Source organism: Symphalangus syndactylus, chromosome 16, assembly GCF_028878055.3.
Source record: "Symphalangus syndactylus isolate Jambi chromosome 16, NHGRI_mSymSyn1-v2.1_pri, whole genome shotgun sequence".
NCBI lineage: Eukaryota > Metazoa > Chordata > Mammalia > Primates > Hylobatidae > Symphalangus > Symphalangus syndactylus.
The window spans coordinates 11,063,663-11,312,037 of NC_072438.2; the positions used below are offsets into that span (position 1 = coordinate 11,063,663).

The 248,375-nt window shown below is 51.2% G+C and overlaps 4 protein-coding genes and 1 non-coding gene across 31 annotated transcripts; 3 read left to right on the plus strand and 2 right to left on the minus strand.

Moving 5' to 3' along the window:
• Positions 1 to 16,437: 16,437 nt before the first annotated feature.
• Positions 16,438 to 32,029, plus strand: FGFR3 (fibroblast growth factor receptor 3). Of its 14 annotated transcripts, none has more exons than XM_055245936.1 (18): positions 16,438 to 16,616; positions 16,984 to 17,196; positions 22,439 to 22,708; positions 22,932 to 22,997; positions 24,541 to 24,710; positions 24,790 to 24,913; positions 25,005 to 25,195; positions 26,086 to 26,236; positions 27,494 to 27,684; positions 27,987 to 28,132; positions 28,518 to 28,639; positions 28,722 to 28,832; positions 28,913 to 29,103; positions 29,198 to 29,320; positions 29,409 to 29,479; positions 29,697 to 29,834; positions 29,979 to 30,084; positions 30,266 to 32,029. In XM_055245936.1, the coding sequence occupies exons 2-18, from the start codon at positions 17,088 to 17,090 to the stop codon at positions 30,410 to 30,412; spliced, it is 2,427 nt and encodes an 808-aa protein (XP_055101911.1). In that variant the 5' UTR covers positions 16,438 to 16,616; positions 16,984 to 17,087; the 3' UTR covers positions 30,413 to 32,029. The 14 variants fall into 14 exon arrangements, with proteins under 14 accessions (XP_055101911.1, XP_055101913.1, XP_055101914.1 ...); XM_055245938.1 differs by lacking the exon at positions 26,086 to 26,236 and adding an exon at positions 26,865 to 27,009 and having other exon boundaries at positions 27,984 to 28,132; XM_055245939.1 differs by lacking the exon at positions 26,086 to 26,236 and adding an exon at positions 26,865 to 27,009.
• Positions 32,030 to 34,615: 2,586 nt separating this feature from the next.
• LETM1 (leucine zipper and EF-hand containing transmembrane protein 1) lies at positions 34,616 to 79,063 on the minus strand. Of its 6 annotated transcripts, none has more exons than XM_055245705.2 (14): positions 78,034 to 79,063; positions 71,298 to 71,358; positions 63,599 to 64,049; positions 58,716 to 58,859; positions 56,803 to 56,940; positions 54,694 to 54,897; positions 49,093 to 49,212; positions 47,229 to 47,360; positions 46,556 to 46,699; positions 45,750 to 45,878; positions 42,897 to 43,031; positions 40,353 to 40,540; positions 39,310 to 39,448; positions 34,616 to 38,224 (listed from the first exon to the last, which is right to left on the minus strand). In XM_055245705.2, the coding sequence occupies exons 1-14, from the start codon at positions 78,113 to 78,115 to the stop codon at positions 38,075 to 38,077; spliced, it is 2,217 nt and encodes a 738-aa protein (XP_055101680.1). In that variant the 5' UTR covers positions 78,116 to 79,063; the 3' UTR covers positions 34,616 to 38,074. The 6 variants fall into 6 exon arrangements, with proteins under 6 accessions (XP_055101680.1, XP_055101679.1, XP_063475759.1 ...); XM_055245704.2 differs by having other exon boundaries at positions 45,750 to 45,881; XM_063619689.1 differs by lacking the exon at positions 56,803 to 56,940.
• A 14,755-nt stretch (positions 79,064 to 93,818) lies between these two features.
• NSD2 (nuclear receptor binding SET domain protein 2) lies at positions 93,819 to 204,817 on the plus strand. 8 transcript variants are annotated; one of them, XM_055246222.2, is made up of 23 exons: positions 93,834 to 93,993; positions 123,672 to 123,799; positions 124,373 to 124,998; positions 128,267 to 128,429; positions 141,713 to 141,879; positions 143,012 to 143,494; positions 155,409 to 155,553; positions 159,898 to 160,016; positions 163,192 to 163,273; positions 164,402 to 164,526; positions 175,803 to 175,934; positions 176,727 to 176,850; positions 178,039 to 178,239; positions 179,864 to 180,043; positions 180,396 to 180,552; positions 180,686 to 180,891; positions 182,637 to 182,740; positions 184,186 to 184,455; positions 185,721 to 185,837; positions 199,868 to 200,009; positions 200,298 to 200,404; positions 201,522 to 201,726; positions 203,662 to 204,817. In XM_055246222.2, the coding sequence occupies exons 3-23, from the start codon at positions 124,402 to 124,404 to the stop codon at positions 203,931 to 203,933; spliced, it is 4,098 nt and encodes a 1,365-aa protein (XP_055102197.1). In that variant the 5' UTR covers positions 93,834 to 93,993; positions 123,672 to 123,799; positions 124,373 to 124,401; the 3' UTR covers positions 203,934 to 204,817. The 8 variants fall into 8 exon arrangements, with proteins under 8 accessions (XP_055102196.1, XP_055102199.1, XP_055102200.1 ...); XM_055246221.2 differs by lacking the exon at positions 123,672 to 123,799 and having other exon boundaries at positions 93,819 to 93,993; XM_063619655.1 differs by lacking the exon at positions 123,672 to 123,799 and having other exon boundaries at positions 184,333 to 184,455.
• On the plus strand, positions 199,641 to 199,765 carry LOC129465088 (small Cajal body-specific RNA 23). The gene has a single exon (XR_008651866.1). It is a non-coding gene; the product is annotated as a small Cajal body-specific RNA 23 (non-coding RNA).
• Positions 204,818 to 207,718: 2,901 nt separating the features above from the next.
• Positions 207,719 to 234,508, minus strand: NELFA (negative elongation factor complex member A). 2 transcript variants are annotated; one of them, XM_055246229.2, is made up of 11 exons: positions 233,537 to 234,508; positions 216,256 to 216,427; positions 214,444 to 214,605; positions 212,661 to 212,750; positions 211,098 to 211,228; positions 210,941 to 211,010; positions 210,602 to 210,690; positions 209,628 to 209,739; positions 208,842 to 209,107; positions 208,590 to 208,689; positions 207,719 to 208,491 (listed from the first exon to the last, which is right to left on the minus strand). In XM_055246229.2, the coding sequence occupies exons 1-11, from the start codon at positions 233,777 to 233,779 to the stop codon at positions 208,307 to 208,309; spliced, it is 1,620 nt and encodes a 539-aa protein (XP_055102204.1). In that variant the 5' UTR covers positions 233,780 to 234,508; the 3' UTR covers positions 207,719 to 208,306. The 2 variants fall into 2 exon arrangements, with proteins under 2 accessions (XP_055102204.1, XP_055102203.1); XM_055246228.2 differs by having other exon boundaries at positions 216,256 to 216,442; positions 233,537 to 233,964.
• Positions 234,509 to 248,375: the final 13,867 nt, after the last annotated feature.

Sequence of the window (248,375 nt, forward strand, 5' to 3'; positions counted from 1 at the left end):
GTAGGTGGCCTGGCCCTCAGAAGGTGCCTGAGCTGGGCAGATGGCCCAGGGCACCAAGGAATGGGCCCCAACCTAGGGGGCTGGAGTTGTGTTTGGTGGGGTTTGGGGTGTAAGAACGGGAATTGGGGGTTTTACATGCTCCTGCAAAGGTGAGGCAGGCTCTGCGTGGAGTTGGGGTACGCGGTGACACACCCTGGCCGCTGTGGGAGGACAGACTCAGAGGCCCCAGGCCTGGACCGGGTAACGGTGTGGTGGCAGGTCCCTGTGTGTCCTCAAAAGCTGGGTACATCCCCACGTGCCCCTTTCTAGGGTTTCTGCTTGGACTCAGACCCAGGGACCACCCTTAGTCCAGGGAAGTAACCCACCTGGTGCATCTGAGCTGCACAGTGTACGAGCTGGAATGGGGACCCCCATGAGCTGCCTTCCAGGGTGGGAGGCTAGAGCTTCACCTCTCTTCCTGGGGCCCTCCAACTCCACAAGGCTGGAGCTCAGGGGGACACGTGCCCCAGGAGTCTCCTCCCAGCCCTGCCTGGGTCAGACCCCCTGAGAGCTCTGTGCTACCCCCAGCCTGGGCCTGAGGATGCCTTAGGGGTGGGCCCAGCATCCCACCCCAGCCTCTTCCACCAAGGGGGTCGGGGTACCCAGAAACCTTGAGTGCAGCCCTGAGCTCCTTCTGCTCCAGCCCCCATCCTGGGCTCCTGATGGCTGGAGTGGGGCCCTTGGGAGGGTGAGGGCTACTCTTCACAGGTGGGCACGGCCCAGCTTGTCTGGGAGACAGCAGGCCATGGGTGGGGCTCCCCAGGCAGGTCCTAGCCCAGGCAGGGACCATGTAGGAGCTATCCATCATCCTTCCCCCCAGGGCAGAAAGAGCCAGAAATAATCTGAGCTGGCAGCCGGAAAAGGGGGCTGGCCAGATGCAGGAGGACTGCCTGGAAGAGGGGGCTAAGGAAAAGGAATGCCAGAGGTGGATGGGCCTGATGGGAGCTGGGCTGGCCGGCTGCTGGATTGGCCACTCCAGTCCTGCCTGGCCAAGCCCCCAGGGCAGCGCTGACTCCTGGCCATTCTGGGGACAACAATAGCCGGCATTTAAATTCCAATTGAGTCGGCCAGAGTGGCCGCGGGCGTGAGAACGGGAGCCCCCACCCCCAGCCAGAGCCCCGCCCGCCACATTCCTGCCTCCCCGGAGATGGTCGTGGCCAGGGCCGTCGCCAGGGGGCCGGGAATGCGGCGCTCAATGGCTTGGGACAAGGGCCCATTGAGCAGTGACGGCCAGGATTGAGCCGTCAGCGCCCCCCACTCGGGACCCCTCCTCTGTCCCTGCCCCTCCCCCCAGCGTTACCGGTGTCAGCTGCTCCAGGGACCCTGCTGATACCCTCGTGGGCTGGGCCCTGACCAAGCGTGGGCCTGGGGTCCGTCTGACTGGCCGCTGGCCTCCACCTCACGTGCCCTCGCCACCTGGCAGCAAAGGGGCCTCCCACTTCACGCCTCTCTTCTGTCTGAAGCCCCTGGGGATTCCCAATGTCCACCGGCATCAGAGGCCATGCTTCTCCAGCCACAGGGCCAGCTGCCTGTCACCTCCCTTGCTCTGCTTGGTCCTCTCCCGGCCCAGCCCTGTTCTGTGGCACCCAAGAGGCCTTGCCTGGCCATCGCCCACCCTTGCCAGCCCCAGAGGAAGGGACCCCTTTCCCTGCTCTGCTCAGTGTCTGTCTCAAGTCTGGCACTCAGGGACACCTACCGTATTTGAGGGGTCGAGGTTTTCATGCAGCGTGGCCCCCAGGACCTCAAAGCATGATGACCTCAAGCCAGCCTGTAGGAAGCAAGGGTGAAGGAGGTGTGGTAGTGGCCCCTTGCCCTGACCCTGCTCGAGCCCCGTGGTTGGAGGCCCATGCCAAGAGGCCAGCCCAGGCCCCCCGAGCCTGCATCCCACCTCGTGCCTGGGTCTCCCTCTCTCCTCGGCTCTGTGATGCCTGCCTCAAACCATCAGGTATCCATCCCCCACCCAGACAGGGTCCCCGCCAGCCCCGAGCATGGCCAGCCCAGCATGCTTTGCTCAGTCCTCGCACTGTGTCTGGGCACAGCCAGGGTGGGAGCGTGTCAGGAGGACCAGGGAGCCTGGCCTGGGATGGGGCAGTCCCCAGGCTGGCGGGTGACAGGAGGCACAAAGGCCTCAGCTGCTGGGGCCTCACTTGGGAGAGAGCTTGGAGCTGGGGGAGGCTGGCACCATGCCCAGGGGACAGGCGTTGAGGGGCCCACCTGAACATCTCCTCCACTCTGCCTGGGAAAGGAGCTCTTGCCCCCATCCCCTGACCACCTCGATGGAGGGTGCCCTGGCGTGGGGAGAAGGGGGCATCCATGGCTGTAATGGGCAGCCTGCCAGGCCTGCCACCTCCCCCTGCGAGTGGCAGGATCCCCAGACAGGCCCAGCGATGGGCCGAGGGGCAGGGCCTGGGCTTCTGAGTGCTCCCAGGGAATGGGGGCCGGGGCTCCAGGCAGCATCAGCCCCTAGGTTCAGCCTGACCACCCTCATGCTCAGGACCTGGCCCAAGCGCTGCTCGGAGACCCCTGGGGCAGGGCCCCATGCAGGGCTGACGCACCAGCCTCCCTGTACAAAGTGCCCAAGGGCCCCACCTCCAGCCTGGGCCACCATGCGGCCTTCGAGGGCAGGGCCATGGCCTATGGCCCAGATGAGCCTCCAGGGCTGGGAGCAGCCCCAGACACCCAGGAGGTGCTTGCCGGGTGGCTGGGATTGAATGAATTAGTGAAGAGCAAAGGACCAACGCCTGATTCACAAGAGTCCTGTAAGGGCTGGTGGCCCGCAGCACAGGCCTCTGAGGTCCCCAAGCCTGACCCTGCTGCCCTGGGGTTCGGGGAACACAGGCCTGGAGCAGGGCCCTCTGCTGGCCTCAGTCTCCACACCTCATCGGCTGGGCTGGGGGCGGGGCAGGGCCCGTGGCCAGGCCCCAGGGTCAAGGACGGCTACAGGAGGTTCCTCTGGGAACTGCCTGCCCCTCGGGGGCCCAGCTGGCCTCGGTCCTGCTCTGGTCCAGGCCCAGGTCCCTCCCTGGGAGCTCACATGCCCCCAGGGGCTGCCCACGTTTCAGCCTCCTCCCCAAACCCATGGGGTCATCTGATGCCTCCAGGCCTCTGTGGAGGCCCACACCTGGCAGGTAGGATTTGAGAGTAGATGGGGAGGGCTGAATAGCCCTGGGGGGTGAGGTAGGGCTGTGGGGAGAGGATGCAGAAAGGAGGTGTGCACCAGCAGGTCTGCGGAGCGGCCAGGGGAGGGTGGGGAGCCAGGTGGTCAGAGAGGTTGTTTGGAAGCCCTAGCTGTGCTGAGCTGGCCGGAAGCCCAGGAGCTGTAAGAGTCCCGAGCAGGTGGAAGGCTGAGGTGGAAGAATCGCTTGAACCTGGGAGGCGGAGGTTGCAGTGAGCCAAGATCGTAGCACTGCACTCCAGCCTGGGCAACAGAGTGAGACTCCGTCTCAAAAAAAAGAGTTCCGCGCAGGAAGGGGACTGAGCCAACCCAGGTTTCCATGGGCCCTAGACGGTCTGGGAGAAGGGACTGAGGAACAGGCGCCATGATGAGGCTGTGAGAGGGTGCTCAGATGTCCAGTGTGGGCGGCAGGGCCTGGACCTCAAGTGGGCTTTGAAAAAAACAGCTCCAGTAGCGCTGTGAGGAGGGCTGGACCCACTACTGCCTCACCTCATTCCCTGGGGCCCGGCCTGTGCCAGCTTCTCCAGGCCCAAGTGGCCCTGCTCAGTGTCTCTCAGCTCTGGGGTCTCTTGGCAGGCGTGGTGTCCAACCCAGAGCCGGTTACGAGCCCGTCGTGGCTCTGCCCTCTCCACTGCTCCAAGGCACATCTGCAGGGTGGGGGCCAGAGTCTCAGCCCTGGGAGGGGGAACATGGGCACAGATGCCAAGGGTGGGGGCCAAGCCCTCTGTCAGCCCACAGAATCTCGCTGCATTGCTCTCTGCTGAGCATAGGGCACCTTCTTTCTCTCTTTGCCCTGCCTGCCGGGCAGCTCAGACAAAGCCAAGGGTCCAAGGGCGGTAATTCTCTCTCCCCAGGTTCTGCAGTGTTTTTATTTTCTGGGCCTAAATAAATCTGATGTATAGGGCCAGGGGCAGTGGCTCACACCTGTAATCCCAGCACTTTGGGAGGCCAAGGCGGGAGGATCACGAGATCAAGAGATCGAGACGATCCTGGCTAACACGGTGAAACCCCATCTCTGCTAAAAATACAAAAAATTAGCCGGTCGTGGCAGCAGGCACCTGTAGTCCCAGCTACTCAGGAGGCTGAGGCAGGAGAATGGTGTGAACCCGGGAGGCGGAGCTTACAGTGAGCCGAGATCGCGCCACTGGTCGCCAGCCTGGGCAACAGTGAGAGACTCCATCTTAAAAAAAAAAAAAAAAATTACAATAAATAAATCTGATGTATAAAAGCTGTGTCTTCTCAGAAGCTTAAAGCTCCAGCTGGGCATGGTGGCTCATGCCTATAATCCCAGCACTTTGGGAGGCCAAGATGGGCAGACTGCTTGAGCTCAGGAGTTCGAGACCAGCCTGGGCAACATAGCAAAACCCCGTCTCTAAAAAAAATACAAAAATTAGCTGGGTGTGGTGGTGCTCGCTTGTAGTTCCAGCTACTTGGGAGGCTGAGGAGGAAGGATGGCTTGAGCCTCGGAGGCGGAGGCTGCAGTGAGCTGAGATCGTGCCACTGCACTCCAGCCTGGGCGACAGAGCCAGATCCTGTGTCGAGAAAAAAGTAAAAAAAGAAAAAAAAACAGGAAGCATAAAGCTCCACTGTGCCAAAGTTGTGCGGGGTACACATCTCTCTGTTCCCAGCCCTGAGGCCTGGATAGCATGAGAGGACCCAGCCACCCTACCCCAGTGCAGCCCTAGCCCCAGCAGAGCCACCACCCAGACCTGCAGCCCCAGGCTGGATGGGCGGAGGGGGGCAGCCCTGAGCTGGGCCCGTGCTGTTCACAGGAACCAGCTGTCTGCTGTTCGACTGGAGTCCTGTCTCTCACAGAGTCCCCGGTCAAGCCTGGGTGCCCTCTACTGCCTGTGAGCCACACAGCAGGTCCGGGGGCTTCCTGCCGCCTCTCCTGAGCATGCGGCCCCACAGGCGTGCCCGCCTGGGCAGCTGCTCCAGGGCCTGGCGGCAGCCCGAGGCAATGCCCAAGCAATAGCGGCCCAGCGCCTTCCAGAAGTCTCTCCAGACACTGAGGCCTCTCCTTGTAGGCCTGGTCGCAGCTTTATTGCCCCCACTCTACGGATGGCTGCATGCGTGAGGCCACAGCCATGCAGGGAGCCTGGTCCTCCGGGCTGGGACCGGCCTTGAGATGGGATGCACGGCCAGGAGGCGGGCGATGGCCGAGGTGAGGGGCTCGGGGAGGGGGCCGGTCATGGCATTCAGAGCCAGGTTACGATGGGGCCTGGCCATTGAGGACAGACGGGGTGATGACAGCGGGGCCCCAGGATGGAGCCTGCAGCCCACGACATTCAGAGCAGGGCACGGGGGATGCAGGAAAGGGGGCCAGAGGACCTGCTGGGTCTTTCCGGGTGTATGGTGCCAGCAGGTGTCCAGCACCTCCGGTCCCTCGTCTGAGGGCAATGGAGACAGGTGGGGGGTGGTGCAGGGTGACTGGGTAGAACCTGAACAGAGAGGCCCTGGGGAACAGGCTGGCTGTCGAGTCTCCACCTGCCCAAGCCGATTTCTGGCACTACCAGTTCCGTGAGCTCCACAGTAGCAAGCAGTGGGGTCCTATCAGCTCTCCGGGCGGAGTGCCATGTCTGCACCCCTCACGGGCCTGCATGCACAAGCCGGGCAACTTGAGTCCAGGGCATCCTTAGGAGAGGGCGTGTGGGGCCGCTCTGGGGGTCCTGCCATGCTGTGGTGGGGCCACAGTGTCAACGTTGCAGTGGGGGGAGGTCCAGCCGCCTCCCTGTGATCCCTGGGCAGGACTATTTTGTCTGGGGGAGCTAAGGGTCTTCCAGCAGTAAGGAGTGGGCGGGCAGGGTCAGGGATGGGGGTGGGATAGGGGTCTCTTTGAGACTCACCAGCCCCTGGTTTTGGAGATTTGCCCCTCCCGCTGCTCTTCAGTGGGGTGGATCTGGGAGGACCGCAGAGCCAGCAGCAGCTGGTGGACTGACCCTGCCCAGCAGGTGCACAGATTGCCCCAAGGCAGGGCTGGAAGCCCAGGCAAGCCCAGGCCTCTGTGGGACCAGGGAGGAAGTGGGGAAGGAAGAAACTCTGTGGAGGGAGGTGCCTGTCCTTGGACCCTTGGCTTGGTCTGAGCTTCCTGGCAGCCAGGGCAAAGAGAGAAAGAAGGTGCCCCATTCTCAGGAGACAGTGGTGCAGCAGGGTTCTGTGGGCGGACGGAGGGCTCGGCCTCCACCCTTGGCACCTGGGGTGGGGGTCACCTGCAGCCCATCCCTCTCTTTAGTCCCTACCCTCCAGGAACCAGGTTAGAGGCTGGACAGGGGTATGGGGACCAGGGCTTCAGTCCTGAGGTGCCCGTGACAATGTCCTGCAGTTCCTGCACCGCCAGGAGGATGAGCCTCAAGGGCTAATGAGCCCCACGCGGTCGGGGCCAGCCTCAAGGCCAAGGCACAGCTCTTGGGGAACCCTGGCAGCTTCTCTGAGGCAGCCATGCGGAAGATGGGGGTGTGTCCTGGTGCAGCAAGCTTGGGGTTGCTTGGGAGGGATGACGAGCTTGACCCAAGGGAGAGTGCTTGATGGGCAGTGCTGAGGCGCTCAGCCAGGAAGCGCCTATGCTTGATTTGCTGTGCACCCAGGGCAGGGGCTGTCCTCCCGAAACTGAGCTTGTTCACCTGTCTTCTGACTCACTTACCTCCCCGAGCCCCGGAGATACAAGGATCACAGGCAGGGGCCCTTTCCTGAGCTGGTCAGAGCTGGGCAGGATACTTGGGGCACACAGCTTTTGTGGGCTAGCCTGGAAACTGGGCTATCCTGGACACCGCACTGGCAACAGGTTGTCGGGAGCCAGGTCGGGGCACGTGGGGCTGGGGAGAGGCCTGAGCCAAGGCTGTCAGCTGAAGCCTCCGACATTACTTGTGTCCCTAGGACAATCACACGTGACCATGTGAGCACACCGGCACGGGTTCTGGCCCCAGGCTGTGCTGCCACCTGAAGCCCCTGCCCTGGCTGTGGACGCCCATTTGGCTGGGCACAGCAAGGCGGTGGCCTTGGCACAGGGAGCCTGCCCAGCCTTGCTCTGACCCAGTTTTCCATGCCCAGGCAGGCGGGCGGCACTGGTGTGGGGGCTCCCAGACCTTCTCTTTGGCAACACCAATCCCCTGGGCCCAAAGCAGCTCTGCAGGGACACCTGGCTGGCTCCATGTGCCCTGGGCACGTCCTCTGAGAGGGTGGGTGCCCCCCCGGGATGTGACCACCCAGGCCCAGCAGTTTCAAACCCTAGAACCAGTGCCACGCCCCTGCCTTCTGCCTGTGGTCCCTAGGCACAGCTGCCGCTGCCTGAATGTGCTCTGCCTGCCCTGCCTTCTGCCTCCAGATGAACGGACCTGTCATCCAGGGACCAATCCCTGTGGTCTCCACTCCAGACCTGCGGGCTGCTTCCTTGCCCACTCCTGGGGGTCAGCCATGGCCTGGCTGGAGACCAGATCCTTGAGGGGTGAATCTGGGGATAAGCCTCAGAGCCACAGGGCCTGGGCAGGCCTCAGAAGGCATCCCAGAGAAGGGAGGGTGGAAGGTCCCCATGGGCAGGGAGGCGCAGGGAGCAAAGACTGCTGGGAGTGGGGAGGGGAGCTAGGCGGGCGGAAGGGCGGCCGTGGGAAGCCAGCCCTGGCCTGGCTGGCCTGATAAGCTGCCCCTTTGATCCGCACTGAGGCAACACAGACCCCCATCCTGAGATAACCCCGGGTCCGGGACCCAAGGCTCTGGTCAACCCGCCCTCCCGAGTGTGCACTGCCCTGCTCCTCCAGCCCTGGGTGGACCCTGGCCCTGACCGTGACTGGTCCTTGCTCAGCTGCAAGCTGGGTGGATGCAGTCTGAGCCCAGGCCTGGCGGGCACTCCATGTGCCCCCCACCCCAGGACCTGCTGGTCCTCACCCTGCCTTCAAAGCCTCCCCAGCCCCAGCCTCTCTGTCCAGCTCTCTGTCCCCTTTGGTTGGGAGGGGGCACCTTCCCCACCCCCCAGTTCCCATCCCCTTCACTGTGCCCCTGGGAGGCCCCTGAGGCCTCCACTCCCCAGCTGGGGCTCAGCAGGTTTGAGGCCCTTTGGGCAGCCCTGTCTGACCGGGGCTACAGTGTGGCACAGGTGTGGGCACAGGTGTGGCATAGGTGTGGGCACCAGCTATGTGTGGGGTGGGTGTGCACTGTGTAGGCACCTTCTCCCGGGCGCCTGCCTCTGCCTGGCGCCGGTCAGCACCCCCATGCCCTCAGTCCCTCCCCTGCCCAGGTCAGTGGACAATGAAGCTGTCAGCAGACCGGGGCCGGGGGAGGCAGGCAGGCGTGGTGGGGGAGGGAGGCCTCAGGAGGCAAAGATGTCTCTATTAGGGGCTGCAGACCTTGCTCCCACTGACCTGCCCAGCCCTGGGGCCTCCGAGAGCTGGAGGCAGAGGTGGCCCCAGGCTTGGGGCAGAAAGGCTCATCTTGTCCATCAGGGCCCCAGTCAGCCTTGGGGCTGGGTCCCTGGAAGGGCAGGCCCATAGTAGGAGGAGCGCAGAGCGTGGGGCCGGCCACAGGTGGCAGGGAGGGTCGGAGCGTGGCTGGGAGCTGCACAGGGATGAGGTGTCGATGGCACTGACATCCCAGCCCTGCCAGCTTCCTAAGGCACCCACGGCCTGCGTCTCCCGGCTGAGCGGAAGCACTGGGGGACACTCTACCCAGTGCCTGAGCAGACCCTCAGCCAACGGCTGTTAGAATGTACCCTCGTGAAGTGCTTCACGACACCCAGCTGTAAAATGGGGCAGCCCTGTGGCTTCAACAGACACCCCTCCCCAGTGCCTGAGGCTGAGCTGCAGTGGCAGGAGAGCTTCCGTGGGAGCAGGTGGCAGGAAGCATAAGGGCTGGGGGACCTGCAAAAGCTCCGTACCCCCAGGAGGCTGGGGCCAGAGCAGGCTTCTTGCAGGGACCCCGGTTTCGGCCCTCACCCTGACTGCCCTGCTGGATCCGGGCAGAAAAGGCCCCACGCACACCGCAGCAAGGGGCCCAAGGTGCCAGCCAGGCCCTCACCTTGGCAAGAGGCAGCTTCTGTTTCTGACAGAAAGGTCAACAGCTGGGCTAGGGGAGGTCTCCAGGGACCAGCCACGCCCCACTTCTGGAGGGCTGGAGAGGGCTGGGGAGGGTGGCCCGGGGTCTGCAATCATCAGGGCCTGGCCAAGGCCTTCTCTCCCAGATGCCCCCAGAGCTGGAGTCCCCAGAGCCACGCCCCTTCCCTGGCATGCTCTGGTGCCTGGGCCATCTCCTCCTGGGCACTTGCGGAGGTTGCCCCTGCTCTCCCCACTGCCCTCTGAGCAGGCATGAATAAAGTCCCTCATAACTTGGGAGACTGAGGCCCCCAGCAGGTGCCTCTTACCCAGGACCTTGGAAGTGGGCGAGGTCCTCCGGGCCCACCAGGACCCGCCTCAGACATCAGGCTTTGCACTTGCAGCCCCGAGCCTCCCGACCCCACTCCCAGGCCAAGGGCCTCTCTGGCTGCAGCCTCCGCCATCATCTGCCGGCTTCCGGGGCTGAGCGTCAGGGCCCAGTGCCCCTGCTGAACGTGCCGGGTGGGGGCCTGGCTGGAGGCTGCACCTGGAGGCAGGGCTCCTGAGGAGGCCGCCCAGGGAGTCAGAGCCAAACAGCTGCCTCCTCTAGTCAGCCCCATGCAGCCTTGTGGGGGCAGCGCCCTGCAGTGGCTGGGGGTGGGGCGGGGTGGGGCAGGGCTGCCCTCTCTCATGCCGCTGGGCACCTGGCCTGGGGCAGGGGGCTCTGGCCCACTCTCGGGTCTCCCTAAATACTGTGGCGAACACCCCACCCTTCCTAAGCTCAGCTGAAACCTCCCTGGAGCAGGGCTGTCGCATCAGGCCACTGAGCGCCTCCTGCTGCCTGTGGCTCTGTGCCTCAGTTTCCCCACCTGTCAAGTGGGTGTTGGTGATGTGGCTGGCATGAAGTTTCTGTTAGGAGCCACCAGCACTCTGCACCTTGCCATCCACCGGTTCTCAGCCACACAGGGTGTGGGGTTGCCCCAAGCCAAGCCATTTGTGGGGGTAGGGCCATCCCTACACCCCGGCTGCGCTGGATGGGGTCTCCAGCCTCTCGTGGGCAGCTGCCTGCTGGGCCCAGCTGGCCACTCTGGACTCTTGGGCCCTGGCCGGAAGCACGACTGAGGCTGTCCATAGTTTGGGGACGGGCGGGCAGAGGGTGGCCAGGCGAGGCCCTGAGAAGGGGCTCTGGCCGAGGCTGGCCAGGTGACACCCAGAGTGGCGGGCAGGGCTGAGAGGATGGGGCATCCTGAGGAGGGCGGAGGCCACGGAGGGAGGAGGGTATGACGTGGGGTTGGACTGGCGGCCCCGAGGCCTGGATTCCTAATTCAGCCGGAGCCTGTGGAGTCGGGGCTTGTTTATTCTTGGCAGGAAGGCTGGTGCTGGGGGGGTGCAGAAGTGGGGAGTGAAGCCTTTTCAAAAAATAATAATAATAAAAACGCTCATTTAGAGGGCTCCCAAGGCGTGCTGAACTCCAAAAGGGTCTTGGAAAAAATGCTGAGAGGGTTTAAGTGTAAATGGACCCAAAACACCATAATTAAATTTCCCTTAAATTTACCAGAGTTTGGGGTCAAAGAAAAAATAAAACTTAGGGAAAATACACTTGAGGTTTCAGGCAAATGCCAAGTGCTTAGGAAAATAGATTCTGAGCTGCTCAGCGGCTACCGGCCTGGCCCCCGCCATCCTGGGAGCTGCCCAGCCTTAACCCCTCCCTGGCCAGCCCTCCACTGCCCGCCCCATCCACCCCCGTGGGGGACCCCACCACCACCTCCTACTGCTTCTGCACGGTTCGAGCCGCCCTCCTGTGCCAGACTCCAGGCAGGGAGCTGGGGACCCCCCACTCCCAGGCTGGGGCAGGAGCCCAGGGGGAGCCTGAGCATTCACCCCCGCCCCCATCTCTACACCTCTCTCGTGTCTGCAGACAGCTCTGGTTTCCCTTCTTTGCTCATCTGGGAGCAGCCACATTTTCCAAACCAAAGTCAGAACTTGAGGTCTAGTGGTCTGAGTGAACCAAACGGCAAAAAGGCCAGAATGTTTGAACTGCGACTGTCCCGGCATATCCAAGACAACAGGCTCCCAGCAGTTCATGACTCACGGTGTTACCCTTTTTCCTCAGCCTGACAGGAAGCTCAGAGCTAAAATTAAGGGTCTTGCTAGCTGCGTTGGCTTAGGGATTTTGGAATATTTTTTCTTCTTCTTCATGTTCTTTTTTTTTTTTTTTTTTGAGACAGAGTCTTGCTCTGTCACCCAGGCTAGAGTGCAGTGGCGCGATCTCGGCTCACTGCAAGCTCCGCCTCCCGGGTTCACGCCATTCTCCTGCCTCAGCCTCTCCGAGTAGCTGGGACTACAGGCGCCTGCCAGCACGCCCGGCTATTTTTTGTATTTTTAGTAGAGACGGGGTTTCACCGTGGTCTCGATCTCCTGACCTCGTGATCCGCCCGCCTTGGCCTCCCAAAATGCTGGGATTACAAGCATGAGCCACCGCGCCCGGCCCATGTTCTTTAAAATTTCATTTCTGTTATAATGAGCAAATCAAAGTTTTTTTTTTATTTTAATACTTTTCAAATTTTGTGAGAATAAATTTAAAAAGCAAAGTCAGGCATGGTGGCACATGCCTATATTTGGGAGGCTGAGGCAGGAATATTGCTTGAGCCCAGGAGTTCAAGACCAGCCTGGACAGCATAGTAAGACCCTGTCTCAAAAATAAAATAGGGCTGGGCATGGTGGCTCACGCCTGTAATCCCAGCACTTTGGGAGGCCAAGGCAGGTGGATCACGACGTCAGGAGATCGAGACCATCCTGGCTAACATGGGGAGACCCCGTCTCTACTGAAAATACAAAAAATTAGCCGGGCGTGGTGTCACGCGCCTGTAGTCCCAGCTACTCCGGAGGCTGAGGCAGGAGAATGGCATGAACCCAGGAGGCGGAGCTTGCAGTGAGCCGAGATCGCGCCACTGCACTCCAGCCTGGGCAACAGAGCAAGACTCTGTCTCAAAAAACAAACAAACAAATAAATAAATAAATAAATAAGTAAAATAAAATAAAATAAAATAGAAGGCAGAAACTATCCATAAACTATAACAGCTATAACCCCACTAACCGCCCAGCCCAGTTCAGCAGGGCTACCCAGGGGCCCTTCTTCCTCCATCCCATGGTGGCCTGCCCTGATCCCTGGCACCCAACCCTGTGCCCTGCCAGTGTGGAAGGGCACTAGTGGTTCCTGGGGAAGGTGGTAGGAGATGGGGAGCTCCCAGGGGAGATCGTGTGGCTCCCAGGGGGTCCCATGGGTAGAAGGGACTTGATACCCCCTCCGGATCTCCGTGTCCCCCGTCCTTCCACTCAGCCTCATGGCAGGGCCGAGGGAAGCTCCCCGCAGCAGCCCCAGCCCTAGGCCAGGTTCTGATCACAGAGGGGAGCTGGGCAGGAGGCTCTCTCTGGCAGCTCCCCTGCCCTGGGTTCCAGGTCTCCAAGCCTCGGCCTCCCTGCCCACCACCCTGTCGGGAACGGCGGCAGCTGCCTGCCCGGAGCACTGTGGAGAACAGGTGGTGCAGATCTGTGTCTGTGCTGGGAGCGTCCTCTCTGCCGAAGGCGCCTCTGCCATTTTCCGAGTACCTGCAAGGGAGGCACAGGAGAGGCGGGTGTGAGCAGGGCCATGGGCAACCTGCTGAGGCCCTGCACCCAGGATGGGCCCCCCTCCCAGGCACCCTCTGCCACTCACCCACACAGGCCCCAGCAAGCCAGGCCGCCCAGCTCTGAGTCACCGCCAGGGCTGGGCTGGGCCGGGCCGTCAGCCCCACGTGCCGCTTGCCTCGGCCCCTGCCTCCCACATTCAACTTCAGGGGGGACCCCCGGGTGTGGGCCTCGGGAGGTGGATGGGGGTGCAGGGGGAGTGGGAAGTGTAAACCAGAGTCCAGCAGATGGGAAGTTCCTCTCCGGCCAGCACCTGCTTGGAGCCTCCTGCACATGCGGACCCTCAACAGGCGCCCCCAATCTTCGCCTGCCCTCCCTGCCCCAAGGGCCCCAGAAGGGCCTACCTCATCCGGTGCCAGGAGGATGAAGCCAGGTAATATTGCAAAGGGTCTGTGGAAACGCTTGAGCAAGGGCGCTGTGATGAAATGGTGGCTACTGACAGCTAATGTGCAGAGAGTCACCGAAATTCAGGAGTCAAGCAGCCAGCCTGGCCTCACCTCAGTGTCGGGCGAATGCCACCTGCACCCGTGGGCTTGGAAGTGATCCATTTGAACAATACAATTATTCAGACAATACTAAACCAAGCTTTCAGGCAAGACCTCCCTTGGCCCTGACGGCCCTGGGGCAGAGTGGGCAGCAACTCCTTGCCGGTGGCCGTGGTGGCACTAGGACCCTTTTGAAAGCAATTTGGCAAAATTAGCGGCACCACAGAAATGCTCCTGCCCTTTGACCTAACTGCTCCCAGACAGTGCCACTGAAGAAGCCATTCAGAATGTGGAGGGTGCCAGAGGAGGCAGCTGCCACGCAGTGCTTAGTGGGCAGAACGGCGGCCCCCAAAAGACATGGTCATGTCTTCACCCCTGCATCCTGTGAACGTGACCGTATTTGGAAAAAGATCTTTACAAGTGTAATTAAGGTGAGAATCTTGAGATAGGGGATCCTCTTGGATTATCGAAGTGGGCCCTATATCCAACGACAAGTGTCCCTATAAGAGATGGAAGAGAAGATGGCAGCGTGGGAAGCAGAGGCTGGAGCAATGCGGCCGCGAGCCAAGGGACACTTGGAGCCCCTAGGAGCTGGAAAAGGCAGGAAAGATCTTCCCTGGAGCCTTCAGAGGGAGTGCAGCACTGCCTACACCTTGATTCCAGACATCTGGTCTTCCAGACTGTGAGAAAGTAAATTTAAGTCATCTAGTGTACAGTAATTTGTGAGGGCAACCTAGAAATACAGGATGCTACTGAACAAAGGAGTCCCCGGCTGCTACTGGAGGGAGAGGCAGTGGGCTTGGGCCACGGCTTCGGGGACGAAGGGAGGGAGTGGGCTGTGAAAGTGTCTGGTCTCCAGTCCCTCCTCCTGCCAGCACTGCCCACTGGCCAAACCCACCCAGAAGCTGGAGAGCAAGGGACCCTGAGAGACAGGGTCTGCAGGATCAGGCTTTCAAGGACAAATGGGAGAGGGGCTGGGGTAGGGACACATGGGGAACAGACCCCTACTGGGCATTTCTGCCAAGGAGAGGATCCTGGTGAGGAACAAAGCAGAAAGCAATGTGTCCACAGATACATGGATGCTCCCCTCCCAGAGACCCATGGCCGTGGGTGCAGAGGGAGTCAGTCCTTCTTGGAGGTACTGGGAAAGGAGCCTACAGCTCCACTGAGCCCTTCTGCCTATAGGAGGGGCCCCACTCGGCAGCTTTTCCCTGAGGGAGACCTGTCCCACGCATGAGCTCCTTCCCACAGTCCCATTCAGTCCCCCAGGGGAAGGGGCAAGACGGTCAGGTCAGGACCCACACGCACGCTGATGACTTAGCTGGTTAAGAGAGCTCACACCTGCAATCCCAGCACTTTGGGAGGCCAAGGCAGGTGGATCAGTTGAGGTCAGGAGTTCAAGACCAGCCTGGCCAACATGGTGAAGCCCTGTCTCTACTAATAATACAAAAATTAGCCCAGTGTAGTGGTGCGCACCTGTAATCCTAGCTACTTGGGAGGCTGAGACAGGATAATCACTTCAATCAGGGAGGCGGAGATTGCTTGAGCTGAGACTGCCACCGCACTCCAGCTTGGGTGACAGAGCGAGACTCCCTCTCAAAAAAAAAAAAAAAAAAAAAAAGCAGGGCCAATGTGCTGCTGTGCCTTGGGGAACGGTGTCCTGGGAGGGGGCCTGGCTGGCAGTGACCTGGGGCTGTGCACTGGATGGGACTGGACAGTGTACTTGGAGGTTAGTGAGCCTGGGCCCCAAGACGGTCTGGGGACACAGGCTTGGCCAGAGCAGGAAATGAGGGTGGCCGAGGACAGCTGCTGAGCCATCAAGTGGGCACAGAGGGGTGGGCATGAGAGCTCCCTGGGAGCAGGGCCCTTCCAAGTCCCTGAGGTCAGCCCAGGGACACTGGCCTCTGGGAGATTCAGGGTGGGGCTGTGCATGGGCTGGGTGGGGTCAGCAAGCAGCCAGTCAAGAGGGGCTTTCAGCGCCCATTTTCCTCATGAGCACATCCAGTCCTGGAAGCCACAAGCCACGCAGGCAGCAGACCCGGCCGGCCCTCCCGGCCAGCTCACTGGCTCCCATGGGCCCCGGACCTCCTTGGGCTTTGCCTGAAGGTGGGAACAGATGGCCTTTTCCTTGTGAGGGTGGACACAGAAGCCAACAGTCATGTGGGGTGAGGGGACCCAGACACCCCCAGCATCCCCCGCAGGGCAGCACCTTCCCCTCCTGGGAACCCACCTCACCAGTCCCAACCCTCCTCAGCAGGACTCTGAGCCCACCCCGTGGAGCCCAGAACCTCGGGCCAGCTCAGGCTCTGCCACCAGCTCTCTGTCATCCTCCCTCAGGGCCGGGCTGTGCTCCCCAAGCCAGGGGTATCCAGCCCCTGCTCTTCATTCTACGCCGGGCAGTCAGCCAGCCCAGGCCTGTGTCTTCCTGGGGGGGCGGGGGTAGGGACCCCTCGGGCGGGGCACTCAGGCGGCTTAGCTGCCTGCGGCCACAGGTTAGTCAACGCAGCCTCTGCATCTAGCCAGTCAGGTACGCAGGCCGCGCCGGGCTGCCCCAGGCCTGCCGCGCACACGGGAGGCTCAGCCTGGAATGCCGTCCTGCCCTCCTCCACCTGAGGAATTCCCGCTCACACCACAGGGTTCAGCTGCGCAGCATCTCGGCGAAGCCTCCGGACATCCCGACCCCCGCCGAGACCTCCCCTCTGAGCTCCTGAGCACAGCCCCAGGGGACCCGAGCTGCGCGCTATGCAAACAGACGCCTGCCCTCGCCCTCGGTGCGCCCCGTGCCCGCCGCCCCCTGGGCCGCCCCGCGGTGCGTTTGGGGGCCTCGCCCGCCTGCCTCAGCTCCCACGCCCTCGAGACCGCCGGGCGCCCCCGCCCGGCCACGCCCCCCTCGGATGCCCCGCTCCGCCCCGAGGGGGCGTGCCCTGCGCCCCCGCGAGCCGGGCGGGGGCCGGGCGGGGCGGGGCAGGGGCGGGGCAGGGGCGGGGCGCGGACCTTCCCCCACTGGCTGCGGCGCGCGGGGCAACCCAGGCTCAGTGCGCACTGGCGGCGGTGGCTGCGTAGCGGACAGCTGGCGCCGCGCGGTCCTGCTCTGCCGGTCGCACGGACGCACAGGCGGCCCGCCGGCCGGAGGGACGGGGCGGGAGCTGGGCCCGCGGACAGCGAGCCGGAGCGGGAGCTGCGCGTAGCGAGCCGGGCTCCGGCGCTCGCCAGGTCAGTGCCTGGGGCCGGGCAGGCGCGCGGAGGGGTCCAACCGTGCTCGCGGAGGGGCCGGAGCGCGGCTGTCGCGGAACCACAGAGGTCCCTGCGGCGGGCCGGGCCGGGGCGCGGGCTTCCCGCTCCGGAAAGTTTGCCGCCGCCGCCGCCGCCCTGGGAGGGCTCTGCAGCAGCCAGGGAGGGAAGGGGGAGGAGGGAGGGACCGCGGCGGGGAGGAGGCGGCCGGCGCCAGGCGGCCCGGGAGCCCTGGGCGGCGGCGGCGGGCGGGGCGGCTGGGGGTCGGAGGAGTCGGGACGCAGGAGCCCGCCACCGCCGCTTTCGTCCCTGTCCGCCCCTCTAACGAGCTGCCTTCCTCCTCCCGCAGTCTCCCGAGCGGCGCCCGCCTCCCGCCGGTGCCCGCGCCGGGCCGTGGGGGGGGCAGCATGCCTGCGCGCGCTGCCTGAGGACGCTGCGGCCCCCGCCCCCGTCATGGGCGCCCGTGCCTGCGCCCTCGCGCTCTGCGTGGCCGTGGCCATCGTGGCCGGCGCCTCCTCGGAGTCCTTGGGGACGGAGCAGCGCGTCGTGGGGCGAGCGGCAGGTAAGAAGGGACCCACTAGGCACAGGAGAGGCCGGCCCGAGCGGGCAGAGGCGTTGGGGACGGGAACCGGACCCGGGTCGGAGGGGGCGCCGGGTGTGAGTGACGCCCCGGGGTCAGCGCCGGGATTCCGCTGCCTCCTTCCCGGAGAGCGCGGCCAGAGATAGCGCGGCGACTTGTGGGGCGCCCGGAGCCGCAGCTATCCTCCAAGTGCGAGGCCACCATGGGGAGCCAGGCTGGGGGTTGGCGTCCGCAGCCCCGGTCCCCTGCGGCTCCCTAGCCCTGGCCTGTCCAGAGGGCGCGGGGGGCCCCATTTCCACGATTCCCGCTGTTGTTATTCGGGTTCTGCGCAGACGGAAAGTTCCCATTGTTGGCGTCCCCCTCCCCCGGGCCCCAGTTTGTGGCCAGTTTCGGCCAAGGCGAAAGGCCGGACTTCTAAGGGTGGGTGTGCGCGTCAGCGAAGCCCGGCCCCTGCCCGCCCGACGAGGCCGCAGCCTCCAGCGTCCCCGCTGCCCACCCTGCCCGTGCCTGGGGGCCGAGGGCGCTTCCCCGTGGGTGCGCGCCGAGCTCCAGGGAAGCGAGGGGCGCGTGTCCCAGCGCCGCGGGCCCTAGACCGGGCTGGCGGTCCAGGTCCCGCGGGACGTCGAGGGTCGGAAGGGAGGTCCCGCGGGGCGAGGGGAGGGGAAGGGGTGCCCGGCCCGTTCTGCACACGCGCCGCGGTTTCTCGTGGGCCGGGCCGAGAGCTCCGGTGCCTCCGCCCCGTACACCCGCTGCCGGCTCCGGGCGGGCGAGGGGGGCGCGCACAGCCCAGCCAGGCGGCCGCGCGGAGGGAGGCCTTGGCCCGGTGAGCTCGCGCCCCACCCGGGCCCAGGCCCGAACAGCCGCTTCTTTGTACCTCGGCGCGGCCACAGACCGCGCATTGATGGCGGCGCAGCGGCTCGCGGGGAGGTGTGAGCGGCTGCGGGCGCGGCGGGCCGGGGAGGGCGCCTGGAGGGCCGAGGCAGATGGCGGCCGCCCCGCCCGCGCCCCCGTGCCCCTTTCTCCGTCGGCGGCTGCAGCTTCCCGGAACAATGTCATTTTTTTTATGAATGAAAGTGGCCCGGCGCTTGAATGTGCGTGTCATTCAGCGGCGTGACAGGGGCCGTCGGGAGGTCAGCGCGCGCTTTTAGCGCCTGCTCGGGCGGCCCCGCTTCCAGGGGTGCCGGAGGGGCGGCCGCGGGGGGAGCCTGGCTTTAGCATTCTCATTCAGATAAAGATATTACTCCCTACGGCCCGGGAATGTCAGCCAGCCGCGGGGAAGGGCGGCGGCCAGGCTGCGGAGCCTCTCCCAGACCCCCTGCGGGCGCGCGGGGCCTCCCCGACTCGCTCCTGGAACGCCCCGCCCCTCCCCTCGGGGCGGCGCCCCCGCCCGCACTGGAGCTGGTGAAACAGGTAGTGAGTTGATCGGTCAATAAACTTAATCCGGTTCCTTAACAAGATGGGCCGGGCAGTAAAAATACAAAGACCTCGTGGAATGTACTGAGGTCTAGGCTGGCGCTTGCCCGGGAACATAAATTATGGAGCCTTGGCTGGTAGGGGTCAAGGGCGGTGGGGAAGGTTTTGGCCACTGGACTGCCCTGGCCACCCCAGGCCCTGCCAGGACAGCCCCCGTCTCCCCAGGGGGCCATGTTCCTGGTTGGGACCTGGAAGGACCCCCCAGGGTGCAGGGAGGTAGACAAGGTCGGCTCTCCCACAGCCCCACCCCACCCAGCAGGGGTCTGGGGGTGCAGGGCCTTTCCCGAAGGTGCTGGCTGCAACCTCCCCTACCCCTCCTTTGCAGGGCTGGACTTTGAGCCGCGTGGGCCTCTGGGTGGTTCATTAACCTGGGCTGAGCCTGGCCTCCAGGTCCTTGTGTGAGCCTAGGAACCCCTTGTTACCCACCCCCCAGCTCCCCAGCCCTCAGGTCTCACTTGGGGCTAGATCTGGGGCTGGGGCACCTCTTGTTACAGTTGAGCTTGAGTGGGAGCCCGGGGGCTTGGGGTCTCCTGGAGGAGGGGGGTCTAAAGTCACCTCATCTAGGGAGGCAGGCAGCCCTCACCTGAGTGAGTCGGGAGTGAATGAGCCAGGAGTGGGGCCACCTTTGGCGGGGTAGCGGTCGGCCTAGACCTCCAGGCTGCCAGCTCAGGCTCTGGTGCCCTTTTCCAACCTCAGTTTCCTCACCTGTCCAAGAGAACCGATAATGGCAGGGCTGTTTGAAGGATTAGGCCAGATAACCCTGGCAAGCCCTCTTTAGCCTGCCCAGCCTCGGGATCCCTTTTTTCCTGACTTTATTGTGAAACTCCAGGTGGGGAGACAGGGAGGCTGGGCTTTTGGGGTCCCCTCCTCTTAGGCTATTTTATAGCCCCTACCTGGCAATACCTCCCGTACCCCAGAGAGCTGCAAAGAACTTCATTTGCATCCCAAACCAGAACGTGTTGTTCCCTGACCCCAGGCCCTCATGTCACCCCAAAACCCAAATAAACCCCTGGGGCAGCTCCAGAAGCGAGGATTGGATCCTTGTTCTCTGGGGTCAACCCGAGGGGCTTATGATGGAGCAAGGCTCCCCCACCCTCTCACCCATGCTTCCTCATGTGCACTGGGCCTCCACTGCGGAGACCCAAAACCTGGAGAAAGGTTCCCCAGGCCAGAGTTTGGTTGTCCCCAGCACCCTGGCCTAATGGACGTCAGTCTTGGGGCCAAAGACCCAGGGCAGGGAGCACCTCTCACCCCCACCTTCACTCCTCCAGCCACTTCAGGGCGTGGTGCCCTCCCGGGGCTCCTGGGCCTGTGGGGTGGGAGTTTTACATTGTGCCACAGTGGGGGAAACTGAGGTATAGGACCAGTGAGTGGCAGAGTGGTGGAGACTCTGGGACTAGGAAACGCCTCCCAGGTCCAGCACAGCCCCTCTGGGACACAGCAGAGGGCTGTTGTTGGCATGTGGAGCTCAAGTGGAGGTCGGCACCGTGTGGGGTTAGGGCGCCGGCGGGAGCACGTGTTGTGGGGTCCATAGAAGGGTGGGAGGTGGGAGGCGTTGCCTCCTACCCTGCCTTGGGTACAGCAGGAGTTTTGTCTACGATGTGTTTGGGCACCAGTGTCTGTGTGGTGTCAATGGGGCCTCCCTTTTGTTGATCAGGAAAGAAAGAACCCTTCCTGGGGCTGCTGGGGGGCTGTAGCTCTCCCCATGCCTGGCAGCTGGGTGGGGTATAGGGGCTCCACTCAACTGCTGACTCCCCAGTGGGAGTCAGACCCTGAGTTCATAGTGCCCACTCATGCCCCATGTCACACTGTCCTTCACCTGGTGCTCCCCACCCAGCCCCTGCTGGGGTGCCCTGGCCTCTGCTGGCCCCTAGCAGGCAGGCAGTGGGGGGCAGTCAGGGCTTCACCCTCCCCACCACACAAGGGCAGATGGCCACCGGCGTGGCTGGCCTGGGGCTGCTCTATCCCCCGTCCCCCCGCGCTGGACCAGGCTGAAGCGAATACTTGTGCGGATGGCTTGACCTGTTGTCGCCACTCAGACCAAACCGGAACCAACCGGCTGTTGCCCTTGGGCCAGGGCCTGCAGCTGAGGCTGCCATGACCAGCCTGTTCTCGGCCTTCTGGGGGGCCTCGAGCAGCTTCCAGCTCTGGGTGGTCCCCACAAGACACTGGCCAGGACTGGAGGGCTGGAGATCAGGCCAGGAGCCCCCCGACTGTGGGGTCCCCACAGGGGCAGTCCTTGAGCTGTGGGTCCCTGTGGGGCGAGGGCTCCCGCGGATGCTTCAGGGGATGAGTGTGGGCTCTTCTGGCTGGCAGGGTCTCGCTGGCCACTGGGCGTGTGCGGCTGGATTAGGTGGGTTGGGCAGAATAGGGCCTGGCCAGGCAGCCAGGGACTGGTGTGGCCAGAGTGGGCAGCTGGGCCCCCGAATCTAGGCCACGCGTCTGCAGAATGACAAGTGATGGCGCAACCCGCCCAGCTGGGTCTGAAGAAGGAGGCTGCCTGGGGGACCACCCACCCCCGTCCCGGCCCCAAGCCCAGGACGCCTGCCTGCACGCATTGTCTGGCCCTGGCAGGGAGGCCTAGGGGTGATTGTCCCCCCAGCCCTGCCTGTGGTGTGTCCTTGGGTCACAGGCTTTGGTGGCCCTGGGGAGCTGGGCAGCTACTGGGGAGGGACCCAGGGGCCACCTGCACATCTGCCCGTAGGTGGGCCCCCACCCCAGCTTCTCAGCCCCCAGGGAGGGGCCAGGGCTGCTGACCTGCTCTGGCTCTCACAGCTTCCTGCCCCCAGCCTGGTCCTCCTCTGTGAGGGGGCCCCAGTCCCCCTGCAGGCATCAGGACTCCACCCCCAGGCCCCCTTGAGGGCCCGCCTGGGCCTCCCCAGTCCCCGGCCTGTGAGACCCACTTGGCTGGACCCAGCGCCGTGTTTGTACTTTGCTCTTCTCGGTGTGTTTTCTGTCATGACCGCTGTGTGGAGCTTCCACAGGAGCTGCAGGATACAGAACCTTGCCCGCCTCAGGGAGCCCCCACCCCCACCCTGGCCCCCTCGAGCTGCTCCAGCCTGTGCTCTGCCCGGTGAACCTGCGCATCGCCCCCCCCAGAGCCATCCCCACGGCCACGTGACCCTGCACCGCCTTCCTTCTCGCCTGCTCTGTTCCCTGGCTGTCCATCTGAACTGTTCTTCCGGCCCATATGGGGTGCGGGGGCTGCTGAGAGGGACGGACCCCTCCTGGGGTGAATCTGCACCACGAGGGGGCTGGCTGGCCAACCCTGGCACCCTTTCTGAGCTCCATTTCAGCCAGAAGCCAGCAAAGGGCAGCCTGTCCCCTTTGCCCACAGCACCTGCCCGTTGTGGTGCCGCCTGTGAGCCAAGCATGGATTTTATGTTTTCCAAGCAGTTGAACAAATTAAAAGAACGAAGAGTCACACTTTGTGACACTTTGAGATTTGAATTCTCCGTGTCCATAAGTGAAGCATTGTGGGGCCACCGCCGTGGGGTTGGCTGCAGGTTGTGTGGGGAAGGCGGCTGTCACACCGAGGCAGACCGGAGTCCTTGGGACAGACTGGTTGGCAAAGCTGAAGATAGAGACCTTTGGCCCTTTTGGGACACAGTTTCCAGCCCCTGGTCTGGTGGGACCCTGGATCTGGGTCAGAGCCTTCCTCACTCAGGGCTGCTGAGGCCTCCACCGCTGTGTCTGTAAACGGGGCCGGGTTTGGGGGTACTTGCCTCATGGTCGCCCGTCTTGCCCGCAGAAGTCCCGGGCCCAGAGCCCGGCCAGCATGAGCAGTTGGTCTTCGGCAGCGGGGACGCTGTGGAGCTGAGCTGTCCCCCGCCCGGGGGTGGTCCCATGGGGCCCACTGTCTGGGTCAAGGATGGCACAGGGCTGGTGCCCTCGGAGCGGGTCCTGGTGGGACCCCAGCGGCTGCAGGTGCTGAATGCCTCCCACGAGGACTCCGGGGCCTACAGCTGCCGGCAGCGGCTCACGCAGCGCGTCCTGTGCCACTTCAGTGTGCGGGTGACAGGTGAGCCCTGGGGCCACGCCAGCTGCAGAAAGGAGCCGAGTGCTGGGCTCCCTGAGTCCCTGCGTGGGTCAGGAGTGGCTGGGGGTCTCTCTGGTCATTGGTGGATTGGAGGGCACCCCCAAGAAGTGCTGCCCACATGGGGGACCCTGCCCCGTCTGGGAGGGGCACCTGGGGGCTTCCTGGGGCAGGTCGGGCATTGGACGCGGCCATCTCTGCCTTGCAGATGCTCCATCCTCGGGAGATGACGAAGATGGGGAGGATGAGGCTGAGGACACAGGTGTGGACACAGGTGGGAGCAGGGTCCAGGGTTCAGGCCGGCCGGGGTGGGGCCTGCTGCCACCGCCAAGCCCTGCCCTCCACAGGCAGCTGAGGGACTAAGGCCCCGGGACAACCTCCCTGGGGTCACCCCAAAGGCCCGGTCCCCTCAGGATGCAGGAGAGGCTGGGCTACTGACATGGCTCTAGATGCCCAACCCTGGTGGCAGGGCTGGGGTGCAAGGGGACACCCGTGTTGCTGCTGGGGAGACCGAGGCACAGGGCCCTGGGGGTTCCGGGAGCGCCTGTGGGGCTCTGGCGTTGGCTATAGGTGAGGTCGACCCCGCAGATACGAGCGCAGCAGGGCAGGGCGCTCAGATGGCTGCCCTGGGGTGGACGGACCCAGGGTGAGGGCGTCAGGAGCACCTACCACAACCAGTGGCGGGGAGGGTGGCTGGCAGGAGGGTGGTTGGTGGGTGGGCTGTGGCTGTGGGAGAGCAGTCGGGGATGATGCCTGGTGTCTTGGCCTGGAACGGTGGCAGGTGGACTTTGCCAAGTTGTAGGGCGGGGAGGTGGGGCTTCTGGTTTTGGAGGGAACTCTGAGGGGAGTGCGTGCAGGTGAGGGTCATCGCGGCACAGACATGGGGGCAGTTACGACTTGCGGACTGATGGTGTGTGGGCTGGGTCCCTGGGCCAGTGGGGTGAGCAGGTGAGGAGGGGAGGCTGAGTCCATAGGAGAAACTGAGCTGGGGGAACTCACCCTGGGGGTCTCCGGGAGGCCTGGGAGGGAGCTCAGCACCCTGGGGTGCCTCTTTCCAGCCTCTGTCCACACTGCTGCTTGCTGGGCCTCAGTGCCCCTGATGGGCGTGTCCCTGGAGGGGGCTGGCAGTGAGGTCACTGAGGGGAGGACTGCTTCCCTCCTGGGGAATGCCAGCCCATCCTTGCCTGGAGTCCCCGCAGGAAGGCAGCACCAGCCCTGAGGAAGGAGAAAAACCAGTTGGGCTGTGAGGGAGGGGTGGTGGGAGCCCTGGACATCGAGATGGGAGGAGGCAGGGCCTCCAGGGTGCCACCGTCTCTGGGTGCCCACCAGACGTGGAGCTCTGCAGAGGGTGGTGTAGGGTCTCTGATTCCTGTGGGCCCGTGCTGCCCAGCTGCCTCCAAGGCTCCTGGCTCTGCAGGCGACTGGGCTCCTCTCCTGGTAAACTGCTCCCAGGTCCTGGCTTGTCCGCTAGATGGGCCTACCCCCTGGGTCTTCAGTCTCCCTGTTAGTGGGCCTGGCCCCTGGCATGCCTCTCTGGGCAGGTGGGCTCCCCTGGACAATGCCCTGTGCCCCGTGACTTCACAGGTCTGGGCAGAGCACCCTGGAGGGAAGGGGAGGGGACACATGGCCCAGCTCTGAGAAAGCCCTGGGGTGGGGACAAGATGTGGAGGCTCCTGGGAGCTTCATCCCGCTCTCGTCCTACACAGGACGGGAAACTCAGGCTGGGGGTGGGCAGGGGCAGCTTTGGGAAAGGGGTTGCTCAGAGGGGCCTCTGCTGCCACTTGGGTCACGGCCTTCACGTGCACCTCGGCCAGCAGGGGCCCCTTACTGGACTCGGCCCGAGCGCATGGACAAGAAGCTGCTGGCCGTGCCGGCCGCCAACACCGTCCGCTTCCGCTGCCCGGCCGCCGGCAACCCCACCCCCTCCATCTCCTGGCTGAAGAATGGCAAGGAGTTCCGCGGGGAGCACCGCATCGGAGGCATCAAGGTGGGCGCGGTGGGGCGGCTCTGGGCCCGGCAGGCGCGGTGGTTGCTGCCTCCGCTCGCTCACTCGTGCCCCGCTGCAGCTGCGGCACCAGCAGTGGAGCCTGGTCATGGAAAGCGTGGTGCCCTCGGACCGTGGCAACTACACCTGCGTAGTGGAGAACAAGTTTGGCAGCATCCGGCAGACATACACGCTGGACGTGCTGGGTGAGGGCCTTGGGGTGGCGCGGGGGCGGGGGTGGCAGTGGCGGTGGCGGTGAGGGAGGGGGTGGCCCCTGAGCGTCATCTGCCCCCACAGAGCGCTCCCCGCACCGGCCCATCCTGCAGGCGGGGCTGCCGGCCAACCAGACGGCGGTGCTGGGCAGCGATGTGGAGTTCCACTGCAAGGTGTACAGTGACGCACAGCCCCACATCCAGTGGCTGAAGCACGTGGAGGTGAACGGCAGCAAGGTGGGCCCTGATGGCACACCCTACGTTACCGTACTCAAGGTGGGCCACCGTGTGCACATGGGTGCCGCCACTGGGGCTCCTGGGCTGGCCCCAAGGGTGCCCCTTGGCTGGGGATTGCGTGAGGATTTGGGCCTAGGGGTTGGAGCTTCGGGGGAAGAAGCTGTGGGGGTGCTTGTGGGGCCAAGTCTCAGCCACCCCACACCTCAGGGCCATAGGCCGCTGCGTTGGGACCTGTCTCCGTGTCTGCAGAGGGCCAGCCTCGGCCATGGAAGTCCCTCACACGGAGCTGCCCACAGGGGCCTCTTGGGGGTGGGTGCGGCTCGGGCAGCAGTGGTGCCCCAGGACAGGAGGGCAGTGTGGCCAAGCCCTCCAGGCCCCCTCTGGACCGCAGAGGCGGTGGCTGAGCCCCGACCTGGCTGATTGGCTGTCGTCAGCTGTGTGCAGTGGGGTGCAAGCTCACTGTCTGCCCGCCTCCCGAAGCCCTTAGCTTTGTTCCCACGGCTGCCGGGTGGGGGCCATTGAATCGGGACGGTTGCAACACTCAAAGACCAAAGAGAAACATCTGTTCAGAGAGAAGACGGTCTCATGGGGGCGGGGAGCAGGCGCAGGGCGAGGGTGGAGTACCAGACCCTGCCCAGAGAGGCTGCATCGGGATTTGTCCAGGGTACAGGTTCTGCAAGAGCCCGGGGGAGGGCAGGCCAGTGACCAGAGGTTGTCTGCGGGTCTGGGCTGGGTTGTCGGGTGGAGGCAGAGATGTGCATCCTGTGAAACCACAGCCACCGTGAAGTGCCTCCACGCCTCCTCCAGGCAGCCTTCGGGGCTGACGCAGCCCAGCCTCGATCTGTACCTTGGGGATCTCCCACATCCTGCCTCGTGCCCGGCGGGGCTGCCTCAGGGGCGTGCCTGAGCCGGGTCTCTTGTCCCCGCAGTCCTGGATCAGTGAGAGTGTGGAGGCCGACGTGCGCCTCCGCCTGGCCAATGTGTCGGAGCGGGACGGGGGCGAGTACCTCTGTCGAGCCACCAATTTCATAGGCGTGGCCGAGAAGGCCTTTTGGCTGAGCGTTCACGGGCCCCAAGCAGGTAACGACTCTGTCCCATGCCGGCCGGCACAAGAGCTCCAGCTCCAAGGCCCTGGCCGCGCGCCCTGCACGTCCCGCACGCCCAGCCCTGCTCGCTCCCGCCCCCGGCTCGCGCTCTGCTCGTGGCCGCCTGGGCAAGGCTGGCAGCTCCAGCCTCCATGGTGACCGCCCGCTTCGAGCCCTGTGGCCTGCGCCGACCCTTCCCGCACGCCTGCGCCCCCCACAGGAGGTGCCCGGTGCCCACCGGGCCGGCTCCGTGGCATCTGTGAGCGCCCCTTTGCGCCTCTCTCCGCCCCTGCCCGCTGCCTGCTCGCTTCCCCAGCCTGTGTGTCCGTGTGTCCATCCTCCACCTGCACCCGCCCGGCTCTGCGCTAACCCGCATGCTGCCTGCCCGCCTGCCGCTCACCTGGGACAGAGGACTCGCCGGTGGAGGGGCCTGGCTTCGGGCTCAGTACCGGTGCACCAGGCGGAGGGCCCTCGGCCGCGTGGCGGTGACCAAGTTGGCGGTGGCTGAGGAGTTGGTGGTGGCGGCGTTTTCCTTGCAGCGGCTGGATCCTGCCATGTGGATTCTGTGCGGTGCCCGCAGGGCGGTGCTGGCGCTCGCCTATCGCTCTGCTCTCTCTTTGTAGACGGCAGGCGCTAACACCACCGACAAGGAGCTAGAGGTTCTGTCCTTGCACAACGTCACCTTTGAGGATGCCGGGGAGTACACCTGCCTGGCGGGCAATTCTATTGGGTTTTCTCATCACTCTGCGTGGCTGGTGGTGCTGCCAGGTACCGGCTTCTGCTGCTGCTGCTCCGCACTGTCTCGGGGACGCTGGCTCGGGACATGCCAAAGCCGCCAGGACGGACGGGAATCCTGTGGCTTATGGCCGTCCCGCTCCTTGAGCCCTCACACCTGGCCCTGTGCCCAGTGTGGGGACAAAGTTGGCCTGGCCCGGTCCTGGTCCCAGAGGGGCCTCCTCAGCCCCCTCAAGCCCCCTTCCCAGCTGGGTCCCCAAAGGCCCCTCCTGCGGCTCTGGTGTCTCCGGGGCGCCTGGTGGCGGTGTGGGACTGGCTGGCTCTGCTGGGCTCCTCCTCTCCAGGGTCTGGCCCTCTAGACTCACCGGCGTTACTGACCGCAAAACCCTCCAGACAAGGCGGGTGCTGAGGTTCTGAGCCCCCTCCCGCGCCCAGTGGTGCCTGTGGCTCTGGGCCGGGGGCATCCATGGGAGCCCCGGGGGGGCCAGGCCAGGCCTCAACGCCCGTGTCTTTGCAGCTGAGGAGGAGCTGGTGGAGTCTGACGAGGCGGGCAGTGTGTATGCAGGCATTCTCAGCTATGGGGCGGGCTTCTTCCTGTTCATCCTGGTGGTGGCGGCTGTGACGCTCTGCCGCCTGCGCAGCCCCCCCAAGAAAGGCCTGGGCTCCCCCACCGTGCACAAGATCTCCCGCTTCCCGCTCAAGCGACAGGTAACAGAAAGTAGATACCAGGTTCTGAGCTGCCTGCCCGCCGGGCCTCCTGGAGCCCCCCTCGGCCCACGCTGGTCCTGGGCTGTGTGAGTCCTCTCTGCAGCCAGGCGGGCTCCCCTTTCCTTGTCTCTGGTCACCATGTAGAGCCTAGCGTACTTTGGGGCACAAAACATTCTAAAAATCTTCATTCAATGCTGGTGGAAGTCAGAACGCCCCCCCTTCTGGCCCAGCACTGACCCCCGGCTGTACCTCCACGCCCTGTTGCCCACACGGCACCAACCTGCCCTTGCTGACCCAAGCAGGTGTCCCTGGAGTCCAACGCGTCCATGAGCTCCAACACACCGCTGGTGCGCATTGCAAGGCTGTCCTCAGGGGAGGGCCCCACGCTGGCCAATGTCTCCGAGCTCGAGCTGCCTGCCGACCCCAAATGGGAGCTGTCTCGGGCCCGGTCAGTGGTGCTGAGGGCCGGCATTGGCTGTAGGGGGCTTGGTGGTGGGGGTGAAACAGCCACCAGTCAGAGGCCCAGCTGGGTTTAGGGGCCATCAGGGATGTGGCGGATGTTGGGTGTGGCTGGGGCTCTGTGGAGATGCTCCTGGGAGGGGTGCATGACAGGGACTGCGCCTCTCAAGGTGCCCTGTCTGGAGGGGCAGCAAGGGTGGGAGGCTGTGGGTGACACCCTTCGTCCTTATGAGCAGGCTGTAGCGGGGGCATGGAGGACTTCCTGGAGGTGGTAGCTCTGGGCCTCAAAGGCTGGGCCAGGCTGGGGTGGGGACCGTGGTGGGCTGAGAGTGGGCGAGTTTGCACACTCATGGTTTCTCTGCCTCCACTGCCAGGCTGACCCTGGGCAAGCCCCTTGGGGAGGGCTGCTTCGGCCAGGTGGTCATGGCGGAGGCCATTGGCATTGACAAGGACCGGGCCGCCAGGCCTGTCACCGTAGCCGTGAAGATGCTGAAAGGTGAGGAGGGGGCGGCCAGGGGTGCAGAGCAGGGCTGGGGGCGCCGCCGCCGCCTGACACAGGCCCCTCGCTCCTTGCACAGACGATGCCACGGACAAGGATCTCTCAGACCTGGTGTCTGAGATGGAGATGATGAAGATGATTGGGAAACATAAGAACATCATCAACCTGCTGGGCGCTTGCACGCAGGGCGGTAGGTGTGGTAGCGGCGGTGGTGCCGGGTGGGCGGCCGTCTTGGGCCTGGCAGCCCCTCTGAGGAGCCCGTGCCCCCAGGGCCCCTGTACGTGCTGGTGGAGTACGCGGCCAAGGGCAACCTGCGGGAGTTCCTGCGGGCACGACGGCCCCCGGGCCTGGACTACTCCTTCGACACCTGCAAACCGCCCGAGGAGCAGCTCACCTTCAAGGACCTGGTGTCCTGTGCCTACCAGGTGGCCCGGGGCATGGAGTACTTGGCCTCCCAGAAGGTGAGCAGGGCAGCAGATGCGGGCAGAGTAGGCTGGGCACTGCCCTGAGATGCTGGTGGAGAGGCTTCAGCCCTGCCTCCCACCCCTTCCCCAGTGCATCCACAGGGACCTGGCCGCCCGCAATGTGCTGGTGACTGAGGACAACGTGATGAAGATCGCAGATTTTGGGCTGGCCCGGGACGTGCACAACCTCGACTACTACAAGAAGACAACCAACGTGAGCCTGGCCCTGGGGTGGGTGGGTGGGGGGGGAGCCATGCCAGGAGGACGCCTGGCGCCAACACCGCCTTCCCACACCCTCCCAGGGCCGGCTGCCCGTGAAGTGGATGGCGCCTGAGGCCTTGTTTGACCGAGTCTACACTCACCAGAGTGACGTGTATGTGTCCTCCAGACCTCTGGCTTCGGGGTGGAGGCGGGAACCGGGCAGAGCCAGGACCTCAGCTGCAGCCCCCACGCCTGTGCCCTGGAGCTCTTGGGTGTGGTTTCTGCCCCTCCCTGGGGGCAGCAGCGCAGCCCTGGCCTATTCCCCTGGTGCCCGCCCAGGTGTCTGTCCTGGGAGTCTCAGGACAGCCTGACCTCGCCTCCCCCTGCAGTTGGTCCTTTGGGGTCCTGCTCTGGGAGATCTTCACGCTGGGGGGCTCCCCGTACCCCGGCATCCCTGTGGAGGAGCTCTTCAAGCTGCTGAAGGAGGGCCACCGCATGGACAAGCCCGCCAACTGCACACACGACCTGTGAGCGGCATCCCTGGCCCTCCAGTGGGTCCTCAGGGGTGGGGTCCCTCCGGGGCTGGGCGGGGGAGGGACTGGGAGCCCTTCAGGCTGTTCCCAAATAAGGTGGGAAGCGGCGGGGCTCCCTCCTGAGTGCCCTGCCCGCAGGTATATGATCATGCGGGAGTGCTGGCATGCTGCGCCCTCCCAGAGGCCCACCTTCAAGCAGCTGGTGGAGGACCTGGACCGTGTCCTTACTGTGACGTCCACTGATGTGAGTGCTGGCTCTGGCCTGGTGCCACCCGCCTATGCCCCTCCCCCCGCCGTCCCCGGCCATCCTGCCCCCCAGAGTGCTGAGGTGTGGGGCGGGCCCTCTGAGGCACAGCCTGGGCACAGAGGTGGCTGTGCGAAGAGGGGCTTGGTGGGACAGTGCTCACCCCGCCTCCCACCAGCAGGAGTACCTGGACCTGTCGGCGCCTTTCGAGCAGTACTCGCCTGGTGGCCAGGACACCCCCAGCTCCAGCTCCTCAGGGGATGACTCTGTGTTTGCCCACGACCTGCTGCCCCCGGCCCCACCCAGCAGTGGGGGCTCGCGGACGTGAAGGGCCACTGGTCCCCAACAATGTGAGGGGGTCCCTAGCAGCCCACCCTGCTGCTGGTGCACAGCCACTCCCCAGCATGAGACTCAGTGCAGATGGAGAGACAGCTACACAGAGCTTCGGTGTGTGTGTGTGTGTGTGTGCGTGTGTGCGTGTGCGCGCGCGTGCATGCACATCTGTGTGTGCCTGTGTGTGTGCGCATCTCGTGGCCTCCAGGTGCAGAGGTACCCTGGGTGTCCCCACTGCTGTGCAACGGCCTCCTGACTGGTGCTGCAGCACCGAGGGGCCTTTGTTCTTGGGGGACCCAGTGCAGAATGTAAGTGGGCCCACCCAGTGGGACCCCTGTGGGGCAGGGAGCTGGGCCCAACATGGCTCCGGCCTCTGCCTTTGCACCACGGGACATCACAGGGTGAGCCTCGGCCCCTCCCACACCCAAAGCTGAGCCTGCAGGGAAGCCCCACATGTCCAGCACCTTGTGCCTGGGGTGTTAGTGGCACCGCCTCCCCACTTCCAGGCTTTCCCAGTTCCCACCCTGCCCCTCAGAGACTGAAATTACGGGTACCTGAAGATGGGAGCCTTTACCTTTTATCCAAAAGGTTTATTCCAGAAACTAGTGTACATTTCTATAAATAGATGCTGTGTATATGGTATATATACATACATATATATAAAATATATGGAAGAGGAAAAGGCTGGTACAACGCAGGCCTGCGACCCTGGGGGCACAGGAGGCAGGTGTGGCCCTGGGCGGTGGGGGCGGGGGGGGAGGGAGGCCCCAGGGGGTCTCACCCATGCGAGCAGAGGAGCAGGGCCTTTCCTGGCACCGCGGTTTTGTTTTAAAACTGGACCTGTATATTTGTAAAGCTATTTATGGGCCCCTGGCACCCTTGTTCCCACACCCCAACGCTTCTAGCATTTAGGCAGCCACATGGCGGAGAGTTTTAATTTTTAACTTATTAACAGCCGAGAAGGTTTATCCGCCTATAGAGGGACGGCCAAGAATGTACGTCCGGCCTGCCCTGGAGCTGGAGGATCGCCTCGAAGCCTAAAAGGTTGTTAATAGTTGGAGGTGATTCCAGTGAGGATATTTTATTTCCTTTGTCCTTTTTCAGGAGAATGAGACTTCTATAGGATTTTTCTTTAGGAGATTTATTTTTTGGACTTCAAAGCAAGCTGGTATTTTCAAATTCTTCTAATTGCTGTGTGTCCCAGGCAGGGAGACGGTTTCCAGGGAGGCGCCGGCCCTGCGTGCAGGTTCAGATGTTATTAGATGTTACAAGTTTATATATATCTATATATATAATTTATTGAGTTTTTACAAGATGTATTTGCTGTAGACTTAACACTTCTTACGCAATGCTTCTAGAGTTTTATAGCCTGGACTGCTACCTTTCAAGGCTTGGAGGGAAGCCGTGAATTCAGTTGGTTTGTTCTGTACTGTTACTGGGCCCTGAGTCTGGGTGGCTGTCCCTTGCTTGCCTGCAGGGCCATGGCTCAGGGTGGTCTCTTCTTGGGGCCCAGTGCATGGTGGCCAGAGGTGTCACCCAAACCGGCAGGTGCGATTTTGTTAACCCAGCGACGAACTTTCCAAAAAATAAAGACACCTGGTTCCTAACCTGGCCCCGTGCTTTCTGCCTCCAGTTTTTCTGGGATAGGGGAGGGAGGGGGCACGGTCTGCCAGGTGGTCCCAGTTGCGTGGGCTGGATGCTGGCAGCAGCACCGAAGGTCACTGGTGGTCTGGGAGCCCCAAGGGCAAGGAGTGTTTATGGGAGGGGCCTGGTGGAAAGGAACAGGGTGCCTGGGGGTGCACCGCCCTGGCTGCTCCCAGCTCATGGGTTCCTGAGGTGGTGGTGGTGGGGAGGGTCCTGTCTCACTAGCTCTGAGGCAGACCTTCCCTCATCACCCCACCCCTGGCATCCGCCTTCCCAGTCAGCTGGGGAGCTTTCTGGGCATCCCCCTATGGAGCCAAAAGTCAGCAAAGCCCTCATGGGGCCCTGGGGGCTACACAGGTGGCCACTGTCCTCCAGATCAGCTCTCTGCCCTCCCAGGCCAGGCAACCAGTGCCCCCACTGCATTGGGCTCCATCAGGGTCCCCCACAGTGATACAGCACCTTTGGGCAGATGAGGTGCTGATGGGGGTGCTGAGAACCCAGAGATGGAACCAGGCCCTTGCCCAAGTTCATAGCCCTAGCAGGGTGGGAGGACAACATGGTGAGAGCAAGTCTGAGAAGGCTTCCTGGAGGAGGCGTGCCGTCTCCTGACTCCCCACCAACCTCTCTGCTGTCCTCCCTTCTGCTATCCTCCCTCTCGTCCTCCCCTCTGCTTTCCCCATCTCTGCTGTCCCCACCTCTGTTGTCCTCTGCCATCCTCCCTCTGCTCTCCTCCCCTCTGCTGGCTCAAGAGCAGGGCTTCCCAACCATGGGCTGCATGAACTTTCACTCTGGCTTCTAAAATACTCTGGCTACAAACTCACCTTTCAGGTCAGGGGGCGTTTCTGGCCGTTTCCTGAGCAGGCAAGGGTTTAACTCAACCCTGTTTAGGGAAGTATGTGTGGGCGTGGGCCTGGTGGAAGCGGCACAGTGACCTCACAAGGGACTCTGTATCCCTAATTCCCCCACTTGCCCAGAAACCCCATGCTGGGCCCCAGAGGCAGGCCTGGCCATGGGACGCCTGGTGACAGTGGCAGGATGGGGAGGCCCACATGGGCCTGAAGGGCACAGGCTGAGGCCTGCAGGGCAGTGGGGGGGACCAGGCCAACAGGCAGGCAGTTCCAGCATCCACACCAAGGCAGGCAGAGCATGGGACTCAGAGCGCAGGCTGGGAGCGCCCCCTAGCGCTGGCTGGGCAGTGTCCCTGCTACAACCTAAGGCCCCTCTCCCGTCAGGGCCCTGGTGGACCTCTGGTGGGCACAGTGGGACCCTGAATGGGTGCTGGGGACCAAAGGGCTGGGCCACCGGGAGAACAGTGGCCCATGAAGGTGCTGGTGGGCCAGCCCCCTCTTCCTCAGAGTGCTTCCTTAGCGACCCCAGGTGGCAGGGCACAGTCCTCGAAGCTGCCCCACCAGGGGCTCCCTGGCTGCCTCCCCCTGTCCCATAAGAAGGTGAGCCCATAAGAGACCCCAGCTGTCAGCACAACTGAACCTCCACCATCAGGGTACCCTCTAGTGGTTGGGTGTGCTCTAGGCTGGCAGGGTCCCTGCCCTTGCTGTCTGCTGATGGCTTTCTGAGGGGGACGTGTCTCATGGGAGGCCCAGCTTCCAGGACACAACTGGTGGCTCCTGGGGTCACCAAGGGCACCTGGTTTGTTCACAGCTCTTTGGGCTGCTGTCCCCATGAGTGAGCACCTCCCACCCCAGCTGTGGGTCATTTCCTCTGATTAATTAGGGCCTGGGTGTCAAGGGAGGCACCGAGGGAGGACCCTTAGTGTGAACAAACCAGCAGCCAGGGCTGCAGAGAAGCCCATGAGGTGCCCACAGGGCCTGGTCCCAGTGTGGGCAGAGCGCCTAAGGGATGGCTTCTGTCCACTGAGAAGGGTAGGGAGCCAAGACGCCACACTGCCATCCTGGCCCTGGAACCATCCACGCACTCCTGCAGCAGGGCCACGCTGAGGCAGGTAGGCACCCAGAGGTCCGGGCTGGGGGCTGCCCTCCACGGCCCCAGGCCATCACACATCCCTCAGGGCGTCTGGGCCCTGCCTGTGGGCTGGACTACAGGCTGAAGGCCCTGCCTCATCCAGGACTCCCTAGGGCCGTACTCGGCGCTCTTTCCCCTCAGCTGCCTGAGGAGTCTTTCAGAAGAGCTGGCCCTCCTGGGTGACACCTCGGCCAGGATCCCAGCTCCTAACCCCAGGACTCCCAAGAAGTCACTGAGGTCCCCAGAGCAGGGAAAGCATGACCAGGTGGCAGGGCCACTGGCCTGGAGAATGTCCCACACTGTTCCATGAGCAGCTCACGCTGTCACAGGACCTGGGAACGTGGGTCTCTTGACCCTACAGGCCCATCCTGCAGGGCAAGAAGCGTGAAGCCAAGGGCTGAACCCACGGAGGGCGGCCCAGCACTCAAACCCCCAGGGATGGTGAGGCTCCTTCTGGAACTGGCCTCACAGCCACACGCGCCCCAAGGCCCAGCCCCTGCAGCCACGTGGACAGCTCTGCCGGCTTCCACTCGCTCCTGTGTGCCCAACGGTTCAGAAATATTACTCTGCACTGTTACAGGAACACAGATTTGATGTTTTAATAAAAATACGAATTCTACAAAAGGTGCTTAACACAGCCCAGGACGGGCTGTCCGGTGGAGTCAGCCCTAGGACCCCTGAAGGATGCACAAAGACAGAGCCGGCTCGCCAGCACACTCCTGCCAGCACCAGGACCCACTTCGAACAAAGACAGAGCCTGCTCCCCAGCACGTTCCTGTCAGCACCGGGACCCACTGCGAACAAAGACAGAGCCTGCTCCCCAGCACACTCCTGCCAGCACCAGGACCCACTGCGAACAAAGACAGAGCCTGCTCCCCAGCACGTTCCTGTCAGCACCGGGACCCACTGCGAGCCACTGCGGGGTGTTCTTCATTAAAAAAAAAAGTCTGGATTGTGACATTGCAAAAGGAGTCTGAAAGCCATATGCCCAATTCCTGAATCCCTACGTTAGAACTGAGAGTTTAGGCTGGGCACGGTGGCTCACGCCTGTAATCCCAGCACTTTGGGAGGCTGAGGCGGGTGGCTCACCTGAGGTCAGGAGTTCAAGACCAGCCTGACCAACATGACGAAACCCCGTCTCTAATAAAAACTTGCCCGTAATCCCAGCACTTTGGGAGGCTGAGATGAGCAGATCACGAGGTCAGGAGATCGAGACCATCCTGGCTAACACGGTGAAACACTGTCTCTAATAAAAATACAAAAAAAATTAGCCAGGTGTGGTGGCGGGCGCCTGTAGTCCCGGCTACTCGGGAGGCTGAGGCAGGAGAATGGTGTGAACCCAGGAGGCGGAGCTTGCAGTAAGCCAAGATTGCGCCATTGCACTCCAGCCTGGGTGACAGAGCGAGACTCTGTCTCAAAAAAAAAAAAAAAAAAAGGCTGGGCATGGTGGTGCATGCCTATAATCCCAATTACTCAGGAGGCTGAGGCAGAAGAATCGCTTGAACCCGGGAGGTGGAGGTCGCAGTGAGCCGAGATCGCACCACTGCACTCCAGCCCAGGTGACAGTGCAAGACTCCGTATCAAAAAAACAAAAAACAAAAAACTGAGTGCTTAGCTGGAGTGAGGAGGAAATACTGAATTCCTAGATCAGGAATTCGTTTCATTTTCACCAGGCGCAGATATCCCAGCTCCTGAAAAAGGCCAAGACCGGGGGTCTGGCACTGGGCAGGTGTAAGAAAGGACTGTTTTACGAAGCTTATTACACAAAGCTCTTATTTCTGGATCCACCACTGCTTACATTTGCACCCAGACAGCACTTTTAGGTGCAAGAAGAAAGGTCAGGACATAGAGAAAAATGCACACAGAACAATGAGGGAGGATGACGAGGGAGCAAGCCTGCATCAGAGCACGGCTGATGTCGCGGAAGCCACCAAAGGCAGAGCCTTCCCCACCTGCCAAGCCCCTGCGGCACCCGGAGGGCAAGCCGGCTTTCTGAGGCCACGCGGAGTCCAGGGCAGAGGGGACAGTGGGACGGGCTGCCTGTGGCAGCGGCTGTTCACGTCAACAGCGCTCAGCCAAGGCAGTGAGGACGGGGACGAGAGCCGGGGCAGCTGAATGGGCCCGGGATGCGGCTCACAGGAGAGGCGTCTGCACACACCTGGCAACTGCAAGCCTTGTTCTCAAGGGTAAGTACACTTGGACAAACGAACACCAGGCTACTTACACAGGGTGAGAGAATTCATAAATATTAGTTAAGGATCTAAAACAAACTTCTCAATTAACTGAAATCTGAAAGCCTCTGGAAGCCAACTGTCCCTGCACGAAGGTTTATAATTGAGAAATATCTCCTGTTCCTATTTTGTCAAGTTTCTTTAATGGCTGAACAGAAAGAAGCTTCAAGTAATGGAGAAGGCATCGTCTGAGCGCAGCTGCTTTCCTGGCTGCCTGTGCCGTTCCTGTCTTCCAAATCCTATGCTTGGAGGCCCCCAGAGGGACATTTTTGCCAGGAACCAACCTGACCTTAAAAAGATGAGTGTGGGCCGGGCACGGTGGCTCACACCTGTAATCCCAGCACTTTGGGAGGCCGAGGCGGGCAGATCACGAGGTCAGGAGATCGAGACCATTCTGGCTAACGCGCTGAAACTCTGTCTCTACTAAAAATACAAAAAATTAGCCGGGCGTGGTGGCGGGCGCCTGTAGTCCCAGCTACTTGGGAGGCTGAGGCAGGAGAATGGTGTGAATCTGTGAGGCGGAGCTTGCAGTGAGCCGAGATCATGCCACTGCACTCCAGCCTGGGCGACAAAGCGAGACTCCGTCTCAAAAAAAAAAAAAAAAAAGATGAGTGTGACACAGCCGGCTGGGCAGGAGGGTGGAGGTGCCACAGGACACCACCTGCCCACACCCTGGCCAGCCTGACCATGCTGCCGAGTGCCGAATGCGGGGAGGCCGCCCCACCCAGAGGGCACAGGGCAAACCCTAAGCACTGGGGGTATTGCCCTTGAAGCCCCAGGGAATGCCCTGTGCCGGATCCTCGTGCCTTGTTGACCAGCCTGCTTGCTAAAGGAGCCCAGGGGCCTGAGCCTGCAACACCGTAAGGAGTGAGGAGGGCATGAGGAGGGCATGCTGCTGTGGGTGCACTGGACTCAAACCTCACATTAGAAGCTACAAAGAACCCCAAATGCGCTTCAGAGCCCCACCAACCCCCGAGCCAGGCTCATCCCTGACACAGTGAATCCACTGCAGCCCCCGTGGCACGCAGCCCAAGCACCACCCAAGGGAGCCCCATGGCCAGGGCTGCGTCGGAGTCGCACGGCTCTTGGGGCAGGCAGACCAGCGTGGGAAACTCTGTGCCAACTGACTGCTTAAAGAACTGGGGGAAATAGCCAAGAAAGAGCTCCGATACACAAGGAAAACCGCACGTGAGAACCAGCACTCCCAGCAGGAGGACGTCACTCTCCAGAGGCCACAGAGATGGCAGACACCTCTGTCTCCAGTGACCCAGATCCAACTGAAAGTGTGCAGGAAGACAGGTCTATTGACACTGAAATCGAGAAATCCAGGTCCACAGGCGAATGGAGGCATCTTCAGCCTTGAGGAGGCCAGGCTGTGTCTCCTGACGCCCCTGGGGGTGGGCACAGCAGCCAGCTCTGTGTGGGCAGAGTCCACGTGGTCCTTATTCTCTTCCCTGGGGACAGGGCAGCACAGTCAGACGCTGAGACTCAAGGCCACACGTGGGGGGTAGGGGGGGCGCTTCCTGCCTTGGCCCGGCCCAGCTGCCTCTGGAGCCAGGAGGCCGTGGCAGCCACACCACAGTGTGGATCCAGACACGATTCTGTGGAGGGGTTCCGGGATTCCAGACAGATTGAATCTCCGTGGAATGATGAAAATTAAAATTTACTTGATTATGGAAGTCTCTGATTTATTCCAGCCAAAATATTAGATGAGCTACTAAGAATCACCACAAAGCAATCGCCCTCATGGCCCTTGCCAGGGTGGTGGCACAGCAGGAGGACAGGTGCCCAGGCCGGTGGTTCTAGCTCTTCACCTCTGCGACCTCCTTCTCCGCCTTCTCTTTGGCCTTCTCCTTCTCCTCCACCTTCTCCTCTTTTTCCAGTGTTGCTACAATCTCGGCCACCTGGCTGGTGGAGATGTGAACATCTTCTTTGTCCACCAGCTCAATCACCTACACACATGGGAAAGGGAGAGGCTCAGGTGGCTGCGCCCTACAGCACAGTGAGGCGGAGCCGGAGGCGTGGCCAGTGCCATCAGCCGCCCCAGCTGGGGTGGCAGCAGCATGCACGCAATCACTGCCTGAGGGCCCCAGGGTCCTCAGAGCACCAATTCCTCCAAGGGATGCCACAGGCCCTGGGGAAGGGGCTCAGAGAGTGAGAGGACAAAGGAGCCAGGGGGCTGCCTTGGCAGGTGGCAGACAGCACAATGGGGCTGCCAGGGTCAAGTTCCTGCTCTGGCCGGGAACCTGGGCCATGGCTTCCCAGGACAGAGTGGGGTGACATGCAGGGACCTTGTCCCCACTCTGCCACCCAGACTAGCAGGGAAGGGAAGGGCAGCTGTGCAGTAGATACCTGATCCTTGCTTCCAAACTGAACTGCAAGAAACCAGCCAACACTTCTGTTAGACGTCTGGAAAATCACTATCCTGACGCATGCACCGGGAGCCACGAGGCAGCTTCCCCTCAGAGACGTCAGTGATTGGGAAAATTGGTGTGTGCGCACCCAGGCTAGAGCCCTGCCTTCCCTCCAGAGACTGGATCCTGGGCCAGGATATTCTAGGCTACCCTGGAACCTGAGTGGCTGCACTTGGGAGCTCAGCCCAGCAGTCGCCTCTCAGCCTCGGGGGGGTGCCCAAGCTGCCCCCCTGCTCCCCTATGCAGTTGCCTCTCAGCCTTGGGGGACCCCGGGAAGTGTGAGCCGCCCCCCAGCTCCCTGTGCAGTCGCCTCTCAGCCTCGGGGGCCGCCCTCTCCCCCGGCTCCCCAGTGCCACCAGCTTGGGGCAGGGTCCAGTGAGACACGTGGCCACTAGGTGCATTTGTTATCTCAACACTTGAGTTGTAACTTCAATAATTTCTCACTTCTGATGTTTCAAATGAGAGCGGCGGCTTAAAGGAGCAGTCGCAGTGACAGACCCAAACCCCTGACAGGAGGGGGTAGCTGCCCACGAGGGTGCCGGGCATGCAATGCACAGTCTCCCTGCCCCACCCCACCCCAGAGCAGGTGGTGGATGGCCTGCGCGGTCCCCAGCGAGGCCCACCTTGACGAGGTCGTCGATGTTGACCTTGCCATCCTTGTTTTCATCCAGTGCTGCGGCCAGGCTGGTGAGCTTGCTTTCGGGAATGTGCTTGACTTGCTTCATGGCGTTGATGAGCTCAGCGACACTGATGACGTTCTCCCTGTGGGAGCACAGCCTGCATGTGGCCACGGGCAGGCATCCTGCTACACGGGACCTCACCGCCCACACCTGTGGCTGCAAGTGGTCAGCACTGACACAGGCAGCTCCGCGTGAGCCAGGTAACCTCCAGCATGGACCCCCAAGGCATTATCCCATCCTGCATACACTGCCAAGAGCTCCCAGGGCCAGCGTGGACACAAACACAGAAACACCACCGGGTCCAGGGTTTCCACAGGCATGCCCCTCTGGGGCCATGGCTGCTGGGCGGTTGTCCTCAGGCCTATGGCCACTTGGCAATACTTTCATAACCATGGGGGCTGCGGTGCCCTGGGCAGATGAGAGCCTCCAAGAGCAGGGACGAGGGCATGAGCAGGCTGCCACGGGCAGCCCGCCTACAACACTGTGGGTGTGGGGGTGGAGATTTGGAGCCTGCAGGACACCAGCTGTCACCCAACAGCTGTTTCATTCACCCAGAAGGGACTCACAAAACGGCAGCTCCCTCAGCCACTGCTGCAGGAATCTGGGACATGTTGGGCACAGAGAAGGCCGACTGCCCGAGCTGGTGTCATTACTGAGTGTGGGTGGGGTCAGGAAGAGGGAGAGGCAAAAGAGAGCCTGGTAATTAGAGGAAACAGAAGCCAAGAGAGGCGGAGGTTGGAGTGGGAGGGGAGAGGGCTGTGGGAAGAGGAAGAGGGGCCAGGAAGGGACGAACTGCTCTCAGAGAGGCAGAGACTGACATGCCAGAGGGTTCCTGGCTGGGACTGCTGGTCAAAGGTGGAGAGGCAGCCAGGCAGAGGCTACGATGTGCCCTTTGGAGCCAGAAGGGCCCAGCTCAGATCCAGCAAAGAGACCAGCCTCCCTGTGTGAGTCTCCGATCCCTCTCCCGCGCCCGCCACCCTACTCACCCCGTGGGCATGCCATTGGCCGGGGCCAGCTTGCCAGCCTGCTGGTCCATCTCCAGCTGCGAGATCAAGCCGTCGATCTGTCCGATCATCTGCTGCACCCTTTTTGTCAATCTCTTGCTGGCTTTAGATTCTTCCACGTATTTTTCTTCACCAGTCTTTGAAAGTTCCTTCTTGATCTCCTGCAAGTCCTAATAAAATTATTTTGGTTGTAAAAAGTTTGTCTTAAAAGAAAAAGGGGGCTGGGTGTAGTGGCTCATGCCTGTAATCCCAGTACTTTGCGAGGCCAAGGCGGGCGGATCACCTGAGGTTAGGAGTTCGAGACCAGCCTGGCCAATGTGGTGAAACCCCGCCTCTACTAAAAATACAAAAATTAGCTGGGCATGGTGGCGGGCACCTGTAATCCCAGTTACTTGGGAGGCTGAGGCAGGAGAATCGCTTGAACCCAGGAGGCAGAGGCTGCAGTGAGTCAAGACCATGCCAATGCACTCCAGCCTGGGCAACAGAGCGAGACTCTCTCTCAAAAAAAAAGAATCTGGTTGGCACAGTGACTCATGCCTGTAATCCCAGCACTTTGGGAGGCCAAGGCAGGAGGATCACTTGAGGACAGGAGTTTGAAACCAGCGCAGGCAACATAGTGAGACTTTATCTCTACTAAAATTAGAACAAAAAATTAGCCAGGCGTGGTGGTGCACACCTGTAGTGCCAGCTACCCAGGAGTCTGAGACAGGAGGATTGCTTGAGCCCAGGAGGTCGAGGCTGCAGTGAGCCAAGATCACCTTATCTCGAAAAAAAAAAGGTAATAAATTAACTTGTAATTACACCCATTAATTCAAACCAGAGAAAGTCATAAAATTGTTTCTATCATACCAATTTCTTATTTTCGTACACTGCCTTGCAAGCAAAAGACATAGAATCTACTCTCAATCTCAATTTCCTTCACATTTGTTAAAGAAAAATTAAGTGAACTAATTAATCAAGGAAATTAAGTGTCTTTGTTTTTTGAGATAGGGTCTTGCTCTGTCGCCCAGGCTGGAGTAAAGTGGCATGATCTCAGCTCACTGCAGCCTCCAACTCCCAGCCTTCCACTCCCAAGCCATCCTCCTGCCTCAGTCTCCAGAGTAGCTGGTAGTACTGCCACACACCATCATGCCTGGCTAATTTTTGTATTTTTTGCAGAAATGGGGTTTCACCATGTTGCCCAGGCTGGTCTCAAACTCCTGAGCTCAAGTGATCCTCCTGCCTTGACCTCCCAAAGTGCTGGGATTACAGGCCTGAGCCGCCAGTGCCCAGCCTTAAGTGTCTTTCTAAATTCCAAGGTTTTTTTTCCCATGAGTAAACATCATGAGGAAGAATGGGGGAGGCGAGGGGAGGGGAGGGAAGGAACAGGCTGAGCTGGTGATAAGCACCTCACATCCAGTGGAGAACCCACATGGCATGAGGGCTGTCAATCTAGAAATGGCAAATTATTTTTGCCAATTGAAAAATCAGTTATCATTCCCAACAGAGCTATGAAAACAGTTTTTAAAAAATCGTATTAGGGGCCGGGCACAGTGGCTCATGTCTGTAATCCCAGCACTTTGGGAGGCCAAGGTGGGTGGATCATGAGGTCAGGAGTTCAAGACCAGCCTGGTCAACATGGTGAAACCCTGTCTCTACTAAAAATACAAAAAATTATCCAGGCGTGGTGGCACATGCCTGCAGTCCCAGCTACTCAGGAGGCTGAGGCAGAAGAATCACTTGAACCCAGGAGGCGGAAGTTGCAGTGAGTCAGATCACGCCACTGCACTCCAGCCTGGGTGACAGAGCTAGACTTCATCTCAAAAAAAAAAAAAAAAAAAAAAGAAAAAAAAATCGTATTAGGAAGTATTATTTACAAAAAAAAGGAAAAAAAAATCACTATGGAAGAAAAGAAAAAAGCCACTTTTATGTAATCATGAATAAGATCTCATCGAGTGACTAAACTCTTCATGAGACACCTTCGCATGTTTAGAAACTAAAAGATGTGGCCAGGCAAGGTGGCCACACCTGTAATCCCAGCACTTTGAGAGGGCGAGGCAGGTGGGTCACCTGAGGCCAGGAGTTTGAGATGAGCCTGGTCAACATGGTGAAAGAAACCCTGTCTCTACTAAAAATACAAAAAATTGAGCCAGGCGTGGTGGCACATGTTTATATTCTCATCCACTCGCGAGGCTGAGGCACAAGAATTGCTTGAACCCAGGAGGTGGAGGTTGCAGTGAGCTGAAATTGTGCCACCATACTCCGGCCTGGGCAACAGAGCAAGACCTTCTCTCAAAAAAAAAAAAAAAAGGGTGCACACACATCTGTGGCCAGAATGGCACACAGCCACACTATAGAGGATTGGTCCAGCCAGAATGGCTGTGGAAAGGTTACTGAATAAGGTTTATTTATAATTTGCTTTCCTCTCCAAATACTCTGGCCAGCTTATCACGTATCTGAGGGAAGCATTATGTAATCCTTCTGGGGCCAGTACAGCGATTTTACTCGTCTTGCAGTCTCACAGTCCAGGGAGCAAACCCCACCCACCTCGCTGTAGTCCTGCACGTCCTCCTTCAGCAGCTCCAGCTCCTCCTTCTCCTTGGTGAGCGACTTCTTCTGTTCCTGCAGCTTAGAGCAGGCATCACTGAGGATGTCGATTTCCTCCTTAGTGATCTCTTCCTCCTGGGATAAAAATGGGCAAACAACAAAGCCTGAACCAAGGGAAAGAACTGGCCTGTTCCCAAGTGACCAGCTGCTCTGCTCCTATTATATGGGCAGCCCAGGGCAAGAGTCTCACTGGACACTCATTGGCAACAAGAGACCAGCAGGGTTCAGGTTCACTGCTATGCTGGCTGCAGGCATGCAGTCACTGTCTGCCCTCATATGCCAAACCGCATTTGTTTAAAGCGTGTCATCTATGAATTGACACGTGTACTGTGAAACCTTCACTACAGTCAGAGTCACCTCCAAATGCATCTTTGTGTCCCTACTGGGTCCCGCCGCCGACCCCCAGGCAACCTCAGGTCCACCTCCTGCCACTGCAGACTCAGGTGCACTTTCTAGCATCTTAGACAGACGGATCATCCAGCGTGTGCTCTTTTTCTGTCTGACTTCTCTCACTTATTTTGAGATTTGCCCCTGTGGTCGTGTGTTTCTTGTCTTGTTTTTTGAGACAGGGTCTCACTCTGTCGCCCAGGCTAGAGTGCAGTGGTGCAATCATGGCTTGCTGCAGGCTTGATCTCCCAAGCTCAAGCAATCTCCTGCCTCAGCCTCCCCAGGAGCTGGCACTACAGGCACACACTGACACATCTGGCCAACTTTTTATTTTTTGTAAAGACGGCGTCTCACTATGTTGCCCAGGCTGGTCTCAAACTCCTGGACTCAGACGATCCTCCCACCTCGGCCTCCCACAGTGCTGCTATCACAGGTGTGGGCCCCGCGCCCAGCCCCTCTGTTTGGTTTTTCTTTCCCTCAGCAACATTTTACAGTACTCCGTGAACAGCGCTTGCATATCTTTTTCCAAATTTATCCCTAAGTAGTTCATTTCAGGGCGTGCCATACTGTTCAAACCTTCTCTGACTACTCATTACCATAGTGAAGCACAATTGATTGTTCATACCATTTGTGAATAAAGAGTTTTCCTTTTTCCTTTCTGATCTATATGGTTTTGTTTTCTGTATCCAACTGCCCTGACTGAAACCCCCAGGCTGATGCTGAGCTCAGAGTGAGGACAGACAATCTCATCAGCGTCTCACCACTGAGGGTGACGGCAGCTGGAGGTGTTTCTGCAGATGCTTTTGATTGGGCTGAGAAAGCTGCCTGCGTGTGCAGGACATCTGCTTATCAGGAACGGATACTGGGTTCTGCCACAGGCTCTTTCTGCAGCTACCGAGATAAACATTCCCGGCTTCTCTAGTTTAGTCTGTTAATATGGAAATTACATTTTAAAAATTTTGGCCAGGCGCAGTGGCTCAAGCCTGTAAACCCAGCACTTTGGGAGGCCGAGGTGGGAGGATCGCTTAAGGTCAGGAGTTTGAGACCAGCCTGGCCAACATGGTGAAACCCCATCTCTACTAAAAATACAAAACTTAGCCGGGTGTGGTGGTGGGCACCTATAATCCCAGCTACTCGGGAGGCTGAAGCAGGAGAATCACTTGAGCCTGGGAGGTCAAGTCTTCAGTGAGCCAAGGTCACGTCTCTGCACTGCAGACTGGGCAACAGAGTGAGATCCCATCTCAAAAGGAAAAAAAATTCAAGCCAATTTGTATTTTTTGCACAAATCCCACGTGATCATGATTCTTTTTACAGAACAGTTCTATTTGATTTGCTAAAAAGTTTGTTAATTTTTTTTTTTTTTTTGAGACAGAGTCTCACTCTGTCGCCCACTGCAAGCTCCGCCTCCCAGGTTCACGTCATTCTCCTGTCTCAGCCTCCTGGGTAGCTGGGACTACAGGTGCATGCCACCATGTCTGGCTAATTTTTTGTATTTTTAGTAGAGATGGGGTTTCACCATGTTAGCCAGGATGGTCTCGATCTCCTGACCCTGTGATCCGCCCACCTCAGCCTCCCAAAGTGCTGGGATTACAGGCGTGAGCCACTGCACCTGGCCAAATTTTTTTTTTTATGGCTGGGCGTGGTGGCTCATACCTGTAATCCTAGCACTTTGGGAGGCTGAGGCGGGAAGATCACTTGAGGTCAGGGGTTTGAGAGCAGTCTGGCCAAGAGAGTAGTGAAACCCCCTCTCTACTACAAATACAAAAATTTGCTGGGTCTGGTGGTGCACGCCTGTACTCCCAGCTACTTGGGAGGCTGAGGCAGAAGAGCTGCTTGAACCTGGGAGCCTGAGACTGCAGTGAGCCGAGATGGCGCCACTGCACTTCAGCCCGCGAGTTCGAGATGGAAGGCACCAGGAGGCGTCCCATGTAGGCAGCACAGGCGCCTGGAGGCTGCACCTCACAGGCTCGCATGGGGAGTCTGAAGATGCCCCAAGCCCAGATCACCCCACAGGAGGTGACAGCAGGTTGGGCTGTGGAGGAGGCTCCACCTAGAGGGGCCACATTGGCTTCCACACCCCTTCACTGTCTGGGCAGGCTGACAAAGGGCCCTGAAACCTGCCGACTGGCATCTCTACCTGCCACACTGCGGGCCAGGGTGCTAAGTTCACAGCAGCCTCAGCTGCTGTGCACCCAGGCAGTGCGGAGCCCGGCCGGACTCACTCTCTTCCTAACCACCAAGCCTCCTAGGGGCCCAGTGGCCTCGTCCTCAACCCCTTGCACCATCTCCTCTCACTGAGGGCTATAGATGCCCCAGCTAACCTGTCCCCATCCTTGCCCCACAACTGTCCACAAAGCCAGGCCATGCCCTCCTCAGTCTCCAGGGCCCCAGAACCTGCCTCATTACCTTCAAGCCCTCCAGCACAGGGGCAGTGTCCTTCAAGGTCTCTGACTGCAGGACTGTGTCAGGCATTTCTGGCTGTGGCTCGGTCCCTGGCCTTTGGGGAGCAGCTACCACACGTTCGGGCTCAACATCCTTCTGAAAGGCAAGGCGACACCGGCCCGGCACCTGCCATCACACAGAAGCAGTCTTCCCGCTCCCCAATGCTCAGAACAGATGGCAGAGGCCACACTGGGACCAGGCCTGCAGGTGAAAGCGGGCAGCACGCCTGCCACAGAAGGTCCCTAGGAAGGCTCCATGCAGCTGCCAGGTCACCTGGGGCCCTCTCTGGAACAGGCTAGAGCACCTCATCCATCTCTGGTCTCCCCAAGACTCCACCAAGCTGCCCTGTCACTTGCAGAGCAGGAGGCTGAGCCTGTGGGTGGGCACCATGCATGTGACTCAAGAGGACCACAGGGCCCGAGTTGAAGAGGAGCCCAGAGGCTGGGGGAGCCTGAGGCTCCTCTGCCAGCACCCCTCACAGCAAGTCCCTGAGGAGAGGGTGGGCACTGCCATATGCTAAGCTCGCCCCTCTGCGACGGCTAAGGTATATCTCCCGTGAGCACCACTGTGGCCATCAGGGAGTCCCCATGTCAGAGTTGCAGCCCTCACACCCGGGCACCCTGCCTCCCTGACCACTCCAGGAGGAAATAAAAATGCAGGACAGAGCTGCAGGGCCAAGCATGCAGGAGGCCAAGACTGGGCTTGTGGGGGTTTCCAGGGAGGCTGGGTCAGGACAGCCCCATGCCCCACGGAGCAGGGCCACTGCTTACCGCCGCCTCCGAGCGCTTCTGCAGCTCCTTCTCACGGTGCTCCTGCTGGATGGCCGCCTCCTCCTGCAGCGTGGCCTCCAGTTTGGCCTTGTTGTCCACCTGCTCACCCTCCACCTCGGCCGCTTTCACCTGCGCTTCCTTTGCCTTCAGAAGAGGGTACACCTGTGGGTGAGCCCAGAAGCCGCCAGAGGCCCTTGCTGCCCCTCACCTCTGTCCTGTGTCCTGTGTCCCCTGCCCCTGTCACCACCTGGGCTTCACACACACAGGACAGAAGGCACTGCCAAGGTGCTGCCCGCAATTGCTGGGAGGCCCCTGGGCCGCCCTCTGCGCTCGCCTGATGACTCCTGACGTGTGGGAAGGAGCACAGGCGCTGCTGGCATAGCTCCAAGGACCGCGGCCCAGATCCACAGCAGCCAACACGTGGCCAGGTTGGGACCACTGGCAACTGTGCCACACGGGGGATGGCAGGCAAGGGGCTAGTGAGGAGGGATGGAAGGAAGGGGACAGGTGGCTGGGTGGGGGCACTAGTGAGGGGGTGGGAGGGAGGCTGGGTGGATGGGGGGCTCCTCGCCCATGGTTGAGGAATGAGTGCGCTTGCACACCTCCCCCCACCCCAGAAGAGCGGGGCCACCTATGAAGAGATGAGGTAAAAGGGGTCTCCGACAGCACGTACAACAATGTCTGGGAGGGTCTGCAGTGTGGACTTGAGCTGGTCGGCTGGAGAGAGTGTGTCCGGGAGGTACATGGCCCGGGACAGGATGAGCAGCGATGTGGGGATCTCCTGATGCAGATGCAGGTCCAGCCACTGCAACCAAGGCCAGATTCAGCAGATGGGCAGCCCCCCAACCCTGCTGGCACCACAGCAGGTCCACCCATCTCATCACCAGAATAGCTCTCAGAGAAGATGGTGTCTCAAGTTCTACAAGGTCTGTTTGTTGCTCTGCTGTGTGACCCGACGATGGCCTTAGTAAACAAAACACCAGAGAAGCTCGGGGGTCAGCAACCCCCACAGCAAGGACCCCAAGGGCCTCAGAACAAGGCACCAACTCTTCACTTAAAAACACCCCAGGGGCCGGGCATGGTAGCTCACACCTATAATCCCAGCATTTTGGGAGGCCGAGGCAGGAGGATCACCTGAAGTCAGAAGTTCAAGACCAGCCTGGCCAACATGACGAATCCCATCTCTACTAAAAATACAAAAATTAGCCAGGTATAGTGGTGAGCACCTGTAGTCCCAGCTACTTGGGTGGCTGAGGCACAAGAATTGCTTGAACCAGGGAGGCGGAGGTTGTTTCGAGCCGAAATCACGCCACTGCACTCCAGCCTGTGTGACAGAGCAAGACTCTGTCTCAAACAAAGAAACAAGACCAGCCCAGGTCAACATATAATGGGCCTGCAGAGGCAGTGTCACTGAGGCCCGTCAGCACCTGGGCCCTTGCAGGCTCTGCACAGGCCAGGTTCTGGGGCTGGCTGCTTGAGTGACACCAAGACAATCTCCAAATGGGCAAGAAAGACCGTGACAATGTTTGGAGACAAACTGAACACGGGGCAAAACATGAGAACAAACCCTAAGAGAAGAAAGGCAACGGTGAGGAGAAGTGGGTAGAGAAGGAAAATGTGAACACATGACACTCGGGCCCCCAATGTGCCACACTCCACTGGGGGCCGAGGGGCCTGGGCAGGGACAGCACCGGCCCCCCCGCTCAGACACCCCTGTGTGTGTGGCCCATATCCCCACGGAGCTCCAGAAGGCTGGGCAGAGTGCTAGGGAGGTCAGCACCCATGCCAGACACAGAGAAGGCTCTGCTGGGGAATCCGATGGAAGACACAGCTGTGGAAGGCAGGGGGTGCCACAGGATCACGCCATAAATACTGTCTGTGTCGAGAGGGGAAGTGTGTACACACACCTTCATCTACACTTGCAGGTTGTGAGAAAAACTCGGCAGGAGGATGACTGCCAACAAGGGCATGCCAGTGCCAGGGCACCGAGAGAAACTGGCTGGAGCCCTGCACCCCTTACCCTTTCCATGTAAGAGTGAGTGGCCGGGGCTGTCACTTTCCGACCTACAAGCCACTCAATTTGATGGCATTGGGAACCAGGCACCAGATCAGGGCGTGGCCAGAGAAGGGGTGGCTCCAAAGTCAGATCTCGCCATGCCACCCAAACCTTCCATGGCCCCAGTTCAGAAAGAGTCAAAATGTGAACACGTCCGACATCTCAGAGGTGAACTCCAGTCCTCATCTGACTACAGATAACCAAAATAGTAAGTTATTAAGGTCTTTAAAATCAACTAAAAGCAAACAAGAAAAATCAGAGCAATATTCAAAAGGCAACGAAAGGTGAGAATTCAGGGGTGTGAATGTGGTAAGAGCAGAAGGGCGAGAAACAGCCCAAACATCCTAGCCGTCCCCAGAGAGGTCACAGTGTCGCCTCGCCAGGCCGGCCCAGAGTTTGAGAAGAGCCTCCAAGTGGCCTTTCAAGGCTGATGTTTCCTTTGAGCAAATGCTGGCCTGGCACAAGGCGAATATTCACGCACCTGCTTCAGCTGACCCCTCAGGCGGTCTTCCGTGACGCCCAGGGCGCGCATGCCTCGTGCCCGACACGCTGCCTGCAGCTCCTTGACATTCAGGCTGTCCACCCCTTCCTCAGCAATCAGCTAGAAAACAAGTGAGTGAATTATCATCCAGTTGCTGGTGGGTCACTGTGTCTATGTGAACACCCTCCAGAGCAAGTGGCTAACAGATTTTGCCAAGCAAGAATCAAACCACTGCCACCAAAGCCCAGTTCTAGGTTTGAAGTGACTGGAAGCCAGTGATGGAGGGTCAGGATCTTGGGAAGTGCAGAACGGCCACGACCAACCCCCTGAGACAAAGAAGTTCACCTCCAACCCTCTGTCCTGATGGCAGAACCAGCCCCACCCTGGCCACTCCTGCCACCTGCTGTTTCTCCTGATCCCCCAGTCCACCATCTGTCAAAGTGTACCCAGGATGGAAAAGAAGGGACGGAAGGCGAGGGAACCAGATACTCCGAAGATATATCTTGACCTCATACCCAAAGGGCCCCTCTCTTCTGCTCAGCCCGAGGTCACTGTGACCCCAACTGGAAAAGCAAACAGGAGTTCCAGAGATAGAGGACACCAAGGCATACAGGGAGCAACAGGTGAAGAGAGACATGGAGAAGTAATGACAGCTACTGCTAGGCAGATGCCGACAACAGGGCTCCCACGCCAGGACTCTGCAGCAGGGCCCACCATTTCAGAGTTTACTCCACATCACAACCACCCTGTGGGGTAGGCAGTACCACCACTTCCACTTCTAAAACCAAACTTGACATAACTGTGGACGCACATCCAGTTTTAACAAATAACAAAGCTCCCATGCATCAGATGCCTCCCCTAGCGTAATGTCTCACCAGCAGCACTGCAATTAGCACACACCACCCACCCAGTCAAGACAGAGGCCACCTTCCCCAGCTCCCGGTGCTGCCTGTTCACAGACGTGCTTATCTCCATGTCTGCAGCTGTCACCTGGAGTGCTCTCTGAATAGGATCGTGCAGGACGTCACCTCTGGGGTTCCTTGAGGACCCACTGGGGGTGCTATGGGTGTGCCGGGTTAGGCCTCTCACTGCCACGCAGCATTCTGCGGCGTGTGTGCCCTCCTTAGCCAAACCCTTCGCGCACTGAGCTGGGCTCTGCCAGTTGATCAGGAATGAAGTTGCTTTCTGTCTGCTTTCTTCTCCCTGTCCTCCTGTGGGCTGGCTGGCCTCCGTTTGATTTGGCTCTGGTGGTCTGGAGTCTCTGTGCAGCATTTTCAGTGTTGCTCTGGGGATCATGGTACACAATCCATGGACGCAGCTCACTGTAGCGCAGTGGAGTCGGTGCTCCACCCACGAAGGCAAGTGCTGAAGCTTCCCCTCCATCTGTTCTGAGTCTCAGCCGTCACCTCCACCCACATCGCGGAGCACGTCCCTCAGCCCCGCTTGCTGCAGGGAGAGCGCAGCCCGCCATGCCGACCCTTGCTCTGGTTGCTGGGAACTCTTCCTGCCGCGCTGAGGTACTTTCTCTTACTGTTTCCTTTCTGGTCGAGGAGCTTCCCTCAGCCCTTCCTTTAAGGGAGGTCTGCTGGTGACACAGTCTTAGCTTCCTTCCCTCTGATACTGCCTTGGCTCCCCATCACTGCTATATTTTTGCTGGTTATAGATCCCGGGTTGACAGTTCTTTTAACACTTGAAAAATAATGCTCCACTTCCTCTGGTCTCCACAGTTCCTGATGAGAAATCCATTGTCATTCAAATTTTCCCCTAATGGTAAAGATGCTGTTCTTGGCCAAGAACAGTGGCTCATGCCTGCAATCCCAACATTTTGGGAGGCCAAGGTGGGAGAATCATTTGAGCCCAGGAGTTCCAGACCAGCTTGGGCAGCCTAATAGTAAGACCTCATCTCTACAAGAAAAATAAACAAAACTAGCCGGTGTGGTGGCACACGCCTGTGGTCCTAGCTACTCAGGGGGCTGAGGTGGGAGGATGGCTTGGGTTCGGGAGGTCAAGGCTACAGTGAGTTGAGATTGTGCCACTGGACTGCACTCCAGCCTGGGCAACAGAATAAGATACCATCTCCCCCAAAACCCAAAAAAAGACCTGGCATTCATAAATGAAACAACAACAACAACACACACACACACACGATGCCTTTCTCTCACTGCCTTAAAAACCCTTTGTCTTCAGCGTTCATTAGTTTGACTCTGATGTGACTTGCTGTTAATTTATTTGGATTTATCCTACTCAGGGTTCACTCAGCTTCTGAAATTGGCAGATTTACATCTTTAACTGAGCCTGGGAAGTTTTCAGCCAGCCATTATTTCTTGAGGTACTTTTTCAGCCCTGCTCTATCCTTTCTTCCCTGAACATCAGATAACACAGAGGGTCGACACCTGTGACAGCACAGGCTGTGGGGCTCTGTTCAATGTTTTCCACTATTGTCTCTCTGTTGTTCAAATGGGTAATTTCTATCGTGTTATCTTAAAGTTCACTGGTTCTGTCTTTTATCGTATCCATTCTGCTGTTGAGCCCACCCAGGTTTTGACTTTGGATATTGTATTTTTCAGTTGTAATTTTTCATTTGGTTCTTTTTTTTTTTTTTTTTGAGATGGAGTCTCGCTCTGTCCCCCAGGCTGGAGTGCAATGGCGGGATCTCCGCTCACTGCAAGCTCCGCCCCTGGGTTCACGCCATTCGCCTCAGCCTCCCAAGTATCTGGGATTACAGGCGCCCGCCACAACAAAAAATATATATTTTTGTATATTTAGTAGAGACGAGGTTTCACCGTGTTAGCCAGGATGGTCTCGATCTCCTGACCTCATGATCCACCCACCTCGGCCTCCCAAAGTGCTAGGATTACAGGCTTGGGCCACCGTGCCCGGCCAGGTTCTTCTTTTTTAAATTTTTTTGAGACTGAGTCTCCCTCTGTTGCCTAGGCTGGAGTGCAGTGACACACACGACTCACTGCAAGCTCAATCTCCCAAGCTCAAGCGATCCTTCTGCCTCAGCCTCCTGAGTAGCTGGAGCTACAGGCGCAAGTCACAAAGCCCAGCTAATTTTTAAAATTTTTTGTAGAGGTGGGGGGTCTCACTATGTTGCCCAGGAAGGTCTCAAACTACCGGGCTCAAGCAATCCTCCCACCTTGGCCTCCCAGAGTGCTGGGATTATAGATGTGAGCCACTGTGCCTGGCCTTAATATCTTCTCCTAATATCTTTTAATATTATTACTATTTAATAACATATTTCTTCTCTTTCCTTGCCCAGATCTATTTTTCATGTGTTCTACTCTGTTGTGGCTTTTGTAGCTCTGCGCTGGTGGTTGTTTGAGGCCCAGGTGCGGGGTCTCTAACTGTCATCTCAGGGTTAGTACCACGCGTTGCTTTTTCTCATTCACTGATACATTCCTGCTTCTTGAATCTAGATCTGACTTCCAGTGTGTCGCAGCTGACCTCCTCTGGTGCATGGTGGCATGGGCGGTGGGTATTCTAATTTGCACAGAGTTTGCAATTGATGATCTGGCATCTACCAATCCCATGAGCCAGCTAACAAGGCCAAAGCTGTTTCTAGCTCCCTATGGTCCAGCTTTCATGGACCAACCACAAACCCTAACGTCTGTGTTTCCCTTCCTTGCCCAGTCAGACATGTCTCCACCTGCTGCACACAAGGAAGGCAGGCATCGTCTGCCCCAGCTTACTGCTCCCCATGGGTGTGGAGGCTCTGTGGGGCCGAGTGACAGGGGAGCTGTGGGTAACACATTTCTCTCAATGGCACTGACCTCTCCATGTTGTCACTCACTCACATCCATAAGCTAAATCCCAGGCATATTTTAGAAGTGGTGGGAGCGCTGCCTTGTAAGAAGTGCAGGCTCCCCATCCAGCCTCCACAGACATCTGCAGGACAGCGGTGCTGCTTGCTACCGCTGGGAGCGGGTGGGTGGGAGCTCTGGCTCTCACAGGTGTCTCTCCCAGCAGGAGGGCAGAAGCATCTCAGTACTGTCTCCCACCTGGCTCCCACTGGCACCATGGTAGACGTGGCCTTGTTCCTGCTGGGCAGTGGTTAAAGTCCCAACTCTCCACTGGGCCCCCAAGGCCACCCCAGCGGTGGGGGAGTGTGGTGGATACACTGTCAGATGAGAGGAAAGCTCAAGCCCCCCACCTGGTCTCCACTGACACCACAGGGGCTGGCCCCCGCAGCCTTCTATGACACCATCACCACCAGGGCTGGGGTGCCTGCTGTGTCCAGGCGAGGGCGGGATACAGGCTCCCCACATGGCCTTGCCTTGATTCGTGGAAATGACTGGCCCTCAACCTGCTCACCAGAGATGCAGGCAGGCTCCTCCTGGAAGAGTTCAACACTGCCCTGAACCTCTTTATCTTCCACAGACAATGCCTGCATTCAGGAAAAACTAAACACTACAAACAAAATCAGAAGGGAAAGCAAAAGAAAAAGGCCTACGGACCACCCAGTTATTAGAGTAATCAATGTGAACTAGGGTTAGTGCATTCAAAAAGACAAATGACAAGACGAACAGTTTTACCTGAGAACTGAAATCTTAAATTAAGAGCTCCTAGTAGGAATAAAAGAGTAACCAGCCGGGCGCAGTGGCTCACGCCTGTAATCCCAGCACTTTGGGAGGCCGAGGCGGGCGGATCACTTGAGGTCCAGAGTTCAAGTCCAGCCTGACCAATGTGGTGAAGCCCTGTCTCTACTAAAAAATACAAAAAATAGCCGGGTGTGGTGGTGTGCGCCTATAATCCCAGCTACTCCAGAGGCTGAGGCAGGAGAATCACTTGAACCCAGGAGGCGGAGGTTGCAGTGAGTCGAGATCTTGCCACTGCACTCCAACCTGGGCAACAAGATCGAAACTCCGTCTCAAAAAAAAAAAAAAAAGGTGGCCGGGTGCGGTGGCTCACGCTTGTAATCCCAGCACTTTGGGAGGCCAAGGCAGGCGGATCACGAGGTCAGGAGATCGAGACCATCCTGGCTAACACGGTGAAATCCCATCTCTACTAAAAATGCAAAAAATTAGCCGGGCGTGGTGGCGGGCGCCTGTAGTCCCAGCTATTCGGGAGGCTGAGGCAGAGCTTGCAGTGAGCCGAGATGGCGCCACTGCACTCCAGCCTGGGCAACAGAGCGAGACTCCGTCTCAAAAAAAAAAAAAAAAAAAAAAAAAAGAGTAATCAGACCTAGAAGGAGGGTAGCGCCCTGAAAGCACAAAAGGGCATGAAACACACAGGCAAGCACGTGCAATGGACAGGACAGGGCAAAGGGGCAAGTGGACCCTCAATGAGGCCCTCGATGGGAGGAGAGAGGCACAGAGGCACTGTCATCAATAAGCAGGATGAACACAAAGACAGACACACCTAAGCAAGTTATTATACATCTGACGAAATCCAAACAGAGAGATCATCCGAGAAGCTGCCAGAGAAAAGACATCCATCTTCAAAGGATCTGCAATCTGTGAGTGGCAAGACTCCTAGTGAGCTTATTTTTGATCCTTCAGCATCTTCCAGAGTTTCTACAATGAGGACATGCTGCTTTTGTCATCAGGAAAAAAAAAAGGTAAAACAGCATAGCTGTGGCGCGAGTATGGCCAAGCTCACCTTGTCGTCTGCCTTTATGGAGCGCAGCCGCATGGTAAGCTGGAAGCGCAGGAAGTTGTTGGTGCCGATGGACTGTAGCTCCAGCAGCTTGCACAGGGCCACCAGCTGTGGCCGTGTCAGGTTGTCCAGGGTCAGCTCGTCCTCAAATAATTTGGAAAAACGCATGATTTCCTCATTGCTGGGCCTCTCCCCTGTCTCCCGGATCTGCGGAAGTGGTCACAAGGGTCATCCCCGAGACACGCGCCCACCTAGCTCCCTCCCACGACCAACCACATTCCCAAAGGGTGCTGCCTCTCATCCTCAGGGACTCAAACCACTGATGACTTCTTTTTTTTTTTTTTTTTTTGTCTGAGACAGGGTCTCACTCTGTCACCCAGGCTGGAATGCAGTGGTGTAATCTCGGTTCACTGCAACCTCCACCTCCTGGGTTCAAGGGATTCTCCTGCCTTAGCCTCCCAAGTAGCTGGGATTACAGGCTGAGCCACCACGCCCAGCTAATTTTTGTATTTTAGTAGAGATGGGGTTTCACCATGTTGGCCAGGCTGGTCTCAAATACCTGACCTCAAGTCATCTGCCCAGCTCGGCCTCAAACCACTGACTTCTGACTCCAGTGCTGGGCTAGCCTGGGGAGAGGTGGTGTCTGGCCTGTGGACCTCTCCTGCCTGAGCCAGCAAAGCTGAGGCTGCTGTCTGCTGGGGGAGAGGCCCGGGCCCACAGGCTGCTGCATGCAGGTCCTGTGATCCTCTCTCTGCCACAGAAGCGGCTGGGACCCTGCTGCTCTGGGGCAGGAAGAGGCGCACCTGTGTGCACCTACATCTCCCACGGATGACTGCCTGAGCCTTGGGGGAGGGGTGGCCATCTAGCTCTTTAGGGAGAGCTAGAGTCCCTTAGCGCAGATCACTCAGGGCCCTTTGGGTGACCCTCTGCAGTTCCTCCCACCTGAGGGATAAGCCACCAGCTCAGTCTCTGCCAAGAGCTGGGCTAGGAGGGTACCTAGCAGAGGGGACAGATGAGGGAGGACGAGCCTGACTTGGTGCCCAACTCAAATTGTAACATGCAGGATGCCAGCTCTGAGACACTGTTTCAGGTGTGCTCCTGGGGGCCGCCCTATGCAGCACACCCCAATGCAGGTGACTGCAAGCACATCCTTCTTGGCAGCTGGGCGGCCCAGGAAAGGTTGCGACAGGCCCCTCCTTCTGCTCTGCAAGCCGCAACGTCCTGGGTGAGGCTCCCAAAGTATGGCTCCCCCTAGAACATCTTGCTGGAACCACCACCCACTCCTTGGGGGGCTCAGCAGCCCCATGGCTGTGTCGCCTCCTCCCGAGAGGCTTCTCCGTGGTTAGGCCTCGGCCTGGCAGTCTTTTCTGTCAAGGGCCAGAGAGCAAGTATTTCTGGCTTTGCAGCCATGGAAACCACTCGCCTCTGTGCTGCAGCGGGAAAACCCCACAGACAATGCACACGCATGGCTAGAGTTTCTAGCCCCTGGTTTAAGCTCTTCCTGCACTTCAGACACATCCTTCTCACTCCAAAGTGGCACAAGTCCCTCAAGCCAATGATACTGGCCTCGTCAACCCCATCTAGTCCTCAGGGATCTCGTCCATGGCACCTACCCTCTCCCCCATCCTCACCTCACTGGCCACATGACTGCAGGAAACCTCGAGGGCCACTTCTCCTCTCCAGCCCCCACTGCTCCCACAGTCCAGGCCTCCGACCAGCCCCTGGGACCTGGGACCTTCTTGACTGACTCCAGCCAGAGGGCAGTGCCCAGCAGAGGAGCCCGGCCAAGCCACCCACACCTCACAACATCAGGGTCTCAGGCTCCTCATGGGTCAGATTCTACTGCTCCTGGACAGCTGCAGGGTGACGAGACACAGACACCCATAATTCTGAAGGCTGACGAGGCGCAGCCACCACAGCTCAACTCACTGGGAGCTCATGGGGGCCAGACTCCTGACACTCCACTGGCCCCCGACTGAGCCTCCTGGGTAAACTCTCAAGCGCCAGCCAGCACCTGGGGGAGCTCCACTCTGCTGAGCACAGCGAAGGGGAAACAGAAAATCAGGGGAGGCTCCCTGGTGAGGTCACAGGGACTCAGACGTATCACAGCACCTTCTGGAAAAACACAGAGAAGTCTTTGGTGGCGCTGCCCTTGGCTGCCTTGTTCTTCAAGGCCATCTCCTCAATGGTGTCCTGGAGGAACTTGGCCAGCTCCAGCTTGACCCGAAGCTCCTTCTTCAGCCTCTCCTCCTGCAAGGGCAGAGAGGGCACTGCACTCCAGGCCCCGGCCTCTCCTGCCGGCAGCTAGACGCTGGGGCCTCCTAGAGGGTGGGCTCAGGAGTGCACTCCAACTGCTCAGACTGTGGTTCGGGCGAGGAAAACATCTCACGCCTGTGCCCGACCCCCACTCCCAGAAACATTTCACAAAACACTGACTCTCATCTAAGCGCAATACATTCTCAAACTCTTTTATTTCATGGTTTTAAAAAATACCCATGTGGGCCAGGCACGGTGGCTCATGCCTGTAATCCCAGCACTTTGGGAGGCCAAGGTGGGTGGATCACCTGAGGTCAGGAGTTTGAGACCAGCCTGGCCAACACGGCGAAACCCCGTCTCTACTAAAAACACAAAATTTAGCCAGGCATGCACACCTGTAATCCCAGCTACTTGGGAGGCTGAGGCACAAGAATTGCTTGAACGCAGGAGGTGGAGGCTACAGTGAGCTGAGATGGCACCACTGCACTCTCCAGCCTGGGCGACAGAGCGAAACTCTGTCTCAAAAAAAAAAAAACAAACAAAAAACAAACAAACTCGTGTGATTCCCTAAAGCAAGGGTCGGCACACTTTCCATAATGGGCTAGACAGGAAAGCATTTGGCCTTCACGGGCTGTGTGGTCTAAAACAACTGCTTAACTCTGCTGGTACCTCACAGACAAGACACATGACTGGGCATCGCAGATCCCCACAGGGCTCTACTGAGAACAGGCTGGGTCCTGATCTGGCCTGTGGGCTGCAGCTGGCTGACCCTGCCCTAGAAGGACCTCACGACTCCCCTACAGCACTGGTAGGGTTTTCTAGGTTTAATGTATTTTAAAATACATTGAGCTGGAAGCAGTGGCTCACACCCGTAATAACAACACTTTGGGAGGTCATGGCAAGAGGATTACTTGAGCCCAGGAGTTTGAGACTAGCCTGGGCAACATAGCAGATCTTTTTTATAAAAAACAAAAAAAAAATTGGCCGGGCGCGGTGGCTCACGCTTGTAATCCCAGCACTTTGGGAGGCCAAGGCGGGCGGATCACGAGGTCAGGAGATCGAGACCACGGTGAAACCCCGTCTCTACTAAAAATACAAAAAATTAGCCGGGTGTGGTGGCGGGCGCCTGTAGTCCCAGCTACTCGGAGAGGCTGAGGCAGGAGAATGGCGTGAACCCGGGAGGTGGAGCTTGCAGTGAGCCGAGACTGCGCCACTGCACTCCAGCCTGGGCGCCAGAGCGAGACTCTGTCTCAAAAAAAAAAAAAAAAAAAAAAAAAAAAAATTAGCCAGGCATGGTGGCTCAGCCTGTAGTCCCAGCTATTCGGGAGCTAAGACAAGAGGATCACTTGAGTCCAGGAACTTGAGGCTGCAGTGAGCCGTGATCGCACCACTGCACTCCAGCCTGGGTGACAGGGCGAGACCTGTGTATGGTGGCACACACCTATAATCCCAGCTACTTGGGAGGCTGAGGCAGGAGACTCACTTGAACCCAGGAGGCAGAGGTTGTATGCAGTGAAACAAGATCGCACCGCTGCACTCCAGCCTGGGTGACAGAGCAAGACCCTGTCTCAAAAATAAATAAATAAATAAATAAATAGAAGCAAATCCAAAACCCAGCATCCACTAAATAATTATCGCACAGCATAAGGACGATATGAAGATATATAAAGTCTCAAAAATATCTAGCACCTGAAAAGTCACAAACAAGGAAGCTATCACAATGAATTTCAGACTCATTCTAAAACAAGCAGTTGGGATGCTGCCCTTACCTTGAGTGACTGAGTCTCAAATGTGGATGGCAACATGTTGGGGAAGAGTTTCACAGCAACAGGCAGCAGAAACTCCATGAACGGCACCACCACGAACACAAGGAACGGCACCAGGCGGAAGAGGTCAGCGCAGATCCGGAGAAACTGGAAGGGGCGGAATCCATCAGAGGGGAGCAGAGCACATGTGGGAACAGGGGTAAGGGGTGTGAGCATTTCTCCTGTAATGGTTTATAGGCACAACCTCAGGCAGCGACTCACAGGACCCACTGAGGACTCTAAGTTCCAGAACCACTTAGCAGACCACTCCCGAAACCCAATTCTTTCTCAGGGTCCAAAGCAGGTACCAGCAGCCTCCAGAAAAGCAGGGTATGGTGCTGACACCAAGGGCCACTGGGTGCTCCCGGCGATCCAGTTCTCCAAGGACACCGGCCAGCACTGCGGGCTCAGAGGCCAGCAAGTGAGGGCTGCAGGCTGAGGACTGGGCATTACTAGCGTGGTGGGGGGTCACCAGGATGGGCTGAGCCACACCTCTTGGAGGGTGCTCTATAAGGAGGGCTTCTCTTGTGTTTCCTAAGACTATACTACAAAGCAATCATTAGGAAAAAACCCAAGTATTTCATTGACATAAACAAACTAGTACTTGATGCTATTAAAGAAACATCCAATTTGAAATAATCAGAAATCCCTGTGAAGCCTGAACAACTGCTGGAAAACAGCGCGGGTGATGCTGCCCCTCCTCGGTGCTGCTCACAGGGGTCCCTTGGCCAAGGTGTTCCATGTAGTTCCTACGTTTCCTATGTTTCCACTGGCAACAAGTGAGCGTTCCCAGGGAGACGCCCTGAGAGCAGCAATGTCCTCCTCCTCATCAGCCTCTCTCCCCCGACCCCGCGCTCATTGAGCCAGCCTCCACTCTCATGGGCACACAACAGGGGCTGCCTAACTCTCCTATCTGTCATCTGTAGGAGGGGAGAACCCTGCCTTCCTGTACATTCATTTTTCTATTTATTATCGCACTGGACCCATGGACTCCTGTATTTTTTGACTGATTTACAATTTATGGCTGTCTTTATTCCCAAACAGTGCCATATTTGGGCAGGACATATCCTTAAGGCTGGCACGTGTCTTTTGATACGCCTCATTAATTTTTTTTAGCAGTTCTACTGAGGTGTAATTTACATACCATAACATTCACCTATTTTAAATAAGTTTGATGGTTTTTGGTAAATTTATACATTGCAAAACCATCACTAAAATCCAAATTTACAAGTGTGTTTTTTTTTTTTTTTTTTTTGAGATGGCGTCTAGCTCTGTCACCCAGGCTGGAGTGCAATTGCGCGATCTGGGGTCATTGTATCTCCACCTCCCTGGTTCAAGCGATTCTCCTGCCTCGGCCTCCTGAGTAGCTGGGATTACAGACATGCGCCACCATGCCTAGCTAATTTTTTATATATTTTTGGTAGAGACAGGGTTTCACTATGTTGGCCAGGCTGGTCTCAAACTCCTGACCTCAGGTGATCTGCAGCACTGGCCTCCCAAAGTGCTGGATTACAGGCGTGAGCCACCACACCCAACCAATAAAATAACTTCTTAAATGTTTGTAAACACAAAAGCAGAACTACAAATCCCAACCTTTTAGAGCACATTTAAGTGCACAGGATTACCTTTATTTTTTTATTTTTTATTTTTTTGAGATAGAGTCTCACTCTGTTTCCAGGATACAGTGCAGTGGCACGATCTCGGCTCACTGAAACCTCTGCCTTCCGAGTTCAAGTGATTCTCCTGCCTCAGCCTCCTGAGTAGTTGGGATTACATGCACCCACCACCACGACCGGCTAATTTTTGTATTTTTAGTAGAGACAGGGTTTCACCATGTTGGCCAGGATGGTCTCGATCTCTTGACCTCGTGATTGGCCCGCCTCGGGCTCCCAAAGTTCTGGGATTACAGGCGTGAACCACTGTGCCCAGCCAGGATTATCTTTAAAAAGGAAGGCTGGTGCCGGGTGCAGTGGCTCATGCCTGTAATCCCAGCACTTTGGGAGGCTGAGGCAGCAGGACTGCTTGAGGTCAGGAGTTTGAAACCAGCCTTGGCAATATAGTGAGACCCAATCTCTACAAAAAATTTAAAAATTAACCTGGCATGGCAGCATGCGTCTGTGGTCCCACCTACATAGGAGGCTGAGGTGGGAGGATCCCTTATGCCCGGAAGGGCTGAGGCTTTGGTTAGCTACGAGGGTGCAACTGCACTCCAGCCTGGGTGGGGAAGTGAGACCCTGTCTCAAAAATAAAAATAAGTAAATAAATAGTAGAGCCACAAAAACGTAATATAAACTCCAAGAGCTAGAAACCATGAGGTGTTCTTGGGAGGAAAGGATGGAGCAGACAGGAGATGAGGCTGCACCTGGGAGAGAGTGGACTCGATTCCCACACAGGGCTGCACCCTCTGAGGCCCATGCTGTCCCATGGCTCTCACAGAAGCAAACAATATCTGTGCTGAAGAAACTAGCTCACCACCTACATCACACAAGGCTTACCCCTCTGAAGTGAGATTCCATCTCTTTTAAATTAAAAAAATTAATTAAAAATAAACTAATTGAGTTTCTAGAGTTAAAAACATAGGCACTGAAAATAAAACCTCGGTGGCTGCATTAAACAAGATTACTTCAGCTGAAAACAGAATGAATAAAATAGAAAGAAAACATCTAGATTGCAGCCCCGAGACAAAGACAGAAAATGGAGAATCTTTTTAGAACCGTGAAGGACAGCAGGAGCTGGTGCACCAGAGGACAAACCAGGAGCCCCGAGAGCCTAGGCACTGGTGAGTGAGCAGGTTCTATGACAGATGGCAGATGTGGAACCTTGGGGTCCGGAGCACGGATCCCAAAAATAAAAACAAACTCACCCAGAGGGACACACGCAGCCCTCCAGACAGACCTTGAAGCAATGAGACAGAAAGGGCCTGCACCTGCACCGAGGTGCAACTGGGCAGATGCAGACCCCACCCAGGAAACAGCAGTGGGGATCCAGGGAATGGCATCACGAGGGTGAAGGCGTCGAGTGGGTGGAGGTGTGTGCTGAAAACTGCTGGTGGGAAGAGTCGAAACATGAGCAGATGGTGTTGCAATTCAATTCGGTGGCGAGGTGCGCCTTTCCATAGGTGTGGTGTTATGACAGGTATTGGTTCCTGGCTCAACTGCCCTTGTTACAGTCTCTTGTGATAATGTTAGGTGTGTCAGGCCTCTGACCTCTCTACCCTCCTTTCACCTGCCCTAAGGCAGGTCACTAATCTTCCCAACTTCCTGACTATGGGTTTTAAGACCCTCCCTAAAAAGGGCTCCACCCTATTCCCTGAGGGAAGGAATGCCCAAGAGGACTGGGTTCAAGGAGCTTCCAGAAAGCTGAACACGGTAGAGGTTCACTGGGGGTTGTGCCCTGGGAAGCATGCAGCTCCATGCCCCTTCCCCGTACATACCTTGCCTTTTGATCTCTTCACCTGTATCCTTTGCACTATGCTTTATAGTAAACTGATAAATTTAAGTGTTTCTCTAAGTTCTGTGAGCCGCTCCAGCAAATCAATCAAACCCAAAGGGGTGGTGGGGGGGGCGTCACACCTCATGTAGCCCATAAATACATATACCTACTATGTACCCACAAAAATAAACAGAACAATTTAAAAACAAAGAGGGGGCCAGGCACAGTGGCCCACGCCTATAATCCCAGCACTTTGCGAGGCCAAGGCAGGTGGATCACTTGAGGCCAGGAATTCGAGAGCAGCCTGGCCAACATGGTGAAACCCCTCTCTACTAAAAATACAAACATTAGCCGGGTGTGATGGTATATGCCTGTAATCCCAGCTACTCAGGTGGCTGAGGCAGGAGAATCGCTTGAACCCAGGAGGTGGAGGTTGCAGTGAGCCGAGATTGTGCCACTGCACTCAGGCCTGGGTGATAGCGTGAGACTGTCTCAAAAAATAAAAATAAGGCTGAGCGCAGTGGCTCATGCCTGTAATCCCAGCACTTTGGGAGGCCGAGGCGGGTGGATCACGAGGTCAGGAGATTGAGACCATCCTGGCTAACACGGTGAAACTCCGTCTCTACTAAAAATACAAAAAATTAGCCGGGCGTGGTGGTGGGCGCCTGTAGTCCCAGCTACTCTGGAGGCTGAGGCAGGAGAATGGCGTGAACCCGGGGAGGCAGAGCCCGCAGTGAGCCGAGATCGCGCCACTGGACTCCAGCCTGGCGACAGCAAGACTCTGTCTCAAAAAAAATAAATAAAAAATAAATAAATAAATAAATAAAAACGAAGGAGGGGGTGCTGGGAACCTAACTTGAAGCCAGTCTGTCAGAAGTTCCGAGAGGCCTGGACTTGAGACTGGTAGGGGGCATCTTGGGGACAGAGCCCTCACTCTGTGGGATCTGATGTTATCTCTGGGTAGACGGTATCAGAACTGAATCAGAGAACACCCAGCTGGTGTCTGCTGCGTGGTCTTCTATGTTGATGACTGTTGCGTTGGAGGGTAGAGGAAATACACAGGTAAACCGAGTTTTTCCTAGGCAATAGGTTTTACCGATTTTTATTCTCTACCAAACAGAAAGCAAGCACTAAAAATATTTTTCAAGCAATCTATAGAGTGAAAAGAATTTGGGCACGGCCCAGCACGGTGGCTCACACCTGTAATCCTAACACTTTAGGAGGCTGAGGTGGGAGGATCATTTAAGCCCAGGAGTTTGAGACCAGCCTGGGCAACAAAGTGGATCTATAAAAAACAATTAGCCAGGTGTGGTGGCACATGCCTGTGGTCCCAGATACTCGGGAGGCTGAGGCAGGAGGATCACCTGGGTGATAGAGCAAGGAAAAAAAGAAAGAACTAGACATGTCCCCATTACCTGCCTGCGCTCCCGGCGGGTCAGGGTGTGGCCGTTGAGGATGCGCCAGAGCATGCGTGCCGCGATCTTGGTGTCGATCCATAGCAGGCGGAAGCCATGGTAGTAGTGCTTCAGCTCGTCCAGCACCCTCTGCCCCAGAGACTTCTTCACCACCACCTCTGCGGGGGGGCTGTACACTGGGCCGCCTTCCTCCAGCTTCTTGTTCTTGTCCTTCAAGGACTTGAGGGACTTCTCTACTACTGAGTCATCACCAACAGGGCGTGAAGAGTGCCAGCCACGCACAGGAAGGCACCGAGGTCCCACAGCCACAAAACCCACAGAGGTAGAGGTCCATGGCGCTCTTGACACCGTGCGAAGGCACTCGGGCCTCAGAGTCCAACAGCCGAGGTGATCGCCTCTGGAGGACGGGTACACAGGGTGGATGGGAGTGCAGCAGCCAAATGGAACATTCCTTGAAAAGGGAAGAGTGGAAAACAGTAGTAAGAGCCAGCACCAGCCTTTGACAGCTCAGCACCAAACACCAACAGTAGCAAAACCCACATGCCCCATGCCATGCCATGTCACAACCACACACAATCCCACCTACTTCCTGATGTTTGCACTGCCCCCCGGGGAGCCCTTCGGAAGGGAGGCTGGGACAGTGTGCAGCCCCCTCAGCCCCACGCCACGTCGGACAGCAGCACGGGCTCGCGATCCCCACAGAAGGGCAGGCAGGTCAGACACAAACACAATCAGCAAAGGCTGGATCCCTGGGTGGGTCTCTCAGGCCCACTCCCAGAGACGTGGGGAGGTAGGGTGCATTGCGTTGGCACTTCGTGGGGGAATGGAGTGCAGAGCAGAGACTATGTTGACTTTGGAGGTCCTCCCCTCCAACAAGTGACTTTCTGGAAAGACCCGTGGGCTCTTGAACAAGTCCTGCAAATCAGTAAGGGCGCTCGCTGACCTCAAACCTCTACACTAGCTGCCCGCAGGCACCAGAGCAAAACAGCAAAATCCAAAGAATAAGGGCCAAGGCCCATCTCCTCCTCCTCTACCCACCTGCCCACTCTGTCTGGCACCAGCAGGCTCCAAGCCCAGAGCCTCACACCTGCCCCCCCGCCTGGACATCCCTAGCTCATGCCCTTGCTTCACTCAGACCTCCCTAACCACTCCACCGCTCTGGCCTCTCATCCACAGTGCTGCCTCCTAGCGGGTGCCCTGCTGACATCTGGCCGTCTTAGAGACCAGGTGCACACTGTGTGCACCACATTTGCTTTCTCCCAACTGGAATGTGGGCCAGCGAGGGCCAGAGAGTAGGCTCGAGGCCTCACAGGCAGCAGTGGGAGGCTGGCACTAACCCAGACCCATCTCGGTCCATGCTGCATCGGCCCCAGCGGCCGCCTGTGCCATATCCACCCATAGAAAGGCCTTGAGGAGGCTACTGCAGCCTGAGCTTCTGCAGCATGGACTGTGCGTGGCCCAGAACCTATGCTTTGTGTGCAACACAGAGACCATCATCTGACCACAGCGTGGTGCCACACCACCATTTACAGTCCGAAATTCAAACAACTGACCTGTACGAGGCCCTTTCAGGCTCACGATCTCCTGTGTGTCTTGCCTGGCACACTAGAAACTCCCCTGCTGATTGGGCACAAATCCCCCCTGGGTGGCCCGAGCTCACCTAAAAGGCCATGTGTGTCGCATAACTTCACATCAGCTCCTCCTGTTCCATCAGCTCTCTATGCCTGGCCTGACGCCAGCAGCAAGGCCCGAGCTCCGGGGCAGACTGTTAGAGCTCAAATTCCAGCTCCACTACTTACTGCTGTGTGACCCTGACTGAGTAATTTCATCTCTCTGTGCTTTGGGAGCATTCCTCATGAATTCGTGTGTTGACAGATACTAAGTACCCAGACGGTACCTGCAACATGGGAACACCCACCAACGACGTGGCTCCTGTAATTACCACCGCCTTGCAGCCTCGGAGAAGCCACCAATCAGGGCTGGAAGCCAGGCGGGAACTCTCTGGACCTGCTGCTTGTTTCTCAGATGGAGATCCTGGAGGCCTGCAGGCACAGGCCTGCCTCGGCTTGCAGCCCAGAGAGGGCAGTGCGGCTGGTGCAGGGCACTGTCAGCCCAGGGCAGCTTACAGCGAGCACACACCAGGATCAGAAGCCCAAGCAGCAGGGGCTCCACTCTGCACCAGTAATGGTCTGGGGACCTCCCCCAAGAACTCTCCTAGGCTCAAAGTCTTCCCTCAATTACAGACATGCAAACCCAACACTGACCTCACAGAGAGGTTCTCAAGAATACGGGAAATAGACACGTGGAAGGTGCCTGGTGGACACGAATGAGGCCTGGGAGGGGTGGGAAGGGGGACAGGCACCCCCCCTCGGTCACCTCCCCAATCCCTGTAAGGGCAGCTCCAGACTCTTTCCAGGGCTGGCCCAGCCCCATCCACCATGTCTCTAGGTTCTCCCCAGCTCTGGGGTCACCTCTGAGCCAGGAAGAGGCCCCTGAATCCATGCAGTCTTGAGTCAAGGCGTGCCGAGGGCCAAGCCACACAGAATGCAGCAGAGCCCACACAGGCTCAGACTGCCCCCTGGCCAGGCTGTGTTCCTTCTGTGAGGTGGGCTCACCTCCCGGTGTGGGTGATGACAGTGCCCACGCATGGGAACACACCTCCTCCCTGCATCAAGCTGAATTACACAACTCCACAACTCTCAGTTAGCAAGGAGGATGGTGGCTTCCACAAGAAGGCATGATGCCAGCAGTCACGGGGTGTCGACAGGCAAAGACGAAGACTCGGAAAAACAGACCAGGCAGAGAAGCACACGGCGGACTCAGTGAAGGCAGGGAGCCATCCAGAGTTGGGCACACCTGCAGGGGCCTGGTCCTCACCACAGTAACATCCCCTGGCAAATCCCATCAGCATTCACACTAAGTACAGATTTAGAAATAAAAATAGCCTCACATCAGCTGAGGTCTCCCCACTGAGTGAGATTCAGGTTTGCTGGGTCTCACAACTGCTGTCTTACAGTTTGCTTAGCCAAAGTCTGGGTGCTGCTTCTCTGCCCTTGTTTCTATGAGAAAGAAGGCTGGAAGCTGCTACACAATGTCCACGATGTTCTCTTGGATCAAAAATACTCCGGCAGGGCGCGGTGGCTCACATCTGTAATCCCAGCGCTTTGGGAGGCCAACGTGGGTGGATCACTTGAGGCTGGGAGTTCAAGACCAGCCTGGCCAACACAGTGAAACCCTGTCTCTACTAAAACTACAAAAATTAGCAGGGCGTGGTGGCACACACCTGTAATCTCAGCTACTTGGAGGGCTGAGGCGTGAGAACTGCTTGAAGCCGGGAGGTGGAGGCTGCAGGGAGGCAGAGGCTACAGTGGGCCGAGATCGTGCCACTGCACTCCAGCCTAGGTGACAGAGTGAGACTGTCTTAAAAAAAAAAAAATGCTCTATCAGCTGGGCACCATGGCTCACACCTGTAATCCCAGCACTACACGAGGCCGAGGCAGCAGCGCTGCTCAAGTCCAGGAGTTCGACCTCAGCCTGGGCAACATAGTGAGACCCTGTCTCTACAGAAAAAAAAAAAAAAAAAAAAAAAAAAACCAGGCACGGTGGCTCACGCCTGTAATCCTAGCACTTTGGGAGGCCGAGGCAGGCAGATCATGAGGTCAGGAGTTTGAGGTCAGGAGTTTGAGACCAGCCTGGCCAATATGGTGAAACCCCGTCTTTACTAAAAATACAAAAATTAGCCCGGCGTGGTGGCACACGCCTATCATCTCAGCTACTCGGGAGGCTGAGGCAGGAGAATTGCTTGAACTTGGAAGGCAGAGGTTGCAGTGAGCCAAGATTGTGCCACTACACCCCAGCCTGGGCGACAGTGAGACTCTGTCCCCCGCACCCCCCCCCCAAAAAAAATGATCCACCTACTCACCCTCAGAGATCTGGGCCATTTCATCTGAGGATTACCTGCATCTGTAAAATAACTGTTTACAAAAACTAATGTAAATGGTTACCATTTATAGCTACTTATCTGGTGACTACAAGGCTCACACCTGTAATCCCAGCACTTTGGGAGGCCGAGGTAGGTGGATCACCTGAGGTCAGGAGTTCCAGATGAACCTGGCCAATGTGGTGAAAACTTTGTATTTTTGTACTAAAAATGGAAAGGTGTTTATATTGTGTGACCAAATAAAAAGTAAAATTTTTTGGCTGCTGAAACATTACCACCATCCATAATTCTTTTTTCTTTTTTTTTGAGACACAGTTTTGCTCTGTCATCCAGGCTGGAGTGCAGTGGCATAATCTGGGCTCACTGCAACCTCCACCTTCCAGGTTCATGAAGTTCTCCTGCCTCAGCCACCAAGTAGCTGGGATTATAGGCATGTGCCACCACACCCAGGTAATTTTTGTATTTTTAGTAGAGACAAAGTTTTGCCATGTTGGTCAGGCTGGTCTCGAACTCCTAACCTCAAGTGATCTGCCCGCCTCAAATTACAGGCATGAGATTACAGGCATGAGCCGCTGCACCTTGCCTCATCCATAATTATTATATTATTATTTTTTTTGAGACAGACTCTCCCTCAGTTGCCCAGGCTGGAGTGCAGTGGTGTGATCCTGGCTCACTGCAACCTCCACCTCCTGGGTTCAAGCGATTCTCCTGCCTCAGCCTCCCAAGTACCTGGGATTACAGGCGCGCACCATCACACCCAGTTGTTTGGATTTTTAGTAGAGACGGGGTTTCACCATGTTGGCCAGGCTGGTCTTGAACTTCTGGCCTCAAGTGATCTGCCCACCTCAACTTCCCAAAGTGCTGGGATTAGAGACGTAAGCCACTGTGCCCGGCCTCATCCATAATTCTTGATAAGTAAACAAGTCCATCAAAACAGCTGTATAGTCCTCATTGTTTAAATTTTTAAGTAGATGTTCAAAATTGGGAACTTTAAAAAAAGTTATGTGAATAAAGTACAGCTTTTATGTTTTGTTGTTAGCCCAGGCTGGAGTACAGTGGCGCCATCTCGGCTCACTGCAACTGCCATCTCCCGGGTCCCGGTTCAAGCAATTCTCCTGCCTCAGCCTCCCGAGTAGCTGGGATTACAAGAACATACCACCATGCCCAGCTGATTTTTGTATTTTTATTAAAGATGGGGTTTCACCATGTTGGCTAGGCTGGTCTTGAACTCCTGACCTTGTGATCTGCCCGCCTCAGCCTCCAAAAGTGTTGGGATTACAGGTGTGAGCCACCATGCCGTGCCCGGCCAGCTTTTATGTTTTAGTATGAAATTTAAATGCTAAAAATTTGCTTGACAAATTCAACATCCATTCCTAATAAAAAGAGTAACAGACAGAACAAAGATTACTTAAACCCAAAAGCTAACATCATATGTCACAAACACTAGATCCTGTATTTTCTGCTATTGTGATACCGCATGACTGACTACAGCTTTTCTGACACAGATCTGGCTACTGAGCTAAGAAATGAAACCACCTCAGAAGCAGAAGCCCTGGGAAAGAAGAGGCAGATGATTACTATGTACTAAGATCACAGCCATAAACTAAACCTGGGCTGCTACAAGAGCTGAACAAATAACAGGAAAGGGGCCAGATACAAGAAAATTGTACAACTTAGCAACTTATGGGACAGCAATAATCACTTAGAAAAGATAATGAAAAGAAATAATGAAAATAATAAACATCTGGGAATTATCTAAAATGCAATGCATGTGGCCTATACAAAGAAAATAGGCCGGGTACAGTGGCTCACACCTGTAATCCCAGCACTTTGGGAGGCCAAATGCAGGAGGACTGCTTGAGTCCAGGAATTCAAGACCAGCCTGGACAACATAGTGAGACTCCCGTCTCTACAAAAAATACCAAAAAGAAAAAAATTTAGCAAGGCGTGGTGGTACATGCCTGTAGTCCCAGCTACTCAGGAGGCTAAGGTGGGAGAATGGCTTGAGCCTGGGAGATCAAAGCTGCAGTGAGCCATGACTGCACCACTGCACTCTAGCCTGGGCAATGAACGGAATGAGATCCTGTCTCAAAAAAAAAAAAAAAAAAAAGTAATATTCCTTCCCAGCTGGTTTAATGACACTTCAGATACAATCCCAAAAAGACTGTTTTAGAAGTGAAATGGTTCAGCTCATCTAGAAGGACAGACAAAAAATCAAAGGAAGGTCCAGACTGATGAGGTTTGGGGGAACTGGTCCCCAGGGAGGAACACCTGCTGGAGAACTCACTAAAGAAAATAACGGGAGCAGCTGGGCGCAGTGGCTCACACCTGTAATCCCAGCTACTCAGGAGGCTGAGGCATGAGAATCTCTTGAACCTGGGAGGCAGAAGTTGCAGTGAGGCAAGATCACGCCACTGCACTCCAGCCTGGGCAACAGAGCAAGACTCAATCTCAAAAAAAAAAAAAAAAAAAATTCCAGCCTGGCGCAGTGGCTCACACCTGTAATCCCAGCACTTTGGGAGGCTGAGGTAGGTGGATCACCTGAGGTCAGGAGTTCCAGATGAGCCTGGCCAATGCGGTGAAAATTTTGTATTTTTGTACTAAAAATGCAAAAATTAGCTGGGTGTGGTGGTGGCACCTTTAATCCCAGCTACTAGGGAGGCTGAGGCAGAAGAATCACTTGAACTTGGGAGGCAGAGGTTGCAGTGAGCCGAGATTGCGCCTTTGCACTCTAGCCTAGGTGACAAGAACAAAACTCTGTCTCAAAAAAAAAAAAAAAAAAAAAAATTAGTTGGGTGTGGTGTGTGCGCCTATAATCCCAGCTACTCCGGAGGCTGAGGCAGATAACTGCTTGAACCCAGGAGGTGGAGACTGCAGTGAGCCAAGATCATGCCACTGCATTCCAGCTTGGCTACAGTGCGAGACTCTGTCTCAAAATAAATAATAAAAAAAAAAGAAAATGCAACCTTAAGCAAAAAGACGTAAGAAAATCAATTTTTTTTTTTTCTCATCCAAAGTTATAATAAAATGTTATTTGTGGACCTTAAAGTTGCAGTTTCTGCTGGGCATGGTGGCTCACACCTATAATCCCAGCACTTTGGGAGGCTAAGGTGGGCGGATCATGGGAGGTCAGGAGTTCAAGACCAGCCTGGCCAACATGGTGAAACCCCATCTCTAATAAAAATACAAAAATTAGCCAGGTGCAGTGGGGCATGCCTGTAATCCCAGCTCCTCGGGATGCTGAAGCAGGAAAATCACTTGAACCTAGGAGGCGGAGGTTGCAGTGAGCCAAGCATGCACTACTGCACTCCAGTCTGGGTGACAGAGCAAGACTCTGTCTCAAAAAAAAAAAAAAAAAAGTTGCAGTTTCCAGGAACCTACAGACATTAAATGAGACTTGCTGTACATCAAAATACTGACCCGGGGCACTTTGAGGGCGCAGTGGCCAGTGCCCACTCCAACTGGGAGTCCAACAATTAAATTCCATTTAATTCCTGTTAGGGGACAGGAAGGCTTCTGTCCCCAGCTCTCCAAGCGCAACTGGGCACTGAGGTTAGGAATGTTTCTATACTGCCTATAGATTCACTGAGGCATGTGACAATCATTTTCAAAATGGAAAGATAAAGGTCTAAAAGAAACAAAGAACAGGAAAGTAGGATACACTGTTTCCCTCAAAAATCAAGAGTCACTTGTGATTCTCCACCATTTTCAAACCCTGTTGTCAAACAGACAGGTGCAGAGTGATACTGATTTACTCACAGGCAGCTCCTCAACCCCAGGGTGTTGGCACAGCTGAGATGAGCAGGATCCCCTGGACTACCTATAACAGGAACGGGGAAAATAAAGGAGTAGTAAATCAGGGTTTATACTCATACCTTTTTCTGTTGTTGGTTTTTGGAGTTTTGCTCTTGTGCCCAGGCTAGAGTGCAATGGCATGATCTCGGCTCACTGCAACCTCCACCTCCTGGGTTTAATCGATTCTCCTGCCTCAGCCTCTTGAGTAGCTGGAATTACAGGTGCCCACCACCATGCCTGGCTAATTTTTTTTTTTTTTTTTTAGTAGAGACAGGGTTTCACCATGTTGGCCAGGCTGGTCTCAAACTGCTGACCTCAGGTGACCCGCCCGCCTTGGCCTCCCAAAGTGCTGGGATTACAGGCATGAGCCACCATGCCCAGCCTTTTGTTCATTTTTATTTACTTATTTGACTTTGCCCAGGCTGGAATGCAGTGGTACAATCACGGCTTACTGCAGCCTTGAACTCCTGGGCTCAAGGGATCCTTTTGCCTCAGCCTCCCAAGTAGCTGGGACTACAGGCATGCACCACCATGCCAGGCTAATTTTTGTAAAGATGGGTTTCGTTTTGTTGCCTAGGCTGGTCTCCAACTTTTGGCCTCAAGCGACCCTCCTGCATTGGTCTCCCAAAGTGTTGGGATTACAGGCTTGAGCCACCATGCCCAGCCTGAAATCTTCTTTTAAGTCTGAAAGAAGGTGGGGTGTCGTGGCTCAGGCCTGTAATCCCCGCACTTTGGGAGGCAAAGGCGGGCGGATCACCTGAGGCCAGGAGTTCAAGACCAGCTTGACCAGCGGTGAAACCTCATCCCTACTAAAAATACAAAATTAGCCAGGTATGGTGGCATATGCTTGTAATCCCAGCTACTTGGGAGGCTGAGTCAGGAGAATCGCTTAAACCCGGGAGGGAAAGGTTGCAGTGAGCTGAGATCGCACCACTACACTCCAGCCTGGGCAACAAGAGTGAAACTCCGTCTCAAAAAGAAAAAAAAAATAAGTCTGAAAGAGTACAGATCTCTTTTGCAGAAACCTCTGTGTGTAAGTTTCTGGAAGCCAGTTCTGAGTGTTGGAAGGTTTCAGAACATTGCTAAGTGAAGGGTCTGCCCCAATTAGGAAAATAGTATCTCAAAGGAGTCCTAAAGAAAGATGGGGAGCCTCAAGTAGACCCTGACTCTAGACACCCCAAGAGGGAAGCCAAGCAGGCTAGCCCTAGGGAGGGAGCACTCCTACCGGTGGCACCATTCCCACTCACTTCAGCTGGCTCTGGTGGTAACATGACCTCTATGCAGACAGCCCTATAGAGCAAGCAATGATCCCAAGGGGCAAGAGCTGTAACAATTACTAGAACTGGACCGGGCGCAGTGGCTCATGCCTGTAATCCCAGCACGGAGGTGAACCCGGGAGGTGGAGCTTGCAGTGAGCTGAGATCGCACCACTGCACTCCAGCCTGGGCGACAGAGCAAGACTCCATCTCAAAAAACAACAACAACAACAACAATGACAACAACAACAACAACAACAACGACAACAAAAAACACAATTACTAGAACCACAGGCCGGGCGTGGTGGCTCACACCTGTAATCCCAGCACTTTGGGAGGCCGAGGTGGGTGGGGTGGATCACCTGAGGTCAGGAGTTCAAGACCAGCCTGACCCACATGGTGAAACCCCATCTCCACAAAAATAAAAAGAAATTAGCCGGGCCTGATGGCAGGTGCCTGTAATCCCAGCTACTCGGGAGGCTGAGGCAGGATAATCATCTGAACCCAGGAGGCACAGGTTGCAGTGAGCTGAGATTGCGCCATTGCACTCAAAAAAAAAAAAAAAGAGTAGAACCACAAAAACACCAAAAGTAAGCCATTTCTTGTATAAACAACAGTGATAAGTGTACAGCACATTTTACGATTTTAACATGTTTTTGATGCTTTCCCTAACTTGCTCTAGTTCCTGGAAGCATAAAGTCAGAGTTCATTCATACTACTGACATTCAGAGCCCATTGTGATCAAACTTCATGCTGGGAACAAGACAGGAATAGGAGCAGCAGGGCCAGAGGCACCAGCCCACGGAGGTGTCAGGCCAGGCTGTGCAGAGGCTAGGTGGTGCCAGGAGCCAGCAGGTAGCACCCTGAGATGCCCAGTGGCCTTGAACCTCCAGGCAGTGGGGTTGCAATGAGTCCTCAGTCAGGGAGCAGCAAGTGCAGCTTTAAGATGGGGGGAGCTCATTCCAGCCGACCACGAGAGCCACCGTGAGCGGAGGGACAAGATGGGGAGGGCAGGCACAGACCCTGCTCCTAGTGGACCCATACGTCACTTCACCTCATTTAACAGGAGGCAACTCTCACGCTTCTGTGGGGTAGGAAATTCCTACCATGTGCCACATTTAGGGCTTGTAACAGTCTGGTCTGTAAATTGGGAGCTGGGTTAAGGGAAAAATGTTAGCTATGTTCTCATACACATCAAGTTACATTTTAAGTTAAAATTTAAAAGCACAGTGCAAGTGAGCGTGCCAAGACCCTTCTTACTCCAGCTGAGACTAGCTTTGGCACCCCACCTTTCTCCACATGAAGAGGGCCCGGCACATTCTCCGCTATCCTCCCCACACCATGGCACCTTCAGCCCCTCCACCCCTGCCCTGGCCAGCTCCTGCGCCTCAAGGGCTCAGCCCAGCAAGCAGGCAGGCTGGCAGGTCTCCCAGAGCTCCCTGATCTGCCCACCAGTGACCCTACCTTCCCTCTAACACTGCCTGTCCCACTGGTTCCCTTACTAGGCTCTCCCCAAAACCTGTTCTGACGGCTTCTGTCCCCAGCTCTCCAAGGAACCCCCAGTCAAGGCCGTCCAGGGTGACGGGGATCATTGCTCCATGTCCCTCACGAGCACAGGTGTCATCTGTGGCCAGGCCCTGCTGGGAGCCCTTCTGTTCTTTTTTCCAACACCAACGAATTCTCCAACTGGGAGTCCAACAATTTAATTCCATACTGACACTACCCAGAGTTAGTGCAGGCCCCACAGGGTACAGGCTCAGTCCCACAAGACTGCCCCCACTCCATGTGCCCAGGCTACCCAACTTCAGCTGACTACAAATTTGAGGGTTCCCATGACTGCCTTGGTTTTGATAATTCACAAGAATGACTCAGATGTCGGCAATGGGCTCTACTTACTATCAGTTTATTATAAAGGGTACCTAGGAACAACCAAACACCAAGGCCAGGGAGGTCCTGAGCACAGGATCCTTCGCCCTGTGGAGCCGGGTGGACACCAATGGGAAGTTCTCATCAAGGCTTCATGATTGATTACAGTATTGGCCCACTGGCCATGGGGACTGAACTAAATCTCCAAACCCTCTCCCCTCCCTGGAAGGAGCAGGAAGTTCCCACCCTCTAATCACAGCATGGCCAGCACCTCAATCTATCTAAGGGCCTGCCTGGAGTCACCCTATTAGCATAAATTCAGGTGCAGTGATAATGAATAACAGAAGACACTCCCAAACTCATGCCTGTAATCCTAGCACTTTGGGAGGCCAAGGCGGGTGGATAGCTGTTGAGCTCAGGAGTTAAGCCTGGGCAACAGAGACCCTGTCTCTACAAAAAATTAAAAAAATCGGCTGGCAGGAAGATCGCTTAGAGGCTGCAGTGAGCCATGATCAAGCTACTGCACTCCAGCCTGGGTGACAGAGCAAGACCCTGTCTCAAAATACAAACAAACAAAAAAAGACACTCCCATCATTTAGGAAACTTCCAGGGTTTTCAGCCCTTAGTGCTGGTGCCAGGATCAGGTCAAAGAACAAACACACCTTTCTTCACCTGGCTTCACCCTTGCTACTCCTGGGAGATCCTCCCTACCTGACCTCCACCTCCTCCCCAGGCAATCTCTTCCCTGACTTGAATATACACGCCCCACAGGTCTGATGGGCACGGCACAGTCCACACCTCCAAGAACTCTCAACTCGCGCCCCTCCTCATTCTGCTCCTCCCCAAGTCCTCTCCAGTTTCAACAAATGGCACTGTTGTCCCAAGGCGGCTCAGGCCAGAGGTCACCTCTCCCGCACAGCCCTTAGAGTCAACCCTGCTTCTACTCATAAAGCGACTTCCTCCCAAAGAGGACAACATGGAGAGGTGGGAGAAGAGGAACTGCGCAGTGAAAAACCTGACAAACACCACTTCAGCCTACGAATCGAGGTCAACATCAACAGTGACAAATCGTTTGGACAGCATGGAGCCTTGACATGATGTGACAAGGATGCTTCACCTCTGTAGTCTTCCTCCTGAAAACCCATCTTTCCCAGCTTAATTATGAGGAAACATCAAGAAATACCAGTAGGGCAGCACCCTACACTCCACCTGGGCGGTACTCCTCAAAGCTGTCAAGGTCACTGCAGACAAGGAAGGCCTGAGAGGCAATCAAGAAGGGTGGTGCAGATGGGTCCTGGGACAGAAAAAGGACCTCAGAAGAACGGGAGAGTAAAGAAAATCTGAATATGTTATGGACTTTAGTGAACAGTAACAGATCAATGTCAGTTCATCAACCGTCACAACGAACCCTACTCATCTAAGATGTTAATAGCAGGGGCCTGCAGCACTCCACTTGCTGTATCACTCATAAGTTCAGGGACCTCCTCCACAGTCCAGCCCTGGGTCTTGCTGGCTCTGAAATCCCTACTGTTTCTACAGCAGACCTGCCAGTGTCCCTGTCACAAAGCGCAGTAGAAACCACAGAAGACATTTGTGTTCCTGAAATGACAGAATCGCACATAAAAAGCTAATTATTATTATTATCAAAAATCTGCTACATAAGCACAAAGTGGCAAAAGTACTTTTATCACCATCAAGAGGTCCAGAGAGAGCTCTAACATCTAACACAGCAACTGGAAAGACCAAATGCTGAGCTCCACCTTCAGACTGTGCAGTTCCACCACTCAACATCCTCTCACCACTCCAAAAGTTTCAGTGGCTAACCAGCCATTATTGTTAAAAATTACAAGAATTGGCCAGGCGCGGTGTCTCACGCCTGTAACCCCAGCACTTTGGGAGGCTGAGGTGGGTGGATCAAGAGGTCAGGAGTTCAAGACCAGCCTGACCAACATGGTGAAACCCCGTCTCTACTAAAAATACAAAAATTAGCCAAGCATGAGGGTGTGCACCTGTAATCCCAGCTACTCAAGAGGCTGAGGCAGGAGAATGGCTTGAACCTGGAAGGCAGAGGTTGCAGTGAGCCGAGATCATGCCACTGCACTCCAGCCTAGGTGACAGAGCGAGACTCTATCTCAAAAAAAAAAAAAAAAAAAAAAAAATTACAAGAATTGGGGGCCGGGCACGGTGGCTCACGCCTGTAATCCCAACACTTTGGGAGGCCGAGGTGGGTGGATCACCTGAGGTCAGGAGTTCAAGACCCACCTGGCCAAGATGGAGAAAACAGTCTCTACTAAAAATACAAAAATTAGCCAGTCGTGGTGGCGGGTGCCTATAACTCCAGCAACTCAGCAGGCTGAGGTAAGAGAATCACTTGAACCCAGGAGGTGGAGGTTGCAGTGAGCCAAGATCACACCTCACACCACTGCACTCTAGCCTGAGCAACAGATGGAGACTCTGTCTCAAAACAAAAACAAAAACAAACAACAAACAACAACAACAAAAAAAAAACCACACAAGAATTGGGAGGATACATGGATACATTCAGGGCAACTTCAATCTATCTCTCTGGGGGTGGGGAACAGAGACAAGAATTGAAGCTGGGTGCCTGGGCATGGTGGCTCCTGTAATCCCAGCACTTTGGGAGGCCAAAGCAGGAGGATCAGTTGAGCCTTGGAGTTCAAGACCAGGCTGGGCAACATATCAAGACCCTGTCTCTACAAAAAAATTACAAAAAAAAAAAAAAAAAAATTAGCTGGGTGTTGTGTGGCACAACTAACAACTTGGGAGGCTGAGGCAGAAGGATAGCTTGAGCCCAGGAGTTTGAGGTGCAGTGAATATGATTGCACCACTGCACTAATTATTTTACTTGAGTCCCTCTTAGCAAGTTTTATGTTTATTCCAATTTTACAAATAAGGACATAAACTCAGATAAGTTGGTTAATTAGAGAGAGAGAGGAGGTGGGCACACCCTGGGACAGCATTCACTCCAGACAGCACCTTAGGCTAGGGGGACTAACGCCACGCACCCTGAAGACCCTCAGCGGCTCCGGAGTCCCCGTGTCGCCTGGGTGCAGGTCGCGGCCTAATCACACCACAGGGGTTTGTAGGGGCTGGCATCACCTCATCAGTGACCGACCAGGAAGGCTCCTGCAGCCCAGCAGGTCCTGCTCGCCGGTGTCTGCCCTGCCCACCCAGTCGCGTCTCCGGGACCCCAAACGTGACCAAAGGGCACGGCCGTCCTCGTGCGTGGACGACACGTTCCACCAAGCTTACTCGCGCAGGGCGCGCCAGGGCTGCCCAGCCCTTCAGAATTTTCCCAAGCCTGTCTCGGAGGCAGTGACCCGCGGGGACCCGGCCGCCTAAGGTCACAACACGAGGCAGAGGCCCAGCGGCTCCGCCCGGCGCTGGAGGCCCAGCCCGCGACGAGATCTGGGGCCCCACGGGCCCGCAGGGGCTCCGGAGGCCGGGACCACCGGGCCCCCCGCATCGCCGTGACAACCAGCCCGAACCCGCGGGTCGTCCGCCTTCCCGACCCACCAGCCGGGAGCCGGCCCCGCCCTGGGGCGCCCGCCGCTTACCCCGCGGGACGGTGACCCGAGGCGGCGGCGGGAGGCGGGCGGGCGCCCGGCCGCGGCAGTTCCTCAGTAAGATGGACGCCATGTGCTCGGGCGCGGCGGCCGCTCCGGCCTCCTGCGCTGCCTCCTTCTCCTCCGCGGCGGCTGCGGCTCTTCGCCGTCCCGGAGACGCCTCAGACCCGGCCCGCCGGACGGCTGGCAGCGGCGGCTGGCCTCGGACGGGAGGCGCTCTGCTCAAGGACCCGGCACTAGCGGCGGCCTTGTCCCGGCACAGACGTCCCGAGGCGCGGGGCGGGGCGGCCAGGCCGCGGCTCCCATTGGGCCCCTCAGCGCCCGCCGCCGGCCAGGTGAGGGGCGGACCGCGCCACCGCGGACTACCGGTTCCGGCGTGCACCGGGACGGCCTGACCTCTGGGGCGCGGACTACCGATCCCGGCGTGCACCGGAGCGGCGGACTACCCCGAGGCGCGGACTACCGGTCCCGGCGTGCACCGGGGCGGCTGGCTCTCGGGGCTCGCTGCATCCTGGTTCCCGTCGTACCGTGGACGCCGGGGCTCGCAGCATGGCGGCCGCAGGAGCTGAGGGAGTCGGCCGCGCTTGCGCGGGGATTGTCTTTTCGTCTCCGGGTGGCGGCAGCAGCGGGTGGGTCCGGAACTTTTCTGGGACTAAGTCCTGCACCCACGAGTAGAAAACGGCGCCTGGGAGCTTGGAGCTCCAAGGGCAAGTCAGGGGACACTGGCGATGGAGGGGGCGCCTTTGGCGCCCTCGGCCGCGGTCCCTCGCTGGCCCCCCCTGCTCTGTGGCTCTGCCCTCGGCGGTCTGCACTCTGGCGCGCGCAGCCCTGAGTGCCTCTTCCCTGCGTACCGGGCGGCGCTCCCCAGATACGGCGCTGCTCGGCGTCGGGGGTCCCGGCCACCACTGGGGGACGGGAGCGCAGGGTCCCGCCCCGAAGGACAAGGCCATGCCGGCCCGGGGAGGCGAGGGCACTAGGCTGGGTGGCGGCGCAGCCAGCATACCACCCCTCATCCCGCCACACCGCGTCCTCCCGTCTGAGCGGGAGGGGTGGATACGGGTCCTGCGTGGGCGCCGGGGGACCCCTCGTTTCGCTCTGGCCTAAGCAGCCCCTGGGGTCCCGCGCTCCGCAAGAGCGCCAGGTTTCCTAACCTGGGCCATACCCTGTCCGCGCCACCTCCCAGTCCAAGAAGGAACAGCCGAAGCCCAGGAAGCCAAGGACCTGGCTCGGAGTCTCCAGAATTCCCGCCAGAGCTGGGCTGGGCTCGCGGACCGCTCATGCGCCGTCTTCCAGGAGCCTCCCCGCAGCCCGGTTTAACAGCCAGCCCTGACCAGTCCAGGGGAGAGAGACCATGCAGCCTTCTAGCAGACCGTGACCTCTGAGCTCCACCATCCCCTTCCTTCCTTAAGATAAGGATCCCTGAGTTGGGGCAGAGAAAGCAGGCAGGGAGAAATATGGGGACCTGCGGTGCTGGGGGCCCAGCTGGTGGAGATCTCCAGCTAGGAGATGCCCAGCACAGCACTTGCCCTGCCCTCTGTCTTGTTCAGGGATGTAACCTGCCTCCTTCTGCTTCTCCGCGGCACCACAGGGCACCGCCTGGGGAGGGTCTTGTAGTGCACACTCAGCGTCTCTGTTCCCTGGAGCGCATGGGGTGTGAAACGCCTGATGCCAGCCAGCTCCCCAGTCTTGGGAGGCTGGTTGAATGTCACGTCTCCCTAGGAGGCTCCCTCCCCAGGGTCCCCTCTGCCCCTGCTGTTCGTGCAGTCGGTCCTCACCCATCAGGAAAACGTAGCCTGCTTGCCTGGGTGGTTTTCCCCAGCAGGAACTGCCAGGTACTGGGCCTGGATGGGCTTGGATTCCCCATCTCAGGTGGGAGAAGGGGGCATTGTTTAGTGCAGGGCACTTTGAAGCCGTCTGTAAGTCCCTGTGTCCACACCGGTCAGTGGGCACTGCAGACATCAAATGCAGACTGAGTTTAAGCACAACTAGGCCTGAACCTAGGCCTGTGCTGCCAACAGACGTGAAGGGGCCCCTTCTCCACCCATCCCCCAGGAGGCAAGAGGGGGATACAGAAGGATAGTCCTTGTCTCCCCACCCAGGGTTGGACCTGAGCTGGGGTGGACAGTTGGTCACGGTCAGAAAGAACTGGACATCTTATGGCCCAGCTGTAGGACACTGTCCTAGTCCTGGTCTGGACATTGGTTCTGAGCACCAGATGACCCTGCCCGATGCTGGCTAGGGAGGGTGACCCTGGGGAGGGTGCAAGAAACAGTGCTCCTCCCGTTAATGCTGTGGGGTCCCAGGTGTCCCGGCAAGGCCAGGCAGGAGGTGGTGACTGCCGCATCTGTGCTAGTGCCTGTTTACAGGACTCTGAATGACACTGGAAGTGGGGGGAAGCCCTCCCCGCAGCCTCCACCCTGCCCAAAGTGCTGGGTGTGAGGAAATGTGGACCACACCCTCGCCTGCAGTTGGGATGACCCACCATCCCTGGACCAGGACAAGGAAAGCCTGGCAGCGGAGAGCCAACAGCGGGACTGACACAGGCAGGTGCTGTCTGCGATGCTCATGCAGTCTAGGCAGGGTGGGATCTTAGATAAATTAATTTTCAACAATTAAAATAGCTGTGGTCAGGTGCAGTGACTCACACCTGTAATCCCAGCAGTTTGGGAGGCCGAGGCGGGCTGATCACGTGGTCAGGAGATCGAGACCGGCCTGGCCAACATGGTGAAACCGTGTCTACTAAAAATACAAAAATTAGCTGGGCATTATGGTGCATGCCTGTAATCCCAGCTACTCGGGAGGCCGAGGCAGGAGAACTGCTTGAACCAGGGAGTCAGAGGTTACAGTGAGCCAAGATTGTGCCACTGCACTTCAGCTTGGTGACAGAGTGAGACTCTGTCTCAAAAAAAAAAAAAAAAAAAAATAGGTCAAAAGAAATAAGTAGAAATCTGGCATCCAGCCAGCTGACTGTGCACCCTTAAGGCTGGAATGAGGCCTTCCAGTCCCGCATCTCTATATGCAGCAGAACAAGGGCACAGAACCATGGCACAGTGGTTTAATAGCAAGCACTGTTTTTAGCCTTTTTCTCTTCTCTTTTTTTTTTTGGTTGGGGAAACTTCCTTTTCCTTCTCCCTATGATCCTCACAAATCACACATAACCTTCCATAGTCACTCAGTGGGTATACAAGTGACAGTAGAGAAACAGGGCAGGAAGCCCAGGCAGCACATGGGCCCCATTTAGGGAGGTTAGGGATCTAGTTAGGGAGGGGGGTTAGGGATCTAGTTAGGGGGGGTTAGGGATCTAGTTAGGGAGGGGGCTAGGGACTAGTCAGGCAGGTTAGGGATCTAGTTGGGGTTAGGACCTAGTTGTGGGGGTTAGGGATCTAGTTAGAGAGGAAGTTAGGGATCTAGTTAGGGAGGGGGGTTAGGCATCTAGTTAGGGAGGTTAGGGAACCAGTTAGCGAACTAGAGGAAGACTTAGAAGGGTTGTATGCTGTACTTGATCCATGCTCTGGTGCAAAGCAGCCAGAGTTGCATTTGCCCAGATTGGGGGTTTGCTGGGAAGTATGATGAAGGAAGAGAGACAAGGATGTTTGCAAGAGACTATGAGGCTTGTCCCAGGAATTTAAACTGGGGAGAAGGAAAGGGAAGAACAGGAGGGGGCAGCGGGAGACAGCAGAAGATAGCAGGATCACTGGCCTGTGGGCTGAGAGGGGTTTGGAGCCAGGTACCAGAGCAAGTAAGCTGACGAGAGTGGGATGCTCCACACAGGGTGCTTGCACTTACTGATGGCAGGGGCTAGGGTGACAGCCCAAGAGAAAAACCTTGGATACCAGGTCACCTTCCTGCAGCTGGGAGAAGCTTTAGCCAGGTACATGCAGCAGGAGAAGTGGAGGTCAGCCTCCAGCCTCCTCTCACCCCACTGAGGTACCACCTGTACATAAAAGTGGTGGTTTTGGGCCAAGCACGGTGGCTCCCACCTGTAATCCCAGCACTTTGGGAGGCTGAGGTGGGCAGATCACGAGGTCAGGAGATCGAGACAATCCCAGCCAACATGGTGAAACCTGTCTCTACTAAAAATACAAAAATTAGCTGGGCGTGGTGGCGCATGCCTGTAATCCCAGCTGCTCGGGAGGCTGAGGCAGGAGAATCGCTTGAACCTGGGAGATGGAGGTTGCAGTGAGCTGAGATCGCGCCACTACACTCCAGTGTACGCTACACTACATTGCACTTTTTGAGACACAGCTAGACTCCGTCTCAAAAAAAAAAAAAAAGTGGTGGCTTTGGGTTGGGACATGGGAGGGCTGTGCATTTGGTTTTTTTTTTTTTTTTTTTATTGAAATAGATCCTCACTCTGTTGCCTAGTCTGGGCTGCAGTGGTAAGATCATGGCTCGCTACAGCCTTGACCTCTGGGCTCAAGCGATCTTCCTGCCTCAGCCTCCTTGAGTAGCTGGGACCACAAGCATGTGCCACCATGCCTGGCTAATTATTTAATTTTCTGTAGAGAAAGGGTCTCACTGTGTTGCCCAGGCTGTTCTTGAATTCCTGGCCTCAAGTGAGCCTCCTGCCTCAGCTTCCCAAAGTGCTGGGATTATAGGCACAAGCCACCATGCTTGGCCTAAATTTGTTGTTGTTGTTTTATGTATTTTTTTTTAATTTTTTAATTTGAATCAATGGAACCCACTATATATATATACATATATATGTGTATATATACGTATATATGTATATATATGTGTATATATACGTATATATGTATATATATGTGTATATATACATATGTGTGTATATATATATATATATATATATATATATTTTTAGACAGGGTCTCGCTCTGTTGCCCAGGCTGAAGTGTAGTGGTGCAAAATCTCAGCTCACTGCAGCCTCTACCTCCCGGGCTCAAGGGATCCTCCCACCTTAGCCTCTAGAGTACCTAGGACTATAAGCACATGCCACCATGCCTGGCTAATTTACGTATTTTTTTGTAGAGATGGGGTCTCGCCACATTGTCCAGGCTGGTCTTGAACTCTTGGGCTCAAGCAATCCACCTACCTTGGCCTCCCAAAATGCTGGGATTACAGACTCCCTGCTCCCTTTTGGATACCCACTCTGGGAACAGCCAGCTGCCAGGTCATGAGGATACTCAGCCTGTAGAGACCCACATAGGGAAGAACTGAGGGTAATGCATTATGCAGCAATAGATAACTAAGACAGGATGTGCCTAGAGAATCTGCTCTAGGACACAGTCCCAGTTCCCAGGGCATGGGTCCTGGTGTCTCAGCTGCATACCAAGCCTGTGGGCTGAGAGGGGTTTGTAGCCAGGTACCAAAGTATTCATGAGGGACACTGATGAGGTTAGAACGAGGTCTCTCTATGCAGGCTGGGCCAGAATTCCTATCGCAGTTGCTTCCTGTTAAGTCCAGGTGGCCTCATCCTGAGCAGGTGCAGCCTACTCCTCAGCCAAGGACAGTGGGACATCTCAGGCTTCCCTGCAAACACTTTCCTCTCCAGGGCCTTCCCCACAGATTCTAGCTGTGCTACTGCCCCCAGTTCAGTGGGGTGCTGCACACTGGTGCTCTGGCTGGGCTCCACCTTCTGCACATATATATTTTTTTCTTTTTAAATTTTATTGTACTTTAAGTTCCAGGATGCACGTGCAGAACGTGCAGGTTTGTTACATAGGTAAACGTGCGCCACGGTGGTTTGCTGCACCTAGATTTGCTTTTTATTTTTTATTTTTTGAGACAGAGTCTCTCTCACCCAGGCTGGAGTGCAGTGGCATGATCATAGCTCACTGCAGCCTTGAACTCCCAGGCTCAAGCAATCCTCCTGCCTCAGCCTCTGGAGTAGCTAGGACTACAGGCATATGCCACCATGCTCGGCTAATTTTTAAATTTTTGTAGAGATGAGGTCTCCTTAATGTTGCCCAGGTTGGTCTCCAACTCGGGTTCAAGCCATCCACCTGCCTGGCCCTCCCAGAGTGCTGGGATTACAGGCGGGAGCTACTGTGCCTAGCCAGATTTGCTTTTTAGATCCTTCTACATTTGTGGGAAAACTGGTGAACTCTGAATCGACCCTGGTGATCAGTTAATAGTAAGGGACCAGTGTTGGTTTCCACAAAGCTACCCTGGAAATGTAAGATGTTACCATTAGGGGAAACCAGGTGGGGGGACTCTCTATGATCTTCGCAGCTTTTCAGTAAATCTAAAATTATTCCAGTAAAAAATAGTACAACATCTGACTGGCTGGCAGGAGGGAGGCAGCCTCTGTCCTGCGTGGCTGTCCCAGACTGGCTGGGGTGGCACTCTGACTGTCCCTGGTCAGTCCCTAACTGAGGCTGCCAAAGACGGTCGCCAGTCCAGGGAAGAAGTGGCCCAACACGCTCCCCAAAGACGTCGCTGCAGGCACAGGGTTTAGGAAGAACTTTTATTTTCTTCCTTTCTTCCTTCTGCTGCTGTGGGTTTTAATTTCCTGCCATTTTCGTAATTAAAAAAAGAAGTGCTATTTTTGCACGAAACAATGTTTCTTTAGCCAAAGCCAGAGTGAGTGGGCAGCAATGGCCGCGCGCCCTGCTCTGGGTGGTCCCGACCCCGGGGAAGTCCCCGTGCAGAACGGGGGCTGCGGGGGCGGCAGGAGGAAGTGGGGGGCGCGGCACCCAGGCTTCGCTGTCTTCCCTCCGAGGGACCTCGCACTGCAAAATCCGAAGAGCCCGGCTGGGGCGGGGTCGCGGGGTGCGCGGGAACCCGGGCCTGGGACGGGGCGGGGCCTAGCCGGGGCCTCCACGGAAGCGAGGCCAGGACTGGGAAGTGTGGGGTGGGGGGGTCGTGGCTGAGCGGGCGCCATGAGGGCAGTCGAGGAGCCCGCAGGCCTCTTCTCCTGCCTGGACACTGCGCTTGCCTGGCTATCACCAGTCCCAGCCCTGCCGCCCTGGGGAGAGGGAGAAGGCGTGCAGGTGAGCGCCACGCCCTGGGCCTGGCTCTGACTTGACACAAGGTCCCAACTGTAGTTGCTAAGGTCCTGCAACTAGTTAGAGAGGTGCTGTAGAGCCAGGTGCTGCTCATGGTTGTAATCCCAGTGCTTTGGGAGGTAGAGGCAGGACGATTGCTAGAGCTTAGGAGTTTGAGACCAGTCTAGGCAACAAGCGAGACCGCCCCCCGCCAAACAAAAAAAAACCGAAATTGGTCGTGGTCTTATGGGCCTCTAGTCCCAGGTACTCAGGAAGCAGAGGCGGGAGGATCGCTTGAGCCCAGGAGGTCAAGGCTGCAGTGAGTCGTGATCGTGCCATTGCACTCCAGTGTGGGCAACAGAGCTGAGACCTTGTCTCAAATGAGAGATTTTCAGGCCCTAACCCGGTATCTGTAAGTGCGAGCTCACTTGGAAATAGAGTCTTTGCCGATGTAGTAAAGGTAAGATAAGGTTATTACAAAAGGCCCTACTCCAATAGATCTGCGGTCCTCCTAAGAGAAAACAGACTCAGGCGATGCGCAAGGCAGAGGCCACGTGACTACGGAGCCAGGGGTCAGAGGTTGCCACCAAGGGATTGAGGCAAGCACCGGAAGCTAAGGAGATACCAGAGAGGACCCTCCCCAAAGCCTCCCACCCTGCTGGCACCTTGTTTTCAGGCTCCTAGGCTCCAGAACGATGAGGGTAACTTTCTGGCGTTTTGTGGTCCTAAGAAACTGGTAGGAGGGGGAACCTGGCCTGGGAGCCCCCCAGTCCAGTCCAGAGGTAGTGTTCATGGGGCTATGGGGGATGAAGGAGAGCTCTGGAGGAAGTTGCCCCTCAGCTTGAGAGCTGGCACAGCAAGAGGGGTAAAGTTCAGATTGGTGCTTGCCAAAGGTGGGTGTCTGTGACTGTCCAAGGGGTGACACCAGTGGGGGTCACCTCTGAGACCTGGGGCTCTGCTTGCTTGGGTGGCCTCTCCAGGAAGCATCTTTGTGGGGAGATGGATTTCCAGTTGCCCCCACAACTGAAGCCTGGTCCTGATATGTGGTTTATTCCTGGAGGTGACCACTGGGACTCAGCCAGGACACGGGGAGGGAAGTGGGGCTCCTCAGCTGGATTTCAGCCCCCATGTCCATCACCCCTACCCGATGGGGACCCCAACTCAGTGGAAGCTCTGCTCACATGGCCCCAAGAGGCCTTGCAGTGCTGCCCGTGGGCTTCCAGTGGCTGCAGCTGTCACTCCCATGGGCCATCCCAGGGGACCAATGTGGCCTTTGGGCTGAGTGGGAGCTGGGACAGAGCCAGAACTTGGGAAAGGTGAGGTTCTAACCCGGAGACCACAGTGGTTAGACTGGGAAAGGGTTGTTGGGAGGGCCTCGGGGGAGGCCGTTCTGGCCCTAGCTGCGACTCTGCTTCAGCTCTGGACCTCCTAGGCCCTGAGTTGAGGGGATGGGGCCCCCTTCCCTCCCCTCCTTGGAGGCAGGAGCCACCTGGGGCCTGGGAGGCGGGGCAGCTTGAGACTGCTGGTTTCCACTTGGAAGCCCTCTTTATCTGGCCTGGGATGGAGAGAGGCTGGGGTCAGAGTACACACATCTCCATGGAAACGGCAATGAGCCTGGCCCCTGGGGGACCCCAGCCCTGGTGGGGGTTGGGGAGGCCAAGCCGGGGCTCGGGGGCTCCTTTGGCAGCATCTTTTATAGGGAGGTCAGGGCCAGGAGGTGCCAGACATGCAGCCATGAAGAGCCACATGGAGGGGAGAGAGGACTCTCCCTCCTAGGGCTGTAGGCCCCGAGTACGCGGTGACTATACGGCTGACAGCCAGATACGGAGCTTTTCGTTAGAGAAAAGAGGAGAGTCATAAAGAGATTAAAGAGCCAGGCTCCGCCTGGCTGCTACTGTCCCTGACCACCTGCTCAGGGTCACTCTGGACCCACCCAGGACCCAGGCCCCCCTCCAATGGCCCCTACCAACCTGCCTGAGGCGTGCCCTCCAAGAACAACTTCTCTCAGCCTTCAGGGATGGGGAAGCAGCCCTGGCTGTCAGAACAGGCTGTGTGCCCAAAGCATTACCCTGCGGGGCTGAAGCACCAACAGCCCACACTGGAGCCTCTCACATGAGCCTGGACCACACACCTGCAAATAGCAAGCACCTCAGACGAGGGCCTCCTTTCCCCAGGGACCCACCTGAGGTGTCTGGTGTGGACCTCTTCCTTCTTGCTCTTTTTTTTTTTTTCTTGAGACAGAGTTTCTCATTCTTGTTGCCCAGGCTGGAGTGCAGTGGCACAGTCTCAGCTCACTGTACCTCTGCCTCCCAGGTTTAAGTGATTCTCATGCCTCAGCCTCCCAAGTAGCTGGGACTACAGGCATATGCCACCACACCCAGCTAATTTTTGTATTTTTAGTAGAGATGGGATTTCACTATATCGGCCAGGCTGGTCTCGAACTCCTGACCTCAGGTCATCCACCCACCTCGGCCTCCCGAAGTGCTGGGACTACAGGCATGAGCCACCACCCCTGGCCCCTTCTTGCTCTTGAGAGCAACAACACACATCGCCTTTGGGGAGAGGCCCCTGGTGTGTGTGTGGGGGGATTGGGGTGCAGAGCTGGCCAGACTCAACTGGAAGGGGCTCAGGACCACCCGAGAGAGCTTGTCTGGGCTCAGGGAGGCTTGCGCTGGGCAGGAAAAGACCAGCCAGCCCCAGATAACTTTCTTCCAGGAAATCCAAACACACACTTGCATGTTTTGAATACATTTACATGTTGATTGTACTATTCAAACTGCAGATTTTTGGGGAAAAGTAGCCCTAATTCCAAATCTGTAGAATGAAATGAGATGTGGTGGTATTCCTCTTATGCTGCGGGGATTTAAATGGTGTTGGGGAGGCAGGCAGTTTCCAGGCCTGTGCCCTAGAGGGATCCAGGGCCTGGAGAGGCACCTGTCCTCCTCCCCACAGCCAGAGGGTTTTGGCCACTACCCAGACACCTTCTAGGGGCTTCTGGTGGCCTTAGGTGAGTTCTGGCAGTGACTGCTGTGGGGCATCTCCTGGCCACTGCCCAAGCCTACACTATGCACAGGACCCAGCAGGGCCTCACCACGTAGGGTTTGGAAGAAGAATAAATAATTTGGTAATCCCTTCCAGTGGGGACCCTGGGGAGGGCTTCCTTGGGCCCCAGTGTACTCCGGGCCAGTCTCTTCTCTAGTGGGAAGCAGAGGTAGCCTGTGGCTGATCACTGAGGGGTCTGTTCCAGCAGGCTTTGTTCTGTCCTGCCCTTGAGGCTCTTCCTGGACCTAAAACCTCAGGCTCCGCACTCTCATCCTGCTTTTAATGGACCCTGCCTGGCATTAGGGACCTTTTTCTCATCCCTTTAGACCAGGAGGAGTACTGGACTTCGAGCACTCCTGAGTGGCTGGAGAGACCGGGAGGATTTAGGAGTAGGCTGGGCCATGGAGCCTTGGGTCATAGCACCTGGTCTCAACAGCAGGGCACAGCTGGGTGCCTGTTTCTATCTGCAGGTGACCTGGCTGCGAAAGTCTGGAGGCTGCACCAGCAGATATCTTGTTCTGCAGCCTGAGGTGTCTGAGTCCCAGGAACCAGGACTGTGGGTACACAGCCTTGTCCAGAGAGCTCACGTCTCAGCTCCCAGCACCCCTTCTAATACCCACAGCAGCACCTGGAGTTGGGGCCTGGGCAGGAACCCAGTCTACCAGAAAAGAAATGAGCGCAGGCTGAGCGCCATGTGCGAGGCTCCCAAGCTGGCTCCTGCCACGTGCTTCCCGTTGTACAGACAGCCACCAAGCGGTGGAGGGGCTTGCCCGGCTCCCACAGCTCCAGCGCCAAAGGCTGTGGCTCTGCTATGGGGACAGTACCCAGGATCCTGGGAAGGAAAAAAGCCACTGCTCACCTCCCTCTGCCCCTCATACCTGTCCCAGCCCCGAGTCTTCGTACATGTCTCTGTCTCCACTGCCTGAGTCCAAGCCTGCTGTCCTTGCCACCTCTACCCCTCACCCCCATGTCCCCGACTCTAATCCAGCCCCTTCAGCTGCCATAGGTCAGCTTCTCCAGAAGCCTTATTAGGGACAGTATCAGTCTGCTCGGGTCACTGTAGCAAATACCACAGACTGGGTAGCTTAAACATTTGGGAGGCCAGATACGTGAGATCAAAGTATTTCCAAAGTTGGTTCCTTCTTAGGTTGCCAGGGAGAATGGGTCCCATCCTCTCGCCAGCAGTCATTGGTGTTCGGAAGGATCGCCCTGACCTTTCCTTTCTTCTTCACATGGCCTCTCCTTGGTGTGCCTATCTGTCTCCAAATTTTCCCTTTTTATAAGGATACAGTCATACTGGATTAGGGCCCACCCTAATGACCACATTTAACTTGATTACTTCTGGAAAGACCCTCATCTCCAAATGAGACCACATTCTGAGGTATTGGGAGTTAAGACTTCAATGTATCTTTTTTCTTAACAAAGTTTAATTTTTATATATTTATTTTTTCAGACAGAGTCTCGCTCTGTTGCCCAGGTTGGAGTACAGTGGCATGATCTCGGCTCACTGCAACCACAAACTCCTGGGTTCAAGCAATTCTCCTGCCTCGGCCTCCAGAGTAGCTGTGATTACAAGCATGCACCACTGTGCCCAGCCCAATTTTTGCATTTTTAGTAGAGACTGGGGTTCACCGTGTTGGCCAGGCTGGTCTCGAACTCCTGACCTCAGGTGATCTGCCCGCCTTGGTCCCAAAGTGCTGGGATTAACAGGGGTGAGCCATTGCGCCCAGCCTAAAGTTTAATTTTTAGAGCAGTTTTAGGTATACAGCAAAATAGAGCAGAAAGTGCACCCAAGTCCCATACAGCCCCTTCTCACCCACACACCCAGCTTCCCCCATCATCAGCATTCCCCACTAGAGTAGTATATTTCTTATAATCAATGAACCCACATTGTCACGTCATGATCACTGAAAATCGGCCGGGCGCGGTGGCTCACGCTTGTAATCTCAGCACTTTGGGAGGCCGAGGCGGGCGGATCACGAGGTCAGGAGATCGAGACCACGGTGAAACCCCGTCTCTACTAAAAATACAAAAAATTAGCCGGGCGTGGTGGCGGGCGCCTGTAGTCCCAGCTACTCGGAGAGGCTGAGGCAGGAGAATGGCGTGAACCCGAGAGGAGGAGCTTGCAGTGAGCCGAGATTGCGCCACTGCACTCCAGCCTGGGCGACAGAGCGAGACTCCGTCTCAAAAAAAAAAAAAAGAAAATCCAGTTTTGGGTTCACTCTTGGTGCTGTACATTCTTGTATCCACTGTATAGTGTCATACAGAGTATTTTCACTGTCCTAAATATCATCTTGTGCTCTGCCTACTCATCCCTCCCTGCCCTAACCCCTGGCTAATCTTTTTATTGTCTCCATAGTTTTGCCTTTTCCAGAATGTCATGGAGTTGGAATCATACAAGTTTGTAGCCCTTTCAGATTGGCTTCTTAGTTTCCTGTTGCTTATAGCAGACTACCTGAAACTGGGTGATTCATAAAGAAAATGAATTTATTTACTTATTTTTGAGACAGGGTCTCACTCTGTTGCCCAGGCTGGAGCGCAGTGCAGGGGCACAGTCACGGCTCATTCAGCCTCAACCTCCCGAGCTCAAGTGATCCTCCCACCCAGCCTCCTGAATAGCTGGGACTACAGGCATGTACCACCACACCCAGCTGATTTTGTAGTTTATTTTTTTATAGAGATGGAGTTTTGTCACGTTGCCCAGGGTGGTCTCAAACTCCTGAGCTCAAGGGATGCCCCATCTCAGCTTCCCAAAATGCTGGGATTACAGGCGTGAGTCACCGCGCCCGGCCAGAATTTATTTCTTACAGTTACGGAGGTTGGGAAGTTTAAGGTCCAAGGGGTGTGTCTGATGAGCGCCTTCTTGCTGGTGTGGACTCTGAAGCATCCCAGGCGTCCCATGACAAGGGGGCTGAGCATACTAACTGCTAGCCCAGGTCTCTCTTCCTCTTGTTATTTTTATTTTGAGAGATGGGGTCTTGATGTATGCAAACTCCTGGGCTCAAGCAGTCGTCCCACCTCAGCCTCCTGAGTAGTAGAGATTACGCCCTGACAATGAGGATCTTTTCACGTGCATCCTTGCCATCTGGAGATCTACTTTGGGGAGGCGTCTGTGGAGGTCTTTTGTCTACTTTACTATAGACAGGGTCACATTCTGTTGCCCAGATTGGAATGCAGTGGTGCAATCACAGCTTGCTGTAGCCTCATGTAACTCTTGGGCTAAAGAGATCCTTCTGTCTCAGCCTCCTGAGTAGCTGAGACTACAGGCATGCACCACCATGCCCGGCTGTTTTTTTATTTTTTTGTAGAGATAGGATCTCAATGTTGATCAGGCTGGTTTCAAACTCCTAGCCTTAAGGGATCCTCCTGCCTTGGCCTCCCAAAATGCTGGGATTACAGGTGTGAGCTACTGCCTTTTTGTCCTCTTTTTAAGACGGGGTCTTGCTATGTTGTCCTGGCTGGAGTGCAGTGGCTATTCACAGGCGCAATCCCACTACTGATCAGCATGGGAGTTTTGACCTGCTCTGTTTCCGACCTGGGCTGGCTCCCCACTCCTTAGGCAACCTGGTGGTTCCCAGCTCCTGGGAAGTCACCATACTGATGGCAAACTTAGTGCAAACACCTGACTGGCATAGCCCAGAACTCCTGGATTCAAATGATCCACCTGCGTCGGACTTCCAAATAACTAGAACCACAGGCATGAGCCACTGTGCCTGGCTTGTCCACTTTTGTTATTTTTTATTTTTATTTTTTGAGACAGTCTTGCTCTGTCACCCAGGCTAGAGTGCAGTGGCATGATCTCGGCTCACTGCAGCCTCCACTTCCCGGGTTCAAGTGATTCTCCTGCCTCAGCCTCCTGAATAGTTGGGATTACAGGTGCCCGTCACTATGTCTGGCTAATTTCTGTATTTTCTCTTAATAGAGACGGGGTTTCACCATGTTGGACAGGCTGGTCTTGAACTCCTGACCTCAGGCGATCCACCTGTCTCGGCCTTCCAAAGTGCTTGTATTAAAGGTGTGAGCCACCGTGCCTCGCCCTGGCCGTAATTTTAAAAATTCATTTATTTATTTGTTTGGTGATAGACACGAGGTCTTGCTATGTTGCCCAGTCTGGTCTCCCAACTCCTGGGCTCAAGCGATCCTTCCACTTTGGCCTCCCACAGTGCTGGCTCACACTTCTCACAGGTGTGAGCCACTGGCCTTGGCTCCATTTTGAATTAATTTTTGTTAAGGGTGTTAAAGTCTGTGTCTAAGTCTGTGTCTAGCCTGATTTTGTTTGCATGTGGACATCCAGTTGTTCCAGCACCGTTCGTTGAAAAGACTGTCTTTTCTCCATTCCATTTCCTAGAGTCAAGCTCAGTTGACTCCATTATGTGGTCTATATACGGGTTCTCTACTCTGTTCATGGATCTATTTGTGTATTTTACCACCAGTACCACAATGCCTCAATTACTGTAGCCTTATAGTAAGTCTTGCAGCAACACTTGTTTTTTTGGGGGGGCACAACTCAACCCATACAGGGCCCAGCACCTGTGAAGGGACAGCAGCGGAGGCGGAGGCGGCGCGGGAAAGGAAGACGAGGTGAACTGTGGCCACTCCTTGGTGGCTGGAGGTGGGTCCGGGGAGGCAGGACCTGGGCTGAGGTGTCGTTCTACAGCCCGGGTAGCAAGACTCTTGAGGGGAACCCGGGTGGCGCTCTTTAACAAAGCTCTCAACCAAACTCTCGCCAGGCTCCCCTGGGCCCTCTTCTCAGCAAGGGCTGAAGCTGGGCCTGTAAAGCTGGAGCAGACACTAAGGCTCAAGGCCAAAGGTGCCCCCGGCTCCCTGAACCTGCCTGACAGAAAATCCAAGGCCGCCGGCTCCGGCAGCACCTGGAGGCAGGAGCCGAACTTCCATGGGCGGTGGGCAGCAAATCACACCGGCTTCAGCAGCCCGGCCCGCCCGCTTTTTGCAGCGTCTGACTTCCCCGCTCGCCCGCGCCGCTTCCTCCTCCCTGTGCCGGCACGCAGTCGCCCGCGCCACCCCCTGAAGCCCAGCTCTACCGCAGCGGCGCTGGGGCAGCGCCCCTGGACCCGGCGTCCTCCCCTCGCGAGCGGTCTTCCCGCAGCCGCGCCCAGCTCCGGGCCGGACCCTCGCCCGGGGGACTCGTTCACGCCCTGCGGCCGTTAGGCGGGAACAGCACGACGCCCTGCCCTGCCCCGTCGTGGCCTCTGACCCTCTCCGCCACGTCTGTTCTGAGGCCCCGGGCCCGCCACGGCGGGGCCTCTGCGGCGGTTTCCCCACCCGTCCCCGCACTGCCGCTCCGCGAGGCGCACGCCGCCAGCAGCCTCCCGCGGGCCCCAGGCCCCGCGCCCCTCTCACGGGACATGAGCTTGGGGACCAGCGCGGGCGGGCGCCAGCCTCCGCGGCCGCGCGCCCACGGCTCTGGGGCGCCGGCTCCGGACGGTGATTGGACGCGGACCGTGACGTCACCGAGCGCGGCGCCCGCGGCCGCCGGGTCTGGGCCGGGTGCGCGCCGCCGAGTAGCGGGAGCAGGGCGCGCGCCCGGCGCTCCTCTGAGGCGGCTCGCTGGGCCCGCGGCCCGGCCCTCCCGGCGCTGCCAGCCCCGCCCGCCCGCGCGGCCCCCACCCGCCGCGTGCCTGCCCGCCCCGCCCGTGCGCGGCCCCGGCGCGGATTTGAAAAGCCCGGTCCGCGGGCCCCGCGAGCGCGGCAGCCAATCAGCGGCGCGCACTTTTCCCGCGGCTTCTGCGAGGCGGCGGCGGCCCCGGCGGCGGCGGCGGCGGCGGCGGGCGGGAGGCGCGGGGGCGGGGTCGGCGCCGCGCGCGAGAGCCTCGGCCTGGCCGCGCTGCGCCCGCCGCCGCCGCCGCCCCCTCCCCGCCTGGGCCCTTCCGCCGCACGGTCCCGGCCCCCTCCCAGCCTGCCGCTCCGGAGAGCCGCCCGCCAAGGATGCGACGCACCGCAGGTCACTAGGGCGCCCGCCCAACCGTCGCGGGCTCCCAACCGCCGGAGCTGGGGCCGGGAGGCCGGGCTGTGGGAGGCCTGAGGGGCGGCGGGGAGGACCGCGGAGGCCTGAGGGGGCGGGAGCGCCGGGAGGAGTGGGGGCACTGAGGAGGCCTGAGGGGCCGGCTCAGGGGCTGGGGGACCGGGAGGCCGGGCGGCTTGAGAGGGTCGTGGGGACCGCGAGGACCGCGGAGGCCTGAGGGCCGGCGGGAGGACCGGGCGGACCGCGGAGGTTGGGACGCGTCCGGGCAGGGGAGGGGCGGCGGCCTGCGGGCGGCGGCGGCTAACGGGGCCGGGCGGGCGGGCGCGGCCATGTTGGGCCCGGCCGGGCCCTGCGGCTGCACCTGTGCCCGGCCCGGCCGAGGCGGCCGCCTTTGTTCCCGCGGCGCCGAGCGGGTCGGGCCGGCCTTTGTGCGGCGCCCCGGGTCAGGGGCGGCCGCAGTGGGAGGGGCAGGTTGGGGTCCCGGGGCCGGGGCCAGGGGTCGGGCCGAGGGTCGCTTTTTGTTTGCAGGCGGTGTCCGGCGTTGACACTCGCGGCTCCCGGGCGTTGGTCAGCGCGGACGCTCCCCCGGGAAGCCGGGCCGCGGTCCGGCCCTTGGCAGGTGGAGGCGGGGGTGAGCCGGGAGTGGGTACCCTGCTGGGGGGCTGCGCGCCCTCGGCCTCCGGGCCTCCGCCTGGGATGTTCCCCTCGCCCCAGGATGCAGATTGATAGTCCTTGAAGCCTCAGTATATGAGATGGGACCTGGCAACTGAATGGCTGATTTTGCTCCACTCACAGGAACCGTGGTTTAAAATCTCGGCGTTTAAAAAATGCTGGTCTTGAGTTTCGGTAGAAATAAAATGGATGAGGGTATTGTATAGGACCCATTGCAGCACGAATCTTTCTGTGCCCACTATGGGCTTTGACATTCAAGTGGAAACATAGTATCAAAACTGATGTGGTGACGTTAATCGTTTTTAGGTAGATAACGTGTAGCGTGTGTGTGTGTGTGTGTGTGAGTGTGTGAACAGACCCTGCGAAGACAAGACTAATTTGATAAAGTTCAGACCTGGCTTAGGAGGAGCTCTTAAGTACTACCCACCTACTTCACAGACTTTCAAGCCTTGATTTTTAAATGAGTTAAACGCCAACATCACGCATTGATTATATTGACTCTATTTTGTGTATTTTAAATATCAACATGGGAAATAACTTAGGAGCCATCCCATTGATGAACTTGGGACTTAAACTTTTTAATTTTCCCAAAATGTTTTAAGTGCCCTAGTTACATATTTAAATGTGATGAGAGCAACAATATTTTAAAAAGCAGAACGCCAACAACATAAAGCAAACAAGTTCTGTGAGCACAGCCTTTCCTTGTGTACTTGATGTGTGCTCTCATTCCCCACAACTGATGATGGTTCAAATCTAAACTGCCAAATGGAGATGAAGAGGACTCATGCTTTAAGCACGATTACTTTGAGTCATTTCCTTTTCTTTCCTTCCATTTTCTCAGCCACCCAAACCCAGCAACCTTCAGTTTTGGGCTGATGGTTGGTAGAATGAAGACTTACTGCACAATTTTGAGTTTGTGTAAGCTTTTGTGAAGAGCTCTGATCTATTCAGTACAAAAATCGTCCTCTTCTGACTGCATTACTACCAGAGTCTTGCCTCATTCTAACAGTAAACATTTTATTTTAAGAGTATGAGGTAATTAACTGTGAATTTCAAAGAATGATGGACAATTTATCTTATATATTCATACGTAACATGTAAACTAATATAACTTTTGGAGACATACACAACAAAATTATAAGGTTAACAGGCTGTAGGTGTGACTTGGTTTGTTTTTATGCAATCAACTTATCCAGGGCTTTTAAACCAGTACTTGCAGAAATGTGGGGACCCAAATGAAGCATTAATTAGAATCCTAGAGTGAGTCAGGAAGATAATCTGAATAGGTAGAAGACTACCCACTCCTCCTAATCCTGTGGGCGTTACATGGGTACAGCCTTCTGCCTATTCAGATTATCTTCTCCTGAAAGTAATCAAATCTTACAAAGTTTACTCACATGGCAGAATGTGAACTTTTTTTTACAGTTTGAAGTTTCAGTGTAAAACATGCAAAAGTAGCTGGAATTAGTCTTACTAAGCTACAGGATTCTCTTTACCAAGTAAGAACTTATATGAAAAGATGTGCTAAGATGGTGCTGAAGTTCATAATCCAAACGTATTTTGTCCTGTGCTATTTATTTATTTTTAGAGACAGGGTCTCTCTATGTGGCCCAGGCTTGAGGGCAGTGGCTGTTTCAGAGGAGAGCAATCGTGGTGCACTTCAGTCCCAAATTCTTGGGCTCAAGTGATTCTCCCGCCTCAGCCTCCTGAGTAGTGGGGGCTACAGGCACACTCAGCCTTCCTGGCTCTGCCCTGTCCTTTTTAGCTGGGCAAGTGGGCAAATAACCTTTCTAAGTAAATAATTAATCAGCGGGAACAGAAGCCATAAGGCTTTTTACTCATATATTGTGATCCAGGTGTTTGGTTTTGCCTTTTTTTTTTTTTTTTTTTTTGGTGGGCTGCTCATGGCCGTAGAATGCATACAACTTTGGATAAGCATTTTAGTCTTCTGAGCCTCAGTGTCTTGTTTTGCTTGATTGTAGTAAGTGTGACCTTGTTCTCCAAATACGTGGTACCATGTCCTGACTCCAGGCCTTTGTGTGGGCTGTTCTTGGGTGTGGACTGCCTGCCACCTGTCCTTCCTCTTTGAGCATAATTCATGGCTTTTTAATGGCCACTTGTGACCTTTCTCCCCTGTTGGGTTAACTCTTAGAGGTAGGACTCTGTCATTGCCTTGGGCAGTATTGCCTCTGCTGGTGCCTTTTCATGGCATACACTCAGTAAGTGCTGAATAAATGGGTATATGGCTTAGGGTAAACAAACAGCCCATTTTAATGCCAATATCTGGCCTGTTTTGTAAGTAATGGAGCATCTGGGAGAAGAAGCTGAGTCTAGAAAGGAAATGGCTTGGCTAAGGTCACTCTGAAACATTGCAAGTATGTAAGTACAGCAAGTAGTAGAACAGATCTGTACTACTACCAAGATGGAGCAAGAAATCTATGTCGTCGGTTTCTCTATCCTTAGTCAAGATAAAAAATATATATAAAGTACACAGAATACAAAAGATGACACGGGGGCTTTAGAGGATTAGGCTTGTATTTATAAACTGTATGATTTGCTAATTCCTTTTTAATGAATGGTTATTTACAGCGAGTACTTTGGGGGAGAAAAAGACTTACGTTGGTTACCCAGGGACTCTAGCATTTTATATTTGTCTATTGGTTGCAATATTGCTCTTTTCTTTTGAGATAGGGTCTCACCTGTTACCTGGTGTGGAGTGCAGTGGTGCAACCATAGATCACTGTAAACTGGCACTCCTGGGCTCAAGCTCTCCTCCCAGCTCAGTCTCCTAAGTAGTTAGGACTACAGGCAGATGCCACCATGCTTGGCTAATTTAAAAATTTTTTATGGAGTCAGTCTTGCCATGTTTGGGCTGGTCTCTGTAACTCCTGGCCTCAAGTGATCCTCCTGCCTTGGCCTCCCAAAGTGCTGGGATTACAAGTGTGAGCTACTGTGCCTGGCCAAGTTGCAGTATAGCTTTTTACTTTATTTATTTATTTATTTATTTATTTTTTTCGGGGGACAGGGTTTTGCTCTGTTACCCAGGTTAGAGTGGAGTCGTATGATCACGGCTCATTGCAGCCTTGACCACCTGGGCTCAATCGATCCTCCTACCTCAGCCTCCTGAGTAGCTGGGACAATAGGTGTGTGCCACCATGCCTGGCTAATTTTTGTGTTTTTTGTAGAGACGGGGTTTCACCACGTTGCCCAGGCTGGTCATGAACTCCTGGGCTCAGGTGATCCTCCCACTTTGGCCTCGTACCTGGCCTGCAGTATAGCTTTTGAAAGAATTGATTGATTTGATTACGTTTGGTTTGCTAGTTAAAAAATCAAGACAGATTGGCCGAGCGCAGTGGCTCATGCCTGTGATCCCAGCACTTTAGGAGGCCGAGGCGGGTGGATCACAAGGTCAGGAGATCGAGACCATCCTGGCTAACATGATGAAACCCCGTGTCTACTAAAAAAAAAAAAAATTAGCCGGGCATGGTGGTGGACGCCTGTAGTCCCAGCTACTCGGGTGGCTGAGGCAGGAGAATGGCGTTAACCCGGGAGGCGGAGCTTGCAGTGAGCCAAGATTGCACCACTGCACTCCAGCCTGGGAGAGCGAGACTCCATCTCAAAAAAAAAAAAAAAAATTCCAGACAGATTTTGGCTGGGTGCGGTGGCTCAAGCTTGTAATCCCAGCACTTTGGGAGGCCGAGGTGGGTGGATCACGAGGTCAGGAGATTGAGACCATCCTGGCTAACACGGTGAAACCCTGTCTCTACTAAAAATATAAAAAACTAGCTGGGCATGGTTGCGGTGCCTGTAGCCCCAGCTGCTTGGGAGGCTGAGGCAGAATGGCGTGAACCTGGGAGGCGGAGCTTGCAGTGAGCTGAGATCGCACCACGGCACTCCAGCCTGGGCGACAGAGCGAGACCCCTGTCTCAAAAAAAAAAAAAAAAAATCAAGATAGATTTCAAATGAGTTTTGTTTTAGCATCTGCCTTCCTAAAACCACCTGGCCCCAGATGAGTTTTCAAAGCATCTTTCTGTAATACTTAGTGGTTTCAACAAAATATACAAGGATAGAAATTGCAGTGTTGGTTAGCTGAGTGATGGCCTCAGCTCAAAAACTCCAGTAGTGGATAGGCATAGTGGCTCATGCCTGTAATTGCAGCACTTTGGGAGGCTGAGGTGGGAGGATCGCTTGAGGCTAGGAGTTTGACACCAGCTTGGGCAACATAGGGAGACCCCATCTCTACAAAAATTTAAAAAAATTAGCTGGGCATGGTGGTGTGTGCCTTTAGTCCCAGATACTTGGGAGGCTGAAGTGGGAGGTCACCTGAGCCCAGGACTTTGTGGCTGCAGTGAGCTGTGATCATACCACCACACTCCAGCCTGGGAGATAGCACAACCCTCTCTCAAAAAACAAACCTAAACACAAAACCCCAGTAGTGAGACTACCCTAGTGGGTGTGTAGAAAAAATGCTTTTTTTTTCTGGAAGGAGTTGGAACCTCAATTTTTAAGTTGACTGAGTTGGCACTAAGAGAGTTGATGATGTGAATTAAATTTGTTATGCCATTGGCTGGTGTGGTGGCTCACACCTGTAATCCTAGCACTTTGAGAGGCCAAGGCAGGCAGATCACCTGAGGTCAGGAGTTTGAGACCAGCCTGGGAAATGTGGTGAAACCCCATCTCTACTAAAAATACAAAAATTAGCCGGGCGTTGTGGTGGGTGCCTATAATCCCAGCTACTTGGGAGGCTGAGGCAGGAGACTTGCCTGAGCCTGGGAGGCAGAGGTTGAAATGAGCCGAGATCATGCTACAGCACTCCAGCCTGGGCAACAGGACAAGACTCTGTCTCAAGGAAAAAAAAAAAAAATTGTTATGCTTTTAGAGGATGTGTGCATGTTAGCAATGTTCTTACATTTTGATGGTTTTCATGTATTTTTTGTTGCTATATTATGGAGACTAATGATCAGAAAGCATTTTTCTGACTCCAGTTTTGCTGTCTTCAAGTAGTTCTCTACACACTGCCTTGTCTTTCTAAAATACAGATGTCCTATGTGTCCCCAGTCTTCGGGGGTGACTCTCACTGCCCATTGGGGTTCAAGACCAGTCTCACTGCTTTCTGAGTCTCACTGCACTACTTGTTTTGCCCTCATCTCAGTTATTCAGCTCATCTCTTTCTGCCATATTTTTCCTCTGGGCCTTTGCGTGGTCAGTTTTTGTTCCTTCTGCCCACGTGCCCCCTTACCCCATGTGTGTGGGGGATAGGCATGCTTTCCCTCTTCCTTCCCTCTGCCAGGTCTCAGCTTGGACCCCACACTGAATGCTGTGCCTGACTCCTGCCTGTTTTGGGAGGCCCTTGTCTTTTCCATCATCACCCACTCCATTCTGATTCTGTTCCAGCCACACGGGCCTCTTGCCTGTTCTGAAGCCCTGCAGCTCTGCTGCTTCCGACTATTGCCCTTACTCCTCCTTTGACCTGGAATGCTGTCTCCAGGTGTGTGGCTTACCCCTCACCCTCCTTCAGGTCTTTGTTTGTACTTCCCCCTCTCAGGCACCTTCTCTGACCACTGAGTTGAAGTACTCTGTTGTGACCGGGTACTATTACAGTTTATCTGTGATCCTGGTGCTTTATGAAGCCAAGACGAGAGGATCACTCCAGCCCAGGAGTTTGAAGTTGCAGGAAACCATGATTATGCCACTGCATTCCAGAATGGGTGACAGTAAGACTCTGTCCCAAAAGAAAAAGTTTAAAAAAATTATTGTATATATATACACACACACACTTCTGAGACGGAGTCTAACTCTGTCACCCAGGCTGGAGTGCAGTGGCACAATCTAGGCTCACCACAACCTCCGCTGCCTGGGTTCAAGTGATTCTCCTGCCTCAGCCTCCCAAGTAGCTGGGATTACAGGTGTATGCCACCATATATTTTTTTTTTTTGTATTTTTAGTAGAGACTAGGCCATGTTGGCCAGGCTGGTCTCGAACTCCTGACCTCAAGTGATCTGCCTGCCTTGGCCTCCCAAAGTGTTCGGATTACAGGCATGAGCCACCATGCCTGGCCAAAAAAATTTTTTTTAAATTACTCTGTTGCTATCTGGCACTCCCCGTCTGCCTTAGATTTTCTCCATAGCACGTATCTCCGACATTCCATGTGAATTCCTGGCTGCATTGGGTCATCTGTGAAGGCAGGGTCTTTTCTCCTTTCGCTTGGCTTGCTGTCATGTCCTCAGCACCTGGAATGGTACCTGAGTGACTGTCAGGCATTCAGTGACTATTTGAGTACATACACCGTCCTCAGTACTTTGTGTGCCTTAGGGGGCATAATATGTCCCAGAAATGGTGTGAATGAAGGGGAGTGGTGTGAGCATTTTGCCTTGATGTGGAGTTGGAAAGGTGGAGGGCCATGGGCTGGTGGCAGAGGTCACAGAAGAACCTTATGCATCATTAGCAGGGCTAGAGAACCGTGACTTAACCAATGCACAGGAGGCGAGGCTGGGAAAGTGTGGACAGGTGGGAGAGAATGAGCAGAGGCAGCATTGCCCCGGCTGGGCTATAGCGTGAGAGTGGTACAAGAGAGGGGCCTTAGTCCAGTCCTTACAGATGGAAAGATTGGGTAGTTGCTGGTACCACTGTTACCTCTCTGTGAATCAGGGGAAGGGAAAGTGGGCCTCGCTTCTGACCTACCTTACTTCCTTCCAGAAGGAAGCTCTCATCTCACCTACCTGCCTAAAAATGTGTCCCTGCAGTTTCACTGTTTGCTTAGAAGAGAAAGCCCTAGATCTTGAGCATGGCATGTGGTTCCTGCCTGTCTTTCCTTTATGTATCTATGTGTATATGTATAAATATATACAACACTTTTTAAAAATTATTTTATTTTATTTATTTATTTTTTTTGAGACGGACTGTCACTCAGTCGCCCAGGCTGGAGTGCAGTGGAGTGATCTCGGCTCACTGCAAGCTCCGCCTCCCAGGTTCACGCCACTCTCCTGCCTCAGCCTCCCAAGTAGCTGGGACTACAGGTGCCTGCCGCCATGCCCGGCTAATTTTTTTGTATTTTTAGTAGAGACGGGGTTTCACCGTGTTAGCCAGGATGGTCTTGATCTCCTGACCTCGTAATCTGCCCACCTCGGCCTCCCAAAGGGCTAGGATTACAGGCATGAGCCACTGCGCCTGGCCTACAACACATTTTTTAAAAAATGTGTATTTTTTCTTTCCTCTGTGACTCTGGCCAGTGATCCTACCTGTCTTTCTAGCGTCTTTGCTGGCCAGTCCTTTGTGGTTGCTGTGAGATCTCATCATGCTGCCTGTAGCTCTTGTGATGAGCCGTCCCCTCTCCCATGGATCTTTGCATGTGCTGTTGCTTCTTCCTGAGTTGCCTAATTTTGTGTTGCTGTGGTGGTTTTATGGCTCACCCCTCATCTCTGTGAAGCCTTTCCCTATTTCTACCAGAACCAGGTGTTGCAGACACTGGGCCCATGGCACGTGTGTGTGTGTGTGTGTGTGTGTGTGTGTGTGTGTGTGTGTGTGTTTTCTCTCAAGTTTGTCATGCCTTCGTGAGTACTGGGCCCTCTTATGACAGTTAGCATGTTGCACAGGCTCTTGCCCAATTCTCTTCTCCAGGTTGTGAATTTTTCAAGGTGAGGGCCCTTTGATTTGTCTTCAGTGCCTAAATGTGGAAAGCACTTAGTTAAGTAGAGATAGTTTTTGGGTATTACTCTGTTTTCCTAATGATTTTTATTTCATAAAAATGTGAATTTCTAGATTTTTGGTTAAAATATATGTTAGAAATAGGAGGCTTCTGTGTTCTTTCCCCTCCAAAATTTGGAGTTGGTGTAATCTTTGTAGAGCCTTGCTGCACGAATCTTTTGAGGAGCAAAGCATCTTCTTCTCATTGAATCCTCACAGCAGGAAATTGAATCCCAAAGATGTCAAGTAACTGATCCAAAGTCACAAGGCTGTATGTGATGAAGTTAGAAGTCCTGCAGGGCCTGACCTCTGATTCTGTGCCCTGGGAACTTGTTTTGCCTCTCAGGGAAGACTTTAACATACAGCTGTTTATATGTGGATGGAAGACTGAGCCATTATATTTCTGCCAGTCAGTATGGCAGTGTACTTCTGCCTGATATTTCTTCATTCATTGAGTATCAGTTGTGTGCCAATGATGAGCCAAAACCTATGTCCTTGTTCCCATGGGTTTTATAGGCCTGTAATGGGATGAAATGGGGAGGGACAGTGAGCAAAAGTCATATCTTTGAAAAACCTGTGAAATACTCCTGCCAAAAAAAAAAAAAAAAAATCAAACCTGAGTCCAGTCAAGCTCCTATGTTTAACAACCAATGTACAGGAAATACAGGGACGAGAGAAATACTACAGCGTTGCCATTGGCAACAATGAGAATGTGGGAAACTGTAAGACCAGTAACCCATACTCATCAACAGGGAAAAATAAAGGGGACTGATGAGAAGAGACTGGAGGAACATGGACTAATTTTTATTGTAGGGCTTATCTGTTTTTGTGTCAGATCAGTTTGTTAGAGAAACAACTGAATATCATTTATGATATTTGAGACAATTAGAATTTGGAACACTGATTATATTTATTAGTGAGGAATTATTTTTATGTTTAGCGTGATAGTGGTTTTGTTATGTTTAAAGTAATTCCTCCCTTTTAGAGGTGCATACAGACATTTACTGATGAAATGGTACATCATCTAGGATTTGTGTCATGATCCTATGGGAGAGGGAGTAGGTTATTTGTGGTTACATCAGGACTTCAGGGCTGGTCTAGGTTGAGAGTGGTATGGGCACAGGGGTTCTAACTTTTTTTTCAGATAGGGTCCCTCCCGGACTCAAATGGTCCTCCCACCTCAGCCTCCTGTGTAGTTGGGACACAGGCGTGTGCCACCACACCTGGCTAATTTTTTATGTGTTTTGTTTTTGTTTTTTATTGAGACGGAGTCTTGCTCTCCATCACACAGGCTGGAGTGCAGTGGCGCGATCTCTGCTCACTGCAACCTCCGCCTCCTGGGTTCATGCCATTCTCCTGCCTCAGCCTCCCCAGCAGCTGGGACTACAGGCGCATGCTGCCACGCCCGGTTAATTTTTTTGTATTTTTAGCAGAGACGGGGTTTCACCGTGTTAGCCAGGATGGTCTTGATCTCCTGACCTCATGATCCGCCCGCCTCGGCCTCCCAAAGTGCCGGGATTACAGGCGTGAGCCACCGCGCCTGGCCTGTTTTTGTTTTTAAATAGAGACAGGGTTTTGCCATGTTGCCCGGGCTGGTCTTGAATTCATCGACTCAAGCAGTCCTTCTGCCTGCACATCCCAAAGTTCTGGGATTACAAGTGTAAGCCACCCCTCCGAGCCCTGGTTCTAACTATTCTCTCCACATTTATATGTGTTTAGAATTCCTCATCACACAAAGCAAGTCATGAAGGAAAGATCTAGGTACATTGAGTAGGGAGGTTATACCTGACAAGGCTTTGGGAAGGACTTCCTGTTGGGATAGACACTAGAGCAGGGAACAGAGAGCAGAACGGGGTTGGGTGTTGGCTTCATGAGGGTGGGGGTGAGTATCAGATGGAGGGAAGAGCCTGTGCAGAGCTTCTGTGATAGAGCAGGAAGAAGCTGGTGTGGCTGGAGCAGAGGGTGCCGGGCAAGTTCTTTTAGGTCCTGTTAAGAGCAGTGTCAGGTTTTAAGGGTGATGGTGTGACATGAATCTATTTTCTTTGGAAACAGGATTCCTCAGATTGCTCTGTAGATTGAGTTGGTGCTGGGGAAGGTTCAGGAAGAGTGTGTACAGAAGCCCAATCTGTGGTCACTCTGTTCAGGTGAAAACCTTTCCTTTGTCCCTGCTTTGGGTCCCTGATCGGATTGGATAGCCCTGTCCTTGAAATGTGGTGTGGCCTGTGATTTGCTCTGGCCATTGGAAAGTGACACGTAACTTCTGAGTGGAAGCACCGAGACACGTGCTTTATCATGTTCCCTTTCTCTTGTTTCTGACTGTGGAAACAAACGGATATGTACTATGGGCAAGAAAGAAAACTTTGGGCTGGGCGCAGTGGCTCACGCCTGTAATCCCAGCACTTTGGGAGGCCGAGGTGGGTGGACACGAGGTCAGAAGATCGAGACCATCCTGGCTAACACGGTGAAACCCTGTCTCTACTAAAAACACACAAAAATTATCCAGGCATGGTGGCGGGCGCCTGTAGTCCCAGCTACTTGGGAGGCTGAGGCAGGAGAATGGCGTGAACCCAGGAAGTGGAGCTTGCAGTGAGCTGAGATCTCTCTCTCCACTGCACTCCAGCTTGGGCGACAGAGCAAGACTCTGTCTCCAAAAAAAAAAAAAAGTGGGTTGAGCCAAGTAACTAACAGTTTTGGGCTTGTTACTGTACCATAACCTAGTCTCCAGTGGTTCTCAAAGTCTGATCCCCAGACTGGCAGCTTCAGTGGCCTGGATGCTAGTTAGAAATGCACATTTTCATGTCTCAGACCTACTGCACCATAAACTCTGGAGTGGGGCCCAACAATCTGTGTTCTAATGTGTCCTTCGTGTGATTCTGATGCCCTTGAATTGAGAGCTACTGTCTGAATTTCCTGACTGATAAGTCAGGAGGCTGTTGGCGTCAGTCTTGGTGAAAGAGCTTGGTGGTTGGCCATTGTTGGGATTGTGGGTGTGGAGAAAAGTGGACAGGCCTAGCTAGGAAGGCTTCTGGAGTAAAATTGATAAGTTGTGTTGTTTGGGATAAGGAGAGATGAGGGGAAGTTCTGGTGCCAGTGATAGCCCTAAGTTTTTGTCTGACAGAACCAGATGGATGGAGGTGCCATTTACTGTCCAGATAGCATTCTTTCTGTATGCATTTACATTTCCTTCCATTTCAGGTTCAGAAACAAGAGAAAGCCCATTAAGAAATAAAAATTTGTGGACTTCCTTAGCTCAAGTAACAGTTTCTCAATGAACCCCACCTTTATACCCCTCCCCCCATTTAAAAGTGTACCCCTCTGCAGGACTGGGCGCGGTGGCTCAGGCCTGTAATCCCAGCACTTTGGGAGGCTGAGGCAAGCAGATCACTTGAGGCCAGGAGTTCAAGACCAGCCTGGCCAGCATGGCGAAACCCTGTCTCTACTAAAAATACAAAAAATAGCTGGGCTTGGTGGCGCACACCTGTAACCCCAGCTACTCAGGAGGCTGAGGCATGAGAATCGCTTGAACCGGAAGGTGGAGGTTGCAGTGAGCCGAGATTACACCACTGCACTCCAGCCTGGGTAACAGAGCAAGACTCTGTTTCCAAAAAAAAAAAAAAAAAAAAAAAAAAAAAAAAGTGTACCTCCTTCACTCTCCTGATCCCACCTTGTTTACCCCATCTGCTCTCCCAGCTGTAGTGGAAGCCCCATGAAAGCAGGGCTCTTGTGTCTTGTCCATGGCTGCGTTCCCAGAGTGAGCAGCATGTGTGGGTGCTCAGCATGTGTGAGCTGAAGGAGCTGCCTAGATGGCGATGAGGAGCCAGTATGGCCCACATGGAGCTGCACACGGGAGCTGCGTTGCTGCCTCCCGTTCTCTGTTCATGTTTTTCTACACAGTAGCCTAGGATAGAGGCTGGAACTGTCATGAGAGCATGGAGAAGCTTGTTTAACTTAAGACAACTTATTCTTCCTTAAGTGGGAGAGAAAAATGACATTTCAGCAGAAGCAGCACTACCCACAATGAAAACTTACAAAATGAGACTACTGAGAAAGTTGCAGGTATAAAAATTAGATTTTTCTCCCTTTTTGTGTGGGGGAGGAGATGGGGTCCTGCTCTGTCACCCAGGCTGGAGTGCAGTGGCATGATCTTGGCTCACTGCAACCTCTGCCTCCTGGGTTCAAGCCATCCTCCCACCTCGGCCTCCCAAGTAGCTGGGACTATGGGTGCATGCCACTGTCCCTGGCTAAGTTTTGTATTTCTTGTAGAGATGGGATTTTGCCATGTTGCCCAGGCTGGTCTCGAACTCCTGAGCTCAAGTGATCTGGCCCACCTTCGCCTGCGAAAGCACTGAGATTACAAGTGTGAGCCACCGCAGGCCCCTTTTGTTCTTTTTTTTTTGAGACGGAGTTTTGCCCTGTCACCCAGGCTGGAGGGCAGTGGCACAATCTTGGCTCACTGCAACCTCCAGCTGCCTGGTTCAAGTGATTCTCCTACCTCAGCCTCCCGAGTAGCTGGGATTACAGACATGTGCCACCACGCCTAGCTAATTTTTATATTTTTAGTAGAGACGGGGTTTCACCATGTTGGCCAGGATGGTCTCGATCTCCTGACCTTGCAATCTGCCTCCCTTGGCCTCCCGAAGTGCTAGGATTACAGGCGTGAGCCACTGCACCCAGCCTCATTCTTTATCTGCAGATTGTATGCTTTATTTGTAGAAGACAAATTGGGATTATGTATCGTGTTAACAGTTTATTGGGTTCTTTTCAGTTGAGTTCTGAAATCTGCAGGTGTGTCTTTAAAATTCAACTGCCTGGGCTGGGCGCCGTGGCTCACGCCAGTAATCCCAGCACTTTGGGAGGCCGAGGCAGGCGGATCACCTGAGGTCAGGAGTTTGAGACCAGCCTGACCAACATGGAGAAACCCTGTCTCTACTAAAAATACTAAAAGTTAGCCAGGCGTGGTGGCGGCAACCTGTAATCTCAGCTACTCAGGAGGCTGAGGCAGGAGAATTGCTTGAACCCGGGAGGCAGAGGTTGCAGTGAGCCGAGATCATGCCATTGTACTCCAGCCTGGGTGACAAGAGCAAAACTCTGTTTCAAAAAAAAATAAAAAAAAATAAAAATAAAATTCAACTGTCTGTAACTCCTTTGAAACAAATAGTGCTGCTTGTTTGTCCAGTATCTACGTTTTTAGGCTGAACGCATGTCTATTTTTTATATACCAGTATGTTCACAGCTGCTATAGGCATTTCAACAAATTAGTGGATTAAATCAGTAAAGGGCAGAAACAAGACATTTCCAGTGCCCTATCTCAGACCCCTGCTTTTGGATCAGTGGAGCATTATTGAGGGCTCTCTACTGATTCAGAAAAAATAATAACAGAATGAACTGTGGTCATTGCCTTCTCTTTTCTTTGGGAGAGGGGGCCCTGATCATTCTTGTAAGTTGATGAAACTTCTGAGGTAAAGGAAATCTGTCTCAGTGGCCCCTGTTTACATGTATTTTGATAGGATCTTGTCCTTGCTCTGCATCTCTGCCTCTGGGGAGTCTCAAGTGGCTGCTTGGGGCCACGCATACTGCTGGAGTGTGGAGGCATGCTCTGGGTCCTTGAGCCTAGCTGCTGTTCATGGCTGTGCCTTCTTGGTGGGTGCCCCTGTCTCAGGAGCTGTTACTGCCTCTCTTGGTACCCATGCACTGCTCCTCTTTGTTACCACCCAGAGGTCTCTGCACCGGTTCTGCAGAGCTGCCCTGATACAGGTAGTCCCTCACTGCTCTCTTCCCTCAGGACAAGTTCCAGGCGCAGGAATGATACAGAGAAACTGAGTTGTGTGAGTTCCAGCCTAGAGTTTGTATAAATTTTATTTCCAGAGATGTGCAATTTGACACATTGTTATGGCAAAATTAGCTTAAGTATTTTTAATAATTCTATAATCAGAAAATAGGCCGGGCGCGGTGGCTCACGCTTGTAATCCCAGCACTTTGGGAGGCCGAGGCGGGCGGATCACGAGGTCAGGAGATCGAGACCACGGTGAAAGCCCGTCTCTACTAAAAATACAAAAAAAAAAAAAAATTAGCCGGGCGTGGTGGCGGGCGCCTGTAGTCCCAGCTACTCGGAGAGGCTGAGGCAGGAGAATGACGTGAGCCCGGGAGGCGGAGCTTGCAGTGAGCCGAGATTGCGCCACTGCACTCCAGCCTGGGCAACAGAGCCAGACTCCGTCTCAAAAAAAAAAAAAAAAAAAAATCAGAAAATATATTTTATGAATAATTTGTATAATACAGAAAAGTGGAAGGAAACATACAACTCTGCTCTCACCAACCAAAATGTTGAAGCATGTTTTCTGCTTGTCTTTTCCTTTGTGAAACTAAAGCATGTCCATTGAAGACGTATGCTTTGTGAGTCTTGTAATCAAAGGTGACAGTCCCTGTTCTACTCCCCTTCAGAGTTCCATCAAAGCAACCTCTGCTCTTTCAGCTGTTTCCTTTTTTTCTTTTTCCTTTTTGAGACAGGATCTCACTCTGTGGCCAGGGCTGGAGTGTGGTGGTATGATCTCAGTTCACTGCAACCTCTGTCTCCCGGGCTCAGGCAATTCTCGTGCCTCAGTCTCCTAAGTAGCTGGTATTACAGGTGTGCACCACTATGCCCAGCTAATTTTTGTATTTTTAGTAGAGACAGGGTTTCACTGTGTTTGCCAGGCTGGTCTTGAACTCCTGGCCTCAAGTGATTCACTCATCTTGGCCTCTGAAAGTTCTGGGATTACAGGCTTGAGCAACTGTGCCTGACCTTTCAGCTGTTTCTATTTATCTGTACTTTAAAAAGTAACTTGCGGCCGGGTGCGGTGGCTCATGCCTGTAATTCCAGCACTTTGGGAGGCCGAGGCGGGCAGATCACGAGGTCAGGAGATCGAGACCATTCTAGCCAACATGGTGAAACCCTGTCTCTACTAAAATACACACACCCAAAAAATTAGCCAGGCGTGGTGGTGTGCGCCTGTAGTCCCAGCTACTCAGGAGGCTGAGGCAGGGGACTTGCTTGAACCCGGGGAGGCGGAGGTTGCAGTGAGCTGAGATCGCGCCACTGCACTTGAGCCTGGGGACAGAGCGAGACTCCGTCTCAAAAAAAAAAAAAAAGGAACTTGCTTATTTTGCTAATTTTAGAACTTCCAGATTGATATAAGTTCAGTTCTATCTGTGGAAGATGATGAAGATTTAGCTTTCTTACCCGCCCCCTCTTACCTCCCATGTTACCTCCCTACTTCTTCCCAATATTGTGGTGGTTTGATGATCTATTCCAGAACTTAGTGGTTGAAAAAACAACAACCTGTATTTGTTTACAGTTTTGTAAGTGGGACATGGTTTGCCAGGGTTAGCTTGTTCCTCCTGCTCCATGTGATGCCAGCTTGTTGGTGCTGGCTGTCAACTGTGAGAGTTCAGTAGGGACTTTTGGCCATGGGCTTCATTCTTCCCAGTGTGGTCTATCTCATGAGGCTGCTTGGGCTTCCTTGCAGCGTGGTGGCTGGTTCCATGAGGGAGGAAGTGAGATCTGCCGGTTGTTTTAAAGGCTATAGTGAGAACTGTCATCACTTTTGACATGTTCTTTTTTTTTTAAATCCCCCTTGCTCAGTTATAGCAAGTCCCCACTTTTGCCATGTTTTGTTGGTAAAAACAGCTACAGGGCCAGGCTAGACTCAAGGGAGTGGGGAAACAGACCTTCATCTCTTGGTGGAGAGAGTGACAAAGAATTGTTGACCATCTTTATTTGTATTTTATTGGTGAGGTCTTGCTCCCTTGCACAGGCGAGAGTACAGTGGCGTGATCATAGCTCACTGTAGCCTCCAACTCCTGCGTTCAAGCAGACCTCCTACTTCAGGCTACCAAAGTGCTGGGATTACAGGTGTGAGCGTGAGCCACTGCACCTGGCTAATTTTTGTTGGCTGTCTTTAATCTACCACACTTTTATAGCAAGTTTTGGTTTAAATGAATATAAATTGTTACATTGTTCAGCTAAATCATACACTGTGATGGATAATATTTACTTGTATGACTTTTTGTTTTCCTGGTGGTAAGTTTTTCTGTTGGCTTTATTTTCCATGTATCTGTTACTAATTCAGCCTAAAGTTTTTTCAAATGCACTATATAAAAAGCCTTTGGGATGGTCAGTTACACTTGATCTGTCAGTTCCTTTTTTTCTTTTTTTTTTTCTTCTGTGATGACCTTTCTCCCAGAGCTGTCTTCCTGCTCCAGATTGGACTCCTCCCTATCCTGCTGCACAGCTGTTCACATCATCTTCTGAGATGGACCATCTGTTTTTTGGATCTCATGTCTTCCTTAGTTTACCTTCATGTTTGGTGATACGTGGTCTGATAGTTATCTTAAAATATGTGTGAGGCAACGTTTATTAAGACTATATGACTGGGTGCAGTGGCTCACGCCTGTAATCCCAGCACTTTGGGAGGCTGAGGTGGGTGGATCACCTGAGGTCAGGAGTTCGAGACCAGCCTGGCCAACATGGTGAAACCAGTCTCTACTAAAAATACAAAAATTAGCCGTGCCTGGTGTTGGGCGCCTGTAATCCTAGCTACTCAGGAGGCTGAAGCAGGGAGAATTGCCTGAACCCGGGAGGCGGAGGTTGCAGTGAGCTGAGATCAGGCCACTGCACTCCAGCCTGGATGACAGAGTGAGATTGTCTCAAAAAAAAAGACTTTATATGCCAGAATCATCTGCGCATATCCTCAGCTGATAGCTTGGTTGGCTATATATCATTTAGGTTAGTAATGATTTTTTCCTCAGAATTTTGAAGGCATTACTTTATTTTTTATTTTTTTATTTTTTATTTTTTTTTGAGACGGAGTCTTGCTCTTTCGCCCAGGCCAGAGTGCAGTGGCGCGATCTCGGCTCACTGCAAGCTTCGCCTCCCGGGTTCACACCATTCTCCTGCCTCAGCCTCCTGAGTAGCTGGGACTACAGGCGCCCGCCACCGCACCCGGCTAATTTTTTGTATTTTTAGTAGAGACGGGGTTTCACTGTATTAGCCAGGATGGTCTCGATCTCCTGACCTCGTGATCCGCCTGCCTTGGCCTCCCAAAATGCTGGGATTACAGACGTGAGCCACCGCGCCTGGCCCTGTTTTTATTTTTTTTGAGACTGAGTCTCACTCTGTCACCCAGGCTGGAGTGCAGTGGCAATCTCGGCTCACTGCAGACTCCACCTCCAGGGTTCAAGCGATTCTTCTGCCTCAGACTCTGGAGTAGCTGGGATTACAGGCGTGAACCACTGCGCCTGGCTAATTTTTGTATTTTTAATAGAGATGGGGTTTCACCATGTTGGCAAGGCTGGTCTCAAACTCCTGGCCTCAAGTGATCCACTGGCCTTGGCCTCCGAAAGTACTGGGATTACAGGCGTGAGCCACCATGCCCAGCTGCTTTATTATTTTTGAGCTTCCCATGTATATTAGTGTATATATATATATATATATTTATTTTTTATTTTTATTTTTTTTTTGAGACAGAGTCTCACTCTGTTGGCCAGGCTGGAGTGCAGTGGCATGATCTCGGCTCACCTCAACCTCCGCCTCCCGGGTTCAAGTGATTCTCCTGCCTCAGCCTCCCAAATAGCTGGGATTACAGGCACCCACTACCATGCCCGGCTAATTTTTGTATTTTTAGTAGAGACGAGGTTTCACCATGTTGGCCAGGCTGGTCTGGAACTCCTGACCTCAGGTAATCCACCCGCTTTGGCCTCCCAAAGTGCTGGGATTACAGGCATGAGCCACTGCGCCCAGTCGTATATTAGTATTTTTTGAGACAGGGTCTTCTTCTGCCACTCAGGCTGGAGTGCAGTGGTGTAGTTATGGCTCACAGCCTCTACCTCTTGGGCTCAAGCGATCCTCCCACTTCAGCTTCCTGAGTAGCTGGGACTACAGGCATGTACTACCACACCCAGCTAACTTTTTTACTTTTTGTGGAGCTGGGGTTCTTGCTATGTTGCCCAAGCTGGTCTTGAACTCCTGGGCTCAAGCGATCCTCCTGCCTGGGCCAACCAGAGTGCTGGGATTATGGGTGTGAGGCACTATGCCTGGCCAAGATTTGACTTTTTTTTTTTTTTTTTTTTTTTTGAGTCGGAGTTTTGCTCTTGTTTCCCAGGCTGGACTACAGTGGCACCATCTCGGCTTACTGCAACCTCCGCCTCCTGAGTTCAAGCGATTCTCCTTCCTCAGCCTCTCAAGTAACCGGGATTATAGGCATGTGCTACCATGCCTGGCTAATTTTGTATTTTTAGTAGAGTTTCATCGTGTTGGTCAGGCTGGTCTCAAACTCCTGACCTCAGGTGATTCACTCACCTTGACCTCCCAAAGTGCTGGGATTACAGGCGTGAGCCACTGCGCCCAGCCGACCTTTTTATTTTTATTGAGATAAAATTCACATAACATTTATTGTTTAAACCATTATAGAGTGTACAATTCAGTGGTGTTTTTGGTATGTTCAGTGTTGTGCTAAAGTCACTGCTGCCTAATTCCTAAACATTTCATCAGCTCAGTAAAAAACTCTGCACTGTTAAGCAGTCACTTTCTATCCTCTCCTCTCCCAGCCCCTGGCAGCCATTCTACTTCTGTCTTTATGGATTTGCCTATTTTAGGCATTTTACATAAATGGAATCATACAGCATGTGGCCTTTGTGTCTAGCTTCTTTCACTTAGCATCATGTTTATCTATGTTGTAGCATAAACCAGGACGTCATTTCTTTTTGTGGCTAAATATCCATTGCATGGATAGACCATTTTGTTCAACCATTTATCAGTTGATAGTTGGGTTGCTTCTTGCTATTACAAATAATGCTGTGAACATTCTTGTACAAGGTTTTTTATTGAGACGGAGTTTCACTTTCGTTGCCCAGGCTGGAGTACAGTGGCATGATCTCGGCTCACTGCAACCTCCGCCTCCTGGGTTCCAGTGGTTCTCCTGCCTCAGCCTCCCAAGTAGCTAGGATTACAGGTGCCCACCACCACACTTGGCTAATTTTGTATTTTTAGTAGAGACGGGGTTTCACCATGTTGGCCAGGCTGGTCTCAAACTCCTGACCTCAGGTGATCACCTGCCTCAGCCTCCCAAAGTGCTGGGATTACAGGGGTGAGCCACCACGCCTGGCCTTTTTTTTCTTTTTTGAGACAAGGTCTCACTCTGTCACCCAGGCTGGAGTGCAGTGGCACAATCTTGGCTCACTGCAGTCTCCGCCTCACAGGCTGAAGCGATCTCCCCACCTCTTCCCACCTCAGCTTCCCGAGTAGCTAAGACCACAGGCACATACCACCATGCCCAGCTAAGTTTTGTAATTTTTGTAGAGACAGGATTTTGCCATGTTGTCCAGGCTGATCTCAAGTTCTGGGGCTCAAGCGATCCTTCTGCCTTGGCCTCCCATAGTACTGAGGTTACAGGTGTGAGCTACTGTGCCCCGCCTACGTGGAATTGTTTTATATGAGAACAGAGGTTCTACCATCATTCAGTGATAGCAGGGCTGAAATATATTTCAGGCAGACTAGTGTGATATATTAGAAAATGAGGGTATTTTAGGTATGTGTAAATCATATTTGCAAACTTGGGGTTTCCATTTCAGTCTTTTCCGCCCCTGGAGGAATGGGTTGGAGCTTGGTCCGTCTCACAGCCTGGCTCTGGGGAATGTCCTGAAGATCTCTCTGCTGTCCTAGTGTTGAGACCTCCTTCTGCTCAGTTGGATTCACAGAATTATCAGAGTGGGCTTTAGCTGACATCTAAGCCAGTGGGCAAGATGGGAGCAGTGAGGCCTACTGTGTCTGAAGTGTTAAAGCTCCCCAGAGGGCCGGGCGCGGTGGCTCATGCCTGTAATTCTAGCACTTTGGGAGGCTGAGGCGGGCAGTTCACGAAGTGAGATCGAGACCATCCTGGCTAACATGGTGAAACCCCATCTCTATCAAAAATACAAAAATAAAAATTAGCCGGGCGTGGTGGTGGGTGCCTGTAGTCCCAGCTACTCGGGAGGCTGAGGCAGGAGAATGGCATGAACACGGGAGGCGGAGCTTGTAGTGAGCCGAGATCGCGCCACTGCACTCTAGCCTGGGCGACAAAGGGAGACTCCATCTCCAAAAAAAAAAAAAAAAAAAAAAAAAAAAAAAACACACACAAAAAAACAAAAAACCTCACCAGAAATGCACACTAGGGCTTACCCAGCCCCAGTCCAGGAAGGAATAGTCTTCCTGCCTCCCCACCGCCCTCTATGCTTTCTCTTTTCCTAGCATATCTACTCTTCCTAATTTCTGCCTCTCTCCTCTAGAATATTAGCACCTCAAGAATAAGGAAGGCATTTTGTTTGTTGCTCTATTTCCAAGTGCTGGAGAACTTGGGTGGGACTCAGTGGTTCTTTATTTTTATTTCTTTATTTTTATTTTAATTTTAGAGATGGGGTCTTGCCATCACCATGTTGCCCAGGCTGGTCTCCAACTCCTGGGCTCAAGTGATCCTCTTGCCTTGGCCTCCCAAAGTGCTGGGATTACAGGTGTGAGCCCCCATACCCGGCCTGAGTGAGTGGGTTTTGAATGGTGACTGTTGTTGTCCATAGCCTTCCCCTTGCTTCTGAGAGCGGAGTCCCTCCCCTCATGTTGGAGACCTCCCAAGGTCCATGTGGTCCTACAGGGGCTGTTCAGCCTCCCTAGCCCCTTAACGTGTCAGGTCATATTGTATATATTCCGTGAAATGTGAATAATTAGTTATATAATTCCTAAGCACTTATTTTAAAAAAACAGCAATGTGATGCTTAACTCTTCCCACCTCTGTTCCTGTCCCCCTTAGAAAACCACTGATAACTCTTTCTTTTTTTTTTTTTTTGAGACAGAGTCTCGCCCTGTCACCCAGGCTGGAGTGTAGTGGCCCGACCTCGGCTCACTGTAACCTCCGCCTCTCGAGTTCAAGCAATTCTCCTGCCTCAGCCTCCTGAGCAGCTGGGATTATAGGCGTGTACCACCACGCCCGGCTAATTTTTTGTATCTTTAGTAGAGACAGGGTTTCACCATGTTGGCCAGAGTGGTCTTGAACTCCTGACCTTGTGATCCGCTCGCCTCAGCCTCCCAAAGTGCTGGGATTACAGGCGTGAGCCACTGTGCCTGTCCTAGAACCACTGATAAGTCTTAACTGGTAATTTATGTTTTAACCTCTATATTTTTATTTTTCACCTGAGTGCTTAAATATTTTCATCCTTTTTATAATGGTCATGTTGCATTTGTAATTTTAAGATATTTTAAGAAGAAAAATATTTATAAACGAGGAATTCTTAGGTTATTAGTCTTCTTCCTACAGCAGCACATCTCTAGTACCAATCTGATTCCTCTAAGTCTGCCTCCCTAGGTTTGACATCTCTAACGCTAATCCCTTCCGTTCTTTGTCCTTGTGATTTTACTTCTTTCTTTTGTGAAAGAGATATGCATATTAAACTTTCAGGCCGGGCTCGGTGGCTTAAATGTCGCCAATCCCAGCACTTTGGGAGTCCGAGACGGGTAGATCACCTGAGGTCAGGAGTTCAAGACCAGCCTGGCCAACGTAGTGAAACCCCATCTCTACTAAAAATACAAAAAAATTAGCCAGTGTGGTGGTGCATGCCTGTAGTCCCAGCTACTTGGGAGGCTGAGGTGGGAGGACTGCTTGGGCCCAGGAGTTCTAGGATGCAGTGAGCTGTGATGGCACCATTACACTTTAGCTTGGGCAACAGAGCAAGACCGTGTCTCAATAAAAAAAAAAAAAAAAATGAAAAGAAAAAGTTGTCTTTCCCTCATCCTCCCAAGCCTCTCCAACTAGAACTGCATTGGCATGTAAGCTCTTTGAAGGTAGAGGATTTTTGGGGGTATACATAACATAAAATTTACCATTTTAACTTTTTTTTTTTTGAGACAGAGTCTCACTCTGTCGCCCAGGGTGGAGTGCAGTGGCGCGATCTCGGCTCACTGCAAGCTCCGCTTCCCAGGTTCACGCCATTCTCCTGGCACAGCCTCCCGAGTAGCTGGGACTACAGGCGCCCGCAACCACGCCTGGCTAATTGTATTTTTAGTAGAGATGGGGTTTCACCATGTTGGCCAGGATGGTCTCGATCTCCTGACCTCGTGATCCGCCCGCCTCGGCCTCTCAAAGTGCTGGGATTACAGGCGTGAGCCACCGCGCCTGGCCCATTTTAACTATTTTAAAGCATTTAGTTCTATGGTCTTAAGTGCATTCACATTGTTGTACAACCATGACACTATCTCCAGAACTTTTTCATCTTCTCAAACTGAAACTCTGTCCCATAATTCCCCATCCAACTTTTTCTTCCCCCCAGCTTCTGGCACTCACCATTCTACTTCCTGTCTCTATGAATACTATTCTGGGGACCTTGTACGTGGAATTTTACAGTATTTGTCTTTTTCGTGTCTGCCTTATTTCACTTAGCATAGTTTCTTCAAGATTCATCCATATTGTAGCAGATATCAGCATTTCCTTCCTTTTGAAGCTGAATACTACTACACTGTGTAGATAGTCTACATTTTGGTTATCTATTCATCTGTTGATGGACCCCTGGGTTACGTCTACCTTTTGGCTACTGTAATAGTGCTCCTGTGAACATGGTTGTACAAATATCTTCTGGTTCCTGCTTTTAATTCTTTTGGGTAGACAGAGTGTTTTTCACCCTGTTTTGTTCAATGTTATAATCCCAACACCTAAAATCAGTGTCCTGCTCATAGTAGGCACTTTATATTTGACAGAATGAAACATTCATGAATGTTATGTCTTAATTTATCTTACATGGTTTTCATCTCTTTATCAGCCCTTTTCCTTGCTGATTCGCTCAGATTTATCTTCTAATTATTATATTTTTAGCTGTGCCTGGTCTGCTATATTCAACTCAACTGAGTTTTAAATTTCAATACCAATACCTTTTTTTTCCAAGTCTGCAAATCATGGAAACAGTAATTTCCTGTTCTTCTGTAGAAGACCTTCCATACTGTCCCATGCCTGGCTCCTGGAGGATCTCTCACTGCTGGTGGGAGGCTGTGTTTACCTCAGGGGCATCTCTCAGTGGCTCTCCCGGGGAGAGGGGGACTCCCCATGGGCAGTTCTCAGGTTGCCCTACAGGCCCTACCAGTGTCACTCATTCTAGACCTGTTTTGACATATATTTGTTGGTCTCGGGATTTAGCCTTCTTAGGCAGAGGCTTGGGGTTCACATTTCTCAAGGGTGGCTCTGTCACCCCAGTGGCCTCTGGTGGGTGTTTGCTGAGGGCCCAGCCCTGGGCTGGCTGGTAGAGGGGCTCAGGTGATGATGACAGCACTGTGACCACAGACACTCACCTGGTGATGAGGAAGTCCTCTGCCTGGTGTGGCTTCTTTTCCTCCTTAATGTTTGAAAGTACCTGCAAGGTGGGTCCTCTGTCCTCAGGACATGGAGTGAGGATGAGTGGTAGAGGCTCTTGGCCAGGGTCCCACAGTTTAATAAGTGGCAGAGCTGGGATTCTAGTCCAGACAGCAGCCTCCACACTTGGTGCTCCTAATCACTGTAGCCAGCTGCTCTCCATGACTCCTCTCCTTTGGGCTCTGTGCAGGAAGCCCAGTCAGACCCAAGCCCCTGTCCTGTACCTCTGCTCTGTATTCTGGCTGCCAAGCCCCAGCTCTTAAACGCTGGGGTCCTGCCGTGGGCAGCCTGCACCCTGTGAGGCTCAGACTGCTGTTCCCTTTTCATTTCTAGACCTGGAGATTTCTTTCTTGCTTTGCATTAGGCAATGTAGCTAGACAAGGTCTTGCTGAGTCACGAGGCTGGCGTGCAATAGTGTGGTCACAGCTCACTGCAGTGTCAACCTCCTGGGCCCAAGCCATCCTCACACCTCAGCCTCCCGGGTAGCTGGGACTGTAGATGTGCGCCAGTGTGCCTGGCTAATTTTATTTTTTGTAGAGACAGGGTCTCACTATGCTGCCCAGGCTCGTCTCAAACTGCTGGGTTCAAGCAGTCCTCCCTTCTTGGCCTCCCAAAGTGCTAGGATTACAAGTAGTGAGCCACTGTGCCCGGCCTCTCTCCCTCCCTCCCTTCCTTTCTTCCTTCCCGAACTCTTTTCTTTCATTCCTCTCCTTCCTTCCTTTCCTTCCTTCCCTTCTCTCTTTCTCTTTCTTTCTTCTTTCTTTTTTTCTCTCTCTCTCTCTATCTTCATTTTTTGAGACAGGATCTCACTTTGTCACCCGGGTGGGAGTGCAGTGGCACCATCTTAGCTCACTGCAGCCTCGACCTCCCAGGTTCAAGCAGTCCTCCTGCCTCTCCCCTCCAAAGTAGCTGGGACTACAGGTGCATGCCACCACTCCTGGCTAATTTTTGTATTAGTGACAGGGTTTCACCATGTTGACCAGACTGGTCTCGAACTCCTGAACTCAAGCAGTCTACCTGCCTCAGCCTCCCTAAGTGCTAGGGTCACAGGCGTGAGCCACCATGCCTGGCCTCTTTTTTTCTTTAAAACAGCATTTTAGCCATCTTCACCAGAAATTTTCCATAATGTATTAACATGGTGACAACATTAATAGAATTCCTGATGTTGAATTATCCTTATATTTTTGGATAAGCCCTTTTTGGCCATGGTATCTTATTCTTTTTTAATATAGTGATGGCTGGGTTTGATTGACTTCTATTTAGGGTAGTTTCAGTCAGTTCTTGACTGATCTTGTCTATAGCTTTTTTTTTTTTTTAAATACTTTTTTTCCCTGGTTTTGGTATAAGGATTATGCTAACTTTGCATAATATTTTGGGAAACTTTACATCATTTTCTATGTATGTTTCCATCATTTTGTTTTTTTGAGATGGAGTCTCTCTGTGTTGTCCAGGCTGGAGGGAAGTGGTGCGATCTCGACTCACGGCAACCTCCGCCTCCCACATTCAAGCGATTCTCCTGCCTTAGCCTCCCTAGTAGCTGAGATCATAGGTGTGCGCCACCATGCCTAGCTAATTTTTGTATTTTTATTAGAGAATAGGGTTTTGCCATATTGGCTAGGCTGGTCTCGAACTCCTGACCTCAGATGATCCTCCCTCCTCAGCCTCCCAAAGTGCTGGGATTACAGGCATGAGCCACCATGCCTGGCCTGTTTCCATCATCTTTGAGTAACTTAATAAGAATAAATTATTTGTGATGAATAATAATACAACAGCTAAAAAGACTAAGCTATATTTGTACATATCATGATAGGGAAATAAAGGTATGTTGACTGACTGATCAATTTGCAGAACAAAGGTATGACAGTGTTTATGGCAATACAAACTGCATGCAACAGTTCTGTGTTAATGAATACACGCTATAGCCTGGGAGGGTGTGTAGGAAGATCATGATGGAGATTGCCTCTAGGGGAGAGCAAATGGAACTTATACGTTGGAAATAAGGTAGACTTCATCTTTATGTGCTTTATGCATTCACTCCTCACCAGACTGGTGGGAGGCAGCACCTGGAGGTAGAGTGCTTATATTTGAGTGCTGCCCCTCTGCTTCCCAGCTGTACGACCTGGGTGTCACAGCCCCTGCACCTGTGGAGTGGAAGAGTCATGCCTACCTTATAGTGTTGTGGGTGTGGAGGTGAATGGTCTGCCTAGGTGACCCTGGCTTCTTGGACCTGGCAACCCCATGAGGGCTGGCTCCCATTGCTCCTTTCCTTTCCTAGTTCTCAGGTCTGGAGACTGCCTTCAAACCAGAGTGCCACAGAGGAAGCACTAAATACACATTTGTAGTGGTTATTATTTGTAGTTCTTTTCTTTCATGTAAAAACTAGAAGCAGCTGGGCATAGTGGCTCACGCCTGTAATCCCAGCACTTTGGGAGGTCGAGGTGGGTGGAACACAAGGGCAGGAGTTCAAGACCAGCCTGGCCAACATGGTGAAATCCTGTCTCTACTAAAAATAAACACACACACCAAATTAGTGGGACATGGTGGCACACACTTGTAATCCCAGCTACTCAGGAGGCTGAGTCAGGAGAATCGCTTGAACCCGGGTGGTGGAGGTTGCCGTGAGCCGAGATCGGGCCATTGCACTCCAGCCTGGGTGACGGTGAAACTCCATCTCAAAACAACACAACAACAAAAAACTGGAAGCAAATGTGGCAGAATGCAAAAAATTGTCTTTCAAGGTGGTGGGTATATTAGTTTGTCCTATTGTTCTTCATACTTTTCTAAACTTAAGAACTTACCCACTCCTTGCCTTCCCCAACATAAGAAAGATAGTTAAACCCGGGTATGGTGGCTCACATCTGTAATCCCAGCACTTCGAAAGGCGAAGGCGGGTGGATCGCTTGAGCCCAGGAGTTTGAGACCAGCCTGGGCAACATGGTGAGACTTTGTACAAAAACACAAAAATTAGGCGGGCATGGTGGCAAGTGCCTTGTAGTCCTCACAGCTGCTCAGGAGGCTGAGGCAGGAAGATCACTTGAGCTTGGGAGGCAAACGTTGCAGTGAGCCGTGATCGTATCACTGCACTCCAGCCTGGGTGACAGAGTGAGACTCTGTCTCAAAGGAAAAAAAAAAAAAAAAGGAAGGTGGTTTGGGCTGGGTGCAGTGGCTCATGCCTGTAATCCCAGTACTTTGGGAGGTTGAGATGGGAAGATCCCTCGAGCCCAGGAGTTTGAGATCAGCCTGGACAATATAGTGAGATCCATCTATACAAAAAAAGGATTAAAAAGTTAGCTGAGCATGGGGGGTGCACCTATAGTCCCAGCTACTCGGGAGGCTGAGATGGGAGGATTGCTTGAGCCATGAAGGATGGAGGTTGCAGTGAGCTGAAATTGTGCCATTGCCCTGCACTCCAGCGTGGGTGGTAGTGAGACCCTGTCTCAAGGGAAAAAAAATTGTTTGGCAGGGTACAGGGGCTCCTGCTTATAATGCCAGCACTTTGGGAGGCCGAGGTGGAAGGATTCCTTGAAGCCAGGACTTAGAGACTAGCCTGGTCAACACGACAAGATCCCGTCTCTACAAAAAATTTTATTTTTATTGATTTGTTTTTGAGACGGAGTCTCACTCAGGCTGGAGTGCAGTGGCATGGTCTTTGCTTATTGCAACCTCCACCTCCTGGGTTCAAGCGATTCTCCTGCCTCAGCCTCCCAAGTAGCTGGGATTACAGGCATGTGCCACCAACCCTGGCTAATTTTTGTATTTTTAGTAGAGTTGTGGCTTCACCACGTTGGCCAGGCTGGTCTTGAATTCGTGACCACAAGTGATCCACCTGACTCAGCCTCCTAAAGTGCTGGGATTACAGGCATGAGCCACCTCACCCAGCTGCTGAACTTCTTGAATCTGTACATTTGTATCTTATTAAATTGGGGAACTTTTGGAGGACCATTGTTTTCTCCAAATATTTTTGCCTTTTTTTTTTTTTTTCCTCTCCTCCTTCTGGGTGGGACTCCAGACCCCTTTATTTTGTTCCACAGATCTGTGAGGCTCTGCTTCCTTTTTTTCCCCCCTTCTTTTGACAGTCTTGCTCTGTAATCCAGGTTGGAGCTCAGTAGTGCAATCATAGCTCACTGCAGCCTTGACCTCTTGGACTCAAGCGATCCTCCTGCCTCAACCTCCTGAGTAGCAGGGACTACAGGTGCACATCACCACGACTGGCTAATTTTTATATTTTTTTGTAGAGATGGGCTCTCACTGTCTTGCCCAGGCTGGTCTTGAATTCCTGGACTTGAGTGATCCTCTTGCCTTGGCCTCCCAAAGCCTGACCACATTCCCCTTAAAAATGGTTTTGTGGCCAGGTGCGGTGGCTCACGCCTGTAATCCCAGCACTTTGGGAGGCCAAGGTGGGCGGATCACAAAGTCAGAAGATCGAGACCATCCTGGGTAACATGGTGAAACCCTGTCTCTACTAAAAATACAAAAAATTAGCCGGGTGTGGTGGTGGGCACCTGTAGTCCCAGCTACTCAGGAGGGTGAGGCAGGAGAATTGCTTGAACCTGGGAGGTGGAGGTTGCGGTGAGCTGAGATCACGCCACTGCAGTCCAGCCTGGGTGACAGAGCGAGACTCCGTCTAAAAAAAAAAAACACACACACACACACTTTTTTTTTTTTTTGTCCAGCAGCTGGAATCTCTTTTCAGTTATTTCATAAGCTAGGCTGCTTGGAATCAGCCAGAAATTTGGGCAGAGTTTATAGGCAGAATTTGGGGCTCCCCTCTGAGACTCTCTCCTTGAGATTTCCCCCCCTCATAGCTGTTACAGTTGCTTCAAACTCTCCTCAGTCACACATTTAAAAATGGAGTTTACCCAGTGCTGTTCCCTTTCTTTCAACAGTTGGTTCCATCCATTTTCTCTCTGCTTTTGGTTGCTCTCGGTTCCTTCAGGAGGTGGTTTTTTATATTTTGTCCAGGGTTATAGTTTTTGCCTTGGGACAGTTGGTATGATATGAGCTGGAAGAGGAACTGACTTTGATCTGCCTTTTTAAGAAATTTTGCGGGTCAGACAGAACACATTTGTATGTGTTTTGGTGTTAAAGAGTTGTCCAGAGCACATGAAGCTGAACTGGGACTTTAACGTTTTTTCAAGGTTTTACATTTGCTCTTTTTTTCCTGTCTCCTTCCTCAGTTGTCTGCTTTTCTGTGGAGACTGTGGGTTGCAGACACCAGCAGCCCCCTGTTGCTCCACATCAGGTGTCCTCCACCTCAGTACTGTGGACATCTCGGGCCGCATAGCCCTGTTGCCCAGGCATCCTGTGCGTTGCAGGAGATGCAGCAGCGTCCATAATGCTGTCCATGATGTGGATGCAGCAGCGTCCACAACCCATCATAGGTCAGGGGCCGCCCCCTAGTGGTGGTAATAAAAAAATGCTTCCAGATGAGGCTAAGTGTCCCTGGGGAACAAAATCCTCCCCATTTGAGAACCGCTGTTCTAGTCCACGGGCATCTCTGGTCCTTACTGTACTCAAATTTTCCCCAGTGTCTGATGCTGTTGATTTCTGCCTTCTCAGAAGGCTGTTGTTGGAGCTTGTGATGGTGTACGCCTGAGAGATGCCTTCCCAGCTGGGGCGGGTGCCTACCTGTTTCTTATTCCTAGCTGTGTTTTGGGGCTCTGGCCCCTTCACTAGATGTCTCAGATTAGGGACTGTAGCTTTGTAGTGAAGACGCCACACCACCATGCTGCAGCCAGAGTTACCTTCCTAAACTGCCCTTTCTGCACTTGGGCCTCATTGGCCAGTGTGGTGCACTGGCAAAGTAACCTGTGTTGTGGCTCAGTGGTGTTGTTCTCAAGTAGTTAATCTTCAGGTAGTAACTAAAAAATATGACCTTACTGCTGTGCTCTTTCTTGTTTAATTTAGGCCTGAACACGGAGGGGATTAGTGGACTGAGATAAGAATACTGGGTTGAGCATAGCCAGACCTGGCTGGGAATGCTTTCACCCTTGGAGACTCTTGGCTTTTTGCTTCTTATTTTCATCAACCTGGAGGTAATCCTGTGCTTGGAGTTGGAATATCTGGTTTTAAACTTTGCTGCTCAGGTCATCTTGGGCACATTCTGAGCCTCCGCCTGATACCTCAGCTGTAACAGGAGGGATTGGGATGAGCTCTTTTCCTGTTAGTGTTGATTTTGCTTTTATGCTATTCCCTGTTGTCGTTTTGCATAGGCCTGGCATTATGCCAGCTGCCTCACACATATTAGCTCTTTTAAATATATGCTGGTGGACAGGTGGAAATCTGTGTTTCAGGGATGATTGACAAGTTATGCATCCATGGCCACGCTGTAGATTATTAGTGGTATGACTGGAGTTTGCTGTCTTGACTGACTTTCATGTTCTTCCTTTAAAAAATGATTCCTTGTTCTTTCAGCTTTATCATTTTGTGATTCTGTGTAATTTTTGTGATACTAAAACTGCCTTCTGTGACCTGAATTATTATAAAAACATCATAAATTGCTTACAAAGAAAATCAGACCCCACAAAGCTGTAGAGGTCCTGGCATACCTCTGTTAGGTTTTAAACGTAATTGCTTTTTCTTTCTTTTTTCTTTTTTTAATACCATAGTGTTCTAAGAACGGAAGCATCTGGGCTGGATGGAATTTAGCATCAAGCAGAGTCCCCTTTCTGTTCAGAGTGTTGTAAAGTGCATAAAGATGAAGCAGGCACCAGAAATCCTCGGCAGTGCCAACGGGAAGACTCCGAGCTGCGAGGTGAATCGCGAGTGTTCTGTGTTCCTCAGCAAAGCCCAGCTCTCCAGTAGCCTGCAGGAGGGGGTCATGCAGAAGTTTAACGGCCACGACGCCCTGCCCTTTATTCCAGCCGACAAGCTGAAAGATCTTACTTCCCGGGTGTTTAATGGAGAACCCGGTGCACACGATGCCAAACTGCGTTTTGAGTCCCAGGAAATGAAAGGGATTGGGACACCCCCTAACACTACCCCTATCAAAAATGGCTCTCCAGAAATAAAGCTGAAAATCACCAAAACGTACATGAATGGGAAGCCTCTCTTTGAATCTTCCATTTGTGGTGACAGTGCTGCTGATGTGTCTCAGTCAGAAGAAAATGGACAAAAGCCAGAAAACAAGGCGAGAAGGAACAGGAAGAGGAGCATAAAATATGACTCCTTGCTTGAGCAGGGCCTTGTCGAAGCAGCTCTTGTGTCTAAGATATCAAGTCCTTCAGATAAAAAGGTATTTAGGAGACATCGTGTAAGGGGTCACGTGACCTTGAGCAGTGAGCATGGCCACCCTATGAGGGCACCTGCACGAGTACTGGGGTGGGCGGAGAAGGTGAGGACAGGCCTGGTACTTCCAGCCACTTGCCGGAGCCCTGGCTGTGGGTTGGAGGGTGGGCTCCAGGATGCCCTGGCACTGCCTCCTCAGTTCTCAGCTGGCTGCTGAGCCAGTTGAGAGGTCTAGAGAGGTGAACTAAGTGTTCAAGATTCAAATGGCTAAAAAGAGGCAAAGCCTGTTTCTTAACGTGGTTCTGCCAGTTTCAGAGCCCTTGCTTGACAACGTCAGGTTGCACTCTTTTCGTGGAACTCATCTCCAAGGTGTTCTTTAGCCTGATGTGGTCAGTGGAGACATGCTGGGCTCTAGAGTGTGACTTCTTAAGTCTCCACCATCTGATGAGTGGGAAGCAGAGCTGTGCAGAGGTGCTCCCGCTATCCTTACCCTGTGGTCCAGTGTCCACTTACTGTCTCCTCAGCCAGGTGGTCCAGCAGATGGTCTGCCTCCCTGAGGCCTAGGGATGTGTCTTTTGCCTCCTGTTCTTGGTTCCCAGTGCAGAGCCCAGCACATTGAACACAAGTGAATGAGTGTATCCTCATCCTAACTTGCGATGGAAAGATGTGGTGGTGCTGCTCCATTCTGCCTGGTGGTTGGTGTTTCCATGCCTTCATGTGGCACTCAGGATGGCCCTGACACTCGGATGAGTATAAGCCATATGAAACAACCAAGGGGCCATGGCTTTGGCAGAAGGAAAGAACTCTTGATGGGGCAGCAGTCTCTGTTCATCTGGTGGTCTATAGGGTGTTGCTTTTTAGTTGCAGCTCCTTGAAATTGTTAAAATAATGAAGAGCTTTGAGGGTTAAAAAAATGTTTTTTGATTACTCAGGAGCTGTTTAGTCCTCGCTCATGTAATTGCAATGGTGAAGTTTTAAAATTTTATTTATTTATTTATTTTGAGATGGTCTCTTTTGTCCAGGCTAGAGGGCAGTGGTGTGATCATGGCTTACAACAGCCTTGACCTCCCAGGCTTAGGTGATCCTCTTACCTCAGCCTCCTGAGTAGTTGGACCACAGGTGTGTACCACTATGTGCCCAGCTAATTTTTTATTTTTTGTAGAGATGGGGGCTTGCTGTGTTGCCCAGGCTGGTCTCAAACCCCTGGGCTCAAACGATCCTCCCACCTCCACTTCCTGAAGTGCTTGAGTTACAGGTATGAGCTGCCGTGCCCAGCCTAGAAAGATTTTTTGAGGTGCCTATGGCAGTATTGAACCTCATGCTTTTGCTTGGGAAGAGGCCTGTGCAAGTTGTCAGAGACCTAGCTGTTTTGTTTTGAGACAGGGTCTTGGTATGTTGCACACACTGTTCTCGAACTCCTGGCCTCAAACGATGTTCCTGTATCAGAGCTGGCTTTTTCCTTCTCCTCCAACTGAAAAACAAACCAAACAAAAAAATCTGGCTTTTATTCCTAGCTGTGTCCCTTGGTTTTGTTAAAACTTGAGTAACTCACCTGAATTTTGACTCTTCCTCTGCAGAGTGGGGTCAATAAATGTAAACCTGGGTTGCTGTGCAGTAATCCGGTAGCTGTTCTGAAAGTGTGTCAGGCGGCCGGGCGCAGTGGCTCAAGCCTGTAATCCCAGCACTTTGGGAGGCCGAGGCGGGCGGATCACGAGGTCAGGAGATCGAGACCATTCTGGCTAACACGGTGAAACCCCGTCTCTACTAAAAAAAATACAAAAAATTAGCCGGGCGAGGTGGCGGGTGCCTGTAGTCCCAGCTACTCGGGAGGCTGAGGTAGGAGAATGGCGTGAACCCAGGAGGCGGAGCTTGCAGTGAGCCGAGATTGCGCCACTGCACTCCAGCCTGGGTGAAAGACTCCGTCTCAAAAAAATAAAAAAATAAAGAAAGTGTGTCAGGCCTGGTGCGGTGGCTCACATCTGTAATCCCAGCACTTCAGGAGGCTGAGGCAGGAGGATTGCTTGAGCCCAGGAGTTCAAGACCAGCCTGGGCAACATAGCGAGACCCTGTCTCTATAAAAAATAAAATTAGCTGGGCGTGGTGGCACTGCCTGTGGCCCCAGCTACTAGGGAGGCTGAGGTGGGAGGATCAAAAAAACATGAAAATGTGTCATGTGGCAGCTCATGCCAGCCCTCACCAGCATGCTTGTGGCAAGGTTTTGGGCTGGCATCTTCAGCTCACAGGTGAGAAAACTGAGGCCTGAGGCAGTGGAACAATCTACCCATGTGTATAGTGCTCTGAGGAGCAAGGCTAGAGATTCACCCTTGGAGGGTTGGGGCCATGCTGCCTGTGCTTGTTTCCACTGGAGAGCAGAACTGTGAGTGGCTTGTGGGGAGGAGTTTTTCTTTGGTGGAATGTTCAGCCTCAGCCTACCCATCATGTTCTAGAAATGGAGAAATTGAGGCTCAGAGAGCCCCAAGGACTCAGATTACATGTAATGGAGCCGAGACTTGCTCCTAGTCCTCTTGGCGCCCTTGCCCTCACCACACTGGGACGGTTCATGTTGGTGACACGTGAGCTGCTGAGAACTGATCGTCAGACATGACTGCGGGCAGGAGTCAGTATGGATTTGGAATTCTGTGAGAATTCCTTTTCGACCAGTTGAATAAAGTACCATTAAAGACCATCTATTAATACTAGGCCAAGGAAATAGATTTATATAAAGATCTTCATAATGTTGAACACCTGCTGTGTGCTATGCACTGTCCTGATCCTTTAGCTGAGACTGAGCGACAAATTTTTTTTTTTTTTTGAAATGGAGTCTTGCCCTGTCGCCCAGGCTGGAGTGCAGTGGCGTGATCTCGGCTCACTGCAAGCTCCACCTCCTGGGTTCACGCCATTCTCCTGCCTCAGCTTCCCAAGTAGCTGGGACTACAGGTGCCCGCCACCATGCCCGGCTAATTTTTTGTATTTTTAGTAGAGATGGGGTTTCACTGTGTTAGCCAGGATGGTCTCGATCTCCTGGCCTCGTGATCTGCCCGCCTCGGCCTCCCTACGTGCTGGGACTACAGGCGTGAGCCACCATGCCTGGCCTAAGAGACAAAATTTTGATGAAACGATGTTGAGGCTATCATCTAAAACACAGCAAGGGAGCACACTCCATTTTTGGGGGTCTGTGTGTATTTGGACATCGTAGCCTGGTGAATCCTTGGTCTTCTGGATACACAGGTAGTGATTGGATGTGTTAGTGTTTGTCTTCTGTTGTTCATTTTCAGATTCCAGCTAAGAAAGAGTCTTGTCCAAACACTGGAAGAGACAAAGACCACCTGTTGAAATACAACGTCGGTGATTTGGTGTGGTCCAAAGTGTCGGGTTACCCTTGGTGGCCTTGCATGGTTTCTGCAGATCCACTCCTTCACAGCTATACCAAACTTAAAGGTATTGTGTTCTTTGGGTTGTTTTTCCAACTTTCTCTTCTGCACTTAATCTTTCTCATCTCCAGGCTTCTTTCTTACTCTAAATAGCCCTGCTGTGGTTCATTTTTGCAGCTTTACATAAAGTTAGTGATTGATTCAAATGTGATGTGTTGCCATTTCTTTTTATATTCAACTCAAATACGTACTTAATCCGATTGAATTAGTGTTAAGGGAGACATGACCTTTGTCTTGTATAATTTCTGTTTTTATGATAGTTTATATTTATTTATTTATTTATTTATTTATTTATTTATTTATTTATTTATTTTTTTGAGATGGAGTCTCGCTCTGTCGCCCAGGCTGGAGTACAGTGGCGCAATCTCGGCTCACTGCAAGCTCCGCCTCCTGGGTTCACGCCATTCTCCTGCCTCAGCCTCTCTGAGTAGCTGGGACTACAGGCGCCCGCCACCACGCCCGGCTAATTTTTTTGTATTTTTAGTAGAGACGGGGTTTCACCGTGGTCTCGATCTCTTGACCTCGTGATCCGCCCACCTCGGCCTCCCAAAGTGCTGGGATTACAAGCGTGAGCCACCGCGTCCGGCCTGTTAGTTTATTATTTAGTTACAATGATTGCTTGTTTCAGGATGATTTGCAGCAAGAGTGTTTTATGCTAAATTTAAGTTGTAAAAATGTCCAAGTGAATTTTATTAGGCCTATGGGAAGATGGAAAACACTGGAAGTGATTAGATAAATTGATTTTTACATGGAGCAGCTGACATAAAATATTAAGAATGTACCGCCAGGCACGGTGGCGCACGCCTGTAATCCCAGCACTTTGGGAGGCCGAGGCAGATGGATCACTTGAGGTCAGGAGTTCAAGACAAGCCTGACCAACATGGTGAAACCCCGTCTCTACTAAAAATACAGAATTAACCGGACGTGGTGGCGCACGCCTGTAATCCCAGCTACTCAGGAGGCTGAGGCAGGGGAATCACTAGAACCCGGGAGGCGGAGGTTGCAGTGAGCCGAGATGGCGCCATTGCACTCTAGTCTGGGCAACAACAGCAAAACTCTGTCTCACACACACACAAAAATAATGTTATATGTCCCTGATACAGAGCAAATAATAGTTGGCTAACCCATAAATGTGTTTTTAGAGGAATAGTAAAAGATAATGTGGTTTGAGGTTTTTCTGAAAGTTCTTCTAGAGTGAAGTTGGAATTTAGTTTGAGCAAGTTGCGATGTGGCGAGTGCGGAGTTAGAACTGAGCAAGTTAGTGTCACCCTGTGATCTGATCTGTGCACCCTCTGGAAGTGTGGCATCTAGAGTCAGGCCAGACCAGGCCAGTGCTCCAGTCCAATATTGCTGACCAGTCAGCCTCTTATGGCCCCTTGGTGGTCCTTGTATACATGTCCCCTTCTGGTCTCTGGCTGGAGGCCTGAGCTCCTGTGGGGGCAGCGTTGCTGCCCTTGCTATGAGCTTATGTCTTTGCACTGCCACCTGCATGGCCAAAACAGGCTTGTCAGCTGGCTGTGGGAGCAGGTGGCTGCTAGGAGTGGGGTACAGAGGTGCCTCCCTGGCAGATGTAGATGTTAGAGGGGCAGGCTGAGGACGAAGAGGCCTCTGCCGAGTCCTGGGTGCCCTTGCTTGAGTCCTGCCGTGGCCTCTTGTCCTGTGCCATGTGTGCTCTGCAGGAGTTGTGGCAGAAGAGCCTATGGCCTGGCTTCAGCTCTGTCTCCATGGAGGACCTTTGGCATCCTTGGCTTGCCAGAATGCAGGGATTCCTTTCCAAGGGGTTGCGGGAACCCCAGGGTGTACCCCAGGGCCTCTAGACTTGGTCAGAATATGAAAAAATAAGTGCTGGTTGAGATAGAAGCTGTCTCCCCTTTGAGGATGGACCTTCAACCTCTGCAGCCCGAGTGCAGGCACACATGGGTGTGTGTGAGGGGCTGCTAATTCTTTCTCTGCTTTTTTTTTTTTTTTTTTTTTTGAGACGGAGTCTCTCTCTGTCACCCAGCCTGGAGTGCAGTGGCGCGATCTCGGCTCACTGCAAGCTCCGCCTTCCGGGTTCACGCCATTCTCCTGCCTCAGCCTCCCGAGTAGCTGGGACTACAGGCGCCTGCCACCACGCCCGGCTAATTTTTTGTGTGTGTGTTTTTAGTAGAGACGGGGTTTCACCGTGTTAGCCAGGATGGTCTTGATCTCCTGACCTTGTGATCCGCCTGCCTCGGCCTCTCAAAGTGCTGGGATTACAGGCATGAGCCACCACGCCCGGCCTCTTTCTCTGCTTTCTAAAACCAGGCACAGTCTCCACACAGCAAACCTTGTGACTCCCATGTCATTTGTCTGTGTGGCACACAAGCAGCTCTTACTGATTTCCTTTTTAGTGTCTGGGGATATTTACTTATTTATATGATGCCATCTTTAGCTTTTAGCCTCTCATGCGTATGAAACTGAAGTAGTGTTTTGAAAGTCTCCTTGTTCTTCCTATTAGGGTTTATTACTTTTAATTTCTTCTTTTTTTGGGGATGGAGTCTTGCTCCATCATCCAGACTGGAGTGCAGTGGCACAATCTTAGCTCACTGCAACCTCTGCCTTCTGGGCTCAGGTGATCCTTCCATCTCAGCCTCCCGAGTAGCTGGGACTACAGGTGCGTGCCACCACACTTGGCTAATTTTTGTATTTTTTTGTAGAGATGGGGTTTTGCCATGTTTCCAGTTGGTCTCAAACTCCTGGGCTCCAGTGATCCACTTGCCTGGGCCTCCCAAAGTGCTGGGATTACAGGCATGAGCCACAGTGCTGCAACCCCACTTTAATATCATTGCATCTTTCCTCTGCCTTGGAGTTAAGTAATTCCTGTAGTCTACAACAGCTTCTCTGACATTCAGATATACTGCCATCTTTACTTATCTCTCTTTTTTTTTTTGAGACACAGTTTCATTCTGTCTCCCAGGCTAGAGTGCACTGGTGCAATCTCAGCTCACTGCAACCTCTGCTTCCTGGTTTCAAGGAATTCTTGTGTCTCAGCCTCCTGATTAGCTGGGATTACAGGTGTGCGCCACTACGCCTGGCTAATTTTTGTATTTTTAGTAGAGATGGGGTTTCACCATATTGGCCAGGCTGGTCTCAAACTCCTGACCTCAAGTGATCTGCCCACCTCGGACTCCCAAAGTGCTGGGATTACAGGCGTAAGCCACCGTGCCTGGCCTCATCTCTCTTTCTTTGCTTGACTCCTGGACCTTGCACTGTGGCTAAGTGCTTTCACTCTTGTGCTTATGGCACTGTCGTGTTACTCTCTGCAGTTGAGACTGGGACTCAGGAATCAGCCTGCCAGGGTCTGGTTCAGCTGGCTGATCTTGATAATGAACTTAATCTTGCTAAGCTTCAGTTTCCCTGTGTATGAAAATGAGGAAGATGAAACCATCACCTTCATGGAAAGGTCTTAATGCAGTGACCACCGGATGCTTGTATTAGCAATTGTTATTATCCTCCCTTTTACTTTTAAAACCCGAGTTTTTATTGTATCAATCCCCATTCCCCTGGTTTCTTCTATAGCTGCTTCCTGAAAACCTTCCTGTTTGACCAGTTATTAACCCTGCAGCCACCTAGTGTTTGGTTAATTTTAATAGTTTTGTATCTGTTTTTAAGTGTTTTCATGTCCTCAGGTATTCCCTCAGTTTTCAAAACATAATGCCAAATGGGTATACTTGGATTCTAGCTTTTGTGTGTATGTGTGAAATATTTGATCTATTTTTTTATCTATTTTAAAAACTTTCAAGTCAAAGTAAAACAGCACAGCAGACACCTATCCCCTCGTCTAGATTCTCCACCTTGAAACATCTTGTTCTACCTGTTGAATCTCTCTCTTTTTTTTTTTTTTTTTTTTGAGACGGGGTCTCACTCTGTTGCCAGGTTGGAGTGCAGTGGCATGATTTTGGCTCACTGCAACCTCTGCCTCCCGGGTTCAAGCAATTCTCCTGCCTCAGCCTCCCGAGTAGGTGGGACTACAGGTGCACGCCACCACACCCAGCTAATTTTTATATTTTTAGTACAGATGGGGTTTCACTATGTTGGCTAGGATGATCTTGATCTCTTGACCTCGTGATCCACCTGCCTTGGCCTCCCAGTGGGATTACAGGCATGAGTCACTGTGCCTAGCCTCCGTCTCTTTTGTTGCATGATGGCTGGTAGCTGTCGTGGCACTGTTACCCCCAAATACGTCAGAACAAGGACAGTTTCCTTATTGACTCAGCACCCAGCCACATTTTGGGAAACATCACATCAGTAACAAGATCTGTTATTGTGCTAAAAGCAGGTAGAGGGGCATGTCCCCAGCAGGCCCCGTACCTGCCTTTTTCTGTATTTTGGGGTTGAGATGCATACTTTTCATCTGGTGGTTGTGCCTCTTTAGCTTCCGCTAGTCTAGAACAGCACTCCCAATCCCCAGTTCCTCATGACTGCTTTAGCTTTCTCATGATCAGACCTAGGTCACAAAGGCCAGGTTGGATCTCAAAGTTGGAACCTTGAAAGGTAGCTTAGGCCCTTTGCTAAAGATCTGTATGCAGAAGAAGGGAGTGTCCTGCACCAGCCTAGGCTGGGCAGTGGCCTGCGTCACCTCAGCAGTCTGCTTCTCTAGGAATTATTGTGGGATGTAGAGTAGGAGGTACAAGCAAACCTCCTTCAGAAGACTGACAATATACTTTTTTTTTTTTTTTTTTTGTGAAGACATTAGAGTATAAAAGATACTGTACATTTGAAAAGCAGTTCAGAAGGAGTCAAGCCTGGGTAGGTAGATACCCTCCAACTGAAAGGAGATTCAGATAATCTTAAAAGGGGTCAAAGGAAGTGAGCAGAACAAAGAGAAGTGAGGGAAGGACAGAGTGCTAGTCAGACCACATCAGGAGGAGCTTATGTGTCAGCTGACCCACCCCTGGTAGGTGATGGCCACCAGAGCTCTCTGTGGAAAGGCACAGGTCCCCATTGTCACTTATGAGGGACCTGTGGGCTGTGTTTGTAGTCTGTCCTAACAGTGTAGCTTTTGTTGTTGTTGTTGTTTTGAGATGGGGTCTTGGCTCTGTTGCTCTGTCCAGGCTAGAGTACAGTGGCACAATCATAGCTCACTCCAGGCTCAAACTCCTGGGCTCAGGTGATCTTCCTCCTGCCTTGGCCTCCCAAATTGTTGGGATTGCAAGTGTGAGCCACCATACCTGTCCCCAACAGCCACAGCTTTAGCAGTCCTTGATGATTCATCATGGACTTGTTAAATGGTAACTGGCTATTATTGCACTTTCTACCTTTTAGCTGTCATTTTTCTGCAAAAATGAGCTCCCCTCTTAAAAAGAAAAACGAGTTATGTATTTTAGTCCTTATTTTCTTAAATCCTCACATTGTCCCAAATTTGACCAGTGGGAGTTCTATTAAGTTCCTTTAAGTTGTATGCCTTTGACATGTCCCTGTCAGCCCTTGAGCACCTCTTTTACATTCTGGTACAACAAGATGTTCCAGGTTCATCTTGTAGTTTTTCCCACCCGTCCCCCAACCCTAGCATCAGCCATTTCTCAGAGAAGGCCTAGGTTCTTTGAGTACGGAATGGTATGTAGGAGCCCAGGTCTGGTCGCTAGTTGTGTTCATTGCTCCGGGAGACAGAGTTTGCAAGGGAAACTCTGTGTGCAGTAGGTCTTCAAGCAGTGCTGAGCCCTTGCTCCAAGTGGAGCTCTTGGGTCCATTTTTGATTCTCCAACACTTGGCCTGCAGCACCCCATGATGAGAATGAGACAGTGAGTGGTGAGTGTCGTTTTGGAAGGACAGGGATGTGAAGAAGAGATAGCTCCTGCCATGGAGTGGGCTGAGCATGGGTCCTGTGAAGCCGGTACTTTTATATTTTTCTACCCTCTATTCCTATCCTTTTTTTTTTGTTTTTTCTTTTCCTGGAGATGGAGTGTTGCTCACTCGTCCAGGCTGGAGTACAGTGGTGTGATCTCGGCTCACTGCAACCTCCACTTCCCAGATTCAAGCGATTCTCCTATCTCAGCCTCCCGAGTAGCTGGGATTACAGGTGCACACCACTATGCCCAGCTAATTTTTGTATTTTTAGTAGAGCTGGGGTTTCACCATGTTGTCCAGGCTGGTCTCAAACTCCTGACCTTGTGATCCGCCCGACTCAGCCTCCCAAAGTGCTGTGATTACAGGCGTGAGCCACCGCGCCCAGCCCCCGTTTAAAAAAAATTTTTAGCCGGGCGCGGTGGCTCAAGCCTGTAATCCCAGCACTTTGGGAGGCCGAGGCGGGCGGATCACGAGGTCAGGAGATAGAGACCATCCTGGCTAACACGGTGAAACCCTGTCTCTACTAAAAATACAAAAAATTAGCCGGGCGTGTTGGCGGGCGCCTGTAGTCCCAGCTACTCGGGAGGCTGAGGCAGGAGAATGGCCTGAACCCGGGAGGCGGAGCTTGCAGTGAGCCGAGATCGCGCCACTGCACTCCAGCCTGGGTGACACAGCAAGACTCCGTCTCAAAAAAAAAAAAAAAAAAAAAAAAAAAATTTTTTATTTATCATGCTTGGGATTTATGGACCAGTTTGAATCTGTGTATCTTAGTAATATACTTAAATTTTGAAAACTGAAGTATAATATACATGCAAAAATGAACATAACTCATAAGCTATAGCTCAACCTAGATTCCTTTGGAAATCTTAAGTTAATGAAAGTCTTAATAGCATTTTTGTAATTTGCAGCAGCATAGCCTGTGTTAGCTAGTATTTACCAGGGTACCTAGGTGGACTAGCAGCTTTTAGGCTCAACCTTTTTTTTTTCGAGACAGAGTCTTTCTCTGTCACCCAAGCTGGAGTGCAGTGGCACAATCTCAGCTCACTGCAACCTCTGCCTCCCAGGTTCAAGTGATTCTCCTGCCTCAGCCTCCCGAGTAGCTGGCACTACAGGCGTGTGTCACCACACCCGGCTAATTTTGTATTTTTGCTAGAGATGGGGTTTCACCATATTGGCCAGGCTGGTCGAGGCTCAACCTTTTAAGTTGGAAACAGAAGATAACTATATGTTTTAGATATTACACTCACTGGTCTCTTTAGATAACTGTGGTCTGGAATCAAGTAATTTTCTGTTGTGGAGATTTTTGTTGTCACCTTTTCTGTGTTATGGAAGGGAATGTTAGGAATTAACCCTCATTGCTTTATATAGGAAAAAAATGCTTTTCTAAAAATATTGCAGGTAATCTGGCTTTCTCATGTCTTGTGCTATTTGATGGTATTATCTTCTTACTGATTTGTTTCTTGCTTGTTCTATTACTTGCTGAGAGATGTGTTAAAATCTCCCATGGGATTGTGGATGTGCTGTTTTTCTACTTGTAGTTCTGGCAGTTTCTGCTTTACCTATTTTGGGGCTCTGATGCCCTCCAGAGACTGAACTGGGAAACTCAGGCATGGTCATGCTTGTCCTTTGTTTCCCAGGGAGCTCTGTGGTCTCATGTCCTTGTGACTTTGCTCCTGTGCTCCATTCTTGGCTTCTGCAGACACCTGGCCTTGTCTGCATCTTTATGGCTTCTCTTCCCTCCCTGGAGCTTTATCTCTGAGGCAGCCCTGTCTCTTGGTGGGGTTCATTTTGCATGCATGGAACTTAACAGGCTTTACGAAATCTGGAGAGAAACTCTGGCTTCGTTGAGCCCAGAGAGTCACAAACTACCTGTAGTCTAATGTGATAGGGAAAAAGGAACATAGTACAAAATTAGGTACCAGGACTGTTAGTAGAAGCCGGGTCTCTTCGAAGGGGATGTAGGTGGGGAAGTCAGTGACATGCATTTTTATACAGATGGTGATTAATGAACATCAGAAATTGCATAGGAAGAGGGCCAGGTGCAGTGGCTCATGCCTGTAATCCCAGAACTTTGGGAGGCCAAGGCAGGTGGATGACTTGAGGTCAGGAGTTTGAGACCAGCCTGGCCAACATGATGAAACCCTGTTTCTGCTAACAGTACAAAAATTAGCTGGGTGTGGTCCCAGGCGCCTGTAATCCCAGCTCCTGGGGAGGCTGAGGCATGATAATTGCTTGAGCTCAGGAGGCAGAGGTTGCAGTGACCCGAGATTGCACTACTGCACTCCAGCCTGTGCGACAGAGCGAGACTCCATCTCAAAAAAAAAAAAGAAATTGCATAGGAAGGGAGGATTACTAATACATAGTACTGGGACAACTGGTTAATTATTGGTAAAATAAAAACAGTGAGATATTCACCTCTCCACTCGGACCAAAAGATAGTTCATATGGATTAAAAAAACCCATAAAAATAGTAGAAAATTTGGTTATGTTATCCAATTTCTAGATAGGAAAGAACTTCAGAATGTTACACTCATTTATTTTACAAACTTGGGATCAGATTACAATAATCTCTTCTGCTTTTTTTCCCACCTGACATGTAAGGAGCATTTATCTGTGTCATTATTTATAAACATGGTTTAATTTTATATTATGTGTACTGTTACAGGTTTTCTTTATTATAAAAATGCTATAACATACCTGTATTCATTTTCATTACTAAGAAAAGTTCTTACAAAGTTTTAAAGTAATGGAAGAAGTCACAAATCCCTTGACATATCCTTGAATCTTAGGTATTTTCAAATCAAAGAAGTTTGAACACTTAAAAACAAGTCAAATTGTACTGAAAGATTAATAGTGAAAAATCATCCCCTGCCTTCCTCTCTCCTCCCCAGAGGTAATTATTTTTATCTCTTTCGACATTTTCTTCTAATTCTAATACTTTGATTTCTCATGTAGACATTTTCTGTTAACTTTCTATCATGGAAAATGAAGATTGAACTCTTCAGCCATTTTCTATTTCTTTTCCCCCATTCTCCCCATATAATTAAGTCACTATTTGTAATAAATGAAAAATAAGCGTTTACATAATTTTGACTATGTAAATATCATTCAGTGAAAAACCAAGTTGTGTTCTGTAATTGCATTTTCTTTCTTGTAAAACCTTTTGTTTTCCTTGGAATTAATTACTGCCTTTCTTTTGAAATCATACACTATGTTGTCCATACAGGCTTAATTTTTTTCAGGTATTTGTCTCCTCATCCTTAAAACTCATCCTTATTATGAAGTTAGTTTCTCCTATTTATATATTTATATAGTTATTTTTTCTCCTTAAGAAAAATGAAAACCTGGGTTTGAGTCCCATCTTCCCTTTCTGCTCTTTGGAACTCATCTTTTAACCCTCTTTCCTTACTAAGATTTTCTTTCTTTGTAAAAAAGTTCTTTTCTCTCATCTTTTCTTCCCTTGGAGCTCTCTCCTAGAATCTTCCTTTTTCCTGCTTGAATCTGGTTTGCTAGCACTCTTAACCTTTTGCACTGCAGTAAGCTTGGACTTTCTTTAAGCTGCTTTCCCTATTTACATTGTTTTGGGTAGTTCTGTGTGGGTGGCAAGCCGCCGAGGTGCCAAGGCAAGAGACTGAAGGCACAGGCTGTTCCAGTATAATAAAGAAAATACTTAAAATAAGAATAGTTATATTAGACATAGAATATAGACATGATTATGAATATTATTAATGATTAGTTTGTAGCATTACTCTTTATTCCAATATTATAACAATCTCTGTTCTACAATTATAATCTAGGAAAAACCAGGTCATACAGAGATAGGAGCTGAAGGGACACGGTGAGAAGTGACCAGAAGATGAGTGTGAGCCCTCTGTCATGCCCGGACAGGGCCACTAGAGGGCTTCTTGGTCTAGCGGTAGCGCCAGTGCCTGGGAAGGCACCTGTTACTTCGCAGACCAGGAAAGGGAGTCTCCCTTTCCATGGGGGAGTTAGAGAAGACTCTGCTCCACCACCTCTTGTGGAAGGCCTGACATCAGTCAAGCCCACCCGCAGCCGTCCGGAGGCCTAACCGTCTCCTTGTGATGCTGTGCTTCAGCAGTGACACTCCTGGTCCACTTTCATGTTCTGCCCTGTACACCTGGCTCTGCCTTCTAGATAGCAGTAGCAGAATTAGTGAGAATATTAAAGTCTTTGATCTCTCTGAGAAATACATAGAAGAAATAATGTAAGCTGTCCCCTCTCTCTCTCTGCCTCGGCTACCAAACAGGGACGGGCCCCCTGTCTGGTGGACACGTGACTTGCTTGACCTTACCTATCATTGGAGATGACTCACACTCCTTACCCTGCCCCCTTGCCTTGTATACAATAAATAACAGCGCAGCCAGACATTCAGGGCCACTACTGGTCTCCGCATCTTGGTGGTAGTGGTCCCCTGTGCCCAGCTGTCTTTTCTTCGATATCTTTGTCTTGTGTCTTTATTTCTACGATCTGTTGTCTCCGCACACGAGAAGAAAAACCCACAGGCCCTGTAGGGCTGGTCCCTATAGTTCTATGCTGTGTTCTTTCTTGGTTAAGTTCTCTTTTTTCCTGGAGGCTATTTTTGGTATCTTAAGACAGTTTGTATGGGAAGTAAATTTGAGTCCTTGCAGTTCAGAGTATGCTACTTTTGTTTTTTTTGAGATAGAGTCTTGCTTTGTCGCCCAGGCTGGAGTTCAGTGGCGGGATCTCAGCTTGCTGCAACCTCTGCCACTTGGGTTCAAGTGATTCTCGTGCTTCAGCCTCCTGAGTAGCTGGGACTACAGGTGTGTGCCACCCTGCCCAGCTCGTTTTTGTATTTTTAGTAGGGATGGGGTTTTGCTATGTCGGCCAGGCTGGTCTCGAACTTCTGACCTCAAGTATTCCACCCGTCTTGGCCTCCTAAAGTGCTGAGATTACATGCGTGAGCCACTGCGCCCAGCCCAGAGTATGCTACTTCTTTTTTGAGATGGAGCCTTGCTCTGTTGCCAGGCTGGAGTGCAGTGGCACGATCTTGGCTCATTGCAGTCTCCACCTCCCGGGTTCAAGTAATTCTCCCGCCTCAGCCTCCCGAGTAGCTGGGACTACAGGCACACACCACCGTGCCTGGCTAATTTTTTGTGTTTTAGTAGAGACAGGGTTTCACCATGTTGGCCAGGCTGGTCTCAAACTCCTGATCTGAGGTGATCTGCCCACCTTGGCCTCCCAAAGTGCTGGGATTACAGGCGTGAGCCACTGTGCCTGGCCCAGAGTATGCTACTTTTCTGTCTTCACACCTGATTGATGGTTTGACTGGGTATAGAATTTTATGTTGAGAAGAATTCCCTTAGGAATTTTGAAGGTATTACTCCATTTCCTTCTAGCATCCAGAGTTTTTGGCCATTCTTCACATAATTTGCTATTCTTCACATACCTTTCTATTCTATTTCTTGTTCCATTAACTTGGAGGCTGGCCTTTCACCCAACCCCCAGCAGCTTGAATTTCAGCAGGGTGTGCCCTGCTGTGGATGTTGCAGTGGGACACTTAGGACTGTTTTAGTTGGAGACTTGATTTTGGGTTTATTCTTGGAGCTTCCCTGCTTCTCCAGAAAGCCTATTATTTGGGTATCAAACCTCCTAGATTGATCTTACAGGTTGCTATGGAAATAGGTATTTTTCATCTTTTTTTCTTCTTTCTAGGAGATTTCTTATCTTCCAAGCTTTCTTGTTGAATTTTATTTTCTTTGTTTTTGAGATGGAGTCTGGCTCTGTCACCCGGGCTGGAGTGCAGTGGCACAGTCTCGGCTCACTGCAAGCTCCGCCTCCCGGGTTCACGCCATTCTCCTGCCTCAGCCTCCTGAGTAGCTGGGACTACAGGCGCCCACCACCACGCCCGGCTAATTTTTGTATTTTTAGTAGAGACGGGGTTTCACCATGTTGGCCAGGATGGTCTCGATCTCTTGACCTCGTGATCCGCCTGCCTCGGCCTCTCAAAGTGCTGGGGTTATAGACTTGAGCCACTGCGCCCGCCCTGAATTTTATTTTCATAGTTGTATTTTAGAATTTCAAATACCTCTTTGTTTTTCTGTGTTCTCTTTTCATAGCACACAGGGTTTCTCTGTTGGGTATCTTCTCTTCCCTTGCCTTATGTCTGTGGCCCTGCAGAGGGCCATTCATTTCTGTGTGTTTTGGATTCATTCATACTGGATGCTTCCCTGGGTCCAGGGGTTCCTTGGTGCTGGGCTCGTGTTTAAGAGCACAGCAGTTAGAGCTGCCTGCAACCATGGGTGGGGAGGCTTGGTTATCCACCCTCCTTTGTGTTAGAGGGTCTGATTGGACATTGGCCACTTAATTGGGGGAATCTCCAAAAGACTCACTGGAGAGGTTTTTCCTCTGGAGCACTTCAGGTCTTCAGGAAATATCCTTTGATTCATCTGGGCCAATGTGCTGCATGAGGGGACAGGGAGTGGTAACTGCCCCCACCTTGTGCCAGGGAGATCCCCCTCCCTCCTCTCACCTGGCACAGAGATCTGACCTTTTAACCTGCTTACCTGTATTCACCTTCTCATATGACTTCAGTGGAATCTGGTACCTCCTCTCTTGGATTTTGGGCCTGTCTCTTTCTTTCCTCATCCCCCTGGCTGCACTGTGGGACGTGGCTTCTTCCTCTCAGATAAGAGTAAGAGTAGTGGGCATCTGTGGGGTTACTGTGTGGTCTGAGCTGCTCTCTGAGGCCACTGTTGCTCCTGTCACCCTAGCACTGTGAGATAGGGGGGTAGTTAGCTGGTAGGTAGCAGGGCTGGGATTTGAACCCAGGTTGTGTGATACCAGTATATTGCCTCCTTCACTGCCGCACTCACTCCTTTCTTGCAGATGTCCTCTTGTCTTATTTGGTATCTTTTTAAGAGGGAATAAAGGAGTGCATTTAGTCAGCTAGCTAGCTTTTTTCTTTTTTTTTTTTTTCTTTCTTTTTTTGTTTTTGAGACAGGGTCTGGCTCTGTCACCCAGGCTGGAGAGCAGTGGCATGATCTTGGCTCATTGCAACATCTGCCTCCCAGGCTCACGCCATCCTCTCACCTGAGCCTCCCGAGTAGCTGGGACTACAGGTGCACACCACCACACCCGGCTAATTTTTGCATTTTTCATAGAGACGGGCTTTTGCCATGTTGCCCAGGCTGGTCTCGAAATCCTGAGCTCAATCTCCCCGCCTCGGTCTCCCAAAGTGGCAGGATTACAGGCTTGAGGGACCGCGCCTGGCCTGGTTGGCTTTCTTTCCCATTCAATTTTGAACCTTATCTGAGTCTCTTGTAAGTTAATTAGTTTCCTTCTTTGGCATGTGGCATGGAAGGGATGAGAAGTATAGAATTTGTTTTGAGGTTAACAGGCTTAGACAACACCAAGGAAAACAACTGCAAAATAGCAGTAGATTTGACTCATTTCATCCCAGATTCTAACTTTCATTCTCTAACATTTTATTTTAAAAACTAGGTCAGAAAAAGAGTGCACGCCAGTATCACGTACAGTTCTTTGGTGACGCCCCAGAAAGAGCTTGGATATTTGAGAAGAGCCTCGTAGCTTTTGAAGGAGAAGGACAGTTTGAGAAATTATGCCAGGAAAGTGCCAAGCAGGCACCCACGAAAGCTGAGAAAATTAAGGTGATAGATGACCCTTCAGTTTACTTTTAGACCAGAAATTTAATTTTTATTCTTTAAGTTAACTTATTTTTGTTTTGAACTTATACTTGCTCGAAATATTGTAATGGCTTAACAATCTCTTTCGTTGTTGACTTTTGCCCAAGAATGCCGTGTTACAATATGATAAAGTTTTTTAGAGACACAACTTATTTTTTTTTGCTCATTTGATGACTCTCAGAGATAACTTGTTTTAGAATTTATATATACATATATATGTACATATATATGTGTATATATATACACACACACACACACACACACACACAGAGGGATTATATTAATGTAACGTGATAGGAATTGATTTCTGGTTTAAAGAAACAATAAAGGTATTATGTTGGGCTGAATTCTAAAATAGGTTTTTATAATTTTTTTATTTCTATTATTTTTTTTAATTTGAGATGGAGTTTCACTCTTGTCGCCCAGGCTGGAGTGTAATGGCATGATCTTGGCTCATTGCGTCCTCTGCCCCCCCGGGTTCAAGCGATTCTCCTGCCTCAGCGTCCCAAGTAGCTGGAATTACAGGTGCCTGCCACCACGCCTGGCTAATTTTTGTATTTTTAGTAGATACAGGGTTTCACCAGGTTGGTCAGACTGGTCTTGAACTCCTGACCTCAGGTGATGTGTCTGCCTCGGCCTCCACAGGTGCTGGGATTACAGGCGGGAACCACCACGCTGGCCAAGTTTTTTATTTCTAAAATTATGTGAAAATGTAAAAGTATTCTTTTCTTTTTTTTTTTTTTTTTTTGAGACAGGGTCTTGCTCTGTCACCCCAGGCTAGAGTGCAGTGGCGTGGTCTCAGGTTACTGCATCCGCCGCCTCACAGTTCAAGTGATTCTCATGTCTCAGCCTCCCTAGTAGCTGGGACCACAGGCATGCACTACCATGCCTGGCTTATCTTTTGTATTTTAGTAGAGATGGGGTTTGGCCATGTTGGCCAGGCTGGTCTTAAACTCCTGGCCTCAGGTGATCCATCTGCCTTGACATCCCTAAGTGCTGGGATTATAGGCATGAATCATGTGCCTAGGAAAAGTAGTTAATTTTTATGTTTGTGTAATGAAACTTAGTGTCTCTTTTTTTTTTTTTTTTTTCCCAGCTGTTGAAACCAATTTCAGGGAAATTGAGGGCCCAGTGGGAAATGGGCATTGTTCAAGCAGAAGAAGCTGCAAGCATGTCAGTGGAGGAGCGGAAAGCCAAGTTCACCTTTCTCTATGTGGGGGACCAGCTTCATCTCAACCCTCAAGTAGCCAAGGAGGCTGGCATTGCCACAGAGTCTTTGGGAGAAATGGCAGAATCCTCAGGAGTCAGCGAAGAAGCTGCTGAAAACCCCAAGTCTGTGAGAGAAGAGTGCATTCCCATGAAGAGAAGGCGGAGGGCCAAACTCTGTAGCTCTGCAGAGACCCTGGAGAGTCACCCCGACATAGGGAAGAGTACCCCTCAAAAAACGGCAGAGGCTGACCCCAGAAGAGGAGTAGGGTCTCCTCCTGGGAGGAAGAAGACCACAGTCTCCATGCCACGAAGCAGGAAGGGAGATGCAGCATCCCAGTTTTTGGTCTTCTGTCAAAAACACAGGGATGAGGTCAGTACTAAGTTGTGTTTCATGCTAGCAAGTTTCAGAATTTGAGGAACATCCCTTCAGTGCAGAATCATCTGTTTCTCAGCATTATCAGGAGAATCTAACGTGAGCGTTGCATAGATTTTAGATCTAATAAATAAGTATTATTAGAGAACAGCCATTCTGACCCTTGAGGGAAAAGATACTTGACTTGCACTCTGGGTTCCTAAAATATCCCTCCTAATGTAGATAAGAAGATACCGAGAACAGGTCAGGCACAGTGGCTCATGCCTGTAATCTCAGTACTTTGGGAGGCCAAGGCAGGAGGATTGCTTCAGCTCAGGAGTTTGAGACCAGCCTGGGCAACATGGTGAAACCCCATCTCTACAAAAATTAGCTGGGTGTGGTGGCACATGCCTGTAGTCCCAGCTGCTTGGGAGACTGAGGTAGGAGGATCCCTTGAGTCCTGGAGGCAGGAGGATCCCTTGAGTCCTGAAGGTGGAGTTTGCAGTGAGTCATGATGGCATCACTACACTGTAGCCTGGGTGACAACAGAGCGAGACTGTGTCTCAAAAAAAAAAAAACTAGCACAGAGGGAAGTGGGTCTCATCAGGCTGCGCTTTACTTGAAGCATGTGGCCATGTCCTTAATGTGTGACTCCAGGTTAGCATTTTCTCCAGCAGTCTGTTCTGAAGCTTCCAGTGCAGGGTATGCTCATCTATAAAGCTCATTGTGTCCACTGGCACTGAGGGTGTTGATTTATTTCCCTGACATTTAAAAGGGTAGCAATGTGATTAAGACATTTATATAATTTTCTTAATTGTTTTCATAAAATATACAGTCTGTTAGTACATAATAAAGGCTGTAAAGAACTGAAGGAGTTGGGTTTTCCACTTCCCACTTTTGGTTATGTTACTTGGAGTGGATCATAGTCTCGTGCTTAAAAGGCTTTAAATGTTCATTTTAATTTTATTTCCATAGGAATTTTCCATTCAGTAGTCTAAATCTATGTGGTGATTAAAGGTATCAAAAACAATAGTGTCGGCCAGGCACAGTGGCTCACACCTGTAATCCCATCACTTTGGGAAGCTGAGGTGGGTGGATCACGAGGTCAGGAGTTTGAGACCATCCTGGCCAACATGGTGAAACCCCATCTCTACTAAAAATACAGAAAAAATCAGCTGGGCATGGTGATGCGTGCCTGTAATCTCAGCTTCTCAGGAGGCTGAGGCAGGAAAATTACTTGAACCAGGGAGTCGGAGGTTGCAGTGAGCCGAGATTGTGCCACTGCACTCCAGCCTGGTGACAGAATGAGACTCCGTCTCAAAAAAAAAAAAAAAAAAAAAAAGTCTGTCTTCAAAAAATTTTCCATGAATCTTTAACCAGCATGTATTTTGTGGCAGGCAGCATGGCACAATAAGGAGCCATGAGTAGTTCAGGCAGAGATGCATAAATGGGTGACTGGGTATTCTAAGAAATCTACTGGACATGATTTTTTTGTCCCTATATGGGATCTGGAAATTCTGCCAGAGAAAGGCATTTAAGTGATGCCTTCAAGAGTAACCCATGGCTGGGTGTGGTGGCTCCCGCCTGTAATCCCAGCACATTGGGAGGCTAAGGTGGGCGGATCACCTGAGGTTAGGAGTTTGAGGCTAGCCTGGCTTACATGGTGAAACCCTGTCTCTACTAACAATACAAAAATTAGCTGAGCATGGTGGTGTGCGCTTGTAATCCCAGCTACTCAGGAGGCTGAGGCAGGAGAATCACTTGAACTGGGAGGCAGAGGCCATAGTGAGCTGAAATCATGCCACTGCACTCCAGCCTGGGTAATCTGTAGGGCTTTTCTCAGGAATGCAAGGGTAGTTTGATGTTAGAAAGCTATTATTGTGACTTACTGTGTAATGCTCATCTCTGTAGAGGGAGAAAAGGCATTTGATAAAATTCATTGCTTTTTTAAATTAAGTAAACACCTTGTATTTATGGGGTATATGTGATATTTGGTACATGTATTAAAGTTCATTGCTTTTTCTCCTTGGGAGGTTGAGGTGGGAGGATTGCTTGAGCCCAGGAGTTTTGAGATTACAGTGAGCTGTGATTGTGCCACAGCTTTCTAGCTTAGCTGACAGAGTGAGACTCTGTCTTATAAAAAGAAAAGAAAGGCCGAGTGTGGCAGCTCACATCTGTCATCCCAGCACTTTGGGAGGGTGAGGCAGGAGGACTGCTTGAGCCCAGGAGTTTGAGACCAGCCTGAGCAACATGAAACGCTGTCTCAAAAAAAAAATTTTTTTTTTTAATTAGCCAGATGTGATGGCATGTGCCTGTAGTCTCAACTACTCAGGAGGTTGAGGCAAGAGGATTGCTCGAGTCCAGAAGTTTAAGGCTGTGGTGAACCATGATCATGCCATTGCACTCTAGTCTGGGCCACAGAGTGAGACCCTGTCTTAAACAAAAAAATTATTGCTTATTGATAAAAGATTAGTAAACCAGGAATAAAAGGAAACTTCCTAAATCTGTTTAAGGATATGTATCAGAAGCTTTCATCAAGGATATTACTGATGAAACTTTAGAAGCATTCTCTTTAGGCCAGGCATGGTGGCTCACACCTGTAATCCCAGCACTTGGGAGGCTGAGGCGAGTAGATCACTTGAGGTCAGGAATTCAAGACCAGCCTGGTCAACATGGTAAAACCCCATCTCTACCAAAATTATAAAAAATAAGCTAGGCGTGGTGGCGTGTGCCTGTACTTCCAGCTATTTGGGAGGCTGAGGCAGGCGAATTGCTTGAACCCAAGAGGCGGAGGTTGCAGTGCGCCAAGATCATACCACTGCACTCCAGCCTGGCGACAGAGCGAGACTCCGTCTCAAAGAAAAAAAAAAAGCATTCTCTTTAAAATCATGAACGAGGGCCAGGCACAATGGCTCGTATCTGTAATCCTAGCATTTTGGGAGGCCAAGACAGGTGGATCAATGAAGGTTGGGAGTTCGAGACCAGCATGGCCAACGTGGTGAAACCCCGTCTCTATTAAAAATACAAAATTTTACCAGCTGTGGCGAGTGCCTGTAATCCCAGCTACTCAAGAGGTTGAGAAAGGAGAATCGGTTGAACCTGAGAGACAGAGGTTGCAGCGAGTCAAAATCACACCACTGCACTCCAGCCTAGGCGACACAGCAAGACTCTGTCTCAAAAAAAAAAAAAAAAAAAAAGAATGAGACAGGAAACCATTTTTCACCATTTAATAAACGTTGTGCTGAAAATAGTAGCCAGTATTAGGCCGGGCGCGGTGGCTCACGCCTGTAATCCCAACACTTTGGAGGCCGAGGTGGGTGGATTACTTGAGGTCAGGAGTTTGAGACCAGCCTGGCCAACATGGTGAAACCCCATCTCTACTAGAAATAAAAAAATTAGCCAGGCGTGGTGATGCGCGCCTGTAATCCCAGCTACTCAGGAGGCCAAGGCAAGAGAATTGCTGGAACCTGGAGGCAGAGGTTGCCATGAGCTGAGATCACACTACTGCACTGCAGCCTAGACAATAGAATGAGTCTTCGTCTCCAAGAAAATACTAGCCAGTATGATAAAGGAATAAATAAAGCTGTCATTGCTTGCAGAAGTCTATGTAGAAAACTCGAGAATGTACAGAAAATCTTTTAGAATTAATAGAGTTCACCAAAATTGGTGGATATAAAATTAACATACAAGTGCAGCATCAAAGAGGAAATGTAATGTTAAAAAAGATACCATTGATAATAGAAACGAAAATTTCAGGTACTGCGGAATCAATATTATGAAATATGCATGTAACTTTAGAGAAAAATAACTGATATTTTCGCAGATTCCAATAAAGATATATATATATAGGAAGATTCAACCTTCTGAAGTTGTCAGTTCTCCCTTTAATAATCTATAAATTCAGTATAATTCTAATAAAACTTCCAACAGGAATTTCTTTACCCTTTGTAAGTGGATGCTGATGTGGCCACATTTGAAGAGAGGCTTGGCCTGAGGACTTGCTCTACCAGATAGGAAATTATCTTATTTAAAATAGCAGTATTTGGCCAGGTGCGGTGGCTTACGCCTGTAATCCCAGCACTTTGGGAGGCCAAGGCAGTCAGATCACCGGAGGTCAGGAGCTCCAGACTAGCTTGGCCAACATGATGAAACCTTATCTCTACTAAAAATATAGAAATTAGTTGGGCATGGTGGCAGGCACCTGTAATCCCAGCTACTCGGGAAGCTGAGGCGGGAGAATTGCTTGAACCTGATAGGCGGAGGTTGCAGTGAGCTGGGATTGTGCCATTGTACTCCAGCCTGGGTGACAGAGCAAGACTCTGTCCCATAAAAAATAAAATAGCACTGTTCACGCAGGGCAGTGATATGGCCCAAGACGGGGCCCAGAACAGGCTCTTGAGCATGTGGACATGGATGGGAAAGGGCTGCAGGCCAGTTGGGTGGGATGTCTGCACTGGACATGGTGCTGGGACCACTGGTGATTTATGAACTTGGCCAGCATGGGAGAGGAGCTTTGTCACCATGGGAGAGGGAAGGATTTCTTAAATAAGCCAAACTAATAACAGGCTATAAAGGCTATGAAACTATGTATGTTAAAATGAAAATCTAGGCCAGGCATGGTGACTCACACCTGTAATCCCAGTACTTTGGGAGGCTGAAGCGGGAGGATTGCTTGAGCCACTGCACCACTTCAGCCTGGGTGACAGAGACCCTGGCTCAAAAAAAAAAAAAAATTCTTATGTGTCAAGGACACCATCAACACAGTGAAAGGACAAATTCTGTAAAGAGCTGAAACAATTCTGAAGGAGAACGGCGAGTTTCTTGGAGAGCCAGTAAGTGCATGAATAGATGCTGCTCAACTGCGGCCATGCCCAGGGAGCTGTATGTTACGATCCTGGTGGGATGGTCCTTCACAGTCATCAGGTGAGCAGACATCAAACTCAGAACAGCCAGGGATTGAGAAGATGAGCAACAGTGGGACTCCTCGTACAATGCTGGTGAAACATCATTTATTACACCTGTTTTGAGAGAAATTTGGCAATATCTAGTGAAATTGAAGATGTGCTTTTTTTTCTCTTACAGTTTTACTCCTAGATATTTACCCTAGAATAATTTTGTCCTTGCACCCAAAGAGAGACCACAGTGTCCAAAACCAAAAAATAACCAAGTGACAGACTATGGTATGTTCCTACAGTGTAACTACACATCAATTAAAGTGAACTCATTGGATGTCAAAGAAGAAACAAATTGCTGAAGGGTATGCAGATTCTATCACTTGTGTAAAGTTTGAAAAGGGCCACATACCCACAATTGAGTTTAACTTATCCCTTTCTCTGTGTCCATCTAAAAAGTGTAAGTGGGCAGCTGTGAAGGTATGTGCCTCTCTTCAGGAGCCAAGAGATCTAACCAGGGAGGAGCCATTAACACCTGGTGGAGTAGCTGTGGTCGTTGGATATAAAATGATACAAAGCAGGCAAGGCGCAAGGTGGGAGGATCACTTGAAGCCAGGAGTTTGAGACCAGCCTGGGCAACATAGCAAGATCTTATCTCTATCAAAAGTAAAAATAAAATAAAATGGTATAAAGCACTCAGCAATGTGTGGACAGCCACCATTTCAGGCATGTTTGGAGAGGGTGCAGTGGCAAGCTCTGAATGGATACTCCAGTGTTTGATAGCTAGGCCTGCGCGGGGTTGGTGAGGTGCTGTATGCTCTTGGGCCCTGGAAGCAGGGTAAGGTGGTGTCGGGTGAGGACCGCCCCGTCAGCCACTCTGGCATGTTGCTTGGCTGTGTCTCCACAACCCGTTCACTAGTTTGGAATTGTGAAAAAAAAAAGTGGGTACCTGAGAATTAAAGCCACTGTCCAAAGACCACCCTGTTGGCTTTTTGGGACCCAAACTGATCTCAGATGGTCCTTCTAGTGCTAAGAAATGTGCCAAAAATGAAAGTCTGGATTGGCACTATACTAAAAGTAATATAAAACCAAACTGAAGGTGTACAGTTAAAACTGAGATCTGGGCAGAGTGCAGCAGTGGCTCACACCTATAATCCCAGCACGTTGGGAGGCCGAGGAGGGCAGGCTGCTTGGGGTTGGTAGTTTGAGAACAGCCTGGGCAACACAGACTCCCATCTCTACAAAAAAAAAAAAAAAAAAAAAAAAAACAACCAAGAAAATTAACGGGGCATGATGGTGCAGACGTGTAGTTTCGGTTACTCAGGAAGCTGAGGTGGGAGGGACCACTTGAGCCTGGAAGGTCGAGGCTGCCGCGAGCCATCATTGCGCCACTGCACTCCAGTTTGGATGACACAGCAAGACCCTGTCAAAGCAAAAACTACAAAAAATTGAGCTCTGTGTTAATGTCCGACATTCTGCCCTGCCCACTCCTGGTTCCTGATGTAAGGCCCATGGGGCCTCCCTTCCCTCCACTGGACTCTGGCTGGGTGGTTTTGAGGAATTTTCTATTATCAGAAAAGCGATGACTATTAGGATGCTCTTTAACCGTTCTGTAATAAGCAATTCTAAACTTGAGGAAGCTCCTCCCTGCTTCCATCTGTAACCTAGGTCTTTCTACATTGTTTTTTCTTTTTCGGGAGTGCTGGTGCACACAAGGATGGTTTTTGTTGGGTCGTCAGTTAACCAATGGCCAACCCTTGAGGGATAGAGTCAGGTGGAGCTTCCCTGCTGCTTTCTGGACCTTCCTTTTCTAGGGTCCCTAGATGGGAAGTCTGACTTCAGGACTTTTTGTTGCCACTTGCTGACTCTTTAGAGGTCATTTTCTTTTTCTTTTTCTTTCTTTCTTTTTTTTCTTTTTGAGATGGAGTTTTGCTTTGTCACCCAGGCTGGAGTGCGAAGGCGCCACCTCGGCCCACTGCAGCCTCCTCCTCCAGGGTTCAAGCGATTCTCCTGCCTCAGCCTCCTGAGTTGCTGAGACGACAGGCACATGCCACCACGTCTGGCTAATTTTTGTATTTTTAGTAGAGATGGGGTTTCATTATGTTGGCCAGGCTGGTCTTGAACTGCTGACCTCAGGTGATCCACCCGCCTTGGTCTCCCAAAGTCCTGGGATTACAGGCCTGAGCCACTGCACCCAGCCTAGAGGTCACTTTCTAGCTTCCTTTCTCCCTACTAGTGAAGAAATATACTTCTTTATATATATATAAATATTTTTTGTTTTTGAGACAGGGTCTTACTCTGTCGCCTAGGCTGGAGTACAGTGGTGCAATCATGGCTTGCCACAGCCCTGACCTCCCTAGGCTCAGGTGATTCTCCCACCTCAGCCTCCCTAGTAGCTGGGACTATAGCCATGTGCCACCACGCCTGGCTAACTTTTCTGTTTTTTATAGGGATGAGGTCTTGCCATGTTGCCCAATCTGGACTCAAACTCCTGGCCTTAAGTGATCCTCCTACCTCAGCCTCCCACAGTACTGGGATTACAGGCATGAGCCAGTGCACCTGGCCGGCTCCAGTATGAGCAGCATTTTCACTAGCAGGCTTTTTTGGCCTGATTTTTTTTTTTTTTTTTTTTTTTTTGAGACGTAGTCTCACACTGTTGCCAGGCTGGAGTGCAGAGGCATGATCTTGGCTCGCTGCAACCTCCGTCTCCCAGGTTCAAACGCTTCTCCTGACTCAGCCTCCTGAGTAGCTGGGATTACAGGTGCCCACCACCACGCCCAGCTAATTTTTGTATTTTTAGTAGAGACAGAGTTTCACCATGTTGGCCAGGCTGGTCTCAAACTCCTGACCTTGTGATCTGCCCGCCTCGGCCTCCCAAAGTGCTGCCATTACAGGTGTGAGCCACTGTGCCTGGTTTGGCTTGAATTTTAAAATTATTTTATTTTATTTTTGAGACAGGGTCTCACTCTGTTGCCCAGGCTGGATTGCAGTGGTGCAATCACAGCTCACTGCAATCTCTGCCTTCCGGGTTCAGGCAATCCTCCTTCCTCAGCCTCCCTAGTAGCTGGGACTACTGGTGCACGCCACCACACGCAGCTGATTGTTGTATTTTTAGTAGAGACAGGGTTTCACCATATTGGCTAGGCTGGTCTCAAACACCTGACCTCAGGTGATCTGCCCTCCTTGGCCTCCCTAAGTGCTGGGATTACAGGTGTGAGCCACTGCACCGGCCTGAGTTTTTAATTTTTAAAGCCTTTTCTACCTTTCCTGATCCTAATTTTTACACATCCATTAGATTGGAACCAGTGCTTTATGTCTCAGTTCTTTTTACATGCCTTGGTATTAGTTATCTATTGTTGCATAACATGTTACTTCAAAACTTAGTGGCTTAAAACAACAGCATGCATTTACTGTCTCATAGTTTGTGTGGGCCAGGAATTTGGTAACCGCTTAGCTTAGTGGTTCTGCCTTAGGGTCTCTTGAAGTTGCATTTAAGATGTTACCTGGGGCTACATCATTCTAAGGTTTGACTGATGTTGGAGGATCTGCTTCCAGGGTACCTCCCCTCACTCATGCTGCTGGCAGGAGGCCTTGGTTCTTCACCATGTGGCCCTCTCCACAGGGCTGCTGGTGTGTCCTCACAATATGATGGGGGCTGGCTTTCTCAAGAGCAAGTGATCCAAGAAAGAGCAAGGTGGATATCTTTTATGCCCTACACTTGGAGTCATATGCAACCATTTCTGCACTGTGTTATTGACTACACCGTAAGCAGTAGTGGGGGCTTGAGCTCCAGGAGGCAGGGCTCACGGAGGGATGGGGGGTCGTCTTGGAGAATGGATACCTAAGCATTCTTCGCTGAAGCCTGAAAGCAAAAGGAAACTCTAAAAAGATGTTGGGGGGAGCACGGTGCAGTGCCTCACACCTGATTTCCAGCACTTTGGGAGGCCATAGCGGGCAGATCACTTGAGGTCAGGAGTTCGAGACCAGCCTGGCCCACATGGTGAAACCCCCATCTCTACTAAAAATACAAAAATTAGCCAGGTGCGGTGGCGCATGCCTATAATCCCAGCTACTCAGGAGGCTAAGGTGGGAGAATCGCTTGAACCCAGGAGGCAGAGGTTGCAGTGAGCTGAGATCACTTCACTGCACTCCAGCCTGGGCCACAATGAGACTCTTATCTCAAAAAAACAAACAAACAAAACGTGTAGGGAGCAAGTAGAATGAAGGAGGGGCGTGTAATCTGAAGACTAATTTGTAGAGTCTCCAGTTATGTTGGCAGTGTTTTAGTCAGTTGTGGGATTGTGGAAATTTGGTTTTCCATGTTTTTTTGGTACGTTTTAAATTTTTATTTATTTTTGAGACAGAATCTTACTCTGTTTCCCAGGCTGGAATGCAGTGGTGCAATCATAGGTCACTGCAGCCCTGAATTCCTAGGCTGCAGTGATGCTTCCACCTCCACTTCCCAAGTAGCTGTGACTACAGGCACTTGCCACCATACCTAACTAATTTAAAAATAACTTTTTTTTTTTTTTTTTAAACACGATCTTGCTCTGTTGCCTAGGCTGGTCTCAAACTCCTGGCCTCAAGTGATCTTCCCACTTAGGTCTCCGAAAATGTTGGGATTATAGGCATGAGCCACATGTCCAGCTTGTTTTTGATATGTTAAGAATAAAGAAGTGGCCACTATTGAATGCTTATCACATGTCAGATACTTTGCCAGTATGTTATTGTACAAAAGTATATCTAGTACTCAGAATCACCTTATAAGGTAAATATAAATTATCTCTGCTTTATAGCTGGCTAACCTGAGCTTAAAAGTTGTAAGGTTTCAGTGAGATGATGCAGTCAGGAAGTAGGAGAATTGGGACCTGACCCTAACTGTGTGTGTGAGCGTGTGCTTTTGTGTTTTTAGAACTCGTAACCATCATACCATACAGTTTCACCGTGAAGCTCGGAGACTTTAATGAGGAGTCATTGCTCTGTTAACCTAAGGTGATAATGAGATTTTCCTGGCTTCCCCGCAGAAGCCGTCTGTGGTGACTGTCTTGTGAGGCGAGGTGACTGCAGGGCGCTTGTGACTCTGCTTTGACGAAGCAGTAAAGTACACTGTTAGGATTCATCCTAACTGGGGGCTGTGGAGTCATGGTGGGTGATGGGGTGCCAGAGGCAGAGGTGGATGGGAGGGCAGCAGGCCCGTGAAGGAATGTGCTGTGTTTGAGGAGATGAGAGGCAGATGTGCTGTGGATCCGAAGCCCTGTGCAGAAACTTTCACCGGTTGAAGAGCTGAGGCCCTTGGAGTTTGAAGAGTTGGGAGTGGGTAGGCTCATGGAGTGGGTCATGGCAGCAATCAGGGCAGGGCCTGCTGGGTTGGGAGGGGTGTGGCAGGAGTAGGCATACACAGGGCTGGGGATAGGGACCCCACAGGGAACACTGGTGGAGTGCTGGAGGTCAGAGCCAGACCCGGAACTGCAGAAGGTGTCCTCGAGGTGGGAGGTCCCAGGCAGTTAGGCTGGGGGTGTCTGCAGGTTGTCTAGAGAGGTGGTGGGTGGGCATTGGTGGGTGTTGGTGTCCAGACCAGGGTGAGGACAAGAGGGAGTGGAGCACATGACTCATCCAGGCGACAGGAGGGCAGATGGTAGGGCCATGGGAAGCTATAAGAAGCCGCCTATGGTGACTGTCTTGTGAGGAGGGGTTTGGGTTTGGGGGCAGAGGTTACCTCTATTGGCTGGGCAGGTGGTAGGTCCAGGTGGTAATGGTAACCAGCCAACATTAACCTGATGGTTCCTTACCACTGCCAGGTGGAGTGTTACTGCCCCCATTTCACAGAGTGGATGCAGAGACAGTGCCTTCACTTGCCGAAGTCCATAGAACTAACCAGTAGAGGAGCCAGCATCAGAGCTGGTTGGTGCTGAGCCAGTCAGCAGACTGTTTCCAAAGGGCTAGTGAGCAGTGAGGGCTCTGTTCTGACTGCTCAGCTCTGCTGTTGTGGCAGGAAGACAGCCATGGGCAGCATGGGAACAAATGCGTGGGGCCGACATCCAGTAAAACTTTGTGGACACTGTTGTTTGAATTTCCTGTAATTTTTGTGTCATGAAATATTATGATGTTTTTCAGACATTGAACAGAAACAGGTGGTGGGTTATACCTGGCTGGCTGGCATTAGTGTGTCAGCCCTGTGCCCTGCTCTCGAGATCCGTGGCTCTCGGACTTGGGGACACATTAGCAACCCCTGGGAAACCTTTAAATCACTGAGGCCAGACCCGCCGGGTTGGGTTGATCTTGGGTGGGACCTAAGCACCATGGGATTTCAAACCCCCAGGTTATTACCAGGTGCAGCCAAGTCCGCAGAATCAGACTTCAGTGTGTCTGCGGATCATCCTAGAGACCTTATGAAAGTACAGATTCCTGGTAGGCAGGTTGGGGTGGGGCCTGGGAGTCTGCATTTCTAGCATGCTCCGGGTGCTGATGCTGGCAGCCCTGGTGTGGCTGGAGGGTAGGGAAGCCTTGTCTCTTGGCTGTGCAAGGTTGTCTCCGTGTGCTGGCCTGGGCTCTGACAGAAGCCAGCTCGCACTCTTTGGTGTGTGCCTTCACCTCTGCCCAGGGCCTGTACCTGAAAGACGAGGGTAGGTGCTGCCCAGTGAGGACACTGAGCTGAGCCCACCTCCATGTTCATGGGCAGCGTTCCTGTGGCATTGGCTCTACAGCTAATTTTTCAGGGGTGCCTAGAGGCTGAGTCGTAAGTGAGTTAGTGGTTTGGGAAAAGTATATATATATTTTTATCATTTATCATTTCCAACATTTACAGACGTAGAGTTGAGTTGTTTTCACTGGCACTATTCTAATTTATGAGTTTTCAGTGGGTCACAGCATCAGTTAAGCACTACTTTTCTTTGAAGCTTTTAGGGACATAGTTCCATGATGTGGGAATAAAAATGTGATACACTAAGTTCTAAAGGGCCGTGCATTTGATTTCATGCAAAACAAAACCCAATGAGTTTTACGGATTTAACTTCTTATTGCACCTTCTCCCGTTCCCACAGGTGGTAGCTGAGCACCCAGATGCTTCAGGTGAGGAGATTGAAGAGCTGCTCAGGTCACAGTGGAGTCTGCTGAGTGAGAAGCAGAGAGCACGCTACAACACCAAGTTTGCCCTGGTGGCCCCTGTCCAGGCTGAAGAAGACTCTGGTAAACATAGCATTATGCTGATGTCCTCTGCTTGGGTTGATGTGTGTAGTGTAGCAAGCTGAGCTCTGGTCTTGGAACTGTAGGGAAGTGTGTCCACTCTCCCTGTTTCTGACCCGTGGGGTTTGGGCCAGCAGTCCAAGTGCGTGTGTGGTCACAGTAAAAACAGCCTCTGCCATCTGCGTTTACTGGCTTATGAGAGCTATTCGGTGTGGTGCCTTCTGGCCTGTGGCTCCCTTGCTTTCCTGCCCAAGTTGAGCAGCCACTGTGGTCACTGCTGCTGATGGGGCTGTGTGAGAGAGGACAGAAGAAGGAATGGGAGGGAAGGTCGTCTCTTGGATTCCAGGCTTACATGATGTGGTAGGGTCAGCCTTCAGGCCTGTGACTTCCGAGGAGGCAGCACTTCTCATGCTTCTGAGAGCAGTCCTGGTTTCGGCTGTAGTCTGCACCTTACAGGGGCCCGGAGTGTGGGCAGCTCCTGGCCTGTTTGCCCGAGAGCTCATAGGGCAAGAAGGGTGACTGGACTGACCTTGAATTCGGTATCCTTTGGTCCTTCCTAGGCCTTCGGCTTAAAAAACCAAAAGTGCTACTTTGCTTTGGGCAGTGGCAAGAGGAGGGAGAGCTGACACTGTAAGATTGGAAGATGTGTAACAATGGTTAGATTCGTGATACGTATGTGCTTGGACGCAAATTGTGGAAAACTGAGATTTGAATGTAAAAATAACTGATATATTAGGGTATCAATTTAAAATACAGAAAGTACTGTATATCTGAAGATTCATCATCGAGGAGCTTTGGAGAGGCCAAACATAAAGTATTTCAAGACTCACCTAAAAGGAAGTCGGGGCCCAGAAGCGATAGGGTCTGGCCACATGTGCCTGCTGTCACCTTTCTCCTTCTCAGATGTTTTCATCTTGATTTAGGTGTTTCTAGATCTCTTCATCAGCTATCTCATTAATCTTGAATTTTGTTCAACTTCCTCAGTGTTCATTACAAATACTATAATTTAGAATAGCAAGGATATTTAGGACTTGTATATTTTCTTTAAAAGGAAATATACCTCACTCTATCAATACACTAAATTTAGAGACATGTTCCTTTTAAATGACTGGCTTATTTAAAAATAAGCCAGCTCTTCCTGAAGCCAGATTCAGCTTACCCTCGAAGTATAAGCATAAATTTGATTGTGTTATATTTTGCAGAGTGCTTAGTGGATAGAAGTGACAGGTGAGTTTCTGCCCACTGTGTGTCAGGTGTATGCAGGTTCTTGGGTGTCCTTTAATCCTGACTTTCAGGTGACCCTGGTGCTAACAACTAGGATGGCGCACCACATCTTTGTCACGTGCCCATGGCCTCAGTGTTAGAAATCTACACAGATGTCTGGGCACAGTGGCTCAGACCTGTAATCCCAGCACTTTGGGAGGCCAAGGTGAGTGGATCACTTGAGGCCAGGAATTCAAGACCAGCCTGGCCAACATGGCGAAACCCCATCTCTACTAAAAATACAAAAAAATTGGCCAGGCCTGGTGGCGCATGCCTGTAATCCCAGCTACTCGGGAGGCTGAGGCACGAGAATCTCTTGAACCTGGGAGGCAGAGGTTGCAGTGAGGCAAGATCACGCCACTGCACTCCAGCCTGGGCAACAGAGCAAGACTCAATCTCAAAAAAAAAAAACAACAAAAAAAAAACCAGCCTGGCGCAGTGGCTTACACCTGTAATCCCAGCACTTTGGGAGGCCGAGGTGGGCGGATCACCTGAGGTTGAGAGTTCGAGACCAGCCTGACCAGCATGGAGAAACCCCATCTATACTAAAAATACAAAATTAGCTGGGCGTGCTGGCACATGCCTGTAATCCCAGCTACTTGGGAGGCTGGGGCAGGAGAATCGCTTGAACCTGGGAGGCGGAGATTGCAGTGAGCCGAGATCGTGCCATTGGATTCCAGCCAATGGAATGGACAACAAGAGCAAAACTCCATCTCAAAAAAAATGAAAATCCATACAGATGCCTGTGTTGCTTGTTTCTGTAAGAAACAGCTGCTGCCTCATCCTGGATGAATGGAGAGGTGCTTAGGAGGTGCCGTGTTGAGGATGTGCTGTGTCAAGGACCTCGCCTGTGGGAAAGCGAGGCACAGGGCTGGCATTGTGCTCATGAACAGGTGTTCTGAAGGCAGACCTGCCTGAGGGGGGCCTCGAGAGTTTGGCTGGCTGTGCCGTGTGGTGCCTATGCTTGGCAGTGGCTGAGCATGTCCTGCTGCCGAGCATTCCACGGGCCTCTTCCCCAGGCTGCCTTTGCACCAGCCTGCAGTGGCGTGGCCAGGAGCGGGCTTTACAAGGGCTGCTTGCCTGGCCCCCATCACACCAGGCTGGAACTGCAGCTGGTGAGGGCCCCCACGCTCTGGCTGCTGACTCTTCTTGCGCATTGGGCTCAGGCCTAGACCCGAGGTGAGGCTCGGTGAACGCATTGGCACAAGGGCACGGACACTTACTTGTACCTCTGCCTGAGGCCTTGCTGGACCCTGTGGAGCTGAGCACTCTTTTGCTGGTGTCTTCTGTCCCAGCAGTAGTGAGGCTTGAGGGCGACAGTGTCCTTCAGGGCAACAGTGTCCTTCTGCAAGATGTTTTATGAAGAGTCCATTAATAAAAACCCTGAACCCCTCTGTAAAGCAGTCATGCAAATGATAATACTGGATTTATATTTAAAATAAACATTGGCATGTTGAAATTAATCATCTCTCTAGAATTTGCACTCTTACACCTTACCGTCTTAGGTCGGTATTGTTTGGATGCCTTAGGTCTTGGATTAGCTGCTATTCCTGGGAACACCTAACACATGGCACAGCTGAGCAAACATGGAGGAAGCCCTTAATTTGCATATATAAATGTAGTGTTACTACTTAACATGTTTCTTTAAGGAAATGTTTAAAAAGTAGCAAGTTTTTTTTTTTTTTTTTAAGTTCAACTTAAATTCCACAAGTCTTTGAATGTTAGTAAGGAAAAGATTTTTTTTTGTTTTTTGGTTTTTTTTAGACAGAGTTTCATTCCTGTTGCCCAGGCTGGAGTACAATGGCACGATCTCGGCTCACTGCAACCTCCACCTCCTGGGTTCAGGCGATTCTTCTGCCTCAGCCTCCTGCATAGCTGAGGTTGCAGACATGTGCCACCATGCCCGGCTAATTTTGTGTTTTTAGTAGAGATGGGGTTTCTCCATGTTGGTGGTCAGGCTGGTCTCAAACTCCCGACCTCAGGTGATCCGCCCACCTCAGCCTCCCAAAGTATTGGGATTACAGGCCTGAGCCACCACGCCCAGCCTAGGAAAAGATTTTTTTAAAATACTGGGCTATTGCCGGGCGCGGTGGCTCAAGCCTGTAATCCCAGCACTTTGGGAGGCCGAGGCGGGCGGATCACGAGGTCAGGAGATCGAGACCATCCTGGCTAACACGGTGAAACCCCGTCTCTACTAAAAATACAAAAAAAATTAGCCGGGTGTGTTGGCGGGTGCCTGTAGTCCCAGCTACTCGGGAGGCTGAGGCAGGAGAATGGCGTGAACCCGGGAGCCGGAGCTTGCAGTGAGCCGAGATCGTGCCACTGCACTCCAGCCTGGGCAACAGAGCGAGACTCCGTCTCAAAAAAAAAAAAAAAAAAAAAAAAAATACTGGGCTATCAGGAGGCAGAGGTTGCAGTGAGCTGAGGTCGTGCCATTACACTCCAGCCTGGGCTACAAGAGCGAAACTCCATCTCAAAAATAAGTAAATAGATAAAATACTGGGTTATATTTAAATTTAATGCTTTAATACATTAAATTATAATTATAAGGCCAGGAGCGGTGGCTCACCCCTGTAATCCCAGCACTTTGGGAGGCCGAGGCAGGCGGATCACGAGGTCAGGAGTTCGAGACCAGCCTGACCAATATGGTGAAAACCCATCTCTACTAAAAATACAAAAATTAGCTGGGCATGGTGGCACGTGCCTGTAATCCCAGCTACTCAGGAGGCTGAGGCAGGAGGATGGCTTGAACCCACAAGGCGGAGGTTGCAGTCAGCTGAGATTGTGCCACTGCCCTCCAGTCTGGGTGACAGAGCGAGACTCCATCTCAAAAAATAAAAATAAAAAATATATATATATTTATAACAGATGCTAATATAATTTCTAAGGTTAGATATAGTCGCCAGTTTTTTTGTTGTAAAGAGATTTGATCTGTAAGACATAAGCCCTGGAAATCAGCAGGGTTACAGGAAACACATCATGGGCTGGATCTGTATGTTGAATGCCCTGGGTAGGTTCTCACAGTGCTTCAGTGCAGCTTTTGGAGTGGTTTTCATGTACATTTTCCCCATCCCCCATTCCAAGGTAACGTAAATGGGAAAAAAAGAAACCACACAAAGAGGACACAGGACCCTACAGAAGATGCTGAAGCTGAGGACACACCCAGGAAAAGACTCAGGACGGACAAGCACAGTCTTCGGAAGGTAATTGTGTTTCAGGTTTGCTTGACCTGTCAGAGTGTATGCTCTGTGACTCTTGGTGCCACTGTTTTCCTGCATGGGAGCACACATGAGATGCAGGTGGCGGTGCACTCAGCTCCTCCCAGGCTGGTATTCAGCAGAAGGCTTGCATTTCTCACAGAACCCCATTGAGAAAGGCTGCTTGCAAGTTCTTACCCACCAGGGGTGTTATCACAGAAACCGATGATGTGTTGCTCTCCAAGAAAACAGACATCCAAATGCTTCGTGTAATACTTGTTCTTTAGATTGGACAAAATTGTCATTAAAAATGACCTCTTCGGCCGGGTGTGGTGGCTCACGTCTCTAATCCCAGCACTTTGGGAGGCCAAGGCAGGTGGATTGCTTGAGGTCAGGAGTTCGAGACCAGCCTGGCCAACATGGCGATACCCCGTCTCTACTAAAAATACAAAAAATTAGCCGGGCGTGGTGGCGTGCGCCTGTAATCCCAGCTACTCAAGAGGCTGAGGCAGGAGAATCGCTTGAACCTGACAGGCAGAGGTTGCTGTGAGCTGAGATCATGCCACTGCACCCCAGTGTCGCAAGATTCTGTCTCAAAAAAACAAAAAAAACCCCCAAACACCATAACCTTTCTATAGGGCTTATTATTCAGGATATAAATAATGAACTGGCATCAGAGTCCATTAGAGATATGTGTTACATGTCAATAAAAAGTCAACAGTTCACTAAAGGCAATGAACCTAGATTTTATTTAGTTCATTAGTAATTCATGTTATTGTTTACTGAATGAGAATACTAAACAGGCTGTGCAGGAAAAGTGCAGCATAGATACAAAGCCAGCCCCAGGTCCTTGTGCTCCTTGCTTACTGCCAGCATGTGTCCAGGGACAGAGTTTGCCTGGTACCTGCAGGGGACTGAAACCAACCAAGGAAACACTGAATTATTCTGTCTAGCATGTGGTGCCCATGCATGTAGAAGACGTGAGCCCTTTTGCTAGTGTATGAAGTGATGCCATTCATTTCAACTGTCTCAGATGTCCAGTTAACTTTTTCATGAACTGAGACTTTAATTAGACTTCGTACTTTGTTTGAATTTCCATTTTATTTGATAATAGTTCTGGCCGGGTGTGGTAGCTCACACCTGTAATCCCAGCACTTTGGGAGGCTGAGGCAGGTGGATCACTTGAGGTCAGGAGATCGAGACCAGTCTGGCCAACATGGTGAAACCCCATCCCTACTAATAATTCAAAAATTAGTTGGGTATGGTGGTGCATGCCTGTAATCTCACCTACTCCGGATGAGGCAGGAGAATCACTTGAACCTGGGAGGCGGAGGTTGCAGTGAGCTGAGATCACGCCACTGCACTCCAGGCTGGGTGACAGAAGGAGACTCCATCTCAAAAAAAAAAAAAAAAAGAAAGTTCTGACAGAGTAGTTGTATATATTTGTGATTTTGAGTAAAGCTTCATCCTGTTTTTCACTGATCTGAGTTAAAATGCTCTTTTTATTTCAAAGAATGGAAAATAAATCTCACATATTACTAAGGTGTAAATATGTGGACACCATATCATTTATCTTATTTCTTTAAACTTGTATTTGTAGTTGAGAGGAGCAAGCAGGCCCTGCCCCATTTTTCTGGCTCACAGAACATTCTTCTGGGGCACCTGCCATCAGGTGAGGTCGTTGAGCGATCAAGTGTTCAGCAGTAAGCTAGGTCAGATTCACCTGTAGTCACTAAGGTTTATAGTTACCAGGAAGCCTGCACTTAACATTTGCTCTGGTCACGTAATTTTTTTTTTTTTTTTTTTTTTTTTTTTGAGAGGGAGTCTCACTTCGTCACCCAGGGTGGAGTGCAGTGGTGCAGTCTTCACTCGCTGCAACCTCCGCCTCCTTGATTCAAGTGATTCTCCTGCCTCAGCCTCCCGAGTAGCTGGGATTACAGGTGCGTGCCACCATGTCCAGCTAACTTTTTTGTATTTTTAGTAGAGACAGGGTTTCACCATATTGGCCAGGCTGGTCTCAAACTCCTGACCTCAAGTGATCCGCCCACCTCCACCTCCCAAAGTGCTGGGATTACAGGTGTGAGCCATTGCGGCTGGCCAGGTTACCTTCTATTAAAGTAGCCCTTTACTGGCAATCATACGTAAACTGGTTGCTTTGAAATATTTGTGTAAATGATATACCTAAAAAATACATGACCCTGGACACTCAAAATACCAAAGGTCACATTAAGTGGCTAGTAATGTTTTATTAGTTCCTATCTCAGGAGATAGCACATGATAAAAAAGAAGTAGTGGTGTCTCTTCAGATTCGGGTTTTATAAACCTGAGCCAAACCACATATGACACCCAATGTGCACTGAGCACTTCTGACATGCTGGGCACTGTCCCAAGTGCATTCTCCTGTCGCCTTGTCCATGATCCTCTGGATTCCACCTCACCGCATCCTGTCTCACTGGCTCTGGTTCCAGGCAGGTGGGTGAGATGGTGTATGAGTGTAGGAGTGGCAAATCATTCCCTGGGCAGCACTGCTCTAGTGCTATGGGGACAGGGCATTTTTCAGCCACACCTTTCAGAATCTCAGCCCTTGATAAAAGCTTCATGATCCCTTCTCCCTTTTTTTGCTTTTCTCAGTTGTGAAATATTTTACTGATGATCTTTGTTCATTAGGTGTATCTGGTGTTTGTCTAAAAATTGGAAATCCTCAGTATAGTGATACTAGTAATGTTGGTCCTGACTTAGCAGGGCTGAGTCTAACTTGATTGGATACCTTTTGAATGGAAGGATCCATTTTTCTCATTTTCATCCTTCGCTTTGGGTTCAGTGGAGAGTCTAGGTGCATGTTCAATACGACTTGTATCAGGTGTCTTAACCACATGACTGCAGCAGGTCTTGGCGTGGCCCCACCCACCTCGCCCTCCTGACAGATGCGAGAGCGGGAGGTGCGAAGAAAGAATCAGTCCAGATTGTGAAAAAAAGTCTGAGATTGGGCAACCATGGATGACTTAAGTGTGGAACACATTTCCAAAGGAAGAAGTTTCTGCCACAAAACTTTTCAGCAACCTGTGTTCATTCACATGAGGAGATTTTTTTTCCTTTCTTTTCCTTTTGTTGTTCTTTTTCTTTTTTTTCCTTTTTTTCTTTTCTTTTTTCTTTTTTTTTTTTTTTTTTTTTTAAATAATAGAGAGACACAATCACTGACAAAACGGCCAGAACAAGCTCTTACAAGGCCATGGAGGCAGCCTCCTCGCTCAAGAGCCAGGCAGGTAATGTGGTCAGCGCCCTTTCCTTCTTGGCTTCTGGGTGCCCAGGCTGGGGCTGGGTGGGTGGGCTGAGAGTGTGAAAGGGGAAGGCTGGGGCTGGTGAAGGGGAACAGGGCAGGGGAGGAATCCACAATTAAGCTAGGAGCGAAAAAGAAGGAAAAGAGGTTCTCCTGTGGTTGAAAACTAAACTGTTTTAATGTGTATGTTGTTTTGAAGGGTTTGGCTAAATTTTATTGAAGTTACTTTTTACTTGGCTCTTTTATTTTCAATTTAAAATTTTACTAGAAAAGTGATTTCAACCAGAAGTTTTCAGGTTTCTTACTTGATGGTGCCAGTTGCTACTGTAGATTCTGTCACCCTTCAGTACCCTGACCCTCTGCATGTAAGCTAACAGTAAGGGCTCGTTATTTATATTTCACATGCTAAAAAAACTAGCTTAAAATATTTATGAAAGGTAACTGTCAAAAAGATAAGAGGGGAAATTACACTTCCTTTTACCTTTTAGTTATCTTTTTGAAATACCTGTTTGATCCCTTATTGAAGAAGTCATACCTTCTCCAACTCTTAATTAAAAGGAAAACAAAACCCTGGGGAGGAGAGTGAGGGAAGATTGGCAGTGACTCTGTTTTTCTTGTTTTGCATGAGGTGCTTGACTGGCTTTTAAAAATCAGTTAAACAGACTTTAAAAAAAAAAAAGACATGAGCAATTGGACATGTGAATGCTCGCTGATGATATAAGAGCATTGTTACTTTTAAGTATGGGAGTAGCATTGTGGTTATGTGTAAGGCTTTATGTTTAGAGATTTGTGCTCAACTTTTTATGGATGAAATCATATGTCTTGGATTTGCTTCAGAATAATCTGGCAGGGGGACGTGGAACCAGGTATGGATAGAGCCATGCTGGCCCCAGGTTGATGTTTTTGGGGGCCAAGTAGCAAGGACATGGGGTTCATTGTACAGTTTGTCTGCTTTTATGTTCAGATTTTTCCATGATAAAAAGTTAAGCCAGACGGACAAAGGAATTCAGAAGATTCATCTTTAGAACTTCACTTATTTGAGGGGTAATTTTAAAGCAGTAAAAAGATTAAGGGTTTATGATTTGAAACTTTACAAACCAAAATTATTTTACAGCAACGAAAAATCTGTCTGATGCATGCAAACCACTGAAGAAGCGAAATCGGGCTTCCACGGCAGCATCTTCAGCTCTTGGGTTTAGCAAAAGTTCTTCTCCTTCTGCATCCTTAACTGAGAATGAGGTAAAATAATAATAATAATGATAACCATGGCATTGGTATGAAGGCCATTTAGCTGCCCACGCTGCAGTGTGAGTAACACTCAGACTTCATAAGCACAGCATTGGTGCTCACTGCCAGTGCAGATGCTTTAGGGCCTCTTGGCTATCTCAGATTCATGAAATGGACAAACAGTGCACTATGTTAGTTTATTTGAGCACTTTTTATACACACGCACACAGTGTGTACATGTACAGATATACTTCAGTCTTGATGCAGTTTCATAGTTCTTAAAAATCTGTCTTAAGAATGTTGTGTTCTGTGTAGCCCTCACACTGTAAGAGTTCACATGGAAGTAAGTCTGCGTTGGTTCTGAAAGGGCACAGTGTCAGTTGAGCTGACATACTGGGTGGGGTGGAGGGCGACTCACACACCACACCTGATTCCTGTTGCTTCCAGACCTAGGCTCATGGAGGAAGCCAAAGATTTCTTTGTTCTCATGCATTTCATGGCTTTGGTCCTTTAAATTCTGGCACATTTTTAGTTACTTGAGTGTTGAGGTGAGTCAGAACTACCATTGTAATAATGACTGCTATGTTCTGGACTTGCAAAGTATATGATAGCAAAATAAAGCCATTTGGGGCTGCTGCCTGCCATCATTGTAACATGACACTTAGACTTTATTATCAAACCTAAATTTTTTGCTGTTGCCAAAAACAACAAATAGCCACAGAATGTAGGTGTGACACTTTTTTGTTCAGAGGTGGTTTTGGTTTCCTGATTTTTAGGGATTACCTTCATAGAGCTTTGGAATTTTAATTTCTTGTTATTTGGTTCTCCGTGATGCTGTTTTTCTCATTGTAGACATAGGTCCTGTTTTTGTCATATCTATGAGGAGATGATAACTGGGGGCTCATTTGGAACAGGGTAGTGAGGCAAGGGCTGGGCAGGCCCCTTACTCTTGCTGAGTCAGAAGGCGGCACTTCTGGCCAGGTCTCTGCCATGGTCCCCAGGAAGGATGGGGTGTGCCTCAGTTGTTTCCACTCATTAGAGGAGGGTAGGCCTTCCAGTGCAGGAAGGTCAGGGACCTAGGCAACCTGTGCCGGGCTCAGAGAGCTCTGCAGCTTGCCACTCTGAATCCTTAGTGATGGTGCAGATAGCGACCACTCCTCCGAGTGGGATTTTCTGCAGGGAATCAAACCAGCTCAGTGGTGGTCGAGACCTGCTCACGGATGGTGGGACTGGGGTTGGTTTACAGTTTGATACGTGTAGACAACTAAGCATTTGTGACTTTCAGACACACTGGAGAAAATGTAGTAAGAATTCTTTACTGAAACATCTAGGAGCTTACTGAAATATGAAAAGGCAAATTTTATACAAATTATTTTTCCTTTTTCCTTTCTTTCTTGTTCAAGTTTAGGTTAAAATCTTAGAAAATTAAATGAAAGGTCATTTACAGTTCCAAAGAAGAATATTAAACATTTTTCACTTAAGTTGAGATTTTTGCTTTAAAGAGCTTTTAATGAATTTTTCTGTTATCATAATTTTGGTCCAGTTATTCACTTGAGTTGTTGCTTATACTATTATCAGGTACAATAGAGAGAACTTGGAACCTGCTGAAATCTTGTCTGTTATTCCTGATCCTAAGTCATGTATATCGAAGGCTTTGATTTAGAGTCATGCATGAGGCCAGTGCAGCAGGGATCGAGGCTTGCCCATGAGTCAGGGGAGCTCAGTCTCCCTGGCCTGGGCAGTTGTTCTGACCTTGAGAAGACGTAGATAAAGCATTTTATCATCATTAGACTTAATTTTTAATTCTTTAGAATGTCAGAATTTGATAGGTTGTTAAATACATTTATATAATACATTAAATATATGAAATTAATACACCTTCCTACATTTTGAAGGTGATGCATAGATCCCATAGTGTGCATCATGTTCCTTATATGAAAACATTTAAATTACTGGGTCTTTTCCATTAAACTACTTTTGTATGGCTTAGATAAATCTTCCATTAGTGTTCATTTTTATAGAATTATGCTGTTAAAACTACTTTAGGTGAGCAAATAAACTTGTCTATTATGTATTAATGCGACTGAACTACAGTAAATGTTTGTGATGTTTCCATTGCTGAATGCCTGTTAGCATATGAGGCAAAGTGTAGTGTTATAAAAAACACCCTGTTGACTGCTGGGCCTGATTCTGATATGAGTTAGGTGACCATGAGAATTGCTGTTTGAGGTCCACACTGACACACACCCATTTGGGTCACACCCTCTTTGCATGTTTGTATTTCCTCTCTTTCATCACATTTGTTTGAAATAAGGTACTTTCATAGGGTTGGTATTTCAGAACACTTTAGGTCATGTTGTAGTTTAAATTCTTCTTGAAAAAGGTATATGTGATAAATAAAAATTTTTATTGGAATAATCATTACATGGTACTACATCACCCTGAGGAAGAGAATAAATTAAAATTACACACTTGCATGACAAAGGCCTGTGAAGGAATTAATGTGATTTAAGTGTTTTGTAACTTCATTTTTTATTCCTTTAGTAGAGCAAATTCTTATTTTTTTCGCCTTCACTGGTAACAGCTTTTGTGGGAGCCCACACCAGTCAAGTTGGATTTGAACCCAGCTGCTCTGTACTGCACTTAGAATGATGTAATATTCCAGGATGCTGCTGCAGGTGGCGTATCATCGTACACACTCAGTGACATTTCTATCACAATCATTTTATGGAAGATGTGTGATAATCTGTTTTTACTGGTATTAATAAACACATACAATGAAGAAAACAGATAACAAATTTTAAGACCAAGGTAAGATAACTAATCAAGGCCATTTAATCAATCACATTCATCTCATAATAGAAACACGTTCATATTCCAGTGGTCAATGTAGATTTCAAGTTGAAAGGCAGACCCTTTAGTTGGGGGCTGTCCAGAGCTGCAGCAGGGCCTTGCACGGAAGGGGTGGCCCTGTTAGAGTTGCTTCTCCTCTAGTTTGTAACTTACTGGATTTTTGTGGAAAATATCAGCGTCGGTACTCTCAGAAACAAACTAACAGCACACGTTAGGAGGAGTCCTCATCAGCTGTTCTCATTGCCAATGAGATATATTCAGTATTGTAGATACTACACTAATTTCCAACATAAGAGGCAGGAAGAGTTTGATTCTATCCTTTTTTACTAAACAGTTTTATTATGACACTAGATACAGTAAATTTTTAGAAAAAAATACCATTTACAGTATTATTGTGAACCATTTAACCCTTTTGATCCAAGGACCCGGACCAAGGGGATACTGTAATCAGGTTATTTACACCAACCGCTGCATCAGTTGCTTCTATAGAGCATCAGCCCTCATGTTTCATTGTCTTAATGTCGGGGGGCAGCCTGGTGTCCTGCCCCAGGTGTCCGCATTTTTGCATGGTGAGGAAAAGGCTTACTTACCTTCAGCTCATAAAAGCAGAAGGTGTGCTATTCACAGTACCATGCGAGTAGCCCACAATTCATTCCCAGCAGATTCTTTGGCTGTGTTTTATCTTTAATGAACGTTTCTGACTAATATTTTGTTGTAAACCATTAAGTAATGTAACGCATGTAAGATGCTTAGGGTGCCTGGCCAGGACTCCGTGGTTTCCTGTTGTGACAGTAATAATGGTTATAATAATAAAAATGATAAAATCGCCATCATTCTATTTTTATCCAAAAGTATAAATTTTGCTTTGGCATGAAAAGTGGTCCTCTTGACTGCATTATGCATGCGAGGATGAAATAAACCTAGAAGTGCAGAACACTGGATTTGTGTGTGTGGCACTTTAGGGTGCTGGACTGTATGGCTGAGGGCTGGTTGGGTTGCTCTATTGGCTCTGCTCAAATGTTGCAGGATACATAGCCCCAAAGATGGTCTAGGAGCAATCTAAGCTGTGTTACTCCAAAGGACATGAAAAAGCTCAAGAGTAAAATTAAAATTCTCAAAAAAAATCACGAAATTTAAAGATGGGAAAAAAAAGATGGTATAAAAATGGCTCTGGTTCAGTAAGCAGTCACCCAAAGACTCTACCCTGAAAGGCTTTTGATGAAAATGAAGGGATTTCATTTGAAATTACAGCATGATGAATTTTGCGTGGGTGGCCAGCCAGCTAGCCCATAACTGATAGATGCATTAGAAGTCAGCCAGCGCACAGGTGCTCCTTCTATATTATGGAGAAAGCGAAACCCTGCAAATGACCAAATGGTGTCCAAAGAGCAGCATGACATAGGTATCAGCTGACTACCCAGGGGCACATGGGGTAACATGGACAGGAATGACAGTGTTTCTCAGCGGGGGGCGGGGTGGCGGTGACATTGTTCCCTGGGGACATTGGGAAGGTGGGCAGGGGCAGGTGAACTCAGCACTCTGCAGTGAGAGGGACAGTCCCATGTGTGGCGGCATTGTTCCACTTCAGATGCCAGGAGTGGACTCATCATAGAGGAGCAGAGTTTTCTGAGAGGACCATCTCCTGGTTTCCTGAAGGAGGTGGGTGGAAAGGGCTCTTGTTTGAAAGAACTTAGGGAGGACCATTGGCTTGCCAAGAGTACAGAAATTCATTATGCTGCTAATTTAACGTGGAATTCCTTCATTTCATAAGAACCTCAAAATAATGGTGATACATTCTAGCCTTAAGACATTTGAATTGCTGGTTGTTGAGATGAATTTTGTTTGTCATACATGGAACCATTTTAGTCCCATTTGACTCGCTTCAGACCATCTTCCACACACTGTGTCTGTGCCTGGCGAGGGGAGGTGGCTCTCTAGTGTAAAACTTGAGGCATTCACAAGAGGTGAAAACTTGTCAGAATATATAAAAGCTTAGATTGTAGCTGTTCTAAAAACGTAAGTACTCCATTGTAATAGAGTGGCATCTTCAGGTAGTGCACGCATTGGCAATAGAGGTCCTGAATTGTTTTTCTGAGACTGATCTGAGAGCCATTGGGCCATCAAGCCTTTATATATCTGCTTCTAAAATTGCCCCACCTGCTCTAGATGGATCTGTGGCCTTTCCTCAGTGTTCATGCAAAAATTAAATGTCTTTTTTCAGTCATACTGACTCCAGGTGTAGTTACATCTCAGTGCTGTCTTGAGTATACATTTTATCTCTTATACCTGTATCTCCCAACTAGAAACAGCTCCAGTGTTTTTAAGAGAATGTTTCTTAAAACCAGTAGGAAACTTAAGCGAGGTTTCATGACACACAACCTTTCATGTCGTGAAAGGCAGAGGGTGACTGTGTGATGTGCAAAGTCCTCGGACAGGAGTCCGGGGCTCCTCTGTCCCACTGCTGCTTCTTGAGTGGGTGGAGTGGTGCTTAGAGGATCTCCGAGAGGTCCCCGCAGCTCTAGGGAGATCTGATTTTGCGTTTTTTGTTTCATTACTTCACACAGAAGCCTAGGTAGATTTAAAATGGGGTGCTCAGGGACTGGGGAACAAGATGGGGGTGGGGTGGGGAGATGGGCATTTGGAGAGTTTCATGTAGCTGGAGACGTTAAGAGCTGAGCACACCACAGGAAAGGAGGGAGGATGCTGTGTGAGAGCCATGCTGTCAAGAGCAAGCTTGCTGCTGCTGTGCTGCCCTGGCCCTGGCCTTGCCCACGGTTTGTGCCCAGAGGTGTGTGTGAGGCTGCCAGAACAAGTGCTGAGTCTGTCACAGAGATGTTTAAAAAAGAAAACGAAGATTATAAATTAGCATCTAGTTCCAAAACCAAAAAAAGTGCCTGTGGATATATATAAAATTAAGATGATAAGAAAGTGCTCCTGAGAAGGCTCTTGCCAGAAGCCTGATGTGAGTGGGTGGCACCTGTGGTGGCAGGGCTGCAAGCTGGGCTTCTGTCCTCCTCTGTGTCCCGGCATGGAAGCCAGTATAAGCATTTCCAAATGAGGGAAAAGTCCTTGGGTCCTTGGCTCGTTTGATCCAGTTGAGTTGAAAGGGTTGCCTTGGCGCCAGAGGCTCCTCTGATGGCCGTGACATCAGTCACTGCGTCTGGGCCTCAGATGTGCCTGGAGGGCTGTAAAGCCACGGATTCCCCTCGCTGGAGAGGCTCCTGTCTGATAGCGGTAGATGAAAAATAAGGTTGTTATGACTTTGGCAACCTTGCTTCATTTCTTTTTCATTTGACTTATAACACACTTCTCTAACATCTAGCCCTTTTAAATTTTTAATTAATTTCAAAGGTTCATCTGGCCAGGTAGACTTTTGTATACAGACCAGGTGAGAGCCCTTTTGACTTAGTGTGAAAATATAACATTTTATGCTTTTAAAATCAATAGATTGATCACTTTAGTTTTAAAAAAAAATCTATAAACAGTAATTGCTGAGGTTTGTGGTTTATCTTTGAGATTGTAAAGCTAAATTACAGTCTTTTGCCAGAGAAACTGAGGTAACTGTCATTAGAAAAGGTTTCTCAAAATACTCGCAAAGCTGTTATTGGCTTCTTAACTTCTAAAATTTGGGGGGTCTTGCATTTATTTATTTATTTATTTAATTATTATTTATTTATTTAGAGACAGAGTCTCACTCTGTCGCCTAGGCTGGAGTGCAGTAAGTGGCACAATCTTGGCTCACTGCAACCTCCGCCTTCTTGGTTCCAGGAATTCTTCTGCCTCAGCCTCCCGAGTAGCTGGGACTACAGGCGGCCGCCACCACACCTGGCTTTTTTTTTTTGTATTTTTAGTAGAGACAGGGTTTCGCCATATTTGCCAGGCTGGTCTTGAACTCCTGACCTCGTGATCCACTCGCCTCACCCTCCAAAAATGCTGGGATTACAGGCGTAAGCCACCGCACCTGGTGGGTCTTGCTTATTTTAAAAGAAATATTCTGATTCATATTTTAGGACTTTTTGTCAACGAAATTGGTTTTGATTCCTTTGGGTACCATTTTTATTGTTTTACCTAGAATGTTAGAAATTACCACTAATTTACCTGGCAGTGATGTCAAATTGACTGTAATTAGCAGGTAGAAAATTATTTGTATTATATTCATCTGATTCCTGTACTGGATGAGCAAGGGGCATGCTTCCTATGGGACATTCTCACAGCAGGGTGTCTCTCCAACAGCCCGACAGTCCTAGTCTTTTTGGTTGGATACCTTTGAGCTCCATGGTTACGTGTCAGGTCCACATTTATGTTTTTTTCTAGCCTACCTGTAGTTGTTGGCCTTTTTGCATATGACTCTCGGGTAATATTTTGATGCATGCTGACCATCCAGGCATATAGTATTTTCAAGAAATGACTGAGGTAGGGGTGGGGGTCCTGGTCTGGCTGATGGGGGATTTGCTCAGCACTGTGCTAGTGGAAGCAGGTGTATTGTGGGCAGTTTTGTCGTTGTCCTCAAGTCCTTTACAGACAGTGCACGGCCTGCTGCCTGCAGTCGGCCAGACCAGGCTCCTCCCCAGCACACTCCCTGTGGGATGGCCACTGCTCAGGACACAGTGGGACAAAGTTGGGTTGATAGGATATTTTCGATTCATTTTACCTTTGACAAGGGCAGGCCTTGAATTGGGAGCAGCAGCCACCTGGCCTCACTCTGGCCACAGGTGACACTTGGTCCTTGCTGCCACCTGCTTGGGGCTATGTGGCTACGGCTACACAAAAGCCTGTGCAGGTTAGAAGATGACTGTGGCATGCAGTGGTGCTCTGTGAATGGAGGCTTCCTCTGTTCTCAGAGACTCACCCCCAGCCCTGACCCTAGAATTTAGGGATAGCCAGGAAGTTTCTAGTTTGTGTAACCTAGAAGGGTCATTTTAATAAAAATTGTTATGAACTATAGTATTTTAGATGATGAGTGACTTATTTTAATTCCACTTTAACATTTTACTCTGCTGTTAATTTAGAAGACCTGTTTGAGATTAGTCTTGATTTCACACTCATTTAATCTGCTGAGCACAGGGCTGTTGTCATTTGTAAACACTGTGGAAGTACTTCTCGCCATCAACTTCCTTCTTTACAAAACCATCACTTCAACATGAAAATTATGTCAGTTTATAGAAATATTTATTGTTCAAGGTCTGTAATTGTATTTCAAAAACGATGTCGTATTCAAGTTGTGAAGGGATTTGTTTTGTCAAAAAATTAAAAACTCAATGTGTATGACGCCACTCTGAAGAATAGGGGAGCGCTTTGCAGTCACAGAAGGTGGCATCTGACTGCGGCTCATACAGGTCACCCTGAAGGGCCACGTGCTTTTTAGCAGTTGGCTGGAACGTGTTCACTAGGCTCCATTATGTTTGGTAATATCATCTTGAAAAGTCCCTGTAATAGATCAAGGAGACTGCATTCCCTGCCCTGAAGGAATGTATTTCTAAGGCAAATAGGCAACTTGGTACTATCTTATTCTGAGTAGAGAGTGGAGAAAGAATTTTCAGACTGAAGAAAACTTTGAAAAGTCAGGAGCTAAGCTGCTCGGAGCTCAGTGCCGCAGCATGGCTGTGGTGGACGCGGGAAGCAACGGGAAAGTTCTTGACAGAGTCTGTGTGCGCTCAGTCCCTGCACTTTTCCTTTCCAAATGCATCCCGTTGGATATGGAATAGATCGTAGATGTTGTAGACTGAGATTTGGGACTGTGTTGGGACCATACAGGTGAATGTGCCACCTCCACAAATGGCTTCTCCGAGTGAGTCACGTCACCTGGTGCGTGGAGGTGGAGCCTGCGGCTGGAGTAAGGCTCGCTGTGGGACGCCCTCGTACTTTGCTCTCCTTGCGGGTGGTTGCCGAGCCAAGAGCATTGGATCCTCCCCGACTGTGGCTAGTTGTCTGTCCAGTGGCTGGGAGGGGGTGTGGTGGGAAAAAGTCGGAATCTCTGCAATCTGTGTCATGGACTGTACTATTGTAAGGTCTATATTCTGTATGTGGGTCCCAGACCCTGATCAGGAAATGAGCCTCATGTGTGTCGTTAACATTTATATATTTCCATTCAAAATATGTATTCAGTGTTTATTTCCTCAAAACAGACTTTGTTAATGTAGGAAATCTCTCCAAGTGGAAACGTGCTAACTTTTTCTGTAAATCTGAAATAAAAGGTGCTGTTCCTTCCTCTGACCCAGGACTGCTTTGTGTTTTCTGTCTTTCTCTCCATGCATTTTTTTTTCTCATTTTTAAAGCTTTTTGAGTTTGTTCCACCACGTTAAGGGAAGAGCATGGGTTGGTGGATAGCGCTGGGGCTCTCTCCCGAGCCATGCAGAAGGCCCCTTTCTCTGGGCCTTGGTTCCCCCGTCAGATGGGTCAGCTTGGGCGACTGTGTGGGTGACTCTCTGGGGCCCCAGACAGTGTGGCCACTGCTTCCCCACGCCTGTGCTCCCCTGGCGCCCCCTCCAGTCTCATCTCAGAAGTGCTCAGGTCCCCACTGAGTCCATATCTGATGGGCTTGTTAAATTTGAGGTTTGAACTCAGAGCACGTCAAGTGGCCCTTTGTGAGTGTTAAAGAGCAGGATGTGAGCTACAGCTCCTGCAGGGCCCTCCTGGCAGCCTCACAGTGACAGAGCCTTAAAATGTGCACTGCTCTGATTAGTGTTCATGACGCTAGTCCATCTTCCTGGAAAAGGTGAGGAAATCAAGATTAAGAGGCTGCGTTTTCTTTAGACTTTGTGCTGTCAGGAGATGTATCTAGTGAGAAGAGAAGAGTGGCTCACATCTGTCACGACCCACAGTCACCAGTCAGAGCCGACGGAAGCCCTTGGAAAAAGCCCACTCTGGCTGGGTGCGGTGGCTCATGCCTGTAATCCTAGCACTTCGGGAGGCCAAGACAGGTGGATCACGAGGTCATGAGTTCAATACCAGCCTGGCCAACATGGTGAAACCCCATCTCTACTAAAAATACAAAAAAATTAGTCAGGCCTGTTGGCAGGTGCCTGTAATCCCAGCTACTCAGGAGGCTGAGGCAGGAGAATCGCTTGAACCCAGGAGGCAGAGGTTGCAGTGAGCTGAGGTTGTACCACTGCACTCCAGCCTGGGCGACAAGAGCAAGACTCCGTCTCGAGAAAAAAAAAAAAAAAGCCCACTCTAACACTACTCTGAAGTCAGCAAACACTTCTGTGTTTGTTTTTAATTTGTTTTTCTTTCACTGCTCCCTGTAATGTCAGCTAAATGTGGAAAAGCTCACTGATAAGGTCACAGGATTGGTCAGAGTCCCTGGTGGGTTTGGCTTTTATTTTTTAATATGGCCCAATTCCAATTTCTGACTTTGTGTTCATTGGCAAAGAGCAAGCCGATAACATAATTACTTGTTTTTGTGATGATTGAGGTGTACTAGAAATGTAGTTTATGCTTTTGCTCTGTTTCATCTCCAGAATTCAGTGTTCAACACTTACTTACCTAACATCAAATAAAAACCAAATTTTTTAAACACTTGATTTGACAGACAAGAAGATTCTCTATTATTCATTTAAATATTTGTTGATGTTGCTTGTCAGGTGAGGGTGAAATGCTGTGTACATGAGGGTGAGGCTGTATTCAGCCTGGTCTTCAGTGATTTCTATTAAATGAAGGGGAGAGAGAGGCAGAAGAGATACAACCTGTGAGCCATTCCACTCGCTCAGGGATTCCATGCCTTTATCCCAGGCCTTTTACCTAGATGTGAATCAAGTAGGTAGATTTTACCTTGCCTTTGCCCACCTCACTTCTCTGGTGGGGAGAACAAGTGAACTGTGAAATATCAGGACAAATAGGCAATGGGAGGAAGAAGAGAAACCGAACAGTCAGCCTGTGGTGTGAGTCCGGAAGACTCTCCTGACTCTGCACCCTCGCATAGGCACATACTTCTGAAAGGATGCGTGGTCTCCGCCCCGGCGGCAGCTGGACAGCACGGTCACCTGATGAGGCTGACACTTCATCCGTGGTTCCTTTACACATTCGTTTGGTGTTAGCATGTTTCTCCCACCTTAGAGTAGTAGAACCTGAACAGACTAGGTAAGAAGGGCCAAGATTCTTGTTCCCAAAGCCTGTCTTAGTTCACCTACTAGAGCAAATTGGATGTTCATAACACTTCCTTCATTTTAAGGAATATGCCTCTTATATGCATATATATGCTAAATACTAGGTAGAATAAAGTTCATTTTTGAATTTTCTACATAGCCTAATTGACGGGTTGTATTATCACAAAAACCAGTTGATGATGGTTCTACTGTGAAATCACTGGTGGTACAGGACCAGTGTTGGAAAGACTGGAGGGTGGTGGGGCTGGGCAGGACGAGCCTGCCTGCAGGGCACGGCCACCCACTGTGTTCTGCGACTAGTGAACTGTCATCCGCCTCCTTCATCTCTAGGTCTCGGACAGCCTGGGAGACGAGCCCTCGGAGTCCCCATATGAAAGTGCAGACGAAACACAAACTGAAGTGTCTGTCTCATCCAAAAAGTCTGAGCGAGGAGTGACTGCCAAAAAGGAGTATGTGTGCCAGGTGAGGAGAAGGCAGCATCCGCTGTGCTCATGCTGATGTCTGACTGGGGCCCCGGTACGCAGAGCGAATTTGTAGTGTCTTTTCTCTTCTCACCAGACCCCTTCCCCAATCTCACCATCACTCACTGATCTCTGTTTTGAAGGGGTCAGACTGACTCTCAGTGGAATCCTGGGATTAAGTTACCTCCATTAACATCCATAATTCACATGTAGGATGAGATTTGTATACACATCATGTAATCCACACACACACACACACACACACATACATAAAGTTCCTGTTGGAAAAGGTGAGGTGCTAGGCCTGTTTTAGCTTCACTGATGACATGCACACTGGACAGGCCACCTACATTCTGTGCTTCAGTCCCGCCCCATCCGTCAGCTGGAGATGGCATGGGAGCTTCCATGCCAGGCAGTCGATGCATGGGAAGTGTGAATACTGCCTGCAGTCAGCGTGGCACCTGCCATTTGGATTAGGGTGCCTTTGATTTCTATTGATTTTCAAATCTGATTTGAAATATGTTGGATGTATCCTTCAGGGTTGTGATCCTGTTACTTCCTTTACCATTGCTGAGGACTGGCCCCTTTCTGTAACAGTCGTCTGGTTTTAATCTGATACTGTATTTGTACGTTCTGTTTGGGCCAGACGTTTGCCCATGCATGTTATTGTATATCCTTGAGTAGCAAAATTGGATATTCTGCCACTGGAGACAGAAGCAGACGGCTTCCCTTGTGGTAAGAGGTGCAGAAGGGACTGCCGGGCGCTGCTTACCCGCCTGCTCTGCCCCTGCAGCTGTGTGAGAAGCCGGGCAGCCTCCTGCTCTGTGAAGGACCCTGCTGCGGAGCTTTCCACCTCGCCTGCCTTGGGCTTTCCCGGAGGCCAGAAGGGAGGTTCACCTGCAGCGAGTGTGCCTCAGGCAAGTTCCCACGGGTGGGCAGCTCTGCAGCTTGGCCAGCCACCTGCTCCTGCAACCCCCTGCACAAAGTCCTGCCCTGAGGTGCCTGCAGAGGACAAGCTCCCTCCCCACCCCCACCGCCTGGCCCTTTCTGGAGCTTGTAGCCCACACCTGGCAGGTGTACCCACCTCTCAGTAGCTGCAGGGTTTGCTCTGATTTCAGTCGTATGTGGCCCCTTGGTACCTTTCCATCAGGTGGCGGGTAGGGTGGCGGGATGATAGGTCATGGGCTTTTCATCCCATGGGCTGGCCTGAGCCTGTGCTGTGTGTGAGGTGGCCACCACAGGTCACTGCCGCTCAGACAGTGCAGCATTAAGGGTACAGGTAACCTGGTTGGTCACCGAACACTGAAGTCCATAGGAACATGGAGTTCTTTATGAAGACACAGTGTTACCTTGAGCCTCAGTTTCAACAGAAAGAACAGCTCCAGGCTTGTCCTGGGTTGTCAGTGCTGTTGTTCTGCCTCCGTATTACTGCATCAGGTGTCGCCCGGCACAGTCTGGGGTCTGTGAGGATGATGAGAGGACACCTGCACAGCCGTGGCCCTTCCTGCCTACTCACCGGGCCCAAGGAGTCTCCTAGCTCATGTCAGAAAACTTCTGGGTCAGGAAGACACCTGGAGAGTCTCCCAGGCCATGGCCCTTCCTGCCTGCTCACCGGGCCCAAGGAGTCTCCTAGCTCACGTCAGAACACTTCCTGGGTCAGGAAGACACCTGGAGAGTCTCCCAGGCCATGGCAGTCCCACAGCAGCACCTCACTTCTGGGAGTGTCTGTCTGCCTGCCCAGAATCAGAAGTGACTGCTCCACCACTGGCCAGCTGCTCTCAAGGAGGAAAGGCCTCTTTTCATAGGAGCCCCTTCCTTCAAGCTTCTTGCCAGTTAGACTGGGCCTCCCCAGCCAGGCTGCCTAGTAAGATTCTACTGTATTTCAGGTGAAGCTGGAGCTCAGATCGCAGCAAGGTAATCCTTGATGGCTGGATCTTTTTGCTGGAGAATGCTTGGACTAGTGAGCAAGGTTGGAAACAGGGCCAGGTGCTTTAGCAGCGTGGCTGCCTCTGAAGAGGAGTCGCTTGATTTTAGTGGCTCAGAACTGCAATTTAATTCTTGTTCTTTGCACCTCTCTCTCCACCCCTTCTTTAACTTTTTGTTAGGGATTCACTCATGTTTCGTGTGTAAAGAGAGCAAGACAGATGTTAAGCGCTGTGTGGTAACTCAGTGTGGAAAATTTTACCATGAGGCTTGTGTGAAAAAATACCCTCTGACTGTATTTGAGAGCCGAGGTTTCCGCTGCCCCCTCCACAGCTGTGTGAGCTGCCATGCTTCCAACCCTTCAAACCCAAGGCCGTCGAAAGGTACAGGTGCACCTGCGCAGCCTTGCTGTGGGTCAGATGCAGGCCGGACGCAGGCCCATGGGCGCTTGGGAAGGTGGACTGTTGGGATTGTCACCAAAGAGCATTAATTATCTTGAGTGACTAACTGGACATCGGCTGGGTTGGGTTTTCTTTGACAAAGGACCTGTCTCCCTTTTCCTTCTTTCCATCCTAAATATCACCCTGAAGATGCTTAACTATAGGAGAGGGGCAACCTTTGGACCATTTTGATAGATTTTGTTTATCCTGGGTTTTTTTTTCTTTATAGAGTCTTGCTCTGTTACCCAGGCTGGAGTGCAGTGCGGTCACAGCTCACTGCATCCTTGACCTCCTGGGCTCAAGCTGTCCTCCCGCCTCAGCCTCCTGAGTAGCTGGAACTACAGGCACATGCCACCACACCTGGCTGATTTTTGTAATTTTTTTTTTTTTTTTTTGAGAAAAAAAATCTCCCTCTGTTGCCTAGGCTGGAGTGCAGTGGCACGATTTCAGCTCACTGCAACCTCCGCCTCCCAGGTTCAAGCAATCCTCCTGCCTCATCCCTCCAGTAGCTAGGATTACAGGCACGCGCCACCATACCTACCTAATTTTTGTATTTTTAGTAGAGGCGGGGTTTCATCACGTTGGTCCGGCTGGTCTTGAACTCCTGACCTCAGGTGATCCACCCGCCTCAGCCTCCCGAAGTGCTGGGATTACAGGCATGAGCCACCACACCTTGCAAATTTTTGTATTTTTTTGTAGAGATGAGGTTTCACCATGTTGCCCAGGCTGGTCTTGAACTATTAGGCCACTGCTCTGACCTCTTTTCTTTTTTTTGAGACAGGGTCTCCTTCTGTTGCTCAAGCTAGAATGCAGTGGTGTGATCATGGCTCACTGTAGCCTTGACCTCCCAGGCTCAGGTGATCCTCCCACCTAAGCCTCTCAAGTAGCTGGGACCACGGGTGTGGACCACGACGCCTGGCTAATTTTGTTTATTTTTTTGTAGAGACGAGGTCTCACTGTTGTGTTGCCCAAGCTGGTCTTGAACTCTTGGGTTCAAAGAATCCTCCCACCTGAGCCTCCCAAAGCGTTGGGATCACAGGCATGAGCCCCATGCCCAGCCTGTTTGCTCTGGTTTTAATGGCCAGTTATATGTAAGAAAACATCTTTAAATCAAATTACATTTGGATTATCTAATGTTAGGTGTGTGGGATGAGGGTGGCAGGTTGTCTGTACTTCTTGACACCAGTGGTTCTTTTATCGGGCAATTTTGTCCTCCAGGGGACATTTGGCAATGTCTGGGGATATTTTGGGGATGTGCTCCTGGCATCTAGTGAGTAGAGGCCAGGGATGCTGCTCAACACTGCACAATGCCCAGGACGGCTGCCTACGTGCCCCAGATGCCTGCAGTGCCCAGGCTGAGAAACGCAGCATTTTAGATGTGTGACCATTTTCTCAAACATTGTTTTGAAGCACCTTTGCTCTGAAAGCTTTTTTTAAATCAAATACCTCCATTTCATTTTAGCATTAACTTTTCAAATTCATGGAGGCTGAGTAATTATTAGTTGTTCTTTTCACTATGACTGGAGTCAATGTTTGGGGTCCTTAGGGTGTGTTTCTTTGCCTTCAGGTAAAATGATGCGGTGTGTCCGCTGCCCCGTTGCCTATCACAGCGGGGATGCTTGTCTGGCAGCAGGATGCTCAGTGATCGCCTCCAACAGCATCATCTGCACTGCCCACTTCACTGCTCGGAAGGGGAAGCGACACCACGCCCACGTCAACGTGAGCTGGTGCTTCGTGTGCTCCAAAGGTGAGGGGCCTGGGAGTGTCTGCGGCACACGCCTCTCACACTCCCAGGAGCCACGTATCAAGGCAGGCTCATTCCTTGTCTGCGCTGTGTTCATTGATGTTGACAGTGTTCTGTGCGTCTTCACATTCATAGTATATCACAGTAGCTCTAAATTAGTTGTAATCATTTCGCAAACATACAGGAAATTATTTGTGGTGAAAATGACGTTTGCTCTCATGCTAATGTACAGATCGCTGTTTTAAAACTGATATTTATAAGTTAAGGCTGTAATAAGTGTACATTGTGAAGCACTGAATCTGGGCTGAGCCATAGCAGAATGGCTAAGCCTGGCCGCCTCACCCTCCTCTTGCAGGGGGGAGCCTTCTGTGCTGTGAGTCCTGCCCAGCGGCCTTCCACCCTGACTGCCTGAACATCGAGATGCCTGACGGCAGCTGGTTCTGCAATGACTGCAGGGCTGGGAAGAAGCTGCACTTCCAAGATATCATTTGGGTGAAACTTGGGAACTACAGGTGTGAGACATAGAATCGTATGCTTTTATTTCTTTTCTGTTCACATGTGTTCGTTTTACAGTACTTAAAGTATTGAAATTATTATCGCTCTCTCTGAGGAGTCTGTGAATCCTGTTTTTAATATTTATAATAGATGGTGGCCGGCAGAAGTTTGCCATCCCAAAAATGTTCCCCCAAATATTCAGAAAATGAAGCACGAGATTGGAGAATTCCCTGTGTTTTTCTTTGGGTCTAAAGATTATTACTGGACTCATCAGGCACGAGTGTTCCCGTACATGGAGGGGGACCGGGGCAGCCGCTACCAGGGGGTCAGAGGGATCGGAAGAGTCTTCAAAAACGGTACGGAGATTTTCAGATAGAGAGTGAGACAGCACTCTCGTGCATTTTCTTACTCCTCATTTCTGTTTTTTTAAAACTTGATCTTTATAGGAAATACTGGACTAAGCATTCAATCTGTATTTTTAAATTAGGAAAATGTTTGCAGTCTAGTTTATTTGTTGAGCATAGAGTAAGATACACTGATAACTTTTGTAACATTGGTTTGTGTGATTAATTTCATTAAAATTCTGTAAACCTGTTATTCAGAAATTATTTTTAGTACTAATTTACAGAAATGTTCCATGGCTTGCCTGTATGTAAAATGCAGATCTGAAGGAAGGGTCCTGTTTGGACCTTGTGCAGCGGGCTCTTGGGGGCTCGCTTTACCTTTCAGTGCATGAGGAATCGGGTGGTCAAGCAGACAAGGTGCTTGGCCTCTGATTCCCCAGCTGGGGTGGGAGGCAGGAGCAACGATGTGGCATGGCCGGCTGATGACCCACGTTTGAGGGAGGCAGGATAGGGATGTGACCCTTCACTGGAGGAACTGGTATTTATGATAGGTCAAGAGAGAATGAGGCCAGTAGGGAAAACCCGAGGTGTGTGCATGTGGCTCGTTCAGGGAGAAGCACATGCTGTGTTGCAGCCGGGTCAGTGCTCGCTCCTGTGTGGCTGCAGGCGGGGACCCGCGTATTTAAAGCTCTGCTAGCTCCATGCTGCCAAAAGCTTTGCAGGCTGCACTGAGTGGTAGGAGTGCATGGTGGGCACTCAGAGATCTCATAAAGAATGGGTAGGTATTGAAAGATTTTAAAAAATTATTAAGAGGGCGAGACGAAATTGAGAGGTGGCCTGATGTGTTTGGTGCGACTGTCGGTGATGTCTCCTAACTGTGGATGCAGGTGTCCTGTAGAGCCAGACCCCTTTGTGGCTGACTTGCGGCTGCAAAAACAGGGCAGACCACAGGACACGTCTAGTGTTGACATGGGGCTGGCCTCCTTCTCGGGACGGATTATAGGGGTTTGTGTTTCCTTTGTTCTTGCTTGAGCCTATGGTTCATCTCTCAGAACCCCTTTTGCTTCGAGAGGAGCTCAGCTGCATGTTTTTTTTTTTGTTTTTTTTTTGTTTTTTTTTTTTGAGACAGAGTCTTGCTCTGTTGCCCAGGCTGAGTGCAATGGTGTGGTCTCGGCTCACGCAACCTCCAACTCCTGGGTTCATGCAATTCTCCTGCCTCAGTCTCCCAAGTAGCTGGGACCACAGGCACCTGCCATCATGCCTGGCTAATTTTTTTTTTTTTTTTTTTTTTTTGAGAGAACGGGGTTTCAGTATGTTGGCCAGGCTGGTCTTGAACTCCTGACCTCAGGTGATTCACCTGCCTCGGCCTCTCAAAGTGCTGTGATGACAGGCGTGAGCCACCGTACCCGGCCTCAGGTGCATTTTTATTTTCTGTCTGAGAACAGCAAGTCCCAGGCTTTGACCCTGGTGCTTTGTCCTTAGGCCATAGTGGAGGACAGGGAGCTCCTGACAGAACTCTGCCCTGGGCCTGCCTTGTAGAGAGGTGATGGCTGTTCTCTGAGCACTCCTCTGCCTCACACACTTGGCCGCATTTAAAAATACCTGCCCACTGACAGTTGTTCATAGACTCTAGTTTTCTGGGAACCAGAAACTATACTTAACATTGAAAGTTTAGAGTGAACTATAAAAATATGGAGCTTGAAAGGTAGTTACCTTTATTTACTAAAGTCTTTACTCCTATTTCATTGACTTTTTAGCACTGCAAGAAGCTGAAGCTCGTTTTCGTGAAATTAAGCTTCAGAGGGAAGCCCGAGAAACACAGGAGAGCGAGCGCAAGCCCCCACCATACAAGCACATCAAGGTGGCGTGCGGGAGCTGCGTGCGCGCGTGGAGGGAGTCTTCCCCGAGGGCCGTGAGAGGTTCTCAGACACACCCAGGCTATGGCTGGGGAGAGGACTGTCACCAGCCAGGATCTGTGCTGCCTGGCATGGATGGCCACACAAGAGACCATGAACAAATGGCATGGGGGGATCTGCATGGGGGTTCTTGGATCCGCCTTGGAGCATGAGGCTTGGCTTGGTAGCTTAGAGAAGGGTTGGGGTGACAGTCCTGACCGGGCTGCTTGGAGCATGAGGAGCTGAGGGATGAGCCTCCCACCTGCACCAGGCTGTTGCCAAGTGCTGGGAGTCAGTCACATGGGGCCAGGGCTCAGCGACTGAGCCCCAAACGCGTAGATCTCTACATCAGAGACCAGGGGGGCGGGGTGGGGGGCGGTGGGGGGGCTTGCCAGTTTTGTGTTTATTCCAGTGAGCTTGAGAGCCCCAGCAGGAGAGCAGGAGGAAGTGCAGCCAGGGCAGGGCTCTGTGAGAGCTCCAGGGCCCTCAGGGCTGCCTGCTCACAGCTGGTGCGGCTTGGGCCCCATCCCCAGGAGCCTTGTGGCGGTTCCTGACGAGTGTTTGTGATGAGTGCGCTGGAGGTCAGGTGCTCTGCCTTTGCTTGTAAAATGTGGGCTGCAGTCAATATCTTTGTGTGTAAAGAAAGTGCTCTGTATTCATCTTTATATAATATTTTCTTTGGGATGGATTCCCAGAAACAGAATCACAGGGTCAGAGAGCATGAAATGTTTAGATTCTTGGGGAATATTCCCAGATTGTTCTCCAAAGTGTACAGTTTGTCACACCACAGCAGTGAAAAGGGTGTCATTCGCCACCTCTTCCCTAAGATTATGCATTTCTACCCCAGCTGATTTTCAGCTGTCTCTACTGCTGTATTATTTGGTTGCTTGTCTTTCACTAATAATAAACCACAAGGTCATGAGAGCAGAGGCTGTGCCGTCCTGCCCAGCACTGCTCCCCCTGGGGTGGACTCTCATGTGGCTCGCTGCTAGTGCTTGGTAAAGGAAGAGTCAGAGAGATGGGTCGGGAAGCTGCTCAGAAGAGCTCTTACCCAGTGTTTGCTGGACACCCTGCAGTGTACTAAGCAGTCAACATGCGTTTTCTCTCTTCATCTTACAATGGCCTGGCTGGATATGTGTCAGCTCTTGTTCATCAACGAGGTGCACAGACACTAAGATAAAATAATGTGAGAGGGTGTTGGGTTGCCCTGCCTGCCTCCTGTGCTAAGAAGGCAGAGGAGAGCTCCTCTGGGATCTGGGAAGGGCCGTTCTGAGGAGTGTGTCCTAGCCGGGCCTCTGAAGCTTTCTAAAAGGCCACCTGGAGGCTGGGTAAGGCAAGGCAGTGGTGGGTGTGCCAGGGTATCCAGAAGGCTCTCACGTGTGGACCAAGACAGCTTGCTCCTTCCCTGCAGGTGAATAAGCCTTACGGGAAAGTCCAGATCTACACAGCGGATATTTCAGAAATCCCTAAGTGCAACTGCAAGCCCACAGATGAGAATCCTTGTGGCTTTGATTCGGAGTGTCTGAATAGGATGCTGATGTTTGAGTGCCACCCGCAGGTGTGTCCCGCGGGCGAGTTCTGCCAGAACCAGTGCTTCACCAAGCGCCAGTACCCAGAGACCAAGATCATCAAGACAGATGGCAAAGGGTGGGGCCTGGTCGCCAAGAGGGACATCAGAAAGGTATGTGTCATTATCCCCTCCCCTGCTTTTGAGAAATTACAGTTCACTGGGTAATTAGACTTAGATTTGCTTGTGGTGGTTTTGTATTCATGTGAGAATGGTATTTTTTGGAAAAAAATGTTTTTTTTTTTGTTTTTGTTTTGAGACAGGGTCTCACTCTGTCATCTAGGCCGGAGGGCAGTGGCATGATTGTAGTTCACTGCAGCCTCAGAATCCTGGGCTCAGGCCATCCTCCCACCTCAGCTTCCCAAGCAGCTGGGACTACAGGCATGTATGAACATGCCCTAATTTTATTTTTTTTGGAGATGGGGTCTTGCTATGTTGCCCAGGCTCATTTCGAACTCCTGGTCCCAAACCATCCTCCTGCCTAGGCCTCCCAAAGCACTGAGATTTTAGGCAAGAGCCTCTGTGCCTGACCTGAAATATTTTTTTGAATTGAATTATTACAATTGAATATTTTAAAACGTTACATGAAAGATATCTGCTAAAACTCATACATTCCCTTAAAGCATGCCTTATGTCAGAATTCTGATGGTTATTTTTATGAAATGGAAGATTTGTGAAGTGACCCGCTTTCCTCTGGGCTAGCAGCCAGGTGCCTGGGAGGACTCACCAGCAGGCGTAAGGAGATTGCTCTTGTGAGGAGTGGTCCTGGCACAGTCTAGGACCAAGTCGTTGGTAGACACCAGGACCGTTGACCTCCTGCCTCTGCTCCCAGACTGTGTCCTAAGGACATCCAGGGACTAACAGACATGTAGAATTGCTGACCCTGATGTGTTTTGGCATGACGCAGGTCCATACCAGGGCTGACCCAGCACAGAGAGTTCGTAAGCCTGGTGCCAGTTCCAGCAACAGCACAAAAGGTTGCTTAGAAACACCTCCCCAGCACCCTTGTTCCTCCCCTGCCTGACTGCTGATTCACCCAGACTCTTGCTTTATATCCTCTCAGATACTTTGTAGCCATTTTCTCTGTTGTGGGGATCACCGTGTAAAGTGGGTTACTGAGACAAGGTCGTGTAGGAAGCAAGGGTTGGCAGGTTGCCACTTCATGAATACTTAATACATTTTTCATTGGCAACCTTTACATACAGATATGTCTGAGATCCTTTGAATTTAATTTATGGAGACTTTGTACACACCCTCCACGGAGGTATGCTGATGTGTGCGGTGCCCGTTCTAAGTGACCATGATGGGGAGTCTTGAGCCCCAACACTGAGGATTGGTCAGCACGCTTTTTGTCATGGCCACATGCTTGTGATTTCCAGGGAGAATTTGTTAACGAGTACGTTGGGGAGCTGATCGACGAGGAGGAGTGCATGGCAAGAATCAAGCACGCACATGAGAATGACATCACCCACTTCTACATGCTCACTATAGACAAGGTAATGCGGAAGGGTACTCCACTGTGAGCTTCTGCAGTGTGCTGGACCTGGAGCCCTGATGGCCACCTGTAGAATTGGACTTTGCCCTGTGGCAGCACCAGCATTTGTCTCCTTAGCTGCTTATTTTCAAACATCTGCACGTTTTCTTCTGAGGTGCAGCGTGTCTTTCAGCTGCGCCAGAGGGCTAGAGCTAACCACCTGTCAGCACCCAGGCACCCTGAGGCTCTGCGTGTCCGGGTGTGCATGCAGAGCGTTCCAAGCAGCCTTAGTACAGGCAGGGAAGTAGACAGGACACAGATGAGGAAGTCTCAGCATCTTCTTTTGTTTTTAAAAAGTGATTGTATTTTATTTTTTAATTTTCAGTGCTCTTTGGATAAGGTCTCAGCATCTTCTCTGTTGTGTAGCAGAATCGTTTTTGGTTGGTTGTTGCTTGTATGAAGCCCACATTTCTAAGCATTTTGGAACCTAGGTGCTAGAGGGATCAATGTTCTCAGGAAAAGGAGGATAGGATGATTTGTGTAAAAGTGGGCGTGGATAAAAGACAGCGCATCTGGAGTGTTCAGCCCGAGCCTGACAGGTGTTGCTGGGCTCTTCCAGGGCACCTCCTTCAATGGCCATAGCCCCGTGGGGGTGCGTGTCATCCCTTCCCTCACACGGCAGGGTTTGGCTTCTGGGTGACTTCAGCTGGGGAAGTGTGGCCTCCTTAGTGCCTGAGTGGTCTTTGAAAGGAAGGGAGATAGAATACATTTTTCTGCCTCTTATTGCCCTTAAGCTCGTCCTCTAGCAGAAAAGTCTGGCTATTTTTAAAAGAGTAGATTAATAGCACTGCATGAAAACCAGATAGAAAATGATCACAGATAAAAAATGTTGAACAATTCATGGAAGATGATGTGATGAGACCTAGAGAGAAAGGGCTGCTATGGAAATAAGAATGGTTCCAGGAACCTTGTCACGTGGTCCCTGGGGAAGCTATATCCCCTACCCCTGCAGTAGTGGGGCAGCGGTGGCCAGTGGAGCCTGCTCCGGGTGAGCACTGGGCTCTGTGTCAGTCACAGGTCGTGGGGCTTAGACCTTTCAAGGAAGTCAGTGTCCCGAAGGACAAAAGAATCCTGGGTTAAAAGAGACTAAAGAAGTACTCAGAGGAGGTGTGTGCTTCTTGATCAGAGCCTGAATCTGGGATGAGGAGCTATAAAGTATGCTTTTGGGGGCAGTGGGAACAATTTTAATTTGGACAAGAGGCTGTTCTTCATGCTAAATTTCATAGGCGTGGAAAGTGTTGTGGCTGCGCAAGAGAATGCCTTGTGATGTGTTTAGGGTCAGATGTCAGATACTGGTAACTTACTTTCAAAGGATCGGGAAAAAATTTGTGTGTGTATACATATATCCATAAATAGAAAAAGCTAATGTGGTAAAACATTAATACTGAATGAGTGAAGGGTATACTGATGTTCGTTACAGTATTCTTCCATGTTTTTCTTAGGTTTGAAATTTTTTTACTCCTAGGTTTTGTTATTGTTTTTCTTTTTTGAAACAGGGTCTCGCTCTGTCACCCAGGCTGGAGTGCAGTAGCGCAGTCATAGTTCACTGCAGCCTCCATCTCCTGGGCCTAAGCAATCCTCTCACCGTAGCCTCCTGAGTATCTGGAACTACAGGCACATGCCACCACACCTGGCTGATGAAATTTTTTTAAATAAAAGAATTGTCTTGAAATAGCCCTAGAGCTAGAGAGGTGGATAGCACTTCCTCCCACATGCTCTGTCAGGGTGCATCACCCAGGGGATGAGCTAGCAGCACATTCCTCTCAGGGCCCTGTCAACACAGGTCTTCTCTAGGAGGTGGGCTCTGGCATACCCTATGACATTGGAACAGGGATTCTGAAGTGCAAAATGAACAGAAAACCAAGAATAAACAACTAGAGAGAAAGAACAAGCCCCAGTGACTCTTCAGCAACACCCACATAGGATGACAGATAAGGGGTCTGAGCTTGCTAAGTAAACAGGAAAGCTTTGCAATGCTGGAGCAAAAAGGCAAGATGGAAAGCAGGTCCATAAGGGCAAGAGTGGGTTTGTACACAGTGCCTCTAGGACCATGGCGTGTAGAGCAGGCAGGAGCTTGTGTTTTAACCCTCATGTGGGGACCAGTGATAAGTCTTGCTCAAAGGCTTGGTGGCCAACTGGAGTTGAGTACCCTGTGTAGACCCCTGGGAGGGTTTTAGCCGTAGGGAAGGGACTAATAAACTTGCCCCAAGAGGCAGCAAATATGCTTCTCTGTTGTATCTGGGGAGGAGGGCAGGGAGGTTATTTGTTAAGACATCGAAGCCCTAGGCCTGTGACTTATGTTTTGGAGTCTAAATGTAAACTATTTATGTGTTGTAAGAAATGCCAAGTGGATACTCCGGTTTGCTTTTGATTAGTAAACAAGAAATGCCAGGTTGAGCATTTAACCCACAAGTTGGTTCCTGACGTGGTAATTCACCTGAGGTACCTGACTGAGGCAAAGATAAAGCCTACGACACATGAGAGACATTTAAGCAATTCATACCTCATATATTTGCTATGAAAACAAAAAATAAGCTGGGCACAGTGGCCTATGCCTGTAATCCCAGCACTGTGGAAGGCCGAGGTGGGAGGGTCACTTGAAGCCAGGAGTTTGAGACCAGCCTGGGTAACATAGACCCTCATCTCTACAAAAAAGAAAAAAAATTAGCCGCGCCTGTGATTCCAGCTACTCAGGAGGCTGAGGCGGGAGGACTGCTTGAGCCCAGGAGTTCAAGACTGCTGTAAACTATGATCATGTCACTGTACTCCAGCCTGGGGGACAGAATGAGAACCCGGTTTCTAAACAAAAAAAAAATGTGAAAAGGAGCTCTACTGAAATGTTTACAAAGCACAATAGAAGGTGACCCTCGTGAGCAGACCTCTCTAAGGGAAGGCTTTGCTTTTAGTGAGAACCTGAGGTGACAAGACTACATTGAAAGGAGAATGCAAACTAAGTGTATTAGAAATGGTTAAAGCCATGAATAGAGCTTTAGACGCCACAAGAAAAGAATGAGATATGGAGGGTAAATCAGACAAATATGAACAAACAACAGTGGAGGTTAAAATAGAGTCATTGAGACGATCCTGGGATAATGGCAGAGCAGGAAGCTGTCTCCCCACCCAGACCACAGTTGCACCAGAAGGACCTGTCTGATGTAACCATTTAGGAACTCTGGAAGCTACTGAAGGCTTGCAACTTCCAGGGGAGGCTTGGATGGCAAATTGGGGTTAATTCTGGTTTCAGCTCTTGGCACAGCAGCGGCTACCCATGTCCCACAGACAGCCATTCACGTGTTCTTGGAGCACCTTGCACACAGCTTGAGGGATTCAGGGTGAGCAAGAAGGATCCTTTTCTCCAAATAGTGGGTATCTGTGCTCAGGATCCCTGATTGCTGCTTCTGATCACAGAGGTGCAGACAAAGAGGTGGGCTGCCATTGTTATCACACCTCCCTCTGTTGTTACAAGCCCCTCCCCCTCTAGCTGAAGCATCTTCAAGAGTATTTAAAGGGCCAGCACCAATTGCCCCCCTCTTTCATTTTTCTCTTTTTCCCCTTTTGGGAGCCAGACATTAAAAGACCAGGACATTCAAAAACAACTATGGGGAAAATAAGAAAATTTAGAAAATTAGAAAGTGACTGTGCATGCTCAGGGAAAGGTACAGGCTCAAAAAAGATCTGGAAAGACCTTAAATTTACATCTTGGGTTGATTCTCTGCACAGAAACAGCCTGCAACAATCAAAAGAAAAGAACAATAAATAAAAATAACAAAAACAGCAAACCTAGGGCAAGGGGAAGAAGAATCTAATTTCTAGAGTTACCACATTATTAGACTTACATGTCCAGTGTTCAGCAAAAAAAAAAAAAAAAAAAAAAAAAAGAGGCCTACAAAGAGACAGGAAAATATGGCCATTTAAAGGGAAAACAAAATCAGCAGACACTATCCCTAAAAGGCCAGATGACAGATCTACTAGACAGAGACTCTAAAACATCTGCCTTCTTTAAAGATGCTGAGAAAACTAAAGGAAAACCTGCAGAAAGTCAAGAAAATCATGTATGAACAAAATGGCAGTATCAATGAAGAGATAGAAAACCTATAAAGAGAAACAAACAAAAAAAGGAATTGTTGGCTGGGTGCGGTGGCTCACGCTTGTAATCCCAGCACTTTGGGAGGCCGAGGTGGGCGGATCACAAGGTCAGGAGATCGAGACCACGGTGAAACCCCGTCTCTACTAAAAATACAAAAAATTAGCCGGGCGTGGTGGCGGGCGCCTGTAGTCCCAGCTACTCAGAGAGGCTGAGGCAGGAGAATGGCGTGAACCCGGGAGGTGGAGCTTGCAGTGAGCCGAGCTTGCGCCACTGCACTCCAGCCTGGGCGACAGAGTGAGACTCTGTCTCAAAAAAAAAAAAAAAAAAAAAAGGAATTGTTGAGCCTGAGAAACAGAAAAGAAGATTGAAGAAAAGTGAATGGAGCATAAGGGGCATGTGGGCTACCACCAAGCAGACTAATATGTCTATTGTGGGAGTCCCAGATGGTGAAGAGAGAAAGAGGCAGAGACAACTTTGAAAAAATAATGGCTGAAAACTTCCCAGGTTTGATGAAACACACAAATATAAACATCTAAAGAAGCTCAATAAACTCCAGATGATTAAACTTTCGAAAACCAGACAAAGAATCTTGAAAACAGCAAGAGGAAAGCTACTCATTACATACAAGGTGTATTAGTCTATTTTTACACTGCTATAGATATACTACCCAAGACTGGGTAATTTATAAAGGAAAGAGGTTTAATTGATGACTCACAGTTCCACATAACAGGGGCGGCCTCAGGAAACTTACAATCATGGTGAAGGTGAAGGGTACCTTTGCACATGGTGGCAGGAGACAGAAGTGTGTGAGAGCCCAGGAAAAACTACCATTTATAAAAACATCAGATCTTGAGAGAACTCACTCATTGTCATGAGATGGCATGGAGGAAACCGTCCCATAATCCAGTCGCTTCCCACCAGGTTCCTCCCTTAACACCTGAGGATTACAATTGAAGATGCGATTTGGGTGGGGACACAAAGCTAAACCATATCACAAGGGATTCGCAATGAGATTATCAGCACATTTCTCATCAGGAATTTTGAAGACCTACAGGAGTGGGCCAATGTATTCAAAGTGCTAAAAGAAAAAAAATGTTAACCAAGACTCTTGTATGCAGTAAAACTGTCTTTCAAAGATAAGGGTGAAATTAAGACATTCCCAGATAAACAAAAGCTGAAGAAGTTTTTTAGCACTAGACCTGCCTTGCAAGTAATGGTCAAGAGAGGTAATGAAGAGAAGTCTTGTAGGTTGAAATGAAAGGATACTATACAATAACTACAAGTTGTATGAAGAAGAAAGATCTCAAAGTAAATACATGGTCAGTATAAAAGTTTGTATTGTTGTAACAGTGGTTTATAACTCCATTTGTTTGTTTGTTGTCTACATGATTTAAGAGACGTACATTTAGGGCTGGGCGTGGTGGCTCACACCTGTAATCCCAGCCCTTTGGGAGGCCGAGGCGGGTGGATCACGAGGCCAGGAGATTGAGACCATCCTGGTTAACACGGTGAAACCCTGTCTCTACTAAAAATACAGAAAAATTAGCCGGGCATGGTGGCGGGCACCTGTAGTCCCAGCTACTCGGGAGGCTGAGGCAGGAGAATGGCATGAACCCGGGAGGTGGAACTTGCAGTGAGCCGAGATCGTGCCACTGCACTCCAGCCTGGGCGACAGAGCAAGACTCTGTCTCAAAAAAAAAAAAAAAAAAAAAAAAAAGCCATACATTTAAAAAATAATTACTAGTTTAAAAGCTGGTATTGTAATTTAGTTTGTAAATTCTAACAATTTGTTTTCTATATAATTTAAGCTACTCACGTATTACTAGTTTTACTCATGAATTACTAGCTTGCGTTTTAGGGCACTCAATATAGAAAGATGTGATTTTGTGATATGAGCGACTGAAAAGGATGTGGGCACAGAGCTGTAAAGGAGCAGGGTTTTTATGTTATTGAAGTTAAGCTTATATAATCAAGTTATAACATTATATAGAGAATTGGAAAACTAGAGAAAATTGATGAAACCAAAAGTTGGTTCTTTAAAAAGATCAGTAAAATTGACAAACCTTTAACTAAATGGACTAGGAAAAAAAGAGAAAAAGACTCACATAACTAAAATCAGAACTGGGTGTGTGAGGACATTATTACTGCTTCTACAGAAATAAAAAGGATTATAAGAGAGTACTGTGAACAACTGTACTCCAATAAATTGGATAACTGAGATGAAATAGACAAATTCCTAGAAACACAAACTACCAAGACTAAATCATGAAAAAAAATAGAATATCTGAATAGACTTAAAACTAGTAAAGAGATTGACTCAGTAATTAAAAATATCCTGAGAGGCTGGACGTGGTGGCTCACGCCTGTAATCCCAGCACTTTGGGAGGCCAAGGCTGGCAGATCACAAGGTCAGGAGTTCGAGACCAGCCTGGCCAATATGGTGAAACCCCGTCTCTACTAAAAATACAAAAATTAGCTGGGTGTGGTGGCGGGTGCCCATAATCCCAGCTACTCAGTAGGCTGAGGCAGGAGAATAGCTTGAACCTGGGAGGTGGAGGTTGCAGTGAGCCGAGATCATGCTATTGCACTCCAGCCTGGGCAACAGAGCGAGACTTTGTCTCAAAAAAAAAAAAAAAAAAAAAGATACTTCCAACTTAACAGTGGGTTTATTGGGACATAGCCCCATTGTAAGAGTGTTGCCAGACACTGAGGTTTCAGCCTGGGTCTGCTTTCTTGCAGCAGGGAAAGCCCATCTCTGACATAGTCAGTATTGCCAGAGAAGAAAGGCTTTCATGTGGGTGACATCAGACAGGAGACCAGCCTCAAATCCATCTTCCCAGCCAACTCAAGTGGTTATACAGGAGTTGGTCAACAGGCAGCAGGTGGTTGGATGAGGGGTCTGGCATCTCATTGTAACCATGTGTGGGAAAACAGGAATTAGGGAGGGATAAGGAACAGGAGTTGGTCAACAGGCAGCAGGTGGTCAGTCTGGTGTCTTATTGTCAGGATGGGTGATCCGGGAAATTTCAGTTCTTTGATACTATCTGGGAGAGAAATTGGGCCAGGTTCAAGTGGAGCATCTGTACTTGCAAACCAAATTGGCAGCATATTAAAAGAATTACACACCAGGGAAAATAACCCTAGACCTTGCATTCTAGTGCCCTGCTTATCTGTGACTTCAGACAAAGATGGAGAGAGCTGACTCTCAGTATAATTTAGCTGAACGAAATAATGAGATATTTTAGGAAGAACAACATTGAATGTCAGAAGTTAAATGTGAGATCCAAGAAGTAACAGTGAACAGACAAGTTTGTGGGTATGTGGATATGTGTTAAATAAGTCAGGTTGTGTCAAATTATGATGGATGATGATGACTGCGTGGCAGGAAGGAAGATGAAAAGGAAGAGGCATTGAACACTTATAGTCACAGGGAGTACCGGCAGCGTGGTGATGCCAGGGTGAGCTGCTTGTTTTGAGAGGGTGGAGGGAAGAGATTTATTAACCTTAGACTTTGTTAAAGTATACATGTGACATCTACATGGGAAACTGCTAAATGAATAGAAGTGGAAGGTGTAACTTCCACACCATTAAAGGGTAAACAGGAGAATGAAGAAAAGTCAATTTAGTAGAACCTGCGGGAGGAAGATGGGAGAAGGAGAAATAATAGTAATTAGAAAGCACAGATTAAAAAAAATCAAAATGTCAATAATCACAATATATGTAAGTGGTTTAAATGTATGAGTTAAGACTAAGATTCACATTAGGGTCAGTACATAGTAAAAAGGAAAGGCTCCCACAGGCCTTAATGTTTGTAGTTATTGGGGTGGAGGAGACACAGGAGACAGCATGGAGAGGAAGAACTAGATTAGATGCACATCCGACAGTTGGAAAGATCCTAAAGGTAGTGTTCAGAGAAAAAACTAAGAGAATGTGATTCACAGCCAAACAAATCTATACATAGGATTCTGGTAGCAGATGGCAGCTGCTCACTTCCAGAACAAAAAATGTACACCAAGTCCATCTTCACTGAAACTGTGGGACAAACAGACCCATCCACTGAAAGTCCAACAGAGGAAAGTACTGGAGACCTGCAGTGTCACCTGAACACGGAGTGCAGAGATGCGGGAGTGTGGCCTGGCAGCCAGAGCAAGCACTGGGGGCCTGCTCCCAGCAGAGCTCAGGGTTGAAAGGGAGCAGTGGGAAAAGAAGGCATGGGGAGTTCCTGGGAAGAAGAGATGACACATCTTTGAAAGGATCACCTTCCAAAAGGAAGGCAACATTCTGGAAGGCAGAGAGAAAGGGACCTGAGGCTATAGTGAGGAGACCTCCATCAAGCTGGCAGCAGCGAGACAAACCTGGGACCCAGCCAGTACCCGCTCCAAGAAATCCAGCTTGTTCAGAGAATGATGAGAAGGTTATGTAAGAAAACCCCAGTCAGGTGCAATGGGGTGTGCCTGTAATCCCAGCACTTCGGGAGGCTGAGGCAGGAGAACCGCTTGAGTGCAGCCTGGTGTTTGAGACCAGCCTGGGCAACACAGCAAGACCTTGTCTACTAAAAAAAAAAAAAAATTCGCTGGGCACAGTGGCGTGTGCCTGTTGTCCCAGCTACTCAGGAGGCTGAGGTGGGAGTATTGCTTGAGCCCAGGAGGCCGAGGTTGCAGTGAGCCAAGGTCCTGTACCATTGTGCTTCAGCCTGGGCAACAGATTCTGTCTCTAAAAAAAAACAAAATCCTGACCCAAAACAGCAGAACTTCCTTATAGATGGAGAAAAGCCACTTAGAAAAATTTTTATCACAAAGCAGATAAAAGTTATACCCTAATATTCACAGATGTTTTGAATATGAGGATTCAGAGATAGCCAGGCAGAAAGGAGAGCTAGATTGGGAACTTGTAGAACTCAGGAGTGAAACAAGGGAAAGAAAATTATTTTCTAAGCAAAGCCTAAACCTCAAGGAACACACTAGAGAGTAGGAACCACAAGAATGGCACGAGGGTGGATGTGGGGAGTGAGCAGAGTGCAGCTGAAAGAACCTGGGAAAGAAGGAAGGTAGGAAAGAAAGAGAAGGATGAGAGTGACGCCTTGGGCAGGGGCTGCCGAGGAGAGGCACTGTGCATTCAAGCAGGCCAGAGAATGGCTCAGCGGGGCTGAGTCAGATTGGGCGATGTCATAAATAGGATTACTGGACACAACCAAGAATCCTGTAGATAGCCAGGCAAAAAAACAAAACAAAAAACCTAAATTGCTTCTAAGGGGAGAAATAGGGCCAACTGGAGGCTCTTCACAGCAGAACCCAGTGCTCGGGACAGAGTAGGCTCCACAGAACGAGCCAGGGATGTCTATCCAGGCATGTGGCTCTCTGGGTGTAACAGCTACAGAGATGCAGGTCGGAGCATAGAGAATTAAAGGAACACGTCCTTCCTGAGTCAGCTGCTGAGAGAGGCGCTCCAGGCCTCCGGCAGAATCAGGTGAAGCTCCAGTAACAGGATGGGCAGTGGCAGCTGCCGGGGGGGTTGGTGAGCGTGCCAGAAGGAGTGAAGTGTACTCAGAATGTTGCCCCCACCAGAAGGGGCAGTGGGAGGAGCAGGGAGAAAGGAGGGTAAGTTCATCCCCAACACCAGTGAGCCAGAGCCGCTGAGTCAGGTGGGAGCAGAAGCTGAGGTGTGTTCAGGAACAAAGGAGAGCATGAAGATAATGCTACTGATGAGAGCTGGGCTCTAGGGGCAGTTGACGGAGGGGGTCCAGGCTGATTTCAGTGTGCACAAGCAGGGACAAGGGTGTCTGGGACATTACATGTGGGTGTGCAGGCTGACGGGTCACATAAAGGGCCGCCAACAGGACAGGACGGAGTCTCCAACAGCAGGAAATCAAGCAGCTCCTCTGCCTCACAGTGAAAGGCTGAAAGCCCATAGAAACCAGCAAGACATGAATGTGTTCTAACTGTGCCCAGCACATCTGGAAAGAGGAAAATGGGCTCGTTTACTTCTTAAAAGACTTCCAGATTGGATCGTAAAACCGAATTCTCTGCAGCATGCAAGGAACAAAGAGATTCTGGAAGGTTAAAAATAAAATTGTGGGCAGGCCGGGTGCAGTGGCTCACGCCAGTAATCCCAGCACTTGGGAGGCTGAGGCAGGCGGATTGCTTGAGCTCAGGCATTCGAGACCAGCCTGGGCAACATAGGGAGACCCTGTCTCAATTAAAAAAAAAAAAAAAAATTGTGGCCAAAGGTATGCCAAGGTAAAGTCGAAGAAAGGAGTTGTTCTCAGACAAGGTAGAATTCAGGCCCTACCAGTTTCAGTGACACAGAAGAAGGCTTTTTTGACACCAGAGCCACCACTGGGGATGAGATGCACCCTAAATTTAGGGCCTTCCCATTGGCCCGTGGGATCCAGGAGAAAGGCCAATGAATACAGCTGACGGTGAGTTCACCTCTTAGTTGAAGGCAGAGATCCTGGACAGATGATAATCATGAATTCAGCACTGTCGAAAAGAAGGACAGAATACACTGGAGGAAGTGTTTAAGAGACCAAGCAGAGACTTAAAAATTAGAAAACAGAAACAATAGAAATAAATCTCTTCTTACAAACCCACAATAGTGCGATGTACTTTTCAGAGACACATGTACTGAGGCGTGAGGTCCGAGCCAGGGCGTGGACCTGTATGTGAACATGGGAGGAGGGGGCCTGGGCTCTGTGAGGGTGTGTGCCAGCCGGCGGGGCGCACCTGAAGAGCATGGAGAGCAGTTCCTTGTGAGTAGGGTTTACCCCAGGACTGCAAGGAGGGCTTAACAACCCCATCAGGTAAAGGAGGAAAACATCCAGGGTCATTTTCATGAACACCATAAAATCATTGGAGAAAATTCAAACCGATTCCTGATGAAAACTTCCCAAGAAACCAGGACTACAACCATGCTTAGCTTGCTAAAGGACATCAGTGGCTGCCAGCTGATGCTCGGTGAGCCAGACACTTGTGGCCAGTTCAGAAATAAGGCAGGACGCTCACGCCGCTCCTGTACCCCCAAGGCTGCAGGTGCTGGGTGATGCAGGCAGAAACAGCAGAGCAGCAAGAGGCAAATAGTGTCTCTTGGAGAATGAGGCGGCTGTGTTTGGTGATGGCCTTATGTGAACTGTAGTGACAACAGAGAGAGGCCAGGTCCACAGGTTTTCCCCTGCCCTCCTCATGTAGGCAGAGCCACAAAGAGCGTTGATGTGTGTATTGAATGGAGCAGGCTTCTGTGGAAAGTTTGGCAGTGTCACTGACGGACATGAGAGATGATATGGATGAGTGGTGGTACAGGCTATGTCCCAGCTGGGAAAGGAGAGGCTGTGAGGGTGGAAATCTTCCCCAGTGCAAGCTCGTTGTAGGCGCGATAAAAATAGCAAAAACGTTTAAGTATACCTAGACAGGCAATTTCAAAGTCCGTGTAGAAAGAAATATCTGCAGGTCTAGCCAGTGCTTTATCTTGAAGCCTTACTGTGGGAAGGGTGGGCATGTCCTGGGGGTGACAATGTTCCCCATGGCATTCCTGTGACTCCAGTGGGGCCCAAACCCAGGCGGATGGCCAGGGGGAGTGGGGCCAAAGCCAGGAGTGGGGCCAAAGCCAGGGCTGGGCAGCCCACATACCACGCACTGATGCCTCCCCTCACACCACTTACGAAGGTCAATTCCAGATGGATTGAACAGCTAGGAGGGGGGAAGATGCATTTTATAATCTATGTGGTGGGAAAAGCTGCATGCAACTACTCAGCAAACCGAAAATGCATGATGCAAAAGGGTAAAATAGTTGCATAAGGCGGAGGCAGCTTTGTGAGAAAAGACATTGGGCAGGGAAGATTCCAGTGGGAGCTGGGAAGCTATGGGAGAGTTTTTGACACATTTTTTTTTCTTTTTGGAGATGGAGTCTCACTCTGCCGCCTAGGGTGGAGTTCAGTGGCACAATCTCAGCTCACTGCAGCCTCTGCCTCGCAGGTTCAAGCGATTCTCCTGCCTCAGCCTCCCAAGTAGCTGGGATTACCGGTGCCTACCACCACACCTGGCTAATTTTTTGTATTTTTAGCAGAGACAGAGTTTCACCATGTTGGCCAGGCTGGTTTCCAACTCCTGGCCTCAAGTGATCCTTGGCCTCCCAAAGTACTGGGATTACAGGTGTGAGCCACTGCACCCGGCCAACATATTGTTATAAAGGGGTCTGATGTTTGGAATATCTAGGGAACATCTGTAAGTCAGTTAAGATAAATAAAACAGGGTCAAGACATGGCTGGCAACCCACAGATGAAAACTGGCCTGATAAGAAGGAAGTGGCACCGGGCCCCGCTGGTAATGGTAGGAATGTAGGTTGGACACGGTGCTGCCAGGCGTCAGAGGCTGGGTTGTCCTGTTGGCATTGCTGGCATGTCCCATGTGCCTGCCCCCTGCTGTCCTCGTCCCCGGTGCCCTGCAGAAGTGGTGCGCATGCCAACGTGCACATCAGCACTGCGGCTCAGCACGTCATGACCAAGCATCTGCAGAGGGCGGATAAGCACCCCCACTTCTGTGTTAGGGGGTGTCATGCAGGTGTTGAAGAGTGGCACTCTGGGTTGATTAGTGCATTTTATTATTGTGAAAAGCACCTTGCAGAGAACCACATTCTGGTACCATTTCTGGTTTTAAAGGGGTGGCCTGTGTGGGTATGTAGAAAGGACAGGGAGCCAGGGGTCCCAGACAGGGGCACCCTGGGAGATTGTACCAGGGCTGGGTGCGTGGGCAGTTGTGTCAGAGGCGGCGTGTGAGTAGTGACTCCGAAGCCTGCTGCTTCCTGGGACGTCCATATGCCCGTGTTTATCCCTATTCACACACGTGGTTTTGCGTGAACACGTGACTGTTATGCTTTACGTGGCCTTTTGATTTTTCCCCACGCGGTTGTGCGGTGGATCTGGCGGCTCCTTGGGTGGAGGCCGGGGCTGTCTGTTCCCCGCTGCTGGGTGGAGATGTTGTTTCCAGTTCCTGCCTTTGGCCTCCAGGCACCTGGATTTCAGTGGGTCAGTTCTAGGCCACATTGTGCTTGCATTTGTGATTCCCATGGCCCTTATCAGGTTGCTCTCTCGAAAGCCTTCCTGCCAGCCCTGCAGCCACCCCCTCATCTCAGCCAACGTCACATCAGCGTCACATCAGCACCATGGGTGCAAAGTCAGAGCTCACTGTCACTCTGATCTGCATTTCTCCACCTCTGCCTGGATTTGTTCTTTGCGAATTGTTTCTTTGCATCCTTTGCTGGTTTTTCAGTTGGGTGAGTCTTTTTTTTTGAGACGGAGTTTTGCTTTTGTTGGCTCAGGCTGGAGTGCGATGGCACGATCTCCACTCTCTGTAACCTCCGCCTACCGGGTTTAAGTGATTCTTCTGCCTCAGCCTCCCGAGTAGCTGAGATTACAGGCACCCACCACCACACCCAGCTAATTTTTTTTGTATTTTTAGTAGAGATGGGGGTTCACCATGTTGGCTAGTCTGGTCTCAAATTCCTGACCTCAGGTGATCTGCCCGCTTCAGCCTCCCAAAGTGCTGGGATTACAGGCGTGAGCCACTGCGCCCAGCCAGGGTGAGTCTTGTTCTTGTCCTTGAGTGCCACTTGGCTAGGCTGTTGGTGCTGACCTTAGCTCCCTTGTTTGCCATCATGGAGGATGCTGGGGGCTCCCTGTCCTCCCCGGCGCTCACTAAGGCTTGGTCCTCTCCACGTGGTCCTGACCTGTCCTCTGTGAGCAAGAGAAACAGGACTGGTTTGGGGGTGTCCTGTCTCAGTGGACACGGGACACCACGGTTTTCAGTACAACAAGGAACACAACTTGTTCAGTGTGCCTTATGATGGTGAAAATTCCCTTTAAAAATAACACGTGATTGCTAACACTTGACCTTATATATCGCTTGACCTTACAGGACCGTATAATAGACGCTGGCCCCAAAGGAAACTACTCTCGATTTATGAATCACAGCTGCCAGCCCAACTGTGAGACCCTCAAGTGGACAGTGAACGGGGACACTCGTGTGGGCCTGTTTGCCGTCTGTGACATTCCTGCAGGTAGAAGCTCTGGGGACCCTGCGTGGGGCTCCTGGCTATGGGGGCAGAGTGGCCATCGCTGTGAGCTGCATGGGGCTGGACTGGAAAGGCTCTGGGGGAGGTGGGTGCTGATGTGAAGTCTCTTTTGGTTTGAATATCTCTTTTACCAAGCAAACTTGAAAGGCCATGGATCAAGCCAGTACAGATAGAAAAATAATAGAGTATTTTTGTTGACCTAATACACGCCCCTTAGCTCTTGAAGAGAAAGGCATGTGTTTCCAATTTGGTGTCTGTCTCCTCTTCTCCCAGGGACAGAGCTGACTTTTAACTACAACCTCGATTGTTTGGGCAATGAAAAAACGGTCTGCCGGTGTGGAGCCTCCAATTGCAGTGGATTCCTCGGGGATAGACCAAAGGTAAGGCTGTGGCTCCCTCCTTCCCACCAGGCTCTGTGTTGGCATTTTGCACTCCTGGAGACATATGCCCCCGATGAACAGTGGCTTCCTCCAGGCTGGCTGGTTGCTGGGACCGGTGGGAGCAAGGTCCCTGCTGTGGGCTGGGGAGGACGGCTCCCCCAGCAGGCACAACAGTGCCTCTCAACAAAGGCCAGTTGTCAAGAGTTCCTCACTGAACGTGTTTCCCGGGGCTGCCAGAACAATGCCCCACAGACGCGGAGCTTAAACAACAGGAGCATATGGTTTCGCAGGTCTGGGTGTGGGCAGGGCTGTGCACCCTCTGAAGGTTCCTTGGGAGGCTCTTTCCCAGGCCTGTCTCCCGTTCCTGGTGGCGGCCACAGTCCTTGCTGCTCCTTGGCTTGTGGCAGCACCGCCCAACCGTTCACCCTGTGAACATGACTGTTGACTTGCCCTTCTTATAAGAGCACTGGTCCTGTTGACTTAGGGCCTGCCCTGCTACCGTGTGACCCCATCTTAACAGATCTCATTGACAATGACCCTATTTCCAAATACAGTCACCATCCAAGGTTCCAGGAAGGACAGAGATTTGGAGGGGCACTCTTGGACCCCTTCCCTGTGCTGTGTAGAACCTGGGCCTGAAAGCCTGGCGGTGGCACCAGCTCGGCCCTGAGCCGGTGTCTGTCCTCAGCGGTGTTGCTGAGGATGGTCACTGCCCTCAGGTCACTGCCGTCTGCGTGTGCCCACGTTCCTGTGGAATTTCCTAATGAGGAGACCCTGGGTGGCAGGTGGGAGCTGTTCTGCCTCTGGTGGCCTCCTTTGCCAGTGGGTCCCATCAGCAGATCCCGGAGCTGTGTGTCTGCTGAGATGCGTCATTGCAGGCTTCCGACAAAGCTCACTCTAGTCGTAGTCTTTGTTCAGCTTTTTCACGCGGAGTCGAGTGAGTCTAAGGATGTCTGGGGAGCACGGGGAGGACACTCCTCTCCTCCCCTCTTAGTGTTGGGCACCTGCAGAGATCTCTGAAGTTCCTGGATCATAACTCGCTCTTCTGCCCTCTCTTTCTATTTGCTTCAGCCTCTGTAATTCTTTCCGGTGATCTGTGCTTAATTCTTGACTCTAGACCTCGACGACCCTTTCATCAGAGGAAAAGGGCAAAAAGACCAAGAAGAAAACCAGGCGGCGCAGAGCAAAAGGGGAAGGGAAGAGGCAGTCAGAGGACGAGTGCTTCCGCTGCGGTGATGGCGGGCAGCTGGTGCTGTGTGACCGCAAGTTCTGCACCAAGGCCTACCACCTGTCCTGCCTGGGCCTTGGCAAGCGGCCCTTCGGTGGGTGTGCAGCCTCACGGTGGCTTGGGGCTGTGTCTATGTGGCAGGCTTCTGATGGCGGCTCCTGCCGCTCTTCCTGGTGACTGGGCCTCATCTGGGTGCAGGTGCATCAGGCACTCATGCAGCGAAGGCCCTGATCCAGGGTGGCAGAGCCTTTCTTTGTTCCACCAGCCGCACATTCTAGATCTCTGCATCGAGCAGAGAAGATATGTGGTGACGGGGTAGCCCCTGGAACCTCCAGGAGGGATTCAGGCAGCCCAAGGCCCAGCTGCAGAATTGGGGCCCTCATCCATGCTGTGGGGGCGGGGCGGCCAGGAAGGAGGCGGCCCTGGGAACTAAAGCCCCTCCTAGGAGAAAGATCTCTACAGCAGCGTCTCCCTGGCAGCCCAGAGGGGCCTGGCCTGGCTGCACTATAGTGGGAATGGAGGGGCCCAGAGCCCCTGTCCTGGATACGCAGGGCAGGCTGTCCTCAGAGATGGCGCTGTGCACCAGGAGGCGCCGCTGTTTGACGAAAGAGCTGCAGATCTGGCTCCGTTTGAAGGAAAGTAGAGTGGGCTCCACCTTCCAGCACCACGCATTTCAGAGATGACAGGCGCCAGTGGGAAAACAGTAGCGTCTTGTTCCACTTGGTGATGAGACAGTCTGGGAAATGGGTCGTGAGATGACTCTGGTGCTGCGCAAACATCATGGCTCACACCTAAGGGTGCAGCTGCCTCCGTTACAATCTTGCAGTGTTTCGCCATGGGGCTCATGACTGGAATCACAGAAGAAAAATTAAAAGGCCCTTACCCAAAACAAGAAACCAAAAAGAGGCTGAGCGTGGGGGCTCATGCCTATAATCCCAACAGTTTGGGAGGCCAAGGTGAGCAGATCACTTGAGGTCAGGAGTTCGAGACCAGCCTGACCAACATGGTGAAACCCTGTCTCTACTAAAAATACAAAAATTAGACTGGTGTGGTGGCATGCACCTGTAATCCCAGCTATTCGGGAGGCTGAGGCAGGAGAAATGCTTGAACCCAGGAGGCGGAGGTTGCAGTGAGCCAAGACTGCAGAAAGTCGAGATAGCGCCATTGCACTCCAGCCTGGGCAACAGAGCAAGACTCCACCCAAAAAAAAAAAAAAAAAAAATTATAAAAAGAAAATCCAGGCCAGGCACGGTGGCTCATGCCTCTAATCCCAGCACTTTTGAGAGGCCAAGGTGGATGGATCACTTGAGGTCAGGAATTCGAGAGCAGTCTGGCCAACGTGGTGAAACCCCATCTCTACTAAACATACAAAAATTAGCTGGTCATGGTGGCAGGCGCCTGTGATCCTGGCTACTCAGAAGGCTGAGACAGAAGAATTGCTTGAACCCAAGAGACGGAGGCTGCAGTGAGCCAAGATCGCGCCACTGCTCTCCAGCCTGGGTGACAGAGCTAGACTCCATCTCAAAAGAATTCATATATTTGTGTAAAAAACATTTTTGTATGGTAAAGGTGACACACGATAGAGAAAAGTGTTGGCCATGGGTGCGAGAGGGTGGTCCCTAACCTGACAGAGCCTTTACAGAGTCATGCTAGAAAGATGAATACCCAAGTTGAAAATCAGTCCCTTGGGAGAGGGCAGGTCGCATGGAAATGAGCACAGCAGCCCCTGCCTGTCCACGCTGGGCTGGGGGACACTCCTGCACCCGGCACAGCTCCTCTCAGTTGCTGAAACAGAGAGACGCTAACAGGTGGTCCTTAGGGGCCTGGCAGGTACTGTGGAGTCAACAGGCCCTGCCAGGGAGCCCGCCCAGGCTGTGGTAGAGACAGTTAGTCTGCTCGTCCTGTTCGCTGGAGCCAGCGCTATTTTGTGTTCATTTGACATGACAGTAGTAAGTCATCTTCAACCATGAGAATGTTGAAGTCATCATGCCATCACCTCTGTGTGCTCATATCTTGTGTTCTGTTGCAGGGAAGTGGGAATGTCCTTGGCATCATTGTGACGTGTGTGGCAAACCTTCGACTTCATTTTGCCACCTCTGCCCCAATTCGTTCTGTAAGGAGCACCAGGACGGGACAGCCTTCAGCTGCACCCCGGACGGGCGGTCCTACTGCTGTGAGCATGACTTAGGGGCGGCATCGGTCAGAAGCACCAAGACTGAGAAGCCCCCCCCAGAGCCAGGGAAGCCAAAGGGTAAGAGGCGGCGGCGGAGGGGCTGGCGGAGAGTCACAGAGGGCAAATAGCGCCAGGCGGCAGCTTGGCCGGATCCAGGGGCGGTGCAGGGCGGCCGGCCCTGCCTGCGGGAGAGGGCGAGCATGAACTGGCCCAGAGGACCCAGCTCGAGCCGCCAGGACACAGACGTACAGGCCTCCTCGGGAGGGAGCGCCTCCCCACCACTGAGCCATCCTCAGCAGCATCTGCTGCGTCTGCACTGATGACCGTCTGAGCCCAGCTCAGCGTTCCTGGACAAACAGCCTCACTCCTCAGCGTTACCGCCACACTTGAATTTCTCAGAATGTCAAGGTTCCCTCCCACTCTATTTTTTTAGGTTAAAGTTAATTGGCATATGGAATGTTTTAATCTCCTCTGAAATGTGTAGCGTAGGCTTTTCCCAAGGGTCGCTAGAAACTCGGCTTCGCGTTGCCCTGCTTCTGCTCTCAGCGCCGTCGCCACTCAGGAGAGGCTGGGTGAGGCCCATGTGAGGACTGACCCTGGATTCCTCGAAACTGCCATTGTGATCATTACTCTGCTCTTTGGAAATGGCTATATCTTTTTTTGTACTAATGTGAATTGTTCCTCAGAAATGCTTCTTTTCCATCCTAGTGAGAAGCTGGCCTTGCAGGTGGTGGCAGCAATGGTGGTGTAAGATTTCCTCCCGTAGTTTTTTCTCCTCATGGATTTGAATGAAATGCCAATAACACGTCCACTTTCAACGTGTAGTTCACGCGGAGCACTTTCGAGGCCTGGCCAGGTTGGGCCACTTCTCACCTGGGCCTATCTTCTGAACTCGCTAGGTTCTTATCAACATTTGGGGGAGAACTTTGTATATTTTTTTCATTTGGCTTTTCTTTACCAGTTTCTGATTTTTATTCTCAATATATTTTTGCTAAACCTATTTCACAAATCACCACTGACTGAAATGTGTGTTTACTGATGCGACCCTGAGCTCCATGGCGAAAGGAGCGACTTCTGCAGGGCGTGAGACCGCAGTCTGCTTAGAGCACAGGAAGTGACAACTTAGGGAGCCCCGTAGGGCACTGCAGGCCCCAGGGACCCCAGCACGTGGGTCTAAAGAGAGACCCAGAGTCTAGCCCTCCTGCCACCCAGAGTGGCTTCCATCAGCACTCTGTGGGTCTACTGATGGAAGATGCAGACTCTACTGATCACATGTGCCCTCTGCCAGGGCACCTACTGAGAGGTGTGGTCCTGGGGGTGGAGGCCTGCCTGGCAGGTGTGCGTGCCTCGTACATGTGTTACGGGCACTGGTCTAGGCCAGGTCTGACACCCACTTTCCTGTGAGATTTCACCTTAGTTTTTAAAAGGTCCAGTTCTACAGAGTGAGACCTATCTGAGTACTACATATGTTGTAAGACTTGGTTCTTTTGTTGAGGGATCCTCGACCCTGGGAAGTCTGGAGCACCCTAAGAAGGGGGCACCATGTGTGCCTTTGCCCACGTGTCCTGAGGGGCTGCTTGTCTGGGAGGGAGGGAGAGAACATTCAGCAGCAGGTGCTTTTTTGTGGCCTTTTCTTAAAATAACCTAAGGAGGACACACCCATCTTGCAGAGGTTTACAAAACTCCCCTTGAAAACTGCTGCTGAGGCTCCTGTTAATTTTCTGTGGCATCTTTTATGCCTTGGTAAAAACTGCAGTGTCTTTGGACCTGACACCGGCTACTCCGTGGTTTTGTGACCTGTAAGTGTGGGGTTCAGGGGTGTGTGGCCCTGCAGGGTCCCACACCTCCCTGAGCACTGACTGGAAGTTTCACTGGCTGGTGGCTGTCCCTTCTCCCATCACAGTCCCTAGCAAAGTTAACTACACAGAGGACCCAGGGGAAACGAGCTGTGTAGCCACTGACTTGCTCGCACGGCTGTGGCCTGAGGTGCACTCGCCGGTTAAGACAGGGTGGGAGTACTTTCCAGTTCAGACTCTTAACTTCTCCCAAATTGTCCTAAGAAAATACTGGATCGGCTCATAGATTTATGCTCCTTATGCCCTAACTTGGAAGGTTGTTATAGGGACAGGCTGGGCAGTGTCCCCACACGTGCCTTAAGAGTCCAAGGCTCCAGGGCCCCGCTGTCACTTGCCCAGGAGATCCTTTCCGGCAGGTAAGGGACGAATAATGCTTACGTCAAAACATCAGAATCGGCTTTGCAGTGCACTTTGGGGAGAAGATATTAACTTATTTTTGTGTTGGACAGTAGTGAAATCTTGTGATTTTTAATGGCTTTGATAATACTTCCAAATTTTATCTTTCTGAAGGAAATACTGTAAACATTTTAAATATGGTTCCTCCCCCTTTCCAAAAACTGTTAAAACTAATGAGCAAGTAACACTAACTTTGAATGTCTCTACAATGCCCGTTGATAACTCGGTGGAGCCAGGCTTTGGGGTAGCGGCCCTGAGCTTGCAGGGTTTCTCTCCACTGGGGCTGACCAGGCCCTTAGCTGTGACCGTGGGTGTGGCTGGCTCTCGGCCCTGCCTAGCTTTGTTCTGAGGACGTGGTGACTTCCTGAACATCAGCTTCAATCCTTCATCATTAATGTGAAGCAAAACACAAAAACTGCCCCAACCCCTCAGGGTTCCTTGGCATCCGAAACCAGGATCTGCACCTAAACCCATACCCACCCGCGTGTGCTCACAGGGATGTGTCCGAATGGGCAGCTTAAAATGTGGTCACCTGTGGGGGAAACTCTTCAGGCACCTGAAGTGAGAACCCAGCTGTCCGTCCTCAGGCTGGCCTTTCTTCCGGTGACACCCGTCCGTGGCTGTCTGGGTCCCCTTCGCAGTGTTTGTCTTGACATCTAAACCCCGGCGTGTGCAGTGCCCATCTTCCAGAACTACCTTATTTTCAAGAATTAAACCTGTTTTATAATTCAAGTTAATGCAAATGACTGTCAGTTGCCAAATATCTTGATCCTATGAGTGTAGTTGATGACTGTTAGTCAGTAGAGTAAAATGCTGTGTCCACGGGGTGTCACAGCCTCACCATACCCTGTTGAGGTGTGAAATGCCCTGTCAGAAATTAAATACAAACTTAAATGTGCCTATTGGTGTCTAAACTTCATACAGTGTAAGGTCAGATTCCTTTTAGGAATACTGGGTGCTGTCACCAGGTTTGATAGTTAGACTTAAAAACTTGAAATTCACTTTTTTTGGGGGGGGGGGGATATACTGAAATAGAGAGTTGAGACTTGCCAGTTGGGGGAAAATAGCATTTAAAATGGAAAGCTGTGTTTGGAAAATTGTGTATGAGTATTTTTGTATTAAAAACATTTTAAAGGCTTTTTTTCTTAACTTATTTTATATGGGATTGATTTTTTTTTTTTCCAGTTACTTTGAATTGCAAAGCATTGGGCATGGCACTGATGCCTCTGATGGGTGGGGCTCCCTGTCCTGACCATGTCATTTTGCCTTTGACCTGACCCGCTGGGGAGAGGCAGTGCCACCTTGGGAAGTATAACAAATAATACTGGAAATAGCAGGTGTAACTGACTTTGGAAAAATGCTTTCTTCTTTCTTTCAGAAATAATTTGCTTCCCAAATTCCCATTAAGGGTGAAATGGTCTAGAGAGAAGGAACCACTGCTGTCCCCTAGCCCTGCAGTCAGCTGAGCCGGGTGGTCCCCAGGCCCACAGCCAAGTCAAGGTAGTACCCCGAGGGCTGATCCTACCTGTTCCCCACCCTGTGGGCCAGGATGTCCTAGGAAGCCCCCAGCCCTGGCCCACCCCATCCTGACGGCCGCCTAGGAAGGGACTGGGTCCCCGGAGCAGGGAGGACAAGCTGGCCCCAAACACAGCTATGGTGGCTTTCTTTAGAAAAGCTCGACTTTAATGGTTCAGATAGTTTTACAATGAAAATAGGTACCCAAAGACTGTCTTAAATGTCCACTATACAAAAGATGAATACAAAACCCCCAGGCAGGCACGGGCAGGGGACAAGGCCCGCCGTCTCCCACGCTCTGGTGTGGTCGGGTGTCCCTGCCCCACCCCCAGTACCACCGTGCCACGTTGGTCCCCTCAACCCTGGGGGTAGGAGGGCACTGCCCCAGCAAGGGAAAATAGAAAAGATTTTAAAAAGTAAGAGTCTAACAGGCAGAGCTGTCACTAAAATTAGGAAGTTGTAACTTTTTTGGTTAACTTACTACATTCAAAAATGTAACGTTGAGTCCAGAAAGTGTCTTAAATCACACAAAAAGGAACCCATATTAAAATTTTAAAAATAAGCCCCAAACACCCCAGAGAAATGTATCCAGAACTTAAAACAGGCTGGGTCAGCAGCAGGGCGGCAGCTGGGGGACCTTGTGGGCCAGGTGTCCGCCATCCAGTTACTTTAAGCCGGCAAAGCCATCGTCCCGTGGAGCCCCCAAGTGAGGGCCAGCTGTGAGGCAGGTGGCCCTAGGACACATTGGTCATGGGCTTGTACTTCTTGAAGCGCGTCCACTGGCCCGTGGCATAGTTCATCTCGAACACTGTGTCCACCAGCATGGTTGTGCTACCCTGGCCGTCCGCCTTGGGCAGGTCCTCCGTGTGCTCGCTCAGCTTGATCTGGATCACGTCCCCCTGCTCCTGGCACGGGTTCTCTGCAGAGAGCAGGAGCTGCTGAGTGGGTGTCTGGGGGACAAAGAGCCCGCCCCCAACCCGGCCCGGTGCGCCCCCAGGCCCTGCCGTATGAACATACCTCGGGAGCCGGCCATGAAGCCCAGGATGAGGGCCTTCTCAGGCCGCGTGACTTTGTTGGCCGTCTTGAACATCTCCTGGGCAGCGAACATCTGCTCTCTCTACAGCGGGGAGAGGGGTGTGGGTGCCAGGGCCCCGCCAGGACCACCTCCTGCATCCCCCTGCAGGCAGTGTGGCACCCCCACGCTAGGGCAGGTGGCCAGGGCCGTACCACCTACCTGATGGCCTGTGGGCCCTGCCAGGGTACACTTACCGTGAGGGACAGGTTCTTCTTAGGCTGCTGCTGGGCAGGGGCCTGGGTCTGCGGGGCCACCATGGCAACTGGGGGTGTCTGAGTGGTAGGGGCGACAGCCGGAGGTGTGGTGGGTGTCAGAGGCGAGGTGGGCGCTGCAGGCGTGGGTGTGGCAGGGCTCAGGCCGCTGTTGTACATGGGCGCCCGCTGCTTGAACTGCGCCGGCAACGTGGGGCTCGGGGCGCTGGGCTCCTCTGGTGGGCGGCTGGCTTCCCGGGAAGATGGGGCTGCAAGTAGACCGGGGCCTGGTGAGGGGGCTGGACCCCCACCCTGTTCCCAAACCCTAGTGCTCCTGGAGGTGACAGGCTCAGCTCCCCTTCTCTGTCCTGCTACCCTCTGACAAGAACTCCCTGTGGCCCCCAGCCAAGGCACAGGCCCCAGGAGTCCCAGCCAGAGGAACAAGGCCAGTGGTCTCAGGTCTTTCCAGACTCGCAGATAAGATGTCTGGACTCTGGCCAGCTACTGGCCTGCAGCGGCTCCCCATACCCTGGGCACTGCTGGGAAGACAGAGAAAGGCCGTATCCTCAAGCCCCTCGGGCCCAGGACCTGGCCTGAGGCGCTGTGAGCCTGGCAGTGCCCTCCATCTGGGAGGGGATGGCTCTCAGCTCCCCTCCCGCCTACCCAGCAACAAGAGCTGGGTCACCTGCCTCTGGCCGAGGCAGAAAGGGGACAACAGAGATGCAGGAGTGAGAACCGCAGCCCTGGCAGCGCCCGTGGCTGGTTCCAGGTTGGGGCCAGCAGACTCACCTGGGGGCGTCTCGGAGCTGGGGATGTAGGAGGAGGCGGGAACCACGCTGGGCGTGGAGGGAAGGTAGCTCGTGGAGGGCAGCGCAGGCTCATTGTTCAGGGACCCAAGTTTCTGGAACACAGAGTTTAAGGTTCCTCCCAGAAGCGGCCATGCTTCCAGCATGTGCTAACTCACGGCCTGACCTGGAGCTCCACCGCCACAGGCTGTGGCCCCCCGAGCTAGAGCAGGAAGGAGGGGGCCACTCTCCCGAGCTCCCTGGGCTGGACAACGGGACCCCTGGCCCCTGGCGCCCCAGCAGAATTGGGGACTGAGCGGCTCCTGTGTAGGAGAGGGGAGGGGTTGAGGAGCCCAAACCACCCGTCTTGAGCACAGAAGGAGCGATGCTTTTTCTTACCACGAAGCACTGATATAAAAGGAAGATGCTCATGTTAAGAAACCCAGAACATGCAGCGACAGGAAGAAAGGAGCTTATTATCCCGAAGTGACCCCGCAGTGTGGTCTCCTCCAGGCCCTGGCCTCAGACGACCCACTGCAGCCTCTGTGCACCTGCCGCACCCCGTGGCTGCCTCCCACCCGCAGGCAGGGCCTGGTCTCCAGGACACTGAGGCCTCTGACCACCCAGCACCCCACAGGCCTGTCGTGCACCCATTCACGGCCACCTGCAAGGCAGGTACCACCAGCCCTGCCTGACAGGGGACACTGAGGCACGGGGGTGAGGAGGACTCCCCTGGCAGCCCCTCCAGCAGGCGTGGGGCAGGTTCCTGCTCCCAGCCTGAGTCAGATGCCCACGTCAGGGCACGGCCCACACTGCCTCATATACATATACATATACATATATATACATAAATACAAACCGCACACATATGTACATACATATGTATATTCTCCGATAGAACACACTAGAGTGACCACAATCGGAACAGGAGGGGCACCTGCAGTGGTGCCAGACGTGGGGCGCAGCCCTGAGCCCTACCTGCGTGGACACCAGGCCGGCTGCGTAGTCCGGGGTGGCGTTCTCCACCACCGTTTCCTCCTTGGCCGGCTTCTCCACCACCTCTGCATCTGTGGACAAAACAGGCGTCCTTGCCAGTGCCCGGGTGTGTCTGCAGTCTCAGCTCAGGGCAGTGGCAGGGAAGAAAACAGCTTCCCAGGAGAGGCAGCCAAGGAGCGAGGAGAAAAGCAGGCGCCCACCCACAGAAGAGGAGCCTCAGGGGCACAGCCCTGCCCGCCGAGCGTGGACACACCCCACCCCAACTGGACAGGGCCCACAGGGACCCCCACATTGCCGCCTAACGCAGGCCCCAACCCCTACCGAGAGTTTTCCTTCTCCTCTTCGCCTCTCGGCCAGCGCCAACCATATCCAGCTCAGAGATGTCCAGCAGCTGCCAAGACAAGCACAGCCCTGCCTTAGTGACAGCACCAGGCGCAACGGGCCTCGGGGCGCCACAGGAGCTGGGGGACGGGCCTACCTTCACACCCCGTTCTTTCCGCAGCAGCGTCCTGGAAGGCGGGATGGGGGTCCGGTTCCCCGTGGGGCTGAAGACGCTGGGCGCCGTGGGGCTTCTGAAGGGCGCCTGCTTCGGGATGCCTTTGAGTGGGGCTGGAGGACGGCAACAGTCAGGGCCAGCAGCAGTGACCGGCAAACATCCCCCACCCCCTCTGAGCCCAGAACGTCCCACCCTCTTCTAGGCTAGCGCCGTAGTGGGGAAGAGCCAAACCCCTGGTGGGGAGCGGGCAGGACCCCCAGGATCCCGGACCTCAGGGAGCAGGGGAGCACGTGGAGCCATGACCTCACACTTTGCCAAGACACCAAACAAAGACAGCGACAACCAGCCCAGCCACAGGATCTCACCAGGCGGAGTCTCTCACCAGCGTGGCGGGGGCTGAGTTCTGCCTCCTTCCTGTGCCTCTACAGGCAGGGGCGTGAAGCCAGGCGCCTGGGCTTGAGGGCCGCCCTCCCGAGCCTTGTCCCCCTGTCCCCTGAGGACGATCCTGAGGCCTACGCTGTTACCCACCAGCGCCCACACGCACTCTCCAAGGCGTGCGTGGCTCTCATGGTCCCAGGCCCAGAGAGAGGGCGCCTGGGGGATGGTACCATCAGCACACTGGGCCAGGCTGGACACACTGCTCAACAGCTGGCCCACCCTCCCTGGGACAGCAGGTGCAGCCCCGGCCCTGGGATGCCTGGCGGGGGTGGAAAGACAAGGGTCTGCTCCAGGCGGGGCAGAGGAGAGCAAGGTGGAACCTCGGCTGCGGTGGGCAGGAACATGACCCGGGGACAGCCACCCCCCACACAGGGACAACAGTCAGCAGACCCAAGATGCCTTCTACTAGGTCCCATGTGAATACTGTGGGATTATGGGAGCCCAAATAAACTAAGCCAGGCTGGTCTGGGAGCTGCATGGAGGGCGCCTGTAAGGCTGCCCTTTCAGCCCCACCCATCTGCAAGTTTACCCAGCTGTCTCAGCACAGGACAACACCCGTCCTGCCCTCTGGCCCCCAGGTCACTAGCCAGCACCCTCTGGGGTATGCCCTGCCATGGTTCCCAGGGGCACGCCGTCTTCCTGTGATCAGGGTGCATTCTGCTTAAGCTCACGCCCAGCCCTGAGAGCACAAATCAGGAAGGGCAGATGGAGGGGTGAAGGGCGCATAGCCCTACAGGCAGCTGAGCATGGTCACGTCCTCCCCGCGGGGCCGCCCAGGGACACTCGGAACCCAAGAGCAGCACTCGGGGCTGAAAGCCCGCGCTGGGAAGACCGAGAGCCGCCGCTGCCGACAGCAGAGGAGCAAGGGCCAGCTTTGTCCTCAGATCCCAGCCTTCCTGTCTCAGTGCCCATACATCCTCCCAGGGAGCTTCCCAAGGGAAGAAGCTGGTGAAACTGCCCCAGTGCCTTCGCTTTCCCACGGGCTCCCAACACTGCTGCCTGCAGACCATTCACATGCACCGCCTCCCCAACAGGCAGCGGGTCTCCAGGTCAAGCCCTTAGCTCTGCCCCAGAAGCAAGGCTCGCGGCACCGGGTGGGGGCCTTACTGGTAGTGTCCATCTTCCGCAGCAGCCCCCGGCCCTTGGCGTGGAAGGGCACCCCGGCGCTCCGCTTCAGCTGCTGGGCGGTCTCCGTGGCTGGAAGGAAGAGGTTGCACGTGTCAGGGATCCTCAGAGCGAGAGCCCTTGGCCCTTGTAAAAGCATCTCTGTCAAGCAGATTCATCCAACGGCCTGAGCCGTGAATACTGCATTCTGTCTAAATGAGCAGCTGTTCTGAGCAGGGCCTGACACCAGCTCGCACATTACAATGAGTCAGAAACTCCGGTGAGCAAGTTTCGGGAGCTGGGTGGCTGTGGCTGCACCTCCCAGGACCCCATGGCACAGGGAAGCAGCAGAGGAGGAGTTGAGGGACCTCATGGGCCCCCTCCGTCGACCCAGGCCTCCCCTGGCCCAGTGGGAGCACTGTCCTCGCTGAGGGTCAGCAGGCACGGTCTAAATACAAAAATATGAGGAAGAAACAAACGAAGAGATTTTCCTGACTTGGTTCAGTGAGGCTGAAGGGTCAGGGGACACCGAGTGCCCAAAGCAGACCCTGCAGCCGCTGCTGGCCTCCAAAGGGGGTGGGGCCCAAGGGGCAAGCAGAGTCCTTCCTGGGCTACCCAGCGGGCCCAGGGCTGCACGGAGCCTCCCGGACAGCGCTGGGCCCTGGCTGCTGCCCGTTCCAGCAAAGATCCATGCACAGCTGCTGTCAGCCTTTTATTTGGATTCTCTGGAAATGGGGTATTGATGTACATTATAAATATTAATTCCATAACCATTCAAAATAAAACAATGTTATTAAAATCTTTGTTGTGCTTTGGGAAAACGTTAACTGAAATGATTAGATATCTTTCAAGTCAAATTGAGATCACTGGCCACTCAAGAAGGTAGCAACGTTGACAGTAAGGACAGTGCCCCTCCAGCCATTCACACTGGCACCCACCGTGCCCAACAGCGTGACTCAGCTGGCACAGAGTTCATTTGGTAACAGAGATTAGAGATGCCTTCACCTAAAATTCTGAAGTTTTTGGTTTCTTTTTGTGTGTGTGTGATGTTGTTTCACTCTTGTTGCCCAAGCTGGAGTGCAATGGTGCAATCTTGGCTCACTGCAACCTCCGCCTCCCAGGTTCAAGTGATTCTCTTGCCTCAGCCTCCCAAGCAACTGGGATTACAGGCATGCACCACCACACCCAGCTAATTTTTGTATTTTTAGTAGAGACGGGGTTTCACCATGTGGGCCAGGCTGGTCTCGAACTCCTGACCTCAGGTGATCTGCTGGCCTCAGCCTCCCAGAGTGCTGGGATTACGGGTGTGAGCCACCATGCCCAGCCTAAATTCTGGAGTTTTTAAAGCATGTTTTCAGAACACAAAGTTTAATATAGTGATAAACTTCTAGCAAAAAACTTTATGCAGAACTTTATCTTCTTTTTTTTGAGACAGGGTCTCACTCTTGCCCAGGATGGAGTGTAGTGGTGTGATCACAGCTCACTGCAGCCTCAACCTTGTGGGCTCAGGTGATCCTCTGACCTCATTCTCCCGAGTAGCTGGGAGCACAGGCACACACCACCATGCCCAGCTAATTTTTTGGTATTTTTGGTAGAGATGGGGTTTCTTGGCTGGTCTCAAACTCCTGGGCTCAAACGACCCACCTGCCCCAGCCTCCCAACAGGTGTGAGCCACCATGCCTGGCCCAGAACGCCACCTTGAAGGGGCAGTCTTGGTACTTAGAACCTAAGAAACCTATGACTGCAAACTACAAAGACAACGCCGACGGCGGCCGCGGCCACTCACACTTCTGCAGCAGCTCCGCCCGCAGCGTGGCGCTCTTGGGTTTCCGCTTTAACTGAAAATGCTTCACCGGGGGAGTGAGGGGTCCCGCGAGGGTTGTCAGGGCGTTTTTGTTCAAGTACTGGCACTCCAGTGGCAGCATGGCAGATGCTTCACACTCACCCACTGCGCGGTAAGAACCACATGACAGTTAGGGGCGCCCAGGTCGCAGAGCTCCTGGCTGAGAGGAGCTGGCGGCTGCCCGCCCCACACCCTCCTCAGGGTTAGGTCTTGAGAGCTTCGGCTGTCCCCTGAGGTCCTCGAGACTGACTCCCCATGGCTCCAGCAGAACACCCAGGAGCATTTTCAGAACAGGAATGCCTGAGAGGCGGGCGCGCCTTGAGAGGGCCGCAAACTGGAAACCTCTGGCACCGCAGACACCGAGAACCACAGGCGGACGTAGATACAGCGATTCCTGGAGGGCTCCAGGCACTTCTAGAACATGAAACGTTAACAGATCCCACCCCCACATAAGGACCCCCGCTCTGTGGCTTCTCTCTTCCCGTCCCCAAGGGTAGCCAGGCCGGTGGTCTCTCCTGGAATCCCAGCCCTCATCCAAACTGCCCACATCCATTTCCTCAGCCTGTGTGGTCACCCACGGTTCAGAGCCCAGGAACTGCCCCACGAGGGACAGGCGACCTCCCACCTGAACTGGCTACGTGCCCCGCCTGGAGAAAAAGCACAGGCAGGCAGATGAGAGTTCACCGCCCTCGGCCTTCCTGCCCGAGGGACACTCCTGAGACACGAATGGGCGGGGTGGGGTGGGCCTGTCCAGACCACTGCTCCAGAGGCATCTCCGTGGTGTGTGTGCCCTCACAGGTGGGGAGAGATGCCACCTGCAAGGGGGTGGCCAGCAGGGCCCCTGCAGGAGTGTGCAGCCTCGATGTCTCCATCCCACAACCCTGTCTCTCCGGGTGCTGCCCTTGAAGGAGCTGGGGCACAACGTTTGGGCTCTGAGGAGCCAGTTCCAATTGTCCAAATTAGAAGAGAAACTCAGAAAAGCACAAGCATCAAGCATCTCATCAAGGCATGTTCTTCAAATCCATCTACAAATTGTTTTTTCTTTTAAGAGATACGTTCTCACTCTGTTACCCAGGCTGGAGTGCAGTGGTGCGATCATGGCTCACTATAGCCTTGGCCTCCCAGGCTCAAGAGAGCCTCCTAGCTCAGCCTCCCAAGTACCTGGGAGGACAGGCACGTGCCATCACGCCCAGCTAATTCTTATTTTTTGTAAAAATGGGTTCTTGCTATGCTTCCCAGGCTGGTCTCGAACTCCTGGGCTCAAGCAATCTGCCCATTTCAGCCTCCCAAAGTGCTGGGGTTACAGGAGTGAGCCACGGAGCCCAGCCTTGTGAATATTTTCTAAGTGATTTTCAGTTCACATTTAAACAACTGAATTGTTGGTATTTTCAACATGCATTTCTGAGCATGTACTCTGGGCCAGGGAATGCTCTGGGCCCTAGAACCTACGATCTGCAGATACCACCTGAATGGGCAGAGCCCCTGCCCTCACGGAGCCGACCAGGGAGAGATGGCGAGTGGTGTGACACAGCCTCCCACTGACACCGCAGTGGGCTGTTTGGAGTTTGTTTTCAAAGATGGCAAAAGCCAGACAGCAGCTTACGGGGGAGGATGGTGCGTATACAGTTAATATTCTAGGGACCACGACACATGGAAAAACATAACAGTCTAAAAATCAAATTCATTTCAGAAAAAAATTTTCCAAGAAAGATCCATTTCCCTCCTCCCAATATGAATTAAAGCCACACAACATACCCTTTTCTCTAAGTTCTCTCAAAATATCCTGAACGTTGGGATTCTGCTCCTCGAGCTCCAGGTTAAGTGAGCCTGTGTCCGGAAAGGACTTCAAGATGTCGGCGACCATGAGCACCCAGGGGTCCGAGTCGAGGCTGGCGAGCTGGATGATCTCCATCAGGGCGCCCTTCATCTGCAAGAGAGGATGCTGCCGGCGCCACCATGCCCCTGCCCACTTACAAGCCCACTCCCCGCCGAGCTTCCGGATGGGCACTGGGCAGCGGCCGGGCTCTCTGGCAGTTGCCCCCAACACTTCCGCCTGAAGGCTCCCCTTCCTCTGAGCCCCCACCTCAACCCAGGGCCACCTTGCTTCCCTGAGCTGCCACAGCCTCTGCCAGGTTGCAAGGCCCCGGCACCCGGTGCCCTCCCGGCAGCCTCCCACCTCCCAGCAGCAGCCAGTCCGCTGGGCCTGCTCTCCCCCACCAGTGTGCAGATGCAAGACAACCTGAAGGTTGAGAAGCCGGGGCCACCACTGCCCCCACAGAAAGCCTGCGGGCGGGGCATCCTGGGGATGAGGGGCATAGAGCAGTCAGGTGCCCGGCACAGCAGAGCACAGGAGCACGCTGGGTCACCTGCCGCAGGGGGTGTGTGCCTGGGCAGCAGGCGGTGGGACCGGGGACCCAGGGCGGCACCCGTGACAGCTGAGCCGGTGCCTAGTCACCATCTAGGCAGGGATGGCTGCCTCTGGGTCTGGATGGCGCTGGGAGTTGGTGCTCGTGGAGCCTGGAGGTGGCTGCAGGATCTGGAGTGAGGCCAGCGCCTTTGGGAGGCCATGGGCGATGTGGGTGGAGGAAGCAGGCACACTCCACGCTCCCTCAATGCCTGGGGGGCCAGATCCATCCACACCAGGGCCTGCTTCGGCCACATAAACCCCCTCCCACGAGGAAAAGCAGACAGCCAGGCCATGGCGTGCCTGTGCCTCTGCCATGGGCCCACTGGGCTGCTGACAGCGTGAGACAGCTGGGCTGGTTGGCACTGGGGGTGAACAACAGCATCCTGCCCCGTCCAGATGCCGGGGCTGAAACCCCAGCCCAAGGCCTTGCTGACACCCACTCCCTGCATCAGGCGCCAGAGACCTGTCCTACCAGGGCCGTGGCCATCACGTCCCCGCAAGTGCCGCCTCCTGGTGGCCTCTGAGTGGGAGGACCTTCCAGCGCTTCCCTCACTGTCCTCATGGGCTTCCTGCCCTGAGGGAAGTTGGCTCGACGGGCAGAGGTCAGAGGTCGTGCCAGGGGAGCCTGCCTGCTGCCAAGCCCCTCTGCATCTGCCCTGCAGGACACCCAGCTGACCTCAGGAGTCAAGAACCCCCCCGCGTGGCCCAGCCCTTCTGTTCCTTGTGCAGCAGGGAGGGTGTCGCCCCGGCCGCTGACCCTGTGCCCCGGGCCCTCACTCCCGACGCCTGCCTGAGTTGAGTGCGCGATGCGGCAGAAGATGCTCCGTGGCTGCAGAAAGCGCTGCGCACACAGTGGCTCTGGCAGCTGCACAGCCCCGCTGTTCCCAGACAGTGCTGCCGCGTCACAGCAGCCCCAAGGAAACCCTACGCCTGCCAAGGGGCAAGCAGGCGGCATTTTATAAAAATGGTAAAGATAAAAAAAGTCGGGGATGTTCATTTAAAACAACAAGGACCACTGTTGTGGAGTAAATGTTTTCTCTCCAGAATGCGCGTGCTGAAGCCTGGCTCGCTCTACTGGGGCTTCTGTAGGAAAACGCTTAGCTTTCCCGGGCACGGTAGCTCACGCCTATAATCCCCACACTTCGGAAGGCAGAGGCGGGCGGATCACGAGGTCAAGAGTTGGAGACCACACTGACCAACATGGGGAAACCCTGTCTCTACTAAAAATACGAAATTAGCCGGGCATGGTAGCGCATTCCTGTAATCCCAGCTACTCAGGAGGCTGAGGCAGGGGAATCGCTTGAACCCAGGAGGCAGAGGTTGCTGTAAGCCAAGATCGCGCCATTGCACTCCAGCCTGGGCAACAAGAGCGAAACTCCATCTCAAAAAAAAAAAAAAAAAAAAAAAAGAAGAAAGAAAGAAGAAAGAAAATGCTTGGCTTACACACAACAGAAATTTACCTCTCATGGTTCTGGAGGTGGGAGTCCAAGATCAATCAAGGTGCTGGCGGATTCCCCGCCTGGTGGGGGCCCCTTCCAGCTTCATGGAAGGTGCCTTTTGCTGGTAGAAGGGGGAAACGAGCTCCCCTGGGCCTTTTTTTTTTTTTTTTTTGAGACAGAGTCTCACTGTTGTCGCCCGGGCTGGAGTGCAATGGTGGGATCTCGGCTCACTGCAACCTCCGCCTCCCCAGGTCCAGTGATTCTCCTGCCTCATCCTCCCACAGTGCTGGGAATCCAGGCACCACCAGCACGCCCGGCCCAGGCCTATCTTGGGTCTGTAATTCTTAGAGAGCAGGGGCCCTAACTTACTTCTGTACCCTTTACTGAATAAACTATCACATCATTAAAATCTCTCTTCCTCTTCCCTGGTATGAAGAACCGCTGTTCACTAAGCTTTTAAGAGGAATAGGGCCGGGTATAGTGGCTCACACCTGTGGTTCCAGCTACGCGGGTGGCTGAGGCAGGAGGATCACTTGAGCCCAGGGGTTCGAGGCTGCAGTGAACAAAGATGGCACTACTCCACTCCAGCCTGAGCAACAGAGCAAGATTTCATTTCTTAAAAAAATTAAAAATTGGCTGAGCATGGTGGCTCACACCTGTAATCCCAGCACTCTGGGAGGCTAGGGCGGGTGGATCACTTGAGGTCAGGAGTTTGAGATCAGCCTGTCCAACATAGCAAAATCCCATCTCTGCTGAAAATACAAAAATTAGCCAGGCATGGTGGCACACTCCTGTAATCCCAGCTGCTGGGGATGGTGAGGCAGAAGAATTGCTTGAACTTGGGAGGCAGAGATTGTGGTGAGCCAAGATGGCGCCACTGCACTCCAGCCTGGGCGACAGAGCAAGACTCGGTCAAAAAAAAAAAAAAAAAAAAAAAAAGCCAGGCGCGGTGGCTCACACCTGTAATCCCGGCACTTTGCGAGGCTGAGGTGGGTGGATCACGAAGTCAGGAGATTGAGACCATCCTGGCTAACACGGTGAAACCCTGCCTCTACTAAAAATACAAAAAATTAGGCGGGTGTGGTGGTAGGCACCTGTAGTCCCAGCTACTCGGGAGGCTGAGGCAGGAGAATGGCGTGAACCCGGGAGGCGGAGCTTGCAGTGAGCCGAGATTGCGTGCTCCAGCCTGGGCAACAGAGCGAGACTCGGTCTCAAAAAAAAAATTAAATTAAAAATTAAAAAAAAAAAAGATACATTACAAAACCAGTGAACTGGTTGTAGAATTTCATTCAGAAACACAAGTTGTAGCAGATGCCATGTATAAGGTTAACCTTACGTGTCAACTTGACTGGGCAATGGGGTACCTGGACAGTCCCTCATGATTCCAGGTGTGTCTGTGAGGATGTTTCTACATAAGACTAACATCTGAATTGTATTTAGTGAGGCAGAGGGCCCTCCCTACTGTTGAGTGGGTCTCATCCAATCAACTGAAAACCAAAGCAGAACACAAATGCTGAGTAAGGGGAACTCCTGCCTGTTTGAGCTGGAAGATTGGTCTTTTCCAGCCTTCAGACTCAGGCTGAAACATCAGCTCTTCCTGGGTCTCGAGTGTAAGGGCTTACATCACTGGCTCTCCTGGCGTGTGTGCACGTATGTGTCTATATACCCTCTTGGTTCTGTTTCTCTGGAGAATCCTGACTGACACACTGTGGAACACATCCAGCCCAGTCATCTAGTCGCCCTGTATCTATGGTCCTATGTAGAAAAGTTTAATTTTCAGACTGATATCCCAAAGGTACCAGACCCCTAAATAAATGAAGGAAGAAAACTAAGATAGATAAATTAGAATGTCTTGTAAACCTTTTTTTAAATATCAAGAAAATAAATAAAAATATTTTTCAGAAAAGTAAATTAACCAGAATGGCCTAGTCCTTTCACAATCTAGTTAAATGAGATCTTTATCACAATTTCTTGTAATGCATAAGGACAAAGTCCAAGAAAAATACAAATAAAATAAAGCTGGTATACTTATATGAATGTTAGATGGAAGCAGATTTTAAGAACAAAACATCACTAAATACAGAGATCTCTATGTAAAGATCCAAGGCTGAGTTCACATGGTTAACTATAACAACTGTAAACTTGGATGCACCTAATAACACAGCCCAAAAATATATACAGCACAAGCTGAGAAGGAGGAACAGACAAACCCATAATCCTAATGGGGAGATCAACAAATCCTCTTCTCACTGATTTTTTTTTTTTTTTTTTTTTAAATCAAGCTGCACGTGCCTGTAGTTCTAGACACTTGGGAGGCTGAGGAGTTGTGAGTCCAGCCTGGGCAACATAGTAAGACCCCACACCTTTAAAACAAAAAACAGTAAGAATAGAATAGATTTGTACAACATGATTATACAAATTGGCCTAATGAACATCCGCTGAGCAATGGATCTCAAAACTAGAGAATACATAGGATTCGCAAGCTTACTTGCAACATTTACAAAAACTGACCATGTATTTTGCCATTAAGCAAATCTTAAATTTCAAACAACTAAAATAATATAAACCATATTCTCTGACAAGAGCTCAATACAGCTAGAAATTAATAATAAAAACAAAACTAAAGTCTCTTCCCCTCCAATGTAGGGAAATTAAGAAATATTTCTAAATAACACAGGGATCAGTGAAGAACTTATTGAAATTTAAAAATATTGTGACTTGATACAGTTCTGTGACTATCAAAACTTGTGGGATGCAGCTTACACTGTAATTAGAAGAGAATTTATGGACATACATACATACGTACATACACGAAAAGAAGCCTGAGATTGGCATCCATCTTTAAAACTTAGAAAAAGAGCAACAAAATAAGTACAAAGAAAGGAGAAAGAAGAAAATTAGTGCAAAAATTAGTGAAACAGCCAAGATCAACAAAGCCAGAAGCTGGTACTTTGAAAATTCTTATAAAATCAACAAACATCTGGTGAGATGGATCAAGGGGGAAAAATAAGAAATAATCACTATACATGCTTCTGACATTTAAAAAGAAGATGTTTGAGCTGATCATATTGGCTCATGCCTGTAATCCCAGCAATTTGGGCAACCAAGGCACGTGGATCACTTGAGGTCAGAAGCTTGAGACCAGACTGGCCAACGTGGCAAAAGCCTGTCTCTACTAAAAATACAAAAATTAGTGGGGCATGGTGGCGCACGCCTGTGATCCCAACTACTCAGAAGGCTGAGGCACGATAATCACTTGAGCCTGGAAGGTGGAAGTTGCAGTGAGCCCAGATCGCACCATTGCACTCCAGCCTCAATGACAGAAGGGTATTTGAGACACTCTCTCTACAAAAAATAAAAAAAAAAGAAAAGTAGGCAGGTATGGTGATGCATGCCTGTAGTCTTAGAGCTCAGGAGGCTGAGGCAGGAGGATCACTTGAGCTTAGGAGTTTAAGGTTACAGTGAGTTATGATCACATCACTGCCACTCCAGCCTGGGTGACAGTGACACTATGCATCAAAACAAACAAACAAAAAAACAAAACTCATAAAAACAAAAATCCGTACTGAAAAATCCTCCCACAAAGTAACTTTCAGGTCCAGAAAGCTTCATTACCAAGTTCTACCAAATATTTAGGAAGAAATCACTCCATTAGTAAACAAACTTTCCAAAGAAAAAGAAAAGACCAGATATGTTACAAATCCTTTTTTAAGGGCAGCATAACCCCAACACCAAAATCCAACAAAGACAGTCTGGGTAAGTAAAACTACAGGTCAATCTCACCCAAGAACAAAGATATAATACAAAATTCCTATACAAAATATCAGGATGATATAATCCAACAACATAAAATGACCAATTTAGCTTTACCTCAGGAATGCAGGGTTGGCTTATAATTAAAGCTATTTTGTTAATGTGGTGAATTACATGTCAATAGATATTTACGCATTTGATAAAATTTAAAGTTCCTTTGTGTTCACACCCAGTAGGATGGCTGTATCAAAAAGATAACAAACGTTGGCAAGGATGTGAGAGACTGAACACTCAAAAATCACTACGGAGAATGTAAGATGGTGTAGCCACTATGCAAAATAGTTTGGCAATTTCTCAAAATGTTAAATAAAGAATAACCTGGGCAGCCCAGACAAGTAGTTTCCCCCCAGTGAAGCACACCCCCTCCATCATGGGACAAAGTACTTTGTTAAACGGGTCCTGCTCCCTGTGCCACCCAACTAGGTGAGACCCTCCAACAGGGGTTGTCAGACACCCTATACAAGAGTGATCCTACAGGCATCAGGTTGGTGACCCTTGAGGTCAGAGGTCCCAGAAGAAGGAGCAGGCACCCATCTTTGCTGTTCTCTAGCCTCCTTGACACCTCCAGGCATGGGAGTGAATCAGATGAATATGGCCTGAAGTGAACCCCCAGCAAACTGCAGCAGCCCTACAGAAGAGGGACATGACTACTGCAAGGAAAACAAACGAGCAGAAAACAACAACAGCATCAACAACAACAATAATAACAACCACAACAAAAGGCCCCATCCAAGGGTCAGCAGCCTCAAAGGCAGAAACTAGACAAACTCATGAAGATGAGAAAGAATCAATGAAAAAATGCTGAAAACTCCAAAGGCCAGAGTGCCTCTTCTCCTCCAAATGATCACAGTGTCTCTCCATCAAGGGCGCAGAACTAGACGGAGGATTAGATGGACGAGTTGACAGAACTAGGCTTCAGGAGATGGGTAATAATAAAAAAAAAAACGATGAACTAAAGGAGCATGTTCTATGCCAATACAAAGAATCTGAGAACTTTGATAAAAGGACAGAGGAATTGCTAACTAGAATAACCAGTTTAGAGAGGAACATAAATGACCTGATGAAGCTGAAAAACACAGCACGAGAACCTCGTGAGTCATCCGCAAGTATTAACAGCCGAATCCACCAAGCGGAACAAAGGATATCAGAGTTTGAAGACCACCTTACTGAAATAAGACATGCAGACAAGAATACAGAGAAAAGAATGAAAAGGAACGAACAAAGCCTCCAAAAAATACGGGACTTCATAAAAAGACCAAACCTACTACTGACTGGAGTACCGGAAGGAGACGGGGAGAATGGAAACAAGCTGGAAAACACACTTATGGATATTATCCAGGAGAACTTCCTCAACCTAGAAAGACAAGCCAACATGCAAATTCGGGAAATCCAGAGAACCCCAGTAAGACACTCCGCGAGAAGATCAACCCCAAGACACATAATCATCAGATTCTCCAAGGTCGAAATGAAGGAAAAATTGTTCAGAGCAGCCAGAGAGAAAGGCCAGGTCACCTACAAAGGGAAGCCTATCAGACTAACTAACGGCAGACCTCTGCAGAAACTCTACAAGCCAGAAGAGTTTGGGGGCCAATATTCAACATTCTTAAAGAAAAGAATTTTCAACCCAGAATTTAATATCCAGCCAAACTAAGCTTCATAAGTGAAGGAGAAATAAAATCTTTTCCAGACAAGCAAATACTGAGGGATTTTGTTACCATTAGCCCTGCCCTGGAAGAGCTCTGGAAAGAAGCACTAAATATGGAAAGAAAAACCAGTATGAGCCACTGAAAAAACACACCAAAATATAAAGACCAATGACATTACGAAGAAACTGCATCTAGTGTGCAAAATAACCAGATAGCATCATGATTACAGGACCGAATTCACACATAACAATATTAACCTTAAATGTAAATGGGCTAAATGCCCCAATTAAAAGACACAGACTGGCAGATTGGATAAGGAGTCAAGACCCATTTGTGTGCTGTATGCAGAAGACTCATCTTACACGCAAAGACACACACAGGCTCAGAATAAAGGGATGGAGGAAACTTCAAGCAAATGGAAAGCAAACAAACAAACAAAAAAGAAAACAAGGGTTGCAATCCTAGTCTCTGACAAAACAGACTTTAAACCAACGAAGATCAAAGAAGACAAGAAGGGTATTACACAACGGTAAAGGGAACAATTCAACAAGAAGAGCTATCGTAAATATACATGCACCCAACACAGAAGCACCCAGATTCATAAAACAAGTTCTTAGAGACCTACAAAGAGACTTAGACTCCCACACAACAATAGGGGGAGACTTTAACATCCCACTGTCAGTATTAGATCAACAAGACAGAAAACTAACAAGGATATTCAGGTCTTGAACTAAGCTCTGGATCAAGTGGACCTAGTAGACATCTACAGAACTCTCCACCTCAAATCAACAGAATATACATTCTTCTCAGTGCCACATGTCACTTATACTCTAAAATCGACCACATAATTGGAAGTAAAATACTCCTCAGCAAATGCAAAATAACTGAAATCATAACAGTCTCTCAGACCACAGTGCAAATTAGAACTCAAGATTAAGAAACTTACTCAAAACCACACAATTTCATGGAAATTGAACAACCTGCTCCTGAATGACTCCTGGATAAATAATGAAATTAAGGCAGAAATTAAGAATTTCTTTGAAACCAATGAGAAGAAAGAGACAATGTATCAGAATCTCTGGGACACAGCTAAAGCAGTGTTAAGAGGGAAATTTATGGCATTGAATGCCCACATCAGAAAGCTAGAAAGATCTCAAATCGACACACTAATATTACAATTAAAAGAGCTAGAGAGGCAAGAGAGCAAACTAACCCCAAAGCTAACAGAAAACAAGAAATAACTAAGATCAGAGAAGAATTAAAGGACACAGAGACACGAAAAACCCTCCCCCCCCAGAAAAAAAAAAATCAACAAATCCAGGAGCTGGTTTTTTGAAAAAATGAACAAAATAGATAGAACGCTAGCTAGACTAATAAAGAAGAGAGAGAAGAATCAAATAGACACCAAAAAAAATAATAATAATAAAGGTGCTATCACAACTGACCCCACAGAAATACAAACTACCATCAGAGAATACTATAAACACCTCTACACAAATAAACTAGAAAATCTAGAAGAAATGGATAAATTCCTGGGTCCATACACCCTACCAAGACTAAACCAGGAAGAAGTCGAATCCCTGACTAGACCAGTAACAAGCTCTGAAATTGAGGCAGTAACAACCTATCAACCAAAAGAAGCCCAGGACCAGACGGACTCACAGCTGAATTCTATCAGAAATACAAAGAGGAGCCGGTACCATTCCTTCTGAAACTATTCCAAACAATTGAAAAGGAGGGACTCTTCCCTAACTCATTTTATGAGGCCAACATCATCCTGATACCAAAACTGGGAACAGACAACAACAACAAAAACTTCAGGCCAATATCCCTGATGAACATCAATGTGAAAAACCTCAATAAAATACTGACAAACCGAATCCAGCAGCACATCAAAAAGCTTATCCACCACGATCAAGTTGGCTTCATCCCTGGGATGCAAGGCTGGTTCAACATACACAAATCAACAAGCATAACCCATCACATAAACAGAACCAAAGACAAAAACCAACATGATTATCTTAACAGATGCAGAAAAGGCCTTTGATAAAATTCAACATCCCTGCATGTTAAAAACTCTCAATAAGCTAGGTATTGATGGAACATATCTCAAAATAATAAGAGTTATTTAGGACAAACCCACAGCCAATACCACATTGAATGGGCAAAAGCTGGAAGCATTCTCTTTGAAAACTGGTACAAGACAAGGATGTCCTCTCTCACCACTCCTATTCAACACAGTATTGGAAGTTCTGGCCAGGGCAATTAGGCAAGAGAAAGAAATAAAGAGTATTCAAATAGGAAGAGAGGAAGTCAAGTTGTCTCTGTTTGCAGATGACATGATTTTATATTTAGAAAACCCCATCAACTCAGCCCCAAAACTTGTTGAACTGATAAGCAACTTCAGCAAAGTCCGAGGATACAAAATCAATGTGATTTTAATAGGCAAGCACAGAGCCAAATCATGAATGAACTCCCATTCAAAATCACTAGAGAATAAAATACCTAGGAATACAGCTAACAAGGGATGTAAAGGACCTCTTCAAACCACTATTCAAACCACTGTTCAAGAAAATAAGAGAGGGGCCGGGAGCAGGAGCTCACCCCTGTAATCCCAGCACTTTGGGAAGCCGAGGCAGGCGGATTATCTGAGGTCAGGAGTTTGAGACCAGCCTGGCCAACATTGTTAAACCCCATCTCTACTAAAAATACACAAATTAGCCAGGCATGGTGGCACAAGCCTGTAATCCCAGCTACTCGGGAGGCTGAGGCAGGAGAATTGCTTGAGCCTGGGAGGTGGAGGTTGCAGTGAGCTGAGATCGTGCCACTGCACTCCAGCCTGGCTGACAGAGTAAGACTCTGACTCAAAAGAAAAAAAAAAAAAGTCCAGGTGTGGTGGCTTATGCCTGTAATCCCAGCACTTTGGGAGGCCAAGGTGGGCGGATCACAAGGTCAGGAGATCGAGACCATCCTGGCTAACACGGTGAAACCCTGTCTCTACTAAAAATACAAAAAATTAGCTAGGCGCGGTGGCAGGCGCCTGTAGTCCCAGCTACTCGGGAGGCTGAGGCAGGAGAATGGCGTGAACCCAGGAGGCAGAGCTTGCAGTGAGCCAAGATCGTGCCACTGCACTCCAGCCTGGGCGACAGAGCGAGACTCCGTCTCAGAAAAAAAAAAAAAAAGAAAAAAACAGAAAATAAGAGAGTACAGAAACAAATGCAAAAGCATTCCATCCTCATGTATAGGAAGAATCAATATCATGAAAATGGCCATACTGCTCAAAGTGACTTACAGATTCAATGCTATTCCCAACAAACTACCACTGACATTCTTCACAGAATTAGAAAAAACTATTTTAAATTTCATATGGAATCAAAGAAGATCCCGTATAGCCAAGACAATCCTAAGCAAAAAGAACAAAGCTGGAGGCATCACGCTACCTGACTTCAAACTACACTTACACGGCTACGGTAACCAAAACAGCATGGTACTGGTACCACAACAGACCTACAGACCAATGGAGCAGAACAGGGACCTCAGAAATAACACCACACATCTACCAGCATCTGATCTTTGACAAACCTGACAAAAACAAGCAATGGGGAAAGGATCTTCTATTCAGTAAATGGTGCTGGGAAAACTGGCTAGTCATATGCAGAAAACTGAAACTGGACCTCTTCCTTACACCTCATACAAAAATTAACTCAAGATGGATTAACAACTTAAATGTAAAACCTGAAACCATAAAAACCCTAGAAAAAAACCTAGGCAATATCATTTAGGACATAGGCACGGGCAACCACTTCATGACAAAAATGCCAAAAGCAATTGCAACAAAAGCCAAAATAGACAAATGGGATCTAATTAAACTAAAGAGCTTCTACTCAGCAAAAGAAACTATCATTAGAGTGAACAGGCAACCTACAGAATGGGAGAAAATTTCTGCAATCTACCCATCTGACAAAGGGCTAACATCCAGAATTTACAAGGAACTTAAACATATTTCTAAGAGAAAAACAACCCCATCAAAAAGTGGGCAAAGGAGGTGAACAGATATCTCTCAAAAGAAGACATTTACACGGCCAATAAACATGAAAAAAAGCTGAGCGTCACTGATCATCAGAGAAATGCAAATCAAAACCACCATGAGATTTGGCGATTATTAAAAAGTCAGGAAACAATAGATGCTGGAGAGGCTGTGGAGAAATAGGAAGGCTTTTACACTGTTGCTGGGAGTGTAAATTAGTTCAACCGTTGTGGAAGACAGTGTGGCGATTCCTTAAGGATCTAACACCAGAAATACCATTTGACCCAGCAATCCCATTGCGGGATATATACCCAAAGGAATATAAATCATTCTGCTATAAAGACACATGCACATGTATGTTTACTGCAGCACTGCTTACAATTGCAAGGACATGGAACCAACCCAAATGCCCATCAATGATGGACTGGATAAAGAAAATGTGATACATATACACCATAGAATACTATGCAGCCATAAAAAGGAATGAGATCCTGTCCTCTGCAGGGACATGGATGAAGCTGGAAGCCATCATCCTCAGCAAACTAACAAAGGAACAGAAAACCAAACACTGCATGTTCTCACTCATAAGTGGCAGGCAGTTGAACATTGAGAACACATGGACACAGAGAGGGGAACAACACACACCAGGGCCTATTGGGGGTGGGAGTGAGGGGAGGGAACTTAAAGGACGGGTCAATAGGTGCAGCAAACCACGGCACACATATACCTATGTAACAAATCTGCATGTTCTGCACATGCATCCTTTTTTTTTTTTTTTAAGAAGAAATAAAGGCCGGGAGCAGTGGCTCACGCCTGTAATCTCAGCACTTTGGGAGGCCAAGGTGGGTGGATCACAAGGTCAAGAGATGGAGACCAGCCTGGCCAACATGGTGAAACCCCGTCTCTACTAAAAATACAAAAATTAGCTAATTAGCTGGGCATGGTGGCGCGTGTCTCTAGTCCCAGCTACTGGGGAGGCTAAGGCAGGAGAATCCCTTGAACTTGGGAGGTGTAGGTTGTGGTGAGCCGAGATCGCGCCACTGCACTCCAGCCTGGCGACAGGGCAAGACTCCGTTTCAAAAAAAAAGAAAAAAAAAGAAAACATTACATTAAGTGAAAGAAGTCAGGCACAAAAGACCAGATGTATGATTCTATTTATATAAAATATCCTGAATAGACAAATCTATAGAAGCAAAAAGTAGATTACTAGTCACCTAGGATTCGGGAGGAAGAGGACTGGGGAAATGCCAATGAGTGTAGGATTTATTTGGGGGATGATGAAAATGTTCGAAAATTGACTAGAATGATCATCAACCCCGTAAATATACTAAAAACTACTGAACTGTACATTTTAAATGGTGAACTATCTGGCATAATTATATGGTACATAAATAATATCTTTTTTTCTTTTGAGACAGGGTGTCGTTCTGTTGCCCAGGCTAGAGTGCAGTGATGCAGTCATGGCTCAGCGCATCCCCAACCTCCCAGGCTCAAGTGATCCTCTCGCCACAGCCTCACAAGTAGCTGGGACCACAGCCGTGTGCCACTACCCCTGGCTAATTTTTATATTTTTTATGCAGACAGGGTTTCACCATATTGCTCAGGCTGATCTCGAATGCCTGGGTTCAAGCAATCCGCCCACCTTGGCCTCCCAAAGTGCTGAGATTACAGGCGTGAGCCACTGCACCCAGCTATACATTATATCTTAATAAAGCTTTTTTTTTTTGGAGACAGAGTCTTGCTCTGTCGCCCAGGCTGGAGTGCAGTGGCACCATCTCGGCTCACTGCAAGCTCCGCCTCCTGGGTTCACGGCATTCTTCTGCTTCAGCCTCCCTAGTAGCTGCGACTACAGGCGTCCACCATCATGCCCGGCTAATTTTTTTGTATTTTTTTAGTAGAGACGGGGTTTCACCGTGTTAGCCAGGATGGTCTCGATCTCCTGACCTCGTGATCCCCCTGCCTCGGCCTCCCAAAGTGCTGGGATTACAGGCATGAGCTACTGCACCCGGTCAATAAAGCTATTTTTTAAAAATTCATGATTAAAAGATTTTTTTACAAGTCTTCTAAGAAGAGAAATTCCTTAACTAGATAAAGGGTATTTATCAAAAACAACAGGGAGCATAATGCTTACTGGCAAAACATTCCAAGTTCTCCCTGTGTGATAGGAGGTAAGACAATGAGCTGGAGGGTCCTGGCCAGTCCAGTGAGAGGAGAAAAAAAAAACAAAAGGTAATTGGAGAAAGAAAAATAATATGAAGTGCACAGAAAAATCAAGAAGATTCTATAGAAAAAAAAGTTTTGCAACTAGCAAAACTTTAGCACAGATGCTAGTCACAAACTCATTATCCAAAAATCAGGCTGGGCATGGTGGCTCACCTGAGGTCAGGAGTTTTAGACCAGCCTGGCCAACATGGTGAAACCCCGTTTCTACTAAAAATACAAAAATTAGCCAGGTGTGGTGGTGCGTGCCTGTAATCCCAGCTACTCGGGAGGCTAAGGTAGGAGAATCACCTGAGCTCAAGAGGCGGAGGTTGCAGTGAACTGAGATCACACCACTGCTCTCCAGCCTGGGTGACAGAGCGAGATCTCCGTCTGAAAAAAAAAAACAAAAAACAACAAACAAACAAACAAAAACAAAAAACAACAAACAAACAAAAACAAAAAACAACGCATTTCTATATACCAGCAACAAGTAAAAACTAAGACTTTAACAGATACCATTTACAACGGCATGGAAAAATATGAAATAGGTGGTAATCTATGAGATGGAAGGCCTCTAGAGAGCATAAAGAACATCTAAATAGATACGCCCACACCCACAAATTACAGGAGGCAGTATAAAGAGGACAGCACCCCAGAATGAACTGCACATTCAGCTCAGTCTTAAAATCCCAGCAGGCAGGCTCTATGTGTTTAAGAAGTAAGTACAGAAGATACATGTGGAAGTGCGAAGGGACAAGAATAGCCAAAGATGATCCTGGAGAAAGATACAATGGGAGGGTTTGCTCCGTCAGCTAATAAGACTTATAAATAAAGCGACAGGAACCCACTTAGTGCGTTATTAGCACATCAATATGTAAATGAGCAACAGAACAGAGCACAGCCCAGAAACAGATCCACAGCAGAAGTTACAGTGCAGATCAATGGAAAAGGACAGTCATTTCAATCAACTTTGGGTGCTGGACTAACTGGACATCCATGTGGAAAATCAGACTCCCTGCTTCACAAAATCATCAATTCCACGCAGACTGAAGATTCAAGTGCAAAAGGCAAAACTGTACAGCTACGCCAAGATAATCCAGGGAGTGTTCCAGGCATGTCCCTCGGGGAGACACAATAGGCGACAATGATAGTGGGCAGATGGATACACCATCTACGTTAAAACTAGGAGCTTCTATTCATCCATGATTCCAGGAAAAGGGCTGGGTGCACAGATCACACCTGTAACCCCAACACAATGGGAGGCCAAGGCAGGAGGATCACTTGAGGCTAGGAGTTCAAGACCGGCCTGGGCAATATAGTTAAGACCCCCATCTCCATACACACGCACGAAAATTAGCCAGGCGTGGTGGCAGCGCATCAGTCCTAGCTACTACAGAGGTTTAGGAAAGAGGACTGCATAAGCCCAGGAGTTCAAGGTTAAAGTGAGCTATGATTATACCACTAGACTCCAGCCTGGGTGATAGAGTGAGACGCTGTCTTAAAAAAAAAAAAAAAAAGGATTCCAGGAAGCTAAGTCGAAGTCAAAGGACAAAAAGGACAATTGGGAGATATTTGTAACTGAAAAAGGACTGATATCTAGCATTTATAATAAATAATTAAAAAGACACTCTTACAAAACAAGGGGAAAAAAGAGAATTTAAAAGATTTGAATATACAATTCTCAAAGCAGAAAACCAAACAGCAGGCCGAGTGCCATGGCTTACACCTGTAATCCCAGCCCTTCAGGAGGCTGAGGCAAGCAGATTGCTTGAGGTCAGGAGTTCAAGACCAGCCTGGGCAGCAGGTGAAACCCTGTAGTCCCAGCTACTCAGGAGGCTGAGGTGGGAAGATCTGAGGTGAGGAGGTCAAGGCTGCAGTGAGCCATGATTGTGCCACTGCACTCCAGCCTGGGTGACAGCGCCAGATTCTCTCAAACAAAACAAAAAAACAAAAACAAAACACTCTGAAAAATAATTTGGCACAATCCTATGATCCTCACAATTCCACTCCTAGATATTATACCCTAGAGAAATCCAAGATTCCAAATACCTGAACGTATCACAATAATGTAGTAACAGGATTATTTACAACAGCACAAAACTGGCCGTAAGCTAAATGTGGCACTGTGATAGAATGGATAAAGTGCTTCGTGCTCAGAGAGAGGAATACCACACAGCAGTGAAAATTAAACCGCAGTCAGCTGCAACTTGGATGAAACTGTCACGGTGTCGACCAAAAGGACACATGCACGCCACACACAAATACACTATGATACCATCACATTAAGTCCAAATCAAGCAACCAAGCTGTGCCATTTAGGGGTGCATAAATAATTGCTAACACCGGGGAGATGGCACAGAAATGATTACCTTTCCAAAACGAGGGAAGGGAAAGGAAGAAGGCTGTGATTACCAACGGGAGGCTTCCAAGGAACAGGCATGGTTCTACTTCACCTGTGTAAGGATCACAGGAGTGGCTCACGATGCTATTATTATTCGTTAAACTGAACAAAAATGCACTTTTCCATACATGTCATATCTCAATCAAAAACAATTACAACCTGTAATAGCTAATAATACATCAGTAGCCAGGAACGTTTAAACAACCACGGAGCTTCAATAGTCTGCAAAACTACTCGGTTTATTTCGCACGGAAAGCGATACAATATAAAGTTTAGGAAAAAAAAAACAAACCTCACACACCCACTCATTGGAATGACGCAAAACGGCGTGTAGAAAAGAGTAAAATGGACACAGAGCGCTCCGGACGGCCGGGGTCTTTGCGAGGTGAGAACAAGAAAATCCAGTCAGCTGACACTGGAGCTACTGAGCCCAGGCCGCCCCTTCCTCACGCGGGTTTCTCTCGGGATCCCCGCCCTCGCCCAGGTCACCAGGGCTGCGTCCCCGACGGGAAACCCCGACGGGAGACCCCGCTGGGGCCAGCGCACCCCCGCCCCAAGAGTCCATCGCTTCGGCACAGTGGGGGATTAGGGTGGTGAGGACCGAGGGCAGGGGTGGCGGGGGCGGGTGGGGATGAGTACCCGGGGGCCCAGGGAGGGGAGTGAGGACCTGGGGGGTCGTAGCGAGAACCTGGGGCCCGGCGGGGAGGAGGTTGAGGATTCCAAGGGAGGTGAAAACTTGGGTAGGGGTGAGGACGAAAGGCAGGGAGGAGGACCCTAGGGGGGGATTCCCAGGGGTCAAGGAGGTGCGGGGGGGCCTGAGGACCCAGGGTGGGGATAAGAACCGAGGTGGGAGATGAGGATCGAGGCGGGGAATGAGGACCCAGGAGGAGATGAAGACTGGAGGGAGGGATTCGGAGGAGCGAGGAGAGGGCGTGAGGGCGGGGCAGGGCGGGGGGCTGAGGACCCCGCGGGGGGGGTTGACAGCCTGAAGGGGGATGGGAAGGTTGGGGGAGAGACCGAGGAGGGTCCGGAGTTGGGTGTGCGGGTCGGAGGTGGGAAGGTTGGGAATCTGGGGGCCGCGGGGCGTGCCGCCTGCCTCACCTCGTCCACTGTGCGGCGCGGGAGGTGCAGCGTCCCAAGTAGCAACTTGAGCTTCACCGCCGACGAGAGGCCATGGAAGCAGAGACGGATGTTGTCGATAACCGCGGCCGTGAGCAAGGACGCGATGCTGGGCGGCGCCCACAGCTCGTCCGTGGCCCCCAGCTTGTTGTGCAGCCACAGGCCCGTGTCGCTCTCCCGCATGGACGCCATCTTGGGGGAAAGCGCGCGCCGCAGCCCCGGCATCTTATGAAGACACCTACGCGTCCCCGGCTAGGACCCCAACATGGCGGCGCCCGGCGGGCTGCGGGCCGCAGACGCGGCGCAGGCGGCGCGGTCCCACGAGTGGGGCTTCCCCCAAGAGCGCTTCTGGGTGGCGGCCGCGTCTCCGCGAAGCTTTGTGGCAAAGCCGAGAGCCGGAAGGACGGGGTGCCGCTGAGCAAGGACTATCGGCTTCCGTAAAACATCATGGCGGCGCCCGATGCCGGCTCTCGGGAAGACCGCAAAAGATGACCTCACCAGCGGGCGCGCGTATTCGCGTCTTAGGAGCCCGGGCTGCGGCCTGGCGTTCGCAGTGCAGGTGTCAAGCGCCGCAGACTCGCGGCTCGCGCGGTGGGGCGGAGGCTTCCGGTGGCGCTTGCCCCGCTGTCCGCTCTTCGTTTTTTCCCCGCTTGGGTCTCGGCGCGGACCTGGTCGCCCGCAGTGCGCGGACCGTGTGGACGCCCCGCCCCCTGGGGCCCAGCACCTGCACGGAGAGGAGCCGCGGCCCTGCGCAGCGAGCCTGCGGGATCCCGGTCTCAGCGCTGAGCTTCCGTCCCGCGCTGAGCCCGCTCTGCCCGTGGCGCGCCGCCAACTGGGCTGCGCTGAGCATGCGGGTCGGAGGGCGCTCGGGAGCGGTCCAGGGGCACCCGTGACCCCGCAGTGCGGGGAGGCCCCGGCCCCCAGTCGGGCTGGAGCCGCCAGGCAGGAGCCAGTAGTGAACTTTTGAGTTTTACGAGCTTGTCATTAGATACAAACATGAGTAAAAGTTACACTTCATTTTATTAAATTCGTTTTACCCTTCTGTCTTTTTGACGAGGCCTTCCTATGTTGGCCAGGCTGGTCTCAAACTCCTGGGCTCAAGCGATCCGCCCGCCCGCCTGCCTCTGCCTCCCAGAGTGCTGGGGTTACAGGCCGGGGCCGCCTTGCCTGGCTTCTGTATTATATCTTTTTTTAAAAGGTCTTTTCCTTATTGTTCCACTGCCATGCTCCTGCCGCCGTTCACAGCTATTGCCACTGGGCGGTGGGAACGCCGGGAGAACAGGGCTCAGCCCAGCTGCTAGCAGTGCCCTGGCCCTGGCGGCTTGAACTTGGCAGTCCTGCAGAAGTCACACGGTGGAAAGCCGCAAATGCTACAGACCAGGGCTGGAGCGGTGGTTTTGTTGATTGCTTAAACTGAAGAAAGTGATAGAGAAAATGTTGATGATGAAGATTAAACTTAAAACTGTCATGTCGACATCCGTTACATTGCAAATAACACATACAATTTAAGATAATATTTTTTAAATGCTTTAAAAGTTAGTGTAGAAGTCAGCAAAGACAAGTTATTGACTAATGGGTGAAGTTGTGACATCAGTGGGGCTAGTGCTGAAAGAAGTTTAATGATTAGGCCGGGCGCGGTGGCTCACGCCTGTAATTCCAGCACTTTGGGAGGCCAAGGTGGGCGGATCACCTGAGGTCGGGATTTCGAGACCAGCCTGACCAACATGGAGAAACCTCCTCTCTACTAAAAATACAAAATTAGCCGGGCTTGGTGGCGCATGGTATGCCTGTAAACCCAGGTACTCGGGAGGCTGAGGCAGGAGAATGGCTTGAACCCGGGAGGCGGAGTCTGTGGTGAGCCGAGATTTTGTCATTGCACTCCAGCCTGGGCCACAAGAGCAAATCTCCGTCTAAAAAAAAAAAAAAAGTTTAATAATTATAATTTGAGGGTAAGAAATAGTTTAACAGTGGACGACATATCAAATTTAGTATGAGAAGAGTGAAAGGTACTTCAAGTTGTGAAATCATGATTAAACCGTAAACATTAGTTGGTTGAAATGAAAATTTTTGTTCACACAGAAACCTGTGTGCAAACGTTTATAGCATCTTTATTTATAATAGCCCTAAACTTGAAACAATCCAAATGATTCTGACCCCCAACTGTCTGTAGCTTTCTGTAGGATACGCGGCACTTTTCTGTATACAGTGCTTGATGCATCTTGAGTCTTCGGTTTTATGCAGGAAAAATCCAAGTTAACATCTGGCTTAACCAAGAAGACAAACCACTAGGAGGACTTAGTTACAGCATCAGAAAGCAATGGATTAATATTCAGAATGAAAAAAGGAATGCTTGTAGATCGACGAGAAAAACACCAACAATAGACAAATGAGCAGAAGATAAGAATAGGCAATTCACAGCCTGGCCATCATAGTGAAACGCCGTCTCTACTAAAAATACAAAAATAATGGGGCGTGGTGGCGTGTGCCTGTCATCCCAGCTACTCAGGAGGCTGAGGCAGGAGAATCGCTTGAACCCAGGAGGCGGAGGTTGCAGGGAGCAGAAATCACACCACTGCACTCAAGCGTGGGCCACAGAGCGAGACTGTCTCAAAAAAAAAAAAAAAAAAAGCAATTCGTAGGAGAAACCCAAATACCGGAGAAGCACATGGAGAGAGGCTTAAATTCATCAGCAACCTGACAAATCCAAACTAAAATAACAAGATGCCTCATTACACCTATCAGATTGCAAAATTAGGAAGCCAAAGTTTTTTTCATTTTAAAATATGGTATCCAGTTGTCCCCACATCATTTGTCGAAATGAAGATCCTTTCTGGACTTTTCTTTTTTTTTTTTTTTTTGAGACGGAGTCTTGCTCTGTCACTCAGACTGGAGTGCAGTGGCGCAATCTCGGCTCACTGCAAGCTCCGCCTCCTGGGTTCACGCCATTCTCCTGCCTCAGCCTCCCGAGTAGCTGGGACTACAGGTGCCCACCACCACGCCCGGCTAATTTTTTTGTATTTTTAGTAGAGACGGGGTTTCACTGTGTTATCCAGGATGGTCTCGATCTCCTGACCTCGTGATCCGCCCGTCTCGGCCTCCCAAAGTGCTGGGATTACAGGCATGAACCACCGCGCCCCGCCAAGCCCGGCTAATTTTTTTTGTATTTTTTAGTAGAGACAGGGTTTTACCGTGTTAGCCAGGATGGTCTCGATCTCCTGACCTTGTGATCTGCCCGCCTCGGCCTCCCAAAGTGCTGGGATTACAGGCGTGAGCCACCGCGCCTGGCCCCTTCCTGGACTTTTCTATCCTGACTTACTCATCTATCTTTATGCTAATACCAGACTGTCTTGGTTACTATAGCTTTCTAAAATAAATCTTGAAATCAGGTAGTGTTAATTCTCTTTGTTTTTTTGAAAAGTTATTTGGATTATTTTAGGTCCTCTGTATTTCCCTTTTTTTTTTTTTTTGAGACAAGTTCTCGCTCTGTTGCCCAAGCTGGAGTGCAGTGATGCAATCTCAGCTCGCTGCAGCCTCTGCCTCCTGCGTTCAAGTAATTCTCATGGCTCAGCCTTGCGAGTAACTGGGAATACAGGCATGCACCACCAAACCTGGCTAATTTTTGTATTTTCAGTAGAGACGGGTTTTCACCCTGTTGGCCAAGCTGGTCTAGATCTCCTGACCACAGGTGATCCACCCGCCTCAGCCTCCCAAAGTGCTGGGATTACAGATGAGCCACGGTGCCCAGCCTGCATTTCCATATACATTTTAGAATCGTTTGTCAATTTCTACAAAAAAAAAAAAAAAAAGGCTTCTGGCATTTTGATTGGAATTATGTTGAATTTGTAGGTCAGTTGAGGGAGAATTGGTAACTTCCGTCTAGTGAACATAGTATTTCTCTCTGTTTATTCGGGTCTTTAAATTCTCTCAGCTAGGTTCATGGCTATGTAATCCCAGCCCTTTGGGAGGCCAAGGAGGGCGGATCGCTTGAGTCCAGGAGTTGGAAACCAGGCTGGGTAACATGGCGAAACCACATCTCTACCAAAAATATAAAAAGCTGGGCTGGTGGTGCGCCTGTAGTCCCAGCTACTTAGGAGGTTGAGGTGGGAGGATGGCTTGAGCTCGGGAGTTCAAGACCAGCCTGAGCCACATAGTGGGACTCTGTCTCTAAAAAATTAAAAATAAATTAAAAAATAAATTTTCTCAGCCCCATTTTGTAGTTTTCAGTGTACGGTCTTGCACATCTTTTCAGAATTGCCTCCAAGTATTGCATAACCTTGATGGGATTGTAAAGGGTGTTGTTTAAAATTTTTAATTTCCAAGTGTTTGTCACCAGTATATAAAAATACAACAGATTTTTGTGTATTGATTTTGTATCCTGCAGCCTTGCTAAACTTATTTATTTGTTCCAGTAGCTTTTTCATACATTGTATTAGTTTTCTGCAAAGACAATCATGCCATTTGTAAAGGCAGTTTTATCTTTTTTTCTAATTTATTTGCCTGACTCTGCAATATAAAGAGTCCTTATTTTGGCCGGGCACGGTGGCTCACATCTCATCCCAGCACTTTGAGAGGCTGAGGCAGGCGGGTCACCTGAGGTCAGGAGTTTGAGACCAGCCTGGCCAACATGGTGAAACCCCATCTCTACTAAAAATACAAAAAATTAGCTGGGCGTGGTGGCAGGCGCTTGTAATCTCAGCTACCCAGGAGGCTGAGGCAGGAGAATCGCTTGAAACCAGGAGGGGGAAGTTGCAGTTAGTGGAGATCGTGCCATTGCACTCCAGCCTGGGCAACAAGAGGGGAAACTCCGTCTCAAAATCAAGACCAGCCTGGCCAACGTGGTAAAACCCCATCTCTAGTAAAAATACAAAAATTAGCTGGACACGGTGGCGGGCGCCAGTAATTCCAGCTACTTGGGAGGCTGAGGCAAGGGAATCGCTTGAACCCGGGAGGCGAAGATTGCAGTGACTTGAGATCGTGCCATTGCACTCCAGCCTGGGTGACCAAAGGGAAAAAAAAGTCCTTATTTTTACTTTAAAGTAATACATTTTACAGCTTTACTGAATTTCTAAAAAAAAAAAAAAAAAAACCCTAGTGGTATATTGATTGGCTTTCCATTGGGTTTCTAGATTAATTTAGAGAGAACTGACATCTTTATATAGTATATGATACATAGACAGGCTTTCATTTTTCTTTCTTTATAATCTTCAGTAGACATTACTGTTTTTCTCCATACAGTTTTTTTTTTTTTTTTTTTTTAAGACAGGGTCTCACTCTGTTGCCCAGGCTGGAATGCAGTGGCGCAATCTCAGCTCACTGCAGCCTCCACCTCCCAGGCTCAAGCGATTCTCATGCCTCAGCCTCTCAAGTAGCGGGGGCTATAGGCATATGCCACCATGACTGGCTAATTTTTGTGTTTTTCTCTTTTTTTTTTTGATACGGAGTCTCACTCTATTGCTGAGGCTGGAGTGCAGTGGCGCGATCTTGGCTCACTGCAACCTCCGCCTCCCAGGGTCAAACAATTCTCCTGCCTCTTAGCTTCCCTAGTAACCTCCGCCTCCCAGGTTCAAGTGATTCTCATGGCTCAGCCTACTGAGTAGCTGGGATCACAGGCATGCAACACTAAGCCTGGCTAATTTTTGTATTTTCAGTAGAGACGGGATTTCACCATGTTGGCCAGGCTGGTCTTGAACTCCTTATCTCAGATCCGTCCACCTTGGCCTCCCAAACTGTTGGGATCCAGGTGTGAGCCACCACACCCAGCCTATTTTTGTGGTTTGTTTGTTTGTTTAGTAGAGATGGGGTTTCGCCATGTTGGCTAGGCTGGTCTCGAACTCCTGGCCTCGAGTGATCTTCCCGCCTTGGCCTCCCAAAGTGCTGAGATTATAGGAATGAGCCACCATGCCTGGCCAGTTCTTTCTTATTTTTTTAGAGATAGCATCTCGCTCTTGCCTAGGCTGGAGTGCAGCAGTGCAATCTTGGCTCACTGCAGCCTCATAGCTAAGACTACAGGCACATGCCACCATGCCCAGCTAGCTTTTGAAATTTTTGTAGAGATGAAGTCTCACTATGTAGAGATGAAGTCTCGAACTCCTGGCCTCAAGCAATCCTCCCACCTTGGCCTGCCAAAGAGCTGGGATAACAGGTGTGCACCACCGCGCCAGGCCTCATACAGTTCCTAATCATTTTCATTAGCTTAACTCAGATGCCTTAGTGTATTTCATGCTCTTATGAATGATATCCTGTATTCTATTCTATTTTCCAGTTGGTTATTATGAATACGAGAAACACTATTTTTTAAGTTGGACATACATCCACCAACCTTTATGGACTCCTATATTTATTCTAATAGTGGGTTGATTTAGTTGGTTATTCTGAATATTTCATTTACAGACAATGACGGTTCTGCATCTTCCATGTATATTTATACTTTTCCTTTATTATTTTTTTGGTATTGGCCAAAGATTCCAGTCCTGTTGAACATTAGCAGGGCAGTAAGAATCCTGTTGTCTTGCTTCCAGTCGTAAAGGTATATGTCCAATTTTTTTTTCACAAGGCAGGGTCTTGCTATATTGCCCAGGCTGGTCTCAAACTCTTGGGCTCAAGGGATCCTCCCGCCTCTGCCTCCCACAGTGCTAAGCCTCCACACCTGGCCCATGTCTAAATTTTATCCATGAAATAATCTAGGTTATTAGTGGATCACCTTTGCCCACTTAAGGAAGTTTTCTTGTTTCCTTTATGTTCCAGAGTTTTCATCCTAACAGTGTTTCTCTTTAAGAAAAATGAGCTTTTCCGCATCTGTTGACAAAATCTCACGCTGCCCTTCCTCTAAGCTATGAATGTGGTGCCCAAGGTCGTGATAGGATCTGTGATGTTCAACCGTCCCTGTGCTCCTCAGAGGAGCCTTACTTGTCAAGATTAATTATCTTTCAGGGCCAGGGCCAGGGCCCGGGCAAGGGGAGAGAGCTGAGGGAGGCTTAACAGGGGTCAAAACACTCAGCCATCACAACTAATGGTATTTGAATGCAATAATTTAAAAACTCAAAATCAATGCCAGAAAAAATCAATGATAAACAAAATACTGAAATTTTAAATAAAGACAGTAACAGTGCCATGTCAAGCCATATTGGAGCTGAGACAAGAAAACCAATCAGTGATACTGATGCTGTCTTCCTTTAAAATTGTATATTTTGTTCACCATAGTTTTTTCACATGAGTTTCGACTCTTTAAGGTAGTGTATTAAAATATTTACCTTTTAAAATATTTTTTCTTTTAAATTATTTTCCTTTTATAGGAGCTATTCTATTAATTGAAAAATATTTATCTTAATAACTGAGTATTTTGGAACCTCCTGAATTTTTTGCCCAAAGCAAGTGCTTCGCATACTTCACCCTAATCACAGCCCTGTTTCTCTTAATTCGCTGTGAATTTCTTTAAAATTTGCACCTCTGATTATGAGTGAATTGTCCTATAATTTTATTCGTATATATTCTTTTTTATCTAGATTGGGAATTAGGGCTTTCTAGCCTTTTATTTATTTATCTGAGACGGAGTCTGGCTCTGTCGCCCAGGCTGGAGTGCAGTGGCGCGATCTCTGCTCACTGCAAGCTCCGCCTCCTGGGTTCACGCCATTCTCCTGCCTCAGTGTCTTGAGTAGCTGGGACGACAGGCACCTGCCACCACACCCAGCTAATTTTTTTTTTTCTTAAGTAGAGACGGGGGTTTCACTGTGTTAGCCAGGATGGTCTTGATCTCCTGATCTTGTGATCTGCCCACCTCAGCCTCCCAAAGTGCTGGGATTACAGGTGTGAGCCACCGTGCCTTTTAAATAAGTTGGCAAGACTTTTCATCTATTCTCAGCAGCTGTGTAAAGGCAGGAGTGACCTCTCCCCTGTTGACTTTGTGTCTGCCTCTGGGCTTTCTGTAGAGTAGGTTTAGTGGCCTTTCAAATCTCAGTGTGGCCCTGCCTGGAAGCTGCTAGAGGCTACCTTCACCTGCATGATCAGCCAGAGACTTCTCTGGCTCTCTCCGTTAGGACTCCCTCCTGACTTCCTGGAAATTGTGTGGGTCCAGGCTCTGTTCTCTGGTTTGTAAATCCAGAAAGACAGTGAGTTTTCTGTTAGGGTTATCTGCTTGCACCATACCGGGACTCCCTAGCTGTCCTCAGGCTTAAGCTTTGAAAATGGCCTTAAAACTCACCAGGCTCAGTCAGGTGCGGTGGCTCACACCTGTGATCCCAGCACTTTGGGAGGCCGAGGCGGGTGGATCATCTGAGGTCAGGAGTTCGAAACCAGCCTGACCAACATGGTGTAAACCCCATCTCTACTAAAAATACAAAAATTAGCCGGGCACAGTGGTGGGCACCTGTAATCCCAGCTACTCAGGAGGCTGAGGCAGGAGCATTGCTTGAACCCGGGAGGCAGAGGTCGTAGTGAGCCGAGATCACACCATTGCACTCCAGCCTGGGCAACAGAGCAAGACTTTGTCTCAAACAAACAAACAAAAAAATTCACCAGGCTGGTCCTTTCCTCCAAGTTTTTACTTCCCTCCAAAATCCACCTGCTTTTGTTTATACTCCAAAGCCTTTTTTCAGTGGGAGGGTTGGCTTGTTAGCTATCCCGCCATACTTTTCACTGTTACATGAGTCCATTAAGTGATATGTTTGCTTATTTTTATTCTTATTTTTTTGAGATGGATTCTCGCTCTGTCGCCCAGGCTGGAGTGCAGTAGTGTGATCTCGGCTCACTGTAAGCTCCACCTCCCGGGTTCTGGCCATTCTCCTGCCTCAGCCTCCTGAGCAGCTGGGATTACAAGGCGCCCGCCACCACGCCTGGCTAATTTTTTGTATTTTTATTAGAGACGGGGTTTCACCGTGTTAGCCAGGATGGTCTCGATCTCCTGACCTCGTGATCCGCCCGCCTCGGCCTCCCAAAGTGCTGGGATTACAGGCGTGAGCCACCGCGCCCAGCCATGTTTGCTTATTTTTTAAGGTGCCCTAGATCAAATTAAAGAAGTTCCCTTCTATTCCTAATTTGCTACAGGTTTTTAAAAATCATGACCAAACATTTAATTTTATCAAATGTTCTTATAAAATGTTTGGTTGTGCACACACTGAGATGATTGTATGATTTTTTTCACCTTTATTTTGTAAATGTGATGAATTACATCGATTGCCTTTCAAATTACATAAACCTTACTTTCCTAGAATAAGCCCAGCTTGAACTATGTTATTCTTTTTTACATGTTGCTAGATTTCGCTTGTTAGTATTTTATCTAGACTACTCACGCTTTGCCCATGAGTGAGAAGAGCCTTTACAGTGTTGGGTTAAGTTTATGCAGTCTCTTGCAGTGAATGGATCCCTCTTCTCACCTTCCCTGGGAGAAGCCCTCTAGGTCATCACCACACCAGCAGCCAGTCCTAATCGGCTGCTAGGACGGCTCCTGGAAGCTGGAGAAAAAAATGATGACAGAGAAAATGAGGTGGAAGGCCGGGCACAGTGGCTCACGCCTGTAATCCCAGCACTTCGGGAGGCAGAGGCAGGTGGATCACGAGGTCAAGAGATCAAGACTATCCTGGCCAACGTGGTGAAACCCTGTCTCTACTAAAAATACAAAAATTAACTGGGTGTGGTGGTGCATGCCTATAATCCCAGCTACACAGAAGGCTGAGGCAGGAGAATCGCTTGAACCCGGGAGGCAGAGGTTGCGGTGAGCTGAGATTGCGCCATTGCACTTTGGCCTGGGCAACAAGAGTGAGACTCTGTCTCAAAAAAAAAAAAGAGAGAGAGAGAAAATAGGTGGAAAAGACAGAGGGGCTAAGGCAGAATATTGAGGACGGGATGAGAATTGAGACCACCTGTGTCCACTTAACTCTTGGGATCAAGAGCTGAGATCACCTGTGTCAACCTGATTTAATGATTATTTCCAGAAAATTCTTTCCAGGAAGATAAAACTAAATCAGTCAATCACTGTTTGCTTCAGGAAAATCTTGCGGAACAATGTATCCTGGCACATAGTTTACCAATCTGGGAACCAGCTCACTCATCAGAACCTTCATCTGGCTGTGTTTCTCTGTCCTGCACTGTTGGGCCATAAGCTTTGTCCTATCCCAATAAGTCCTCGCATTGAAAGACAGACCATCAACCATCTGAGCCCAGATTCTAAAATCCTGTGAGGCCAGGCGCACTTTGGGAGGCTGAGGTGGGAGGATTGCTTGAGCCCAGGAGTTAGAGACCAGCCTTGGCAACATAGCAAGACTCTGTCTCTACAAAACACTAGAAAATTAGCCGGGTGTGCTGGAGCACACCTATAGTCCCAGCTACTTGGGAGGTTGATGGGGGAGGATTGCTTGGGCCCGGGAGGTTGAGGCTGCAGTGAGCTGTGGTTGCACCACTGCAATTTAGCCTGGGCAACAGAGCAAGACCCTGTCTCTAAAAATAAACAGGTTTTCCGGGAGTCACTGTTGAGTTATTGGCAGTGAATGGTCCTAAATGTTCCCATGGGATTCAGCTGAGATGGCCTCCCCAGGATGGCCTGAGACCTGCGACTGGAACCAGCACTCTGCCCGTGCCCCTCTGGTTTTCTTTTGGGAACGCTCCTTGTGTTCCAGGATTGAGAAAGCCTTCTTACCTGTGCTTTGATTATCTGACGAGGTGGAGATTTTGATCCTTGTGGAAACTACTTTGCTCCTAACAACAATTCTGCTTGTCTGTCTATCCTTGTCACCTTCTGTTGTGAAGAGCTCCTTGGGAAGAGGATGAACTAACACAGGTCTGAATGTCCCTGTCTCAAGGGCACCAAGGGCCAGTGAGTTCAGATCTTGTGAATCCACTGTTCTTATCTAACAAACTAAATCCTCACCTGCACCTTCTTCAGTTTTGCCTTGTTTTCAGAAAGATTCTCTGCTCACGCCGGTCCTCCTGGGGAGACCCTCCGGTCAGCACTGCCTTCAGTGGAGGGTTCGCAGCCCCAGGTGGAGGAGCTCTCGCCAGGGTGTGTGGCGGCTGGGGTCCTGCCCTCAGGAGGGGTTTCTGTTCCCGGGTGGGCGTGCTCCCGCTGTGACCTCAGTGCTCCCCTTCCCGAATGGTGCCCTTCCCTCAGAGACCACTTCCGGGCCAGGCACGGTGGCTCACGCCTGTCATCCCAGCACTTTGGGAGGCTGAGGTGGGCGGATCACAAGGTTAGGAGATTGAGACCATCCTGGTTAACATGGTGAAACTCCGTCTCTACTAAAAATACAAAAAATTAGCCGGGCGTGGTGGCGGGCGCCTGTAGTCCCAGCTACTAGGGAGGCTGAGGCAGAAGAATGGCCAGAACCTGGGAGGCGGAGCTTGCAGTGAGCCGAGATTGCACCACTGCACTCCAGCCTGGGCGACAGAGCGAGACTCCGTCTCAAACAAAAACAAAAACAAAACAAAAAAAACCACTTCGAGTTGCAGTGGCCACTGTGAAGAACTTTTGTATATCATTCTCAAATTGTTTATTTGAGGGGTTTAGAGTGAAAAAGAGGGAAATTCCCAAACACCAAATGATCTTTTGTTCTTTTGTGTTTTGTCATTAGTAGGAGGAAGCTTCCTAAAGAAAGATTGAAAAATTAATTCCTAAAGGATTCGTTGATCAAAGCAAACAAAAATGGGAAAACGTAAAACTCTTTCAGATCCCTCCAATTGCAGCGTGAACTTTATGACCTTTATTTCACTCTTGCTACAAGCTCCTCCACTGCCCCACCCCTCTTTTATTTATTTTTTTAGAGGCAGGGTCTTGACATGTTGCACAGGCTGTTCTTGAACTCCTGAGCTCAGGTGATCTTCCCAGCTCAGCCTTTCGAGTAGGTGGAGCCCAGGCCCACGCCACCATTCCTGGCTATCTTTCAAAAATTAATTTTCATTTTAATATTTGTCTAGATGGGGTCTCCTTGTGTTGCTCAGGCTGGGATGCCCGTCGTTTGAATTCATGTCCTTTCTCTTCTGTTTGGCCAGAAACCCCTGAGGCTCCACTGCCTCTTAAAGGTAAATCATCTCAGAAACAGGCAAGCCCCTTCTCTCTCTCTCTCTCTCTCTCTCTCTCACTCTTCCTTCCTTCCTTCTCTCCTTCCTTCCTCTCTCTCCCTTCCTTTCTTCCTTTTTCTTTCTTTCTCCTTCCTTTCTTCCTTTCCTCCCTCCCTCCTTTCTTTCTTTCTTCCTTCCTTTCTCTCTTTCTTTCCTTCTTTTTCTCTCATTCCATAATTTCTCTTTCTCTCTCCTTCCTTCCTCTCTCTTTCTTTCTTTCTTTCCTTCTTTCTTTTCCTTTCTTTCTTTCTCTCTTTCCATAATTTCTCTTTCTTTCTCCTTCCTTCCTTCTTTCCTTTTTCTTTCTTTATTTTTCTTGAGATGGAGTCTCACTCTGTCACCCAGACTGGAGTGCAGTGGCATAATCTCAGCTCATTGCATCCTCCGCCTCCCAGGTTCAAGCGATTCTCTGTCTCAGCCTCCCTAGTAGCTGAGATTACAGGTGAGCATGACCATGCTCGGCTAACTTTTAGTAGAGACGGGGTTTCACCATGTTGGTCAGGCTGGTTTCAAACTCCTGGGCTCAAGTGATCCATCTGCCTCGGTCTCCCAAAGTACTGGGTTTACAGGCGTGAGCCACCATGATTGGCCTGGCTTATTTTTTAAATAACAGCTTTATTGAGGAATAATTTATATATTAAAAATTTACCTTTTTGGAAGTCCAAGCCATAGCAATCAGGCAAGAGAAAGAAATAAAAGGCATGCATATAGGAAGAAAAGTCAAACTATCTCTGTGGGGCAAAGAAAGAGAGATCAGATTGTTACTGTGTCTGTGTAGAAAAGGAAGATATAAGAAACTCCATTTTGATCTGTACTAAGAAAAATTGTTTCTGCTTTGAGATGCTGTTAACCTGTAACTATAGCCCCAACCCTGTGCTCACAGAAACATGTGCTGTATTGAATCAAAGTTTAATGGATTTAGGGCTGTGCAGGATGTGCCTTGTTAACAATATGTTTGCAGGCAGTTTGCTTGGTAAAAGCCATCACCACTCTCCATTCTCGATTAACCAGGGACACAATGCACTGCAGAAAGCTGCAGGGACCTCTGCCCGAGAAAGCCTGGGTATTGTCCAAGGTTTTCCCCCACTGAGACAGCATGAGATATGGCCTCATGGGAAAGCAAAGAACTTACCATCCCCCAGCCTGACACCAGTAAAGGATCTGTGCTGAGGAGGAGTAGCGAAAGAGGGAGGCCTCTTTGCAGTTGAGATAAGAGGAAGGCTTCTGCCTCCTGCTCGTCCCTGGGAATGGAATGTCTCGGTGTAAAGCTGGCCATTCCCATTCGTTCTATTCTGAGATAGGAGAAAACCGCCCTGTGGCTGGAGGTAAGATATGCTGGCAGCAATACTGCTCTGTTCCTCTTTGCTACACTGAGATGTTTGGGTAAAGAGAAACATAAATCTGGCCTACGTGCACATCTGGGCACGGTACCTTTCCTTGAACTTATTCGTGATACAGATTCCTTTGCTCACATGTTTCCCTGCTGACCGTCTCCCCACCTGTTGCCCTGCTACACTCCCCTTGCTAAGACAGTAAAAATAATGATCAATAAATACTGAGGGAACTCAGAGGCTGGTGCCGGTGCGGGTCCTCTGTATGCTGAGCGCCAGTCCCCTTAGCCCACTGTTCTTTCTCTATAGTTTGTCTCTGTGTCTTATTTCTTTTCTCAGCCTCTCATCCCACCAGTGTGAAATACCCACAGGTGTGAAGGGGATGATCCCCTTCAATCTGTCTTCGCTGATGCTATGATTCTATACCTAGAAAACCCTAAAACTCAACCAAAATTCTCCTGAACTGTAATGACTGCAGTAAAGTTTCAAGATACAAAATCAACATTCAAAAGTCAGCAGTATTTCTTTTCTTTTCTTTTTTTTTTTTTTGAGACAGAGTCTTGCTCTGTCACCAGGCTGGAGTGCAGTGGCACAGTCTTGGCTCACTGCAACCTCCACCTCCTGGGTTCAAATGATTCTCCTGCCTCAGCCTCCCGAGTAGCTGCGACTACAGGTGCGTGCCACCACGCCCAGCTAATTTTCGTTTTTTAGTAGAGACATGGTTTCACCATGTTGGCCAGGATGGTCTCAATCTCTTGACCTCGTGATCTGCCTGCCTCGGCCTCCCAAAGTGCTGGGATTACAGCCATGAGCCACCACGCCCGGCCAGTCAGTAGCATTTGTATAAACCAATAGCATCCAAACTGAGAGCCAAATCAAGAATGCTATCCCTTTTACAATAGCCACACACAAAAATAAAATACCTAGGAATATGTCTAACCAGGGAGGTGAAAGATATCAATAAGGAAAGTTACAAAACACTGCTGAAAGAAGTCATAGATGACAAAAACAAATGGAAAAAATATCCTATGTTCATGGATTGGAAGAATCAATATTGTTACAATGGCCATATTGGGCTGGGCACAGTGGCTTACACCTGTAGTCCCAGCGCTTTGGGAGGCCAAGGAAGGCCTGATCTTTGACAAAGTCAACAAAAATAAGCAATGGGGTAAGGAATCCCTATTCAATAAATGGTGATGGGATAACTGGCTAACTATATGCAGAAGAATAAAACTGGACCCCTACCTTTCACCTTATACAAAAACTAAAGATGGATTGAAGATTTAAATGTAAGACCACAAACTATGAGAATCCTAGAAGAAAACTTAGGAAACACCATTCTGGACATCAGCCTTGGGAAAGAATTTATTACTTAAGTCCTCAAAAGCAATTGCAACAACAAAAAAAATTGACAAGTGGTGGCTGGGCACGGTGGCTCACGCTTG

Coding starts and splice junctions, on each gene's coding strand:
- LETM1 (XM_063619687.1), bottom strand. CDS start 78,115: ATGGCGTCCATCTTACTGAGGAACTGCCGCGGCCGGGCGCCCGCCCGC. Junction 64,050..71,297: donor CTGGGGTTGAGGAGCTGCCT/GTGAGTAAATCA, acceptor TCCCTTTTCAAG/GAATGTTCCATTTGGCTGCT. Junction 45,882..46,555: donor AGAAGCGCTCGGAGGCGGCG/GTAAGCAGTGGC, acceptor CTTGCCTTTCAG/AAGGATGTTGAGCCCGAACG.
- NSD2 (XM_055246221.2), top strand. CDS start 124,402: ATGGAATTTAGCATCAAGCAGAGTCCCCTTTCTGTTCAGAGTGTTGTA. Junction 128,430..141,712: donor CAGCTATACCAAACTTAAAG/GTATTGTGTTCT, acceptor TTTAAAAACTAG/GTCAGAAAAAGAGTGCACGC. Junction 160,017..163,191: donor ACAAGCACAGTCTTCGGAAG/GTAATTGTGTTT, acceptor TTTAAATAATAG/AGAGACACAATCACTGACAA.
- FGFR3 (XM_055245931.1), top strand. CDS start 17,088: ATGGGCGCCCGTGCCTGCGCCCTCGCGCTCTGCGTGGCCGTGGCCATC. Junction 27,010..27,493: donor GTGGCTGGTGGTGCTGCCAG/GTACCGGCTTCT, acceptor GTGTCTTTGCAG/CTGAGGAGGAGCTGGTGGAG. Junction 27,691..27,986: donor CGCTCAAGCGACAGGTAACA/GAAAGTAGATAC, acceptor TGACCCAAGCAG/GTGTCCCTGGAGTCCAACGC.
- NELFA (XM_055246228.2), bottom strand. CDS start 233,779: ATGCCGGGGCTGCGGCGCGCGCTTTCCCCCAAGATGGCGTCCATGCGG. Junction 216,443..233,536: donor CGCGCCGCACAGTGGACGAG/GTGAGGCAGGCG, acceptor TGGCGCCGGCAG/CATCCTCTCTTGCAGATGAA. Junction 211,229..212,660: donor GCGGAAGATGGACACTACCA/GTAAGGCCCCCA, acceptor GCCGTCCTCCAG/CCCCACTCAAAGGCATCCCG.